The sequence below is a fragment of the Cheilinus undulatus genome, linkage group 2, assembly GCF_018320785.1.
Source record: "Cheilinus undulatus linkage group 2, ASM1832078v1, whole genome shotgun sequence".
Lineage (NCBI taxonomy): Eukaryota > Metazoa > Chordata > Actinopteri > Labriformes > Labridae > Cheilinus > Cheilinus undulatus.
Window position 1 is genome coordinate 10,237,012 of NC_054866.1, and position 256,551 is coordinate 10,493,562.

The 256,551-nt window shown below is 38.7% G+C and overlaps 6 protein-coding genes across 6 annotated transcripts in view; 3 read left to right on the plus strand and 3 right to left on the minus strand.

Annotated features, from left to right (window-relative positions):
- LOC121522691 (tubulin beta-1 chain-like) overlaps nt 1-47 on the plus strand; it is a 3,980-nt gene extending 3,933 nt beyond the window's left edge. The window contains exon 4 of the mRNA XM_041807283.1: nt 1-47. This exon is cut by the window's left edge and continues 1,046 nt beyond it. Within this exon, the coding sequence (XP_041663217.1) occupies nt 1-15 (15 nt within the window). The 3' untranslated portion in view covers nt 16-47.
- A 5,248-nt stretch (nt 48-5,295) lies between these two features.
- LOC121519108 (polynucleotide kinase 3'-phosphatase) lies at nt 5,296-19,354 on the minus strand. Its single transcript, XM_041801903.1, has 17 exons — nt 19,229-19,354; nt 17,532-17,578; nt 16,948-17,226; nt 16,543-16,827; nt 14,630-14,709; nt 14,416-14,473; nt 14,229-14,336; nt 12,010-12,081; nt 11,759-11,807; nt 9,984-10,054; nt 9,702-9,794; nt 9,489-9,585; nt 9,337-9,398; nt 9,100-9,209; nt 7,392-7,479; nt 7,207-7,274; nt 5,296-7,004 (listed from the first exon to the last, which is right to left on the minus strand). The coding sequence occupies exons 1-17, from the start codon at nt 19,347-19,349 to the stop codon at nt 6,884-6,886; spliced, it is 1,809 nt and encodes a 602-aa protein (XP_041657837.1). The 5' UTR covers nt 19,350-19,354; the 3' UTR covers nt 5,296-6,883.
- A 429-nt stretch (nt 19,355-19,783) lies between these two features.
- On the plus strand, nt 19,784-39,260 carry zgc:162193 (TRPM8 channel-associated factor homolog). The gene is made up of 13 exons (XM_041801892.1): nt 19,784-19,877; nt 22,940-23,023; nt 23,300-23,962; nt 26,070-26,286; nt 26,478-26,769; nt 28,968-29,266; nt 29,388-29,562; nt 30,791-30,885; nt 32,024-32,234; nt 33,946-34,182; nt 36,581-36,804; nt 36,895-37,008; nt 37,169-39,260. The coding sequence occupies exons 3-13, from the start codon at nt 23,319-23,321 to the stop codon at nt 37,409-37,411; spliced, it is 2,751 nt and encodes a 916-aa protein (XP_041657826.1). The 5' UTR covers nt 19,784-19,877; nt 22,940-23,023; nt 23,300-23,318; the 3' UTR covers nt 37,412-39,260.
- A 34,296-nt stretch (nt 39,261-73,556) lies between these two features.
- On the minus strand, nt 73,557-78,350 carry si:dkey-243k1.3 (endonuclease domain-containing 1 protein-like). The gene is made up of 6 exons (XM_041812108.1): nt 78,324-78,350; nt 78,058-78,174; nt 77,871-77,971; nt 75,515-75,629; nt 75,191-75,347; nt 73,557-74,180 (listed from the first exon to the last, which is right to left on the minus strand). Exons 2-6 carry the CDS (start codon nt 78,133-78,135, stop codon nt 73,789-73,791), a joined length of 843 nt encoding a protein of 280 aa, XP_041668042.1. The 5' UTR covers nt 78,136-78,174; nt 78,324-78,350; the 3' UTR covers nt 73,557-73,788.
- Nucleotides 78,351-113,607: 35,257 nt separating this feature from the next.
- On the minus strand, nt 113,608-219,980 carry dpf1 (D4, zinc and double PHD fingers family 1). The gene is made up of 12 exons (XM_041810240.1): nt 219,868-219,980; nt 188,194-188,223; nt 180,052-180,212; nt 176,341-176,448; nt 175,454-175,581; nt 168,975-169,064; nt 164,936-165,014; nt 161,517-161,648; nt 121,584-121,703; nt 118,307-118,419; nt 114,678-114,759; nt 113,608-113,678 (listed from the first exon to the last, which is right to left on the minus strand). Exons 1-12 carry the CDS (start codon nt 219,978-219,980, stop codon nt 113,608-113,610), a joined length of 1,227 nt encoding a protein of 408 aa, XP_041666174.1.
- A 1,634-nt stretch (nt 219,981-221,614) lies between these two features.
- Nucleotides 221,615-242,804, plus strand: si:ch211-11n16.2 (zinc finger FYVE domain-containing protein 1). The gene is made up of 12 exons (XM_041808165.1): nt 221,615-221,824; nt 224,663-224,944; nt 228,855-229,077; nt 229,218-229,435; nt 229,558-229,664; nt 231,112-231,220; nt 234,568-234,665; nt 234,746-234,863; nt 237,117-237,287; nt 237,418-237,610; nt 238,444-238,542; nt 240,679-242,804. Exons 1-12 carry the CDS (start codon nt 221,708-221,710, stop codon nt 240,909-240,911), a joined length of 1,968 nt encoding a protein of 655 aa, XP_041664099.1. The 5' UTR covers nt 221,615-221,707; the 3' UTR covers nt 240,912-242,804.
- The last annotated feature ends 13,747 nt before the right edge of the window (nt 242,805-256,551 follow it).

Below are 256,551 nucleotides of genomic sequence, written 5' to 3' on the forward strand. Positions count from 1 at the left end.
GAGGAGCTTGCCTAAACCTTAAAAGCTGTGCTGTTCCATGAAAATGTTACATTCTCAGTCATTTCCATTTCATGTTAATAAAATTTCCTTCTGCATTTTTGAAGTTTGGGTCCCTCTTTTCTAAGACTTAAAGACATGCTAGAAATTAATGAATAAAAAATTAATTGGGTAGATGCTTTACACTGTAGATAAAGTGTAGCGGCTTGACTGATGTTTCCCAGAAAAAAGTAAATAACTGTCCTTCAAACTCTTGTTGAACTGTGAGTGTTTGGGAGGGGTGCAGATGCCTTTATTGTATAAGATATGTTCAGTCTGGGTTGATAAAATTCAACTGAAATTAATGGTTGTTAAGGGCACTGATACTTAGCTTTGTGTGGATGCCAAATTTTAGATCTGATCTTAACAATTGCTGCCTTAAGTGTCTAAAATTTACATGTTAATACCTTGATGTTTAATTACTAGTATGGGAAAATGATGGAAGACGTTAAGAAGTTAAAATGTTGAGGAAAAAGTCAGCTTTAGAAATTACAACATTCTTGACCTTTGGATTTTATTCTCATATTGATTTTTCTTCATGTGAATAATGAAAGAAAAAAAAACATGCTCTTTTTAGAAATGTTTTTTTCTTATGCCTGAGCTTAAAACTCTCATGTTATTTTCTCTTGTGGTATCGGTCTGCAAAGTTGACTTGTGGAGGTAGTTAGTCATGAATTAGGGATTTCTTCACTGAACGTTGATCCTCTTTGTAGGGCACAAGCATCTGGTGTTTATTCAGAATCACAGATAAAGGCAGAAGTTTGTAGTCACAGCCATGTCACAGAGACTGAATTTAAAAAGTTGCTCTACATCTATTCAGCTTGGCACAAGGCTATGACACATGAGCATGTGCTGTATGAACATCTCTGTCAGGATGGATCATGTGTGATTTTAAAGGAGTGACAGAGACACAGGCTTTCAGCATGAAACAATTTGCCACATGCTACAAATTTTGCAAAAAGCATTTTGAATACAAATAAACCTCACTTTTCCACCGTTGTGATGTTATAGTTCTTTCTCAGTTCTGCCACATAATCACCCACACTTTACATTGTTCTCTGGTGCCCTCTATTGGCACTACAATGCAATAACATTCCACAGTCACTTCATAAAACAGGGGAAGGCCCCAAATTATGACATTTTAGGATTTTATTGAAAATCTATACATATTGATGATTTTTTAAAGGTGCCATTCTTGAACCGACACACACAAGAAGTCTTCTGAGAGGTATCAAGGAGAAGTAGAGCGATGGTGTGGTTTGACACAACACAGACAAGCTGCCAATTATAGTAGTAAGATGGGGATCACTGAGTGCAGTGTATTTGTTTCAAGTGATTGTAGTATAAAGAAAACTGTATTGGTTAATCAGTATCCTGGCTAACATTACACCATGAAGACAAAAGAACACTCCAAGCAACTCAGAGAAAAGGTTATTGTGGTATCCCAGCTAAAGAGATTAGTTTAATTAGTAATCCCTCTTAAGTTACTCACTGCTTAGCACATGTTAGATGCTATTACCTTTCAGATCCAGTAGATGGCGAGCTTACACCGTGTCAAGTTGAATGTTTACCCTTTGTGAGGAGAGTCAGAGTAAGCTGCAGTTAGCAAAAGTAGCCAGCCTCAAGAGAGCGGACCCAAAACCTGTCTCCATGAAACTTAAGTAAAAGTTCTAAAACTCATGAGATGTTGTGGACATTGCATCCTTCTGGTGATACAACAGTTATGTAAAAGTCTAAGTCAGGGGATGGATGCAAATAAACAATTCCAAGGCACTGAACACCCCTGAGAGTTAAATCCATCATGAAGAAATGGAAGGAGAATGGCACATGTGTAAGGAGACTAGTGAGACACATAAGTTACAAGCTTTAGCAGCTGAGATGGGAGAGACTCTGCATACAACTGTTGCCCGGGTTCTTCACCAGTCAAAGCTTTATGTGGGAGTGGCGAAGAGAAAGCCACTGGAGAAGAAAACTCAGATAGATCTGGACATGAGTTCACCAAAAGGCAGTTCTTCAGTCTTTTGAGACCACAAACACATCATTCCCACTGTGAAGCCAGTGGTGGCAGCATCATGCTGTGGGGATGCTTCTCAGCAGCTGGCCCTGGAAGGCTTGAGGGTAAAATGAATGCAGCAAAACATAGGAAAATCCTGGACGACAATCTTATTCAGTCTGCAAGAGATCTACAGCTTGGGCGATTTACTTTGCAGCAAGACACTGACCCAAAGCAAATAGTGAAAGTTACACAGAAATGGTTTAAAGACAACAAGGTGAATGATCTGGAGTGGCTGAGTCAAAGCCAACACCTCAGTCCAATAGAGAATTTGTGGCTGGACTTGAAAAGGGCTTTTTTATGTCTGATCCCTAGGCCCTAGTGTCAGAAAGCTGGGTCTGTGTCAGAGGTCATGGGTGTTCCAGCAGGACAATGACCCCAAACATACCTCAAAAAGCACCAAGAAATGGTTGGAGACAAAGCTGGAGAGTTCTGAAGTGGCCAGCAATGAGTCCGGATCTAAATCCCATTGAACACCTATGAAGAGATCTCAAAGTTGCTGTTGCAAGAAGCACCCTTCAAATCTGAGAGACCTGGAGCAGTTTGCAAAAGAAGAGTGGCCCAAAATTCCAGTTGAGAGGTATAAGAAGCTTGTTGATGGTTGTAGGAAGTGATTGGTTTCAGTTATTCAGTTACTGATGAAAACGGTTCGTTGGAAATCTCTCTGAGATTCTCCCAGTGTTCTCCCATAGACTGTAGAAAGAACTGAACAAACCCCGTGTGACGTCAGTCGTCTGCTTACAATAGGCGGTGTAAAACGGTTCTTGAAGCCCATTCGTGGAGGCTTCCATATTGAAATCGCGGTCTCAACCGAACATTGGATCAACCTAACGGCCCGCCCACTAAGGGCAACTTCCTGTCAGCCTGCTAGCTAGCATTCCGGTTGACGGGAACGGAGCCTCTGCCTGCCAAGCTATCTGTCAATCAAATGAGACACACCAATCACCATGAAGTGAAGTTTATCTTAAATATAATCCAAGCGATTGTGGTACAAAAAAATTCACCCCCTGTACAGTGGGAGCACAATAAGACTCTAGCTAATGAGACACGTTTGGTGTTTTGAACCAGGCTGTAAACCAGTTTATTTTGTGTGTCAAAACTGGCCGTTCAACATGTGTGCAGACAGAACTTCCGTTTTTCCTGCAGCCAGCCTCAAGTGGACAGAAGCGGTATAGCAATTTTTTGCACTTTTTGTGTTGTTCAATTTCTGGGAGAAATGGTGTATTTTCTGGAAAAATTCAAGGGGTGCCAAAACTTTCATCCATGAGTGTAAGGCAGATGGACTGGCCAGTTTCTATTACCGTCACCAGTTCATTTTTTTTTTTTTTTTGTGACAATTTGAAATTTCACTATTTTGCATTTTAACATTTTTTTTCACTTTGGATTTTTGTACTTTCTTAAACCAAGTGCAACATCCTGTGTGGATACAGACCTACTTTAAATTTTAAAGAATATAAGTAACTTTGGGTAGATTAAACATTATGACATGAACTACAGCTTTGAAAAATCAACCTGTGATGGAATGAAAAAGAAATAACTGAGCTGTCTGTGAGTTTTGAATATGAAATAAGACAGTGGTGGACTTATTTGTCATCATTGTGGCTGCAGAGACAAACTGAAGAAATGTACCCAAGGTGTGCTGGAAGAGACATTACAGCATTGTGATATAAAAAAAATGCCCTTATTACAGACCTGGATTATTGCATTTAATACAGCCAGCCCTACATATCAATTTATGTTCATTTTAAACGACTTCATGATGCAGCCTCATGACATACACTCAGTGATCACTTTATTAGGTACACCTGCTCATTATTACGGATACCTAATCAGCCAGTTACATGGCAGCAACCAGTGTCTGCAGGCATGTAGACATGGATGAGACAATGTGCTGAAAATCAATCCAAGTATCAAAATGAGGAAGAAATCTGATGGAAGTGGCTTTGGATGTGCCATGGTTGATGGTTCCATACAAACAGGTCTGAATATTTCACAAACTTCTGGAAATCTTCTGGGATTTTCACACATCTATCTCTAGGGTGTACTGAGAATGGTGAGAAAAGGATAAAAATCTAGAGAGCAGCACTTCTCTAATCAAAAATGCTTTGATGATGTCAGAGGTCAGAAGAGAATAACCACACTGATTCGAGCTGATAGAAAGGAAACCGAGCAAGTTATGCTGAAGAGCCTCTCTGAACGCACAACTAGTCAAACCTTGAGCAGATGGACTACAGCAGCAGAAGACCAGACAGGGCTCCACTCCTGTCAGCTAAGAGCTATAATTCTTACAGGCTCACCAAAATTGGACCGTAGATATTGCCTGGTCTTATGAGTCCTGATTTCTGCCGCAACATTCAATTGGTGAATTTGGGAAATAAACAACATGAGAGCCTGCCGGTCCACCAACAACCCTGACACATTCAGTCACTTGAATCACCTTTCTTTCTCATTCTGATGCTCGGTCTGAACTCCAGCATACCATCTTGACCAAGTCTACATGCTTTGATGTATTAGATGCTGCCATGTCAAAATTCTTTGACAGTAACCTCCTTATTGTTCCCACATTATGCTGAAAAATCACCTCTTATTCTTATATTCAGCCCGTTTCAAAATTGTCCCTTGTGTTTTCCAGTATTTAATTTCTTCTCACTTCTGCCAGAATCTGTCCTCTACTTTCTTTATTATTTGGATTTTATATCTTGTGTGGCACTTTGTAATATTGCTTAATATATATATAAAAATATATATATATATATTTGAACTGCTTTTGCCACCAGGTGGGACTAGTGAGTTGGGGCACTGCCGATGTATGCAGTAATACCGATCCAAAGATGAGGGGGTACACTCCTGACAACCCACACCCTGATGCCCAAGACTTTCACATCAACCTCTTTAAGATCGCACCGTGGCTCAAAGAGCATCTTGGGAAGGAGATCCAGTTCCTGCCTGATGTTAAGTGAACATTAAAGTGGGAATCCCATTAGCTTTATTGAAGCTTTATTTTCATATTGAGTTGTGTGATTTGTATAGCTGTGGTGCAGTAATCTCACCTCCAGACATGTTTTTTTCACAAAGTATAAAGGGTATAAAAACCTGCTGGTAAAATAACTGTATTCTTTCTAATCACATCATGTAAAACATGCACAATCAGCTCTTAAATTAATTGAAAAAATGGAATATGACAAATTGTTTGTTACAAACCGCTTTATTGAAAAGATCTGAAGTAGATTTGCAAATGTAGTTAACATCATGATTTCTACTTGGAGTGAGAAGCTGTTAGCTAGACAGTTTAGGCAGCTAAAGCAGGGTACACACTGAAGATAATCTTGACAAATTTCAGGCTAATTTTCCCTTTCCTACCAAATTGAGCAAAAGCATGATAATCTGACGATTAGATGTTCAACATGTTCAGTACAATCAGAAATCCTGTTGTGTGAGGGGAACACCAAGGACAGCTGAGCAGGATTGTTAGGTGAACTTTAAACAATCAGGAAGCAAGCTGACCAAAGGAGGAAGCACAGCAAACAAAGCCTTGGCAACAGCAGTAAATGTGAAGCATAAAGTTAGTTGAATGGTAGAAATGGAGGAACAACTTGTTGATTTGTGGCAACAACATGAGTGTTTATACAACATGTACTGTAAAACATACACAGCAAGAACTAGTGCTGATATCTCAGGGTTTAATTTTTCAGTGTAGTTTTTACTCTCAAAGTGTAATTTTAACTCCATTCAATGTTGAAGTTATTTGACAGTGTTGATCTGTTCAGTGTTAGTCCAACTCTGTAGAGTCAGCTGATCTAAACTCCACCCACTGCCATTTCAAGTCAGTGGGGTGGAGTTTTCCCAGCATGCCCTTGGGCAGAGTGTTTAGATTTTGCCTCTTGTGATCACTGCTGGGATCCCTTTGCTCTTGTTTTTGGTGGATTTTTGTTGTTGATGTTAGAGACTTCTGCACCATTGTTGAATATATCCACTGAGTTAAATTACTTCCTGTCTGTGGCAGGGATGTACTATAATAAAAGATGGTATGCTGAAATCATCACAGGGCATGTCCTAAGTTTGCCAAAGATGTTAAATACGAGGTGACAATCTTCATCAGGCATGTAAACTGCATTGCACTGTACCAGTAATATAAATTGTAAATACTTCAAATTTGTATAAAAAGTGAAAAAGAATGACATAATGTTGAGTTAAAAGTACACTTTGATGCGTAAAAAACAACACTGATAATGGCAGCAAACAGCTGCAGAAAAAAATATTCAAACAAAAGAAGCTGAATTTTTAACCTGAAACGTCTTTCAATAGTGCATTTATTTATAGACATTTTTCCCATGCATTTACAGTGATATATATGGATTTTTCCAAATAACATGTAGGAAAATGGTTAGCAAATATTCATGGGTGGCTGTAAATATATCTGGATGGCTCACCTGAGGATCATCTGTGTGTGGGAAACACTGTAAACATGTTTGATACTTTAAAGTCAGGGTTAAGGAGGCCTTGACTTGATCAGGAGCAGTAAAATGATCGCATTGACATGGCAACTTAATGATTTTTTTGGAAAAATAATAAGTTGCCGCCAACCTCAAATTTGGTCATGCCATCCTGATCTCTGGGAGGAGTAAGTTAGACCTAAAATTGGGCTGAAAATCATTTAGTATGTAGCTTGCCTCAGATACAAAAGCACTGGACAGATTAATGCAATCCTATACCTCTGGCAATCCATCAGCTTGTATAGAAGGAAAAAGGGTTCTGTGTGGCTATCTCAGGTGTTTTGCTTTGACTGCTGGCCAATCAGCCCTCAGAAAACTGCCGGAACAGGGTTTCCGATTCACTGTCTTTAAAGTCTGGGACAAAGTGGATCTGGAGGATCTCTGTAAATCCTTCAGAGAGCGCTGGAGCCACAAAGTGTTTCCTGTCCAGAGGGAGGGAGTCAGATTAGAGAAGTTGGTTTGGACTCAGCCTTGAATTCATACTCACAAGAATGAAACAAAAATTGTGAAATGGTTTAACAAAAGATGATAGAGCACCTTTGTTGCACTGATCAACTGCATATTCACAAGGGTTATGTGTAAGTCCAGGTTTCTGTGAGAACAGGAAGTTAATTTCTGTCTTACCTGTAGCTGTGGAAGACCATGTCATTGACTTTGGCATGTTTGCTGTCTGATGGAGCCATCTCACGGAACTGAAGGCAACAAAGATTAACGGGAAAAAAAACAACAACTCGTGATCATTGGCCATGACAAAAAAAAAAAAAAAAAAACAAGGAATGAAGATTGATGTGTAAAGAGGCTGGTCTTACTCTGTTGTTGTGTTTGGCTTGCTCCAGAGAAGCTGAGAACTGAAAACACCGACAGGGCACTCCTGCAGCTTTGGCCACGTCCAAATACCTAGAAGGCAGATCAGAATTAATCACAAGTCACTAGCAGCATTAGGGCTATTGTCATACAAAGTAGAGCCACAAAAGCATATAATCAACAATCACACAGCCAAACACACACATTAACAGCCTTCCTTTATGGCTGGATTAAACAGTTCTTTGTAGCCTTTTCAATGGCACAATGCCAGACAATGCCACAAAAATCATGTTGGTGGACAGACTGGCAACACTACAAATGTGACCCTGACCAATCATCATATACTATTGCTGTAAGGCAGTGATAATCAACAGGAGGCCTGGGGGCCAATCAGGCCCCCCACAGCTTTCCATCCAGCCCCCCAGAGGATTATTAAATTCAAAAAATTTGAGAGGGCAAAAATATGGCATGTTATGTCGTCTAAAGAAAACCTTCAACCAAGCTTTATCAGACAAGAAGCACACTAGTATTTCAGTAATTTGGCATGGTAAACTCATACTTATTATTATCTTGATGATTAGAGTTGCAGTTTTTGCAATCATTCTCCACATAAATCTCTCTGAATCAATCTCTGCAGATCTGTTTCCTGCACGTTTTTGGCAAATCACAACACAGCATCAAACTCAGTGACAGACATCAAGGGGGCTCCAAAAATATGTAGCTAAAATATCTCAATCGCCCCCTTGTGGCTGACTGCAGCAAAGGTGATAGGGACCGATTTCAGTGTTAAAGGCTTAAAGTTCCATTAATTTTGGAAGGAAATAATATTTTTACAAAAACATTTTAATTAGAAAAAAATACAGATTCTATTTCAGTTTATTTCAATGTCCAGCCCCCACAGCATCAAGAAAAAGCTGGGCCTTGTGAAAATTGAGTTGATGACCCCTGTTGTAACGGATACACGACATTGGATTTTTGCTGATACTCTATATGCCAATATTTACAAAATCATTTTTGCCAATACAAATAATGATACTAAAAACAAGATATATGAAAAAAATATTTTCTATGGACGAATTTAGCCACTACAGCCTTGAATTTCTCATGTGTTAGAAGCTTTTTTCAACTGTTATTTGGCCAAAGCCTGCTGTTGCTAAACGGGGACAATATCAGCTGATACCAATATCAAACCAATGCTTCCATACATCTCTAACCTCCACATTACTCCTCAAAAATCATGGTTTGACATGAATTTTTTGCCACAACTATTCATTTTTTAAGCACAAATCTGCAACCCACTGAAAGGCTCTTCTGCCTACTTTTGGATCTTGACCCACCAGTTGAAACCCATGGGTATAAAACACTACATCGTGCAGCTTAGCAAGTTGCCACTTAAGAAAAAATCAACTGAGCTGAAAGTTTCAGAGATGCTAAATAATTTCAGTCTGGAGTCAAGTCTAAATTTAACTTTGTGTTACAATTCTAGAGTTTTAAAACGCAGATCACAGCACTATGACTTTTCATACCCACTGCAAAACCACTTCAGTGCCTTATTAAAATGATCCTTTTTCATGCCTAGTGATGTTTTTATAAAACTGGTATTCATAAAAATTGGCCCGAGTGGAGTGATTTCTGAGTATGTTCTGTACTGAAAAACACAAAAATACCCATCACATCTTTTCCAAAGGAAGTTCTGATACATTCATGCTTTACCGTTTGCGCGACTCTAGATCTGGATTTGTGTTGTCTACAGCAACACTTCGGCCCTCTTTCAGAGCACGCTCACACGCCGACACACAGTTCTGCCATGAACCAAGAGTGTCCTGACACAAAATAGAACAGAACATGTCAGGAAAAACAAGTCGCTTACAGTGTAACAAACATCAAAGTCAACCAAAAACTCCTATTTCCAACAAGCCTAAAGAACTGTTAATCCGGAAATCCACTCACCCTGTTGACGTACACATAGCCTTTTGGAATGATGTGGGTGTGGAAGAAGGTGGATTTACCGGCTGTGGAGTAACAAAGATGAGTGACAACATCAGGAAGGTTTAAGTTAGGCTAAAACAAAAGTGGTTTATGTGTATATAAGTTCCTCTTACATGCAGGGAAACCCACAGCAACTATGACCTCTGTCTTGCTTGAGGTGAGGGATGCAGATGGTGGGTCATACAGGCTTAAAGAGGAGTCAATCGCCCTCTAAAGTTTGGATAAAGCAGTGCATTAAAAATAAAGACATTCACAAGGTGAACAGTGTTTTCTTTTTGACTGCTGGAAAAAAACAAAATCCCAGACAGGATGTTCCTTTTACTCACAGGGTCAAAACTTGGCAGTTTGTACGGGGCAGCTTTCCAGCCCAGGAAATACTCCTCTGGGGTGAGGAACTGCAGCCCAATGTTCAGAGCAAACTAAAAAAGCAGAGAGGAAGGCAGTAAATGGTACACTGTATTCTTACTTTAACACCTTCTATACTCTTAGTACTATTCATTAATTAAATTTTAGATCAGAGCTATAAAAGCAGACACAAGTCAAGGCAAAGAGGAGAAATATGACACAGAGTGGTTAAAAAAAAAGGAAAGCAGAGTAAAAAAACTCACCAGGCGATCACTGCAGGAGAAGTCCTTCTTCTTCTTCCCAGGAGCCCAGTTCTCTGGTCTACCTGCAGCATCTGTGAACAGTTCAAATCAAAAGTGTGTTTCTGTCATCTTTGTGTCAGTCTGGTGATAAATTCATCTTAAAGCAGTGGTAGTACTAATGGTAGTAGAAGTATTAGCAGAAGTAGTATTAATATTAATTCAAGGATCATTTCTGGGTTTGGGGGTTTAGTTTGTAGCACTGAACGATATGCAAAAACAATCTAAAACATTTTACCCCAATATTGTAATTTAATATTTATTTGTTTTAAGGTTTCTTATCTTGTGCATAATTCAACAAACACAAGGAAAAACATTTAATATTATAACCAGCAAAATACTAGGTAAATTAAACTAGCTTTAATTGGCAGTACTGGTTCTAGGACTTGAAGAACTTTAACCAAGCTCAGTTGATTTTTAAAAATAAACTTTAGCCGTGTTTCCATCAGGGGGTTTGATTCAGTACGGTTTGGTATGGTTTGGTATGCTGAACCCCAAAATAGTTTGCGTTTCCACAGACACCCGTGCTCTCACTTGGTGGGTGGGCTGGAAAGGCATGCATGCAGCACGAGTCAGCTGGTCCAGCCCGGAGTTATAGAAAGGATGAGTGACAGAAATCAGTCGGGAATGAGCAGTAAACAGCTTTATTTCAGCTGAAAGGGATTTAAAAAAACAAACAAACTACATCTTAATTATGTTAACCGCTGTCAGTACAGATCCTCTGCTGATGGAATATGTGTACAGAAACTTTTAGAATCATAACTGTACGTTAGAATGTGAATATATCTAGTCTTTAACAGTTCATACCACAAAATCTGAAGGTTTAGAGCTGTACTGGGAGAATTCGCCACATTAAAAATAAGGTAAAAGTTCAGCTGGTGTTAAAATCAAACTAGATTATGCGAGAAATCCACTGTGCGCTGATCTTGTTTTAAAATAGGCTGTAGCCCGAAGTTTTACAAACATGCTTAACAATGACAGAGGGATGTTTTCACATGTTACCTAAAGTAAGGGGTAGATCAATAACTAGTTACAGTACAGAGAATCAGCTGATCTAAGGCTTCGTATTCACAAAACTTCAGCATTAATTTAGTTTCTCATCCATTGTGGATGGACGGATAGGTAAGATTGGTACTCCTACTGAAGGGGGCAGAAAGGTGGGACGGTACTGGTTGTTTTTTTTTGGGACCCCTTCCAACTTTTGCTCTATGGAAACGCAAAAAAATGCGTGCCGTTCTACATCGAACTGAGCTGGACCGCTTGATGGAAACGACCTATTTGAAACTATGCAACTGTAATGTAATACGTAGTTTTTTTCCCCTTAAATGGGGTTGTACCTATATTACCCACAGTGATGCAAGTCAGCATGGACCCTTAATTGGGGCTGGGATTGAGTCCTAGCACGTGTCAATGAACTTTGCATGGCAGTGCAAAAACAATGGCAGCATAACTGTCATTCACTTTCACCAGCATTGGTTCTAAGGAGCTGAATTACTGTTCAGCTAACTCCATCTGCAGCAGTGTATAGCTGAGCTTCCATGCTTGTATTCCAGTTTCAGCCAGTTTCTTTAAAAAGGCCCCACTAAACTGCAGCTGCTTTGGCTAATACATGTACAGCTGACAAGAACATCATGCAACCCTCCTTGAAAGGGCTGAACTATCTGTTTACACACACAGATAGCTGCCGGCATTGGAAGATAGCTCTGTGGCAACACTGTTTTATATCAAACTATACTCACCTCCCACATAAAAGCTCTCTGCCTTGTCAACAGTGACACCATCATTTGCCTGAAGATGAAAGACACATGCAAAGAAACTCCTAGATAACACTAAAACAGACAGATTATAGTCACACAAAGCCTGGGACGGCAGCAAGCATGCTGATAGAATTAAAGGGTGTAACTATGACTCATCATATTTACTGCAGTTATTCAGTGTAAATAGTCTGAGTGAGGTGTGGTTCTTAAATAATGTGGGTGTGTGCTCTTACCTTCTCACACAGGTGATTCCACATTCCCATCACAGGTTTCCTGTAGATACCAGGACCTGTTGCTACAAACACCTGAGACACAAGAAGAGGAGGATGCCAATATTACCATTTTTTTAAAAGCCAGGTGGCCTAGAACCTGCAGGAGGAAACTTCACTATGTTATAAAAAAGCAGTCTAATTGTACAGAAGCAGATTTAAACTAAGTTTATCACTTTATTTATAATTTAGGGAAACATTCAGGAGTTTAAGTGATGAGTTTATGATCTAAAATGCTTGTTTAAAGTCATATTTGACACAGCTTGAGGTTCATTTTGTGATAATGATAAGATTGCATTCATCAACCTATTATCTTTACTGCTTTTACTCAACTTTCTACACAACTTATCCTACTGAGGTCACAGGGGCCTGGAAATAAAAAAATCTCCCAGATGCAATTTAATCATTTGCTATATGCACATCACAAAAGTTTGAAAATGTTGCAACTACTAAGACAACAATTTCAAATCAAGTCAAGTAATGGTTTATCATTTATTAGGCCTGGGTAATATGTTGTTGCTGAGCTTTCACACCATCTGTATGCAGTCATTCGAAGCCAGAGTTATACTCTCAGAGTAAGTGGTGCCAATCAAGGAGAAAGAAAATCAAAGTAAGACTTGCACATTCTTAAGTGGGTGCTGGATCTAAAAAAATAAAAAAATAATAAAAAAAGAAATAAAAAAAGAAACAATCATAAAAAAGCAAAAAGGTCTGCACATCACAAGCTTGCGTTCAAGTATTTATTTAGCAATAAGTGATGTTTTGGGATACAAAATCTCACTTGTTGCTAAATCAGTACTTGCAGGAGCTTCTGGGTGTGCAGACCTTTTTGCTTCATAAAGTCAGAGGGAAGCCATCGATATACATCAAGCAGCGACTTCTGGCATTGAAAAGTGAAGCCAATACAAAAGTGCAAATACTGCAGCTTATTAAGTGTCTGCCCAAGGCTGGCACCCCAGCCCCAGAACGTATTTTGGTCACAGAGATACACGTTTACAACCTGATACAGAAAACTATTTTGGTCTAAATAGTTCATAACCTGACCCATCAGTCGGGCGATGATTGGTGGTTTGGAAGGGCAGAACCTGTCAAAAAAATCTTGGAAGTTGGCTGGATGACTGTTCTATCAGTCACATTTATTAGGAGCCAACCAGAGAGAAAAAAACATATGATGTGGTTGGCATGTGCCACTTCAGGGAGTAAACTATTTAAACTTAGCTCAACAGGTAGCCAATGTCATTGTTAACTATCAGTGGAGCCAATTAAGGAATCAATCTCTTGCCAAAGCAGGCCAGGAGAAGAGCATCTTTTCAACCAAGAAAATATTTCAGTACAGTTCTTTGCTCTCCTTTTTATTAAAAAATGTCAATTTCTGATAAATTTGCTGCTATAGCTTTATTAGCACTAATCTCTTCACTGCTCACCATTGTACACCGGCTTGCATGCCCATAGCTACAGCGTCAGTCCAGTCATTCACAGAACAGACACAAACATTGCAGACAGACATGGATCCTGGCTAATTCATCAGCTTTGCAAAGTTGAATAGTTAATGCATTTGTCTGCAAACAGTTTGGTGATTTTTTTAAAATAATTTATCTATTCTGATTTTATGAAAGATAAGAATCATTCGTAATTAGGAGCATGACTGATGTGACTACAAGCAATGCAATGTCACCGTTCACCAGACGGCCTAAGGCTCCACTTCTTTGGCTGACTAAAAGTCATGTTGAGACAGTATTTTCAATAGGGCAACTGCCATTGTTGATATTCAAAATCCCCTACAGTAGCCAATGGGGGACACCAGTGAGGCATGCCTATGAATTACAAAATCTATGCTCTACACAGAAATGCATGTGTCAGGTTAGAGATCTTATTCAGGAGGCTTTCTCCTGTGTGGTGGTAGAGCCAATCACGGCACCAACATGTTTAACAATCCAGTTTCAACAAAAATATAAAATAAATTGGGTTAATCGGTACTTGTCAGGGCAAAGATTTTGTGACTGATATTTGCCATCACACTAGCTTGTCAGCAAGAATGGAGACTGAAAAAATATTTATCATGGTTATCAGCACAGACAAAGACGGTTGCAGGCAGAGCTCCAGGCTTACAAACAGTCATAATAAACGCTGCCATCTACTTTGATGCTGTCTGTGTTACAGAGTCAACCTTCAACATGACTGACCTGGACAGGTAACTGCAGCGTGGCGAGGATGTCCTCTACTTTGGACTTGAAGACTTCTGGTCTCAGTTTACCTTTAGCGATCCCCATCTGGTTGGTGAAGAACACCACCTACAAGCACAGAAAGAGCAGATCATGAAATCCAATGGCTTACATCCAGTATTGTTCGGTCCATTTTGCTCCTTCTTACCTTGTATCCTTTCTTAAGCAAGCTGGACAGTTTGGGCTGAATCTCAGGATACAGGATCCTATTAATCGGGCAAATAAAAGCAAAAGAAGTTAACACAAAGAAGGGGAACAAATCTAATCTACATTAGCCATAAAGCTGGATGGAGAGGTTAGAGAAAGAGATCATGTGTCACACTGTTTAGCTGTAGAAGACAGTTTAAATATTGCAGACATGCCTCCAGTCATCTGGTGCAGTAGGAAACACTTTGCCAGACTTGGTGGTGATGATGCAGCCATCGATGTCAAACCCAGCTATCTGGAGAAAAACAAGAGTAGGGCATGCTCAGACATTTCATCAAATGCCTAACAGAAATCATGAAAAATGAAGTTTGTCGGCCCTAATGGAGATCCTTGGTTTCTACATTAAAATAAAACTTTTCATCAGTTGTGAAAATCAGCTGACTCTGTACAGAGAACATTTATTTTGAAGGTGCTCAACTAACTGGGACTGTATTAATCATGTCTAGGTTCTGTTTTGTCCAAATACAGATGACTTCCTGGAATAGTGCAATCTTTTAAACATGGCACGTGAAATAAAATGCTATGAGTCCTTTACCAATCAGAAAAGTTCAGTACTGCGGGCATCCCCCTTTAGTTTGGGCTGTGGGACAACACGAGCCTCCGCCAGGGACTTTCAACGAATTATATCTTTTTCACTCCATAACTAAATTTAGACCCTGGTACCTGTGGTTGTAAAGCTGCTTTTAAAATGCATAAAACTTAATATTATTCCCAGTAAATATATTAAATCTCTGTGCTGTCTCAGGTAGGAGCAACAAATGTAATGTATTCAAATAAAATATTTGAAACTTACTTGCTTTGTAAAAAAAAAAAAAAAAAAAGCATTATCACAGAGCTACTGCAGCAAACCGAATATTTAAACCAATGCGGCACTGGTTAAAAAGAAAATATGTAGACAACATAAATATCAACAAAAAACTCTCTAATAAGCACTAAGTAGATGACTCTGCTAAACGGGGTGTATCTCGGGACTACTGTAGCAGAAAGCAACAGATGGGAAGTTTTCAAGTGAAAAATGTGTAAAAAAAAACAAAACAAAACAAAAAAAAACAAGCTGCTACTGATAGCACTACATTTCCTGACTTAAGGAAAACAACAACTCTGGACTTTTATTGTGAAGGATTTGTCAGAAGTACCACGTTTATCATTGATTTAGCTTAGCTTTAGCAGCAGCCACCATGTTTGCAGTCAGCCTCACTGTCACTCTATTTAGTGGTTTCTCTGACCTTGCTAAATGCTACAGCCCGCTTCTTAGAATCATCATGGACTTAAAACGAGTGAATCATGAGCTAAAACACACATTTAGCTAGATGATTAGACGGTTGTAATACAAGTTGTTGCAGCTCATATTAAAGCCACAGATAGGTCGACAGAGTAGACTCCTTCATGTTGCTGTTAATGTTGACATCAAGTGTCGAGAGTAGAGACTACAACTTTTGCCCTTTGCTTCACATTAATCCCACAGGCACAAACAGTGATGTTTGGGTTGTTATCTGGCTGCTCTTTAGTGTTGGAGTAAATATGATGAGTGGACTCAGACTGGGCTGCTGTCACATGGCTCTCTGAGTTCACAGCCCAGTGGCAGCACTGGAATTTTGATCGGTAACATGGATCAGCGCTGTTAGTCCCTATTCCGATATAAAAATTACTGAAATACTGAACCTGATACAGATATTGGATAGGATCTGGCCCATTTCTATTTTTTCAGATACAATTTTTCGTTTAAAGAAAAAGGGGCAGCTAAAATGGGGTGTTGCTGACCAAGCAGTTAGGTAGTACCACATGTTTGGAGGATATGACCCTCCATGCAGGTGGTCTAGGTTCAAATTCAACCTACGGCTTCTTTCCGGTCTCAGGTCTGTTGTGGCAGAATTTCAAGCAAGCATTGGAACAACTTTTTTTTCATCAAAAGCTTCATGATTCATATAAATACATACTCTTTATTATTAAGCCAAAGTTATGAATATCATTTACAGGAATTTCAACCATGACAGTGCTAATGCTCCTCCCTGAACCTGGACACCAATGAAAATTAAAGATTAAGCTCTACTACTGAAACAGTTCCCACCTTGTCGCTGCCTTTGACACCAGCAGCGGTGTAGAGCAACAGGTTGCTCATCTGCTGCCAGCTGCTCTTTGCACAGCCTTTTATAGGCGATGAAGATGAAGGCTTTGTGCCTTTACTCTCTCCAGTCATAGACTTCTCCGCCAACGCCTGGAGCTCTTTGAGCTTTTCTTCTGCCATTTTCTCCTCCTCATCCTCTTCCTCACTCCTTCTATCTGAGGCCTCACCTCTTTTTTGACGTTTCTTCTCTGGGTGCCCTCTATCTGGGTTTGGTTTTCTCTTAGAGGACTAAACAGAAACAGAAAAATTAGAACATCAGTATCTCTCATGTTTATCTAAATATTGGTACATGAAACAATAAATTAAACATGTATAAACACAAGGACCAAACAGTAGCATATGCTTTACCTTCATGGGAGAAGCGGAAAAGAAATCCTTTATACTGCGCTTAGGAGTTGGGCTGGATTGTGCCTCCTTTTCTCTCTCGGTTTTCCCTCCTTTTGTCTTATCTGTTGCCTTAAGTTGTTTCTGTGTAGCGCTGGAGGCTGCTCCGTTTGAACTCAGAGAAAACTGCAGTTTAAACGGATGATTCTGGTTAACCAGGTAGAGTGTGCCTCCGTGTTTGAGTTTCCCAGACTGGCCACGACTTAGCTGCTCGCTGTCCAGGAAACTTGGATTGGGACCCAGCTGTGTAATGAATAAGGACATGCATGGACATTGGACTGCAGTGTTTGTTATACACTCATTTTACAGGGCTGGAGATAACCAGGGTGTGTCCAGGTGGTGAAGGGAAAGGTCAACTGAGGAGAGAATTTTTTATGACCATTCACATGTTTTTATTGAGCAGCGCCAAATATGAACTCTGTGTGGTGCTTGTTGGGTGTTGTCTGACAGAGATGTCTTTCTAATCTAAGACATTATTTTTATGAGGGAGACAAACTGAATAATTACAAGTGACTTTGCGTGCTTGGCTTCATTACTTGTTTTCATACCTGGGTAATGATCACATCCTGGTCTGCATAGCAAGCCACCACCTTCACTGGGAGAGAAACAAAGTCTGTTAGCATTAGAAATATAACAAAACATATTCATACACATACACACACATACAGCTCCGTAAACACATTAATTTGGATCTAATGGTCAGTTTAATGTTAATCAAAAACTTTACAACCAATTTCATAATGTACTATTATTCCATACTGGGATTCATGTTATTATCAGCATGATATTAGTATTGGCAGCTATTAGCTTAAAAGGTTTCTCATCAAATCAGCAGATGTGAAAATTTCTGCTGATATTTACAACTGGTACTTATACTGTAAATATCAGCTGTAAATCTCAGCCTATATCGGCTGTAAATATCCGCCTGTATCAGTTGAACATAATGGTCTTTATTGGTAGTAAATATCAGTCTATATCAGATGTTAAAAAACTGTCAATTTTTGCATAAATACCAGTCCACATCTGCTGTGAATATATGCCTTATCAGCTGTAAATATTGCTCTATATCAACTGTAAATATTGGTCTTTATCCGCTGTAAAAAACAGCCTATATTAGCTGTTAATATGCACCTATCTTGGCTGTAAATATTGGCCTATGTCTGCAGTAAATACTGGTTTATATCAACAGTAAATAGCCATCCACATCTGCTGTAAAAAAAAACAGCCTATATTGGCTCTTAACATGCACCTATAGTGTGCTTATATTGGCTCTAAATTTTGGCCTATGTCTACTGTAAATACTGATCTATATTGTCAGTAAATAGCTGTCCATATCTGCTGTAAATACTGATCTATGTTGTCAGTAAATAGCTGTCCATATTTGCTGTAAATACTGGTCTATATTGGCAGTAAATAGCTGTCCATATCTGCTGTAAATACTGGTCTATATTGGCAGTAAATAGCTGTCCATATTTGCTGTAAATACTGATCTATGTTGTCAGTAAATAGCTGTCCATATCTGCTGTAAATACTGGTCTATATTGGCAGTAAATAGCTGTCCATATTTGCTGTAAATACTGATCTATGTTGTCAGTAAATAGCTGTCCATATCTGCTGTAAATACTGGTCTATATTGGCAGTAAATAGCTGTCCATATCTGCTGTAAATACTGGTCTGTATTGGCAGTAAATAGCTGTCCATATTTGCTGTAAATACTGATCTATGTTGGCAGTAAATAGCTGTCCATATCTGCTGTAAATACTGGTCTATATTGGCAGTAAATAGCTGTCCATATCTGCTGTAAATACTGGTCTGTATTGGCAGTAAATAGCTGTCCATATTTGCTGTAAATACTGATCTATGTTGGCAGTAAATAGCTGTCCATATCTGCTGTAAATACTGGTCTATATTGGCAGTAAATAGCTGTCCATATCTGCTGTAAATACTGGTCTGTATTGGCAGTAAATAGCTGTCCATATCTGCTGTAAATACTGATCTATATTGGCTGTGAATATCTGTCTCTATCTCGCTCAGGTTTATTTGTCCAAATACATTAGAGACTCAGTTGTATAAAACTGGTCGTAATATTGTGACCATTCAAACAAAAAATATAATTTGTCTAAACAAAGGCGTTTGGATGAAAGGACAGGATAAAACACATTTTTGATGAAGGAGTCTCGACTTGGTCAATGGCTGTACTTTGTGATAAAAACCACTAGTGCTTTGATTTCGGACTCCTCCTCACCCTGGTGCCTGGAGCATTTCTTATCGGTAACCCCGGTGTCCGGACCCCGGCCCAGAATCACAGCTCGTCCGTCCTCCAGGAGGATCCGGGCTCCGGAGGGGCTAACCAGAGAACACGACATCTGAACGGCGGACCGCGGAGAGACTGCTTCACTTTTGGCTGCTGCTGTTTTTAGGGACGATTCTTTTCATTAAACGACGAAACGAGAGGCAGATTTTAAGCTCAATGTCACAACCGTTTCTTGATGTTGTCTAAAACTATCAAAAAACTACTTTAAGGGGAACTTTTTTGTATCTCCGAAGGTATTTCAGTCAAATAGTGGTAAACAAGCCGAGGAGAGCTTTTTTTCGGAGTGTACCCGCGGTCCATCACGAAAACACGCTCGTGCGGAAACCTGACCACTTTGTCGTTCCCGTCAGTTTTCCGGGTTTGTGTACACAAAACAACCCGGCATCATAGCACTTTATTTGTTCACGCATGTCCTTTTATTGAATTTTCCCCTAACTTAAGAGGACTCTAGTTATCACATTCGTATTTTTTTTACATTTTCACAGTGTCTTCTTTAATGTCCCGCTAGTGACGCACCTATGTGCTCCTCCACCCTGTCGCTCACACAAGAGTGAAGAAAGGTAAACATCAAAAATACAAGGTAAGAAACTAGAACATTTTAAACACACTTTACTTACCGAGTTAAGCTGAATGCTTTTCCGTTTTCAACTAAGTTTTATTAAAGAGTTATAGTCGTCGGTTATCTTCCCATGTTATCACCAAACGACATGTTTGATGTCTGACTTATGAATAAAACTGCCTCCTGTAAAACAGGACGGTCAGGTTTTGGTCAGCCACGATGACTAATTTTCAGACACAGCTTCTTTTTTTAAAAATTTAGTATTAAGTTATTTTATTTTGAAAGCACCAAATAACTCCCCAACAGCCACTTTGAACTTAAGATGTGTGTTTTACGTTCATGCAGGTTTCTGGCTGAATATGATACACTTTCAAAAACATAAATGTTTGAATCAATCAATCCGTTTTCATATGGAATCTATAATATAAAACGAAATATTATAGAAAGTTTAAGAAGTTCAAATATTTAGATGTCTAACCAACAACACTTAAACATAGGATGGAGTATAATATTTTATATTTAATATTTTGTTATTTATTATATTTTTTTTTTTCCTGATTCACCATCAAACAAAACATATTTAAGATCGTAAAATTAAAAGAATCAGATGTAATTTTTTTCCCTTTGTAATGAGTTATTTCTCAGCTGTCTGTCAGTAGGAAACACATTTTAAATCCATCATGGAATCAATAAATTTTATACCAATCTGATCCATAAGGAGCCTCAGCTTTGATCATTGGCCTAACCATTAAATAATCAGGCTAATAGATTATCGTATAATAAAGTATTTGCTTGTTAAAAGAGTGTCTGCATGTTTTTTTTAATAAACTGCAGGTTTCTCTTCATTTTCAGGTGTTTGTGATCCCACACTGAGACCAAACACTGTAAACGTGGATATTTTATTACAATATAGTGCAAATGTAGGCAGACACAATCAGCTGTTTATGCCTCCTGGCAGTTGATTGATGATCAGCCCTCACCGACATCATGAACTGACGTTGCTTTATGTGACGCTGCAGGGGGAAGGACGTCTCGTGGGCCGTTAAACGTTGGTCTTTGGTCTTCAGTCCTTCACTTTGATTCCTTTAGACTTTTCATGAGTCTCTGGTGAGAGGGCATTGAGACTCAAGGAAAAGAATCAAGCCACAGATCCAAGCCATAAAATAGAGGAGGTGAGATGCAGCCTTTGATACGTATAGAATGGCCTACTAAGATTCCATGGTCGCCGTGACTCTTCTAAGAGTCAGAGAGAGAGAGAGAAGAGGTGAAATGTCTTTAAGAATTTGGAACCAGTCCAGTTGCCACTTGATCAGGGTTGGATAGATTACCAGTTGTTCATCTTTGAAAAAAGACGTTTTTATATCTGTAATTTCAGATATGTTACAAGGAAAAGATGTTGCTACCTTTGATTCAGCAAAATTGTAAATTTCCACTTTACACACATCTTCCATTAGAGGATAATGGAAATTTATTTCTTTTTTTCTAAGCACAATGTAAAGTTTTTATTATGTTTGACACAGTGAGAACAACAGAAATATAAAAAGAAACAAAAAGTGCATCAAAATGCATCAATAATCGATTAAGACTCAAATTTTAGCCCCATGAATCGTAATCCAATCCTGAGGTGCCTAAAGATTCCCACCTCTACTCCCAGGCCAGATGGGATATATAAATCCTCCAGTGAGTTCTGGGTCTTCCTCAGGATCTCCTCCCAGTTGGATGCGCCCGGAAGACCTTCACAGGTAGGCGCCCAGGAGGCATCCTGATAAGATGCCTGAACCACCTCAGCTGGCTCCTTTGGATGTGCAGCAGTTCTACTTTGAGATCCTTCCAGATATCCGGGCTTGTCACCCTATGTCTAAGGCTGAGCCCAGCCACCCCTCTAAAGGAAACTCATTTCGACTCCTTGTACCCATGCTCTCATTCTTTCGGTCATTACCCAGAGTTCATGACTATGGGTGAGGGTATGGACATAAAATGACCGGTAAGTCTTTGTTTTGCTTTACGGCTCAGCTCCCTTTTCACATTGGTACGGTACTGCGCCTGCAAACTGCTGATTCTGCACCAATCTCCCTGTCAGTCTCACTGCCCATTCTACCCTCATTTGTGAACAAGACCCCGAGATACTTGAACTCCTTCACTTTGGGCAAAGAGTCACTCCCCACCCGGAAGGAGCAGTCCACTGTTTTCCAGCAGAGGACCATGGCCTCAGACTTGGAGGTGCTTATACTTATACCAGCCGCTTCACACTCAGCTGTAAAACGCCCCAGAGCCTGCTGGAGGTCCCCAGCCGAGGAAGCCAACAGAACCACATCATCTGCAAAATGAATTAGTTGACCGACTCGTAAATCCTGTACCGGCTAATTTGATGAACATGTAACTGTTTAATTGTTTAACATTCTCTTGAAGATATGCATCAGATATACAGTCTGAAATTATGTGAAAATATTTCTTGTTTATTTAAAGAATTTGGGATCCCCTGTCAGTGTCTTGTGGCCCCCAAGGGGCCCCACCCCTACGTTGAGAACCAGTGATCTAATGGAAGTCACAGTTATAAATTGGATGGTTTTTTTTTTCATAACCATGTTGTTTGGTTTGTAATTTTAGTTTTAATTAAATATTTTTACAATTCCTTTACCTGCAGGTGCATACAGAAAAAATACATAACACACCACCTGATTTAAACTGTTCTAAAGGAATTCAACCAAAAATATGAGCAAACTTAAAACAAATTTATCATAGGCTTCTTTCAGAGGTCAAAAATAAAACATTTGCTGTTTTAATCCCAGTTAAACTGTGTTCAGTGCTCTCAGCATCCACAAATATTGACACATGCCGACTGAATAAACCGGTTTATTAAACAGTCTCACCCTGGGTGTGTCTGACCTCATGTGTAGGCAGTGGCATATTCACACAGTGAGAATGTTGACAGACCGGAGTTATTTACCCTGGCTAGCTTATGGAGTTTTATGTTGGTCAACATTAAAAGTCTGTCACTGGGTTGTACCTGCTGAACTACCGCCTCCTGTTCTCATTTCTCCTGACATGATATCTCATTTGTTTTCCCTCCTCTGCCCTGTCAGGTTGTGTCGTTAGTGGATTGCCTGTCTGGTATTCAGCTGTGCTGCAGTCATATAATACGAGCTGAGAGACGACTGAACATCCAGGTAAAGACACTTATTCTGTGGTTTTTGGTCATTTTTATTTGTCCAGAGAGCAGTTTTGTCATTTTTTTCTCTCCTTTAGATATTTGGTTATTGGGAGTGTTTTAAAAGCGTGTCAGCTATTAGCTAAATGTTTTGTTTTAGTCTCTGTTCTCGCCTCTCTTCTCCCCACAGGACAATCACCTGACAAAGCTTACATATGTTTAACTTCAGTAACCACAGTGTCTGACATCCACTGTAACACTTTGTTGTTTGGCATCCTCTGCCTTTGCCTTCCAGACTTTCAATCCTTCTCACCATGTCGCAGCCCATCCATAACCACCATGAAGGAGCCTACGTCTCTCTGATGAGAGGCATGAGAGAGCTGGACCTCTGCGGCCCTTGCAACCCCAGTGACCTGGTGCTGATTGGAGACCATGCTTTTCCTTTAGCAATGAATAGCCAAGGCCAGGTCCTCATGGCTGCCTCCCTGTACGGTAAAGGAAGGATAGTAGTCCTGGGTCATGAAGGCTATCTGACCACCTGTCCTGCTCTGGTAGAGAGCTCTTTGGTCTGGCTTAGAGGAGAGGAATCTGAAAACCAATCTGTAGGGGTCCACAAGAATGTCAAGGCGGTCGCTGATAATCTCAGCAAATCCAGCTTCCAAACCAAAGTTGTGGGCGACTTTAATAAAAGTTTGGGGGTCGGCGTGTATGTGACCGATGCCTACAGCGTGGGTAAAGATGTGAAGGAGCTGGTGGCTTTCATGAAAGCTGGGGGAGGAGTGCTGATAGCGGGGCAGGCGTGGGATTGGGCTAAGAAGCACCCGAAGAAGAACACGCTGCTTCTGTTTGAGGGCAACAAGGTGTCTGGTGTGGCAGGGATCTACTTCTCTGAGCATGAAGGTGTGGCAGAGTGCATCCCTGTGCATCCACAGATCCCAGCTTCCTGGATGGCTGTAGTGTGAGTGAATGCTTTAGCTTCCTGAGACATACTAAATATTACTTTAAAAAGAGGCTAATCTTTATCACTGTAGGAATCTACTGCTACTTATGCATGTTACTTCATACAAAGAAGTGTATTGTTGTTCCTAAAATTCAATAAGATATACCTAGCTAGGATACTGTAAGTTAACACATGCAGCATCCCCTACAATACCATGTGATGCACTGTGATACAATCTGAAATGATCTGTCACTATGGTAAGGTTTGATACATCAATACTATTAAAATACAACAGGGTACCTTCACCCAATGTGATATGCAATACAACAAAACAAATATGATGCTACACAATTAAAATACAACAGAATACCATTTGATGCAATGTGATGCAATATATTACAATATAGTGCAATCAAAATCTGATTAAGAAAACGATTTCTAGAATACAACAGGATATAAAATGATATGATACAATATGATATGATGTGATACTACACGATAATACATGATTAAAGTAGGATTATAAAATAGATTTTCATACACTTTTATAAGACATGATACCAATATGATATGATAAAGTACAATACCATATTATATGGAATAATAGGATTAAAAAGAAATAGAAAGTTATGGTAATCATATGATTTAAATCAGTGGTTTTCAAACTTTTGTAGTATCCTGAAAGCCTGTGAGCAATGGAGTGCAATGCAGCTCAACGATGTAAGGTTTCTCCTCAGTCTTCCTATTTTCCTCTCTGTGGCTCACACTGAGATGAACAAGTAACAAGGGAAGAAGTAGCGCAGAGGATGACAAGGCACCAGGAGTGTCCTACCAGAAGACATTCTTAAGTTTCCTCCACTTTTCTCACCTCTGAATCTTGTAAGCTGGTTTTACTAAGTGGAGATTGTGATACTTGGATATTCTCCATATCCATTAATGAAATTTTATTGTCTGATGCTGGAATGCTGCAATCTAATTGGAGCCGAAGCAGCCAATCAGAGTTTAACGACCCCTGAGTTCTCTGATTTGTCAACTTTGTTGCACAATTGTAACGCTGTGCACAACTTAAGCAAGCACACAGTGGAAGTTGAGCATGGACATAATGGGCAGATTTTGAGAGGAGAGAAGGTTTGAGCAAGCGCACTGTGGTCTGCCAGCGAACGGAGGAAGAGTTTATGAGAGAGCATAGAATGAAACTGAGCACAGGATAGATTCTTATTTGCTCAACCTTAAAGTTTTTCTGTGCTCAAGTCTAATTTTTCCTCAAAGTATGATAAGTTTACTTGCACATTATGTTTTTCTGTGCTCAAAGTTTACCATTGCTCATTCAGGGCAGGATAGCCTTGGCCACGCTCCTTCCTTTGCAACATCCTACCAGTGTGAGCTGTTTTTTTCTGCTGCTGCCTCAATCAAGACAAAATACAAATCAAATCTTGATATTGAAAATGAACTGAGAGTGGCAGTCTCACAACGGCACCCAAGACCTGAGAATCTGCTAAAGGGGGACCCAGCAGAAAAAGCTTGGGAACCACTGCTGTGCAATATGATATGCTACAAGTAAAATATGGTAGGATACTGTACAATACTACAGACACAAAACGATATGACAAGACAGGAACCTTGTAATATAACATAAAATGTACAATACGATGCAATATGGTAGATATGAGTTGATATAGGTCAAATTAGATAAGATAGATACTTTATATTATTATCAATATGGAATACAGTTGAATATGACTGAAATATGATTCAAATCCGATTAAGATATGATAGGATACCATAAGATATGATTTTCGATGCATTCCACTGTGCTGCAATGAGATACAATTTTGATTGGATATAACACATTTTATTGTCTCTTTTGTGGCCTGTGCTGCTTACTTTACACAGTAGAATCAATAAATACAAAAAACAACACATGTAAACAAATTAGCATATTGAAAAACCATGAAACTTATAGTCCAACATCCTTAGTAGCACAAAAGTTCAGCTAACGAGCAGAGCAGTAATGATAATCACAACTATTTACATTGAATTTATGCATGCATTTCTAAAATTTGCTGCACATTAGACTATAATTCTGTAATTTAGACTGGAATTTTATCCCCTTCTTCACAAACAGGATTGGAAAGGATTTCCAGGATGATCTGGAGTGCCTACTGGAGGGGGTTAAAGAGTTTGACCTGCAGGGCAATGCCATCAGTTCTGAGATTCTGGTCCACGGCCCGCTGGCCTTTCCCATTGGGTCTACAGCTGATGGACGGGCATTCATAGCAGGGGCTTACTATGGGCAAGGACGCGTCATTGTGCTGACACATGAAGGACATCTGGGGCGAGAGGTAGAGTTTGAAACAACACATAAAATGTGAATAGGCTGCCTGTCATTGTTTTCAGTTTGGCATACAAAAATCTACCCCCATTATCTCTTTTCTGATATTCTGTCCAACAACAGTCAGCAGTCTAAGTTGCAGATGTGGCTATGTTTTGATTAACAAACCACATTTCCTTCAATCTTTCCTTTTATTTGCAGAGCCTGTCTACATTTTTTAGCAATGCCCTCCACTGGTTGGATGAAGGCCGTAACGGTGTTGTTGGTATCGGGCCAAAACATGCACTCAACAATTTTAGTAAATCAGGGTTAAAATGTGAATTATCCAACTTCAAAGACGACCTTAGTGTGTACGTTTGTACGACGTACAGCGATGCTCAAGCAGAGGAAATTCGAAACTTTGTGGCAGAGGGAGGAGGCCTGCTGATGGCTGGACATGCCTGGTACTGGGCGCAGACTCACCGTGGGAAAAACCCCTTAACAGACTACCCAGGTAAGATCATGAACTAAAAGTGTAAAAATAAGGAAATAATAATATAATATATGACAATGCAGAGCATATTTATGAAATTCCAGGGGATTCTGTCTGCATGTTATGACACAATGGATGTCATGTTGGAAGGAAATATGATATTCAGAAAATTACAAAGAAGCTGTTAAAAAGATTGTTGAAAACACATTTAACCCTTGTGCCCTCCTCAAATTTACTACTCCCTTGAGGATACCCTCAAGGCAAAAATGTACACGTACAGAACAATTGCCATTAAATCACCATATAACAATATTTTTTTTCAACTTTTTTTAAATAAATCTCTTTAACAACTTCAGACCTGCTCAAAACTACCAAGAATTTTAACCCTTTAAATGCCAATTTTATCATTTGAAATATTTCATTTTTTACCACAAAAACACAAAAGGTGGATTATTTTCCATAAAATTAATATGGAAAGATGTGGCTTTGGCAGATAAGAGACTTGGATGGGTCAAAAATTAGTGACAAAATTGATTTGATTGCATAAGTATTTTTTATTTAGTGCCAGCTTTAACTTGAGGGCACCCTCTGGACACCTTCGAGGCAAAAATGTACATGTGCAAAAAAAACCTATTAAATCAGCACACACCAATATTTTTTAAAACTTTTTTTTCATAAATCTCTTTAACAACTTCAGACCTGCTCAAAACTACCAAACATTCAATTATTTTCAAGATCTTAACCCTTTCAATACCAGTTTGATTATTTGATTTTTTTTATTTTTTACTGCAAAAAAACACAAAAAGTGAATTCTTTTCCATAAAATTAGAAGTAGAAAGAGGGGGCTTTGGTGCTGATAAGAGTCTTAGATGGGTCAAAGATCAGCAACAAAATTGATTTGATTGCATTTGTATTTTTTATGTAGTGTCAGATATACCCTCTGGACATCTTCAAGGCAAAAATGCCCCCATTGACTTCCATTAAAACCACGTTTTTTAATCTCACTGTCATTGCAGTTCAAAATCATGCATTCCTTAATGTCAGCATTTCAATGTGAAGAATATAGTGAAATTTGACATTTTTACCATATTCCTCCAGATTCAACCATTTACTCATTGTCGGCTCATGCACAAAATTCTTGTATTTTTGGCAGCTATATGATGGAGAGTTTTATGTGTGTGAGTATGGGGGTGTGTGAGAGAGAGAGCGTGTGAGTGATATAAGCATGCACTGATCATTTCAGGGGTGAAAAAGGGGCATCTTATAAAGGTTGTGTTTCATGTGTCTTTGAAGAGGTGAGTTGGAAAAAAAAACATGGCCTCCTGCCTTTGCTGTACTCAAAACAAAAACAGTTGTTGGGGAGTATATGCACCTGGCTGCTTCCCTAATGGTGAGTGGAGATGAGTCCTGGGATGGAGACCAGACTTACTCCTTCTAAGCTGTCCCCTCACTGTAAGAATGAGCAGGATCCTTAGGCCTTGTCCACACAGAGACGAAAACAATTTCAGTTTCATTTTAAAAATGTTTTCTGTAAACACGGGATTGTTTCAGGAGATGTCTGCGAAAACGCTGTGAAAATATATACCAAGCCTGTAAGTGACGTTGTAACATTGCCACGGAAATGCACAAAAAATGAGAGAAGAAGGTTATGAAGCATGCGAATAAAGACTTAGTTGGTGGGGAAAGTTGCGCTTCTCATCAGTGTAGACCATCAGTGGAGTGCCAAGCCCTTTAGGGCTTCCGTAGAAGAGAGAAAACATTGTGAATAAAAGCAATGGCTAAAATTTCATGATTTCTTTTAGACTTAAACTGGAGTGAAATGTTTTTAAGTTTGTTCAACATGAATTGGACTTAAATGTTTAGGGGAACACAACAATGACTAAAACATTCCTTTTGAAAATAATTTTTGTAAAATAAACAGTTTGTGCCACCACCATGAATGCAGAATTAACGGTAGTAGTGACTAGTGGTTGTTGTGGTGAGTAAAACAGATTTCAGGGAATATAAGGCATACAACAACACACAAATATGCAGTGTCCCTCCAAAAGTAGTATTTACTGCATGCTATTTTATTTCTGTATCAGCTCAGCTAAAGATTATATTTGCATTTTTTTTTTGGGGGGGGGGGGGGGGGGGCTCTCAGTTACTGCATAAAGCAGGAGTTAGAGTCATTTATATGGCTTTGGTTTTAATATCAGGTTTACTGTAATGTTTTTCAGGGAACCATATCCTAAACAAAATGGGCTTGAGCATAATGGGCTCAACAATCGGCGGAGGTTTATACAAGGCTCCTGAGCCCTGCAGAGCCAAAGAAATCTACCACTTCCGCCAGCTGCTGCGCCGCTTTGCCGGCCATGTTACCAATGGAGAAAAACTGAGCAAGCAGGAAGAGGGGTGTCTGAAAAAACTGGGCCAAGATTGTGCAGACTTCTTGCACATGAACGCTCATGACTGCTGCTCCTACACACAGGTGGTTTCCACCCTCACAGATCTCATAATGAAGTCAGGCATGCCTCAAGTGAGTAATCACAACAACATGGATCCTATGAAAATCATTCCAGTTTAAGGTTGAAATCGCCTATACTGGTGTGTTAGAGCAGCAACAATAGCACTCTAACAATGTCTGATTTTCTTAAAAGGTGTGTGACACCTGCCCTGTGAAGAATCCTAAAGACCACCTGCTCCTTAATGTGGCGCCAGAGGTGTACAAGGTCTGCCAAAATCCTGATGCCCTTCTGCCCCACCTCATCAAGGAAAATCCCATAATGCCAGTACTCTACGACCATGTCATCAAGATAGATGCTGACACAGCAGGTAAGGATTCACAAATATGTGCAACTTCAATACTGGACACAAACAATACACTATTTGCGCACTAAATCCAACATGTTGGGAGACTTTTTACATTAAACCCAGAGCTCATTACTATGTCTGGTTTATACTTGGAACAAGAAAAAAAAACATTTTGAAAACTTTGAGACCTCAGACATTTAAATGGCGGCATCTGGTGGTCAGCAATGAAACATCTCTGGAAGGAGAGGTAATTGCTAATAGGTGTGATAGGTGTGCCTCCAGCCATTATTCAAGGTCCAAATAAGTCATGTAGTCAGGTCTCTCTGATCTCCATCCACTCCCAGGTCATGTGTCCTTGATCATAAACCATGGCTTTAGATGTAAATAAATCCTCAAACTTTGACAGAGCTTTGACAGCAGGGAGATGCAGCCAACAGGCAGCACCATGCTGAATTGAGCCCCTACCCTCTGACTGGAGATTCAGATTATTAAAAAGATACAAAATTCTTTTATCACTTAACCCACTAAACAACTAAATTTAAAAATGATTAGGTATTAAATGTTTTATTTTACATCTGATATCTTTTAAGAGTGATCAGTTGTCCTAAACATGTTGTTGTATTTATGCATTTCATTGTTCCTTGCATCTGAATTTACATGAATGTGGTTCATGTTTTTACATGGCTGCAAAGCAGATTTCCCTTTGGAGGCAATATAGGTGATAGCTGTGGTAGTGCAAGCCAGAGCAAACATGCATGGCAGCTGCATGCTGCAGACAGCCCCCAAGTCTGAAACATGGGAGAGAAAAGGCCAAATGTGACTTGCAATTTTTGTTCCAACTCGTCTCCTTGTCAGTTCAGATGTGGTAGATTTTATAAGACATGCTTTTTTTTTCACCACAAATCAAAAAGTTGCTCCTCCATTTCTGAATTCCATTAAACTTTATCCTTCATGTTTACTATTGTCGCTGTGACTGTGGACTTCCTCATACTTCCATGTTAAATTTTAATGATTTCAGATCAGAGTGTTTCTGATCATCATCCATGTAGATCAGTGAGGGTAGAATCACTCCTAACACACCTCATGACACAGGAAACTCTGGCAAGATCATCTTGAGTCAGGCCCAAAATCAGTCTGATTATCCTGTAGTGTGTTCCAGGCTTTCACATAAAGAAAACATAAAATATATTAAATTAAATATAACTGCTGGATAATATTTGCTGTTATGTGTTTTTGTTGTGTGTGAAAGGAGGAGAAGAGTGGATCAGCACAGGTCTTTACCTCTCTCCTGGTATGAAGACCTACATGGCCTTGCCACCACAGATTGTCAACAAAGGATGGCAGGTATTGTATACAAAATGTAACAACTGTTGAGGCTATTGTGTTTTTGTCAAGTGGCTTAGAAAGCAGTAAACCTTAAAGTGCAAAAATGCAGTTCCATAATTGACCACTTGAGGCTCAATGGTACGTAACCCTGCCCTATAGACAAAAAATGATTTTGCAATAGCCACAATCATGCCCTTTGTCTTTCCAAAGCTTAGTTTTAATGCTTTCTGCTCTTTGATAATATGGGTCAGCAGTTCATTTAAGACACTCAAATAAGATTACCTGCATTTTGACATTTTTCCTTCATAGTCCATGATCGCACCAGGTGATCCTTGAATATGGAGACTTGTTGGTGTCACAACAGTCATAAAGTATGAGTGCACGACTGAACACAACTGAAACAAAGGCATGAGAAACTTCAGCTTTGATGGAAGACAGTACCCCTCAATGAAATGACACACCTGCAGACGTCTCTCTTTCTACTTCTTTCCTGCTCTCTCAGAACCTGCATGCAAAGTAGTCATCTTGAGGAAAACTAAACCTACTTTTCATCTGTTTTAGTCATCAAAGATCTATCATTGGCTAGTCTTAGTCTAGTCTTTCTCATAGAAAAAAATGCTGTCGTCAAACATTTTTAGTCAAAGTTTTAGTTGAAAACTGAAAACTGTAGGAAACTGATTGATATGACTCTAACGTAATCATCTTTGCTGATGATGCTGCCTTTTTGATTTTATAGATTTTCAGAAGGCTTTTTAGACTTAAAAGAGCCACAGCTTAACATGAAAGAGCCACATGTGGCTCTAGAGCCACAGGTTGAGTACAACTGGTTTAGTTTAATTAATAATTCATTTGTATCAAGGACAATGTACAAAATTACCATCAGACTCAAAAAGAGAAAAGATCCTTTGTTCCAGATCTAGCACACTAGCTGATTTCCATCTGTAGTCCCTGGGCAGGTAAATAACATCAATAAATCCCCATTCATTCCCCATTAGACTGCATACTAAAATACCTGACGCTGCTCGTTTCTCTAATGGCTGAATGTGGCCACAGACGGACATGAGTGCAGTGCCACTTTGTTGATATTGTTAAACAGCATCTCAGGAGGACACATTTTCTAGGTAACATTTTCAGTAACACACTATGCCATCCGCAGGTCCAAATTGGCTGCCAAACAGACCGTCTCAAGTCTGATGTGCTGAAGAGAGCTCCCTGTGTTCATGAGAGATTCCCCGTGAACTCACCAATGATGCTTGTGTGGAACCTGTGGGGGGGACTCATCTACCTGGTCGCCCCACCCAAAACTAAAGCGGAAGGACTCGAAGTCAAAGTGCAGATAGCTGTACCTGCGCCATACTATAAAGCTGGTGAGTCTGGTTGGTGATGTATGTGCTTGCAACTGCATAGGGCAGTTGTTCTTAACCTGGGGTCAGAACCCCCTGGGGATCATTAAGACATAGAGAGGGTGTTACCAGATGCCTTGAAAAAACTAAGAATATTAATTAAATGATTCAAACTGTATATTTTACCAATTTTTATGAAAGTTTGTGCATTAAAAATTAGTTAAATGCAAAATAAAAACATGGTAACTTGGTGAGATTTATGTTGAAACCAAAGTAATGTTTAAAAAATCCGTAAAAATTAAGTCTGCACACAGTTCTGCTCACAGAATTGGCTGGGCCCCTGACAAACCAGATATTGGGCCCTCTCCAGTTGTTTCCCATTTATTGATGATATCAGTACATGTGTGTTTTATCAGTAGCATTGGTGCTAGCGTCCTGGCTAACATTTACCTCATTTTGGAGCTGATTAAGTGTTTGAAACTATTATTGGGTTCTTATGTTGAAAGTATTTATTTTTGCCACTTTTTAACCACTTTCCTGCAACAATTTTGCTGCTATAACTCGCCATTTTTCATCAATTTAGAGCAATTTTTGCCCTATTTTGGCTCTTAATCAATTTTTGCCACTTCATACCAATTTTGCCACATTTTGAGTTTTCATTGCTTCCGCCCTCCATTTTTGCCACTTTTAAGCTGTTTCTGCCACTTTTTAATCCCATTTCACCACCCTCTCTGCCCATTTCTTCTAGTTTAAAGCCTTTTGGTCACTTTTAAACCCTTTCCACCATTTTTCTGCCCATTTTGCCACTTCTAAACCAATTCTTGCTACTTTCTGAGTTTTATTGCATATGTTGACCCATTATTGCAACTATTAACCCCTTTCCACCACCTTTTACATTCATTGTAACCACATTTCACGTCATGCCCATTTTTACCAGTTTAACCAATTTTAGCCAATTTCTGCCCATTTTTCTGCCTCTGTTAAACCAGTTACCAGTTTGAACCAATTTCCTCACTTTTTAATCCCATTTCACCAGCTTTTCCACCCATTCTTGCCACTTTAAACCCATTTCTGCTACTTTTCAATCCTATTTCACCACCTTGTTCAACAATTTCCTCCACTTTAAGCCAATGTTAACACCTTTTACAACTGTCTATGGCTTTTTTCTCCACTGTTACCCATTTTGGCTTCTTTTTGCCTATTTTTTGCCACTTTTAATCGGTTTCTGCTTCTTTCAAAATCCCATTTCAACACCATATCTGCTCATTTTGCCATTTTTAACATATGTTAATTATGTTTTTATGAAAAGGGAATTACATTTTTAAGATGGCTGTATAGTATGGCACAAATGAATACAAATAGATACTTGGTTATCACAGCTTAACTTCACAATGGATCATGACTCCATGGGCCCCCAGTTTGTCTGGGCCCCAGAAGCTTTCTCCTTTATCCCCCCATATGGACGGCCTTATCTACACATGACTATTTTTGAATGTGCATGGCTGTGTTCAACCACCTACAGGTTCAGTGGAGGTCCCTGGTCTCTGCCACCTTTATTTTGGGGAGAACCCCTGGCATAGGGGGTGAGATGTTTTAATCATCCAAGGTAGAACTGATGCATTTGATTGTTTTGGATTTTATCTGTGTGAAAAGATTCTTCAGGCCAAAGTGAACAAAATCGTTAAGTTAATCTCTTCACATTTTTTAACCTATCCTTTCCTTTTTTTCTTTCCAGGCGTGACAACTCCAGATCAGTGGTCACTGCTGCGTACGGCTCCCTCACCTTGGGCAGAGTTGGAGTTTGCCAACATCATCCTGACTGTACCCTCTGATGTTGTCCGGGACCTGGACCGCCCTGATGAGTTAGCAGTGCTCTGGGATGACATCATGAAGGGCATCGCTGACCTGGCTGTCATACCTCATAAATTTAAACGCAAAGAACGCTTTGTGGCAGATGTGCAGATTTCCCACGGTAAGTTTGGATTTTACACTTTTACAGATTTCTAAATTTGATTTGTTTCCCGTTAGTATGATCATCAACATACCACCCACAGCTTCCTGTATTGCCCCATTATTATTAAATTCTGAAAATGTGAGGAGAAAAAAACGTGTTGTCTTTTTTGTACCAAACTATTTTGCAGCTTCTTAGATTGATTTCACTATCAGAGTCTTTAAGTCAGGCATATTTTGGAAGAAAACAGGAATATTTAAACAATACATAAAAAGTCATGTTAATCATGAGTTCTGTAAGCTCTCATGCATGTGGAATCTCCACTGTGAAATCATTACTACAGTTAGCAGGTCTGTGGTCTGGTATCAGGCTTAGAGGCTTATGCCAAAAATCTGTCTGTTGTCTCCCTTTTAAAAATCTGTCAAGTGTGGAAAATGTTCTTATATGTAGCCAGCATAAGAAATCTAAATAAAGTGATTTATACTGAAGCTCAGATATTTTGTACACTGCAATTTTGATCTGAGTCTGATCTGATTTTTGAATCGGGCCATATTTCAGCCTGATCATGTGGTGCTTGTTGACAGGAGGGCATAAATAAGAATCACAGCTCAATCAGCTGCTCTTGACTAGTCAGATTGATATTTTATGAGCTTGATATGTTAATCATATGACTGCAAACACTTGTACAGTGAAAGCAAAGCAACAACTAGATACACACATTTAAGACATATATTCTAGTGTAAACTGTCAGACAGCATCTGAAACACCATGATAATGGCAGAGACGCGCATCTGATGTGCCTTCCCCTTATATGATGAAGATACACTATATGGACAAAAGTATTTGGCCACCTGACCATTGCACCAACAGGAACTATAATGACATTTTCTTCAAATACATGTACGTTAATATGGAGTTGTAGCCACAACTCTACTCTTATCAGAAAGCTATCCAGTTCTGTGGTAATTTGTGGCCATTCAGTCTATGAGCATTTATGAGGTCAGACACTGATGTTGGACCAGAAGGCCTGGTTGGTAATCCCCATTCCAGTTAATCCAAAAGGTGCTGTACAGGCCAGTCAAGTTCTTTCACACTGATTTATCAAATCATGTCTTTGTAGTCCTTGCTTTGTGCACTGAGGCATAGTCATGTTGGAATAGAAAAGAGATTTCCCCAAACTGTTGCCACAAAGTTGAAAGCATAGCATTAATCAAAATGTCTTGGTATGCTGAGACATTAGGTTTGGCTATCACTGGAGATAAGGGGCCTAGCCCAAACCCTGAAAAACAGCCCCATACCATTATCCCTCCTCCACCAAACTTCACAGTTGGCACAATGCAGTCAGACAGGTAACATTCTCCTGGCATAAGCCAGCCTTTCCATCAGACTGACAAAAATTGAGGCATCAGTCCACTGAACATGCTTCCTCTGCTACACAGTCCAGTGTCAGTGTGCTTCACACCTCACACTTGGCATTGGACTTGGTGATGTGAGGCTTGTGTGCAGCTTCTTGACCATGGAAAACCAAATCTAGAAGCTCCCACCGCACAGTTTTTGCGTTTGTGCAAGTCTAGAACTTTTTAGTTGACAACTTTTACACACCATGCACCCTATCAGTTGTTGACCCCGCTTTGTGATTTTACATGGTCTTCCGCTTCATGGCTTAGTTGCTGTTGTTCCTAAACGCTTCCACTATGTAAAAACATCCCCTACTGTTGACTGTGGAATATCCAGTAGGGATAAAATTTCACAAATCGCCTTATTGTACAGGTGGCATCCATCCAGTACCAAGCTTAAAGTCCACGAACTCTTCAGAATGGCCCTTTTTGTATCACAAATATTTGTAGATGGAAACTGCCTGGCTAGATGTTTGATTTTAAACCTTTGGCATCAGGTCTGATTGAAACACCTGAATTCAATAATTAACAGGTGTGGCCAAATACAAGTAGAGGAAATAAATGAGTGGGAAATGTTTCTAGACCCCCAGCTGACAGAAGGTTATTGTGATTAACTAATGCTAACAAAACAAAAAAGACTAAAATGTAAAAGTCATTCTCTAAAATAAAAAACAGAACTAACTAAAACTGTAATGTGAGTTTACAAAACATACAAAGAGAAAATCCTGGTTAATATACCCTCAGTTTTAGTCTTTGACAGGAGCATACACACCCTTCATGTATCAGACATGTTCTCCTTTCTGAGGTTTTGAAACAGAACTAAAAGAAACTTGCTGTCAAAGGAAGGCCTGTTATTTCTTGAGACAAGCAAACAAAAAGTCAAGATTTAAAAAAAAAAGAAACGACAACAACCAAATTTTCTGTTTATGATAGAAAAACAGAGTTAAATAAAATATATGGATGTATGTTTGTTAAGTGTTTAGTGCTTCTGCTGAACCTTGCCAAACTATTTCTCCTTCCAGGTTGGATGCACGCAGGATATCCCGTCATGGTGCACAGGGCCACAGCACGGGACATTGTCAGTGTCAACCATGCTAAAACTAAAGGCTTGTGGGGCCCCATCCATGAACTGGGACACAACCAACAGAGAGGCTGCTGGGAATTCCCACCACACACCACAGAGTGTACATGCAACCTGTGGTCTGTGTATGTGCATGAAAATGTGCTGGGGCTCACCAGGGACAAGGTAGGGTAGCTGAGACGTGTTTTGTCGTACCAAACAAGAGATGATTGGATAAAAGTATATGAAAGTCTTGAAGTTGTGTTTGTCATTTAGGCTCATCCAGGAATGACTCCGGATGGGCGAAACAAACGCGTTGAGGACTATGCCAAGGGGGGCAAGAAACTCAACACCTGGAGTGTGTGGACAGCTTTGGAGACGTACTTGCAGGTTAGCGACAGTTTTGCTCCTCGCTGTAAAGATACTTTCCCTTATTTTAGTCAGCATAAACAAAATATAAAGTCTGTTGAATACAAAGTACTGGATGAAAATTTGTAGAGATACCCCTGCTAATTTTCTCCACATTTCACCTCTGCTCTCTCTCACACAGCTCGAGAAGAAGTTTGGCTGGGATGCCTTCAAGAAGGTGTTTGCAGCCTACCACAAGATGAGCAACTTTCCAAAGGATAACCAGGGGAAGATGAACCTGTACGCTGAGACCTTCTCCCAGACTGTGAACATGAACCTCACTGCATTCTTTAAGTCCTGGGGCTGGCCCATAGTCAAAGAAACAGAGGAGAAACTTGCCAGTCTCCCTCTGTGGAGTGACCATCCCATGGTCAAGTATGACTGAGCTTCAAACTGTTGATGATTGAAGGCGTAAAGAAGTAGATGTTATGACAAAGTAATTCCTGACATTTTTGGGGCTTATTCACAAAGGCAGAGCAAGTTTCCTCAGAACAGTTAAACACAGAGCAGTAAGAATAGCATCAATCCAAATTAAGCAATTAAAACAACTTAATCAGCATGTATATAGGGTTTAAAATGAGCACATTCACTCTTTTCTATGGCACTAGCAACATACTCATTTTTGTCCTCTTAGGCATACAAGTCAAGCTTCCATATTAGTACTTCCATATTAGTACTCACTGTAGCATCCTGCTCTTACAGTGATAAAATTAAGGACTCAAATGCATCTTTGAATGTCTCATTTCATTCCCAGACAGCTCAGTTGACAGTCAAAAGTAATACACAGCATCTGACAGCAAACATTAAACTTTTTTGTTTTTTACAGTTTTTTAGTGATTTAGCAAAGATCAACAAAGTTGATCTATGAGATCAACTTTGATCTCCCCTTTCATCCCCACTGATGAAAGGGAGTGGGTGGAGAGGAACATTAGTATTAAAAGCAGGTCATTCTGAGAAAGGCTGTTAAGAAAGGCCTCCCCTGGTGCTTAAACCATATGTTTTGACAAAGCATGACACAAATGTTTTAACAAGACCACAGGAGACCATATTAAAAGGTGGGGAAACTGTATGATATTTTCCCTGCAAATAAAACAAGGTTATCATCCAAACAGGAAGTTAACTAACCTTAGTGTATGCACAACTTAAAGTAAAGAATAAAAATGACCAAAACTCTCTTGGCTTAATGCAGTGGTAACCTTTTTTTCCATTCAGTGCCCCCTACTTATATCTAAGCAGAGCGTGTGACACTGCTATAGGAAACCTCTTTTTAAGTAAGCTTGTTAATTAGGGGAAAGATGCTGTTTGGCCTCTGATAGTGCAATGAATCACACAACACTTGGAACAATAATCAGTGCAGTTTTTGCGATTTATTGTCAAAAATTGTCTGGTAATAACAAGTGCAAATATGCCAAATGAAAGACGCTACTGACTTATGTGATATTGTGCAACACTGTTATCAACTGGACTTTTATTCTAGTTTCATTTATTTGCATTGGAAAGGCAGACTTTTCTTCAAATAAAGACATACGTATTAGATAACTGAAAATGTAAACTCTAGTGACGGAAAAATATGTGCAATATTTTAGCGAAATGACTACTAAGAATTTAGAGACTTATTGAGTTCACTGACATTTTTCCTTTTTGATTGTACTCATATTTTAAATGTATTTTTTGCAAATTTAAAGAAAGGTGCAAAGGGTTGAAATGGATAGACATGGTTAAACAGATACATTTAGTGTGTAAATGAAGAATCCCACAGAGGAATAAATGCATTTGTAAAATACTTGAAACCAAAGTAAGAAACTGAGAGGTCAAATAAAAAAGTTTCCAACCTTTAATTTTGAAAATAAAAATGCTGTTTGATTTTGGAAAACAGCACAAATACTCATGCCTCAGTGAAAGCCATAGCTTCTTATTTGTCATAAACCTTTTACTTTATTCTTCTCGTCTCTGTCCTCAGCACTTTTCAAGAGATTTGTAGCCTGATTGGTATGAATTTTGGAAATTATTTTAGCTGATAGCAGATCAGTCATTCCTAACAGAAAGGGGTTGTGTTTCAGGTCATTACTCTGAAGCTTTTACAGATTTATTTTGATATATTTCTGATGTTTTGTTGTAATCTGCATTCTTCCTTTCTGCATACTTTCCTCTGGTGTCACATTTGATATACATACATTTCTCAGGCTATAAGAAAAGTCCAGGTTTTTAATTTTACTACACTGATATTTGCCTTAACTGTCAATGGAAAATACTCTAATAAAGATTTTCTTTACTAATTAGCTTCATTGTTTTATTTACCAAATGTTTCTTAAATGAGTGTGATCCATAAAATATGTGTTTATATGCATCAGATTCACATAAACCTAAATATCAGGTTAACACAAAACTAGCTTTTCTTAATACAGAATATTTAAGTGATGATTCACCCAGACATTTACTTTCATGAGCCAAATCACCACAGCAGGAACAACATACATACTTGAACCTTTGGAACAGTTAAAAGGAATGGGGTTTTAAGTAACTACCAATGACATTACAAATATGCTTGATTCTCATTTACATAGGGAATGGTCATTTGCATATTTCTGATCATTTTCAGTCACTTTATCAATAATAGGCAGCCACAAACCATTCCTCTTTGACATATGAAGTTGGTAAGAATGTCGAGGCCTCATTAGTGATAAGAGTGCAGGAATTGCACCAACAAAAAGCTATACATCAGTGATCATCAACTGGCGGTGCGGGAGGCACATCAGGCCCCCCACATCCTCTCATCCGGCCCCCAGAGCATCACCAAATTCAGAACATGTGCAGAGGAGAAGATATTTTGATTTATTTTTTTCAAATAAGTTCCTAACAGCTATTAAAACAGGTCTAAAAACAACTGAGATTGAAACAGTTTCAATTTCAGGAATGACTTTTTTTTTTCCAGAAAACTACTGGTCAGCCGTTACTAGCAATTATGATACATGTTAAACACAAATTTATCAGTCCATTCCTAATAAAGCTGGCATTTTCTGTGTCACTTTTAGCTTGATTATTCAGCTAAAATATCTCAATCGCCCCTTTGTGGCTGGCTGAGATAAATAGGACTGATTTCACTGTTAGAGCCTAACAATTGCAAATATTTGAAAGAAAACTAAAATATTGAAGCAAAAATATGTTAATGAGACCAATCAAGTGGAAGTGAACCCCCAGTTCAGTAACCTTGTGAAGCAGATGAATACACCTGTTTGTGCCTTTATTTATAGAGGAGGACTGGACAGAGTCATAAACAGGGATGAGAGAGTGGGGAAAGACATGGGGGAAAGGGTCACAGGCTGAATTTGAACCCAGGACGCCTGCATACATGGGGCACGCCTTAAACCGCTTGGCCATCTGCACCCTGAAAAAAACACAACTTCAAGCAGAAGTTAAGCAAATCACCTTTTTTCTGGGTTATGGTTCCCCCGGGGGGGGGCTCCCTCACACTTTGAAAACCACTGGTGTAAAATAAGACATTCCCAATCAAAAATGGCACATGTAATAGTTGAAAATATTGTTCCTCAATGTGCAGTTGGACAGAATTTAGAGATTTCACCATCTACAGTTCATAATATTAAAAGACTCAGAGAATCTGGACAAGTCTCTGCATTTTAGGGGCAAGGCTGCCTTGTTCTGTGATTAACAACATAGGCTCAGGAACACATCAACAAACCATTGTCAACACAGTACGCCACCACATTCACAAATGTAAATTAGGACTCTGGTTAGGAGAAAGCAGAGCATCAACTTCTCTGGGCCTATGCACAGTGATTGACTGACTAAAAGTGGAAAGTTGTGCTGTGGTCTAATTGATTAGAAATAATAGCTGCCAAGTCCTCCAGGCTAAAGAAGAAAAGTACCACCAGATAGTTGGCCAAAAGCCAGCATCTGTGACGGTGTGGGGGTATTAGTGCGATGGCATTTGTAACTTGCAAATCTATCAATACTATTACTTGTTATTTTCTAAATCCACAGAATATCGTTGGAAGATGTTGGACAGCGTTCCCTGCACAGTAGAAGGCTGGGTAAAATGTCTGCTCATATAACAAGACTTCCTGCTGACATGTGCTGTTTAGCAGACGACACAATGTTATTCAAGGCCTAAAGGGTGAGGGGGTTTATTTGCACTTGAATAAACATCTGTTTAAACAAAAAACTACAATGAACCCCTGGCAGTTATGGTTCAATAAGATATGCAACTGGTGGTCAGCGATAATACAGTGGTGGGTTATGAAGGTATAGCTCAATAGAAACTATGGTACAATTTTTCAGGACTTAACTTTTGGAAGAATTTTGCAACACACCTGCGCTCAGGTGTCTGGGGTTTTATTGTCAATATTGTAAAAGGTCTGTAACTTTTTTTTATTTTTTATTTTTGTTAAACAATCAGGTCTGCAGTCATCAATTTTGTGGTCAAACTTTGATTGATTATCATGTTTTAATGACATTTTGAATCAGGTCCTTGGTCATCACTTTTTTTGTCAAATTTTACAATAGCCCATCTTTTTTTTTTTGTTGGTGTTAGAGGAAGTTGTATTCAATATTTGTGCATTTCAGTCCTGCTTACAGAGGGGATCAACCTTAGACCACTGGGAAGTACATCAGGCCTACAACTGGCTGGCAGTCTCTCCTGTTTGAGCTGCTCTTAGCCAGATCAAAATATATTTGATCACCCAGAAAAATTCAAATGCACATCAGGACATATTAAGAGAGATTAGAGAGGATGGTTTTGATGACTAACTTTGTTATTCTTTATTAAATTAAATTAATAAAGCACCCGGATCCACAAATATTAACTTATGCTGTCTAGATAAACAGGTGTTTTTTTCAGGTGCATTTAAGGTGTAATGCTGATTCTGCTCACATGGAAGAAGAAGGAGCTTAAATAAACACAGACAGCTGATAGACAGGTGTTGTGACTTCTGTCCTGCCAGGTTTAATCCTCTGTTTAATCTCACTTTAGCTTCAGTTATTGGGCTGCGAAGACTGAGTCTATGTTTGTGTTGTCAAAACCTCCAAAAAGCCGTCCAGTAGTTTATGAACAGCGTTCCTCAGTTGCATTTGAAAGAAAGAGAGAGATTTCTACAGTCCATGATATTATCATAAGATTCAGAGAACCTGGAGAACTCTCTGCATGATAAGGGTAAAGCTGAAAACATGAAGCATTTTGCTTCAGGTGCAAATTCAAAATCTGTATATTATTATCAAAAAACAATGACATTTAGGTTGTTGTATTTGTACAATTTTGTATAAATACAAGGGTAACGTGTTCCACAGTGGTTTTCATTCCTGCATTTGTTGTTTTTTAAACATGCTGCAATCAGATGTGCTCTTGTATTGAATAAAGTTTATAAAAGGCAAAAATATGGCATGGATGTTCGAAATCACGAGTTTAAAGGGTCAAAAAAGAAGATTAAATTTGAAATCATGAGGTTAAAAGGTAAAAGTAAGAGATACAAGTCAAAATTGTGAGTTTCAAATGTCAAAATATGACATAAAATCTAAAAGTCTGAGTAAAAAAGAAAAAAAAATGAGATAAAATTCAAAATCAGGAGTTTGAAAGGTTAAAATAAGACGAGACAATTTCCACAAGCGGAAATCGCAAGAGGGGCTCGGGGGGCGTGCGGGTTTCATCACAAGGTCATTCCTGAAAATAGACCTGACTTGTCATTACAAGGTCATGTCCAGTTCCAGGCTGAAGCAGCATGTAGCTGGACAATGATACGATGAAATGGTTAAAAAACACTGTACATGACAGGAGACTTCACTGATGTGTTTTAGTCACGTGTGGCCTGATTAGCTGATGCTAATCACCTGGCATCTGAGCTTCAGCTGTCTTCTTGATATACCTGGTGGTGTTGGCCCTCCCTATGAAATCAAGTCCTTTAATTGAATTTTATACAGACATGCAGTTCCTGTCAAGGTCTTGATGAGAGAAGGTGCAGAAGAGATGAATTTTATCATTTCCAGCTCCATTTGAACACATTAAAAACTTTTATTGAGAAAGGATTGTGGGTTCTTGTTTTGATTGACGTCACCAAAGTCAAGACAACACACAAACACACACGCATACGCGCTTCGCGGGCTAACACACACACGAATGCACAATCTCTTCCATTCACTTCATATGGGATATATGTGTGGCTGTTTGATATCATTTTTATGTGTGTGGTGTTAGATTTGTGGCCGTAGTCACTAGTTGTTCACAAAATTCTCAGTTGATGTGTCAGCGCTACCAGCCTCTGGGGTGATGACATCACCCACTCTTGCAGGGCGATTTTTAAGAATTTTCAGTCAACGCACAGGAGTTTTGAAGACTCGCCTATTGAAAACTGTAAACCCCATTGTCATAACAAAGACATTCCTGAAGACAGGACAAAAATACCTGTGTTTTAAAGTTTGAATGATCTCTGTAGGTGACAGTTTGGCAAAGCAGTAGGGGTGGTGAAAACCCCTAATTTTGTGGTTTCATTGTCCCTCTCCCCATTCATTTGTAATGGGACTTTTTTCACTGTTTTTTTTTTTTTTTTTTGCAAATAACTTTGTGAAAAATTGGCAAATCTCTTAGAAAAGCCATAGCACACCGATCGGGAACAAATCACACATTTTGATGCATAATTTGCAGGGGTTTTCCTAAAGCCCTAGGAGGAGTAGCGTGTGTCGTTGCCCCCAGCCCCTAATAAAAAGTTTAAAAGGTAAACATATGAATTAAAAAGTCGAAATCACACGTTTAAAAGGCAAAAATAAAAGATACAAGCCAAAATTATATGTTTAAAAGGTCAAAATATGAGATAAAATTCAAAATCATGAGTTTGAATGGTTGAGATATAAGATAAAATGCTATATTTTAAGTTTATACAGTAAACATGAGTTAAAAAGCCGAAATCATGAGTGTAAAAGAAAAAAAATAAGAGATACAAGCCAAAATTATACATTTAAAAGGTCAAATTTATAAGATAAAATTCAAAATCATGAGTTTTATGGTCAAGATAAATTAATGAGCTTTAAATCTGTAGTTGTTAGTTTACATCTGTATTTCATTTAATTTCATTTTATTGAATGAATGAAATGAAATGATATATAAATATTCATTTATATATAATTTATATATATTTAGTTCTATATTTAAGATTTGGGTATTTTCTGTTTATCTCCAGCTTTGTTGCTTGAAAAGAGATGCTTAAAAATATTTTTTTCACTGCTTTGAGCTGAATGTGAAAGGGCCTCACATGTCTTTGCCAGGGGCCTCTGAATGACTAAAACCACAGAGCACAAACCAAATATGAAGTCAAAGGAATTGTCTGTAGACCTCCGATACAGGATTGTGTCGAGGCACAAATCTGGGGAAGGGTACAGAAAAATTTCTGCTGCTTTGAAGGGCCCAATGAGCACAGTGGCCTCCATCATCTCTAAATAGAAGAAGTTCAGAACCACCAGGACTCGTCCTAGAGATGGCCGCCCGTCTAAACTGAGCGATCGAGGGAGAAGGGCCTTATTCAGGGAGGTGACCAAGAACCCAATGGTCACTCTGTCAGAGCTCCAGCAGTCCTCTGTGGAGAAAGGAGAACCTTCCAGAAGGTCAACCATATCTGCAGCAATCCACCAATCAGGCCTGTATGGTAGAGTGACCAGACGGAAGCCACTCCTTAGTAAAGGCACATGGCAGCCCACCTGGAGTTGGCCAAAAGGCACCTGAAGGACCATGAGAAACAAAATTCTCTGGTCTGATGAGACAAAGATTGTCTTTGGTGTGAATGCCAGGCGTCATGTTTGGAGGAAACCAGGCACCGCTCATTACCTGGCCAATACCATCCCTACAGTGAAGCATGGTGGTGGCAGCATCATGCTGTGGGGATGTTTTTAGCAGCAGGAACAGGGAGACTAGTCAGGATTGAGGGAAAGATGAATGCAGCAATGTACAGAGACATCCTGGATGAAAACCTGCTCCAGAGCGCTTTTGACCTCAGACTGGGGCGACGGTTCATCTTTCAGCAGGACAACAACCCCAAGCACACAGCCAAGATATCAAAGGAGTGTCTTCAGGACAACTCTGTGAATGTCCCTGGGTGGCCCAGCCAGAGCCCAGACTGGAATCCGATCCGAACATCTCTGGAGAGATCTGAAAATGGCTGTGCACCGATGCTCCCCATCCAGCCTGATGGAGCGCTGCAAAGAGGAATGGGTGAAACTGCCCAAAGATAGGTGTGCCAAGCTTGTGGCATCATACTCAAAAAGACTTGATGCTGTAATTGCTGCTAAAGGTGCATCAACAAAGCATTGAGCAAAGGCTGTGAATACTTGTGTACATGTGATGTTTTAGTTTTTTATTTTTAATAAATTTGCAAAAAACATTTTTCACATTGTCATTATGGGGTGTTGTGTGTAGCATTTTGAGGAAAAAATGAATTTATTCCATTTTGGAATGAGCCTGTAACATATCAAAATATTGAAAAAGTGAAGCATTGTGAATACAGAAGATGCACTGTAGTTTAGTTTCATGTCCCAAATGCTGTCTAACAGCCCCATATTAATTAGCTAGTCAACAGTATTTGGTGGTTATTAGATGTAGTTAGATAGCCTCACCTGAATTGACAGGGTGTGCCAGCGCGGGAGAGCCGAGACAAGGGTAAGGGGGCTCTACATACTTGCTCATGTAGTTATCCGGATGGTGTACAGATCACACGGGACTTAAGTGACACTGTGTCAGCCTCCCGCAACAAGGGCAAGAAAACTGCCTGGCACACATAGGACAATATTCGATTCACGTGAAAATGATTTCATCACCCTAAAGGGTTAACCTGACACGCCAGATGGGTTTGTTTCACACATCCATCTGGGAAAGCTTCAACAGGAAATGTCTGAGAAAAGGCAGAGGCTTAGATAAACGTTCTGTCTGTCACATCTCTTTGGGCCAATAATAGAAACAAAACACGTGACGTAGCCGCTAGCAAGCTGCGCCTGTGCAGCTACGGAGGAATAACGCGAAACATTTCCTGGATAATTTCATCTTTTAGTATTTTAACTGCCCTCAGGATCATCTACGTACTTCCCATTCCTTTCAACTGTACCATTTTCGTAGACTTTTATGTTTCAGTTCGTTTTGATTTTCTGTTTTACTATCAAGACTTTTCTGTCCGGTTTATTGCTAATTTGTAGTTTGTTTTTTGTGAATCTCTGAGTTCTTGTTGTTGTCATGTCTGTTAATGCACTTTGTAAACATCTGTTTTTAAAGGTGCTATATAAATAAAGTTATTATTATTATTATTATTATTATTTTCTAACCGGCCCCAAACGGTTCAGATGGACGCTTAGCAAGATGGATTCGCCAGTGAGAAACAAGGAAATGGGCGTATCCATCTGCTTTGCAAGGTTACTAAAGGGTTACATTAACCTATAAATTGATGTAATGCAACATTCTTGACTACAAAGGTCATTGCTGGTTCTTACCAAAGCATTCTTGGTTACTTTTGACATACATGACAAGTACGATAAAAAAATAAGAATTATTATGTTATTATTATGTTATTTAATTTTTTTCTTGGGACCTACGCTATTCATAAAGGGTTACATTAACGAATAAATCGATGCCACATTCTTGACTACAAAGATCGTTGCTGGATCTGACTGAGACGTTCTTGATTACTTTGACATCCATTAGAAGTACGATGAAATGAACAGTGTACATTGCTGGACTTTGGCCTTCTTGTGGAACTAACATGGCAGCTGACAAAATCTTAGAATGAATGTAAAACTTTGTCTTTTATAAAGTTTTCCTTTGAATCACCTAACCTTGAAAATATGGGGTTTCAGCCAGGATATGCATAGATTTGTGTATTTTTTCTTGGTTGGATAAGTAACTTTGGAAGGCAGGATCAAACAAAATAGGCAGTATTTTTAAATGAAAATATATGTTTCATGGTAGACATCCTTAATGCCATTTTTATGCAGCAGTTCAGGTAGCCTTTATGGTTATTGGAACAAGTCCATTAGATTCTCTGACCCAAAAAAGGTAGGATTACACACAAAAATCGTTTGTCCATCTCTATTAGTAGCTGAGATATGGTGAAATTTGTCTTTTGCGGCAGCCATCTTGGACACCATCTTGGTTAAAGTCTAATATGCAACTGCCATGGACAAAATTACCTTCACTTGCCATTTTAGTGTCCAAAAACCTAGACTTGGACAATAATTGTGTTTTTTTTTCCTTCAATTTTTAACCCATTACAGTGGGGCTCAGTGTGACGTGTCAGCCATCTTTGAAAATGACCGCCATCTTGGATTTTTTGTGTGGCCAGCGTTATTTTTGAAAAGAGTTGATCTCAAAGAGTACATGTTCCAAATTTCATGCTTGTCTCACCATTTGAACAATTATTGCACTTATCTACTCCACTAATGTGAGAGAATCCTGTAACATCTGCCATTTGTCTTAAGCCTTTGATAGCATCGTGGGTATGTATGGTTTAATTGTTTGTAATCTTTATCCTCAGATGAGTATTTTTAGGAAGAATGTTTTATTTTGTTAAGTTTGATGTCATGTTTGTTTAAGATGCCTTCTGATCATTAGCTTAGCTTCATTAGCTGTAAGGAGTACACAAAAATACATAGAAATAAATACTTTAGTTCTTTATGAGAAAGAAGATAAAAACAGATGTAATTCATATAATTTTGTATATTACGCTGTGCTTGTGTACATGTTAAAGGGAGCCTAAAAATGAGTTGTGCTTTTTGTTTTAGTTTCACAATTTTCAACATCTTCAATAAACCTGTGGACAAGCTGACAAGATCTTCAGAGTCTTGAAGTTAGGAAAGAGTTTAGCTGTCTGTCAAGATAAATACAGCACATGTATTGAGGACAGAATAGCCAGACTAACCGAAGTAAGCCAGGCTTAACCCTTCATCCACTCTGATGGAATACCTCCCAGGATACCAACTACTGACATTATCCCAGCTGCAGATCAGAAGCCTGTACGATGAAGCCGGATTTTCTCTTTTCGAGATAACTTCAGGTTAACCCTGGATTTTCTGTACGACACTGGTTCACTTCTTACCGGGATAAATCACCGCAGTAACTTATGCTGAATGGCTAACCTGCTCTGGAGCAGGTTATGTTCTGGATACGAGATCAGCAAGTATAAAAGCACCGCCTCCTGACCAATCAGTTGTCTGCCCATTCTTAGAAGAGCTTGTAGACATTGGTGCACGGGTTGTGAGAAGAGTGCTTAGGAGAGAAGGAACATTTAGGGATAGATGCAATCCTTTTGATTTACTCGATGACATCCTATACCGAGGGTCAGGAACCCGCGGTTCCAGACACATGCGGCTCTTTTGCCCCTCCCAAGTGGCTTTCAGCAGCTGTGCCAAATTTAAAATAAAGGAAACTTTTCTTTACATTAGATTTATATTTCTTGTAATGCTTGTAAAGATAGTTTTTAGAATTTTATCCAAAAAATGAAGCTCTTTCATTCACTTCTTACTTTATTTTTACGAGCAGGCCTATTTTATCAACTTAAATATGTGTCATGACGTGCCTCCAGGTGATTACTGGCGATTACCTGTCTTGGGAACAAATGACACCTGAAGCAGGACTTTTGCTCATCACGTAAGTTAAGTGTTGAATTTCTGAAATCTTGTTTAGCACAGCAAGAGGGAAGGTCGGTATGTTAAAATGACGATTAACTTTGATAAGTTTCAGACTAAGCCGGCGCGTCTGTCGGACCCTAAGAGGACTAAAGCAGCGGTGAATGTGAATGTTGAGAACATTAACAACAGCATGAAAAACTAAGACAAGTTCATACTTAACAGCATCAGTCAGGTAAAGAAGGTAGACAAAGGGATCAAAAGAGGCTGTTTGAGCAAAATAAACAGGTAAGCCCACATTTTATTCTTATTCTCTCTACTCAGTGAATGCAAGGTTGTGTACAACTGTGCATTTGTGTTGTAAAAGACCAGTTTGTTGATGTTTAAGCTGAAAATGTCACGTGAGTTAATGTGGCGCTGTCTACAGTGCTGACATGTCACAGAGAGGGAGTAAAGTTGTGAACAGCTGATTCTACTCTCTCATGGATATTTGGAGTGATTATTGTGATTGATTCATTTTGTCCTTCTGACAATATTGTTGATGAAGTCTGTGACCCAGTGATCATGGATGCTGTAATATCTTCAGATATTAATAAATAGATGCATGCACGTCATCTCCATTTGAGTTGGCTTAAATGCAGGCAACTGTAAACTAACAATAGGTCTCAGCATGGCAGTTCACCACATCCTTCTTCATGCTTCGATCTGGGTAATCCCTGTATACACGAACCACTGGTGCCCTCTGTTGGTACCAAGCTGTATAGCACCACAGTCACGATATAACATCCCTCCCTTCTTAAATCTGAACTACTCTGTAGTTTCCATTTACATAAGCACAACATAACAACCACCATAACGGTTAAACTTAACATGTATGTAAATTTAAACATGCTTAACAGTCCAGTCTCAAACATAAGGCTACTCAACATAAAAGGTGAGTCAATTAAAACTCACACTGCTGAACTACAAAACAATGTCTCCTCTTTGTGACTTTAGCATATATTTTACTTCACAAAGTCAGTCATGTAGGCAGGTGGTCTCTTGTCCCTTTAAGACTGACGCAACCATGTGGTTGGTGAATTGCGTGCGTTGTTCTCTTTGTCTCGCTGCATTATGGGCACTACCTTATCATCCACTTGTGCGGTACTCTTATCCTGTGTCTCTCTGCCGGTCACTGGTGGTGGTAATACACAGTCCTCCTCATGTCGAGAGAGGGACCGAGAGACTGAAAAGTTGTTAAACTGTTCTAGTCTTAGGCCGGGTGCTCTATTGTGTGCGTTTTCTTCATTGTGTGTGTCCATTGAAATGTAAGTATGTTATCAGATTGTTTAGCATGGTTTGTCACATTTCTGCTGTTCGTAGAGCTAAGTTTGTTCACTTTGATGCCCAAATAACCAATTAAGAGTGTGCGCTGTTAGCTTCAATTTCCTGTGTGATGTGTGTATTAGCTAATTTCTGTCTCTGAAGTGCCTCAGTGTGCCTTTGTGTGTAATATCGCCATGTTAAGTTAGGATATGTAGTCTAATTTGCTGATTTATTAGATTATTATTACCTGCTCCTTTTGAGAGCTTTTCCTGCAATGTAAGGATGAGCATTAGGTCTGACAGTGCCATCTTGTCATAGTTTGGACATAGCAGTTAGTTAGTTAGTCATTTCATGACTACACACACACATATACCTACGTTGTACCATTGTACACCCTGTGAGAGACTTTAATAAATCATCTAACTGGGACACCTGGCTCAATCGTGATTTGACCAGTCACAACAGTGGTGGGAGGTAGTTTCCAGAACCTGAGTTTGAAAGAAGCCATAGTCAGCCTTTCTTTCTTTTAATCGGGATTCCTTCTGCGCCTGCGCACAACAACATTCCTACTGCACACATTTTTCTGTTCATATTTTTATTTTATTTATAAGCACATTTCATCTTATTTTTTAAAATTATTTTATTTATTTGTCTTTATATTTCTACTTTTATTAGCCTTTTCTTTTATGGATTCATTTTTTGATTAATATAGCTTCATATAGCCACATGATTTATTTTTTATTTCATTTATAAGCACATTTCTTCTTTTTTTAAATATATTTTATTTGTCTTTATATTTCTTTATAAAAGGCAAAATATGTCTCCTTTAATATATTTCTGCTCTCCCATTGGGCCAAAGTAGCAGGAGTTTTCAGGAAAAATGTGTTGAGTTGACTTTCAAGACTTGTGGCGGCGTAGGGGTTAGCGCTGTTGCCTCACAGCAAGAAGGTCGCTGGTTTGCTTGCCTGTCAGGGCCCAATTAGAAAGCCTAATTATTTTAGCTTGTCAGGAACAAGCTAAAATAATTTGGTTTGCTAAACCTTTAAACATAGTTTCTATGAACTTAAAAAATTTACATTTTCCTAATTAAAAAAAATTAATTGATTCAATTCAAAATGTTTCGTGTGATTGATTACTTCATTTTTTTCAAGTTCAACCAATGTTTTACTTTATTCAGTGTACGTATTTCCAGCAATGTTTGCATCCTGCTGTGGCTGTTTTTGTGATGACTGACAATGAGTCTTCAAGAATGGAAGAAGCTAACCAGTCCACTAGCTCGGCCTTCAATGGCCAGCCGTTTCCGCCGCCTCCTGAACTCACGTGTAAGGCCTGCGGGGGGCGCCTTTACAGAGGGGCACCCTCTCAGGTGAGTTCAATGACTCTATCTGATGAGACTACTGCACACATTTTTCTGCGGATATTTCTTTTGCTTTAAAGTGACATAACATTATACTGTGTCTTGTAATGTAGCGTTTAATGTGGGCAGTAAAAGCAACAATGAAGTGCATCTTAAAAGCAATGGCAATTTACTGATTACAACATTAAATTGATTTTGCTTTATAAAAGCACATTTCTTATTATTTTTTAAATTATTTTATTTGTCTTTATATTTCTACTTTTTTCAGCCCTTTCTTTTATGGATTCATTTTTTTGATTAAAATAGCTTCATATAGCCACATTATTTATTTTTTATTTCACTTATGAGCACATTTCTTCTTATTTTTAAAAATTATTTTATATTTTTGTCTTTATATTTCTACTTTTATTAGCCTTTTCTTTTATGGATTCATTTTTTGATTAATATTGCTTTAAATAGCAACATTATTATTTTATATATTCATCTTTATATTTCCCCTTTTATTTGCTTATTCTTTTATAGATTTATTTTTGTAATTTGGCACTCTCACTACTCCATAGCAGACACTGTCATCATAAAATGCAGCATGAAATGTAATGCAAATGAGGGGTCAGTCCTAAGTGTGTCTTTGGTTGAACTGTTTGTCCATTGGTTGATTGACATGTGAGCAGAATAAACAACTTTGGGGGACTGTTTTCGTTTGTAAACGGTCAGACAGTGTCCTATATTACCATGACAACGGCTGGACTCACTTTCAGATGCTGGCCGCTATGACAAAGGAATAAATGACAACGGACCTGCAACGAACAGGTAAGGCTGCTTGTGTGTGTGAGACAGAGACAGCGAGAGCGAGAGAAAGCGGGAGAGATAGAGGGGGGAGAGAGAGATTATGACTAGAAACACTTAACCCTTAACCTTGCAAAGCAGATGGATACACCTGTTTCCTTGTTTTCACTGGCGAATCCATCTTGCAAAGCTCCCATCTGAAACATGACAGGACCAATCAGTAATGAGGGGCAGTACTTTCAGGCGCAGCAGTCGTGACGTAAACAAGCAGCAGCAAGAGGCCGGTGATATTATGGAGGAAGAGATTAGCGTGGATGCTGCTAAAGCGCCACTTTTATCAGAACTTGACATTTCTTCGTTAAAAGAAGAACAAAGAACAGTGAGTAGTTTTCTTTTCAAAAACAACAAAAGTCAAGTACTTACATGTCTATAGTTGCCATGTTTCGCATTGTTCCTCAGTTTATGCGCACGCGCAGATAGCGGCTACGTCACTAGTTGTTGCTCTTACTGGCCCGTAGAAATGTGACAGAACGTTCACCCAATCACACTGAGTTTTTTTCAAAGCCTCTGCCTTTTCTCAAACGTTTTCTATTGAAGCTTTCCCAGATGGACGTGTGAAACAAATCCATCTGGCGTGTCAGGTTACTTAACCCTCAGACCCTGAGACTTTTTCATCATAAACGATTCAGTTGCACAGTCTGAGATGACATACTGACAGGGCTGTCGTATGGCCATACTTAATTCAGAGTTTAAAAAAAATCCATGTTTTATATTTGCCTAAAGACCTCATTAAAAAAGTCCTGATAGTTTAAGGACAGCTGTTTCCGTTGGTGGAGGAGAATATTTTGTTCAACAGGTGTTGTTACTTTAGCACATATCGGACGTTTTCAAACGAACACGAAAGCAAGCCCATTTACATTTTATTACACCATTACACCAACATTGAAGTCAGACTAACCCTGCGCCCTGCCAGCGTTACCTAAGTGTTTTATGGCAGTAAAGCAGTTTTATTATCACACCGTGTTTTATGGATTTACCTGATTCTGTTGGGATACATGCCTCTGAATTTAACAATATATTACTTCAAATGCCAGTTATGTTTGTAAATGAACTTTAAAAATATAATATATGGAAACAGTTAAAATGTTTGTTTGACTTTGTCACAGCTTTTTTTTTTTTTTTTTTTTTTTCCAAAATTTGGGAACAAAACAGAAAACTTGTTACAAAGGAAGTCAGAATTCTGACTTTAAGGATATAAACAGAGACATTCTTTTCCTGGCTGATGATTTCTCCAGCCTTGGAAAAAGGAGTTCTCTGACCCTATCATAATAGTAGAATCAGATTAAAATGGTCCAACACTACAGAATGCTGGTTTTTCAATCCATCTCCTCTAAAAACTGCAGTGTTCAGTGCCACTGTGGTATTACGTGCAGGCTCCAAAGTTTTGAAGCTGTCAGAACTAGTATCGCTGCAGGAAGTGTTATCAGTCATGTGACAGCTGTCATTTAGTTTTATTTTTTTATTTGTTATAAGGGAAAGAGCACATTAATGAACATGGACATTTAAAAGTGCCAGATTGTAGCCACAGGCTAATTTCCATCTGTGGTCCCCCACAGGTTAAAGGTTTTACACAGAGAAGTGTACTTTAAATATATACATAATGAAAGTAAAAATCTACATAAAATCAGAAACACCAAGAGTCCAAACAACAAATACAGTAGAATAAAACACAAAGAGCCAGATCTAACAATACAGAAGGAAGCTGCATGACTGACTGACCAGGAATTAAAGCACCATTGTTAAGTGCATAAGGCAGATGCTAAAGTGCTGATGTATTGGGCATGATCATAAGTGTGCTGAAGGAAATTGCACATTTACCCTTGGCCTGTTTTTATCTAAAGTGCAAATATGATGAAACAGAATCTGTGTATACAGATGTGTTTATTTGATACAAGCTCTGACACAAAGTATGGAAACACGGCGGTTCATTAGACTGGCACAAGCTCCAGAGTTTTGGTGTCACTGGCCCACCAATACTGAAAGTTTAGTTAGCTGATACAATAACACTACAGCCCAAGCATTATTACCAATATCTCAATCATGTATTTATATTAGCCAATCAATCAGGGACTCTCTGACAGCAGAATACCGTACTGACAGAGAAATAAAAGAAAAAATAGGAGGGAATATATATATACAGTTGAAACCAGAAGTTTACATACACTATATAAAAAGGCACATGAACTTTTTTTCTCACCGTCTGACATTAAATCAGATCAAACTTTTCCTGTTTTTGGTCAGTTAGGATTACCAAAATTTTTTCTATTTGCTAAATGCCAGAATAATGAGAAAAGGATTTTTTTTTAGACAATTTTTATTACGTTCTTTAAAGTCAGAAGTTTACATACACTAAGATTACTATACCTTTAAACAATTTGGGAAAGCCCAGATGATGATGTCATGTCTTTGGAAGCCTCTGATAGGTTTATTGACAACATTTGAGTTAATTAGAGGCACACCTGTGGATGTATTTTAAGGCACACCTGAAACACACTGCTTCTTTGTGTAACATCATGGGACAATCAAAACATATCAGCCAAGATATCAGGAAGAGAATTGTGGACTTGGACAAGTCTGGTTCATCCTTAGGTGCAATTTCCAGATGCCTGAAGGTGCCACGTTCATCTGTTTAATCAATTATACGCAAGTATATACACCATGGGAATGTCCAGCCATCATACCGCTCAGGAAGGAGACAGGTTCTGTGTCCCAGAGATGAATGTGCTTTGGTCTGAAAGATGCATCTCAACCCAAGAACAAAAGCAAAAGACCTTGTGAAGATGCTGGCTGAAGCTGGTGAGAGTGTGTCATTATCAACAGTCAAACGAGTCCTGTACCGACATGGGCTGAAAGGCCACTCTCCCAGGAAGAAGCCATTACTCCAAAAGAAACATAAAAAGCCAGATTACAGTTTGCAAATGCACACAGGGACAAAGACCTTAGTTTTTGGAGACATGTTCTGTGGTCTGACGAAACTAAAATTGAACTTTTTGGCCATAATGACCATCGTTACATTTGGAGAAAAAAGGGGGGAGCTTGCAAGCCTGAGAACACCATCCCAATTGTGAAACATGGGGGTGGCAGCATCATGTTGTGGGGTTGTTTTGCTGCAGGAGGGACTGGTGCACTTCACAAAATAGATGGCATCATGAGAAAAGAACATTATGTGGAAATACTGAAGCAACATCTCAAGACATCAGCCAGGAAGATAAAGCTTGGGCGCAAATGGGTTTTCCAAATGGACAATGACCCTAAGCATACTGCCAAACTGGTTACAAAGTGGCTTAAGGATAACAAAGTCAATGTTTTGGAGTGGCCATCACAAAGCCCTGATCTCAATCCCATTGAAAATGTATGGGCAGAGCTGAAAAGGCATGTGCGAGCAAGGCGGCCTACAAACTTGGCTCAGTTACACCAGTTCTGCCAGGAGGAATGGGCCAAAATTCCTGCAAACTATTGTGAGAAGCTTGTGGAAGCATATCCAAAACATTTGACCCAAGTCATACAGTTCAAAGGCAATGCTACCAAATACTAATGAAATGTATGTAAACTTCTGACTCTCAAGAAAATAATAAAAAATTGTCTATAAAATGATCTCTCTCATTATTCTGGCATTTAGCAAATAGAAATAATTTTGGTTATCCTAATTGACCAAAAACAGGAAAAGTTTAATCTGATTTAATGTTAGACGGTGAGAAAAAAAAGTTTATGTGCCTTTTTATATAGAGTATGTAAGCTTCTGGTTTCAACTGTATATATATATATACTTTTTTTTTTTACTGTCATTTAAACTTACCAGGATCAGGAAATGCTTTCACTGTGAAGAGCACAGCATCTGTTTACTGTAACGGAGACAAATCAGTGGTTTTCTCTCTGTGTGTAGGTGTGTTTCTCAGTGTGAATTTCTCTCTGTGCATATATGTATTATATTATATATGCATGTATTTCTCAGTATGTTTATGTGTATTTCCAGCAATGTTTGCATCCTGCTATGGCTGTTTTTATGATGACTCAGACGATGAGTCTTCTACAGTGGAAAATCCCAACCAGTCCCCTAGCTCAGCCTTCAACGGCCAGCCATTGCCTCCGCCTCCCCCTCCCGAACTCACATGTAGGGCCTGCGGGAGGGGCTTTGACAGAGGAGCAGCCACTCAGGTGAGTTTAATGCCTCTACCTGATGAGACTGGGTCAGGTTGGAAGTGGGCTCAGGATTTTAAATCTGAGCTGAAAGTGTGACGGCTAACCTCCTCTGTCCTTTAAAGCATTTTTAGATGTTAGTGATGGCATCGGACAGGAAGGAATGTTGTCCTCAATTCTTTGTCTATTAATGATCTGTCCAAGCCTTTAGAGCACAGGTGTCAAACTCAAGGCCCAGAGGCCAAATCCAGCCCCTGGAACAGTTAAATCAGTCCAGCAAGATGATCTCATAGTTTTGCTCTAACTGGCCCATCAGTATGAGGTCTGCAGATTCCCTCAAGTATATCAATGTGAACTTATCCTTGATGATTTAAAATATCCTTATTAAGTTATAAAATCTGAAAAAGTAAGGAGTAAAAATCAATTAATATATTAAAATAATTAATCTGTGTTTTAATTTCACGTTTTCAATTTAGCATCTCACTATTAGGACTCAAATTTAGGATTTCGATTTTTAATTTCAACTCATAATTTTGACTTTGCATTGCATATATTATTTTGAGCTTTAAGATTCATTACTTTAATCTTTAAGTGATATTATTTTGTTATCAAATCCAAACTTTGACTTCATAATCCCATAGTTTGACCTTTTAGACTCACAGTTTAACATTTTGAATCATATTTTGACTTTTAATGTCATAATTACAAATTTTATTTCATATTTTGACCTTTTCAACTCATGATTTTGACTTTCTTTCTAACACATTTGCCATTTAAAAACATTATTTTTTCAATTTCATGTTTTGACCTTTTTGAACTTATAAATTTACTTTTCTCAGATTGTGAGCCTTTAAATCTATCTTTTTAACTTTTTAAATGTCAAAATCGTTTATCATCAGTGTCAAGGTTTTTTCATATTTTATTACTGGTGAAACAAGGTTGACAGTTTCTGGTTTAAAAGGTGACCCTGTTAGGCCCTCAGGTTAGTCCTGAATCCAGAATCTGGTCCCTGTTGTGATTGGGTTTAACACCCTTATTTTAGAGCCTGTAGTACCTTAGATGACAAGAAGACCTGCACCATTGAAAATAGGTAAACTGGTTATTATTTGGTTATTTACAGCTGCAGGGGGAATCTACAACATCAGCATCGTCAGTCTGAATCGGTTATGTTCTGTGTCTGCAGCGATGCAGACCAGGACGCCTCTATAGCCCATTAACATCCACCAAACGTGTGGTAGTCTCTGTGAGATGTCTGGAATCTCGGCAGTGAAGTCATTCACACCGACAGCAGCTGTGCAGTGTTAGTGCTCTGAGGATAATGATGCTAAAACCTGTGGTGTTTATTAATTGATTGAGTTTTGTTTTTGACATTTCTGGTTCTGGTTTTGTGTGCTTAATCATCAGCGCTCTACAAGAAGCCCTCAGAGACTCTCCTCAGCGCCAGAGTTTTGTTTGCTACTCGCCAGTGGTAACCTCCAGCTCACGGCTCTCACTCACCTCATGATTTTGCATATTTCTAGTGTTACTTGTGACAATTTACTAACGTACCTCTTCTTCCCTTCCAGTGCCTCATTCACCGCTCCACCACAGCCCAGCCTCAGCAATCTCTCCCTTAAAAATCTTACTCCCTTGGACCTGTAGATTCCCCCCCTGCACTATTACCTGTGTTCAATAAATCTCTTAAAACTCGTCATCTGCGTCTGCATTCTGGGTTCAACCACACCACCACATCACAAAAACCCGCTGTTACATCCTTGTGTCTGTGACCTCCGTTTGTTTAGAACTTCAAACCGACCTGCTCTGACTCTGTCCTCATCTTTCTCTGTCTGTACATACAGAAATGACAGTGTTCACTGTTAGCAGGCCAATCAGAAGGTACTAATAATAACTTTATTTATAAAGCATTTGTAAAAACAAGGGTTTACAAAGTGCTTTGACATGTGTGGCAGAAAGAACAAAGCAACTAAACCCAAGCAAAAGACAAAGACGACAGAACAACAGAACCCAGAAACATCAGCAGAACCCAACAGTTCAAGATGCTGAACCAAAAAACATGATCAAGATAATAAACCAGAACCTAACAACAATGTAATAATAATAGCCTGATATGTTTATATTACATATTCAAATTAAACATTTACAAAGCTGTTGATTATTATTGTGCATGTGTATGCTGCATTCATGGCTTTCAGAAACTTTCAGGGAAAAAAAAAAACTTACAATGAATTTGATCATTAGAAAATAATGTTACTTATGTTATTATTAATGAAGCAACATCTGCCATGATAAAATCAACAGCTGGGATGTAATCACCAGACATCTGGGTGCCTGGTGCCCTGCTGTCCGCCTGGTCATCACATCAGAAAATTAACATTACTTAATATAATGTCACGTTAATTTCATGCGCATCTTAAACTCAACGTTAGTTTAATAAGCTACGTTAGCATTCATGTTAGCAAACATTACCATCAGACAGTGTATATACACTGCTGCCTCAACGTTTAAAACAAACAAACAAACAGAAAGGCACCAGTCAATCTGTCCACATTGGACAACAAATATGAATCAAATATGAATCAAACTGCTTACGAAAAGCTAATCCACACAAACTTTGTATCACACACACACACACACACACACACACACACACAGAAACAAATCCATATCACACACACATACATTCAAACACATCCTTTCTAGTTAACGTGTGACCCATTTGACATGCCAATAAGTTAGCCAAAGACACTTTTACTGCACATTTTATTGAGAAGACGTATACATTTGGTAGCTTGTTTAAGCCATGTGTCAAGGCTTGACATTAACTTTTTTGCTCACCAGCCACGGTGGCTCGTGGTTCTGCAAACTTACCAGCCACTCAGTATTTCCACTAGCCACAATTTTGGTGTTTGGTAACTCTGAGCTATATGCCAAATTTGGTACAAAGGGTATGATACGACACACGTGCTCTACTTTCCCTCACCAGTATGATCAATATCAGCTCTCCTCTTAATAAAGCACTTCTCCCTGTACATATGAAACAGCACCCTACTGAGATATGGGTCAGACTGTTAGAGACAGTCATCTAAGAGTCAAAACTCTTCAGGCCAGATCTACTAAGATCCCAATTTGTGTGTAGAGATTTGTGTGCACAATCTAGAATTTTGCGTTTGGGGTTGGACCGCGGTTTGCAGGTGATTTACTAAGAGTGAATGCGCAAATGACAAGAGGTGCAAACGTGTTAAAGACACGCCTGTTTAAATGAGGAGTTTCATGGTTTGCAGCATGACCTTACAGAGTTAGAGGAGTTGATGGATGAAGCCAATAAACACTACCAGTAATTAGTGGTCGATTGCATATTTTTAGTTTTTTGGGGTTTTTGCTGCGTGGACCACCTGTTCTTTTCTTTTTTTTTTTTTTTTTTCAGAGGAGACTAGTGGATTATAGACTTTTGCATCACAGACATTTAAAAAAGACTTAAAAGACACTTAAAAGTGCTCAGATAAGGACGAGGTTGCTGTTTTTGTTAGATTTGGACTTTTAGTTTATTATGAAATTATAAAGAATAACATCAAATCTTTAATTTTTCTGTGACCTACTTTTCATTTGAGTTTACACACGTGCGCTTATGTTCTGGGGAGATGTTAATTATAGGTAAGCGCTTTAAACTCATTACGTTCTCTTGAGAGATTTATTGATTATATTTGTTCAGGATTGTTGTTTATTGCATTTTGATATATTCTTTACTTTAAAAGGTTTTCTATTTTCCTTTAAAAGAAAAAACCTTGTGTGAGTTTAACGCTAGCTTGAGAAAAGTGAAGTGTTAGAACTTCACACAGAACATCAGAGAAACGGGATTGGGAGATTCCAGCTGTAATAGCTACCATACACTGGAATGACCCAGATGCAAAAAATGTAAACTTGCAAGGAGTTTTTTCATTGCAGGTATTGTGTGACTCCTTCTCGTGGCTGGCTCCAAATATGCTCTGAGTTCCTCCAACAGCTCCATAATGGCAAGGCTGGATAGACCATATGTTTCAATGACTGTTTCCTCATTCATTCAAAAAAATGTTCACACGAGGGAGAAAAATGTGTTCTCTGTGTCTTCTTTCATCGTTTCTATGTCTCCTTCGTGCCACAACAACCGCAGCCATGCGTGTGCAATTATGCATACAAACTGTTTGCACCTCCCTTCAAGACGTGTTAAATATAGACGCAGTTTCTATGAGCAAAATTGCTTTCAGGTTTGATAAATCGCTTTGCGTGCGCTAAAATAATAAATTTACATTCTCTCTCCCAGTACACGCACAATTGCGTGGAAACGCCCCATATTGCATATTCATTGTGGCAAACGTAATAACTGGATGCAGCTGCGCTATTTTGTACCTTTGAAAGATACAACCCTTAGCGCGCACTGTTAGTAAATCAGTTTGTACATTTTTTTGCATGTGCAGTGAGTTTGCACATGTTTATATACACACTAACCTTAAGTAGATCTGGCCCTTAGATTTTTAGTTTCTTGATGGATATCAAGTTTATGCTAAAATTAAAATACTGTTAACCGGCTGTTTATTAGAAAAAAGCTACAGCAGATTACAAGAACATCTCTAATTTTCACTCTGACAAATCTCCACCAGAGAATATTAAGTGTCCAACTTCTCCTGTCCTCTGCTCTATACTGTATGGAGGAAATGTTTTCATACGTGTGTCTAATACTAATTAAAATATCTCTTCAAATAATAGAAGACTTACATTTGGTAGTGAAGCTCACATTTGGAGAACATTAAACAACGGATGTATAAGAAAAAAAAATCACTGTTTAGTTGAATTCTCTTGGACTCCTAAGTGATCAGTTACAGACTTTTATCCTTCTGCCTCAGTGAACTGTTTTAAGTTTTGGAGTTTCTCTTGTCTTTTATAACCATTAATTATCGATTTATGGCAAAGTCATAATTAACCCTGAATATAGAAATGTTTAAAAGTTTCAATAGCATTTAAAGTATGCACACCTTTGTGGAGGTTTTTATCATTTAGATCGCCTTCAACAAACAAAGAATATAGATGGAGTATTAATTAAACAATATTTAGACACACTGTCCACCCTGGCTCGCACGAGCGACAGAGACACACAGCTGGAGAGCACACACACACACACACACACACACATAAATGCACTGACCCTCCATAGATAGAGAGGCACTTGAAAGCAGAAGGAGAAAGTTCAGGGGCCTCATTTATAAAACATTGCGTAGGATCCATACTAAAAGTGTATGTGCACCCAAAAGCTGAAAATGGCATGCACCAAAAAATAATCTGATTTATAAAACCGTACGTGCACACACTTGCAAGCACTTTTCTTTTTATAAATCACAGTCCACCTGGAAGATTGTCCAGGTGGATTCATCTCACATCCCGCCCTCTACACACCCATATTTTACCATGAATGGTCAATGCAAAGTACCTCATGAATGTTTTTGGCATATAAATAAGCTGATTGATGCCATTTTGCACTCAATCATGGCAGAGAAGACAAGGAAAAGAAATTTCATGGAGACTGAAATAGAGGTGCTTGTGGGTGAGGTGGAGGCCAGATGAATTATTTTGTTTGGTGGTCACAGTAGTGGCCTCACTAATAAAAGAAAAACAAGTGAGTGGCAGCACGTTGTCACCGATGTAAACAGTGAGAGTGCCACAGAGTGATCTGCAGTCTGTTCCCTGCACTGCTGTGCGTCTGGATGAATGAGTCGTGTTGACCCAGGCCGCTGTGCCACTAAATTTCTCAAAACCATGTTTGAGGTACAAAAAATGTGTACATTGATTGTATGCACATTTTTTTTCAGTTCACATAGACAATTCATTTTCACCCGGAGCCCTTATAAGAACTTGAGTGCAGTTAATTGCGCCGATTACATTTGGGAAACCGGACATTGCTGCAAATTGCCTTTTAATGTTGGCCTGTTCACCCACAGTGTAAGGAAACCCGATGTATCGACTGGTCATGTTTATAATGCCACCCAAAACGGCTGGCGTTATTGTGCTGAGGGATGGCTGCGATATCCCAGACCTAAGGACAGAATTTAACTGTATATTTGGTATGATATTTAATCATATCAAAAAAAAAAAAAAAAAAAAGTCCAAAAAATTACCTCCTGAGTCTCTTCCTATTCACTTTTCCTTAACCCCAGTGAAAAACATCACAGGATCAAGGAGGGCTGCAGTAAGATGATAGGAAAGGAGAACATCGGTGATTAGGGAATCCGACTGCACTTTCCCTCAGTGGATGTTACAGACCTGAGTGTGTTAGCTGAGTAAAAACTACAATTTAACGTTGATGAAATACAAAATTCGCACCAATATGTAAACTCATTAAGATTTTTATATCCTGAAAGTCTTTTCAGGATGAGGAAATGTGACTGTGAACATCTAGAACAGCAGAAACTTTTCTCTTAATCTGAACTCTCTGCAAAGTCAGTACAAATATTCAAGTCCTTTAATTTCTCAATATTAAATTGTTTTGTTTTATTCTCTGCCTATCTATTTTCTTTTAATTTTCTCGTCTCCGTTCTATTAGTCTACTCTGGTTCTGTCTTTCTTTCTGCTCGTTATGTGAAAAGCTCTATAAACCACGTCTTACTTGCGTAATTATGATGATAAATATAATAATCAAAATTTAGCAACACGCTGACTTTATCGCTTTAATTGGTTGTGTTTTTCAAACATTTATCTCATTTACTTTTATATTTCAAAATAGAAAAACAAATGAAATGGCCTACTGACCGATGAGTTTACTGTTTTGATAAAAATGGAAATGAGAAGAAATTAAATCGTGATCATAGGGCCCTATGATTTCCATGTTAATGGAATCCCGGAATTGGTCAGTAAAAACAGAATTTACAATTTAACACAGAAGTTGCGGAAGTTGAATGAATTTGACTGAAATGCTGTTTTGTTTTTTAGAAAGAGAAACGTACATGTGAGGAATATGTTCCCGAGTGAATCAGTATGGAGTTTAATAATTGATTAGTTTTCTGATTCACCTTCAAACATCAAACATGTTAAAAATTTGTTTATAAAAACAAATTAAAATCATGAAAAATTGAGATACAAGGTTTTAGCCTGATGTCAGTGTTAAAATTAAAAACTAAAATAAGTGACATATTGTTTCATCTGACTTTATACAGACATTTGTATCCCATTAACCTCATAATTATCCACTAATTCACAGTTTAATATCATTTCAACTACAGATTAAGTGATATATTATCTATCTTACATTCCTGGTTTGTATTGTGGCTCTCGCTAAAGTGTTTTTTCAACAATGTTCCTTTTGGTTGCTTATCAAGCCAACACGTGTCTGGATTAACATAGTGGTCTGATATGAACCAGACGGACAGACAGCGAGGATGAAGGAACATGATGGGAGAACAGTTACAGTCAGGAGCAGAACACAATGCATGATCAAACTGCATGGACTGTTACATATTAAGAGAGTAAAGAAAAGTTTAAGTAACAGGTTTACTTTTAACCATTTAACTTTAATGAGACCTTCTTATGAAGTTACTATCACTCTGTGTTTGAGAGAGTAGAAGGATTTCTTTATTAACATTATAAACATCAGTTAGGATGTGATTATACATGTGAATGTGTCTGGAAAATGTTGGAAATATATGACTCTTACACTGGTTAAAATTGTTTTATATCAGGGTTATCCAAACAACAGCTCCTGGGCGAATTGTGGCCCTTTTTCAAAAAAATTAAGTTTTTTTTCTATTTAATTAGTGAACAATTGATTCATTTAAATATACAAGAAACTCTTTTTATGGTAAAATTAGTGGAAAGGTTAAAAAACAGAATTCCAAAAAATTAAAACGGAATTTGGAAAAAAATAAAACAGATTTCATAGGGCCCTATAAATGTGATCTGGAACAGTGTTGTGGCGATCAAATCACACTAAGAATCCAACTTTCACCAGCAGGGGATTCGCGCGAGGGGGGAGCGGCTCCCAATTTCATTTTTTGGTGCGACACAGAGCAGTGCAACTGCAAACAAGCTCAGCTACAGGCACAAGTATTGCGTGTTGGTAGTAAAAATATTGTAGAGGTAGTAAAAAAGGTTGTAAATCCAACTCTAGGATTCCTGTATCAACCCTGGTTTTGTGCATGTGTCTGTATACTAGTATGTCTGTGAGTGTCGCGTTTATGTGCATCATCAAAGCCCTTGGCGCTGCATAAAAACACATGAATGGATGAAGAGACCAGCCTTTTCAGTTATTTTGGAGGGAAGTTTGAGCTTTTATGTGCCGAACAGCCTCTCTGTAACAAGTCTAGATCATGAGGGCTAACAGACAAGCACTTTCAGAGTAAAGCATAAGTTGACACTGATTAATTCAACCCGCCATCGTGGCTGGTTAGAGCCACATGCCACGGCCGAAATCCACCTGCATTTGGCTAGTTAGCGGGCGTAAATGTCAAGCCCTGGTTAGTGTTGGTGAACGTTAGCTTTCTAACAGCCGTAACAGCTAGCTAAAAGACACATTCACATAGCTCTCTTCTCTTTGTGGGTTTTGTAGTGACGGATGAAGTTGGATGTTGTGGTGGTCGTGTCACTGATTTTTGAGCTGCAGACCTTGCATACCGCTGTTCTCTTCATACCGTCATCGACAACATAATCCTTGAACCCAAATTAAATTATTCTTGGTCTAGCTGCCTCCATGACTGCTGCTTCTGTGTTGACCTCTGTTGGTCCGTGCTGCATGCATTGCACTGTCAAATCACCCGGTCACGTTTCAAAATAAAACATAATTTCTAATGTAATCTAAATTAAAAACAAATGCAAAAAATGCAAATGTTTAAATTTAAAAAGTCAAGTCCTTTCAAGTCATCTGTCTCAAGTCTAAGTCAAGTCTCAAGTCATGAAGACCAAGTCACAAGCAAGTTGAATCTTTTATCAGTGTTTGTCAGGCAAGTCTCAAGTCCTCAAATTTGCGACTCGAGTCAAGTCACGTCTCGCGTCCCCCACCTCTGTTTTTTACACTTGTCAATGTAATATCTAATGATTCATCGTAGGTTTTTTTTTCATGTATACTATCAAATTTCATGATTCACTCTGTATGTCAGGTTGCATTTGTTTGTTTTCTGGTTTAACAGACAAATGAAGAAAAACAGTCGGATGAAGAGAAGGGAGTGGGTCTGCTCACAGTGTGGTATTATTGATCCACCATTTTGTTTATTTCCAGTGCATTCTTTGGAATCATCAGTTCAAAGACACGAATGCCCGTATGACATCACATTCTAGAACCTTCCTGTTCTGATCTTTAAGGTAAGCTTTAAGTTCTGCCCTCAGTTCATTTCAGACCTCACTTCAGTTCAGCAAGTCGTCGTTTCATTTGCACGAACATTTTCAAATCTTCGTCGCAAACTTCTGAAAGATTTTCAACCATGGTTTTCGGTTGGTGGAAGGTTTGTTCCCCTTTCTGTGTTTTAGACATTTTTAAGAAAATTTAAAGCTCTCTGCATTTACATGAGAATTTTTGTCACTTTTTTTTAATATCAGTGACAGAAAATTCTTATTTTAATGTCATTTAATATTTTTGTCATTTTTCTTGCACAGAAAAATCGAATTTCTCCTCAAATCGTTGAGGAAGCTCCGAGCAGAGACTCCAGCTTCAATAATGAGGGGTAAGACAGTCACAAACACACACATCCTGACAGAGCAGTGATCACTGGTCAACTGAAGGAAATCATTGTTTTGACTTAAGTAAAGACTAAAATATACACTTTTAATGACTAACACTGAACTGAAATGTTTTTGAGTTTTCGTCCACTAAAACTAGACTAAAATAAAATTATGAAAATGTGACTAAAACAGAAGAACATTTTAATTTTAAGACTAAATCTGCCAAAATAAACACTGTGACAGTGAAATACACACGTATTAATGATAGTTTACAGACTCATTGTCATTAGGGCCTCTGACTTTAAGGAGCCTCATGAGATAGTCAGTATACAGTAGGTGCGCTTTAAATAGGAAATGTCCGTCTAAAATGACTGTCAGTGATTAAGGCGTGTGATTTCAACATTAAAAAGTGAACAAAAGTGAATAAGATAGCTTTAAAATAGAGTCAGATTATCCAAAAACCTCCCAACACTAAGGTCAAGAATTTATAACATCAGAAACATGATGTGTTTGTCTCACATGTGGTCGTACAGAGTGAACGTACTCTGCATCACATCTAAAGAAGTCCTAAATGTTCTGATTGATTTCTCTGATGTGTTGAATCAGCTCCCACTAAAGGGTTAAACATTGTTAAAAAGCATCTACAACTATTCATGACAAAATTCTGATCTCTTATGTCCAATGTTGGCTTTAATATTATTAATTTGACTTTTAAACTCTTAATTTAGATTTTTTTATCTTATCACTTTGACTTCAGGAGTCATCATATGAATTCATACTAAAGTTTGACTCTCAATATCTTAATTTTGACACCATATCTCATAATTTTTTATGTTTAATCTCATAGATATGACTTTGTATTGAATATTTTAATGCCAGAATAATGATTTTATAATGCCATAATAATATTATTTCATAATTATGACTTTATACCTAATAATTTTGGCTTTTTGTCTCATAATCATGACTTTCAATATCATAAATCTGGTTATGACTTTTAAATCCTGTAATTTTGACTTCTAATGTCATTATTTTAATTTTTCATCTCATAATTATGACTCTTTATGAGTCATAATTATGAGCCATGGGCTTAAATACATGATAGTCTAATGTGAAACTATTATATAGATTTAAAGAGTTTTCTGAAATGATTTGTTGAGTTGATCCGTGTTTCTGTGAATCACCAGAGTCGACGTCTCACCAGCGTCTGACGCCAAGACCCCCGCGAAGACGTCCAAGTGGGTCACTTGGATGCACCGATTGTTTGGTCAATCACAGGTATGTTTAATAAAAAGCATTTCACATCATTTTAGAAGTTTGGATCATTTCTATTTGGACACTAAAGATGCTTTAAACAGCCGATTCTCATCCTTATATCTGTCGTTATTCTACAGAGCAAAGCTAAAACTGCTCCACAGACCAAGGAAGAGAGCAGCCGCCAGCAGCAGAAGTAAGAATATCTCTCCTACATCCAGGAGATTTTAGCATCAAATCAGAACTACAGCAAACTCTGCATACTCTTCAGCACTCCAGACTCAGTGAACGGTAAAATAACCAGCTCTCTCTTTGTTTGTCTACAGACTCTCCTCCTCACACGGCCCAAAGCAGAGGAAGAGATCGTGGCTCTGTGACTGCTGCAGCATTGAAGAGGAGGATGACTGTCCAGAAGACCAGGAGGACTGCAATGAAGTCACTCCAGTGTTTGAGTTCAGGGCTGAGGAAGAAGAGACCTCTCTAGAAGACCAGGAAAAGAAAAAAGAGGCTGTGGTCCCTCAGGAGACCGTCTCTCTCCCCAGCATCCAGGACCACGTAGACGACATCGTGTCCCAGAAAGTGAACAGATTGAACTTCTTCACAGGGTAAGTAAACAGGGTCGGAAAGGAACTAACACCATTTACTAAAATCACTGCAACTGAGTAGAATTCAAAATCAATAACTGAGTAAAAAACTAGAAGTCAAAAGGAGGAGGTTCTGGCTTTCTGACAACAACATGAAACTATCAGCTAGTTTGGCTTTGAATACACCTGAAGGTCAGGAGTGCAAAGAGAGAGAATGACTCCACATCACATCCAAAAACAGCTGTTGGATAAGACTTTGAATTTGATTTGAGTACAATAATAGACCAGTAAAATGACTTCTGCTTCAGTGAATGTTAATCAAAGTAACTTCTACTAGAGTCTAATACCCTTGAACTTCTTCCACCTCTGCGTACCTCAACCAAACAACTCTAATATTCATTTAAGTCATGCTCTCTGTTGTGTGTTTACACACTAATAACTGACCATTTGTTTGTGTTTCTGCAGACCTAAAAGACATCACATAACAAAGTTTATCAATGACTTACAGCACCTCAGGGTGCAGCAGATCTTGCAGCTTGGGTGAGTAAATCAGAGTTTAAATGCAGCTAGTTTACAGATGATTGTGATGAGCTCCAGTTTGGATGTCTCCATTCAGAATCATGATGGTGATGTGTGATCTGACGTGTTGTTTTTGTGTGTCAGGTTTCCGAACCCGGCCCAGATCTGTTATATGAACTCCAGCCTCCAGAGTCTGCTCACACTGGACCAGTTCGTGACAGACTTGGACAACCAGAAGGAGGTGTGGAGTTGGAGCCCTGAGGCTGAGCTGATAAGGTACAGAAACAAAATACATCCCATCAATACATCCAAATACAACACTTTCCCCCTGGAGAGCACTCTTAGTTACTGTTTGAATAACTCAAAATCAAACTGACCGATGTTGCATGAGGATCCTGAGGAGGATTAAAATTGTCAGTGTCTCAGCAAAAATATAGTTTACTCAACAAGGTCTTCTTACAAATGCACTGGCATTTTCCTGGCCTAGAAAATATATAGTTACCTTGTCCCTGCGGCGCTGTTTGCTTCAATAGGTAACAAGAAGGCAGACAAAACCCAGGGCATGGGCCCTCCCCTGTTGGATTTATGGATGATATCAGCTGGATCAGCATCATTGGTGCTAGCATCCTGGCTAACAGTTACTTTATTTTGGAGTGGAAAAACGTGTCAAGCTTTTATTGGGTTCTGATGTTGGAATTATTTATTGATGCTACTTTTTAACCCATTTCACCACTTTTTTTAATCCATTATTGCCACTTTTTTGCAACAATTTCAACCCATTTTTGCCACTGTGTTTTTTAACCAATTTCGCCACATTGAACCAATTCTTTGCATTTTTAACCAACTTTTGCCACTTTTCCCATTTTGTTGCCAATTTCAACCCTTTTTTGCCACTCTTTACCCTAATGTTACCAATTTCAACCCAATCTTGACAGTTTTAACCCATTTCTGCTACCTTTTGACCTATTTCGCCAATTTCAACCTTTTTATTCTTTTTTTTTGCCCCACTTTGCCAATTTTCTGCCTTTTTTAACCAGTTTTTGCCTTTTTCTTGCCGATGTCAACCCATTTTGCCACACTTTACCCTAATGTTGCCACATTAAACCCAATTTTGCCAATTTCAACCCTTTCTTTCATTTTTTTTTTTGCCCCATTTAACCAATTTTGCCACTTATAACCCACCTATTCCCCCTTACGGACGGCCCTGTAATTAGCCATCAGTGTTAATTTCAATATGTTTAAAAAGCAGCTAACAACTCCCCACTGGAGTAAAGTGTAATGACACCTTTTTGATCCTCTCTGCAGTCATTTCATGAACATCGTGAGGCTCCGAGACCTGGAGAACCCCAGCCACAAACTCCAGGCCCTAAACATGTTTAAGAGGGTCCTGTCCATCCAGGCTCCAGAGTTTGTGGACTCTCACCAGAAAGTGAGTATTGTTGTTTTAAGCATGTTTATTATCTTGAGCTTGCTGATTTCATCTCTGCTCATCCAATCAACTTTGTGTTTCTGCACATTCAGGACGCCCACGAGTTCATCACCCAGGTCCTGAACCAGATGAGGAGCCTGGCTGTGCCCCTGCAGAAAGCTGCAGCATTCATTGGGAGTAGCTACAGCTGTCCCGTGGAGAGGAACCTGGTGTTCAAGATGCAGAACACCAGAAAATGCAAGAGGTAATTTCATGTACAGAAACATAAAGCAATTCAGGGATGGACAAACAGTCCCCCAGCTTTCAACAGCTTCACTCTTTGCATATAAAAATAGTCAAGGATGTGGGTGTCTTTGCAGCCTTTCCTCATATGTGTTTCTCTTTAATGCTCAGGTGTGGTTCTGGATCAGTCAGAGAGGAGGAGTTCACCAACCTCTCTCTGGAACTGAATCCTGGAGTTTCAGTACAGCAGATGCTTCAGGATTACCAGAAGGTAAGGAGCTTGTGTTTTCATTTACTAACATCAACGCTGACTGACAAGACGGCGCTCAGATAATCATGTTGAAGGAGATTTTTGTGTTGGTTTATTACACACTATGTAACTGTTGTCACGTTGTCCCTGCAGGAGACGGAGATCGAGTTTAGGTGTGAGTGTGGCTGCAACAAATCCAGCCTTTGCTCCACCTTCCTGACTCTGCCAAGGTGAGCTACATCACATCCATCACAAACTCCACTCTCTCCATTTTTGTTGCAGATCCATGTAATGACTGTTTCCTGTTTATTTATCAGTTTTATTCTTTATTTCTCTGACTCTGTGTTCATTTTCTCTTGCTGTTGTCCTTCCTGCCTCAGATTCCTTGTGCTACACCTGAAGCGCTTCAGGTTCACTCAGTTTTATCAACTGGTGAAGCTCCACCACCCTGTGAACCTCTTCAAGGAGCTGATGGTGGCCTCCAGCCAGGTAAAACACACCTGAGATTAAACAGAGAGTGAACATGTGGACTGTGTACATGTTGTTAGTAGGACCTAAATGGACACTAAGCTGTACTTTATATGCATTGATTTCTGTGACTGGAAAGATTTTTTTGGTATTTTCTGGAGATCTGAACTAATTTGTCTTTTACATCAGAGTTGCTAAAGCTAAACTATAGAACATTTGTGTGTTAAATTTCACCCAAAGCTAATTTTCAGTAACTTTTTTTTGGAAAAAATTACACTGAAAAAGTAAGATCTCCATATAACAACTGAATGCATGTCTGCTGTGGGTTTCTGTAGATTTAAGAGTGTGTGTGTGTTGTGCTAACTCTTGTTTTGTGTGTTTGCTCTCAGGCCGAAGACCGGTACAGCCTCATTAGTGTCATCAGCCATTTAGGCAGTGGAGGAGACAGTGGTAAGACATTATATCATACAAAGAGAATTGCCTAAGGAAGAAATACTTAAAGTCATATTAAAGTCCATGTAGTCATCTTGAGTCTGAACAGTATGAAACAGTAAGAATATAAAGCCGAATATATAAAGAAGTTCATATAATATAAAGAATATATAACAAGTCATTTTCAGTCAAAGCTCAAATGTTTCTGTGAACCTTCCTGGTTTAATCTGAGAGAAGTTCAGTTTAATATTTGATCAATTTTAAACTCCAAATTTAAATGAAGGCAAAAATCACATCCCGTAGAGGATGTTTATCCTCTACAGGATTTCAGTGAAGCATTTGATTAGCAGGTAGAGCAGGCGCCCATGTACAGAGGCTACAGTCCTCCATGACTGATCCCAGGTCTGATCAAAAAAAGCCCCAACAATAATCTAATAATCTGGTTTCTCTCCTGTTAGGACACTACATAAGTGACGGGCTGCTTCCTGGTGAAGACATTGATGCCATGGGTGACAACTGGCTCAATTACAATGACTCTGAGGTCACCATCACTACTGGAGAGAGTGTGTGTAAGCAACGTAAAGAGACCGCTTACATCCTCTTCTTCCAGAGAAGGGTAAGAGGAGAACACTGAGACAGCCTGTTAGAGTCATACACACATTTATGAGCAGTGATGCTGTTTAAATGAGCTTTGTGAGCTAACTGACTTTATGTTTCCTCATTAGCAGTAGTCCAGCTCGGCCACAGGGGTAGGGGCTCGGGGTGGGGTTGGGGGTGCTGTGTGTGGCTGAATTAGAGAAGATGGGAGCAGCAAGTTCTGTAGTCCACCTGAGGGTCTGAAGCGTCACATCATGTGTCAACGGTGCTTTCCTATCTTGGAGACAACGGTCAGGACGCGGTCATGTCAAGAAGCGACATGTAAAGCAGGAGTTAATTTCACATTCACCTGGGAAAGCTCCCATAGAAAGTGTTTTGGAAGGGTAGGACTTTTTCAAAAATTCTCTAAAGATAATTGGGGGAACGTCTGTCTGTCACATTCATGACGGGCCAATCAGAGCAAAATGACAAAATGATGTGTTTATGCGCTACTTTTGAGCTGACAGGCTATTGCTACTTTAGATTGTTAATGGTGAAGCTTATTGGTGAATAAAATTGATGCCAAGGACGGTCGGGGGACAAGCAAAAACATCTGCTCTGCCAAGACAAATTTTCGGCGTGGCTCTATGCTCTTGTTTTGAGAAGAAATCTGTCCAGTTCCGAATAAACTGCTGCTTTCCTACAGCTACATCCGATCTAACAGCCACACCAGGAGCAGCCCTTGGACAAACTCCACCTGTAATGAAGCAAACCCATACCAAAGCAGACCAGGAGCAGAGTGAAAACATCTTTTCTATCAAGACAAGCTTTCGGTGTGGCTCTATGCTCTTGTTTTGAGAAGAAATCTGTCCGGTTCCAATTAAACGGTCGCTTTCCTACAGCTACATCTGAGCTAACAGCCACACCAGGAGCAGCCCTTGGACAAACTCCACCTGTAATGAAGCAAACCCATGCCGAAGCAGACTAGAGGAAGAGCGAAAACATCTTTCTGTCATGAAGAGCTTTCAGTGTTGCTCTCTGGCCTTGATTTAATAAATAAATGCTGTCCATATCTTTCACATCATGAAATGCTTTTAGTGTTGTTTTATTCTTTATTACATATAGAAACGTTGTCCACTTTTAGTAAAAGTGACGCATGCTAAAGAGACATCTTAGGTAATCACAGCAGTGGAGGCAGCAATCAGAAACGGCTTTGAGTTCTACTGAACTTCACACAACTCTGTATGTACGGTTCTGAAAGTATAGTCAGTCAGTCAGTCACATACAGACCCATGTGTAGGGCTGACCCCAGCGGTCAGACAAAAAATCAAGACTATTTCAGGCCTTCAATTTCAACTGTCCAATTCAAGACTTTTTAAGGCTCTGCAGGAACCCCGTAATAGGCTGTGTTACCTTCATTTTGTGTTTTGTGGCTCTTCCTAGATTTTATGGAGGGGTTACGGGCAAAAATGACTCCAAAGGAGCAGTTCCTGACCCCTGGTCTAGAGGCAGACCCAGTCTATTTGAGCGTCTGTGAAGACTTCACAGGTAAGCCTTTCTGTCTCCTCCCTGCCAAGAGAAGTAGTCCTAATAGATGTCAAATACTCCACAATGGTCCAGTCAGACGCTCTCCAAAAAAGGAAATAACTGCATGGTAAAAGCAAATATATGTGCTTTTTTTCTTGTGGTTGATCTTTTTAAAACAGTTTTTGGCCATAATTAAACCTGATTTTGGATTGGGACACGTTTTGCTACCTAAAATTGCTGTCTTACCACAGTAGCTCCTTCAATCATTCCTACCTATTAATATAGGACAACAATTATAGAAACTTAAATTGCTGTAATCTTTTCCTTAGCTATCAAAGAAATGTAAAGACATTAGTGTTTAACCAGTACTGTTTATTTTATATATTTTTTTAATTCATCATAGAACAAAGAAATACACATTTAAGTCTTCAGCCTGTTAAATGGTAAAATGAACCAGATTTTAACAGTGTTGAATTACCTGACTCCAATCTTTAAAAAGGTAGATTACATAGTAATAAAAATCTAATCTGAAATTTTAACCTAATGTCACTGAAATTTCATTTTCATAATCCCTCTGTTCTCTTTATGCTCTGCAGTTGTTGTGAAACAGCTCCCCTACAGGCTGATTGGAGAACTGCTGGAGGAATTCTCCCACTTCATCCAAAGTGAGCGTCTCCACCTGGTTCTCCTCCGTGTTCCTGGCTGCAGCGGCGCCGCTCTCAATGGGCTGGTCGTTGTTGTCCACACAGCAGTAGGCATTCCATATGTAGTCGGGGATGTTGACCCGCTTCACGTTGTTTTTGATGATCCAGTTGTCTGTGGAGGGAACGGCACCAACCAACACGTAGGTCTTGGAGCACTTCTCCTTGAAGAGGTCAGTGAGCTGGGACTCATGGATCCTCCAGGCATTCTGGTTCAGCTTTGGATTTTGAGGAATCACATTGGTCAGCGTGAAAGTGGCGTTACGGCCAGGAACTGAAAGACAAGAGAATTGCAAGAATTAAAGACTCACTTTGTGAGTTTAAATAAAGTTTGAATAAACAGAAAGAAATCAGCTAATGTAGGTAATTCTCTTTGGATTTAAGAACATAATTTGAACATAAATCAATGAATGTGTCAATGAAGACATAATGTCTCATTTTCATGCTTCTCAAAGCATCTAGATGCTTTCTAAAATGCTTGGTAGCTTATTTTACAGAGCCTAGCTGACTTCAAGGCAGCTAAAGACATGGTAGGGACATGTAAGTGTCTCCCAAGCTGCTTAGACTAGCTACCTGCCAGGCAGCCTGTTGGTTGTGGGTACCTGTAAAGCAGTTAGGCATAATTGGCGCATATATATATATATATATATGTGTATATGTGTGTATATATATATATATATATATATATATATATACACACACACACTACATACATACTACATATATATGTATCCTAGTGTTTTTAGTAGGAAAAAAATTTAAGACTGGGTGGATAAATGATTTTTATTAACACTTGCACATAAGTATGACTAAATCAGACACCTAAAAACTTTTGAAATCCACTTTTACAATAACACGATCTCTGTAATTATAATAACTGTGATGTAAAGTACCAAACTACCACAAGCAAGACGAGAGCACTGTCTAAACTGCACAGATGCACTGGTAACCTACCAGTATTAAAACTTTGTCTACATATTTTTATAATTCTACAATATGAAGGGTTTTGCATCCAATCTGATTGATTTACAATTGAATCTTATCAGAGTTTATAAATGCTGGTGTCAAACAACCCTAGAGTGCATACTTTATGTCACACCTGCATAAATCAGCACCCAGCTGGGCCACCCTAGTTTAAAAAAGAACAGCTCCCACCCCTGCCAGCTGGACTTCTTTGCCATGGTAATGGAAGTTTGCATATCACTGAAGTAAGACCTTAGTCTGGCTGCTACTGCCATCTGCTGGCCATACACTGCAAAAACACCAACATTCAGCCCTCACTACCTGCATGGTGTCCATTGGGGTTGAGGTGACCACGATCATAACCAGAGTGAGTGTAATCCTCATTCAGGGCCTGTCTCTCTCCCAGGTAGACTCCAGGGTGGTCTTTCCCCAGCCAGTAGCCATCTTTCATCTCTGCTTGCCATGTCATGTTAACCAGCTATAAGACACATCAAACACTCTGACTAAAGCCCACAAAGGTTTCACTGGCTAAACACAAGCAGCTCTACTGATATGATGTCATGTACAAAAAAGATATCACTGTATATACACATGGCTGATAATTTAAATCATATAATACAGTGGATACAGTAACATATGACCAACCTGCGGCTCTACAAACCACCTTTTCTCTCGTCCTCCTCCATAGCTGGGCTCAAACAGATAGGCGGAGTAGACAGCAATGCGATGATTGGTGTCATACAGCGTGGCAAAGTGGTACCTAGTGGTACAAAGATGCACAACAGTTGTATAGAGTTAAGAGGAAACATTCACTGCTAAGAAGTGCTAAGTGTCAAGCAACGAAGTAACGTTACAGTAAATTTCCTCTACTGTAGTTTGTAAGCAACATATCTGCTCTTTAGTTTAACCTCCTTAGACCCTACATGGAGGAGATAATTGTACAAAGTTAAAGTGACATGCTCGAAATGTTTGGAGAATTTGCTTGAATGTTTTTGGAGAGTTTCACCGGAAGTTTTGGGGGACAAATTGCTTGAAAATATATTTGGCATTTTCCGCAGTAGAATGTTACAAACACATGAAGTGGGAGTGTCCCTCTGTTCAGACCTTCTGGGGCCGGGAATCCAAAGTTTTGTCTGAATTGCTAGGTACCAACATAACACGCAACCCAATCTTATTTCTCCTTAATGATGATTCTCAACTGCATATAAGCGGAAAACAGCGCAAACTGTTGCTAAGCGGCCTTACAGCTGCCAAAAAACTTGTAGTGCAAAGATGGCGACCACCTCATGATCTTAGTATTAGGAAATGGTTGATTTACTTTCACGATATAGTGTTACTTGAGTTGTCTACTGCGCAGATTAATAATGCTAAAGCCTCCACTGTAGAGATGTGGTCAAGTGTGGCTGCGCAGATAAAGGATAAACTTCTTGGGTTATGAACAGAGGAACACCTCTCACTATAATATACTGTTGACACTTGATGATGATGTCCAGTGGAGAACCGGGGGGGGGGGGGGGGTGTAAAAGTTGTATGGATATCACTAGATGTTTTATTTGCAATGATTCAATAAAAAGTTGTCCCCCATTCCTCTCTCAATGACCAGCACCATTTCTGAATGACTGAAGATTCCCAAAAACTGGCCGACACTCAGCCAAAACAGATGCTCTAAAACAGATCCAGTGCTGCAGTTTCTGAAGAAAAGGACTTGGGGAGCTTTGTGGACTCAATTTTTGTAAAAAAAAAAAAAAAAAAAAAAAAAAAAAAAACCATAAAAAAAGTAATTCCTGTTCAAAGACAAGGTTGAGCATTTAAGTATATCAGATTCTACTAATCCCAAATGCATTCTAGAAAATACCTTGTGAAAAAACTCAGGTCTCAGAAAGTTAATGATATTTTTGGTGAAATACTTTGAGTCCAGACAGTCTCCATTTAAATATTTATAAGAATTTAATTGTTCATTTATATAACTGTGTGCTGTTGCTATGAAGAGCCAGGTTTCTCCTTTTAAAGCACCTTATTGAATAAAGTGTGAACAGAATGAATTAAACCTTAGATGCACAGGTGACTGTACCTAGACTTTCGTTATATTCTATTGTACTCAGTATAATATTTTGGTTCATACAAACAAACTTTATGTTTGAATTATTATTTTCACACATCTTAAAAAAGGAAAGTAACTGAAAAAATAGAAACTGCTAACTGAAAAACAAACAAATATAACACATGCAGTTATCTCAGCTACCTTAGCTAGAAATAGAGAATGTTAGAAATCATTGCAGCTTTTGTTTTTTTTTTGTTTCTTCCACAAACACTGGGGCCTTGTGATTACTGTCATAATTTGTAGTAATAAGGTTAAAAAATCTTTCATTTGACCCAAAAAGCTTAAATATCTTCCTAGTACTGGAAAATATTCAATGGAAATAATTACAGCGCATATTTTCTCAAGAAAAAATGAGGTTTATTTTAATGCTTAAAGTAAATTCTTTGTAAAATTAAAAAGGAAAAATAACTAAGGTAGGTTTTAAATGTAAAGTGTTCTTATTGTGAAGTATTATCACTTGATGTTATTCCTACTAGACTGGAATATCTCTGAAAGATCCTGTGAGGAACTTTCAGATTGTGTTAATTTGGACAAAGTCAGTTTTATTTATTTTTAAAACCGGTCAAATCGTACCACTCAAGGCTGGTTTTGCAAAGTGCAATAAGCTAGACACCTTCCCAGCAGCAATTCCGGCATTAGAAATTACAATAGAAATGATTAACCTTGTTAGTTTTATTCTTGTTCTTGTTTGTTTTTTGGCTTATGTTAGGGCTGAAATAGTCAGTTCACTTCAGTGTTTTCATAACCAGCTTTGAACTCTTCAGCGGAGCTTTAAATTAAATTGTAGCAGTAATCAGGGTTTTTTTCACATGCAAATGTAGTTACATTTGTATTAAAAATGTAGTTATATGTCATGTACAATACAAAAAACATCTAACTCCCATTTTCCTCCCTTTTTACCTGTTGACAAAGCGCTGACAGAGACGGGCAGCTCCAGGCGTAGAAGCCCCCAACCCTGGCACCTTCTCTTTATAGAAATACTTCATGCATTCTACTTCATCCTGGAATAAAGCAACCACAAAACCCCTAACTCTCACCCACAAATTTGGTTTAATGTAATGTTTTGAAATAAAATAATAACACAAACCTCAAAATGTTCCACAACGTCTGCATGAGCAGAGAAGAGGAGTGAGAGAAAAGCGCACAAAGTCGCCAAGGTTTGCATCCTGAACAAAACCTCAGATACTGATGACACTTCACCACCCTAGAAAGTGAAATAAAACAGACATAAATCAAATGCACAGTGTTTTAGTACAGTTATGTGTATGTTTGCTGTAACAGCTTGGGCCTGCACATGGTGGAGGATCAGTATGTTTGTACCATCTGTGTTTGAATGTTTGTGTTTCCACTCACCTGCTGGTGCACCTGTTCACTGCCACAGTCCACCCTGAGCACAAACTGGCTCTTATATGTGACTTCTCTTCACCTTTGACCTAGTTCACACTCTCCTTTTTTATCTGGGCTCATGGTAACACGTGATATTAGTGTGGGATGACACACAATCGGATCACCACATAGGCTTTACGTGTGGTTCATCACGAGAAAAATTACACATGATAGAAAACCTTAAAATGAGCTTTTATTAATCACAACATCACGAGTCCTCACTACAAAATCATTTCATTTAAAGCTCCTGTTGGGAGTTTTTAAGTTGGTTATGAGAAACAGATCAAAGATAATATATATTAGGACTCACTTCCCACTAATATAAAAACAAAATAATCATCATTAAATGATAACTGTGCTGCATGCTGTGTTACACCCCATAGGTTTTGTCATGTAGTAAATGTTTCAGTTTCTGTTCTTATATTTTGGCCATAAAATATGTTTTTGTTTCTTCTGAGCATATTTCTCAATATTTCTTACTTTCCACTTTCATTTTTCTTTATTGCTCTTCTTTTAAATGTGTTAAAGTGTCTAGGTTGATAAATGTAATGCAGATGCTGTAAAAATGAATAAGTAATTGTGTTTCATACTCATGATCTCAATTATTATTATGATTACTATTTTTCCAATAATTGAACAGCCCTAGTAACAGTGGTATAAATCACCTGTTTCATCACGATACCATATCAATATTTTGGGCAACAATATGCTATTTTCTGATACCACAAAATCTGCAACAATACTGTCTCAGTACGAGCCGAAATTGGAGCCTTCGATCCATATCAGGTGGTTTTATTCACAAATTTTACACACGTACAGAAAAAAAAGGTGTTAAAGCTTAAACATTGATTTTTGCACCTTTGAAAGTGCAGAACTGAGGCCTTATGGAACCAGGTTTTGATTGCTCTCCCTAAATGTCAGATTATGAAAAAATGAGATAAATACATCTAGCTATTTGCCTAATAATAATTTTGCATGTAGACCATTTGATCTGGTTTCAATTATTCTTCATCCGTGCATAATTACAGTATACACTGATAAAGAAAATGCAAACATGGATAGCAGAAGTAAGAGCTTTGGGAAGCTGCATATTTTAAGTGAAGCTGAAACAAATTTTATGCTCAACAAAAGAAGAGTTAGGAACTTCTTTAATCTTTGGGAACAGATTTGTCCTGCTGGAAATCACTTAGACTTGCTTCCTAATAAGCCAAAAGACTAACTGTGCAGTGAGAGGTAGCACTAGTAATGTCAGCAGCGTAGCAAATGAGCCAGAACTGAAAGACCTACTGCCACATCAACATGCCAAAAACTGGTGAGGCTGCATGGAAGGAGACAGCCAGCATCAGTATTGCCTCCTAACGCCATGTGAAAAGAAATCCAACCATTGACTGAGTCATGTGTATCGCCTTTGATGGGAATAATAGATACACTAAAATCTGTCTAGGTTCAATGAGTAGTTTACCTTCAATTACTACATTGGAGAGTGGGTACTGAGCTGAACAGTAAATAGTTTTATTGCTTCAGAGGAATTTATCACTCAAAAGGCTATAAGGTAACGTAAGAAAGTAAAAACAGAAAGTGTAGCCAGAGACAGCTGTGGTCACAAATAATAGAAGAATCTGACTTGGTGTTTGAATAGAAATATCCTCTCAAAAATTATGTTATTCCGAATGATATTCTGTTTTAACTTCACAGAATTGTGTTTCAAAGACTTCAGTTTCAGTTTGTCTCCAACTTTTTGGGTTGTGCTAAGAAAGTGTTTGTGTTCTTATCTTGTATCCAAAGACATGGGCAAGTCCAAGGTCATCTGCAGCAAATCTGACAGTGTGCCATACCACCTGCTGGACTGTTCACTGTCCCTCTGGGCTAGGCTCTCCATCACGAAGTCTGACTGGCAATAAAACCAACCTACACAAATAAAGATTATAAGTCATTTTGGTTTTCATTCTCTTTCTTTTCATTTCTAAAATAAGTTGAATTAATTTCTTCCCAATGTTCTCAAAGGTATAACCATCAACTGAGTATATTTTTCAAAAAAAATGAAATTAGTCCCCACAAGATGTATTTCAACATCAGTACATCATTAAATAAATATGTTTCTTTTCTTTTAAACTGTTCAATACTTCATTTTTTTTTAAAATAACCATGAACTAACTGAGAGCAGATGGCCCGGTTAATAATTAAGTCGCGCCTCCAGCATGCTGTTGGCTAGGGTTCAAGTCCTGTCTGTGGCTCATTTCCATCATGTCCTTCTCCAACTCTCTTATCCCTGTTTCCAACTCTATCCACTTTTCTCCTCTCTAATTAATAAATAATTAAAACTAATTAAAATTACCTTAACAAACAAAAATATGGACCTACTCACTTACATGAATACAATATGAATTGTTCGTCATGAAATTAACATTTTTATTTTAATGAGCAAAATCCGTCAAATAAAAGTGTTTTTTAAATCTAACTACTTCCTGATCTCAGTTCTGCTTAACAAGAGTAGCTTTAATGCTTATTAATGACGCAAACACAGCTTTTATCTAACCACGCTATGGTTTTAGAAATTAGCTTAGCTGTTAGCCTAGCAGCTGGCATAAACAAATGTAAAAACCGTTAGCAAGCAGTTAGCATTTAGCCGTTAGCATCTTTAGCACTGATCTTTCTAGCATCACAAAACACAAACTTATAGGCTCAAAAGTTCGCGAATTATCTTAAAATACATTCTCAAAGCCATTGTTGGATTTTAGGACCAATATCTGAACGTTACCAGCAAGTTTTATCTCTCTTTCCCTCCTCAAACAGTGGGTGAAACGGAGTAGCATTGTCACAGATGTGTTTCAACTTACCAGGGCTTCACTAGACTCTTCAGAAAACTTCCTTCATGGTTCACAGGGAAGATTTTTACAAAAGAATAGCGTACTGACTTGAAATCTTGAGATATTCACACTTTGGGATTGTTTTGGGGCATTTTATGCTGTGAATTCTAAGTATTTCCAGAGCTGAGGAATGTGTAGGTCAAGAGCTCAAGGTGAAGTGAAAAGTTAAACAGACTGCAGATAGCATCCTCTCTACAGAATATACAGGATAGATAATGTGCCTCCCTGTGAAAGCAAGACAGAACATTTCTTTCTAAATGTCATATATGAGCTATTGATTATATGTGTTAAAGTATAAGTGTTCTAACACATTATTAAAGTGAACGTAATTACACATTTGTACTATTTCCAGATTATATCCAGTTATTTGTGTATGCAAGATCATGCAACTGACTCTGATGTTAGAGGTGATGTGATTTTGTACTCAGAGAGTGCTAAAATTAAAACAAAACAAAAAAAATTATACAAAGCCCCTGACAAGAGCTTTACTTTCATTTTTTTTTAAATTTGCTGTGCAGACTTATCTTGCTAAAGTCAGTGGTATTTTGTTTGAGTGTTGTCTCTTTGTACATCTTTACTGTATGTAAATTTGCCCATCCTTCAGCTGAGAGAGCCATTTTTGTGAACTCAACAGCTCAAGAAATCTTTGGTGGATATTCTGCAAACTTTGCATAAATGTACTCTGACTCAAGTTCAAACATTGGAGGTCAGAAACTATTTTATTTCATTTTCTATTTTATCTTATTTTATTTTATGCCTCCTTATAAGATTTTTATGAATTGGACTATCAAAGTGAAAAAAATGTCTATAAACAAGCTGCAAGTAGCTTTAGCTTTATAAGCTGTGATATTAAAATAATTAGTGTCCTACTGTTTCCAGAAGATCTGGACCTTTCAGGGGTCATGAACCACTCCTCTCAATAAAAACAATAACAAAGGACAACAAGTAGATACACACCTCAGCTCTGCCCACCTCTGCTGTCTACTTCTATTTTTAGGACTCTATTCATCAAAATAACACTTCTTTTAGTGAATTTGCAAAAACAGTAAAGTCCAGTTTGCAGTCCATGTACACGGGCAGCCCAGGTTCAAGTCCAACTGATGGCTCCTTTATATGTCTCTCATCCCATACACTGTCATCATGGCATAAAAGCCCAAACATATAGTCTATCTTAAAAGAAACAGCTACGTCCATTTTTTTCATTGGTGGATTTCACATGAGGGAGAAAAGCTGTTAAAAGTACCCTTCCTGGTTTGAGAATAATGTGTCCCCTTTTCTAAATCCAGCGGTCTGAGACTTGACAACCTGAATCAGAGGTTACTACACCAGACAGCTTGGCTTGAGCTGCCACTGCTCGGTTCAGAGTGCTGCAACATTTGCACTTGATGACTGATTGCAGCCATAGTGCTCATGTGCATTTTCAGAAAGTGGCATTTTCCGTTTACATGGAGACAGGGGTGTTTTAAAAAACGTTGACTCTGGAGCCCGTTTGCAAATTGTTCCATTTTCAGGCACCAAAACGCAATTCTTGTGTTAACGGACAGCTAAAATGCTACAAAAGTTTTTGCGTTTTCGCCTGAAAATGTTGTCATGTAAACAGGGCCTAAAGCTCTGAATACCGTTGGGAATACTTGAGGTAGTGTAAGAATGCAATTTAGAACATAGAAAGAGTCATTTTTATAATTAGTGTTGGCAATTAGTGCAAAAATTCTGCAAACTTTGGCTTTTAAACTCCACCGTTGTCATAAGGTAAGATTTATACTGATATGACAGTAATGCATAAAAATTGTCAAGTGCATTATTAAAATCAGCATGTCCCCCAGAGCCACCATCCATAAATGGAGAATACTTTGCTAGCTTTTCTTACATAAATTAATGGTGATATGATAATATGCAATAAAAATAATATTGTGTTTCTCAGGCTGCTGTGTGCTTTTGTGTTGTTCTTATACCAGAGTTGGCAAAGGTCAGTGAGTGCATGAGGCTGTGCCCAACATTATTTAACCACCTCCAGAGACAGGGGGGAGACTGGGCATGCTTTAGGAGTCCCAGACTAAAATGTTTGGGAACCCCTGCCTCAGTGCACCGTAGTATCTGTAAATATATACCAAGATGGATGTTATTATGAAATTAAAAAAGCCATTCTAGGAAACAGATACCTTAAGTATGGTGTTAAAAGTGTACACAGCTGTTATTAAAGCATGCGGTGGCCTTACACTTCATGAAATTAAAGTGTCTTCTGAAGAATAAATGTATACTCTCAGCAGTGTTAATTTTGTCGACTAAAACTAGGACCAAAATGTTCTTCAACAGCCTTTTTTCATGACAAAAACTAGACTAAGACTAACAAAAATAGATCTGTGATGAATAAAACTGACAGTTTAATTTTTGTCAAGATGACTAAAATTAGACTAAAATGTAATGTAGTTTTCATCTGAAATGTCTCCACTGTGGGTAAATCTGTCGAAAACAGTGCAGGTGTATCTCGTCTGCCTCTCAGCTGTAGAAGCAGGGACCCCAGGTTTGGCAGAGTGCAGAGAACACACTACCATGACTTGATACCAGATTTAGACAAGAAAAATGCTTGGACTAAAAGTGAAGACTAAAATGTGAGGACTTTCTATGGACTAGACTAAAACTAAAAAGGATAGAAAAGACTAAAATGTGACTAAAACTAAAATGCATTTCATTTAAAGACTGAAACTAAGAATAAAATTAAAAATAGTTGCCAAAATTAACACTGATTCTTAGTAAATGTCTTATTCCCTGGAAAATAGATCATATTTCACAGTTACTGTGAGACAGAGAAGGAGTATCAGCTTCCATATGTGATGACTAATGGTCGTTTAAGCTGAATGGGCGTTTCAGTGCATTAAACCAGTCACTGCATTGACTCAAGTTCATCCCTGATTTTAAAAAAGGCTCCTTCATTATTTAAAAGGTGAATTTTGCTGATTCATTCACACTGTCCTGCAGCAGCAGCTTAACGTTAGGTAACACAAAGATATCTGTCCATGTGTCGTGTTTCCCACGAGCAGAACACAGGGTCACATGCGGAGCTCTGCCTATTCTCCATCTTATGTTTACTTACATTTATTGTGACAATTGCTGAAGGAATTTCTATATTTAACCTCTTCACGTGTCCAGTGAGGTCAGGAGGTCATGTGAAGCTACAGAACAGCGTTCTCTTGGCTTGTGAGCACATCTGCAAATCTCCTCAGGGACAAATCAGTAAACTGGAGACTTTGCCGCGTGCAACAAAAATACAGCAAACAATTCTATCGCCAAGTACCTTATACAACCCAACTTCAAAACTACTGAAATATCCCTTTAAGTCGGTCCATGCACACAACATTGGCACCTTAATTGACCACTTTACTTCTCTCTAGTTTTACCCCAAAGCTTTAGAGCTCTTATGTTACACTCACTTGTCATTTGAGCATATAGAAACATATCATAAATATGTATGCTTTAATGTCTGCAGTATGCCAAAAATATCAAGATATTGTAGGTCAAAATGGGGGACAGCGACAGTATCTATTGGGTGTGGTTTAGATGTACTGCAAGCCAGTAAAGAGATAAACATGAATGCAGGCATTATCTGATCATCATAGCCTGCAGTTATCTAACACTCAAGAAGCCATGTATTCAACACGAATAGAGATTTTGAGAGCTGTCCTTATTTTTTAAAGGGTGATCTTTAGAGTGATCATAGATATTTTAAACTGGGGATGTCTTACAGCCCAGACACGGGTATCAGCCCCCCCCTCCCAAGGCGTCTTGGGGTGACAGAATATTTCAGAAAAATAAATACATGAGATTTTCAATACTCAGAAAAATTTAGCAGAATTCAAGGTTAAAGAACATTTGGATTTGGACTTGTTTTTAGTGTAGTGTTCATTAGTTTTAACTAGTTTTACTTTTTTCAGTTATATAGGATTCTTGTTAGGGGTGAGACCCAGAGGGGCCATAAAAAGCACAAAAAAATTGATTTAAAAATCATATTTAAGTAGGCTACTCCTGATTTTTTACTTGTTGATTAAGATTAAATATTTGAATACAAATCAAGGCTCATCCTTTTGTGAAGTCTTGCAGTCAACTCAGACCATTTTGCACTCCCAGACTTGGGTGTCTGGAGAAAGAGCTGGGTGGCCTGTTATATTTACTTTAGAGGTTAAAGGAGATAAGATTGTAGGAGAAATACTGTAGAGCTTGTACTTACGTGCTCTTCACTCATGCGTGCACACAATCTCATGTAAAACTTCATAAGTCAGTGTCTCTGACAGTGACCCCATGTCCTTTTTCCCTCACAAAAACTAAAGAATATTTTTTAAGTACCAGTTTCTTCTTTTCTGCCAACTACAACTCATCCTGATGTAAATCTCAGTGCTTGTCAGTCAGTATGATGACATCAAAGACTAAAACAGTTAAGATTGTGTCTCTAATTTTATTTCATTTAAGTACATCTTGTAAACACAACCCTTTTCTGTTAGTTTTCCTTTTATGAAGCCTCAGTTCTAATTTTGTTCCAGTTAACTAAAATGATAGTTACATTTTAGTTTGACCTGAACTGCAGCAAAATACAAGCACAAATACCGATTATAGGTCAAACCATAGCTAAGTAGTCTAATCTAGTGAAACATATTAGATGTATTAAAATTCATTGGTATTACTGATTGCAAATGACTTTCCTTCATAAAAAAAAATGCACAATTTGCTATGCTCTGTAAGTGCAAACTTAAAACATGCACAGAAATGATCATTAACATGACTCATGTTGGGACATACAGTGCTTAACAAATTTATTAGACCACCTGTCATATTTGTCTCAGAGACCATCCAGCATCATGAAGTGCTTTGATGCGGACTCTTTCATTTTCAGTGATTTCTCCACGTTTTATCATTTTGAACAAGAATGAGGAATTTCAAACTGAATCCACCCAAATTTGAGCCGGCTCACTGGGCTTCTCTGAGAAGTCAGAAATGAATCAAGCACAACATCCAACCACTAAAACTAATTTTTCTGTTCAGGAATGCAAGTAAATAACTTTCATTTGACATAATCAAGAAATAATAATGTGCTTTACTATTTTTTCAGGGTTTTTTTTGTAAATCAGTAAAAATCAGAAAATTCATGGATAACAATAATAATTCTATTTTAGCATTAAAATATCATTTGGGTTAAAGAGCTTCTACATGTTGGTGTATTAACCATTGCAGAAACACCAAAAATGATTTTGGAAATTACCAATGCTGTTAATTAAGGGCAGCTGTGGCATCAACCTTACTTTGGTTAGGGTTAGGGGGGTCTAATACATTTGTTAAGCACTGTATATTGTAGGGGTCAACAGATTTTCGGCCTGGCTGTTTACTGATGCTTATATTTGGCATTTAGCTGATTATTGACTACTGGCACTTTACTTCACAGATAATTGATAAAATTAATCAACGAATGGGCTACACTACAGGAGTTTCGTCCCCTTTGGTCTGATTTTCGCTCTCCAAAGTCTCTCAAAATGTACTGCCTCTAACACAGTCTGATTGGCTAGATGCCACATGAGTAGCAGCCAATCAGTACCTTGGGTGGGTGCCACTGACACAATAGCTATGTTTACATGGATCACTTGTAATCGGAATAAATGCCTGATCTGATAAAAAAGAAGTGCTTCAGATAAAAACTTCATTCAGAATTAATTTGTCCAATCCGGTAAAAGATATTTCATTCCGATCTAAATGCTTGATCTGATTGTCTCTCACTGTATGGGATGGTTTTTGTCTTTCTGCACATGTCTGCCCAACATGACATCATGTCTTTCCACTTTGTTATTTCTAGTTGGTGCAGAAACACGGCGGGAGAAAATCAAACTGATCTTTCGAGACAACTTTTTCACTGTAAACTTTGAAACAGTTTTAGAACAATCCAAATTTTTTTGCTCAGGGAGGAGTTGAGAAAATGAGCAATCTGACAGTGTACATTTATATGCAGGCTAAAGGACTCTCAGAACTCCATTATTGTGCTGCTGACTAATCCAAGTCATAGTGTTGTACGATACCAGTCATCCTTGTGGAGACACTGGTATGGATGTCTTTTATAAACTGGGAGGTATTTTGTTTGTCTGTTGATTGTTTTTCAATATTGTTTTTAATCACGGTTTATTTATTAGTTTTAATGGACTTCTATGTGACGGTGGTTTCTTTACAACAAACGCCTTGAAGAAGAATTTCTTCTCTTATTGCAAATTATCAGTGTATGTGATCAGAGGGACGATACTGCACACGTCAGGGGAGTTTTCTTCAGATCAAACGTATGATGCAGGAGCACACACATCTGAACTGGATCGTATCTTTTAACATCCATGCGAACAGAGAAGTTTAAGCTCTGATCAGAAAAAACTGAATTGGATTGTGAAAAATTTCTCATGTAAAAGCAGCTACTGAGCATACAGCATTATTTCCTGTTTTCATGCTGCTACTGTGCTGCCATGCTCCATTTTTTGTGTTGACAATGGTAGGTGTTTATTTTCCTTCACTATGGTGATCTTGCAATTTTACTTTTTCCACATTAAGTACATTTTTTAATCATAATGAATGGAAGGACTGCAGGGGTCAGCGCTGTTGCCTCACAGCAAGAAGGTTCACTTCCCAATCAGGGCCTTTCTGTGTGGAGTTTGCAGGTTCAGGGTTCTCTCTCTGGGTACTCCGGCTTCCTCCACCTACCAAAGACATGCTCATGAGGTTAGTTGGGGATTCTAAATTGGCTGTAGATGTGATTTTGATGGGTCTGGTTTGTCCCTGTAAGTCAGCCCAGTTGTTAACTGGTGACCTGTCCAGGATGTACTCCGCCTGTCTCACAATGACAGCTTTGATTGGCGCCAGATCGATGTGAATTTTGACAGCTATGTTAATTTATAGTTAGTCTTAGTCTTTTAATTACATGTCTATTTTGGTAATTTCTACCCTTTTATCTTTTAGTCTAGTTTTAGTCCGTAAAAAGTCCAAAACATTTTAGTCTTTACTTTCAGTCCAAGCATTTATTCTCTTGTCTACATCTGGTACCAAGTCATCTCAGTGTGCTCTCTGCACCCTGCCAAACCTGGGGTCCCTGCCTTCTACAGCTAGGAGGCAAAAGAGATACAGATGCATCGTTTTTTGACAGATTTACCCACAGTGGAGAAATATCATGGATTTTTAAAGTCAGACAAAAACTACATTACATTTTGGTCTAGTTTTAGTCACCTTGACAAAACTTACTTATGGTCAGTTTTAGTCTTCAAAGATCCACTTTTTGTTAGTCTTAGTCTAGTTTTTGTCATTGAAAAAAGGCTGACGACAAACATTTTTAGTCATAGTTCAACTTTGAAATTAACACTGGTCCAGGTATGCAAATATCAGTTCCAAATGTTGGTTATCAGACTCGTAAGTTAAGAATAGCGGTATAGACCCCGAAAACCAATATCAGCTGACCCCTGTAGGACAATACCATACTCTCGAAAAATCAATTTTTAGCTTTAATGCTCTTAAAATGTTGAATGATTTCAAACACGGTAAGGCTGGCATTCTTATTTGCCTTTGATAATTGAAGGTGATGATCTTAAAGCATTTCACCACAGTGGGTAATTGTTTTTGAAGAGTATTTTCCCTTCTTGGTTTGTTTTAATTATGCATTTTTGACTATTGACATTGTGTATGTCGAAATATAAAATATATTTACTGCTGTTGTCATATAAACAAATCATCCTGTGTTTAAATCTCTGGTTCTCTCTAGATTTTAACTTCTCCTTGAAAATGAAAAGCCAGTACAAGTTGGAGTCTGAAATATAGTTGCCCCTGCTTTTGACAATGGACCTCTCTGCAGGCGTCATTGAATTACAGCCGCTCATTACATTATTGTCAATCAACATCTTTTAAAAAATAAAAGATCTGCCGACGGGGTAATAATATTTGATTTTAAAAAGCCATTTATGCCGGTAGATTCCAGAGAAAACATGGGGAGCATTAGTGGATAAGATGAAGAGAGTGAGCCTTTATTTAATCAGCCTCATGTTTTCCCATTACTCTGCTCATATTCATTTCTCACATTAACCAATCAGCATAAATCTCACCGTACATGACTAAAAGACTCCTCGCAGGGTTATGACTGTGTTTGCTGAGGGTTATTGCTTTATTAATATAGATAATAAATTAATGGAGAACATAATGAAGCATATCTACTACTTTGCTGTCCATATAAATGTTAAAATAAATGTCAGGAAGATGCCAAAGAAAGGAGTGACTCACATCTAAAATTCGCTGTTCAGTGTTTTCTTGTGTGCACAGAAGATATTTCAAAAATCAGCGACGTGTGGACCCAACATTGCAGATTTTATTTATATCCTGCAATTAAACTGTGCTTTTTTATTCCTTTTATGCTCATTTAGTTGAAATTGGTGCAAATTTATTTTTCGAGTTTATTTTGTGTTTTATTGCAAAACCAGTGCTGCAGAACTAAAATAAGAAATGTCTTAAATTGCATTAGAAGAATCATGTTGTTGCTCGAGTCAGCCTCTAGGTTGCAGTGTTGAATTGTGATGTGAAGTTCACCTCTCAGGACTGTTTCTTCTTTCTGAACGCTATTGCATTGCAGATTATTCTAGTGTTCATCTACCTGAAAAATACTCATCCTGCAAACTGATGATCCAATCATTGATCCACTTTGTTATCAGCACTCAAAACAAGCAAATTACAGTTCGGTCTTGACAGATGACTTCAGAGCTATAAAGCACCTTCAAAGTGAGGCGTGTGGCAGATAATCATTAAACATGACACTCTGAATGACAAGCGGACGTTCTGAACAGACACTGTGATGGATTTTTTTTAAACGTCTTTCATGTTTTTGATTTGGCCCAGAAGTTAATTTGAGTGGACTGCGTCTTTAATTGACTAGAGTAGCGCTTTGTCGCTGAAAAAGATCACAGGGAGTTGGGTTCCCCAGACACAGATTTAGTCTAATCCTTGACTCAAAAGCATCCTCAGTCGCTGTCTGTCAATGAGAGGGAACCCAGAGTGATTCAACAGGAAAGTCTATGTGTGCAAGAATACAAACCCGGAAGCTTCAAATCACTGAGGAAAGGCTGCTAATGAGCTTTTTCTGACCTCTTCTGGAAAAGCTGGTTGTGGGTTGAGGGAACCTCAAGCTTTGATTTACATTGATCAGGTCACTTGATTGATAAGCTGGTTAGGATGTTGATTTACCAGTCTGATTGTTAATTACCTTTGGGCTTTCTGGTCAAATTGATCCACTGTGGGTAATGAAGATTATCGCTGTTGGGTGACTCTGCAAAGTCGTCAGCTTTCTCATCATTAGAAGGACAAAAACAGTTAACATTTGTTCGATTACATGAGGACTGTCAGCATTAATGCATGATTACATAAGGTATATGATGAGTGCTTTAAGGTCAGCTCACCACTGCAGCACCTCCCTGCAGCCACAGTGATGTATATAAGTCCACTTCTGCTCTTTAATGTCCCTTTGAAAGAAAAACCCTCTCAGACAGCTCAGTGGACACAAAAGTCATCATTTGCATTTTTGTTCTTTTCTCTTATTTCCCTTTCAGTCCTAAGAAAGTTCCCTTTTATGTCATTATAGATCTACCTGTTGGTTCTTTTCTTCAGAGTTAGAGCAGCTCTGTATCTAAACAGGAAGTCAGTTAACCTTAGTTCAAGGCAGAAATGAAACAAAAAGCATTTTATAGATATGCACTGATAGTAAAAATCAGGGTCGATGCTGATACCAAAGTTAAAAACAACGATTTTGCCAAAGCTAACAGGTGTTTTTTTTATTCATTCCTTTTTTATGTGAAACTCCTGCAGTTTTCTCTCATGGTTGACAATGAAAACAAACAGAGTCTGTTCAATAAGTCACTTCCCCTGCCCAATAATGAATCTTCACTCTACTCTGGAAATGGCTCTGTTATGACTTACTTAAGTGAGGCAAATGCCAGTGACATGTTACTTAAATGGGGTGCTGAGGAGGGCGTCTGTATCAAGAAGCTCATGTTACACGGCTATACAGTGGGGACAGATGTTACCTAGTTGAAAAGTGATTATTTTAAAATGCAGACCACACATATTTGTGTTTTTATGTTTTAGTTGAAGTGATAATAGCCACAGTATTTTTGGCTTACCTTGCTTTTGTAAAATAACAATAACAACAATGATATTCATCATTAAAGGGGACATATTTTACCCTTTTAAAACAAGCTTATATTGGTCTCAGAGGTCCCCAAAACATGACTGTGAAGTTTGTTGCTGAAAAACCACTCCAGTTTAGGATTTTTGCATGTCTAAAAAGCCCTCTGGTTCAGCCCTGCCCAGAACACGCGGTTTCTGTGTCTTCAAATGTTAATGAGCAGAAGTCTGGCATGTCAGGTTAGCTGTTACTTGCTGACAGGGGTTTATGTTTAAACTTTTAGGGTCCTTCAATTCTCAACCCACAGAAATTAGGGATAGCACAATTATACACCCCAATACTAATCACTGCCAGAACTCAAAATTCAGTCATGCATTTCAACAGGCCCCCCAGATAGTTACAGTCAGCCATATACTAGGTTTTAACCTGGTCTTGCTTTATTTTGGTTGTTTTTGGAAGATGCTATTTCATCTGCTATGGTGTCAAAAAGTGAAGCAATATGCTAAATAGTACTTAACAGAGGCATAGTTTGAGACATTTTGTCTTTTTACATTGCAGTGATTTTTATTTGTCTACATGAGCGTTCAGAGGGTTTCCAGATAACTTTTGGAGCAGAGCAGGGGCGTAGCTAGGGATTTTGGGGCCCAAGAAAGAGTACTACACAGGGTGCCCCTTAACCAGCAAGCCAAGCAACAAATGTTGCACCCTTTTTACAAATATCTATGCATTTAAATGTATTTTGGAACCATAATTTCCCAATGTATGAGCAATATTTTCACTATTGTTTATTCAGTTTACTTGCATTATTTTGCAGTGCCTGACTATATCATTTGGACGTTTTTAAGGGAGAAGCAGAGGCCCCCCAGTATTTTAATTCACTCTATTCAACACAAATTTCATTCTGTTGACCAATTCATTTAGTTGCTTTTGATTCAGCAAAAACACTAATTACTAAGAAAAAATAAATAAAAACACTGTTTTCAGTCAGTGCCCTTTTTTCTTCTGTGCGAGTGTCTGACACCGTCTGATTATTCCACTGCAGCTGGTATTTTGTGTTCTTCTCCATACCTTCCTAAAATTTGACTTGCTTATTTGTAAATGTTTTTTTTTTTTTAATTAATATGCCTGCAAAAGTTGCTAAGAAAATATTGACACTCTTGAATTTAGGAGTGGGCGGGGGCCAGAGTCTGCCTTTCATGGAGATCACCCCCTGAAACAGCAAGTTGAGTGATAAAGACAATTTTAAATGTCTTGTACGGGTTCTTGTATCTGAGCAGCACCAGCCTCATCCTCTGATGAAATAGTACATGAGGAAGCATGAACAGGTATTGTTAGTGTCTTGAAAATAATAAAACATTCATAGATACTTGCAGAATGGACTTCATTGCCTACTTGGGGCATAAATAATTGTCATCACCAATGTTTGCCATGGTTGCCTTTTCCTCTTTCTTCTTCTTGGTGGATTTGCAGACCTTATTACTATCTAGTGTATCTGAATGAATGGATAAATGGGTTTGACCATAAAATAATGGTGTGCTTGGGCATGATATCAAACAATCATGTAAACGAGCCCTTTATCATAGGTGCTCACGTTGTTAAAATACCAAAAAAAAATTGGTGCTCCTGATGGTGCCCAGAGGTGTGTTTTGGTCTTAAAATGAGGTATCTTATCATGAGGATGCAGAAAACTACTGCGCCTTTAACCCCATCAAAAGTCCAGTTTCAAGCTGAACGTCTGGTCAGACCCAATATTTCAAAGACGGGTAAATTCACAATCCACTAAGCTTGTTCCACACACAGGATGAACAATAGCACACCTACTCCTCAGTTTAACATCAGTGCTTTTGCTGATGCATTGAAAACGAGTTTTTAATGGGACAGAGGGCTGTTTAGTGGCGCAATAAAAGGGGAGAGGTGAAATAAGCCGGCCAGAATTCTGCCTGTTTGAGAATAAAGACTAAAGTGAAACAGCTGGTCGGTGCACCTGGCTCTTAAAGGGAATGAGAGCTGACATTCTGATTGGTTTGATTTATGTTACAAACACACCTATGTAAAGTCAAGCAACTTAATCCAAGTTCTTTACGCTCTGTGCCTACAGTTGCACCCAGATTCTGCGCAGTGTGACTAGAAATAAGGGGTCGGATTGGCACTGAACCACTTTCAAAATACAGCTTATTGTGCAGTATCACAGAAGCAAAATACAGTTGAAAAATGAAGCCAGTGCAGAGGTTTAAAAACTGCAGTTCAAAAGTACAGTCCATTTGAGGCTGGCAGCAAAAGACCTGAATTAGTGTTCAGGTTCACATTTTGACAGTAAATAACTGAGTATCTGCTCCCTCTCAAAGCCTCTTGCTTCTGCAGCCCCCCTGCTCATTTCGTGGGAGGAGACACAGCCCAAATTTTTCTGCCAACAACAGAATTCCTTCACCCTGGAGCTAGCCCTCCCAGTGTATGTGTGCTCAGTTTTCCTGGACAGTAAAGATGGTTACCGGCCCAGGCAGGTGAGTCTTTACTTGATGGAAACTGACTGCTGCATAGAGGTGTGTAGCTGTTTCTGGCTTGTTTATAGATTGATCAGTTAATGCAGCCCAGCTCTCTTCCCTGTTAATTTGATTAAGTTATGTGTATAAACACTTTTACTGTTGCCACAAATCAACAAGTTGGCCTTCTCTTTCTCACATCCGTCTACATTTCTATGTTTCATTAACTATCACTGCCACAGCTTTGTTTGTTGTGCTTCGTCCTTCAGTCAGCTTGCTATCTGATTAGCGATTGCTCCATTCCAGGTATTTATCCTGTTCATGCCTGCCTAGCTGTCTTCTGTCTTTCCCCAAAACAACAAGTTTTCAGATTCAAAATATTGAACATGTTTAATATTTATAATCTCAAGTCAGATTGTCATCTGACCTGCCAGAAGAACTGTCTTCTATATCCATCACATAGGATATATTTCACATTTATCTGGGAAACCTCTCATAGAAAGCGTTCGGGAAGGGCAGGACTTTTCCAAAAATTTGCAGAAGCTGATTGGACAAATGTTCTGTCTGTAATATTCACTGCCATTATATATAATCAGTGGAGCTTGTTTGTGGATAAAACTCATGCAGAGGTGTGTCAGGAGAAGTGCAAACACATCTTCCCCATGAAGAGAAGCTCAGTGTGGCTCTTTGCTCTTGTTTTCATAAAAAAAAAATGTGGCCCAGTTCTGATAAAACTGCTACTAGAGCTACAACTACATCCAAGCTAATTGCTACACCAGCAGCAGCCAAACTAAGCAGGTCGAGAGAAGAACAAAAACATCTATTCTGTCATAAACAGCATTCAGTGCTGGTCTTTGTTCCTTCGTAGTAAAGAAATGGGTTCATTTCTTATAAATCTACCATTATACTTTCGCTAAAGCCATGCTGTATGCTACACTGATGGCAGCCATTGCCATCAGCTTCCAGCCACCGCCTTGTTCTCCTCAACTGATACGACTGGTCCAGTCCGTTCTCAGACTGGACCAATCACTTCAGACTGCAGCTTTGTGAGAAAGATCTGCCTGATTACGGACATGGAATCTGGCTAATCCATCAGCTTTGCATGGTTACATCTGAGCAGACTGAAGAGGTAAATATCACACTTAACAGACCTCACACCACAGGAAATTCTGTCAAGATAATCCATCAGATAATCCAACTTTAGCTGATTTTGGTAAGAAGGGGGAATCAGGTCAAAAATGGGCAGTTATCTTGTAGTGTGTGCCAGGCATGAAAACATAGTATCTATCAAATAGACTACGGATCGATCTTTTTACAGGCAAGCTAGAACTAAATGAGTCACTGAAATATGGAGAAATAATTGATTTAAAGCTTCATAATAACTGAAACATTTAGTGTCACATCCATCACTGATGGAATGGGCCTACAGGCTCTGCATCTTGTACTAGAAAGTTCCATATGAATGTCCAGGAACCTTATTTCTAGCAACATCTGAAAGCCCACGGTCAGCTGCATCTTTGGTAAAGTCCAAATAATCCTAATTTATCTGGCCGATTTTGTCTTTTTGTCCAAACCCTGTGGAGCTGACAGCTAAGTGTTTTGCCACTCTGCCTGATAGAGCAGGCATGTCACATAGGAAAAGTAACACCCAGAGCCAGCCAGAGGCATAAGCAACATAAACCGCTGCTTAGGGTCACAACCAGGGGCATTCCAAGAACGTGAATTTTCACAAGCAGTTCAGTGGCAACTATAGTGAGACCAGCCAGGTTGTAAACAAGGGGAACGAGATGCCAGGAGTTAAAGTAAGGAAGAGACAGAGCCTCACCTCAGATTCAATAGATTGAGTTGATCTTTTATAAAAGGGGATTATGAAAATGCTGTTTTAGGTTGTTTAAGTGTGTTCATTGTAATCAATGTAACATAATGTTCCTGAACACACCACACATCTGTCAAACAGCATATCTACACCGTAGCAGTGTTAAAGGTATGCTAATCACTAACTAGAGTCCCGTTAAACTCGTGGTTTACTTACATTTCTTTTACCAAATTTACATCCACAGTTTTGTCACCTCTTAGCAGGAAGCTGAGCTGTGTGGGGACCATAGACTGTTAAAAGAATTGGACAAAGCCTGTGTGACGTCAGCTGTCTGCCTACAACAGGCAGACTCAAACAGCTTTTGAAGCCAATCTACGGTGGCTTTCATGTTGACATCGCTGTCTCCACCAAGGTTATAATAGTTTGGGATTTTTCATTATTTCTTATTTTTATTTCTTTTTCACTTTCTGTGTTCAATTTCAGAGTAGTTTAATTAATTTTTACTGCTGGTTTGTTAGTTTAGTTTAGTTTTTATTTTGCAAAATGCTTTGTTTTCATCTAGTTTTTGTTAGGTTTTTGTGTTAGTTTGTTGGGTTACATGTCAGAGCTGAGTGAACACCTTACATTCTTAAAAATACATTCAAACAGACTACCCTTCACTTATGTTTAATTTATCTAAAGATTATGTTTAAATACAACTCCAGATATTAAGCTACCACTGTGTGAACTCTTATCCAATTGATTCATGCAGTTTTACAGTCTCCAGGCTTGGGTGTGGGTACCAGTCAGTATGGTTGTGTCAAAGACTAAAACTACAGATATTTTGTCTTTAGTTTTATTTTGTTTTAGTTAGTTTTGTTAGCACTCTATACAGTTTTAGTTAGTTTTCATTTTGTTTTGGTAAAGCTTAGTTTTTATTTAGTTTCAGCTGACTAAAATTATTTTTGAATCTTACTTTTAGTTATTTACTTAGTTGTAGTTAACTATAATAACCTTGATCTCAACCTAAACTTTGGATCAACCTAACAGCCCGCCTATGAACTCGACTTCCTGTCAGCTAGCTAGCTAGCATTCTGCTTGACAGAAAGTTAGCTTCTGCCTGTCGAGCCATCTGTCAATCAAATGAGACGCGCCAATCAGTGCGCACATGAGATTTTTCCTAAATGTAATCTAAACCATTGTAGTACAAAAATTCACCACTGTACAGTGAGAGCACATGAAGATATTAGCTAATGAGACACGTTTGGTTTTTTAACGGGGCTGTAAATCAGTTTATGTGACTTCCAGTGTTTCTGCAGCCAGCCTCAAATGGACACTTGCAGTACTGCAATTTGTTGCACTTCAGCATTGACTTCATTTTTGAGAACTGTAGGTTTTCTGTTAATGTACGGACCGGGAGAAAGGTCACAAAGAGGATTAAAGTTAGTAGACTGTCATCCTCTGCACACAGACGGCATCTGCATACTGCAGGGATAGATAAATACCATCACAGGTCAGACATGTTTTTTTAATGACATTATCCAGATTGAGATTAACATAATTACAGATTAGTGATATTACTTTGTTCAACTGTAGCCCATTATTTTTTAGTTTTATGAAGACAATGAAACTTATCTCACTCTATGACGGGTTTACATGTTAAAACAGATCATTAAAGAGTTGTAAAGTAAATGCATCATATATAAAATGAACTGTTATGGTACTAGGGTTTATGGTTGAAGTAGAAAGCATGTTAAATAAATGAGCTACTAGACTTCTGTTTAGAGTTTTATAGACCTAAATCCTTCTAGAAGTGTGATGTTGTTTCAGAAAGGAGGAGAGATGTTTTTAAAGGGGAGGGGGTTGGACATCAGAGGGTTATTTCTGTGTATTTTGTACAAAATGTTAAATTATTACCATTCACAAATAAAAAAAAGTAATTTGGGTTTTATCTTCTAGCTTGGAGGCATGTGGAGAGGCAGTGCATCGAGTATAGGTCCTGTCTGTGTGGCAACTCTGAGAAAGCCGAAGAATCTTATATTATACTTAGCTTTTGACACACCTGTGCACACACACCAGATGGCCAAGTGGTTTAAGGCACACCCCATGTATGTGGCAGCCTCAGTTTGAATCCAGCCTGTGGCCCTTTCCCGCATGTCGCTCCTCAACTTTCTCATCCCTGTTACCAATTCTATCCATTGACCTCCTATATCATTAAAGGCATTAAGAGTCCACAGAAAAAAAAACATATATACAGTGCTTAACAAATTTATAAGACCACCACCCAAAGTGAAGTTTATGCAACAGCTGCCCTAAATTAACAGCATTGATAATTACCAAAATAATTTTTTATGTTTCTGCAATGGTAAGCACTGTATATTTCAATAGAACCACTGAAAAGTCAATGTTTTTGTTTCTGAATACCACATTTCTATGGAAGTCCATGAACAGGATGTCAGGGTGCGTGGAACTGTGACTGGCTCATAGTGTCAGAGGGCGGGGCATAGAGATGATTGTGACTCATTTGATTGCAGGTGAATTCACTGGAGCTGTGACCTTGGAGCTCCTTCTAGTTAAATTATTACATCACAAATTAAACCAACAACAAACAAGTTAGCTAGTAGAAAACAGTTTCCCTTCTACTTTTATTTCCAATTTTTGTTTTGCACAAAAAAAAAAAAAGATATTTTTTATCCAGCAGTGTGTGCTAACTGCATGCGACATGAGCAAAAGTCAGGAACAAAACCAAACTGATTCCAGCTGCAGTGTTATGAAGGCCTGCAAGTGATGCAGTGCAAACCAAGGTGATGCAGTGGTGCCAATGGTAATGCCATTTTTGATCCATTGTGCCGTTCTTATTTTCTTATTTTTACTTGTTTTGAGATGAATGAGAAAGAGGGAAAGTACCACACTTCCCTTTCTTCACCCTCAAAATAAATGCAATACAGTCCATACTTTTAACAAGGGGAAAATTTGAAATTTACAGAGAATTAAAAATTAACAGATGTGCCGTGGATAGCGAGGGGGAGATGCAACGCAATGCAACGTGATGCAACACGCTATCTTTCCAGAAAATTTCATACAGTCTAACCCTGAAATCATCTGGAGTTGCTTTATCACTTATTTATACCTTCACAGTGGGAGGTTTTGAAGAGGGATCTGGAGGATTAGTTTTATTTTGGGGGAGCTAAGGGGAAAACGATGATGTACAAAGGGCCACACATCCACCCAGGACTAAGATACTATGGGTGCATCTCAAGTTTCTTATATGATCTTAAACAGATCTTAAAACAGACATTAAACAAACAAAATGAAAATTAATGGATTATAAACATCACCAGTTTGTAGAGATCTGGTATGTAATGAGGTGTATGTAAAGGAATTATACATAAGGGTTTTCTTTCATTGTCAGTTGTGTTCTGTGTTCATTAAAAATAAAAGAAAGGTTTTTTTTTACAATTGTATACATACTGAGACAAAACACTGTCGCAGTGTGTTTTTATTGGAATAAATACAATACATATTTACACAGAAACAATCAGCTGTTAAATCAGCTGACACTGCAGAGAAAAAGACATCCATGTCTCTTAAAACATAATTCCTTGGACCGCTCTTCTCCAATTTGTTTCCTTGAGTCTCTTCATGCATCTCTGGTGGGACGGACTGAGTTGCAAGGAACTCATGGACACTTGTCATTTAGAGACACCTAGTGGTGTAAAACTGTACTGCACTTACGCTCTTTTTGCAGTTCAGTCAAGTTTCATGCAGCTTCCCTTCCACTTTTTCATCCTTTTCTTATGTGAAGATCAACTCTGTAAGTACTTTTGTGTATATTAAGTAACTTCACACTGCTTTGTAGGTTTTGCAACGGTTAATCTCCGTTTTGTGTTCTTTATGCAAAATTGTTAAAGATGATAACTGTGATTAGCATTTGTCATTTAAAAGCAATGCAAAAATTAGCTTAGATGCTAACTAGGCATAACCTTGCAAAGCAGACGGATACCCCTGTTTCCGTGTTTCTCACCGGCAAATCCATCTTGCAAAGATCCTGTCTAAACTGTTTGGGCCCGGTTAGAAAGTGACAGGACCAATCAGCAAAGAGGAGCAGTGGTTTCGCCTGGCAGAGTCTAGACATATGCAAGTAGCAAGCAGCAACAAGCAGCAACAAGAGGCCCGTGCAGATATGGCAGAAGACATTAGCATGGATGCTGCTAAAGCGTCGAATTATCAGAACTGGACGATATTTCTTTGTTAAAGGGAGAACAAATAAAAAATGACAGAAGTTGTGTACTGACATGACTACAGTTGCCATGGTTCGCGTTATGCAGTTCTATATGGATTTACTCCTCTGTACCAGCTATGTCACATGTTTTGTTGCTCTGATTGGCCTGTGAAGACGTGACAAACAGAACGTTCATCGAATCACCCTACGAGTTTTTTTTTTCAAAGCCTCTGCCCTTTACCAAACCCTGTGTATGAGAGGTTTTCCAGATGGATGAGTGAAACAAATCCATCTGGCGTGTCAGGTTAGGCCTTCATGCCTCTTATTTGAGGTTGTTTCCTTTTCTGGGTAACAGCTACATGCTATATTGATTTATTTGACCATATATATGCGCTTGAAAAAATTTGGACTAAAATGGTTTAGAGAGGGACAACACTTTCTTTTTAGAGCTATGGACCATGTCCAGATTGACATCTCCATATTACATCCAATTTTTGCTGATGCACTGCTTTTAATGTAATAAAGATGCTAATTGAATTAACAGCCTGGATTGAGCATCATGCCCTCTTCTCCTTTTGTACCACACCGAAAAAAGCACTCAAAGTGCTTTGAGTGAATTTTAAATGAAGTACTTTTTACCTTTGTGGGAGTAGTAAATTCAAGGAGGTTTCATTTTACTTGTACTTGAGTAAAATCATTTAACTAACTTAACTTTTACTTTCCACCCCTGTAACCGCCATTATACCACCATGTGATCATATAAGTCATGTTACATTAGTTCAGTCAAGACTAAATACCAGTTCAACAATTATTTATTTACAAATTTCGATGAACGAAATGTACAGTGTCTTTGGTTATTAGACTCCATCATGATGACTTCATGTACTTGAAGGGGTAGTGGGGCCCCGCAGGAATAGGATACCCCCTATGGAGTCTACACAGGGGTGGTGATGATTAGGGAGGAGGAGGAGACTGAGAGGTGAAGGATGAGGTGAGCAGAAGGCCTGTTAAGGATCTGCTATGGGTTGCACCAGCTGTGCATGTTCAAACGCTGCCTAGTTTGAACTTAAGTTCTTACTTATCACAGAGTTTACACTCTCCTAACATCTAAGGTGTTGTACCAGCTGTAAGTTATAACTTAAATCTTACTCCAACCCCCTTTTAGGTGTAAAGTCCTCCGCAGAATATGTCTGTTATAGTGATAGCTCCAAAAGATGTGATAACCTGGAGGATGACAAGGAGTTGAGGATTTTACCGGAAATTTGGAGTTAGCACTGCGTTCTCCATGATCGATAACTGTTGTTTTCCATGAGCGGAGATCATTTCTGCAGTCCACTCTTATATTATCTCGTGTTATTAGCGTTTTCACCACTTGGTATCAGTGCTGTTATTTATATTGGCTCTAGGTTTAGGCTGTAGGCTTCACAATACTCACATAGGCAAAAATGCCTTGTCATATTTTCCCACCACACTGGATGCTGTTTGATGATTAACAGCAGTTAGCAAACGTTATTTTTAACCTAACCAAATTTTTAGGTGAAAGTAAGAGAATACGTCATATCTGCGACAATATTTTGGTTAGTTTGGACGTAAATCTCTACTAGTTAAGATCAACCTTACGTCTCTGTGGTGCAACCGAACAATGACACAACTTAAGTTAGAACTTAACTAGTTTCTACATAGGGTTTAGTGTGGACTTGACACCATAACTTAAGGCAGAACTTACACATAGCTGGTACAACGGGCTGTAGGACTACATGCTGATGAACTGGAATAGAGGTGGCTGGGGTGGAGGAGGGTTGCAGGATTGCACTGAAACAACAGGCTGATGGCAAAAGACAGAATGACACACTGGTGGCAAACAAGATTGCACAGAATCTGATTAGTTTAGTACTTAAAGAGAGTGAACACCCATAATCAGCTGATCACCAGAGGAAGAGAGAGAATGGAAGAAGGGAGAGAGGTGAATTAGTGGTGACTAATGAATGAGTATCAGTCTTTCTGCTTGAATCTCAAAGCAAACAGTGTCAAGAAGGAGTTCAAAAACACATTCTGTTTTTTTGTATTCATTTCATGATTCACAAGAAACTGTTTATACCCATCAGGCCCGCCCACAAATTTAGCTGGGCCCCTGAAAAACCGGCCGAATGGCTCAATCATTTTTGGGTTCTGATGATCTAACTATTTATTTGTTTCACTTTTTAGCCCCTTTTCATCACTGTTTCCACCCATTTTTTTTTACATTTGACCCATTTTCTGCCACTTTAATGTACTTTCTAACATCTTTCCACTACTTTAGCCACCTATGTCACACCTTTTTGCACATTTTTTGCACATTTAACCGCTTTTCACCATATTTCCGTCCATGTTTGGCCTTTTTTTCCTTTCTTAACACATTTCTGCAACTTTTTTTTCCCATTTTTGCCTCTGTATAGCCACTTTATCTGCCAGTTTTTGCCATTTTTAACCAATTCTTACCCATTTTTATCATTTTTTCCTTAAAGTTATCAGAGTTCCTTCTAGTTCATTCTTTGGCATCCTCACATTTATGCTCATAATGTCCTAACTTTGAAGTTGGAAATTAGTTTTCAAGTGGTTAATTCAATATGCCTCTATAAATTGTGAACATAACTACAAAAACGGTTATTCTGTTTCAAGAAAAAAGGTTTACTTTTTGGAATAAGGCAATATTTTACTACAGCATAAATTAATAAAATTCCTTATAGCTTCTTTTATAAGAGTGGTTGGAAAGCTCTTCCTTTAACCCCCTCATGGGCTGCCTTGATTTTTATATAGAGGTAGAACATTTACACCCTCTAGCCTTTTATAACTTAAATATCAGTATGAAATTTGTTGTGCATCATCAAATTTGTACATCTAGAATGTTTTTGTACTTCTTCCTGACGATGTTTGCTGTTGTGATTCTTGTTAAAAAATGTCACATACCCCATCATTTGTCTTTAAACACCTGTTTTTTGTTTGTCTGTTATATGTCTTGATGGAGACTCATTAGAGTTAAAACACATAGCTATCCCTGTGAAATAACAGATTCATATATCACATCACAGTGCCTCAGATTTTCTGTTCCGACTCATTTTTAACATGGACTTTCAGATATCCTGGCCAGTCATTCTTTCATTTTTTGATGTTTTTCAGAGATGATGGAGTTCTTAGTTCTTTAGCTTCCCTTCTTCTTCATCTTTACATTACAGTTCCAGCTGCAACCGGATCTGATCTAGATCTGCAGACCTGCTTGAACCTCGTAGCAGCTCCTGTACAGTCGGACTGCAGTGCTGCTGAGGAGGCAAAAAGGTGAGACTGCATCTTTCCACACACTTACCTCTCGCTCTGCTCCAAGGACAGATGGCCAGACACACATCTCAGCCCAGACAGAAGAGGGAGAGAGTGGAATTCAATCACACAGCTCAGAGCCCCCCCCACCCCCACCCCAAAACCCCATTTCCCAATATCTTCTCCCCCTCCAATCCTCCCCCACTCTCCCTTTATCATTTTCTCTCACTTTTTTCATCTTTTTAAGTCGCTTCATTTCAAATGCATTCATACATTTCCAATATCTTTATGTATGAGTCTGCCTCCCTCCTTGCCTCCTCCTTCCTCTCTCCTTGTCTCCTCTTTCTCTCCCCTTCCATCCTTCTCTTCCTCCCGTCTTTACCTCCTCCCTTATTTCTTTCTTCCCTATCTCCTTCCCACCTTCCCTCCCTCCATCCCATTACTGTAATCCATCACTCTTCCATCAGCCACCATGCAAACAGGCCTCCTGGTTCCCATAGCAACCACCTCCGGCCCGGCAGTGCGCAGCCCCTCTCTGATTGGCTGGCAGGGCCCAGGCAGTCTCAGTCTGTCTGGTAGATGTGGTAATTGGCTGGGAAGTCATACACGCACATGAACAAAACACACATGCACACCACACTCACATCATACAGCATCCCCACACTGGTATTCAGTCTACACACACCTCTGTATCTGCACATAGACACTTACACAAGCACACTTCTGCTTACTTTGGGCCTAAATACATATACATACACATATTCTTTAGGGGATTGAGTGCAGCACAGACACATACACACGCACAGAAACTGCACAACCATCCTCAGAGATATGAAAGGGAGACTGGGGTCAGAGTAATGAAGCTCATAAGAAGAAAGCGGCTCCAGGCTGTGTGTGCATGTGCATACTGTACAGTGCGTGCATGTTTGTCTGTGGCACTTTGTGTGTGGGTTTCTGTATGCACATGATGGCGGGAGGTTGGGGGGTGCTGTGCAGGATTTTGGATAAGCTTGGAGCTCTGCCAAAGGATGGATGGAGGAGTTTTTTTGGAGCATATTGTTAAAAATACCTATATTCCCCGAAGGAACAGAGTATGCACTGGTTTTCTGACTCCTGGAAGGAAGCAGGTAGATGTAACGGGTAAAAAATGGAATTGTTGATCAGCTTGACTTCACCCTGCTGCTGTTGCTCAGCCAGGTCTGGCCAACGCGGCAGCTATGATGAATGTCTCATCTCCAGGAATACATCACAAATAGCAAAACTGTACCTGCCCTGAATAGCAAACTATATTTTCTTCTATGCTGTTGTTCCAAAACAATTGCACAGGAAGCGGCTCTTTTGTCCCCTACTTGCAGATTTGCAGGCCAGCAACAGCAAAACAATGCCGTCTCGTAAGCTTTTGTCAATTTATACAGTAGTGTTCCTTTTTTAAGCACGAAGGGGTCAGAGTATTTTTGGAGAGCTTTGCAGAAAGAAGAAAAAAAGAGTGCAAGTGTTTTAGCCGCAAAGTGTATTTAAATTGGAAATGATAATTAGTTATTCAGGGTTTGAAGGCTGACTTTGAACACGCCGCTTTGATAGATTTTTATCTGCCCAGTGAAAAGAGGAAAAGATTGTTAGTGTTGGCTTCAGCTATCAACCCTGAGAGTGAAGGAAGAAACGTGTGGGCTACAAAGTCCTCCCCAGAAAAAAATTGTCAAACTGACTAGTGAGCTGTCCTAGTTGGCAACAATACATACAACCAGACGAGCAGACAGACCGACTGACTAGTGTCCAAAAATCACACACATTCATTGAATAATACTCAAAGAGCTGGAGCAAATCAATGCACCCACACAATGCCACCACAAAGGTCCGGGTCATTTTTCAATCTCATGTTTTAATGGAAAAAAATGAGTCGAGGAAGGAGAGAAAAAACTGGGTTAATAAAGAAAGTGGTATGAATTCACAGAGAATGACTGACAGCAGTTGTGACAGCACTGCAGTCACAGTCCACATTTCAAAGCATTCCCAGGTACCAGACAGAGAAAAGAAGAGAGAAAGGGAGGGAAACTGGGAGAGGCAAGGGTTAAAAAAATGTCCAAGAAGATTTCATCTTCCTCTCAAGGTAAAAAATACAAATTAAAAACTCATCTTTATCCAGTGTTTACATCAGACAATCACGTTGTAAAAGAACAAAAGATTCAAAATAAAAACCCGCACTCTCACACATACATACTTACAATTACTTTCTTATTTTTGGGAAATGAACAAAGAAAAGTGCAAGCAAGATCACAGAACGACAATTTACAAGAGAGAGGCCAAGAGCGGCCCAAAGTCTCAACCCTCTGACCGAGCCAACCCCACAGCTTTACAAAGGGGGGGTGGGTGGGGGTGAGATGGGGGGTGAGGGTGTCAGCCTGAGGCTGCCTTTAAGGTTCCTTTGTTTGACCCACACCCCCACCCGTCACCACCACCATCTTGGTTTGTCCATTTGTACAAAGGGAAGGCTCAAGTCTCATTAAATAAACACACCGACTCCCCTCCAACATGGCTTCCCCAAATAGTACAATCAAAATGAATCTGACTCCACCATGCTTCTCTTATTTAGTGCCAGGAAACTCCCATATAAAGCCTTTTCAGTCAGCATAGACATCATCCAACCTGCACACATACATGTTCATTTTTTTCAATCCAACATCATGTCCACTTTATCAAACTATTTCCACTTTAATCGCTTCAGATCTAGGTGTTAGCACTGATCATTTAATAGAAATAAACACTTTCGATTGGAACATTTTGGTCTTGCTGGTAAAAATAATAGATGTAACACAATGTGGTATGAAACAGCATCCTGCTTAATCCCAGTGCTGTTTGTACAAAGTTGCACGCTCATGTTGTCTCTTTATTTGTCAATCTTTACTCGATGTTACTTCTTCAACCAGTGCACCATGCAGATTTAACTCCGGAAAACAATGTAACACTTGACTGTTTGGTTCAGGTTGCTTTTCTCTGCCCTTCCTGTGAGCATTAACGGTTGTACACCAGTGTTGGCGGTTACAATTTACCAAGTAATACGTTTGAGTACTCAGATTACTTTTTTGTTAGTTTTGCAGATCAAGTAGTCTATTATATAGTTACTTTTACATTACAAAAAAATCCCCAAGCAGCTGCATTGTTTCCGTTTCTCTCCCATTTCCAGGGATAAGCTAATTCACTTAGCAGGATGACGTGCAAATTAGGGATGAACAATATAATCAGCATGATATTTCTTTTGGCAGATAATAGCTTCAAAAGTTTTCTATCAGTATCAGGGGGTATGAAAATCAATGCCGATATTTTTTGCTAATAACAGCTACATTTGTCAGTACAACTTAATTAGTGGAGCTTTTGCAGAACCTATAGGCCTTCTCAGGTGAGAACTTTAATGTTTGTTTAAGGTGTTCTTTAAAGAAAAAAGCAAACTTCATTGTATACTAAGATATCAATATCAGTCAACTGAGTTTGGCAGAATTGACCTATAGGATATCTGCATTATTCCAGTACTGTACACCCCTCGGGAAAATATCCCCGTTATGTTAATTGTTTGTATTTCTCTGCTTTATTGTCTGATTGTGAACCTATTAAAGAGCAGCATAGGTTAGTTTCATCTGTAATTAGGCTGCAGAGCAGTGTTATTTTGGTAATTATTTTTAATTAATTAATATTAATTTTAGTCTTAGTTTTAATCTTTAAATGAAATGCATTTTAGTTTTAGTCACATTTTAATATCTTTTATTCTTTTAGTTTTAGTTGTTTTTAATTGAAGAAAACTCAAAACATTTTAGTCTATTTTTAGTCCATTAAACGTCCTCACATTTTAGTCTTTACTTTTAGTCCAAGCATTTATTTTCTTGCCTAAATCTGGTACCAAATCATGGTAGTGTGTTCTCTGCACTCTGTCAAACCTGGGGTCCCTGCTTTCTACAGCTGAAAGACAGAATAGCTGCAGCTGCATTGTTTTTTGACAGATTTACCCGCAGTGGAGAAATATCATGGATTTTGAATGCCAGACGAAAACTATTTTACATTTTAATCTAGTTTTAGTCATCTTGACAAAAACTAAACTTGGTTTTTGCCAGTTTTAGTCATCACAGATCTATTTTTGTTAGTCTTAGTCTAGTTTTTGTCATAAAAAAAGGCTGTCAACGAACATTTTTAGTCCTAGTTTTAGTCGACGAAATTAACTCTGCTGCAGAGTCTCAGATCATGGGTTTTTAACCTGGAGAGGAAACACTTCAAGGCAGATGAACAGTCTGTATAGCATGTGTGATGAGTTGGAAATGAGTTTTCCTTTTTGGTGATGTATAAGTAATCTAATGTGTTACTTTTCTTTGTAATGCAGTAATGTAGTAAGTAACTATTTAATGGTGGTAATCTGGCATGATCACTTTTAAACGCAGCATTACCCAACACTGCTGCACAAACGCACACGGACATGAACAAACCTGGGGAGCAAATGCAGCCACGCTGTGCAAAATGTGACATATTACGAAAGCAAACAATAAAAGTTAAAGGTTCTTTCTCATCCTTATTAAAAAAGAATTGCTGAAATCAGAAAGATTTCAGGTGCCATTCCTCTATCAGTGGAGTTACACTGAACCGAAGGTTAACAGAAACCTGATGCCTTTCTGCATGAGATGGTAAACACTGTTAAATTTTTAGGTACATTCTCACAAGCCATCTGACCCTGCGAGTTTCACTTAATCTGGGTGCATTTGTACAGTTTCAAACCGTGTGTAGAAAAGAAGTCATGGGATGTCAGCTCACACTGTGCAAATGTGAGATCAGCCGGTAGCAGCTGATCAGTCCATGATCAGCCATTTTTCCCACTGTAAAACAAATGATGCACAATCAAGCTGGACTTTAACTTAAAAACCAGTTGTGAAACTTTAAATCCGGGTCAGAATCAGCTTGAAATTGTACAATGTATACCCAGCCTAAGAGACATGTTGCAGCATTTAAATGGGATAGTCTGTAAAAAATCAGAAAAACAAACAAAGTCTTCAAATAAATACATAATTTCAAACTGTTTCAAACATCGACCTGTACACATGAGAATGAGACTGTATGCCATGGCCCCTAATTTAATCCTCTATTTACAGCTATTGTCTCTAAGCTTAAAGCTCACAGATCAACAAATGGATGTCTTTTTGCCCCAAAACATTTCTGAGTTTTCAAAACAGCCTCCTCAGTCATCATGTGCACTTCAGCTGTCTCTTAAATGTGCCCATCCCAGCTGCAGGAGGATGACATACTGGGCCTTTGGGTTTAATAAAAAAGGGACATTTTATCAGTGCAAGCTCCAGAAGAACCATGCTGTCTGTTCTGATTTATCTAATCATAGTGAACTGAACACTATCATGTCGGCTACATCCTGAATGGTTATTTATTCTCCTGGCTCTCTTTACATACAATAGACTGCTTATTAAAAAGGATGGAGAAACAGCCGACTGTGAGTGAAACCAAATGATTTAAGAGCGCTCCCTGCTGACTGGCTGTAGTGTAGGGCTGGTTATATCTAAAGTATTTTTTTTTATCAGACAATTAAAGAGTAACTAAACCAGTTCAAATTTCAAATCTGGATATTTGAGTGTAAAGTATTTAAACTCTACATTTGGTGTAATATATTGAATTTTGCTAATTGCTGACCTAGAAACAAGTGACACATGTGGTGCAAGCTTTGTGACCGAACAGTTACAGGCCGTAAACTTCAGTATCAGCTAATAGCTGAAACAGAGCTCAACATTGCCTATCCCTTTTTTCAGCTGCTCTTGTTCTGGAAGTAAAGTACCCCATCCAGATCCTCCACTAATAATTCTCTACATGACTTTACTCTAAGTTCTCATATCAACTGGATGATTGTTCATTCAAGAACAAAACCAATCAGCTTCCTTGGGATGGTAAAACATTGTTTGAGGTGTAAATCGTATTAAAAACAGGCAAAGGTACACAAGGTACATGTTTTTGTGAGGATGAAGGAACTATAAATCCCACAATCCACTGTGCTTCATTTTTATTCATTGATAGTCATACATGTACATTATTTCTTCATTTATTGTAGTGTTAACATTTTTAATGATAATTTTGTTATATAACAGTATTTCAGTGTACTGTAATTAGGGATAGGTAAAACGGTTAAATTCGTTTATCAAATTAGCCGGCGTGGGATTTGCTAGTTGGTTAAAATAATCATCAATAATTTTTTATGAACACAGGCTTGTAATCCCAGTCTATAATGCTCTTTTAAACTGTAGTGAACAGTCAGAAAGGGATACTTCAACATTTTGGCAAATTTGCCCATTGCCATAATTCCTATAGTCTTAGTAATAGGTTTGTTTCCTTTAGTTGTTGGTGCAAGATGTTTCTAGATCTGGGGGGACCGTTAAACCAGCTGCACCGTGAATGCTATGTTAGCAGACGGAATTTTTGCTTTCCCTCATCAAACTCATCAAATACACAATCCAACAACTCCAAAACGCTCTCGTGGACAAGTTGTGACCTGCATATTCACCACGCTATGAAATAATAACAGATAATTATGTAACATTACAACAACATGAAGCAAATACTTGGAACTATTTCTTGAGTAAACCACTGGGCGGAGTGACACAGTGCAGCAGCCATGTCTGGAGTGTAGTTCTGACTTTGCATTTAACTTTAAAACATCTCCATCTTGTAATGTTCCATGATTATTTCATAGCGTGGTGAATGTGCAGGTCACAACTTGTCGTCCAGAGTTTTTTGGAGTTGTTGGATTGAGTATTTTATGAGTTTGATGAAGGAAAGCAAAAAGTACCGTCTGCTTCCATAGCGTTTGAAGTGCAGCTGGTTTAACGGTCCCTCCAGATCTAGAAACAGCTTGCACCAACAACTAAAGGAAACAAACCTATTACTAAGACTATAGGAATTATGGCATTGGGCGAATTTGCCAAAATGTTGAAGTATCCCTTTTAGAATTACTTCTAGAGCCATTCTGTTGAGCTCTATTTATGGGCTACAATAGGCTCCACCAATCAGAGAAACAAGGTTGTGTGTTCTACAGCCATTATTTCACACTCATGTAGCTTGAAGTAAGTCTAGCTTGGATGGTTATAAAACTGTGGAAAATAATCAAATCAGCAATAGCATCTTAGGCTGAACGATGCTGGAGCTGATGGGGACAGTAGGAAGAAGTGAGTGGGTGTATGTGTCATATCTCTCTCTCTGTTCTAAAGGCCTTTTTAAAATTCCAGGGTAGATGCATCTCAGCTGAAACTCTTGGGTTTAGTTACTCTTGAATTGTTTAATATTTGTTTGAACAGTGTAAGTAACCATAGGTGCTGCTTCTCCATGTTCCTGTTGTTTTTCTGGCACCACTATGCACCTTCAACTGCTGTGGCGTAGTCTGATGAATACTTCAAACTGGTCTACATTTATAATGACCAAGTATGAACCAAAAGTCAGTATGCTTGGCATCAAAACTATATGCAGTGGAAAGTAAGTCAAATGACGATGAAAGTTTTTAAAAATACGGTAACATTTTATTTTAGTGGGATAGTGGGATGATGAATGTAATTATCTAAGACTAAGGTTTAATAACCTCGTAATAAGATGGCATTTAATGAGTAATAACTCAGAAATCGAGTAATATTAATGAAGCATTTACTGAGAAATAATGTATTAATCATTAAGGAATTTCTTGTAATATTGTGGCAATTCTCTGGTAATTCAGTGTTATTTTACTCTAACCCTAATGCTTACTCTTGCCCCAATCCTCTCATCTTGACCCTAACCCAAAAAAATTACTTGAAGATGATTCAGAAAATAATTACTTTAATTGAGAGGGCCAAAATAAAGGAATTACTTGGGAATTATCAAGCAACTTATATAGAACATTATTATCTTATTTCAAGGAAATTACTAGGTAAATGCCACCTAATTACCAAAGAATTGCTGCAGCATAACTAGGTGTAGGGTTAGGGTAAAATACCACCTAATTGCCAGAGGACTGCTATAGTATTATGAGAAATTACTTGTGATAAATACATTTTAACTAGGTAAATATTTCCTCAATATCACAGGGTTATGCTGCATTTCATTTACCTCAGAAGTCAGAACTATGACGAAGTTGAATGCTTTCCAATTTTGTAAGTTGGGGTAATGAAGTTGCTCTGACTTTGCAAGTCTGAATACCAAGTTCAGGGCCCTTTCTTTTGATGAAGTACACTTGGAATTTACAAGTTCTGAGGTTGAATGGAAAACACAATTTTAACCTGGTATAATGCTACTTTACTATTAGGTATTTACTACTTTAGTCTTGAGATATTACAGATGATTACACATTTGTATAAAAAAATACAGTGTAGTCAAGGCCCACTAAATTAAAATGCTACCAAAAAATCCATATAACAGCAACTCTTTAGCCCAACTTTTAAAACTGTTAAACATCTTAGCTTTTTAGCCTATTTCTCAAAATGTCAACGTTTGACTTCTTTATTTAGGACTGATTAACCTCACAAAGCTGATGGATTTGCCAGATTTTCGTGCCAGTCGTCAGGCAGATCCACGTTGCAAAGCTCCAATCTGAAACCTTTGTCTCTAGTCTGAGAACTGATGGACCAATCAGCATTTGAAGAGAACAAGGCAGCAGCTAAAGGTGGGGTTTAGTTGTACTGGAAGCCGGTAAACAATGGCAAACAGTAAAGCGGTTAACTGGGGTGTAGCTTTAGCTGCAGTTTTATCAGAAATGGACATTTCTTCAGTAAAAGAAGGGAAAAGAACCACACTGAAAGCTTTGTTCTTATATCGACTTGCTTTGGTAAGAGCTTGTTTCACCACTGGCTCCACTGATAGTTAGCAAGGATACTACTATTACAAGTTCACTCTGGAGCTGTGCATGACCTCTTCATTCATTTTGTTCGATTGGCCCGTGAAGAATGCGACAGAACTTTTGTCCAATCACCATCTGAGATTATTTGAAAGGTTCTGTCCTCCAAACACAGGCTACTGGCGGTTCCCTAGATGGATGTAAAACACATCCCATGCAGTGGACATGTTCAGCAGTCTATATGGCATGCCAGGTTACTCACTCACGACTTCTTAACTGCGATCATATGAAAAGTAAAAGTTCTGACTTTTGTACATTCACATTACCTGCTGCTTGACCATCTCACCACTGAGCATGGAGCTGGCTACAGTAACTGTAGAGCTCAGATAAACTCACACAGACAGACTCACAGGCACACAGAGTTTAAAACACACCCAGTTTGGCCGAAATAGTTCATATCACAAACACATTATTGCGAATTAAGTGTGCTTTCTTTTCAATTTCAACCAAAAGTTCTTTAAAAATAATTCAGATAACAACATGCAAATGAGAAATAAATAAAAAAGGAATCATAAAAAAGAATTTTTTAGGCCGGACAAAGATCTGCACTGTTCACACGTCCATCCTACATTCTTAACACACAGATAATAACACACCAAGCACCGGGAGCGTTTCAGTCTCGCATTGGCTTCACAGTCATTGTTTCCTAGAAGAAGAGGGCAGATTAAGGGTCAGGTACAGGATTAAGGAGAGAAGCTAAGCCTAAAATGTTTTTAAATACACTGTTTGATCAGAGATAGCTGATTAGAGAAAAAAATTCCTCTCTCGCTCATCGCATCTGGACAGTAAAACCTTTAGTGTCAATCCCAGAATGCATCATTCAATTGTGGAAACCACATGCAAGGAGAGAGGACTCAGTGGGGTCAGAGAAAGTTCCTGACCACACGCTGCAGTTTGACAGTGAAGAGAGTGTGGAGAAAGAATCAGTCAGAATTCTGTACAATTCATCCCCCTTTAAAACTGCACAGGACGGCGAGCCCTGCAGAGTTCAATGTCTCATCTCTGCTGTGTGCAGTAAAGGAGGGAGGGATGAAATCAAATTTTGGTTAGGTGTATATTTCACAGTTGGCTAACACTGAAACATCCTGCTCCATGGTTATCCAGAGACGTCCATGCCCTGTCCTCGGCCTAACACCTATCCATCCTATTAATTCTCACTCACTACTTGACTGAGTTGCAGCTGAAGATCATTAGGGCTCTTCTGAGGGCCCTTAAGAGGGTTCCTGTGGAGTCGTAAGCCTCTGAAGTGCCCTTGGTAGACTGGAGAGAGAGTCTCACTAGCAAACTTATTGCCAGCTGATGAATTCCTCTGTTGAGATGGGGCAAGAAAGATAGGAGGGGAAGGGTTCGGGTCAAGCACATCGGGAGGGTCAGTGACAAAAATACAGAGGTTGGATGGACCTTTAAGAGTGGGTGCGGCGCTGCGGGTGCTGTGTGCTCAGTCTGGTCAAAGGTCACTGGGGCAGGCTGTAAAGGGGAAGAAGAGGAGGAGGTTTGGGAGAGGATGGAGGGCCAAGAGGATGAGGCGCAGCTCCAGCAGATTAAGTGAGGGTGATGTAGGCTGAGGCCTTTTCCTTCAGATGTCTCAGACACAGATGACAGCTCCAGCTCCCTGTGCAACACACAAACACGCACATACAGATCAGAAGTTCAATCACCGCTATTGTAAAGCCTTGTGGATTACTGCCTCGTTTTAGACAGAGCATTAAGTAATACTGTAAATTAAAGCTCCATGTTAAAACACCACAAGCTGTGCCTGTGGTGTGCGGATGCGAGGGATTTGACAACTAGTTTGGTTTGGATTTGAGCAGGGGATTTGTGTGACATTAATTAAACATCAACTCCAGATGAGTGTTTAAATGTGAATCTCAACCTTTTACACTTCAAAGTCTGTGTAGACTCTGCTGTTTCCTGCCTCAAGGTGTTATGTGGGCATCAAGGAGAGCACGTATATGTATGAAAATATAAGTTATGAAATGTGAGGTCTTCTGAAGAGCCAATCTGAATTCTGTAGCTGAATTGCCAAAGTGTTCCTTGCTAATCAGAAGCATTGCATGTGTGGGCAGAGCATGACACTGTTAGTGAGTGTTGAGCACAAGTGGCACAGCTACCGTGTGATCAGACAAGTGACATTTTTGCCATGGAAACAGATTATCTTTTCTACTACTCATTTCCATGACAACATCATCAAACATCCTGAGGCAGCCATCTTATGTGTGGTAGGCGAATGACAGCTTGATTTGAATGGATGTACCTGCTCCATTTCTGCAGTGCAGTTTCAGCCCCAAAGTGGTGCCGATTTCTGACTGTCGTATCTCACACTGACAGTTTCTTTTCTTATCATTCTACCCTTCCTTAAAGTCAACTAGGAGACTGTCTATCTGTCTGTGTTGACCGCAGGTTTACTCTCTCCTCTGTGATCGTCTCTCCACCTACAGTACAGACAGTTACATAATTCTGTGCCAACAACACAACTGTTCTTGGCTGCAAACTCTCTACCTAGGATGTGCAGTCAGACCAAACACAAGCTGGTGAGTTCTCAAACTCTCCTGAGTTAACAGGAAGTTTAAAGAATAGAAAGATAGTCTTCTTAAAGTTATTCTGTACGTACCCTCAGGTGGTTCAGACATAGGAGGGCTCAGGCAGTACATGTGGTAGCCTCTGTCGCAATCATCACAGAACAACAGCTGATCCTGGAACGGAGGAGAATAATCATGTAAACGCTTGTTTCAGAGCAGGGACATGTTTGAAAATAAAAGCCATATATTTGCACAAGGAAGTATATTATGCATGCAAAGCAGTTAAAGATGTGGATTCTCATTTTTTTTTTAAATCAAGAGGTGGATGTGTGGTTGTGTATACATATGTATGTACATAAATCTGTTTTTTTAAACCAAGGATTATGTTATGACTGAGCAATCATGACCAGTTCTCAGTCACATTTTTTATGAATAAAATGAGAGCATATTTAGACAACATGCCATGACTAATGCTTTCTGTCCTGGCTGATGGATAGCCCTACAGCACCACTTGTTTACTGCACCATTACTTACAAAATGTTGTAGTGAAGACTTCAGCAGGAAATTGAGATAATTTATTTGCGAGCAATAAAGGAGTTGGAATTGCAGAGGACCTCGTGGTACAACACAATATGACAAAGTACGGTAAGTACGATACACTATGATATGATATATGATACGATACGAATCAGAATGAAACCATACGATATATTCATACGGTATTATAAGATACGATATGATTTTATATGCTACTATATGGTATAGTATGATACGGTACAATACGATAAGAAACTAAATGATACAATACAATATAGTACACATCGATATGATTAGATAATATAAAAACAAATAAAAAAATATGATAAGATAGAATATAATCTATATGATACAACACGTCAAGAATCTAACCAAAAGGTTACAAAAAAATTACAAAACAATATGATGCACTAAAATGATAGGACACAATACAATATGAAACAAAACACAAAACTGATAAGATCAGAAACTGTATGATAGGGTAGGATACAAAACAAAATGATAGAAGATAGAATATGATTGATAATACCAATATGATATGATACAATATATTGAGGCTCTAAATGATAGCATAAGAAAGTGTAAAAAACAATATCATTCAATAATAATTGATAAGGTATGGTACAATACTACTGGATATTGAACATTGTGACATGAAACTATAAATTTCAAAATGACATGATATGATATATAAGGTAAAAAAACGATACAAAACAACATAATAAGACGCGAAACTATTCAGCATAATATGATATGAAACAATACAAAACTGCATACGGTAAAATAGCAGACAGTACGATACGAATCAGTTCAACATAATAAGACAGGAAACTTTAAGATATGATGCAAAACAAAATGATACAACAAGATAGAACATAACCAAAACGATCAGATAGGATGCGATACAATATGTTGAGATTAAACTATAGGCTAAGGAAGGACACAAAACGAAATGATACAACTTGATTCAATAAAAAAAAGAATAGTAGGATATGATTGGATAGAATAGGCCGGGATACAATACAGAGTGAAATGATACAATATGATATGATAAAAAATATTAAGATACGAAACAATATGAAAGATAAAATAAGAAAAATGATACGATCCAATACGAAACAATGCAATACAGTACAATATGATAACATACGTAATGATAAGATGCGATACAAAAACAAATGATAAGAAAGAAAATGATCAATACGATCAGATACAATAACATGCTATACAATAGTTCTACAAATGATACAATAAAAATTATATGACATGATACTTTAAGATACAATATAATACAATAAAAATGACAACATATATAAGATGACACAATATGACACTATGAAAGGAAATGACACTTTACAATATAATACTATGAAAATAATACAATCTTATATAGGACACAAAATGATACTTCAAGATATGACTAAATATATTAGAAAATAAAATAAAACAATAAGATGATGCAATGTGATATGTTGTGACACTACATAATGCTATAAGATATAACAGTAAGATATAAAATGACATCACTACCCAGAATGCTTTGCACACAAATGGCAGCCTGTATGCAAATGTAATTTTTCTCCAGAATGTGGAAACATAATGTGCTTCTTCATACTTGTGTCTTTATAAAAGACACAAATTTTATTACAATAAAGTCAGCATGTCTGGATATCAGTAGTTGGTAGTAAACTGCTATCAATGGCATCATCGGTGCAACTCCTACCAGTGGAGGAATTTTATTGCAACACCGGCTTAAATGAATGCATTATGCTGTGATGCACACACAACTAATGCCATAGTTAGAGAAACAGAGTGATATGTGACAGACCACAGCTCACTCTGAGTCCAGTCATCAGCATGTTTCACTCTGACACCAAAGAACAGTCAGGTAACAAGTCAAATGTCACATGTTTGTGTGAGTGTGATTACTGCGAAGCGCAGCAATAAGGTAAAAAGTGTGCTCTCTCCTCTTCAAGATTGATGGCTACATCAACAGCAACATGTAGTGAGTGTGGTCGCTTTGCAGGGGATTTTTGTCGGCCGGTCTGAGGCTTTAGTACAAGCTGTGAGCTGCAATGGAACAACTCGGTTGGTTGGTTGAACTGATGACTAGCTTGTTTTCAGTCCATGATGATCAAAAGAGGCAGGCTGTGGTGTTAAAGTCGGAGAAGCAGCTGTAAACACTGTGGCTCCATACACTCACTGGGACCTCAGCCAAAGCATGTTAAATCAGTGATAAATATGCTACATCCAAAATTTTCTTCACAATAAAAGTCTTCAGTTGCTTGACAGATTTTACACTCACATCAGAAAACGTGGCGTTTTCAGTAGCAGTATGACACTTCAGAAGGAGAGAAATGCATTTCACAAAGAAGTGAACATGGACGAACCTATACAAGCATTTTCTGCTATGATACATTCAGACACGATTGCAGTATGCCGTCATAGAGAAGGGGAGGTTGTAACACCTGAATAATGCTTTCACATTTAATCTAGTAATACTACCATATAGTGCAGTTACTGACAAGGGCAAAAAAAAAAACAAAAAAAAAAACATATCAGCTTACCTGAAATTAACAACATTTTACCACTAAATTTGCAGCAGTTACTCTTAGGGCACTAAAGGGTTTCATTTAATGACAAAAAGGTTTGAGAGTGTGTAAAATGAGCGTGAAATGCAGAGTGAGGATGCATGGCTGGTTTCAGTTTTTAAAAAGTTGCAATAAATACTGCAAATTTATTGTGAAATTTCATACAGTGATAAGGATTGAATTGCAATAGTTTTGAGCAGTCGTATTTGAAATATTTCACCCTAATATTTTACTTTGGGTTGAATAATGTCTATTTGCCTCAGTAAGACTAATTTGACAGAGTAGCACAGATAAAAGAAATCATCCTTCAGTCAGAGGATCAAAGCTTTTAAAGCTTTTTAAAGCCAATTAATTTGTATGGATCAGTTATTAAATAACAGATTCCGTCAACATCACTTTCCTTTAAACTCACTATATGTTCACAGGACTGTACAAACTATGAACTTTAGCGCTGAGCTTTACAGTATTGACATATCATGCACTACAGTGTTTAGCATTAAAGCATTTATGATGTGTGTCTGCACGTGTTTGTGTTAGTGTGTGTGCAGCCACATGTATCTACAGCTAACATGTAGTATAAAGTGAGATCGTACGTCGTTCTCAGAGGTGCCACACAGACTGCAGGACTTGCACTCGATGCACTGCCAGCGATAAGTCCTCACCGCAGCCGTCATGTTCACTGTGAACTGCAGACAGGATGGGTGGCCTGGGTGCACACACACAAACACAAACACACAAAACAGGCACACATCCACACAACATTTTTTTTACCATTGTGTTCTGTATTTGAAGGACAGTCATCCAGGACCTACTATTCATCAGTTTGTTTACATCATTATGGTGGTTATTTTGTATTCAACAGTGATGTCGTGCACATGTAAATGTTGCTGAAACTCTTTCATAATGCTGTTTTGTGTGTGCTGTATGTATCTTTCTATGATAGGAAACAGAAGTGTTCACAAAAATGACTCTTCATATCTTATTTTACTCTTTCCTGGTACTCGCTGTTACATGATCAGGACAATAGAAACATTGTTATCCATCTTCATTTCCTGACCTTAACTCATCTTCTCTGTGGGTGTTTAAAGCTGAGGACCATACCAGTGTTTCACATGCTGCAGCCCATACACTACAGTTCACATTCATCTTTTTAGTTTAGCCTTTTATTTTTCAAATGAAAGAAAATGTATACAGTACATGCAATCAAGAAGTAAATACACACATTCTGCACCACGTATATTTCAGTCTTTGCAAATGACCAGAATGTACAAACACAGCTCATTCCAAAACAAAGGGTATTACAAAGAAGAGGAGAACATAGCCACATTCATGAATCAAACTTCAGCTACACTCCAGTGAAAGTTAAAGACCATACTCTCAAAATTATGATGTCCTGGATAAATAGTAGTTTAAATGCAGAGATACAAAATGTGTTATAGCATCACGGCTGTAAAGAAAGACGCACATCAAACCAGGATTGAAAGGCCTTCAGGATTAAATTTAGTTTCTCTCGGGGAAGACAAAATTTTCACAAGCTTTGACTTCATTGAGATTCATATAAATAACAGTAAAATGTTCTTTGACCATATTGTGGCCAATTACCTTGAGTGGAATCAGTTGAAATAGATACCAAATTGAGCACAGATATTCATTTTTTCCCCAGAAAGAATAGTTTCACAAGACATGTCAAGAGTTTTTTTTGCACTTTTTACTGCAGAGCATCATCACTGTGGTGGGATATTATTCAAAGTCATTTATCTTACCTATTCGGGCCTCATTCACCAATATATTCTAGATTTTTTAACTGTTTTTTTTTCCAAAAGTTTTTTTTCTTTAAATAAAAACCCAAATCAGATTCATGTGTTCTTAAACTGAATTACTGATGGCAGCCATGTTCTTGTAGGCTGGAAGCTCATTCACATTTTTATCCTAATTAACATAAAGCTGACCCTTCTATGCCCATATAAGGCCATGTAACTGCAGGTGAATGTGCAAACACAGAAGGCACACAGGAGTGAGAAGTGATGTGATCTGCTCAAAAACAACCTGGATCTGAAACAAAGTAAAAAACAGTTGGCCTAGAAGGTTCTGAAGTGAAACTAAAAAAAGACATTTAACTACATTATCTTAGCACAGAGAGTAAAGACATTTTGATTTCTTTGTTGTAACCATAGATCTTATACCATCGGAAAGTCTGTTTATTTTCTTTTTAAATAGTGCCACATCTTTAAGGAAGCTGCATTTGTGGGATGAGCAGCAGAGCTAAGTATGTGGGTTGTGCGCATGAAAAATTTGCCAAATCTTCCCTGGCAATGCCAAACAATGGCAGAAGAAGCTCTTTGGCACTGGCAGAGAAGATTTTGAATATTTCTCTGCTGCTCATCCCATAAATGTGTGTTCCTTATAAATGTGGCACCATTTAAAAGAGGAATAAACATGCTCTCTAACAGTAAATATTAATTAGCTAGATGCATTGTAACAAGAAAAAAAATCAACCAAACATAAAAGTCCTTACTTTCTAGAAGCAGACATTGAATATGGTATATTCAGTGTCTACTACTAGTGCTAGCCCTAACCCTACAACAACATCAATCATATGATGTCAAAAAAATCTTTCTAACCTTCGGAGCCATCCGCTGTTTAGATAAGACACTGCATGGCTAAATTTATAGCTGGCCTGTTTTAACTCGTGTGTTAGACTTTAGTTAATAAAATAAAAGTGCTAAATAGATTTTAAAAAGCAGTAACATGACCAGAGTTCTCTGGAGTGTTCCTAGATTTTAATTTTAGCTGAGAAAAAACTTTTCTGAATGTCAGAATCTCCCCAAAAAAACAAAGAAAGTGGGGTTTAAGAACAAATTTCTTGTTAAGAACAGTTGGTGAAAGAGGCCCGTCAATTTTTATTGTTAGGAAAACGTTTGGAGAAGCCCCATACATGTCCCAACCATTTTCCACAGTTAAACACACTTTCATTCATGAAAAATAAAAATACTGTAAAAAGGTGTTTTTTCTACATGATGCTTTTTTTGTTTCTTCCATTTTTAAAACTTTTATACAGAAAAATGTATTTAATTAAGAATATTTGTTTTTTTTAAATTCAATATCACCTGTTTTTCAAAGCTCATAATTTTTCAACTATTTATAAAGTAATATTTCAATTAGGACGCAGCTAAGCATATCTATTCCTACTATACAGAAGTGAAATTAGCATGTAAAAATAACTGAAGAAAATCCAGAGTTAACATTAGTTAGGGATTTTATGTGGCTATTTAATAGTAATAAAAACAGAGTTTTCATAGTAAGCTACAGTTACACTTACTCCAAAAACATGACAGAATTAAAAGCAGAAAACAATTACAATTTTCTGTATGGTGGCCTTTAAGGACAATTAATCTCAAGAGGAAAGTCCTATAATATCAATACAAATTCAGCAGGAACCTGAGCTAATTTTAAGTACATTTAAAATGTATTAGTAAATATTACAAATGTTGCTAAAATATACTTCCATGAGTGTTTAATGGTTGGTTTTGAAACATGCATGATTGCATTTGATTTATTTTGTCCTTCAGGGCCACCACAGTTTAAATAAAACATTTTTGTAGTCTTTTTAGTCTCTGCAAATCTACTTCTGAGTTAAAAGTGGAAAAAAAAACAACAACATGGAGCTTTCAATGATAAAAGGTATTTACATGATTTGTAGTTTATGGGCAACAGGAAAAAAACATTGGTATGGTCCATTTATTTCAATATGACAGGAATAATAACATATTCATTTATAGTTAATAAGAAACTCGACAATTGAATCACAGCATAAAAACCGTCAAAGGACCGCCTTCCTCCTGCCAATCATCCCCTCCAGCGGTGCCCTACCTGAGCGTCCACAGTCCGCACAGGAGATTAGATCTTCAGGACAGCCCGTCTTCTTTGAGCCCCCGAGGCAGAAGTCACAATAGCCGTTGGCGATCACTGAGCCGTCTGCTGCTTTCTTGGCTGTTGGAAGAACAGAAAGAGAAGAAGGTGAGAGAAAGTAAAGCTTAAGTTTGCTTTTTCCATGGATGAGAAGAGCTTTGTGCACAGACAAATCTCAATGGGGGCTCGGAACCAAGTGTGCTAAAGTAATTTAACTCAGAGTGTCCTTAACACATTGCAAATGTACTAGGGCTGGGCAATTAATCGCAAATTAGATTAAAACGCAATATGGCCTGCTGCAATTTTCAAATCGCAGAAGGTGCAACATTTCTTTAACCTGAAATTTGCATCTAAATACCAGTTTAAAACTTTTTTGCAGCAGAGATGTTATGTATTACATATCTGCAACTATTCTAGTGCCATATTTTTAGAATAGTGTACAAAAAATTTATCTTTTCCTTATTTTTGTATTTTTTTCTTATTAAATATGAGAATTATATAAAATTCATCATTCCCTTTCATACAACTGTTTATATCAAATTTGCAAAATGAGTAAAAGATCATCATATTTCGAAATTTTCTAAAAATTGTTCTGCCCAGTTTAATTGAATATTGTGTTGTTATATAGTAAAGAATGAATTATTTATTGTTTTTGTTTAAAAATGCATGACAGGAGGAACTTCAGAATTGATTGCATATTAAATCACAATCGCAATATTGTGTTAAAAAAAAAAATCACAATTAGGATTACCGTAAATCCTCAAATAAAGACCAGGGCCTTTATTTACAAAATTGATGAGGGCACCAGGCCTTTATAAGAAGGAGGCTCTTTATTTAGAGCCAGGCCTTTATTTTTAAAACTCTCTGTCTGAGCCATGTTAACAGCTCATATTTTCATCTAAAGCAAATAACATAACACTGATAATGAAACTTCAGCAACAAACTTCATGGGCATGATTTTGGGACCTCTGAGATCAATATAAACTTGTTTCAAAGGGGTAAAATATGTGACCTTTAAGTGTGTTTGGAACAACTTTTGGTATGCTATGTTAACTTTCATATAATAATGTAATGGTCCCAGTGTATCAGTTTAAGAAGTGATCAGGCTAATAGGTGACGGTCGGTTAAATTTCATACAAAGATGTAATCATTACAGCAACTTATGAAAATAGAAGACATCTACTCATTTGTCTCTTTAGTTTTCATGATTAGGTCAAAATAACCCCATTAGACATGAAATTAAGGAAAACTGCACTAATGCAAACAGCCATGAACTCGCTCAGCTGGATGTCACCAGTTTACATGTTCACTGGTTGAACTGAGACAGCCATCATATGTATTTAACCTGATTATACATCACCAGCTGGTTTTAATGGGCATATTGGTCTCTGTGCAGGGACAGGGAGCTCACGTTGCACTGCATCTCACGTCCATGTCGAGTTAATTTTTAAGGATGTGCACAGAAGATGCATCAAATCAATACAGGGGGACGCATGGCAACCATAGTGTGTGTAGTTAACAACAGATATACTATATGGACAAAAGTATTTGTCTGCCCGACCATTACACCAACAGGAGCTGTAATGGCATTGCTTTAAAATACATGTACTTTAATTTGGAGTCTGCCCCCGTTTTGCAGCTCCACTCTTCTAGGAAGGCTTTCCATTAGATTTTGGAGTGTTTTGTGGGAACTTGTGCCCATTCATTCTGGAGAGCATTTAAGAGGTCAGGCACTGATGTTGGACCAGAAAGCCTGGCTCGCAATTTCTGTTCCAGTTCATCCCAAAGGTGCTCGATGGGGTTGAGGTCAGGACTCTGTGTCAAGTCCTTCTACACCAAACCCATCAAACCATGTCTCTATAGTCCTGGCTTTGTGTACGGGGCACAGTCATGTTGGAATAGAAAAGAGCCTTCCCCAAACTGTTGCCACAAAGTTTGAAGCATAGCATTGTCCAAAATGTCTTGGTATGCTATGGAATCAGCAGAGCGTTGGCGACTTTTATGCACCATGCACCTCAGCAGTCTTTGACCCTGCTCTGTGATTTCACTAGGGGTGTATAGATCCATTGATGTATATGCATTTATTAATTGGATGATTAAACATCCACCAGAACAACAGAAAGTCAAAACATCAATATACACCATCCCTATTAAGCTACGCTTTAATTTTGAAATTCCTCCTGTACGCCTGTTGACAGTTTCCGCCCAGCTGCATTCCTCAACAAGCTAGAGGTAACAGCAGTTGCTAACAGCAGCCTAGAAAAACAGGATATCCAATCCTCTCTCGGCTTCAGTCAGAGAGTACCAGGGCGGGCCTCCTGCCTTATTTTGCCAATTATGTCTGCATTTTTTATCCATATACAACCATCTTGTGAAAATTATTACCGACATACTGTATACCACTGTCTGATACAGGCTTTAGAGATAAACAGAAAAAGAAAAGTCAGCTGTTTTATGCTATTTTTGATACTGATTGAAGTCAGACTTCTCATGTAGGACTAGGCGATTATGGCAAAAATTAAAATCGCGATTAATTGAACTTTTCGTCTCAATTAAAGAACGACCACCCCCCAACCTCTGACTCTCTTTGTTCTGTAAATATTTGTATAATTTTAAAACAAAACAAAACAACTGAAAGGAACATGCAGCCAGATGTGACCGTCTAGTAGGCTTGGTTGATCTGGCACCGTGTAGTTCCTAGAGCAGTTTCAACAGCTGCTGTACAAAAAGTAGAAAACAAACCTGTAGCTCACGTTGCACAGTTGGTAGAGTTTAAGCGGACTGGATGGGATAATGCCACTTGACTAGTACTTCTATTGGGTTTCCATCAGGCTACATGATGCAACATCTGGCTGCCTTCACATGACTGCACAGCCACTGATTTGTCTTTAAGGGGGTGGTGCATTCGTAGAGAGAGAATTACAAGGGAAAAACATTGAAATAATTCACTCTGCAGGTTTTAGTTGGTTAGAGGCTTTAAATGTTGGTTTGATTATTTTTCGATTAATTGCACAGCTCTATTCTCATGTTAAATCATAATGAACACAGAAGCTGTTGTAATGTGACATGGATCAAGCAGCACAGCTGCTCTCTTCATATCTTACCTCTTTATTTTTATGAGGCTACAAGAGAAATATAATTTTGCTCTATTAACTCCATTGATCAAAATCAAGATTGCAGAAAATCAAAAATGATGTAAATTCATCACTCTAACATCATATGCCACAGATTTAATCTCATTAAAGTCTCCAAAAGTCGTACAAAACACCACATGAACCACATGTCGCATTAATAGGCCCCTATGTTAAGGGCTGAAATAGAGCAGAAATAATTATTCAAGTCCACACGTGTGTGTGTAAAGAAGTTCAAGAAAAAAATAAAATAGAGAAAAAACAACCAAAAGACTTGACCATGTTTATAAGAGGTTGCAGAAAAGGTACATTTTGGTGCTTTAGAGTGATCAGAGTACATGAGGAAATAAAAATGTTCGGTACTTCATTTTTTTTCTGTTTTTAAATCAACATGTTTTAATAAAAAAGCCCACATTATGTTCCTAATCAGGGTCCCTCAATTTTAAAGAATTAAAAACATGATCATGATGACATTGTTTTTCTTTTAACCCAGAAACCAAACAGCCAAAACTACTTTTTTAATGTAACTGTGTGAAATTTGAAATTAAAATTGTCTGATATCAACCATAGGCTCTTATTTCAAATCAAATCAAAATTGTTTTGTGGAAGATTTTGTGATGTCAGAAAATATACTGTTGTCCACATAATTGGTATTGTATCATATCATGATGAAACAGGTGATTTACACCCTTAGATATTAGGTGGTCTTCCACATTATGGCTATGTTGCTGTTATTCCTAAATGCTTCCACTTTCTAATAATATCGCTTACATTTGACAGTGAAACATCCAGCAGGGATGAAATTTCACAAACCGTCTCTTTTCAAACGGGGCATCCATCACTGAGCTCTTCAGGACGACCCACTTTAAATCACAAATGCTGGTAAATTATGACTGCATGGTGTGATTTTATACACCTGTGGAAACAGGTCTGATTGAAATTTCTGAATCCAATAATTAACAGGTGCAGCCAAATACTTTTTTCCTTACAGAGTAAACCCCCAGCCTAAGATGAAATAGAAACATGGTGAAAGTAGGATCAAGTGTGGCCTTTTCCAAAGAGTTCTGGGCTGTCAGACAATGATTAGAGGTTAAACATTATGTTGTAAAACAACACAGAACGATTAAGTCCCTGTTGCCAAACTTCACATCATCCCATCTGGCCTCAACGCTCGGTGTATCTCTCACTTCTTTTCCATCTGTTTGCTTTCTTAAAAACAAGCACCAACGCAGGCTCACGTTGGAGCCAAACCCTGGCTGGCCAAGGTGGAGGGAGACGGGGGCACTGAGAGGGAAACCTCTGGGAGCACTGGTAAATATTGTCAGGAGTGAAGAGGGTGGGAGAAGAGGAGGAATTGAAGAAGGAGCGGAGAGTTATAAGTAGGTGTGTGTACGCAGGGAGGTTGCTGGGACAGACCTGCCATCACGCTGAGCGCGGAGAGGCAAGTGCTCCACGTGAAGCCGTTTCATAATGATTATTAACAAGAGAGAAATTCCCCCTGCCTGCCTGAGTGCTGTGTGTATACGTGTGTTTTTCACATCAACCCCCCCTTCCTCCTCCCCGTCTTTCTGTCTGCCTGCATGACTTACTGCTGTTGATTGCATAATCACTTTAATGGAAGCAATCACATAACCACTGCAGACTATTTTGTATGTGCGCTTACTTCTTCAAGATGCATAGCACTGGACGGGTCTTGTGCTATGACTCACCATGCAGGACGACGCATCAGCAAACACAACAGAGCAGATTGCACAGGTGCACACTCATACACACAAGCAGACGCGCACAGAATGCCAATCGTCCTGCAGAAAGACAAAAGATAATGACACTCACTGGCATGCAGACAGACAGCGCTGCAGGTGATACTGTGTGCAGGAGACAGAGAGAGGTCATTAATCCATCCATTTCAGGGTGGAGTCTGGTTTAGTTGGAGGGGGTGAGGAGGGGAATTTGATGGGGGGAAAAAAAAGGTGAGAAGGAAAGGAAGAGTGAGAGAGATTGGGTTTCTACTCTACGGGGTTTGGCTTTAATCCGCCGAGAAATAAAATAATAAAAAAACTCTCTGATCAGGAGGAGAGACAGACAGACAGACAGACAAAGAGAGAACAGGAGAGGGGAGGGAAATGATAAGCTGTACCTGCTCCTGCAGAATTCAACAGGAGCGTGCTGAGCAACATCCACGAAAAAAGAAAAAAGACTGTCATACAGTGTGAGGATGTGACTGCACAGGAAAGTAACAAGCAAAAGATAACTGTATCAGCCATGGAAATAATCAAATATACTAAAAGTACAGCTCAGAGGATTTTAATGCTGCAGATTTAAATAAGATCAGATGCACACACGGAGCTGAAGGGGTTAAATTTGGTCTGAAATTCACATTTTAGTATTTTAACACAGATGGCTCCAATCTAACAGTTCTCAATAATCTCTCATACCAGAGATATTCATAAAGGATCTCGCTGATGTCAGCTCTTTGCACTGATGAGAGTTTCATTATTAAAAAAAGGATCTCTACATCATCAGGCCGACATGCTGATGAAGGTTATGTAGAAATGTCCTGGCCTAGTTTTACCCCTTTATTAAAAATCACCTGAGCAGAGGGTCTTATTGCTGAATTATCTCATGATATTAAATCCATACAAACATGTCAGAGGAAGAAATATCATAATTATAGGGGCTGGCTGTTCCACTCCTGTGTTTAACTCATGATCAATACATCTAGCAGTGATCCCTCTTAGACAGGATGGAAGCTTACAGTCTTGTGAAATGGCTATCCTTTAATATGTTATCAACCACATATGGGTAGGTTAAGACTCTTTTTACTGTAATTGAGTAACTTTTTCTGTACTTGCACTTTTTAAAATCAGCATCTTAACTAACAAGTAAAAATTAGGGGGTTATAGCTTTCTGTCAACAATATGAAACTAACTCATGACTCATTTCATGAGTTTGAAGCTTAATTTTGCAAACTTTATATCATTTTACAGGACCTTTTAGCTAGGTTTATGAGTGTTGATGATGGTGCAGAGGCTCAAGATTTAGTCCATTTAGTTGAGCTGATGTAAACTATTACCTACAGCACTGGTTCCCAATCTGTGGTCTGGGCACCCCTAGAGGGCAGCCAAAGATCTCAGGGAGGGCGTGGGACCCTGTCTGCACTGAGGTTGTCAAAACTAGATGTACATACGTATTTATTTTAACCATGATTGGAAATATAACATAAAAGGGCCAACCTAAAAGATGAACAAATGAAGAGAATCTAGTAAATTTTGTGCAAAAGCATCAACATTTTTTGGAAAAAAAAACAAACAAACAAATTTTATAGATTAGAAAGTGGTATATTTACAAGAATCACTATAAATTTCAGGGTTTAAAAAGTTGTAAATTTACAAGAAAAAAAATAGAAATTGCCAAGTTTAAAAAGCATTAAATTTTGACACTAGAAACTAGGCCTGGGCGATATGGCCTAAAAATCGTATTATGGTATATTTCTTGCCTTTAACAATATTATATGGAGGTATTGCAAAATTAAAAAGAGATAATGCTTTCAATCCTAATCCAAGTGTTATAAAGCCCCTTTCTCCTCTTAAAACAAGCTGTTGATTGCATAGGTTTACTTCCGACTGCGCTCCATGTTTTACACTTCATCTTTCCCACTGAGGTGTGTTAAGCTGCTGACATGAGCACGTTTCCTGGTGAAGACTTTCACAATAAAAGCATTTCAGAAAAATAACAGCCGCAGACTTTTATTGTGAAGATCTTGATGAAAGTATTTAGTTTAGTATAGTGTTAGCTTAACTTTGGCTGGCATAGCAGAGAGTTTATGCAGCTAGTTTACAGCAGCGTCTCTGGCATAATTTAACGTCACAGCCTGGATATTTGACTCATATCCAGGCTTCTTTTTAGAAAAGAAAGTCATGAGTTAAAACACACCTTTAAACAGTTCTAAGATAAAGAGCTGCAGTGCTGGGCTAGAGATAAACCGAGACCAGCCAAAGTAGCACTTAGCTTGTGTTGAAGCCCCAGGCAGGCTGACAGAGACGGCACACTGACTTTGTAGTACAGCAATCAAACATTAAGAGGAAAGAACGCGTGTTTTGCCTGCTAACTGTGCTTAGTTACAGCAGCAAGAGTGGGTGACGTTTGGTTATCTACCTGGCTACACATAATACTAGAGCTAAACATGCTAATAACGACTGGACTCAGCCTGAGCTGTCCGTCACAAATCACTCGCTCTGCCAGCTGTGGGAGTGGGTATGCCTCATGCATGCATCACAGCCAAGCGGCAACCTCCGGTCCTAAAAAATGAAGCCAATGCAGAAGTGCAAAACATTGCAGTACTGCGAGTGTCCACTTGAGGCTGGCTGCAGGAACACCGGAAGTCCCGTCTGGACACATGTTAAACACTAGAAATAAACTGGTTTACAGCTTGGTTCAAAACACCAAATGTGTCTCATTAGCTAGTGTCTTATTGTGCTCTCACTGTACGGGGGTGAATTGTTTTGTACCATGATCGTTTGGATTATATTTAGGATAAACCTCACTTCATGGTGATTGGCCTGTCTCATTTGATTGACAGATAGCTTGTCAGGCAGAGCCTCTGTTTCTGTCAACCAGAATGCTAGCTAGCTGGCAGACAGGAAGTTGCGCTTAGTGGGCCGGCCGTTACTTGATCCAAAGTTTGGTTGAGACTGTGATTTTAATATGGAAGCATCAACAGATTGGCTTCAAGAGCTGTTTGAGTCCGTCTATTGTAAGCAAACGGCTGATGTCACTCAGGGTTTGTCCAATTCTTTCTACAGTCTATGATCACAGCACAACATAGGCATTTAAACCGGTGACGATGGTGTTGCAGAAATCCACTCCGTGGCAGATATTTTACCGGTGACTGTGTTCTACCAGTTTACCACCCATCTCTACTAGAAACTAAAAAATGTCAAGTTTAAAACCTTAAATTGACAAAACTGGAAACAGTGGTTGGATTTTTGACTTCATCATCTCAAAAATTCTAAAAAAGATGTTAATTCTTCAAATTAACATCTTTTTAGACCTAAGATTTTTGAGTTCTTCCTAAAAATTAACAAATCATCTTTTTATACATCGTCAGAATAATGGATTTGTACATAGGTATTTTGTCAAGAACAAATGTATATAGGCCTATTGGCCTTCTTTGCACCATCTGCTTGAAACTCATTACAGAGCACCTTTAAAATCAAAGAACTTATTTCTTTGGGTTAATTCAGATCATTAATTTGGAATTTCTTGTCCTCTGATTGAACCTGTTTCAATTGACTTTGGTGTTCCATTTCTGATTGATTTTGGGTCTTTTTTTAACTTGTTACTGTACTTTATATCTTTAGAATATGTTTGACATATTTGTTATAGTTGTTATTGTTATCATGCATTTTTCCTTTATCTGATCGACATCATTGTAAATGAGGGCTCGTCCTCAATGATTTTTGAGTCTAAATAAAGACTATATCACTATTGGGATTTTTTTTCAATTACAACAACATTAATGTTTAATTTTTTTATGTAGGTACTGGGGGGCTAAGCTTTTCTTAGATTTAATGGTGGTGGTGGGGGGGTTTGGAACCACCGTCCTATAGTATATGAAATATCAGACAACTAATTATAACTACTACAACTAATTATAATAATAACAATATTGGTTTGAAAGTCTATATTTAAAATAAGTAAAAGGAATCACAATGGACTGTGGGATACATAGTCCTTTCAAACATGCACCTTTTTCCTTTTTCTGTGCTTTGATTGCTGTTTTTAGACTAAATTAAATGTTTTCAAGTTTTCTTTTCCTGGATTGAAAGTGTTGGCATACTGATTTTGCAAAATATTAATGAAGCATTTGAATTACTTCAGAAACCAGAGTAACCAAAACAGTAGGCAAGCACTTTTGAGCAGTATTAGGGAACTATTTTGTCGACTAAAACCACTTTTGACCACTTTTTTTCCCCATGAGAAGACAAAGACTAGCTAAAAGTAGATCTTTGGTGACAAAAACTGATGAAAAACAAGTTAAGTTTTTGTCAAAGGCACTGAAATGAGAGGAAAATGTTAGTGCTGGGCTGTTGAACATCCTAATGTTACTCCATTTTTAATATAAGATGTCAATATTTTAATGGTTTTTCAGTCAAAGTATTGATTGAATTTAAAATGCCAAAATTAACACTGGAGTAGGCACTGCACTTCCTGTAAACTCTGAGAAAGTCCTGCTCCATATGAACTGAGGACAGTACAGTAAAAAAAGAGCAGCTACAGGATGAGCATACAATATGTAGGCTAAGTGTATTTACTTTTTTAAGAACAACACAGCCAGATGTTTGCCAAGTCTAGCATAAATCTGTAGAGACACATGTGGCTTGCAGGCCTGGAGCCAATGCAAACACTTTTTTGTCTTCTTCTTCTGGTCAAATAAATTGCTTTTATCTTCACTGCTTTTATTTGAGCTTGGCTGCTGCTGATTGGGCCTCACAGTCCCTGGTGGGATCAACAGACAGACACACATGTGGATAGGAACGCACACGCTCAGTCTACACTTTATCTGTGAGCTATACTGCTCTGTGTGTGCGTTTACATCCCTGTTCGCTTCTCCGCCTGCCTGCCTGCATGAATGTGCGTGATTGGAGGCCCCAGAGAGTGAATCAGCAGGTCCTGATGCATGTGAGCGAGTTGGGGCTGCCCGCTGGCCTGCCTGCATGGAGCGGCTCCATCAATGATTAAACGCCTGCGGCCATGTTTCAGAAGCCGCCTGCAACCAAAGACACGCCATCGCCGGCAAAGGGAGGGAGGGACGGATAAGGACGGGAATGGAGAGAGAAAAAAGGGAGCCTAAAGAGGAGTGAGCTAATGAGCAAAAATAAAAGAGCCTGAGTGAAAAATAAATTCTGAGATTGAAGAAAGAGAGATGGCACAAGTCAGGTGGTTCTTTCGCCTCCTTCTAAGCTCCTCGTTAGTTTAACCTCTCCTCCAATTTTTTTACCTGCTTCTTTTCCTCTTCTCTCCTCTCTGATTTTTCTCTTACCTCCATATCTCCCTCCCCTACCTGACCCTCCTCTCCTCCCCCTCTCTCTCCCCCTTCCAATTACCAGGAGGAGTACGAGCAGAACCGCACACTTCACAGCTTTCAAGTGTTGGAGAGAGATCCTCCTGGGAATTATCCAGCAAGAGATGAATCCTCAAATGCTCCTCACTCCCCCCTCTCCCAGCACCTACCCTTCCCCATCCTCTCCTGTCTACCTCCCTGCTTATAATTTCTCTCTCCCTATACCTCATTTTGTCTCCTCTCCTCCTCCATACTGCTCCTGCTTTACCAAACAGTCGGCTAAAATCCTGCTTCTTACATTTTTGGCAGAATAATTGTATATTTTTACATTTTTACTTGATTTTATCTATTTTATGCATTATTCATGAATTCTGGGATTTCAGTGAGCAACTGTTTGAAAAAACTTAAGTAAAATGTCCTATCTAGGGATGAGGACTCCTTAATGATCCAGGTTCTTAATGATACCATTATCAATACTTCTCAGTAATAGAAAAGTTGCTTAATTATCTATGGATATACTGGTTCTGTTTTAAACTGGCCTATGGATTTTATATTACACAGAAAACAAATTTCACCACTAAACAACTGTATTTACTCAAGTTTCTTGCCCATCTTGTTTCTTGACATGGCATTTAAAACTCATGATGATTCATTGACCTTCCCTGACTTGTCATTTTACCAACTTGATCTGAAAAGCATCATAATGACAACTTGTAATGCCTTGTTAAATTAGCAATCTAGCTTTTTATCCTTCCGTTTTTCAGACAGATTTCAATACTAGATAATTATTTTTACTGACAAGCAGGGCCTATGAAAGGGGTAAGAAGGAGGAAGCTTTCTTGGGCTCAGCTTGTTAAAAAAAATCAATTAAAAAAATATACAGTAATATGCTGAGTTTTTAGGCATGTAGGGCACAAAGGGGCCCTACATTCATCCTTGTTTATATAGATTTAAACAATGAACTTCCAAATCTGATGTTAATTTTTGACATCCATGTATCCCTTTTTGTTTGTGTGGGTCCTGGGGGTCCTCAGCTCCTCCATGATACAAGAGGGGCTGATAGGAAGAAAGGTTGGGAACCACTGTCCTAGACCATACTTACTAACCACATAAACCTTCACTCTGCCCTCTAAAGGTGTGTACTTTTTTTCAGCAGATTATTTTCCATGCCCCTGGTTATATGCAAAGACATCCAGAGGATAACTGGGGTTGTGCAAATCCTCCTTCCCGTCTGACAATGCCCTCAGGCCTTACTGGACACATCTATGCCTTACATCCAACTAAATTTTTGGCCCAAACATGCCCACAGTTCTGTACAGTATGTATTGTCAAAATGTAAAATAACTATTGTGGGCTTTCTGAATTGTTTTAATGAAGGAGAGAGATGACAAAGCAGTTTTTTTTGAAACCATCGAAGTTGCTGCATTTGAGCTCAAATTGATTCACAACCGATGAACTTGACTGTCCATTCAGTAATATTTAAAAACTTTTTTCTTTTACAATGGTGTGTGCAGCATTGATTTAACTTACATGACTGTGACTTAACACATATACATCACAGGACAATAGCATGCAGTAGCTGCAATGATGAGCTCAAATGCTGTTGATTTTGGGGTTTGAATCATGCCGAACCAAATCCTTGCAGTCAAAAAATTAATTAGGCTGATGTTAGTTTTACATATTTCAATTACATGAAGAGTTGTCCATCCAACTGAGTATTTCTAAACAAAGCAAATATAACCCCTTATAATGAAAAAGAGGTGATCTTTAGGGTATTTCAGCTGAAAAAGTCTATATCAGCTGTTAATTTTGGCTGTACGAACAAATAAGATAGTGGAGTTTTAGGCTTTCTTTGATCCTCATCCCACTTTAGAATTTGCTTACATTGTGTAGGTTCAAAGGATAGTTACATTTTTGAGGGAGGTGCACAATGGCTACATGCTTTGTGAAGGATTCAGGTTTATGGTTAATGCTACCATGTAAATCTGACAAAGAAGCATAAATCAGGCTTTACAGTGCAAAGGTAAACTATACGGAGAAGAAGCTGTGACCCCATGTCTGTCTTCATCCTTGCACTGCCTCCCATTTGTCCCAACTTTCTCCCCCTTTGTCTTCTTCCCTACCTCACCATCGCCTCCTTCTCTTCCCTCCCTCCCCATTAAGACTCAAGGCCTGGAATCAATACAACAACCCCGACTCTGGCTGGTCGATAATCCCATCCTGTGGCCTGTCGCAGTGGAGGCCTCGTCAACTTTAGTGTGTCTATCTGGGGGGAATAAGCTCTGCCTCTACACTCACAAACAAAAAGGGTCTACCTGTTGATTTTCCTCACTTTCTCTGTGGCTTTGACACTTCTTGAATATTTCCCTCCTTTCTTAACTGTGTCTCTGTTTTTTTAGGTTTGCTTAGACTGATAGCTGAGGTCGTTTCTTCTTTTATTCTTTTATAAAGGAGCTCGTAAACTCAGCATTTAAACGAGCTGAAGTTGCTATGGTTGCCATTGCAACAGAAGTTGATGAATCAAGGCTAAATGTTTCAATGGAAACTCAACAACAACATTTGAGAACAGTGACAAGTACGTATGTACACAATGACTGAAGAACAGACTCTCCAGAACTGCAGGTGGTGGCAGCAGGAGGTGGAAGGTGGGAAAGTAAGAGAATAAAAAGGAAGGGTGCTGAAAAAAAATGATTCACACCAGAATTGCATTATGAATTTCTTTTATCCTGGATTGATTTAAATACTACACAAATCTATATTTTTTAAACACTATTTACATCATTCCAAGTCAATTTTTAACAGCAGACAGTTCAAGCACAGTAAACCTACTGCTGGTGTTTTCTGTACACTGACTTCCCCCGTGCACAAATCCTGCAGGAGTGTGGCTCGTTAGCTGCACTATTGGCATTAGCAGTGCAAAGCCGTAGCATCTGTACATTTTTACATGGCTGTGTCTGACATACTCATGTACTGCCCACAGTCTTTGAGATACTAAACATGTCCTATTTTCCCTAAAAATATATATATAATAATAACACTCACTGTGGATGTGACAGCCCCCCAGGTGAGAGGAAGTCTGACCCAACATGTATGCTAAGTGCGCTAAATCAGGTTAGCCTTTTTCAGGAACGACTCAAAAGCCTAAATTCACAACATAATCAGTCACCAAGAGTTAAAATAAGCAACATATCAGACAGCAGCAGCTGACTGACACAGGCAACAAAGGTAACAGGATCTATCCCCTGTTACACGTCAAAGACTGGTGTTACAGTTTAACGAGCAGCCATGTTAAATGGTGGCTTTATGTGTCTGTGGTTGTTAATGCAAATATCAAAAACTTAAAACACTCTTTTAGTTTTTTTCATTGAATTTACATCTGCTAAGTATGTTTTAGACATATCGAGAAATGTTTAGTTTTCACACATGAAACTGCGACAACCACAGACATTTTTGCTGAAAGTCACCAGTTGACAATGTCCCTAGTTAAACTGGGACACCTGCTCACCTTAAGCACTGTAAACAGAAAAGGCTTTAGATATATGATTATGTTTTCCCTGACTAGTTTTTGACATTTTTTTGCTTAAGCTCACAAGTGTATTAATATATGCTGTAAAAAGATAATAATTGTTAATCCAGATTAATTGTATGATTTATGTAGTTAATCCAGATTAATCACACTCTATTCATCCCATTTGATAGTTCCACTATTTTGCAGGAAAAATTGTGTCATTTGGATTTTTTTGCAGTCTTAAACTAAGGTTAACTGACTTCCTGGTTCCAGATACAGACCTGCATAAACTTAACCTTAACTTTGGAAGAAAGAACTTGTCATGGATTGAAAACGAAATAAGTCGACAGTGACAGTTAAAATTTGCGATCATACGATGCATTTGACTTTTGACTTGTCCACTTACCTGTCTGTGTGGTTTTTAAAAGTGAAATGGGACATAAAGGAGCAGTGGTGGGCTTATTTTAAAACACTGTGGTCATAGGGAGATGCTTTAGTGTGCTGAAATGGACGACAAAGATATAATATGTAGAATTTCTTCACTGAGATATCCACATTAATTTAAAACTGACCATTCCAATATTGCAGACACAATTTTTTTTGAGGTCTTACAGCATCACAAATATTTACTTCTGCTTTTCAAAGACAGAGGAATCTTTATTTTTCATTACTGTAATTGGGCGTGTCTTTCAGTGGAGGTTGCCCTAGGTTCAATTGCCCAAACTCACTTCAGTAACATGGAAACCCCCCCACACACCGCCCACCCCAGTATTTCCTAACAGAACATCAGTATTTTGTTTTCATTTATAAATTTCTCTAAGTTGCAAAGCAGATGGATTCGCCCATTTCCGTGTTTCTCACTAGCCTGGTTAGAAAGTGACAGGACCAATCAGGAGTAAGAGGCTGTACTTCCAGGCACGGCGGAGTTGTGACGTAAGCAAGCAGTGACAAGAGGCCGGTGCAATTATGGCAGAGACATTAGAGTGGATGCTGCTAAAGTGCCAGTTTTATCAGAACTTGACAACATTTCTTCAGTAAAAGAACAAAGAACAGCAGTGAGTTGTTTTCTTTTCAAAAAACGACAAAAGTCGTGTTTGCAGTTCTCTGTGGAGTTTACTGCTCAGTAGCAGCGCACCACAGTAGCGGCTACGTCATGTGTTTTGTTGCTCTGATTGGCCCGTAAAAATTTGACAGATCACTCTCTGAGAGCTTTTTCAAAGCCTCTGCCCTTTCCCAAACACAATCTGTGGAAGGTTTTCCAGATGGATGCATGAAACAAATCCATCTGGCATGTCAGGTTAAAATTTCTCGTAATGATGTAGAAATGAAGCCTTGTATTAGTTTATGTAGGACACAGAAGTCATACGCCTAGCTGTGATCAGCTGATGTCCATCTGATCCTAGTTATCACTTCCCAGTTCCCACAGCAAATCACAGCTCTTTGTCTCAACGCAGGGGTCCTCCACCCCAGCCTCCTCCTTTATAGCATAAAGCTTGTCGCACCCTCATAATCAGATTCATGCTACTATGGATTAACTACTTTCAAACTACCTTTATTGTACTTAACAGAGATTGTCATAATTTTATTAAGCCTTAGGGTTGTTTTTTTAGCCGTGCATTCCTGGAAAGTCAAAGCATGCTGCATGACCACCCCAGGGAGCATCTTTTAAACAGAGCCTTCTCTGCCAAGTAAAACTGGCAATCTGTATGATGAAAGTGTTACTGGCTGAAGTGCACTGCAAGGTGTACCTCTTTGTTCGAAGCATATGAATGAAAACAAAACATTGGTTTTAATTAGTACATATGCGTAAGGAGGTGCATTCTTATTGAACAGAGTGTTCAATTAAAACAAGACGTTGTATCGAGGAGGAGGCCATGGAGGTGGGCGGAGCTGAGAAGCCTCAACTTATGCGCCCTGGTGGTAGAATTTTGTGTATTATGTATTGAAATTGTTAAAGGAGAAATAACAGTCCGACAAAGCAAAGGAAACAAAATGTTATAACAATCATGGGGATTCTTACATAAACTTTTCAATAGGTAGATGTTACGGTGAAACGTAAATGCAAACATGTTATATGGGTCTGAAAAAGTTTGGAAACCCTCGGTGTAGGGAATGCATTGTCAGTCAGGAATTAGTTTGGATCTAAAATGTATTCAAAATCCAATCATGACCCAGAGAACCTGAAGTGAATACAACTGTGAGATAATGAAAGATTTACAACTCTATAAGCAAAGCAAAAGGAAGGCTGAAAGAGGCAAAAGAAGAGAGAGAAGATGATGAAGAGGAGAAGGAAGAAGAAGCACAAAGGAGAAAGAAGGAAGGTGGCTGCAAAAAATAGTATAGCTCCCGTTGTATGGGAGCAGCCGTGTGTGAAAACACACACTCTGCACTCCTGTCGCCTGGCTGCTTAATGAGGAGAGCCTCTCAGGAGGAGCGAACGCACACACAAACACAAAGAGAGCTTGCACATACACACAGGGATGAAAACACAACCGCACACATACAGTAGAGTGCACGCACATACACAAAGATTTACAGCCAAGCCTTTGCATAATAACTTTTGCTGTCCAGTTTCAGTCCCATCCCCCACTCGCTCTCTTTAATTTGATGAATGAGAGTCCCTGTAGCCCCCGTATACATGCATCCACATAATTAAAGTCACATATTTTAACAAGAAACAATAGGATGATCAAATGGACCTATTAAAAACACATATATATGCATCCAAAGCCCAAATGCTCAAGGAGACATCCTCAGGTTTTCTTATGCAGACAAGGAGGCAGAGATGCAGTCAGATGGAAAGCGACAGTCACAGATGAAAAGTCACTGGCGTCCCCCACCCCCCAACACAACTCCCCATCTTCCTCTGCTCACTCTCTTTCTCCCATCCTCTTCCTCCCTCTCTCTTCTTTGCACTTTCATGCTTTCTCATTATTGCCACTGCTCTCTCTGCCTATGATTCGATCTCTCCTCTGTGCTTCATTGTGCTTCATTTTTTTGCTTCCCTCTTCCTTATTTGGTCTTGCTATCTTTTTTCCTCCCCCCCTTCGTGCTTTACTCTCAAAGAGGAAATTGGAACTCCTTTCCTGCAATCCATCTGTTGTCACACTGATGCCTGCACCAGCGCCATGCTCTGCTCTACCTCTGTTTTCCCCCCATTTCTGCTCCTTTTCTGCCTCCAAACCTACCCCACCCCTCATCCTCACGCACAAACATGCACAAGTAATACTTTCACTCATGTCCAGTCAGCAGGTTGCGTAACTCCCAGTGCATTGTGGGTCTGGATGCATGTATTTGTGTGTGCCTGAGTGTGTGCAATGTGAGCTTGTGGTGCAGAGATGACATTGCAAAGTACAGAGGACAGAGGCAGTTTTGGTGCATAATAAAACTTGATCTATGGATGCTTTGTAATCACTCTGACCTGCAGAAACTCACACATTTATGCGCACAGCAACACACCTACACAGTTTGTGAGGCTCTGCAGTCTGCAGATGTGCACATTTTTTGCTAATAGACACCCACACCCCAACACACTGTAACTGCCCCATTAATCATGCATGAAAAGAAATCAGACATAGACACAAACACGTACTTCCACACTGTACTTACACCTTCTGCACATCAACTTATATTTGCACATGCTCAAAAAGAGCTACTTTACTAGCAGGGCTTGCATCCCTGTCAATGAAGAGTTAAAATGCAAATTATTAATCCAATTTTGTTCCAGGGAGAGTGCCAGCTGGGAATGTGACTGTGAAATCCTGTTTGAATTGTGCCCAACCTCGCATGGTCCACTCTGGTGCGTATCAGACATGTGGAAAAGTCAAAAATGACCAGTAGGGATTTGAATAAAAAACTTCATGATGAAAGGAAGAATTTAATGTAAAGACTGTAAAGGCCTTGGTACACTGAGTCTGTTTTTTCATCCGAAACTTTGCACGCTAAAAAAAAAGAAATATGAACACATGTTGAGTTAATCATGTTTGCACAAGGACAGCACAGAACAGGTTTGATTCTTTGAATTTTTCACATCCATTCAAGTCTTTTAAATGAGTTAGCTCAACAGTGTGGTTCAAGAAGAAAAATTCCCTTTCATATCCTCCATCACAGATTTAACTTTAAGTCATAGTGCCAGAAATATTCAAGTCAGACTTAAGCAAAAGCTACCTTAGCATGAATCAATGGTACAGGCTCCTATGGAAATCAAAATTTCATCAGACATCAACCTTTTTTGAGGGGAAAAAAAGGTATTTCATTTGCGATCCAAGCCAAAAAATACTACGATACCCACAATCCTAGAGTGTCACATCAATGTCTCTGATTGGTGGGGTCTCTAGTAACCATGGAAGCTTCAACTTCACCAGTGAATGAAGACTATTGCCTGCTGAAGACAACACATCCTGCTGAGTATGAAGTAAAATATCTGCAAAATATGATGAATCAAGACATTATCATTTAAAATGAAAACAGTGCAATAAGGATATGTGTAGATAAAAGGTACATGTATGTTTTGAAGTCTAGAAAAACTATTTTTAACAACAAATACAATTTATCACAATGGGTTGTGGGATATGTAGTTCCTTCATCTACATAAAGAAATACGTACACAGTCTTTGGCCTTTTTCTCCATTTTCAGATGCCATTTTTGTGCCGAATCAAATGCTTCATTGTCAAAAGTATTCAGGTGGTTAGTTCACTTGGTGCATGCATTAAAGTGGTGTAATTAAAACTTTTGCTAAACGTCCGTGGAGTATTTGAATGTAGAATATTTACTTCCAGAACCAGAGCCACCGGAAAGTGGGTGGGCAGTGTTGAGCTCTACATCACAGAGGCTGAAACTTCTCTTTTAACTCCATGATTTGCCTCATTATTCTGTGGTTACTGACTGTAGAACATACTTAACAAAAGCCAATATTTGTACCAACAGTCATATGACAAAGGGACTGAATAGAAAAGTTGCGCTCCAAGTCTCTGAACTGCCACAGGGCCATAACACACATGCCCATTGAAATAACCTGATTATATGAAGAACTCTTCAACGATGGATGGACCAAGTGTTTTTTTCTTTTCTGAGGAGTGAAAGAGCCATAAACTCCTCTTTGCTGCTTTTTTTGCAGTACAAGATCGTGTTGCCTTGAACAGCAAATTTTCACAATGAATAGAAAAATAAACTCAGTGGACTTGGTATCCAAAGTTTAAGTTTGTGACATTTTTTATTGGATCCAAAAAACGTCAAAAGTCATTTCTGCATAGAGAAGTGCTATCAAAATCCCAAAGCTTTGCGCTGCTTTGGCTGTCAACCTTTCAATTTGCAAAAAGAAAAATAAATCTTGAGCTACTTTAAGTAACAAAAGTAGTGGCCCATTCAGGTTGGAGAAACTGCAGCAGATATGGATAAAAACCTCTGTCCAAAGTCTGGATATGCAGTATCAGAGAACAACTTTGAATGGCCTGTTTCCACCAAGCATATCGCTTTGGTTTAGTACAGTTTTGAGGTTTCCACTGATAAACGATTATTTGTATTTCCATTATCAAAAATTGGAAAGTGTTCCAAATAACCGACCTGCACCATGTTACTTTTTGGCACTGTTCCATAGGGGTGGAAGGGCTACGCGCACAATAGACACACTGCAGTTCACTGATTGGTCAAAAGAATCATTGCTTCCCATGCGACAGCGGCAATAAAGCAAACACAAAACTTTCCTGTAAGTTGCCAGCAGACCTGCACGCAATATTGGCTGGGCCCCTGAAAACCCCAGTGGGCCCTCCCTAACTGTGATTTATTGATGTATTAATGTTTGTATATATTTGACCAACAACATTGGTACTAGTGTGCTGGATAACAGTAACTTCACTTTAGAGCTGAAAAGAGTGTCAAGCTATTATTGGGTTCTGATGTTCAACCTATTTATTAGTGCCACTTTTTAACCCCCTTTTGTGACTGTTTCTGCTTATTGGCACATTTCTTTCCACATTAAACCCATATTAGCCACTTTTAGCTCATTTAAACCATTTTTTGACACTTTTTGACCACAGTTCAAACCAATTTTTGCAAATTATTAATCACTTGTCACCATTTCTAGGGCCCATTTTTACCACCTTTTTCCTTTCTTAACCCATATTTACTGCTTTATTCCTTTTTGGCCTCTTTTAGCCTAATTTGGCCACTTTAAACAAGCAATAAATCATTCTATATTATAACCAACACAATATCAGATAAAACTAAGGCTGAACAATTTCGAAGAAATATCTAACTGTGATGATTTTGAGTGGAACTGCATTGGATACAAATTATTGTTTTGAAGGGAATGATGATATTTATGTCATCCTCATATTTAATCAGAAAAATGTACAAAAATGAAGAAAGTAGGATATTTTGAAGACTATTCTAAAAATGAGTCTTGAATGATTGCATGATATGTGATGCATGACATCTCTGCTGCAAAAACAAAGTTTTGAACTGGTATTTTGACTCAAATTTCAGGTTAAAGAAATATTGCAACCTCTGCGATTTAAAAATTACAGCAGGCCATATTGGGATTTAATTGCTTGCCTATGTCTGTCTAGCATCATTTGGTGCAATGGGAAATCTGTCTCTTTTTAGAGATCTGGATCATTTGGGTCAGCTCAGTAACAGGAGAAGGTCTTTTAGCCCCTGAAGTTCTTCTTTTTGTACCAATTTGGCTTTTTAAATGTACATTAAATAAAAAACAGAGAAAGGAAACTCATTCTCAAATGGGAGCCAGCTCCTGGAGTTCACATAGAGCAGGCTTGTGTAGGAACAACACATCTTAACTCCATCACTCTGTGAGATGGTTTGACTCAGCACCAGGTAAATCAGGTACATCAGTGGGACAAATCACTTTTTTAAGTTTAAGGATCATTCAGGATGTATTTAAAAATGTTCTAAAGATAAATGCAGCGTGCATGTCCACATAGGGCTTCCTAACATACAGCCACCAGGTGTTCACTTCCTTTTCTCCCTGTCTGCATCGGCGTATTCTCATAATCAAATTTCATGCAACCTTTAGCAGCAAATGTTAATCTTCAGGTTTTTAAGTTTGCAGATTTGTAAACAGAGTAGGGGAACAAGCTGCATGTGGGGGTGATAATAGATTGATGTGACTTAATCGTTTCTATTAATCATGCCTCCCTTCTGAAGTATCTTTTAAATTCTTTTACGTGTAGGACAAAAGAGCTGCATGAGGCTGGAGAGCTGTGGGTTTAGTATCGCAGCGTTAGCAGATAGCAGTCTTCCTTGTGTGTTCATCAACACTTTTTCTACCAATCAGCATTAAAGTCAAAACAAATGAAAAACTGTTGCATTTAGTTTTTTTTCCAGCTTTAATTCAGTCAGCGATACATCCAGATACAGACAGGAAGAGTGACAGAAAGCACACAGATCGAGCTGGGTAGTGGGTGAGGGTGGATTTGAGATGGGGTGGAGGGGGGTTGTGGGTGGTTGTGCTGATGGGGAGGGTTGTGGTGGTGTGGACGGCTTATCCAAACATAGCCAAGACAACTGAGGAACCACAAAACAGGCAGGCGGCGAGCCACAGAACAGCATGTTGAGACAGAATACCAAATGAAGCAGACTCCAATATTACCCAGTCTGCACCACTCCAACTGTCTTGGGGAATCTATATGATGAATCATGAAGAGAGAGGGTTTTTTTCTCGCTCTGTTTCTGTCTTTGTCTGTTTTTTTCCCTCTCTACTCCCATTCTTTATGTTGTTCTTAATGAACTCCTCTGTGCCTCATCTTCTCCGCTACTCTCCTTAACTCCAACTTCCTCCTTCTTCTTCTTCTCTGTCTCTACTCTTTCATCCCTCCTCTCTCTATCTCCACATACTTCTCCTCCCATCCTTCCTTACTCTCTCTCTCTCTCTCTCTCTCTTTTCAATGTACATAACAGTGTACTCTTTAGGAGGGAGCCCTGGCGGTATCTATGGCAACCGGATTGCTAGGCAACAGCCGATTCTCCCTTCCTTTCCTGGGCTGTGCATGCAGCAGCAGCAACAATCGACCAATTGAAAACTGAGGAGGAATGCCATCGTACGTGAAAAGTTCACAAGATGTCCAAAAATCACTGCAGGCTCTCTCTGTTGACATGTGAAGTCTCAACAAGGGGAAAAAAGACAAAATAAGTGTAAAATCTGTTATTGAAATTTCCCAGAGCAATAGGAGATGTGGAAAACCCTCAGCAGTTCAACCTAGTGTCCTGTTTGATATTCTAAGAATATCATGAATAACTCTTAAACCTTTCATAAACATAATCATGTTTATTTTTGCAGCTTTTCCAACTTTTGTATTCATAAAGATGACTCTAAGGTCAAAACACACTAACTCGAGAGTGCCTGTATTGTTCTGTACCTGTGGAAATGGAAACTAGAAGTCTTTTCTTTTATGTGCTTTTAGTAAAAGCTCTGAAATTAGAGAATGATATATTTAAAAAGTACGGTATGTATAAATTAATTAAAGAATGACTACTCCAATCACTGGTGGACCCAGAGAGGGCCTACCTACTAGACTAATGTTTGAAAAAAATGCCCTCTTAGATTCCCCAATGGAAGATAAACATGAACCAGTGCCCTCTAGGGCAGTGGTTTCCAAAAGTGGAGGTCAGAACCCAAGGGGGTTGTCCGAGTGGCCGAATTACAGAGAGAAATTTAAATGATTTAAAGTGGTGTGTTTATCAGTTATTATAAAGATATCATTAAAATGAGTTCAGTTTAAAATAACATCATAGTTATGAAGTGAGATCAGTGTTTATATGTAAGTAATGTGTACAAAAACACCCACATGGTGCCTTGTGCATCATTATAAGTTGAACAAATTTCACAAGGTGCCCTCTAAAGTGCCCTCTTTAGTGCCTTGTAATCGGACAAGTGATTTTTGGTGTCTTCTTAGTGGACCAAATTTGACCAAGTGATTTATGGTCCCTGCTAAGAGGTCCAAATTTGACAAATTGCCCGCTTTGGTGCCCAATAAGTAGGCCAATTTTGACAGTGCCCTATTTGGTGCCATCTAATTGGTCCAGATTTGACAAAGTCCCCTCTTTGGTCCCTTTGAACTGAACCAAATTGACAAAGAACATATTTTTGGTGCTCATAAGTGAACCAAATCTGAAAAGGTGCCCTCTTTGGTCCCCTTAAAGTGAACCAAATCTGACAAGGTGCCCTCTTTGGTGTCTGCTAAGTGGACTAATTTTGACATAGTGCCCTCTTTGGTCTCCTTTAAGGTGACCAAGTTTGACAAAGGTCCCTTTTTTGGTGCCAAGTGAACCAAATTTGACAAGGTGCCCTCTTTGATCCCCTTTAAGTGGATCAAATTTGATAAAGTTCCCTATTTGGTGACATCTGTGTGGACCAAATTCGACAAGGTGCCCTCTATGGTGTCTGCTTAGTGGACCAAATTAGACATATGTACTTCTCTCTTTTGTGGCTGCTAAGTGGACCAAATTTGACAAGTTGCTCTCTTTGGTGCCATCAAAGTGTACTGATTTTGATAAAGTGCCCTCTTTGGTCCCCTTTAATGGACCAGATTTAACAAGGTGCCCTCTTTGGTGCCATCTAAGTGAACCAAATTTGTCAAGGTGCTCTATTTGGTGTCAATAAGTGTACCAGATTTGACAAAGTGCCCTCTTTGGTGTCTGTTAAGTCTACCAATTTTGACATAGTCCCCTCTTTGGTCCCCTCAAAGTGAATCAAATTTGACAAGGTGCCCCAAGGTTCCCTCTTTGGTCCCCTTTAAGTGGACCAATTTTGAAGAGAACAGAAATCTCCAGCAACACTTGTAGTTGAAAGAACAACTTTATTAGACCAACGTGACCCTGATGAAGGCCACATGCCGAAATGCATCGGTCTAAGAAAGTTGTTCTTTTAACTACAAGTGTTGCTGGAGATTTCTGTTATCTTCAAGACCCTCCTCATCCTTCATGCACCTTGGGAGTTGGTGAAGTTGGGCCAGATTTACCCAATTCAGTGGACCAATTTTGACAAGGTGCCTTCTTTGGTGTCCATAAGTAGACAAATTTTAACAAAGTACCCTCTTTGTTTCCCTCCAAGTCAACAAAACATGATAAAACACTCTTAATGGACAAAACCTACAAAGTGCTCTTTAGAGCGGTATAGTCAATAGTGAAAATATCCAAATAATTGTGATTGATTTCCTTTTCACTAGGTTCTCTGTGTGAGATAAATGCTCAATTATTAGTCATTCCTTACCTATTTTGTTACATAGGTGTAGTAGGTATACTTACAGTATTTTGTTTAATCTCAACCTGGATGTCTGACTATTTCTACATGTTTAGCAACTTTTTGTGCTGTTTTTTACAACATACAGCAGGTTCCCTTTATATTATTTTCACTACTACCCCTCCAACATCCTGAGTCCACTAATAACTCTTACCTTGAAAAAATATTTTAGTTGTTTATCTACATTTGACAGTTTTAAAAACCAGAGAGAAATTCTTAACTTTGAACAGGAGTCATCTTTTACAGTGGCTGTTGTCACAGAGCCACAGCAGCAGAAACATTTTGTTTATCATCGCCATGATAATGTTGGATGACACATGAAAGACTTCTACATAATGCAGTGTGAACGGCTGCTGGACGCGGCCCTTCTGTCGCTGCATCTCATTCATGTTTTGTTCTTACTGTGATGGACTGTGATTATTCTCTGCCATAAGTAGCGAGATGTATCACCTGAGCTCACCCCGTATCGCTGAGTTCCCACCTCTGTGGCCTAATTATTGTTTTGAAATCAGGACTCTGTGCATTAATAAAGACACCACATATTGTGTATCACTTATTAAGAATCAATGCAATGTAAAATGTAATACAAGAAAAGCCTTCTGACATTATTGTAAGATGAGATTTATTTAGTGACGTTTTAAATTGTAGATCTGGTTTTTAGATTTATTTTACAAGGGTTGATAGTTTATATGATTTGATATAACTTTTGTACTTAATAAAACTCTGAAAGATTACTGACTGACTATGAGAAAAACCTCAAATTGTCCCTATGCACTTAATTAAACATGAACACAAATGTAGATTTTATTAAGCCTTCAAGCTTTAAAATTAACACCATTGCACTATTAACAACTTCATCTGACTTCTACGCCTCGGCTGCTTTTGAAGGTCATAAAGAGTCATCAATATAAATCTAAGAATAACGTTTGACATTTCTGTGCAAACATCAAGATTAATGAGGCCTCTGCACACCTGACAACAAAAAAACGTGCAATTACTTCCATCCCCTTACAGGAAAAATGTTTCCAATTGAAAGTATTATTACATGTGCATCCACTAATGTCGTTTATATGTTGGATTGCCATTATACTGGTTAAACTACAAGAAAACCTAATTAGAGAATAAGTGAACATAAGAGTGCAATCTGCAGACAGGACAGGGAACCCCTGTAGCCACCCAGTATAATGATGCAAGACATATTGTGTCCTCCTTCCACTTCTTTAGCACGTTTCTCTGCCACATAGAGGTGGAGATCACGATCAGTTGTTGAAAAGAAGGGAGGTTTATTGGATATTCACCTTGCAGGCTCATGAGGGATTGTATTATGAATTTTGTTATTTTTGGATTTTAAATCTGTAGTTAAAGGCAGAAGTTCTCAATTTTTGGGGGCTTACAGAGCAGAACCCTCATAACACTCACACTAATCAAACATATGTCAACTGCCATTTGTACTCTTAAATACCGTATTTTAAACTCTTAAAACCTAAATACAAGCTCTTGTCCACCTGAGTGTGGCTTCTTACTTTTTGCGATCCTTTGAGCAGCCAAATAAGAAGCCCTCTGTGCTTTTTCTGAGGTTGTAGTCAAGTTCACCATTCGTGTTTTCTGGTGGATGTATTCCTCACCCTTTCATCAGAAAATCTCTGTTGTTTTGTCCTTAAACTCTGCATGCTTTGTTGTCAGATGACGCTTTAGCTCAGCGGGCTTCATGGCTTCACATGAAGACACACAACACATTTTGGTCTTCTGTTGTTGTTCTCAATAAAACCAAAGTGGAGATAGCTGTCATCATATTTTCTCAGTTTAGCTGGTTTGGGCCTAGCATCACGTGAGGTAGTGGACACGCTTAAATTTGTATCCATTGTTGCTAGCTGGACCTGCACACTAAATGCATCCTAAGAAAAGTGACTGATGTGTGACAAGTGACAGATTTACGTGATATCTCATAATTGTATCCGAGTTTTTATTGGCTCAAAGCTGACTTATGTGGGAGTCGTTGGTTTAGTATGGTTGTTTTATGGAAATGTGGTACCTTTATGTATTTACTTGCTTTTTAATGGCTTGGCATTACGTTAATAATTAATTTAGATTCTTCGCGGACCCCCAAGCTCTAGCTTGCGGACCCCAGTTTTAGAACTACTGGTTTAAGGCCATGCAATTCTCAAAAAGGTCAATACCAACATCAAAACAAGCTGTTTGGCATTGGCAGAGAAGATTTGGCACATTTTTCATGGGCACAACCCACATACTCAGCTCTGCTGCTCATCCCACAAATGCATGATCCTTACAAATGTGGCATCATTTAAAAGGGTAATAAACAGACTTTCCAACGGTATAAGATTTATTACCAAGAAGCATTGTTACAACAAAGAAATAATGTACCAAACACAAATTGCCTTACTTTTTGTTTTAAGTTTATAAACTTAGCACAAAAAGAAGGGATATTTATGTCTGGTAGATTACTTTTTTCTTCTAATTATGCATCTTGGCAATAAATCTTATACTGTTAGGAAGCCTGTTGATTTCCCTTTTAAATGGTGCCACATTTGTGAGGAACATGCATTTTTGGGATGAGCAGCAGAGCTGAGTATGTGGGTTGTACCTGTGGAAACTTTTCCAGATCTTCTCTGCCAATGCCAAACAGCTTTTTCCTGACATCCACTCTTGTTTGGTGGTTTAGATGACTGAAGTCTGAAGAAACAAGCCACTAACAAGTTAACGATTATTCATTTAGTAAACAGGAGCCTAAGTAGAACCACACACAGCCCTCCTACCTCCCATAATTACTGGTGGTATTGCATCTGAGTGAACAACAACTTTCTCAAAAAAAAAAATTAGAAATAAAACACTGAAGATGGCAAACCAGACCATCAACTTCTCTGGCAAGATGGGCTTCAATGAATGTATGGCATCACACAAAAGCTATAAATACGTGGCCCAAACCAATCCTCTAATACAAAGCATTTCTTTGTTTTCTCCTGATTTTGCAGCCTTGGAAAGTTTTGGTGGCAAACAGCTTCAGATGTAGAGACTTAACAGCTTACAAGACCCAGTGAACTGACAAAGACTAATCCAAGCAGAGAAGCACATCTGTATGTGTCCGACTTTAAATGGAAATTTAATGGGCAAAGTAATAAACACAAGAATGGAACCACACAGAATGATGCAGAGAGAGAGAAAACAGCAGAAGTGGTGCTCACACATGGAGCGACAACAGACATGGGGTAGGGAGTGGCCATTTTAGGTGCCATGCAAGTGTTTTATATTGATGTTGGTTGATCAAAATTTGTCCTTCACTTCTCTGTCTGCAGACACCAGGAGGAGGAGGAGGACAGGAGGCCATTTTGAGACACAAGGCACAAAAAAAGAGGGGGTGGGGGGGGGGTCTATAAAAACCAACAATGGTGAGCAGGAACAGAGGGATGCTGACCTTCAAAGGGCTCAATTACATGTGCCACACTCACACTCATAGTTAGGCATGATTGCCCCGTACAGGAGTACAAACCCTCTCACACTAAAGCAAATGTGTTCATTCGTGTGTGTGTGAGTGAGTGAATATTTTAACCACACAAATGCAGGCGCACACTTGGAGCGTCCCTGCTGCTCCACACCGTAGGACCGTCTGTCTGGCCAGATAAAGTGGCCTCTGAATCTCAGCTCTGATTTGAGAGGGGGGATTTAATGACAACTATCCTCCCCCTCCTCTCTCTCTCTCTCTCTCTCTCTCTATTTTCCTCTATGTCTGTCGTTCTCCTGTTTCTCTCATTCACAGTTGTCGGTCCTCTCTGTTTGGGTCCTTTTCTAATCTATTTAACATTAAAAAAGGCAAAATTTCCAAACCTAGAAAGCGAGGTCATTTTGACTGCCAGATTACGAACTCTGCTGTCTCTGATGAGAAATGCCCAAAACAAACAAAAAATGGTTATCTTTAGAAAATATCATGAAATAACAAAATTGTACATTTAAACAACTGCATATAGACATTTTTCATCATCAATTGTGGTTAAATATAAAAAGTAAAAGTAATTTAATAGAAAACTCATGTGTTTGCAATAGATAGTTCATCTTATATAATAACTGGTTGTGTTTGATTTTATGAAGAAACGTTCAGTTTTAACCCCTTCTATAGTGAAGATAATTATGTCTAAAGTCTTGTGAATAGGACGCACATGTTTGCCATGCTACGCCATGATTTTAATTCTAGTTTGCATGTTTGTCATTGGATTTTTGTAACCCTGATGAAAGCTAAAAGCTGAAATACATCAGTCTAATAAAATTGTTCTTTTAACTTCTAATGTTAAGCATTTTGCACACCGGTAGACTATATCACAGGCAAATAAATGCATTACAAGTATGCCGACTGGTACTTTTCAAAGTAAAAGCCTAATTTTGCATTTCCTGAGAGGGGTTTTCCTTCAGACCTTAGATCACAGACGGCCTTTCTCACAGACCATTAATGTGTCAGAATGGACAGACAAACTTTGGAAATAAAATTGGATTAAGCTTTTGACTGGGTGTCAGCTCCAATTTCCACATACATCGACGGTGCTGCGATCCACCAGCGAATCGTACTGCAGAGCACATTGCTCCTTCTCTAGTCTATCAGAGCATTTCCGCGGCCAGCATTTCAGTCTGGCAGTGGCTCATGCCTGGAGCGCCACTCTGCTACGCTGCAGGTCTATTTTCAGCGCTGGCTGCAGCCAAACCACGTCAATACCCATGGATTAGAAAGCTCCAAAAAGGAAGTCACAAGCGTAGAATATCCGGTTCTTTCAAAATACAACACAATGCAAAGACTCTCGATCGTAAATCATCACTATATCAACATTATGTCTCATCCTGCAGCAAGAGCAAAGGGTCACCAAGAGGTCAGTGGGTCACAGAGCTACAACGGCACCACTGACGAGGAAAAGTTCACTTTTGGGGATATTTAGCCAGAGAACTTTACATAAAACCACAGATCCTTTAAGCAGACATTAACCTTTTAACTTCCTGATGTACTCACCCAATGGCAGAAGCAATTATATCATGGACTTAAACTGGAATGGATGATAAATTAACCCAAAAGGTAAAATAGTCTGCTGTTGGCACACTATTCCTGTGTGAACTTGCAGTTCTGTCGTGACTTCTGCCCGCTGATCAGGGCTGGGCGCTGCAGCACAATGCTCTAGACACGCTTCCAGTGGGCGAGGTTGCTCGCCTTCGCTCAGAGCAAACCTGTGGTGCTTCAGTGAGCGGTGCCTCTTCCTGTGTGGTAATTGCAGGTCAGGGTTAGGATATGTTAAAAATGTTAAATGTTAATGTTAAAAATCTGACCTGCAAAACCTGATTACAAAATGTTTATTAAGGTTGAGTAAACAGTCTGCTTAGGGGAAAAAAGCTTGTCCTTCATGAAAGCATTCTAACATAGCAAACGTAGCCTGTGTAGCTCTGTTACGTGTGTAAGCAATGTAGACTGAGCTACATAGCTAAAGTCAAAGCTCAGAAAGCTCATGGATATCTAAGCTAATGTTCACTACATAAGCTATGTAGCTGTGTTGTGCACATTACTTACATAGCTAAGTTAGCTAGTTACATATAGATTGAGCTACATTTGCCAAAGCTCACATTGCTAGAGCCACGAAAGTCAATTTTATCAAACTGGTGTGCTGTGTCTCTCCATAACAGCTAGAGAGAAGTGAGGTTTTAGTCTGATCCCCCTGAAACTGTTGATGAAACCGACCCTTGATCAGCACCACAGAGCAGCATGTTCATCCTGACTAACAGCAGCCTAAAACCCCTTCAGTCTGGTTTATTGAACTACTTCAATCTTAATTGGTCCAATGAGGAGATTACTCTGTGAGAAACAATGCATGTTGCTAAGCAACCAAGATGCAGCTGCTGCTGCAGAAAAATGAATCAATTTAAGAGCAGCAAAATCTGTGCAGTCAAAAAAATGCCAGTGGTCTTTCTGGACAAATATGATCATATATTCTTTACCTTTGGTGCAGATTTTTAAAATAACATTTTAGTTTAAAACAGTTTTAGGAAAAGTCAGGGACCAGCATCACTGTAACTTTCAAAATAGCAACGTTACATGTAAAATCAATGTGAAAGCAGTCACAATAACCGCATATTTCACTATTTTGCCCTCTTTCCCTCCCCTTTTCTCATTTACCTTTTCTCCCTCCCCTGCTTTCTCTCCACACCAGCAAAACCAATTTTCAGGTGGACGCTGCAGGGTCGACCTCTAAAGTAAACATTCCCCTTATTCATCCACTTCTCCTCAGCCCCCTCCCCCTCCTCCTTCTCTCCGTCTTCTTGCCACCATCACATCAATGCCAAAACACACCCTTCACCACCTCACATCCTACTCTCCCTTTTCAGCCTCCCTCCTTCCCTCTGCAACCTTCTGTTAGGAGGAGAAGAAGAAGAAGTAGAGTAAAAGAAAAACACATAGTATGTGGCGCAGTCATGAATTTTAATGACGCTGCTCATTTTGAGTAAATAGTGCATCAGCTGGGATCCAGATATATGGGGAGGTTTAGCAGCGGTTGATTCTAGTGGTGATGTTTGGGGAAAAGGGGGGGGTGGGGGGTGGACACAAAACAGAGAAATAAATTGAAAGGAAACCTGAAGCTGGATGATGGATGAAGCGCAAATAAGAAGAAGAGGAAAAAAGAGGGAGAGAGGAGGGAGGTGAGGGTTAAGTGAGGATGCAGAGCGAGCATGCAGAGGCAGAGGAAAGAGGTGAGAGATGGACGGAGAGATGGAAAGGGAAGGAGAATCTCATCTCCTGGTGGAATAATCGCTCATTTATCTTGCTGATGGGAAAACAGGGATGGGAGAGCAGAGCTAGATGAGGTTAAAAAAAAGGCAAGTTTTTGTGATAAGTTTAGGTTGTGAACGTTTGTGGGTGCCGCTCGCAGCAGCGTTAATATCATCAAATAAAGCTATGACGAAAAAGGATTGTCACCAAAATCTTTTTAATTAGGAGCTCTTACAAAAAGTTATGTTTTTATCACAGTGGCTAAAAGTGAACTAAAATGTTGGTGCTGGACTTTTGAACTACAAAAATCTATGATATTTTTCAAAATTGCATATAAGGCATGCAAGTATTTTAAATCCATTTAAGCAAATATAATCAAATTAGTTCCAAGTAGTCTGAATTAACCCACTGAGTGTTTATATTCCATGAGGTACAGACAGTTAAAAACCAGCGTTTGCAGAAGCAGATTTGCTGTCTGCACCAGGCACAGAGCAGTCAGAATATATTTCAAAGTAAAAGCATGATAAGTTCTTGCCATGTTAAAATGACCCACATTTTCAACAATGCTCTTATTCTGAAATCAGTTCTGACGCAGTTATTTCATTATGGAAGTCACTTTACAAACCTTTCTTCTGGTCCCTGTCGAAATTTCCTTAGTCACAAAGATAGTTTTAACATGCTGTTTTAATTCTTTACATCATCAGGTTTTGAGTGATGTTATTCATTTAAGATCTTATTCTTTACCTCCCTCCCTTGCTCCTCAAGTGCATACAGTGTTAATTTGCACCTGCATGTTTGTTAAGTTTATTTTTTCGAATGTAAAAAGATCATTTTCCTGAGATCCATTTTAGCTTAAACAACCCCTGTACAGTTTAAAAAAATAGAAAGTTAAATAAGTGATTGCTATTTTTTGTTGATGTGTAATTTTAAATCAGTTGAGCACACATTTCCTTGACTTTTCCTGTATGGAATCAGTCCTGAAGAAATATAGAGGCACCTGCCCACATACATCGTACATCTGTAAATGTATGGTTAGTTTACATATCTGTAAGCGCATGCACAGTTGATTTGCATTGGCACATGCACCAACAAAATCTTCATTTACCACCATCCATTAATTTCAGTAATAGTTTTTGGAAGCAAAAATGATGTAAATGGAGAGCCAGGAGGAGGCCTTGGTATCCATAATAATGAGATTTATTCAGAAATGATAGTTATTTGTTTAATAACCCAAACAAAGCTTGGGAAAATATAAGCACTTAATTATTTTACATTCTTAAAAAATAACTTGAAATGAGAAAAATCTGTTATAACCACTATTTTTCCAATTTAAAGCAAGGTTTCAGTCAAACCAACCTTCACCAGGTATGAGGATGATGGTCAGTCAGACCAAAACCTTGTTATTTCTAAATATCAGCAAAAGTGAGATGGTGTGCTGGACTATTTCTGAAAGCCTTTTCCTTCTCCAGCACGCCTGTCACATATTCAGGTGTGCCTTTAGATGTACAGCATATACATTTTAAATATCCAGATTAACCAAAATGTTGCAGTTGATAATCTTAAACTCTAAAAATCCATTAAATCTTAAAACTTGTGAAAATGGGGCTCTCAGATAGCCCAGTGGTTAGGTTGTGGCCCAAGTACTTGGAACGCCCGGGTTCAAGCCTGGCCGGTTTCTCCTTTCCTGCATGTCTCTCCCCCACTCTGTCATCCCTGTTTCTAATTCCATTCACTTTTCATCCTCCATCAAAAAAGCCTTGTAAAAAAAAAGGCCAAAAACATATCTTTAAAAAACTTTACGCTCACACCCACAATCTTTGCACTCCCCTATGCGCTACGTTCTGAGTTCGCAGCGCTTTGCTCCACCTGATGGCGAGTGACCTCACTCACTGGCGTTTCTGGAGCACTGCACAACACCCTGCAGCCCAGAGCATCTTGAGACTTAGATCACAAGTTCACAGGAGAACAGGAACAGCATTCGGATATTGGATTATCTTGCCCTCCTGGAGTTGATTTACCATTCATTTTGGCATGATTCCATGATTTGATTGATTCTGCAATGGGTGAGTTAGGACTTTAAAAGGTCCTTGTTTACAACAAAGGCTGTGCTGTTTCATGTCAATTTCTGCACTTTTACACCTCTGAGGTTAAATGTTCTCCGTCATTGGCACTGTATTAGCTCTCTGACCCACTGACCAACCAATGACATGCAGCTTTTGTCAAAGGATGAGACGTTATGTTGATGCTCTGCATGTTTCTTGGCTGTTTGATTCCATCTGCTCTACATGGATTGAAACTGCGAAGATGGACTGCATTACAGTGCAGGCAGAATATGTGGAAAGTGGAGGTGAGGAAAGGAGCTGTTCCCAGTGAGGGCTCTTGATTTAACAATCAAAAGCCGACACCTTAAACGCACATGTGCTTGCAGAAGGCCAAGTGGGCATGCATATACAAAGTCTGTTCTTTGTTGTTTTGAGGCAACAGAATGATAAACTTCAGCTAAATTATTTGAAATTTACACACATATCGCTGCCATCTGGCCAAAACCTCCTATCTCCAAAACCACAATCTTTCAGGGAATGAAAAAACGCTGTATTTCTAAATTAATTTTACTAGTGAATGGGGATAGCTAGGATCTTTTGATACTTTTTATTCCTACAGTTTATTAAAACCCACTGATGGATGTAAAGGGTAACCAATGGCACCGATTTATGAAAAAAAAAAAAAATTATGAGGAATGGAGGTACAAGGTTTTGGCCTCATGCCAGCAGTGTGTAAATGTAAAATCAATTAGTAATCATGTTTAATAATTGTGGTCTCAATATCATTCAAAAATAATCATGATTGTGATTTTCGCCATACTGGAGCAGCTCTAGCCATGAATGTGCTGTTGGTGCTGCTTGCATGCTGTAGTGTCTAGACAGGTTTTGTAGAGCCAGAATATAGCATTAATTATGCATGCAGGGCTGCTCTCATTCAGGAGAGCAGTATTAATATTATTACATATGTGGCAATATAGCAAAGGGTGGAGGGTGGTGGAGGCTCCTCCATGACACTCAGCAAATTGGGCAAAGCTATAATGGAGCACACACCAACACTCACACATGAACCCAAAAGGCTAAGCTTCCTTTTTCATTTCAGCAGAGAAGATTGCATTTTCTGAGGCTGTGTGCATGTGTGTGTGTGTGGGTGCATGTGTGTGTGATTACTGACTGTTTGGGAGGGAGTGATGGGGGATATTAAACCATTCAAATGCTGTCTCTCTTGCTCTCCTCGACTGGAGGGACCTAAGACTGCAGCATGGCCGGCCACACTCACATATACCCACAGTCTGCTCTGTCAGACAGGCCAATTTAAAAACACACAGTGCCAATTAAGTGAGAGGCAGCATAGTTTCACTGTGCACATTGTTGCAGTACAGCAAAGCTTCGATATGTGTTTTTTTCTGTTCATCTGTGCTCTATTCTGAGCAAATTGCTTGTTTTAAGACCGTGAAGAACAAAGACATGGGATGAATCGTCTATGTTCTCTTTTCAAATATCCACAGCTATTTTTTTTCCTGTTTTTATTTTCTGAGAGTACGAACAACTGCAGCCGTTTAACTGCTGATTAGTGACCAAAACACAACCCCCTGTGGGATAAATGCGTATTATTGTCCTTCAAGGAGTGTTCAGAAACAAATAAAACCTGCAGACAAAAACGGCAAACAGAAAGCACAAAATGATAGAAAGCTGGCCTTGGGGGAGAAAGAGAAACAGCCACAAAGAAAGAAAAAAGGATAGAAAGGACATCATTTTGAAGGAGATATGTGGTGCAATTCGTAACCTCTTCAAAAATAACCCTGATTTGCTTTATTTATATCTTTTCATGTCTTATTTTTCTATTTTGGCACTCATATCTTTCTACCTCTACCAACCTTTGTGCCACCATACTAAAAAAATACCTTACCCCTGTAGGAGAGCTATTGTCTGAAACTGGCAGAACTCTGAGAACTCTCTCTCCTTGGGAATTAGAAACCTCCAACTTTTTTCGCCCATATTATTCTGAGCAACCTCAGTGAGTCTCTAAGCACGTCACTTTAGAGAGTAACTGAACCTCAGAGTTTCAGCTGAGCTGCATCTATCCTGGAATGTTATTAGAACACCATGGACAGGGCGGGGAGGGCGGTAGGATAACACATGTCTACCCCCTGCTACTGCTGTCCCTTATCAGCCACAACATCATTCAGTCTATACTGCTTTCAGATTTGATTATTAGCCAAAATGCCATAATCATTCAAGGTTGACATACCCCAAGCTATCTGAGTAGGAAACAGTGATATGTGGTAATGTAGAAGACGTAATGTCAAAATTTATTAACCTTGTTTTAGGACATCTCTGATTGGCTGATTGCACCTTTACACTGAAAACTGCCATGTACTCAGCTTCTGCTGCTCCCACTGAATCAGGGTCATTTCTTAATCAGACAGTTTATATTAAGAAATAAGGAAACCAAAGATGGTTAACACAGTCTGGTTGCAGACCGAGCATCTCTACATCTCTGCATTATCTGAGACACCATCTATTTGAGAAGTTCCGTAATTTGCCGGTACAATGTTTAAATTATTATTTTCTAATTTGACTTCACTTATAAAACAATGTCAGGCACTGACATTCAGAAAATAACCACATTACAAACATTGCAGACTAAGCAACATTTCATAAATAGAATAGAGAAAATGTCAGGAGTCTTATCCGGGATTAAAGACCCGGAAAATGAATTTGTATTTAGGTCTGTTGTATGGCACGTCACTGTGTTATAAACCTCTCATTCCAATTTCAGTCAAATAAAACATTTAAAAGTTTCTGAAATTCAAAATCATAAAAAAAAAATTACAATCTGAATGTTGTCCTTATGATCAGAGTGCAGCTGCCTAGCTCTGTGCCAGAGAAGAGACAAAGTTTGTTTTCTGGCTCAGATTTCTGTTATGATACTTTAATGATCCATAGACCACTGTGGCTGACAGATTTGGCAAAATTTACCTCACAATGAATAAAAAAACAGCATTTAACTGACTGATAACCTTCAATAAAGGCAGTGACATCAGCTTACAACAGACTGTACTGAGCTGAATTGCTCTGTGATCTTATACATTATATTGCCAAAAGTATTCTCTCACCCATCCAAGTAATTGAAATCAGGTGTCCCAATCACTTCCATGGCCACAGGTGTGTAAAATCAAGCACCTAGGCATGCAGACTGTTTCTACAAACATTTGTGAAAGAATGGGCCACTCTCAGGAGCTCAGTGAATTCCAGCGTGGTACTGTGATAGGATGCCACCTGTGCAACAAGTCCAGTTGTGAAATTTCCTTTCTCCTAAATATTCCAGAGTCAACTGTCAGTGGTATTATAACAAAGTGGAAGTGATTGGGAACGACAGCAACTCAGCCACAAAGTGGTAGGCCACATAAAATGATGGAGCAGGGTCAGCAGATGATGAGGCGCATAGTGCGCAGAGGGGTGGGGTCATCCCCCACTATACCGGCCCCACCCACATGAAACCAAGCCAGGAAAGAGGTGAAAAACTTTCTAACAGTCTAAATCCAAAATTCAGTCACATGTAGATCTCAGTGTTTTCACGTTTACAGCAACCATATTCTAACATATCTAGTGTGTTAAGACAAAAACTTTGTTTTTCACTCTACAGGGTCTTTAAATTAAACATAAACCTGTATTAGAAGAAGCTACATGAGCAGCGGCTAGTTTTAGCTTCGTTAGATCTGTAATTAAGGATAGTACACAAGCCATTGTAGCTAAGTTAGCTTTAGCAACATAAGCTTTAGCAGACAAAGCTAAAAGTAACTTAGCTACATATAGAACATACCTACATAGCTTACATAGCTGCTTTGTGTGTGCACAAAGCTACATAGCTTTTGTATCTGCATAGCTGACGCAGCCAACAGAGCTACGTGAGCTTAGCTTGCTGCATTAGATTGTGGTTTTATAGACATGTTGTAATCAAATTTTTTGCAGGCAAGGTTTTTAAATTCTAACTTTTGGTATCCTGACCCTAACTCTAAGTAAAAGTCTAAGCAGATTTTATTTTGAAATTTTTAGTGTGTATTTCTGTTCTGAAATAGACGGCGGCTCTAATGAGCAGTGTGAGAGTGAGCGTCAGAGATATACCGTCTGCAGCTAGATCCCTGAGATCCCAGAGATCATGAGCTCTGGTGATTTGAGGAATACCAGATATTTTTCCTGTCTCTCTTTAGTAGGGTTAGGGTTAGGGTTCATGAGACTGATACTTGATATTTGGAGCCGATGTACATTTATTGTGAAGTAAAAGATGTACCTAATGTAGAAAAAGTAAAATTGCATGATCAAAAAATAAAGGCAAATCAATTATTTTGGTCCTCGATCTATCAGAATGAGAAACGGCACAGAGCTACACAGTAGAAGCAGGAAAACAGGAATTGTTGCCATATGCTTACTGTGTCAGGGAAACCCAGGATTAAATGTTGATTGGCTGGTAGTCATGTGATATCAATCAATCAGACTGTGTTGAATAAAGGACATATGGTGAGACTGTGGGGACTGAAAATTAAGCCAGAGGGGAAGATACACTTTGCAGTGCAACCAAAATAGTTCACTTTTGATTAATTAACTTTATTGATTATTAGTAAAATAAAATGCAATACAATAATTGGCCAAACACCGGCGTCAAAAATTGGTTATGCTGCTGTGTACACATGTTAAACGTATGTTTAAGTTGCCTCCCCACTCCCAACTCTATCTGGTGAATTTCTTTAAATGTTCCTCCACCTCTTGCCCCGATGCTCTAAGCTGCCCTCCCTTTTCCTGGCTGAAAACTCCTTTAACAATCTTAAATGGATCCATATAAAATGCTCTCCTGACTCTCTCCCTCTCCTGTCTCCTCCTCCTAAGATGCTCAGCCCTCCTTAACGATTTCTTAGCTCTTCCTACAAAACGCCAATTCCCTCTCTCTCATCTACGATAGCCAGTCTGTCTGGCAGAAACTCCCCTACACATGTGATTTTTAGACATTTATTCTCCACCTTTAAACACTTGTAAAATCCTGAATATCTCTAGGTGTCACACCAGGCCCCTTTACAGCTTTAGGAGGTCTGCCAAAACTCAATAACACTCATACTTTCTTTCTGCAGTTATTCTTATTAAATATAAGCTAAAAGTCCCACAGGGAATAATATAGTTTGAGGTGATGGCCACATTAATATTCAGCTAGAGTGCACTAAATGTCCCTGAGACAGATGTACTTGAGTTATCATTCCTGATTATAACTTTTATAACACGGGAGTAAGATTGAACATTTTTGCCAAAAGTGACCTGATGTGCCAGGATATAGTTGGAATATGTTGTATTTTTTGGAGTACCCTTATGGAGAGGAGCCATCAGAAATACAGGACAGAGAACTTTGAAATGGCACTGAATTTTATGATTGCTATGCAGATTGTACTTGTCTTTTGTTGGGATGTAGCACTTTCCATCCACTTGGAAACACAGAGCCCTAATGTACACCCACATAAAGCATTTTGGTGTGCAGTGTTTTTTTAATTTTCCACTTCATGTACCTATGTTCTACCTATGTACTCAGCTTGTTTAAATAAATGAAGCTGTGCCTCTAAATGTGTGGATAGTGTTATTTTCTTAAAAGGAACTCTGCATGATCAGACAAGTTCATCTTGTTGGATAAATATTTGTATCTCTAGTATGTATATTGAACTAAAAAGCTCACTAGATATTTGCATTTTGAGTAATTTGAGTTTATAAACTCACCAGGAGGCCGCCATGTTTTGGTCCGCGCTGGCGCTGTGACGTCACAGTCCAGCATCGCTCCTCACTGTTCCTATGTAGTAATCGCTGTGTCAGACTAGCAGCCAGTGTTAGGGCTGCATCTCAGAAACGCAGCATGTCTGTTTTTTTTTTTTTTTTCTATAAAAATCCTAATTTTCTTATTCATGTTTATGTTTTTCTTATTCAAAACAAGAATATCAAAGAAATGTTCATCCCCCTTTAATCTAACATTTGATATCTGGCTTAAATCGTATGAGCCAAACTTGCATTTAGATTGTTTTGTTGAAATTGTTTGTCCTTAGTGTAATTTATCTAATACTGTGCTGGTTATAATAAAGAATGATTCGTTGCTTGTGTTTGTTCAACAACACATTAGATTGGGAACCTAAATGAATCGCATATTAGATCGCAATGTTGGTGAAAAAATGGCAATTAGATTATTTTTGCAAATCGTTCATTCTAAGACAAGTAAATGTTTCTCCTTGAAGCTTTACAAGATGGATCTGCCTCATGACAGACATGTAATCTGGCAAATCCATTGACTTTGCAAGGTTACCATTGCACAATATCCCATGCACTAATGGTGAGACCTTGAGTCAGACTGGCGCTGCAGCCGTGAGCGACTGCTGCTCATGAGTTGCAAAGAGAAACCCACACATTTACACCAAATTTCAGCAATGTTTAAAAAATTCAACTGATAATATTCAAGACATGTATTGATGTTTAGTCCTATTACTTTATGGTTAATAGTATGTATATTTTTCTGATTAAAAAAGTCATAGAAAGTTTTGTGGATTTGGGCTCCCAGAAGCTTTAGCACATCACTGAAATACCATGGCATTACACCGGATTGCATTGGACCGTAATTAAAAGAGTTTAAAGTTCGTATCACTTCTTGTGGCTCTTTTCTGACTTCAAGCATTTCCACCAAAGTCAATGTCCGACCCTTGTTTAACCCTGATTGGGAGTTGGGAAACAGAGAGAAGTTGGATGATTCATGGTGACCCAATCACTGTTTTAACTTGCGTCACTGGTTCAGTCTGAAAAGAGAATCAGTGGGAGCTAGAGAATCTGCAAAACCCAGAACTCCACAGGGGGAAATCTTATCCTTCATCCACATAAGAGCACACTTTGGATTTGGCCAAGTCAGCGCTGTTACTATCTTTAAAACTGCACGGAGAAATCAGTCAATACTTCTTCTGATTTTTAAGGACTGACAGAATGACCCTGAAATTATAAAGTCTAAAGTTAAGGTTAGCTATGTACCTGTGGACCCAAAATCTACCTGCCCAGCCTCTTCATAGAGTAAATAATGCATGATGATGGACGGCTGAACTGCTTTAAGTAGGTTTAATATTCAGACTGCAGACTCACGCTTGTGGTTATTCTTGCGCTGGAAGGGTAGTGTGTGTCGCTCAGCGTCTTCTTCCCCCTCTTCATCTGCCAGGTGTGTGTGAGTGTAATGGTAACTCAGCCCTGGGCGGTTCTTATAGCGCTTCCCACAGACTGTAACGAGAAAGAAGACATAGATACACAGTGAAGAAGGTGTTTTATGCATGTGTAAAGCCTGGCACATATTACACCATAATCAAGATGATGTCAGTCAGCAAAACCCCTGATTACTGGATGGTTCTTAAAGTCATATTAACAGATTTTCCTGTGGTTTGAGGTGCGATAACAGTTAAACTTTTTCTCTCCACTCTGATTGAAAGGCATTTGAAGCCTCTCTGTCTTGAGATTGAAAGTTTTAAACATGTTCAATATTTACAATCCTACAACTGAGGACAGTTGAGCAGGCATGAGCAGGATTGTTACATGGAATGGAGCAATAGCCAATCAGGGAGCAAGATGACCAAAGGAGGAAGCACAGACACAGCAAGGATAGTAAATGAGAAACATAAAGTTAGATGGACGTCAGAAATGCAGGAACAACTTGATGATCTGCAACAACCTGCTTGTTTACACAGCAGTCCAGCAGGGGAGGAGCTGGACTGAATTTACCACAGCAATATTTGTAGCAGGTCACTAACACACAGCCACATCAGCTTGTTTACTCTAAGCAACACGTAGATTTTGATCTACTGGTAGATCTGTGAGATATTACATTGAGATCTTCAACAGCAGTATCAAGTCATTTCATTTACCTCTTTAGTTTTCAGTATTAGCAGATAATCATACTGTTAAACATGTTTGGTTTAAGCCTTATATTGGTGTTTTCTTTTAAAAAGTTAACAGGACCTTTGTTTTGTAGGCTACCAGACCAGAGGTTCCCCAAATTTGCGATGGACAGTATGTAATATTCTGCCACCAGAGGGCTCGCAATGAAAACAATAACACAATGTAACGAGTAAAGACCAGCGCTGCCCATCTCCCCTGTTTACTTCCTGTTTTGAATTAAGCAGTCCCAGAATGCTCTGGGATCCAAGGATGCACATGCACTATGGCGTCCAGCATGAATACAGAAATGCACTTTTGAGTACATAATGAGAGAGAAATGCACTTTTTAGAGCTTTTCTCTCTCATTATGGGAGATCTATGAATGAAAACAAAACACTGGCCTTCAGTTTATTGAATAAACTTTGTACTGTGCCATTTTTATTGAAAAGAGTAATCAATATCAAACAAGAAGTAGTCGTGAGAAGGAGGCCACGGCGGCACTGAGCCATATAAATGATGGCAGGGATATGTAAGATTCACACAGAAAGTCTTAGAGTTTTAGTAGAAGTTTGTTTTTTCTTTTTATTCTTTTACAAACCCCTCTGGTATACCCTGGTAACATCCAAGGGGGTTGAGACTCGCTTTGAAAATCACAACAGTATTTGACTAAACAAAACAATAGTTGATAAAGTGCCATTTTTGAAATGACACATCAATTCCAAAGTAGCGGAGAGGAGGAGGCCAGGGCAGCACTGAGCAGTGCTGGTCTTACCTCGCTAGAAATGCAGAGCATGGTTGGCTCCATGTTACAGAGCTGAGTTTGGGCAGTTGACCTACGGCACCTCCTTAACAAGACACGCTCCGTTACAATTATAAAAACTAAAAATTTCTCTTGTTTCGTAAACTATTGGAAACATCTAAGATTTTATAAGACCTTAAATTTAAAAATATAAAGCATTTGAATGGACACGTTTTAAATTAATAGATATTTAACTGAACAAATTGGACATATTTGTATCTTTAAGAGTTTTTTTGTAAAGTTTCATTAAGTCTCACAATTTCATCTTAACAGTACACATATTTTTTAAAGAATTTTTATATGTACATACAGTGCTTAACAAATTTATTAGACCACCTGTCATATTTGTCTCAGAGACCATCCAGCATCAAGAAGTGCTTTAATGCGGACTCTTTCATTTTCAGTCAGCTCTCCATGTTTCACCATTTTGAACAGAAATGAGGAATTTCAAACTGAATTCACCTTTTATACCCAAATTTGAGCTGGCTCACTGGGCTTCTCTGAGAAGTCAGAAATGAATCAAGCATAACATTCAACCACTAAAACTCATTTTTCTGTTCAGGAATGCAAGTAAATAACTATGATCTGACATATTAATCAAGAAATATTAATGTGCTTTACTATTTTTTTTTTTCATTTTTTTGGTAAATCAGTAAATTTAAAAATTCATGGATAACAATAATAATTATATTTTAGCATTAAAAATGTCATTTGGGTTAAAGAGCTTCTACATATTGGTGTATTAACCATTGCAGAAACATAAAAAATGATTTTGGTAATTACCAATGCTGTTAATTTAGGGCAGCTGCAGCATAAACCTTACTTTGGGTGGTGGTCTAATAAATTTGTTAAGCACTGTATATATATATAGCCCATCCCAGCTGTCTTTGGGCGAGAGGCGGGGTACACCCTGGACTGGTCGCCAGTCAATCACAGGGCTGACATGTAGAGACAAAGATCCAGGCACGCTCACACTCACACCTACAGACAATTTAGAGTCACCAAATAACCTAATAAGCATGTTTTTTGGTGGTGGGGGGAAGCCAGCGTACCTGGTGGGAACCCACGCATGCATGGGAAGAACATGCAAACTCTGCAGAGAAAGGCCCTGACCGGGAAGTGAACCAGGGACCTTGCTGTGAGGCAACAGCGCTAACCCCTGGTTTGTATCTGGTTTTGGTTTTGGCCCAAAACATTGTATCTCCATTTTCATGGTTTTATTATTTCTATTTTTTCATAAATCAGTGCTAGGCCACCCTTTACATCTGCCATCTTTTGACAAATTTTTAAGCAACAAAAATTGTCAAAAAGACCACGCAGCATTACACTACAGCATTTTTAATTCTATGAAAACTGGTGATTAATGTCAAATGTTAGTTAACTGAATATTTGTTGGAGCTTCACTGGATCAAAATATTTGACTTTACATCCCCTTTCCACATCATTACATGTAATTTTTTCCCATTTCTCCAGAGATCTTGAGAAATCTCGTCACCTTTATAAGAAAAGCAGCTTTAGTGCTTCATAGACTTTTCAGTGGATTCATGCAGGTAGATCTTGCTTTCTCTGTTAACCTTGTAGTGGATCTCCAGTAAGAGAAGGTTTGATGAGCACAGCTCTAAATGTTTGGAGTTTTCAGAGCGTTTACTCTTGTTGGCTATATCGTTGTAAACCACATACGTCAAAAACAAAACGGTGAAATGTGTCGTTACATGTCCCCATCTTTGGGATCCTTCACATTAAAAAAATCTGGTATCATTTTATAAATATTTCAGTGTGTTTGGGCTTGATGTAAATAAGTAGAATAGGAACAGAGGTACGAAGTTGCTGCACTCACTGTCACAGACGTAAGGCTTGTCTCTGTCTTCTATGGCAGGTGGTTCTTGTCTCTTCCTCATGCCTCCGACCCCATAGGCCTGCAGAAACATACAGACACTTGTGAGAACAGACAGCTATGTACAAACTCACACATTTGCATAAGAAACCCACAAAAAGTTTGAACTTGTTAAAAAGTCTCGTAGGCTCACACAAACACATTAATAAGCTTCAGTTGTGTGTTGGAGCATTTACACACCAACACATGCACACACGTTTGCATTCTAATCATCTGCTCTCAGTGTAAAGCTCCACTTGCAGCAGGAGGGGGCTGATGACACCTAGCAGGGGAGCAACAGCTCCAATTAGCAACCCTGGTGTCTGCATTTGAGCGCGTGTGTATGCGTGAACGTTTTTGTGTGTCTGATTTTCAGAATACATCGTTAACACGTGATTATCTTCCCATAGGATGCACCAAAAGAGACGGGGGTGAATAAAAACCTGTCGGATCTAATCAAAGATGTTAGAAGAAAAGAAGGTTCAGACCAGCATGATTTCAATCTCTGTATCTGTTTGCATGTAATAACAGTTGGTCTGTCAGATAACATTGTACCACAGACTAAATGATACTGACTAAACACAAAGGGATTCATGATGCACTTTGACTGTATGAAACAAAACTCATATTTAAAATCATATCAGGACAAATGTTAGAAAAGACAACGTGTTTAACTTTAATTTGAATAATCCCCATGTCTATGTAACCTTGCAGAGCAGATGGATATGCCTGTTTTCATGTTCTCACTGGCGAATCCATCTTGAAAAGCTCCCGTCTGAACCATCTGGGCCTGGTTAGAAAGTGACAGGACCAATCAGCGCCGAGGGGCAGTACTTTCAGGCTCAGTGGAGTCGTGACATAAGCAAGCAGCAACAAGAGGCTGGTGCAGATATGGTGGAAGACATTAGCGTGGATGCTGCTAAAGCGCCAGTTTTATCAGAACTTGACAACATGTCTTCATTAAAAGAAGAACAAAGAACAGCAGTGAGTTGTTTTCTTTTCAAAAACGACAAAAGTAACGTACTGACATGTCTACAGTCGCTATGGTTCGCATTATGCAGTTCTCTATGGAGTTTACTCCTCAGTAGCAGCACACCTCAGTTTAGGGCTACGACATCACGTGTTTTGTTGCTCTGATTGGCCCGTAAAGATGTGACAGACAGAACATTCATCCAATCACATTTTCCAGGTTTTCCAGATGGATGTGTGAAACAAATACAGGTGTTGGCCTTTATCTATTATGTTTCATAGTTGAAGCCCTCATAATATATGAGCAAAGCATGGTGTCTAAAGGAATGGTTCTCAACTGGTGGGTCAGGACCCAAAAGTGGGTCATGGAGCTGTTTTAGTGGGTCGCGAGTTTGTCTAAGAGTCTTCTAAGTCCATTTGTTCCATTGTTTAAGTTTCTGACAGGAAAGGATATAATCAGATTTGTATATTCTTATCCTGGTTTAGTAAATAATTTTCATTGTGAATTTACCCAAACTCATTTTATTTTATTCTCCTTGATTTTAAAGGAAACTTAAGGTGATTTCCCTCTAATTTAAAATAGAGTTGAATTTTAAAACTCAAACTTTTTAGGATTTGAGTTGTGGTAAATTAAAAAAATGTAATTTGTGTGCAAGGGTTGTGAATGCCAGTGTGTGTGTTTTCGTACATTTACCTGTTTTACATGCTGATATGTATGTTGAGGGGTGGGGGCCCAAAAATATTTTTATCAGACAAAGGGCAGCCCAAAATATAAAGTTTCGGAACCACTGGGTTAACCTGCAGGAAAAATATTTTTTAAGTGTGGGGATCATATCTAATTTATGTATTTCTTTTCTGCTTTATTGATGGAACCTTGAGCACTTTGATGTTTTACCTTTGTTTCTGGCATGTTGTGTCACTTTTCAGGGGGGTGGGGTTGTCATGTCTTAGGAGGTTTTAAATAACTTTTTTTTTTCCTGTTTGTTTCTTGTTGCTTCTGTGACCTGCGTTTCAGAATGGATGTTGTAATCTCACTGACTGGCAAAGCTACCTATGGGTACAAAGAAAGTAACCTGAACCTGAACCTGTAATTTTCTAATAAATGCAAGCCAAACTTTCCTCTATTCCCATCGATTCCGAACCAGTGTTCTTTACTTCCTGCCCTCCATGTGACATTCATGCATCATTGGGATCACATGACTGCAAACAACCTACACAGTAGATGAGTAAATCATTGTTGCAATGAGGAGAAAACCATCTAAATCAACGCTCCCTCTGCTCTTTGTCTAACAGGCTCCACACTGAGCTGTCCTCACATACTATTTGCACTGATGGAAATTTTAGAAAATTTCAGGACATGGTGAATTTTTCATGAGCTGCTTGTTCACATGAGTCCCTGGAGTTTCAGTCAGATGGATGGGGGGAGGCAAGACATGATGTAAAAAGATGCTGGGGGAATCCAAAACAGCAGACAAAGCAAAAGAGTCGGACACAATGTTTGACAGTTTTTGCCTTATAAGTGCTAAGTGTGACTGGACGAACTCACTGTGACAAATGAGTAGAAAAGAGTGTGACTCAGCCTCATTAAGAGTGTGAACAAATGACTGACACATTATAACCTTGCCTGCTTGCTTGTGGTGAACTTTCATGATTACTTCTTGCTGCATTCATTCTAGGGCAATTAGGGCAATGGGATATTAATCGCACATTAGATTAAATCGCAATATGGCTTGCTGCAATTTACAAATCACAAAAGTTGCAGTATTTCTTTAATATTTTTTTGCAGCAGAGATTTTATGTCCATAATGCAAACATTCACATTTTTTTATTAAAAATTCCTGCTTTACTAAATGTTTATGTTTTGCCTGTTTAAAATGTGATTGACATAAAAATGATTATTCCCTTCAATATAGAAATTGATATCAAATTTGCAATATGAGCCAAAATAATCGCAATTAGATATTTGTTTTAAATATATTTTTCCTAGTAAATTATATGTAATATTGTCTACAGTATAATCATGATTTCTTGCTTGTATTTATTGAAAAATATATAAGATGAGGTACCTTAATCACATATTAAATTTATCAGGGAAAAAAGTGCAATTAGATTATTTTCTCAAATCATTCAGCCCTAATTGATTCATCCACTCAACCCATGCCAAAATTTGACCCTGGCTGACAGGGAAAAGGCCAGTTTGAAATTTTTGTCCAATTGTGTTTATAGACGCACATAACCCTTAAAATTTCCTGTACATTTTAGGGAGTTTTGTTCATGTGTAAAAACAGACATTCAGTTCCCGGGATTCCCTGTAGTCTTCACCAGCAGCCAAAACTATCTATTTATTGGCTTGCTTAGGCCAGCCACACACTACAGGATTTTAAGCCTTATTTGAAGCAAGATTTTTCTCCCCCGACAATCCTGGGGCGTATCCCGATTGGAGCCTCATCGCAAACGATAAATTGTCTGAATAACCCTCAAGTGTGTAGTGTCAATTTGATAGTTTTACTGCTCCAAATCACATGGTAGCCTCCAAAATCCCGAATCATTAATATCAAACATGTTTAATATTTATGATTCTAGGTCGTAGTGCCTCTGACCCACAATAACACATGAGACTAGCAGACAAGATAGTGTTGGATCATACATAGTTTCACCACTCACAACCATAAACACAACTGTAGCTTCATTCCAGCCGAGATTTCATCCTGAGTCTCTCTCTTGTTTAATGATTTTTGCTGCACCTGTAATGCATGCCAGGACAACCTGTTGTGGAGGGACAGCAAGAGTCTATTGACATACTGTACATCCGTGTTTTTTTTTTTTCTGTTGTCATGTGATCACCTGAGATCGCTGGCAGGTCAGCAGGTGTGTGGTCTCCAGTGATCTGACAGTCTGGCTGAGTCATTTAGTGTGTGCATTCAGAGGTTTAAAGATGAACATTCATCTGAAATTGTCCTGAAGTCTGTGGTCTCCCACAGTTTAAAATCATTTAAGATTTTAAATTCGTCGAAAGTCTGTAAAAGAGTCTTACCCGTGCTTTGGTACGGTTTTTGCGCTTTGGGATGTCTTCCTCCATCTCGTCCATCTCCAGCTCATGAGGGAAATCTCCAACCAGCAGTTTCTATGGACGAAAAACACAGAGAAAGAGACATCCATTATCAGACAGGTGATTCAGTTTCCTGTTTTCCTTCTTTTACTTCTTCTATTTCAATTAACATCCCTTTTCTTTCTGTTTCCCCTAATTACCTCAACTTGTTTGCCAGGAGTTCCTAAAACTGCACATCCTCTTGCTGAAGTGTTTTCTTCATCTTGGTGCAGAAAACACCTTAAGAGCAGAGCTATTAGCACTAAAGATAGCCTAATGACTCACCATGACTCGACAAGAAATATCTTAATAAAGAACTTTTTTTGAAACACTATTCAATGTCTGTTATCTCTAAAGTATGAATTATGGAGCTCACAAGAGGTTTATTTATAGAAGGATTCAGGGAAACATGGGTGAAGATCCTCTGCTTCTTAAAATGAGGGAAACAAACAGTAGCAGCTACATTTCCAAGAATGAATTTTATTGACAAGCTTCTTTCAGAATTCACATAGCTAAAATGAATTTTATGTGGAAATATCTGGGCTTAATTTACTTCTGCAGAAAAAAATAATTTTGCTTTTATAATAACTATAAATGTCATTATTTATTACTGCCTGTGCTTCTTTCAGCCATGATCAAAAACACAGCCTGCTGTTCGTGGTTGAGGCTCTGCTAATAGAAAGAGTCCTTGGGATAAATACGAATTGCTACAAAATAACCCATCAGAATATGAAATGTAGTGATTGAAACATCCTTTGAGCCAGCTAAAAGGCCTCTGGGGATGTGGTCATTATCAACCAATAAAGGTACGTGTTTTGCTCTGCTGTTGGGCAGTGAAGCTGGACTGTGAGTTTTTAAAACCGATGAGAATGGTGGCTAAAGTTAATTCAGATAATGTGGTAGTTTTTCCTCAGAAATCTCATTCCAGATGAAGTTTTTTCAGGATGCAAATGAGTGAAAAGTTGGATGGGTTCACTCATGCACTATGACTGCTGCAGCTAACTACGGCATAGGTTATATATATTAAAAAAAGCTGACCATTCTTGTTGGATAAATGGATTTCATCTTCCAATGAGTGTTGGGTCTTGTTCCTTTTTCATACTTACTAAGTTAAGTAATCACATTAAATTATCATTACAGAAAATAATGGCTTGGACATAGCTTGGACTTCGCTTTCTTCACTATCTTATTTGCTTTTGTTTTCCATTGTTTGTTTTAATATTGACCCTTATCACTACTGGTTAGTAATGATGATCACTTAAAATGGTGAGGTTTAATCATAAGCCCTTCTCGGGTTTCCTTACCTCACCTGCAAAAATTCACATATGTACTTTCCTTCTGAAAGCTGTACACATAGATCGTAATTCTGTTTTTTGTGCAAACATAAATAAATAAAATTGAGTGGCTGTGAATATATTTCATTTATATTCATTTCTGGCAGTGACATCATTAATGAGCCAATCAGAACAACAAGACAAAATTGGGTAGTAGGCATGTGAAGCTGACCTCAACAATGCTGCCATTGTTTATGAACAGTGGAGTTTGCCATGGCTAGAAGGTAGAAGTGCATAAACATCTTATTATAAATGGATAAAAGGACATTAAATATCAGATTAACTGGTGAGGATTTAACCTTTAAAGACCCCAGAAAGTAAACCAAGCTCCAGGCTCGCAAGAAAATGTTCTGTAAGGGCTATGAAAGTGTGGATAGTATCATTAGAACAGCACAACAGAGGGCATTTAGGGAAAAACAGGTAAATGGTTAATAAAGAAATGTGGCCCAGTTCTGATAAAACCATGGCTGTACTATAGACACATCCAAGCTAATGGCTACACTGGCAGCAGCCACTACTATTGGTTTTTAGAACAAATGAACCCCACTTGTAGAAAACACCTAATTCTCATCAAATGAAGCTGATTTATCAGGTCTGTTCAGACCGGACACAGCCATTCCAGATGTGGATTTGCCTGATGACAGACAGGGAATCTCGCCAGGTTAGAAGACAGTTGCTGTGTGAAAAGTGCTTCTTAATTTCAATCTTTCAGAAATGCTTTCCTCTCTTTTGGAGTCATGTTTCCAATGATATAATTTCATCATAATAATTTCTGTCTGAGAGCAGATGTTCTTACTGGAACCAAAAGTTAAAGGTACAGCGTGTAAAAATTAGAAATTTAGCAGCATCTAAAGCCCAGTCTGGACCTAAGATTTGCGACAAAGCCGGTTCAAACTCACAATTGCTTGTGACAGACACGGTGCAACATTTTAAAAGCTGACTAGCTCACACCACTGCGACTAGAGGAGACAATTTATTATTTCCATTGCAAAGATTCTCTCATTTATCTTCTTGTAATGTTCTAAAATCCAGCGCTCTGCAACATGATGAGCTGAGTTACAGGAAACAGCATCAGACAGCTTGGTTTGGCTAAGTTCTGACAGCTGTGAACACTGGCAGCTGAACCAGTGACCTGACACATCAGATGGATTTGTTTCACACATCCATCTGGTAAACCTTCCATAGACAGTGTTTGGGAAAGGGCTGAGCCTTTGAAATAAAACACTTGCAGGGTGATTGGACAAACATTCTGTCTTTTACATCTTTACGGGCCAATCAGAGCAACAAAACACGTGATGTCGTAGCCCTAAACTGAGGTGTGCTGCTACTGAGGAGTAAACTCCATAGAGAACTGCATAACGAGAACCATGGAGACTGTAGACATGTCAGTACACGACTTTTCTTGTTTTTGAAAAGAAAACAACTCACTGCAGTTCTTTGTTCTTTTAATGAAGACATGTCATCAAGTTCTGATGAAACTGGCGCTTTAGCAGCATCCACACTAATCTCTTTGCCATCATTGCACCGGCCTCTTGTTGCTGCTTGCTTACATCACGACTCTGCCGTGCCCAAAAGTACTGCCCCTCAACACTGATTGGTCCTGTCACTTTCTAACTGGGCTCAAACGGTTTAGACAGGAGCTTTGCAAGATGGATTTGCTAGTAAGAAATTCAGAAACGGACGAATCCATCTCCTTTGCAAGGTTATGAAACCAGTGGAATCTAAAAAAAATAGTGTCTGTTGTTTGGTCCCTTCTGTGGAAAATGAGAGCTAAAAAATCTGAGATGATGGAGTGCATGACGGGGACTCTTACCATGCAGGAATAAAAGGCATATTCTAAGTTCATCAGAGTAGAATTAACTAATATATCCAGATGATTAAACACCTTATTTTGATGGGCATACTTCAAAATATTTTTTCAGTTTTACCAAGTTTTTCCCATTAAATGCTGCAAGGCTAAAATATCACACACTGCACCTTTAAACAGTGTCTAAAGCGCTTCAACTTCTGGACCTGGTTAAACTGATGCATTTTGCCTTTAATTTTGATTCTAGAGGGTACAGAGGAAATTACTGGAAATGGGTGTGCTGTGCAAACACCTGTGCACGAACATGCATGCGCATGTAACATCTGATCCTTAAAGGCCCAGGGTGAGACTCCATGGTCAGGAACAATATAAAACTGAGTGCTGAAGTCGTGTCTGGCAAGGTTGAGTTGGGGGAAATTTTGGATTAAAAGCCCTTAAACACTGTTACTCTCAAAGGACCAATGAGAGGGCTACTCACTCAACCCCTGATTGATTAGCTGTCCTTACAAACTTCAGAGTAACTTTCTCTAGCTTAAAACACTCCAACTGGGTGGTTTGAAGTTTGTGCCCAGAATTTACAGCATTTATACTTGCAAAGATTTATTTTCAATCTTTTGCAACATGTTATCGGATGTGTTCACAGCATGCACAAATGAATGGCAAATAAAAACTGCTGGTAAGGAAAATAATGTGGAGCAGGTTGTTTCCTTTCACCTCCTAAAGAGGAGCTTATGTGTGCAATTTTTGACACATTTAAATGGAAATACACTTTTTATTTTTTCCATTTTGTCCATATCAAAATTTAAGGTATCAGCTTTTCTGCTATATGCCTGCATGTGCTCTCTATGTCTGATGAAGATAAATTTCAGTATCTGTTTATACACACAGTGTTTCAGCTCGCTCAGTTTGTGTTAAATGCCTTCCAACATTGCATGAGGACAATTTATGTTTGATAATGAAAACTAGAGCAGCTGCTTCATAAGCTATAACATTTTTATCTCCAAGGAACAACACTCTTAACATTTGATTTACTGATATTTGACATGTACTGTGTTGTACACTATATGGACAAAAGTATTTGGCCACACCTGTCAAGACTCATTGCCACAGGTGAATAAAACCAAGCACCTAGCCATGCAGTCTCCATTTGCAAACACTGGGATTCAAAAAGGGTCATTCTGAAGAGCTCAGAGTCTTCAAGCGTGGTACTGTGATGGAGGACACCTTTGCAACAAGACAATTTGTAAAATTTCATCCCTGTTGGATATTCCACAGTCAACTGTAAGTGATATTATTATAAAGTGGAAGCACTAAGGAGCAACAGCAACTCAGCCACAAAGTGGAAGAGTGGGGTCAATGACTGCTAAGGTGCATGGTGTGTAAAAGTCACCAACGCTCTTCTGATTCCAAAGCTGAAGAGTTCTGAAATTCCACTGGCATTAATGTAAGCACAAAAACTGTGCTGAGCTTCATGGAGTGGGTTTCCAGGGCTGAGCAGCTGCATGCAAGCCTCACACTTCAAGTCGGATACAAAGCATCAGATGGAGTGGCGGAAAACACACCAACACTGGACTGTGCAGCAGTGGAAACATGTTCTGCAGAGTGACAAATAACGCTTCTCTGTTTGGCAGGCAGATGGGTAAGTCTGGTTGTGGTGGATGCCAGGAGAACATTGCCTGCCTGACTGCACTGTGCCAACTGTGAAGTTTAGTGGAGCAGGGATAATGGTATGGGGCTTGTTTTCAGGGTTTGGGCTAGGCCTCTTATCTTCAGTGAAGGCCAGTCTTGATGCCTGAGCAAACCCAGACATTTTGGACAGTGCTATGCTTCCAACTTTGTGGCAACAGTCCAGGGAAGATCCTTTACTATTCCAACAAGACTGTTCCCCTGTACACAAATCAAGGACATGGTTTAATGCGTTTTCTAAAATCTTGTGGAAAACCTTGCAAGAAGAGTGGCTGCTGCAAAAAGGGAGGCCACCTCCACTATTGTCCATATAGTGCATTAGTACCCCACACCAAAGATCTTAGGGGGGCGTGAGGCTTTGTCTGCTCATAGGCTGCTGAAATTAGATTTGCAAATATTGACTGAAACCATGAAAAAGCAGTTATTAAGTAGTTTACACAAATTTGTTTTGAGAAGAAAAACATGTATAGACCTTTTTAGGGTTTTATTAGTGAAACAATTAAAAATCTATGTTGTTCAGTGTGTCACTTTCTCTTCTCTATTGGGTCCTTGGAGGGGCTCTGCTTTTCTTAGGTACATGTATGGGGGGTTCCAAGGAAAAATGGTTAGGATAAAATGATATATTGTATCTCATCATTTTCGCTCCTTATTTTATTACTGCTGTTATTTGTTTTGTTTTTAAGGGTCTTGTAAGTTCATGAGGGCTAGGCGTCTCCTAACCTGCTACACACTGATTTACTTAACTTCACATGGGAATTACAGCTGAGTAAAGTCAGGGTGAAAACGGCAGCTATTTGCATTCACATATGTAGCTCACCATGGAAAGTCTGGAAAGTTTTTAGGAGTTTTGTGCATAAACTTTTGATACCCATGGTTCAATAATCATGTGTTGTTTAAGATGCATCAGTGCTGGACTTATTTCCATTTTCATGTCCATATAAACGGCTGTAATTCATTCAAGAAAGTGATTCAGGAGCCTAACTCAACAAATGCAGAACAATGCATAGTGAGCTCTGTAATAAAACTCTTACTGAGAAAGCTGAAATAATATCAAACTTTATAAAATGTTTAAAGGAATTTCAGTCCAAACCTTGACTGACTGTGCCCTTGCTTTGGATTAGTTCTGATTTTGCTCAAGCCCCTTTACTCTATCATAGTCTTAATACTCTGTCCTCACTGGTCTGGGTTAAGGTGGTCTTGACTGCAGCACTGCTGCCTACTATCAAGGTTGACAAGTGGAGGATAAACTTTCTTTAAATGTCCTTCAAATGGCTTTTCATAAGGTCGGTCTGTAAAACACATGAGTAAAATCCCTATAAAACATCAAATCTGACTTTAGTGCAATCGCACACAATCATGAGCATCCACACGCTCGCTGCCAGGAGGGAGATGTCAGCGCTGCAGAAGTCTGTGTCACCGCCAAAACACACACACACTGAGAGAGACAAAGGCGGAGACAGACAAAGACACACAAACTCTGAGGGTAAGACTGACAGATTAAAAGAGAGAAACAACCTGACATGGGAAGAAAACAACAAGAGCAAGAAAAATATCTGTAAAGGGAGCGAGAAAATGGAGGAGGAAAGAAACAGTCTCACCTGACACTCGCTCATTGGCTCCTCCTCCTTGGTTTCTACCTTCTTGTCCAGGGTTTCCCCGGCAAGCAGCGACTCTAGCACGGGACCGTCTGGGATGCCCCCTTCTTTCTTTAGAGAAGCCTCGTAGTCTGGCGAGCAAGACAATTACGATCAGAAACCAGCAGAGATCTCACATTCATGCTGACATGCTCAGCTGAGCTGACAGCGCCCCGAGGAAACTAAACTTGGCTCATTCATGGCAGCGCACAATGACTTCAGCTTCTACAGAGCTGAGGGGATCATTGACAATTTATCCAATATATTACATGTATATTGCTTTTGGAGAGTGTGAAGATTTTCTTTTCCATTTTGTTGTAACCTGCAAGATGCACAAAAATAACAAGAAAATACTGCTGCAGATTTGACTTTAAAGTATCATTTCACTGAAAAAAATCTAATTCAGAATAAATCATCTTAATAAAAGAAATCTGCAAATTTCCCATAAAAATAATTGTATGCTTTGCCTGATCTTTAATCCCTTAAATGGCAAGGTCTCTTTAATTTCATAAATTCACTGCCTTTAACTCATAAGATTATGACTCAAAGCCTTAGATTTTCTTCTTAAACATAGCTTTAAATTGAAGATATCAACATAGATTCCTTTCAAAGGCCCTTTTTAATCACACAAGGCTGAGAATGGTAGGTCTACTGTACCTAATATTCATTTATATTTAGGTGGCTTCCAGTAGAAAAAAGACAGACTCAACGTTGGCACAAAGCCTGCTTTCTGAAGTGGGTCTTTTCTGTCTGAAACAGGCCTCCACTTCAGGCAATATACAGCATTGAGCCCTCTGATACAGCTTTTTTTTTATTCAGTCAAAGGTTATTTCAAAATGCTCTTTAATTACCAATCTTGAACTCGATCGGTACAAGCCGTGGGTCCTCCAGGATGTTTAGTCGTCTCTTCTTGCGCCAGCAGCGAGCGGGGTACGTGTAGAGCTGACCTGGAGCGTGACCTGAAACTCAGATGAAGGAATAGTGAATAAACATCGAGCATAAACAGTTATATATGAATGAAAGTCAGAGCTTAAAGTCTTTTGGGATCACTCCTTTATCTCTGACAGACATGAATATAGATACAAGGCATCCATATACAGTATATGCATCTGGCTTGGTAATGCAGACCGGAAACACCCACAGAAATGTCCAGGCCTGTGAATGCTGAAAGTATCTAAACAAGTTTGTTTAAGACTCAAAGTTCCTCTTGAACTATTGCTGTTTTTTACCCTTCGGGTTAGGTAATGGCTTTGAAGTTATGAATGGAGACCATTAATTTTTCTTGATAACAATACCTGTATGGACAGTCCTTATCGATCCAAGTCCTTATTGACACTAGCAATTGTTTTCCATCACTTACTGGGAGGTCAAAATGACAATCCATTTCAAACAGAAGTGGTAAAAGGTGAGTAGAGCTGAACCCTTGTAGCCCTGAGCTATTTTGTAACCATTTCGTCGCACCTGGACTTATTGTCTTAAAAAGCTTGTACAACATCAAACCTGTGGTGCAAAGTCAAGTTTTAAACATCCTTTTTAAGGAAAACCTGGGCTATGAGAATGTGTGTGCTGCAGTAATGTCACTTGACCTTTTCAAAAGTTATTGGACTATAAAGACAAAAAAAAACTAGACAGAAATTAAAACTCAAAGTTTTTTTAAACACAGCAAGCAAATAAAAACAACTAGGAATTTTGTGTGCAAAAACTTGTACTCCCATCTCTTTGGGACAAAAAAGTGAAAACAATTCATTCTGTGACAAATAGCCTCCAAAACATTCACATATTTACAAAAAAGTCCTTGTCTGTTTTTATGTTAGCTGTATTTGTCTCATTAGTAAAAGCAGTTCCTGTCTGCAGTGACACAGAGGGCTACATCACAGGCTCTCTGTTTATCATTCTCTCCATTATGCATTTGATGCGACAACAGAAACGCCTGCCATTGGTTGCCACAGCCCAGTGACAAAGCGGGATACAAAACAGCTTATATGTCCAACAACGTTAGCTGCTAGTGGCAGAAACAATCAAAAAATGGATTAAAAAATGGATAAAAAGACGATCAATATTGGAGTAACTGGTGTTGACGTAGTCTTTAAATGCCCTGGAGAGTCACCCAAGATCAAGGCTTGGTAGTAAAGCTTCTATTAGGGCTATGAGGGCATAACTTCCTCACAACTTATTTAAAGGTCAAACATTATGCAAAAATCCTTTTTCAGGCTTTTCTAACAAAAACATGTACCCCTGGCCTGTCCACAATCCCCTCAAGTACCAGAAAAATCCATTCCCTCCCTCCCTGTCTTTCTCCATCTTTCAGAAAATGTGTGCTAAAACAAGCTGTTCTCGAGGTTTCCCATCATGATGTCATGTGGGGAGTTAGCTCCACCCCTGAGTTCGGTAGGCCTGCCACGCTTGGATAAAAGTTCAACCCACCTCTCCAGATTGGAGGATCAGGAGAGCTACATGCACTAAGCCACATCCATTTCCTGATAGGGGTGGAGTCAGACAGCTCAGTAACATTTAAAGCCACAGAAACAGCTCATTCTGAGCAGGGCTGAAACTGAGGGGGTTTTAGACATACAAAAATAAAACACTGGAGTGCTTTTTCAGCAACAAACTTCACAATCATGTTTTTGGGGCCTCTTAGACCAATATAAACTTGTCTTAAAGGGGTAAAATATGTGACTTTAAGTTTCTCATCAAAAAAAGAACTTGCGTATTCTTAATTTGAACACATCAGGACATGATTTACTTTCACCTTATCATTTTTTATCATTTGTTAATTTACTTTTATTTTGCCAATTGCTACAAGGATTTCAACACTGGATTAATATCTTTAACTAACAGAACCTGCTATTAAGTTTGGGAAACCTTCAGCTCTGATCACTGAGCAGATGAGGGAAAAATTGTAATGTAGAAGCTGAAGCCAGAGTTAAGACTGCATGATAATCCCGGCACAGCGGGAGTCTTTTTCTTCAGGCCGGTAGTTGAAGATATTGCATTTTGGTTTAATTTGATACACAATGCTGATGTACTTTGAGCTTATGCAAGAACTGATATCCGCCTATGTTTTTACACCAGGGATAAGATAGAATAATGTTACAGAACCAGTGAAACTCAATAACAGTATTGATACGCTAAATATTATTTATTCCATGGTTTTGAAAAATATAAAACCAAGATTTTACATACCCAGTTTCAATCTCCATGCCTATCTATTTCTATAATTAGTTTAATTTACATATCTAACATGCCTCCAAATAAAGGGTCATACCATTTTAGAAAAAGGTGGTTTGAATTTTGAAACAGGATACCTTTTACATCATCAACAATGAATAGAATATAATTTTGCAGTAATAAGAACTGGGGGTATTCCAGTTAAAATAAAATATGGATACTGCAGTTTAACACTGGACCACATTATCACTGACCTCCATGCAATGTCACAGTAGTTTGGGATTTTTCATTATTTTCTATTTTTATTCAGTTTTTACCTGTTTTTCCTGTTGGTTTCTTAGTTTAGCTTAGTTTTAATATTGAGAAACACTTTGTTTTAGTTTAGTTTTTACTAGTTTTAGTGTTACTTTAAGTTTTTTAGCAAAAATGAGACACATGACAAGGGCAGGACTCAAAAGGGCTCTTTACTTTTCATTTTATTTTTTCAATTTTTATGTCTGTATACAACTCAAGACCTAAAATCTACCATTGTGTGAAGTCTTTCTGGGTGTTCTTGTCAGACAGTCTGCTGCTAAAACTAAGGAGATTTTGTCTCCAATTTTATTTCATTTTAGTTAGTTTTGTCAGCCAAGAATTTCATTTTAGTCAGTTTTTGTTTTTCTCATAAAGCTGTTTTTTTTGTTTCAGTTAGCTAAAATTTTAACCTTCAGTTTTAGTTATTTAGTCAGTTTTAGTCAACTATAATAATGTTTTTCTTATGTGCTGCAAGCTATTTTTGATGGTTTTCAAACATTTACCTCAGAATAATTGTAAGAAATACCTTGATATATGCCAAATACATAAAAAAATAAAAAATAAAAATACATTTACCACCTAAATCTTATATAAAATGACAACATGTCAATCAAGATGTAACTTCAATCCAGGAAAAACCAAACAAAGGCATTGTTCTGGCAGATAACAGGCAAAGTCCACAAACTCTAGTTGTTATCATGCTCACTCACACAGACACTCTCACACTCTCCCTGGAATAGTTGGTGCCAGCGGCGTATCGTTGCCTACAGGGGTGTCTGATTCACTGCCAAAATACACTGATGTTACAGAGACAGAGAAAGTGATGAGGAAACACCCTTTGGGAAAGTAGAAAAAACGGAGGTGTGAAAGGTGGAAGGCCTGGAAGAGAGGAGGCGGAAATGAAGAGAGAAGAAGGAAATAGAGACAGAAACGAGCAGAGCAGCAGGAGAGAGGAAGCCGCAGGACAAATGACTGGAGAGGATATTATGTGTAGCACAACAGTTGGCAAACAACACACACCAACAAAGAAGAATACTCTGGAGTGCTTCTATAGCATCAACCAGCCTTATTCTGCCCAGGTATCGCACACAAACACACACCTGGTCCACGGTGGTTCTTCTCCATCCAGATGTAACAGTTGCTCTGGGCAACGCCAGTCTGGGAGTCCAGGAAGGGGAGACGCATGGAGCGCTCAGCACACAGACGGGCATTGTAGCTGCGACAGTGTTCGATGGCCTCCTTATAGAACTCCTCACCAAGACTGAAAAGAGGAGGAGGAGGTGAGAATAAAGGGTTAGGAGCAGGTATGAACATGTCAAAGGTGAATGTAAGAAGAGACAGTAAACATTAAAGGGAACAAAATGCCATAATCATTTTTGATTCAGTTATATATACTTGACTCATCCTAAAGGGACTGGAGTCTAGAATTAAGCAGCATCGTACACACAGGTTCAACAAACAGGATGCACTATAAAGGAGATGAGTGTGAGGGTCGTGCATATGTGGCATCCTGGGGGGATTCAGCACTTTGCACAACTTGCAGCTCTCCACAAGGGTTGTAAATCAATAGTTTGATGATGCAATATAAGCCCTTTTTTACACAACGGTACTTTACAATATTAAATGATACCTGATATCTGATATGATGAGATGTGATATGAAATGGTACAAAGTGATAGTATAAAATATAAAACAATATGAAACGAATTTATACAACACAACAGCCACCAGAAGATGCAGAATCTGAAGTATGATTCAATATGTTATGATAAAATATCCTTATAGCAGTATGGTACAGAACGATACGATAAGATACTATACAAAACTTTTCATTATGGTGCAATAATATATGGGACGATATGATACAGTACCATACAATACAGTACAGTACGACAAAATACAGAATGGTACAGGACGATCGGGACCATACAATGAGGTATGGTGGATAATACAGTGAGGTACGATATGCTAAGAAACAAAACGATAAAGTACAGTGTGGTCTGCTCCAATATGACACAATACGCTACAGTTCAATACTACAGTATAGGAAAGTATAGGATAGGGTATGGTATGGAACAATGCAGAACAATATGGTTTTGTACAATATGATCCAGTATGGATTCTTTGGACTGTACAGTATTTTCTGATGTCACAAAACTTACCATGAAATTATTGTGATTATTTTTGACTTCATTCAGGAGCATGCAACATTTGTGTCAAAGCATGCTGAGCTTAAAAAAATCACACATTTTTGTAACAAACATAAATTTCACTTTCTTTTCCTGTATTCTGATCTGTTTTGAAGCACCAACATGTACCTTTTCTACACCCTTTCATTAGCATGATTCTCTTCAATACCTTTACACACATGTTGACTTGAATAGTTATTTCTGCACTATTTCAACCCTGTATTCTCTCCATAAAAACATGGTATATAACAGTGATAATTTCATCGACTAGAACTATGACTAAAACTTTTTGTTGACAGCCTTTTTTTCCATGACAAAGACTAGACTAAAAGTAACAAAAATAGATCGGTGATGAATAAAACTGACAAAAACTAGTTTAGTTTTGTCAGAATGACTTAAACTAGATAAAAATGTAATGTAGTTTTTGGTGGAAATTAAAAAATCTGTGATATTTCTCCACTGTGGTTAATTCTCTCAAAATGAAATGTATCTGTATCTATTCTGCCTCTCAGCTGTAGAAAGCAGGGACCCCAGGTTTGGCAAGGTGCAGAGAACACACTACCATGATTTAGTACCAGATTTAGGCAAGAAAATAAATGCTTGGACTAAAATAAAGACTAAAATGTGAGGACTTTTTATGGACCATAACTAGACTCAAACTACAAAGGGTAGAAATGACTGGAATGATTTCTTTAAAAGACTAAAAGTAAAACTAAGTTTAAAAATTGCTGCCAAAATTAACACTGGTAGTTTCAGTGTGGCACTATGAGATTTTATACGATTGAATCTTAGTCCCATGCTGTTGTGAAGAATTTAGTTACATTATTTTTGCTTCACCGTAGGACAATCTTGATTTTCATAAACATTGTGTCCTCATAACGAGAGAAAGAAGGCTGAAAGAGAGCTGCTGTCCTGCTTTGATCACTTTAAGATCCAGTAGCTTGTGTTTTTTTTTTGACAAATTTAATGTGAAACATCGGACTACAACCAATGCTTACAAGGAAGTATGAAGCAGCAGACTCCTTCCTCTCTGTTTAGCAGCAGAGCCTGTATCAGACACCATTCTCATTACTTCAGCCATGGGTAGACAGCAAGGAAATATCTTTATTTCACATCTTTTTTTAACCATTTAATGATTTTATATAGCTATACCATGGTGAAAAACACACAACTGTAGTCAGCAAATAAAGTGGAAAGTCTGTCCTGGTGTAGTTACAGAGAAATGGATATCTTCCTCATCCTCCTAATCAAGCTTCCGGTTTACTGCTAGCTTGTTCCACAGTTAAGGACTAGAAACTGTCAAACAGAGGTGCAGAATAAACTTCAAAATAAAATCATATCTTGAAAGATGATGATGTAGATTGATGTTTTGACACTGTATGAAGCTAACTGGATATTTGATCAACCAATCAATGTATCAATCCACTTTGATGGATCATTACACCCTTACTCTCCAGTGATCAGACTTATCCTGACTTTGATCTACACCAGCTCACGGCCCTGCAGACTACCATACAGTCTCTGTTTTTTTTTTCTTTAACTTTCACACTCAGACCATCTCCCACTGCACCTTTATGTGAGTATATGCAGAGGCGGTAAGTCTCCTTTAAGTAGTAGTGGACATACTTATGTGAGAAAAACTTTGAAGAAGTTGAAAATGTATAAGTAAAAAGGTGAAGAACAAACATGCTCACAGTATGAAAGTTTAAGGACATTTGACAGGCTGCAGGGTCGTTGCTGCAGACAACCCTGCTGCTGTAGACCTGCCTGACTCCATCAGCTCCATCTGTCAACATCAGCCTTATGTCTGTTATCATTTTTATAATTGTCAACATGAATCTTAAAGCTGCTTGACTTCAGTTGCTATAGTAAAGATTATGAGACCTCCACATTCATTATAGTCCTTTATGTTTGGATGAAGAGTTGATTATCATACTTTGTTGTTTCTGCTTATACTATACTGTATATATAGCCCTACATTTTTGTAGATCCATTGCTGTTGTTCTTTTTGTTTTTTTCTTTGTTTTATTACCCATGCCGATGAAATCGGCAGGGGTTTATGTAAAGGGTTCCGTATCTTTGTTTGTTTGTTTGTATGTGTACAAGATAACTCGGAACGGAAAGTCGTATCTTCACCAAACTTTCAGGGAATATTGGGATAGTGACAGGGAAGAATTGATTAGATTTTGGTGATGATCCACGCACCCGTTCATTTTTTCTCGGACTTCAACATTTTGAACACCATAGTAATCAATGGGAGCGTGAGTTCCTCGGTGGCGCTGCTTAGGCATGGGTCTGCCGCCTCAGACAGCCATTCTAGTTGTTTCTGTTTTCCAGTCTATTTTGATCTCTATTTTTGAAGACATGGCAGAGAGCTGTTCACCATGAGTCTGGTCCCACTCAAGGTTTCAGCCTGTTTGGAGGAAGTTTTATCCTTTCCACTGTTACTCCCTAAACATTGCATAGTGGGGTTGTCACTCTGCCAAAACTCAAAACTCTGATTGGATTTTAGTAAAATTTGGACAACATGTTGTTTTCAGATAAGATCACATCACAGTGAGGAAGTTCAGATGGGCGTTTTGCACTGTTTATAGTTAAATCATTCAAAATGTGAAAAAAATTAAAATCTGAGCCACCCATGAGTCACTCAAGTATTGACACATTCAAGTGAAAAATGTAAACAGCTCACCAAGTAACGGCTGCAGACATGGTTTAAAAATCTCCATGTGTTAATGGTCTGGTTTGCTTCAGTTTAGTCTGGCACGGTAAACCTGATCTTGCTTGTTTTTCCACCTTAGATTTCCACCCAGCCCTGCTTGTTGCTTGTTTGAACCATAGCTTCTATGGTTCATGTGAAAGAGTTCGCTCCTTTGTGAACAACACATCATTATTCGGTCACTTATCCAAAATGGTTTACTTAAAAGAACAACACTGTTTCCATTAAAAGGATTTATGAAATTTATGCAACTATGAAAAAAACATGGGAGAAAAGCTGTTAAAGAGTTGCCACTAGCCTCTTTGTATATACTCCTTTAGTTTTGTCTCCCGTCATCTGGATAGATACGTCGTAGGAGGTGTGCAAGGCTAACTATTTAGGATATCAACCATCTCCATGCTGGGTAAATAGGTTAGATTTTTTTTTTTTTTTTTATGTAAGGATCATACCAAGGGGCAACCTCCAGTCCTGAAAGATGAAGTCAATGCGGAAGTGTCCACTTGAGGCTGGCTGCAGAAACACCTTAAGTCCCGCAGCAAATGTTAAAAAGACGTTTTTACACAAGAAATGAACTGGTTTACAGCCTGGTTTAACGTGTTTCATCAGGTAATGTCTTCATGTCCTCTCACTGTATGGGGGGTGAATTTTTATGCACTACAATCATTTCGATAATATTTAGGAAAAACCTCACTGTGCAATGATTGGCAGATAGCTTGATAGGCAGACGCTACCTCCAAAAGGCCAGCTTTAGTGCTAGTTTAGCTGACAGGAAGTTGAGTTCAGTCTGCTGTTAGGTTGATCCAAAGTTCGGTTGAGACAGCGATTTCAATATGGAGGCCACCACGGATTGGCTTCAAAAGCATTTTAAGTCAGCCTATTGTAATCAAACAGCTGACATCACACAAGCTTTGTCCAGTTATTTTCTACAGGCTATGGATCATACTCATGTATGTGGACAATTTGTGATAAGCAGCATACAAGTTTATCTAGAGCTTTAATGTTCTGATTCTCCTTCATTTTCATTTTCGCCTAACCCTTGTTCTTTAATTATTGCCCCCACATCTGACATTTGTGTGTCATTGGATCATGTGACTGCAGACAACCTATTCTCAGACCTGCTTCACCACCATGCTAACAATAATGGCAGTCCTACTAACCCAATACTGGGAGATTTCTGATTTTTAAATTTCAAAAATATTGCAGCTAAACTCGTCCCAGTCTACATTCCACATGAATTAGCAATGCTCCTATAACAAAGAGATTCCAGGATATATATTCAGTTTTGACAGAGTGCAGACATGTTCCATCTAAGAGAGCTAAATGGAATAAGTTTCAGTACTTCATGAGACTGTAGGTCATAAAATTTTGATGTATTTAATGTTCACAATGCAAGTTTTCATTCTTTGCCGTTGATATTGTTACCTCTGCCAAGAAGGTTATGTGATTGGCAGGGTTTGTTAGTTAGTTTGTTAGCAATATAACTTAAAAAGTTATGGATGGATTTTGATGAAATTTTCAGGAAATGTCAGAAATGGCATAAGGAAGAACTGATAAGATTTTGGGAGTGATCCAGATCACTGTCTGGATCCAGGAAGTTTTTAAATGATTCTTTGCTATTGGGAGATAGGGGTAATGGTGGAGGTCAGCGCTCTCTGAGTGCTTTTCTAGTTATTTATTGATCAGCTCCTATACAGCATTAAGCTCTCTACCTTACCTATACCTCTCTACCTATGGGGGGCTTTTGATACTGCCCAGGACACTCATAACAAAACTTCATCATGTTTACAGCCAAGGTTATGATAGTTAACTAAAACTAACTAAATAACTAAAATATTCAAAAATCATTTTAGTTAACTGAAACTAAATAAAAACTAAGCTTTACCCAAAAAAAAACAAAACAAAACAAAAACCTAACTAAAACTGTATGGTGCGCTACAAAGCAAATTAAAATAAAAAAAGGAGACAAAATATCCTTAGTTTTAGTCTCTGACACAACCATACTGACTGGCATCTTCACCCAAATCTGGGGAGTATAAAATTGCCTGATCTGATTGGTTAAGACTTCACATTGTGGTAGTTTTATGTCTGAGTTGTTTTCAAACATCATCATTAAATAAATACATTATAAGTGAAGAGTAGCCTGTTTGAATATGTTTTTAAAAATGTATGACGCTCACTCAGCCCTGACATCTATCCATAAAAAACTAAAACTAACACACTAACTCATAGAAACTAAACTAAAACGAATCATTTTTGGACAAAAAAAAAAAAACTAAACTAAACTAACAAACCAGCAGTCAACACTAATAAAAACAAAACTGAAATCAAACACAGAACATGAAAACAAAATAGAAATAAAAACTAATGAAAAATCCCAAACTATTATAACCTGTTCACAAGCTTTAAAAAACATCTGAATTGTTCTTCTTTTAATACTCAAGGCTGAAGGTGATGTGACGGCGTCTGTGTCTTATTAAAACCTTGGATTCTTCAGAGATAAAACAATGTTGTCATTTAAGCTTCATTCTGAACACAAATAGAGAACTTGAGTTTTTTTTCAGAAATAAGTCTTATTTTTCTACTGCTGCCTAAAAAACCAGCCACTTTTATGCTTCTGATCTTTTACAGTTATGTTCATATGCATATATTCATCTTCTGAAAGTCTTAAATCTTTGTACACTTAGAGGTTCATTGCTAATCTCAAGGTCTTTACTCATCATTGAACTTTATTGACACTGGCTGAATTGCCTTCATTGACTACTCTTCGACTAAATCATTCCATATTCTTATTTTTACAGCAAAACTTAACCTGCTTCCCTCCCACTGCTGTGATTTAATTCATGTTAAAAGTGCTGAAAGCTAGTTTTTACTCTGTGACCCAGTCACAGGACTAACTTTTGCTATCCGTCTCTAAGGTGCCTCTCGATAGAGTAAAAGGGGTTTCAGGTACGCTGCACCTGCGGCTTGCATCTGCTGCAGGAGGATTTGTGTCTGGGGGAGCTGGTCTCTTTAAATCTTTTCAAAAGTAGATTAAAGCATTGGAGAGGAAGATGCATCGGGCTGTAGATGCTTTAACTAATGATGTTCTGCTCTGTGACCCAGGATTTACTTGAGTAATGTTTTTAATTGTGTTTTTATGTTTGCTAGAGTGCTGCTGTCTGTATTGGCCAGGATGTTCTTTTAAATTAGATTCTTAATCTCAGCCAGGCATTCCTAAATAAATTTTAGCTTGAAAATACAATATTATGGTAACAGTATTGCAAGAAAGCATATCAGAAAAGCAGAAGCTTACCAGACTCTTAGGACATTGTTTTAAGCAGTGACGATTTTGGCTTACATTTTTGATTTAGTATTTGTCTTCAGCTTGGGGTTAAAGTGACAGGGAATAGAGACAACCAACAGCAAACAAGTAAGTCCTAACTGCAATTTTTTTTTAACTAATGAAATTTTAATGGTGAAGAATTTTAAGAAATTTTGGCCACCATTTCTAATTTTGAAGCATTGTGTGTCCCGAGGACTTGACAGTTGAGAACTACTGCTCTAATGCACGATCCGTTTGACAGGTTTTTATCCATTTTGCTGCAATTTTTCCAGTTTGGTCATGGATGTCACATTTTCTCGATGTCTTTCCTCCACGGTTGAGTTTCCCTTTCTTGTCTATTTTGTCTTTAACATTGTTTTCATTACATTGCATCTGTCATGCGTAAAATTCACTGCTGATAAAGCCAAGAAATCATCTTTAATACATGTTAATGTCCTGTTCTTTTCAGTGAAAATCAGTCTTGACAGAAAGAGGACAAGTAAAGATGCAAAATAAAAAAGAAACGTCCTCATAAATACGTAGATATACAAAATATTAGAGTAAAGTTTTGGAGGTTAAATAGAAAAGTTTTGAGGTAAAAAACTAAAGTACTCTTGTCTCTATCATTGAGTATTTGTCCTTCATTACTTCACATGGCTCTGTGTTTTGATTTGAGTAAAAAGAAAGCTTCAAGTGGGTTTTTATGGGCAGGTTTTAGTGTATTGTTGTTGAAACCGCACATTTCTGCAGGTTTGTGTGTAAGTCAAAGGGAGCGCTGAGTGGAAAGTCAAGGGCAGATATACGTGTGTACGTGAAGGCCGCAGCGATGCACAGTCCTATTAACCTGGGTCACAGCAGATGAGCTGGCTGTTCAAACTACACACAGTTACCCACATGCAGAAGAGTCACGCATTTTTCACTGTGAGGACAGATCATGCACTGTATCTTTACACCTGTGCAAGTGTGAGTTTGACTACAATTCAGTGTAATATTCCTCCCTTTGTTCCTCCCTCCCATCTCTCATTCTCCTTCTTACCTGTTCTTGATGACTGCACCTCCAGATTGCCTGCAGGGAGAAGAAAAAACAAAAGATGTGTGGTGAGTCACTCTTCTTCTCCACCCTTTACTTCCTCTCCCCATCTCCACATCTTATTTTTTTAACATCATTCCTTCATTGTCCCCCCTCTCTCTCGCTCTCTCTCTCTGTGTTGTTGCATATTTAACTTTCACACTCAGACCATCTCCCACAACACTTTTTTTCTCATCTCGCTTCACACTTCCCTCTCTCTCCTCCTTGTCTCTCTCCTGTTAATCACTCCTCTCTTGTGTCTTCCTGCTGAGTGCAGACATCAAGGTCACTCTGCTATACAGACGGTAGATACAGGACACACAAAACTACGGCGGCGCACGCACACACACATACTCAGAGCTGGGCCGATAACCACCACACAAAAACAGAGCAATGTGGCCCCTGTTAGTGATTAGTCAGGTCATTCCTGTGCAGCAGTTTACAGCCATGGCTGGTTAATTGATTCCTTTTGCAGGATCGCTCAGAGAAAGGCTTTTCAGAAATATTTAGTTGTAAAGTACAGTGTGTTTATGGATTATCAGGCCTCTCTCTTTCACAAATTCTAAATGCAGTCCCTTAGCATCTTATCCCCCTTTGGTAGGCTTGTAATGAGAGTAGATCTTTAAAATGTAGGTACAAATCCAGTAAAAATCAAACAATATTAATACCTGCTCTAATATGAGAATCCAATACTTGGTATTTTTCTTTCGTCTCTCTCTACTGTCAAAGCTAGGGCTAGCAGCATCATATTTAAGGTTGTACGTCTGTACATATGTCCGATAGATTATAGTGTACTACTTTGGCTGTGCTTTTAGGTTTTTCTTCCCCACTGACTCTGTTTTCACTCCCCACAGTCTCACCTAATTTCCCACCCAAACTCTATCTGATTATCTAGACATTGAATGTGCAAAAACCAATCAACACTGAAGCCTAGAACCACTGACATGTATCAGTACTGAATATTAGTTATCAGTCTTGAACTACTTATAACTGGTGTCCATGTTAGGGATGGGATTTGACTGTAAATATGTTACTGGAGTATCTGCATGGCCTAACGCTGCACATGGACCTGCTGGTGGCCCACTATGTTTCCTGTGGTGTCCTGCCAATAAGTGCTTCCAATCCAAGAATAAAATGAAAAAAGATGATAGGTGACAGTACACCTTTGGCTGTAATCCCAGCACTGAGTCTGTGTGGATAATTCTTAATCAGGCTTCCACATCTGGACTCTGCAATTTTACTCCATTCTTCTTTGTAAAACTACTCGAGCTCTGTCAGGTTGCAGAGATTAAATTCTCTACTGGATTGAGGTCTGATGTTTGACTTGGCCACTCCAGAACATTCACCTTGTTGTCTTTCAACCATTTCTGTGTAGCTTTCGTTGTACTCTTCGGGTCATTGTCTTTCTGGAAAATAAACCTTCTCACAAGCCGTAGCTCTCTTGCAGACTGAATAAGATTGTCCTCCAGGATTTTCCTATATTTTGCCGCATTCACCTTCTACCTTTCAGGGCCAGCAGCAGAGAAGCATCCCCACGGCATGATGCTGCCACCTTCCTGCTTCACAGTGGGGATGGTGTGTTTGTGTTGATTTGCATTGTTTGGTGTCTGCCAAACAAAGCGCCTTGTCTAATGGCCAAAAAGCATCATTTTGGAACTTTCTTCCACTTGACCATGGAGTCTCCTACATGCCTTTTGGTGAACTCTAGTGGAGATTCAGTGAGTTTTCTTCTACAGTGGTTTTCTCTTTGTCACTGTCCCTTAAAGCTTGGACTGGAGAAGAACCTAGGCGACAGTTGTTATATGCAGAGTCTCTCCAATCTCAGCTGCTGAAGCTTGAAGTCACATTCACTGTACTCAGATGATCCCACTGTCCAACACTAGATGACTACTGGCACCAGCTGGCTGGTGAATATTTATGCAGTCACTTAACTTACATTATATATTTATGTTTAATCGACATTACTGTGTAGGAATCTGATTTCACTTGGACATTAAAGAGTTCTTTTGTATGTTTTTTTTTTTTTTAGTGAAAAAGGCCAAATTTTATATATATAGACCATGATTGATTTATAAACTCAATAAAAGGGTAAAACATTCAAGGGGGTGAATACTTTTGATAGGCACTGTATATTCTTTGTCTAAATCATTTGAATATAAATTAAAAAAAATAAACAATGAAAGGTTGTTGAAAGACAGGCACATCAAACACTTGAGTACTCTAATATTCATACCCATCCCTAACCAGAACTGAAAAGTCTTAGTCAGTCCACCCCTACCTTATGTCTCTCTGTGCAGACCATTGACATTAATGCTGTATCTAAAGAACACTCTGAGTAACTTTCATTAAGCTTTGCACAAATGTCCACTCGGACTCAAGGATGGACTGATTAGATTCTGGAGGTCAAAGGTCAGGCTTGTGACTACAATATCTCAGGAATGGGGTTGAATGATTTGCAAAAACAATCTAACTGCAACCTTTTCCCCCAGTGTTGCAATTTTGATTTAATATGCGATTATTATTAGGTTCCTCATCATATACAGTGCTTAACAAATTTATTAGACCACCTGTCATATTTGTCTCAGAGACCATCCAGCATCATGAAGTGCTTTAATGTGGACTCTTTCATTTTCAGTGAGCTCTCCATGTTTTACCATTTGAACAGGAATAAGGAATTTCAAACTGAATTCACCTTTTTATACCCAAACCTGAGCCGGCTCACTGGGCTTCTCTGAGAAGTCAGGAATAAATCAAGCATAACATTCAACCACTAAAACTCATTTTTCTGTTCAGGAATGCAGGTAAATAACTATAATTTGACATATTAATCAAGAAATATTAATGTGCTTTACTATTTTTTCAGTTTTTTTGTAAATCAGTAAATTTGAAAATTTATGGACAACAATAATAACTATATATATATTTTTTCAAGATTTATTTATTTATTTTTTTTTTGATAGGACAGTGGATAGAGTCGGAAACAGGGAAGAGAGCGGGGAGAGACATGCAGGAAATAGTGCCACGGGCTGGATTCGAACCAGGGTCGTCTGTGTACATGGCGCGCACCTTAACCACTCGACTACCGGCGCACCATAATAATTATATTTTAGCATTAAAAATATCATTTGGGTTAAAAAGCTTCTACATATTGGTGTATTAACCATTGCAGAAACATAAAGAAATGGTTTTGGTAATTACCAATGCTGTTAATTTAGGGCAGCTGTGGCATAAACCTTACTTTGGGTGGTGGTCTAATAAACTTGTTAAGCACTGTATATCTTTCAAAATGTTCAAGCAATATATCATTCTATATTATAACCTACATTCAGTCAGTTCAGAAGCAACTAATCCATAGTAGCATCAATCCGGATACTAGGGTGCAATAAGCTTTAAGCTATAAAGGAGGAGGCTGGGGTGGGAGAGGTGAAGCCAGGAGCAGCATGGTGTGGCAGCATTAACGCAAGTAGGGATGAGTAAGAAGTAGGTCATATTTAAATGGGCCACTGTGTTGAGAGACAGAGCTGTGATTGGCTGTGGGAGCTGGGAGGCGATAATTGGTTTCAGCTGGCAAAACTTATCATGGCTTGGGGTATGGCAACTGTGAACTAATGCTAAGCTTAATCAATATTAGATAAAATGAACTAAGGAAGGATGATTATAAAAATATCTAATCGCAGTCATTTTGCTCATGTTGCAAATTTATCAGTTGCTTTATTAAAGGGGATTATCATTTTTGTGTCACTTGTTTTTATAAAGAACACATACATGAAACACTAATAGGAGGACTATTGTAAACCAATCTTAAAAGAAAGTGGTGCATAAAATCTCTACTGTTGCAAAAAATGAAAGTATTAAACTGATATGTTGACACATTTCAAGTTGAAGAAATATTGCAACTTATGTGATTTGTAAACAGCAGCAAGCCATATCAAGTTTTGATCTAATTTGCGATTAGTTACTTAGCCCTACTCAGGAACAATATGAGGGGTTTTCTTCAAACTATGTACTAATGTCCTCTTTCCTTCAAGGACAAACAACACATAATGGAGGTACAAGATCAAAGTCATTGTGACTTCAAATCTTGAGTGCTTAATATTTCAAGGACACAATTGGGGAAATTCATTAGATCTGGAACAAGCCTACACTTGGATTAGATGGTGAACTGATTAGATTTCAGAGGCCAAAAGCCACTGTAACATTACATATTGTGAGGTTGCAATGGCCTTATTGAAACACCTGAGAAGCTTCACCGTCTTGGCCCAGCACTATAATGCCACTGTCTGATAACTCTATACCTCACAAAAGTATATGTTCTAGTCTTTTAATTACCAAATAATGTAGGCAGTCCTGCTCACTGGCTAATACAAGGGCAATATTCTCCCTTCTTTCCCCTGGTGCTTTTTTAAACTAATGATCGACAAAGTAACAGACTGCATATATCAGCGATATATAAAAGCATACATATCAACAGAAAGTACAAATAATGAACATGCAGTTCAAGCAAAATACCATTCAACCAAGACCTCAATCCAAGAGAGATTTTCTGACTGGACTTGAAAAGGGGCTGCTCACGCCCAATCCTGTGTTTGGCAAAGAAGAATGGATTAAAAATTGCAGTGTCCGATTGTGCAAGCCTGACTGAGACCTATCTACACAGACTCAATGCAGCCAAAGCTGCATCTACAAAATACTCACCTTAAGGGAGTGAATATTTATCTGATTTATTTCACTCACATTACTTTGTAGAAATCTGCAGCACTTTATGGTAGAGCAAAACATAGTTCTCTTGTTATTTCAAGATCATCCTAATTGTCAAACTGATTTAACATGACAGACATCTACTTGGTTGGAGATGTATTTGAGTTGAGCTAGCAGTAGCACTGTAGCCTCCAGGTGTGCTCCAGAGGTCTGATAAGCTCACTTCTTTCTAACTCTACACTCTCAGGTTATTATTTTCATATTTTTTGCCTCTAGTCACAACCAACACTGACACGAGTGACAACATTTGGCTCACATTTTCAGATGTCAGAATGTTCTCTGTGGAGCTTTACACTCAGTTTAATGTAGCAGAAATACCCCAAACCCTGTAAACAGACTTTTATGTGTGAAAGCAGTGAAGTTCCTGTTTAATTAAACAGGAACGGGGAATCTCCTGATGGAGGCCACAGGCCAAAAACTGCAATCCCATTAGTCTTAAAGAATCTGAAATCAGAGACGGAAAAAATGCTGTCAAAGACAAACTTAAGTTTCATAATGACGGAGTTAAGTTAATGAGGAAGGAGAAAAATGTTATATAAAGATATTTTGAGGAAGCACTATTGTATCACTTTAACATCTTTACTGACAGACATCAGCACAAAACTTGTTAAAGATGTGAATCTTCAGGTACCTCACGATTCCATTCATTTGTGTAATTAAACTGATCCCCAGTTAACAACACATCCTCTATTTCTTATACAGAGGTGATCATTTCAGCTCCAGTCTGCTGTCCATTAAGGAACTGTGAATTATCATTTTAAATTAAAAAATGTATTAAAAATAAATAAATAGGTAATAAAATTTGCTCAAAAAATGACAAAAGTAACAAAGGAAACAGTGATTTCTGCTTAAATTGGAAAATATTTTAGTATGAGTAAAATGTATAGGCTAAATCTGTTTTTTTTTTATATAAGAAACTCCTCAGCATAAAAAAAGCATTCAGAAATCTGAAGCCTACTCTGTAAACGATGCTGTGGGAGAGCTGGTGTTATGTTTAACAAGTGACTGTTTTAACTGGGGACTTTTTGGCTGAAAGTGTCAGCGGTTCAACACTTTTAAAAACACTGAATATTTCTGTTATGTCTAAGATATGATTAGAAGATATGAATTTAATGAAAAACTACACAAATTGGCTCTTCAAGTTTTCTATATCTGTTATTAACCCATATGCATTTGACATGTAGTCACCAGCTAACATGGTCACTTATTAAACCATAACGCTGGTCTTTGACGTGAACAGACGATAAGTCCTGTTGTAACTATTGTCTGTGATGGTCAGCAGTTGTTGGCTGATATTTACCCTGGATTAATGTGTTTGTATGATGTCAGTTTGGGCATCTGGACCATTCCTAAAGTAGGCTGCATAACTTTAGTTTAGCAAAGTGAGCAGACACGGCAGGTCAGGCTTCCTGGGATTATAGAATCCACGGTGGGTCTTTTAACTTTTCTGCTGGGAAAAAGGACAGGCTGAGAAACTCAAGGCTCCATAAACAGTGCAGAAAGTACGTAAGTATGTCAGATACAGCACTGTAAACTTACCAAAAATAAGAGCTAGCGCTGCTAATGCTAACAGCGCCGCTAACAAGCAGTATACTTCTAGCATCTTTGTCTGAGACAGCACATGGAGAAAAATACCTGCAGCAGGTCTGTTGTTGAAAACACACTCAGAATGTAATAAAGTGCCTTAAAAAGTATTGATTTTTTTGGTCATTTAGAATCAATACAGACATGTAGGAATTAATATATGTGACTCTAGCAATCAGTTTTTTTTCTGGCACCTCTAAAATACCTGCATCCAACACACCTAACTGCTGACTCAAAACACAGCTTTTTTTTCTTTATAAGGCAGAAGTGACTGGTTGGAAAAACTCTGATCTGTTTTCATGGTCAAACATGCAAAAAATGTTGGCACTGTGGGAGTGTTACGCCATAAGAAGTGACGAAATAAACATCCTAAACATTATCATTGATATTGATGGTCAGCTAAATGGTAAAAGGTTTTGAGCTTAAATATTGATTTTCTAGTCAGCTGACAACTTAGAGCAAGTCACAGCTACCCACACACTGATGGCAAAGATAGAGATTGGCCACTGGTATTAGTTTATCCCATTCATACAATCATACCCAATTAAACACTAAGAAACATCTGGAGCAAATTGGGGTTGAGTGTCTTGTCCAAGGACATGTCATTATGTGACTGAAGGAGCTGGGGTTCAAACCCACAACCTTCCTATTGCAACAAGACTGACTCTACGTACTGACCCACAGTCGCCCGACTGTTATATTTGGTATCAGCCCTGATTAACACAATTGATGCATCTCAAACATATTTTTACAAATGGTATTATCAGCAAAAAAAATGTTTGCACCAAAATTATTCAGGGGCTCATTTAGTCAACACAAAGCTCCTCATGAATGAAAATTCATAAAAATTGAGCCAGTGAGACAAAAGTTTCCAGCAGTGAATCACGCTAAATGAAGGAAGTCTAAGACGATAAACTTTCTGACACTGAAATTAAGGTGCTTGTCAGTGAAAGTGTGGTAGACGACCTATAATTTGTTTGCTATGGCAGGAAGGGTCCTAAACAAGAGAGAAAACAATGACACCACATAGCTGCTGCATTTAAACTCTCCTCCCTTTATGCCAGAATACCCATCCTTCATTATTACACACGAGTTTCACTGCAGTTTGAGTCTGTCTATGGGACTCACATCGATTTCTTCACATCATGTCAGAGCACCCATGTAAATCAGTGTTTATTTTCCCACTACAGGATTTTATGAAAGCTGAGTTTGATCAGTGAACGCTTTATTGATTTATTTTCTTATGGCTTTATTCTAGTGAGCTCAGCTTGACTGATAATGAGAAAATGTTACAAGTCTGTTATGGCTGTCCAGTTTTCATTTACACACTTTGCTCAATTATATCATAAATCCTCACACTTGATGAAGACGTGCTGGGTGGCGAGAAGTGAACGAGCATTTGAAGCAGACACCGCTGTGCCTCATTTACTCTGTCCGTCTTACAGCACAGTAGTCTAAAAGTCACACTGTGTGAAAACAAGGAAAATGTATTTTAAATACTCGGGCTGTGGTCTGCCGTTGAATTTCTACATCAGTAGATTCAAAAATGGTTTGGTCACCTGCACTCAGGATGAATAAAGGTGAGACTTTGCTAATGAAATGTATTGCAGGGTTTTTTTTAGTGACATCTATACAAAACCTGGCTACAATTCACCAACTTACCTTTTGTGCCTCTAAAATCTCTGTACACATGGGTCAGAGTTTTCTTACTGGTGGCAGGTCTGTTTGTAGATCACAAATAGCATACAAAGTGGCGTAAGCTAGTTTCAGACCCCAATTTGTTGATGCACAACATTATTTAATGAGACCACAGTTATGTTTTGGCCCTTTTAGTCAAATTTTGTTTACAATTACTATCAGAGTTGACATCGTGTCATAGTTGGGGACAGGAGAATTGATTGATAAAGGTTGCTACAGTAATAAACAACAGAACATGTATGGATTGTTGTTCTTATGTTATAAAAGACAGCATGTTGCTTGGTTGAATCGCCCGGTGATGGAAGATAAAATCACATTCTCTTATAATTTGATCAACTAAACTCAACATCATTTTAATTAACCCTGCATTAATGGCACATTTAATGCAATCAAACATTGTGTGAGTATGGGGAACATAGTGTTAAAGCTGCATAATGAAGTGCTGACTACAGATGCTTTTAGGTTATAGCTCTTCAGTCAGCCATCCCGCTGGATGGCATGTACCCACAAGTGTTCAGCCCTGCTCTTGGCTTTGGCAGGTTGAATCTAAAATTAAGATATATAAAGGATTTGATAACAATAGGCGGACTCTGACAGCTTTTGAAGACAATCTGTGGCGGCTTTCATATAGAAATCACTGTCTCAACTGAACTTTGGATCAACATAACTGCAGACAAGAGCCCACCCACTGAGTTCTACTTACTGTCAGCTAAGCTATCACTGGGGCTAGCCTTCTGGTTGACAGATAGGTAGCGTATGCCTGTAAAGCTATCAGTCAATCAAATTAGACGCGCCAATCAGTGCACAGTGAGGTTTATCCTAAATAAAATCCCCCCCAACACCCATATCGGTTACATTTCATCAAAAATATAGGTATCATATTTAGATTTTTAAAAACTGGTATTGCCCATCCCTACTGAGGAGCAAAGTGGTCAAATGTGAGCAAATGTGTATTTCTACCAATTTTCTACTGTCAGTGACCGTGCATGCCCATTAACAGATACTTAACTATCAGAAATGTAGCTACTAACAATGTTTTAAAACTTCAGATCCGTTCATTTAACATGGTTGAAGTGAAGAGTTAAGATAGAGCCATTTGTGCAGTTTAATGGAGAAATTCTCATTCAACTATAATTATATTTTACAATGTTACGATGACAATCCCTCTTCAGAAGAAGGTTCATTTGTATGTAAATAGTATTTTAACATTTAAAAAGCCATCAACCTCATCTTTTTTTGTTGTCATTCATTTTGATGGAGCATTGTCATCCAAAAAGAAGCACGTGGTTGGATTGCTCTCATCAATAGGATGATGTTTTTTAGCACACACAGCCAACAACAAGGAAACTTTGTGCCATGTGAAGCGTGGTATAGAGCAGCCTGCGACCTAACCTTCTAATCCATCTTGTTAAGCTCCCATCTGAACCGTTTGGCCCGGTTAGAAAGTGACAGGACTAATCAGCGATGAGGGGCAGTACTTTCAGGCACAGCAGAGTCGTGATGAAGACAAGCAGCAGCAAGAGGGGGTACAATTATGGCGGAAGAGCTAAGCGTGGATGCTGCTAAAGCGCCAGTTTTATCAGAACTTAACAAAAAGTCTTCGTTAAGAAGAAGAAAGAACAGCAGTGAGTTGTTTTCTTTTCAAAAAGGACAAAAGTCGAGTACTTACATGTCTATAGTCGCCATGTTCCGCGTTATTCCCTGTAGCTGCACATGTGCAGCTCAATAGCAGCTACGTCACGTGTTTTGTTCTGATTGGCCCATAGAGATGTGACAGACAGAACGTTCATCCAATCACACTCTGAGTTTTTTCAAATCCTCTGCCTTTTCTCAAACATTTCCTATTGAAGCTTTCCCAGATGGATGTGTGAAACACATCCATCTGGTGTGTCAGGTTACTCGGGACCCTCAAGATCAAGGTTCCAGAGACCGGGGACCCCCACTGTGCACAATCAAGAATAGTCATGTGCAGAAAAGGCCGTTCATAAGGGGGGATAAATAGGAGAGCTTTCTGGGGCCCAGACAAACTGGGGGATCATGAAGGTCAGCAGGATCATGATACATTGTAAAGTTAAGCTGTGATAGCCATATTTTGTATTTGACCTGAATAATAACCACTCTTATTAAAATAAACATTTTTATTATTTTGTGCCGTAGTAAATAACCTTCTTAAAAATTGAAATCCCTCTGCTTAAAAACAAATTTAAAATGGGTAAAAAATGGCAAAATTGGTGGAAAAGGCAGTGAAATGGGATTTTGAAAGTAGCAGAAATGGATTAGAAGAGGCAAAAAAATAGATAAAAGTGGCAAAAAAGAAGCCAAAAATGGGTTAAAATGGCAAAAACAGGCATAAAAAGTGGCAAAAAACAGCGAGTGTTCACTTTCTGTCGACCAGAATGCTAGCTAGCTGACAGGACCTCGAGCTTTGTGGGTGGGTTGTTAGGTACATCCAAAGTTTGGTTGAGACAGCGATTTCAATATGGAAGCTGCCGTGGATTGGCTTCAAGACCTGTTTGTGTTTGCCTATTGTAAGCAGACGGCTGACGTCACACGGGCTTTGTCCAATTCTTTCCACAGTCTATGGTTTTAAAGTGGCACGAATGGGTGGAAACTTGATGACATAGGATGAAAGATTGGTTTAAACTGGTAAAAACGTGTTAACTGAATTTGCTGCCTCAGTAAGGCAGAAATGAGTGGAAATTGGTCAAAATGGGCAAAAATTGGCTTAAAAACTACAAAGAAGTGCTTAAAAGTGGCAATAATGGGTCAAAGGAGGCAAAAATGCACAGAAAGTGGTGAGAAATGCTTTTAAGGTGGCAAAAACAGGCAGGAAAAAGTAGCAGAAAGGGTTTAAAATTGACAAAAATGGGTTTTTAGTGGGCAAAAATGTGTTGGAATTGGCAAAATTGGTGAGAAAAAGTGAAGGAAACAGGTTAAAATTTGGCAAAATTGGTGTAAAATGGCAAATGTGTAATTTGAAATATTCTTAGTTTTTTTAGGGTACTTGTAGACCCCCTCTCAGTGTCTCACAAACCCCAAGGGGGTCTTGAGAACCACTGATGTAAAACACACGGTACTCACTAAGCAGATACTTTGCAAAATGAAATAATAACTACGCTTGAAAAAGACATGGCTCTTTGACAAATTATTCAAACAAACAGAAAGACTGTTTATGCCTTAAATTGGACTAAATGAAGTTTGTCAAGTACAATCAAGTGGAAAAAACAGTTGACGCTACCATCAGACCCAGCAGCTGCTTCTGTGTTCTCACAGCTTGTGCACAGTATCTTCAAAACCTCCTAATCCAGATCTGCAACCTCATGGGCCAGGCGCTGGACGTGTGACATTTAAAAGATGTGATCGGGGCGTAAATATGTGGGCCATGCTGTGCTCATGTCTGTTCATGTGTCGTTGGGAATGAGCCGCTTGCCTTCTGCTGAAGAGAATATGTTTCTGTACAGCTCAGCGTCTGCTATCAGCTGTGTGTACGATGATTAAAGCATTTTATAGCTGGAGATACGCCACCAGAACTTTTCCTCTTCTTGTTCCTCTTTTTTTTATTGCCGAGCCAGTTATCCTCCTTGATGTTAGGATAAACTGAAATTAATGCATCTCTATGGAGGCCAAAAAACTGCAGATAATACATCCAGATAGACAGGCAGATACTGGCTGCAGAAAAAAAAATGACTACAGGTATTTAGAATCAGAGATTGTACCGGCAGAAAGCTGGACAAACTAGAGAGGAAACAATTCCCTCACTTACAAATATGTATCGCATATAAATAGTCACAAAGCAGGAGAATAAACACTGAAAAAGGTGCTCAAACACTCACATGCTTCAAATAAACACGTCTTTAACATGCTCCTCATTAAAATATTAAGAGGAACAAGGCGAATAAATAACGTGGACTTCAAGGCTACACGAATGACCAGACTGACAAACCAGAACAGAGACACGAGGCTGGTAAAAAAAAAAAGCAGAAAACATTCAAAATGTAAAACAGCTCACCCCTCCACCTCCTCTCACTTCAAACCCACTCCCTTCCCACCCTCCATCACCTCCATCCCTCCCTCTCCTCCGCTGCCTTCAGTGGCACTGGAACAAGTCGGTCCCCACTTCGATAATAAGTTGACAGCTGTAGAAAATGGCTTCTTTCAATTTGGTTGCTCCCAATCTCATTATATTGTGATAGGAGAGCTGCATGACTGTTTGCCTGTTTGGAGGCTCGTACTGGAGAGGAGCTGAGGCACTCCAGAAAGAGGCTGAGGGGGTGATAGGCAAAGAAAAAGTTGGGAGAGGATACTTGAGAGGGGGGAGTAAGATGAACAGAGGGGAGAAAATTGATTTTAAAAATGTGCCACACAGAGAGGAGAGAGCTCAGAGGAAGACAAAAAAGTGAAAAAGTTTGTTAAAGCAGAGCAGGACGGCCTGTGATAGGACATAACTCCCTCATGTCCACATTTACTGTTTCAAAAACGGCTGTAGACACACTTAACAGGCCCAGAATAACTAATTTAAATGGCCACCAGAGAAAAACAAACAGATCAGTCCATAAAATGATTTTTAGCTCTTTTCGAAAATCCAGCTAATAATACGGCAGAACTGCCTGCATCTTCACAAGTGTGACTGTGAAAAGAAAGCATGCTGCATGAAGAAACTTTATTGTAGGTGATTTATATCCCTCAGAATAGTAAGTACCATAGTTGTAAGTACAAATCAGCATGCTTTTGAGTCAGATAGACGTCAGTAGATTGCTTAGATTCAGTCAGTTCTATTAAATTCTGAGAGCTCTACAAGTGGACTGCAGTGCTTATTTCACAAATGTCCTCCAACTTTACAAATGCAGTACATTGGTATTGAAATCATGCAGTTTTTATATCACACTGTGTTCTACTCTCTTATGTTTATCTGGTTGCTTTCAATAAACATTATAATTTGCATTTGTTGCACTTCTCCTGTCAATCTTTGTTTGATTTGTTTAATTGTTCATTTTGGAGGTTTGAATTTGTGGTTTTGTCTAAGTGTACCAGGTTTTAGAGGTGTGTGTACATGCATTTGTGCACATTGGTGTCTAATTATTTTCTGTTTTGGAAAAGACAAGAAGCCATTAGCTCAACATCTCCACAGAGTCGCAAATAAGTCTTTCACTCTTGCCTCCCCTATCGAGCTACTAAACTGTATGGCTCCAGAAGTAAAAGTCCCATTCATTTTCTCTGGAGCTGATTTGATTATTAGCCATAATCAGGCATGCACAATATTGGATTTTTGCTAATATCCCATGTATTTCCAAACTCATTTCAGCTGATATTCACTCACCAGCCACTTTATTAGGTACCCCTTGCGAGAACCAGGTTCGATCCCCACTTGTCTTTAGCGCTGCCTGAATTCTTCATGGTTTCAACAAGGTATTGGAAAAATTCCTCAGAAATTTTGGTCCATATTGCAGCACGCAGTTGCTGCAGATTTGTCAGCAGCACATCCATGATGTGAAACTTTTGTTCCTTCACATCCCAATGGTGCTTTATTGGATTAAGATCTGGTGACTGTGGAGGTCACTGGAGTACAGGGAACTCACTGTCATGTTCAAGAAACCAGTTTGAGATGATTTGAGCTTGTGCCATGGTGCATTATCCTGCTGGAAGTAGCCATCAGAAGATGGGTCATAAAGGGATGGACATGGTCAGCAACAATACCTAGGTAGGCTCTGGCATTTAATCAATGTCCAGTTGGTATTAAGGGGCCCAAAGTGGGCCAAGAACATATCCCCCACATCATTACACCAACACCAACCTGAACCGTTGATATAAGGTAGGATGGAGCAGTGCTGTTGTGTTGTTTATGCCAAATTCTAACCCTACCATCTGAACGTTGCAGCTGAAATCAACACTCTTCAGACCAGGCAATGTTTTTTCAATCTTCTATCTTCTCAATTTTGTTGAGCTCATGCAAATTGTAGCCTCAGTTTCCTGTTTTTAGGTGACAGGAGTGGCACCAGGTGTGGTCTTCTCCTGCTGTATGCCATCTGTTTCAAGGTTCGATGTGTTGCTTGTTCAGAGATGCTATTCTGCATACCTTGGTCGTTATTTGAGTCACTGTTGCCTTCCTATCATCTCAAACCAGTCTGCCAATTCTCCTCTGACATCAATAAGACATTTTCATCCACACAATTGCTGCTCACTGGATATTTTCCCTTTTTTAACCTTTCTCTGTAAACCCTTGAGATGGTTGTATGTGAAAAATCCCAGTAGTGCTGCCATATTCAAAGTCACGTAAATCCTCTTTCTTCCCATTCTGATGCTTGATTTTAACTACAGCAGCTCATCATGACCACATTTACATGACTAAATGCATTGTGTTGCTGCCATGTGATTGGCTCCTTAGCTTCTTGAGTTAACAAGCAATTGAACAGGTGTACCTAATAAACTGGCCAGTGAGTGTACATACATCCTTTTCATTGTAAAGAACACCAAGTGTCTCCTAAGCAATAAGAGGCTGAGAGAGGAGCGAGGAGGCAGACAGTCTGGTAGTTGTTTCAAATTTGGAGCTTCATTCAAAATGTTCAGGGTTCATGATAAGACCCTTTAAACGTGTAGCACCATAAGCAACAACCTGTACCTGATAGTACGCTTTTATATTTTACTGGTATTTAAAGCTGATATATGATACACACCGCTGATTTGTACCTCCAATATATCAGCTATAAATATTGGCAAAAATGTTCATATCGGTTGATGCAGTTGTTTCAATTTTTGAGCTAGTCAGTAAAATCATGAAACCTTGCAATAATGGCATAAATGTCCAAGTTTGACAAGCGTCCTGAGAGTGAAACGATGGTGTATGCTCCCGAAGAAGACAAAAGTTGTGAGATATCCAGCTCTTTTTAAGAAAAACAAAGTTAATCATGATCTCAGCCTAAAATACCACCCACAATCCTGCAGTGTCAGCCATGTGCCTAATTGGTTGGGCCTGTTGTAACCATGGAAACATCTACTGTGCCCATTAATGACAACTGTCAGCTGTTGATGATGGATTGCATGCTGCTGTAGTAGTATGTACAACAATATAAAACATTATAATTTAAAATGTAAACACTACAATAAATGTAGAAAAAGTACATGATGATATGAAAGTTTTACACTAGAATGAATCAAAGTGGATTGTGGGATATGTAGTTCCTTCCTTCTCATAAAATAAATATATACAAACATGTACCTTTGCCTCTTTCTTGTTAATTTTTAATGCCGTTTTGGGCAGAATCAAATATTTTATGGTTATGAGTATTCAGGTTGCTTGGTTTATTCATTGAAAGTGTTGATATGAGCATTGTGTGAAATATCAAGAGAGCATCTGAATGGGAAATTAACTTTTGGAACCAGAGCTGCTAAAAAAGTGGGCAGGTAACGTTAAGGTCCATTTCTTTTTAGGAATTTTAGCAGAAAAAACAATTAGAGGCACATATGAAAACTTAGAGACTACAATAATTCTGAAATAAGAATCTGTTTTGCCTCTTTAGCTGAAAAGGAGCATACTTTGTGCTGTAAATTTTTGGGAATTATAATGCTGAAAAATTAATCGAAAATTAGATTAAATCACATATGGCCTGGTGCAATTTTCAAATTGCAGATGATGAAATATTTCTTTAACCTGAAACTTGTGTCAAAATGCCAATTTTAAAACTTTTTTTTGCTGCAGAGATGTTATAAATTACTTAGCATGCAATCATCCAAGTGGCAGTTTTTTTAATAATAGTCCTACTTTTTTGTACATTTTTCTTACTAAATATGAGAATGACATAAAAATTATGTCTCCCTTCAGTGCATCAATTCCTGTCCAATTTGCAATATGAGTCAAAATCATCACAATTAGATATTTTTCTAAATTGTACAGCCCTAGTTTTATCTAATATTGAGTTTGTTGTAACATAGAATGATTTATTGCTGTGTTTGTTGCAAAAAAACACAAGATCAGGAACTTCAGAAAAAATCGCATATCATATCGCAATTGTAATATTGAGGGGGAAAAACTGCAATTACATTATTTTCCCAAATCGTTCAGCCCTACTAGGAATGTAGACTTCAGCAAATAGACGTCAAATTGGTTAAGAGTTTCAAGTGCTTTGGAATAACTATGGATTCACATCCTAAATTTGATTTAGGATTTGGAAGACATTTAGGAAAAAAGTGCACTTGCAAACCTAAATTGTCTTACATCAATTAGATAGGCCTACTGTGCATTTCAGGCAGGCCAGGTATTCATGCATTTGGTCTAATTCCTCACACTGTAGGGTGGTGCTGCACCATTTGGTAATAATGTGCAATTGCAATTAGGATGAAACGTAAATGGTTTCATGAGACTTCTTGCTTGCTTGTCAAGAAAAATGCAGAGAATGATGATGGTTTTGAAGTGTGTATATACATATCATTAAGTAGCATTAGAAAACACAAAAGTGGAAGTTTTTCAAGTTTGCCACCAAAATGACAATATAACAATATAATCTTTTTCAAGCTCTTGTAAACTTACAGGCCTTTCTGCAGACATTTTTGCAAACCTTTCAAACACTAACATAACAATGATTGCATTCTTATATGCAGATATGTAAAAGTGCAGCTTTACATCATGATTACTGTTAGATTAGTTGTGCAGCACTATTGTATGATAGTGTGGGCCCAGGCCTCACTCTCTCTACAACAGGAAACATTTAATCACTTTACAACCAGGACCTGAAAAAGTCAACATAAATGCACATCCAGTTGTGTTATTGACATATACACAAAAGATACACACTAAGTCTAGATTCCTTTCTTTATTCATGTTTCTTCAAGTTATTTATTTTAATAAATCCCTTTACAGATATGTAGAAAAGAGAAACAATGAACAGCAGTAATGGCATAATTCATTGTAGATCTGAATTCAGGCAGTTCTCTTTCTCCACGGAGGGCTGTGAAACCTTGAACACAATACAAACTGAATTATAATTAATTATATTTAGATGTAAAATATTCTAGCCATGGTATGAAAGTTAACCTGAGCTGTACTCATTTTAGGCTGTCATATAGATATTACTGTATATTGATATATTATGGTATATTCTTATATTGTATTTTATTGTTTGTTAAAACCTGTAGTTTTATGTGGTTCTGTCTATCTAAATAGTGTGAAATGTATCACACCATTTTGGCCAAAATATATAAAAGTGTTGAGAATTAGTAAACGCTTTAAACCTTCTGTACTGGAATATTTTAAATTGTAGTACCTTTATTAGATAAATTAAATTGAATTAAGTTAGATTAAATTAAAATTGGTTATCTAAATTGAATTAAATAAAATCAAAGTCATGCCCTAATTTGCTACCTCCCATTAAGCTGTTAGCTAAATAGAACTAACCTGATTAGCAAAAATGCTAATCTGTTCTTTCTTAGGACTTCTTCACAGGCAGCCTGTATAAACATGTATTGGCTAACTCTTTATTGTGTTTTAGCAGCTAAGCAGATACTTGAAAGAAGACTGTGAAGAAGAATGACATACTTAGATATTTGTTTACTCTAGATGAGGAAAATGTCTGTACATCCAGAAAATTTAAAATACAAATAGCTCCTAACTCCTACCACATCTAGTTTCTATACAAAAACAATTAAACTGTATTAATAGCAGCAGCTTTTTCATCTTGGTTTTGTGCTTAGCTACAGTAACATGTAATTGTACCTAAAAATGCAGCTAGAAAGCAAATAATAAAAAAGTTTAAACTCCCTCTTTAAAGGTACAATAAGTCTAATGTTCTCTTTTATTACTGTGGTTGGCACTGAAAATACAGTTGCCCGACTCTGTTGGACCAATCATCGTTGTTTGAGGAGAACGAGGCAGTAGCTAAGGGGGGGTTTTGTAATGGCAGCAGTTTGATCAGAGCCACATTTCTTTTTTAAAACAAGAGTGAAGAGCCACACTGAAAGCTTGTCTTGGCAGAGAAGATATTTTTGCACGTCTCCTGATCAGCCTTGGCATCAATTTTATTTGTCATCGAGCTCCACCATTCAAAAACTACGGCAGCAGTAGCCTGTTAGCTCAGGCATGCATACGCATGCCTACAATCTCGTTTTGTCTTGTTGTCATGAATGTGACAGAACGTTTGTCAAATCATCTTCCTAGATGTTTTTGTCAATTTTTGAGCAACAGTTGTACACAGACTCTTAGCTGCTGAAGCTTGTAACTGCATCAGAGTCATAGGTGTCTTGGTGGCCTCTCTCACTAGTCTCCTTCTTGCATGATGACTCAGAATGTGAGGACGGTCTGATCTGGGCAGATTTACATGTGCCATATTCCTTTTATTTCTTGATGATGGATTTAACCAAACTCTGGGGATGTTCAGTGCCTTGGAATGTTTTTTGTATCCATCCCCTGACTTATACCTCTCAATAACCTTTTCTCTGAGTTGCTTGGAGTGTTCTTTTGTCTTCACTGTGTAATGGTACCAAGGAACACTGGACCTTCCAGACGCAGGTGTCTTCATATACTACAATCAATTAAGACAAATTCACAGCACTCAGGTGATCCCCATTTCACTAACTGTGAGACTACTAGAACAAATTTGCTGGACCTCTGTTGAATTAGGTCAGTCAGTTTAAATGTTGGTTGAATATTCATGCAGTCACTTATTTTACTTAACATATTTTCATGTGATTGACATTAATTTGTAGAAATCTGAATTGACTTTGGCATTAAATAGGTTTTCATAGGTTGCCAAAAAAGCCAAATTATATTGACAATGATTGATTTATAAAATTAATAAATGGGTAATTAGGGATGAATACTTTTTGAAGGCACTGTCCATGTCCATCAATGTGTACTGTTCCCTACAGTAAATACAGAAATAAATGGAGAAATCAGTCCATAAATAAAATTGATTACCCACCCCTACATAAAGAGTATACCCACTTCTGCATGGTCCCCTACAGCACCTTACCTTTAAGGCCACTCTCGGCCTACTTCCTTCATATATTCTGACCTGCATCAATCAAAAGAGCAAGGAGCTCATAATTGTTGGTCTCAGGATCTTTTTTGCTGTTTGTTCCAAAGGTGAAACTGAATTTGGAAAAAGTTATTTCAGTTTTTTTCCTCCTATATGCCTGGAACAAATTATAGGACACTTTAAAGAGGCTTGGCAGCAGTCATATCTAGATGCAGTTGCTTTGTCTTATCAATTTATACATGTGGTCAATTTTGGGAATATTTGCCGTTTAAATCTGTTAAGATGAGGTTCTCTTTAACACAGGGTTTTACTTTATGTGGAGGGGGAACTCTCACAGCTGCACCACTCTGCCTGTGGCCGCTGTGGTTCCACCAAGCAGGCAGTTTCTGAAAACACAAACCACAGGGAGAAGCACAGCGAAACCGAACTGCCCATCATCGGACCACACAGTCGATGAAGTGAAGCTCAAACAGAAACACTTCCTCATTCAGAATTAAAACTAAATCTGCAATTTCAGTCCTTTTCATTGTGTGGTGTTTTCAATTTGTTTCTTTCTCAGGTTCATTCCAGATGTATTTTTTCCATTAATCGATGCACACAGACTCACTGGTGCAGAGAGATATACTAGCAGCTTTAGGAATTACCTGGCATGGTGCCAACTCTCAGACAAACCAGCGCTGACTACCAAAAACATCCAGGCAGACATGATGGAAATGACAATCAGGCCGGCACTCTGCAAGGGCACAAAATACAGAAAGGACACCTGTACACGTGCATGCACGCAACCTAATGCATGCTCATGAATATGAAATGTTAAAGCCGAGGAAAGAAGGATGCATGCTAATATGAAAACTGAAATTAAACAAGGGAGTAACTTTTTGCATTTTTATCCCAGACATTATGATGAACCTCTAAGCACACAGACTAAAGCAAACTAGATGAAGAAAAGGAATGAGCCTGCCAAGAGCATGAAGTGCATGTGTGTATTTGTGAATCCTAAGCCCACATTGAGCTGTCTGCTTCAGTCTGTGCTAAGCAAACAGCAGGGAGGGAGCGGGCTCCATGAAAACACTGAGGAAAAAAAATGGTATCACTGGGAACACACAAACACACAAACACTTGCTCTCCTGACAGGCAGCAGACATACAGCACTGCTAAACAGCACGGCCACCCCACCAAGCCCACCCAGGGTAAGCTATTGTCTGAGTTTCTGGGTGATCCCTCAAGTCCCATCCAGCAGAATAAGTCCACTTCAGCCCACACTGAGCCTCTGTCCGGCGCTGCATCCACACACTGCTGAAACACACACTGCCGCCAGCCTTTTCTGGTTACACTGCAATTAACTACACCAATTAGCTGCTCCCCAAACCAAAATAGAAACATAGGGCTCCCCCTAGAGGTGAAATTACATCATTGGAAAATCTGCTAAGAAATATTGAGAATTATAAAAATGAGTCCATAATTAGAAAAAAATGCCAACAAAGGACTTCATTTCAGCGGTGATTTCCAGCTGGGTGGAAGAAGGTAATTAAACTGGAAGGAAATGAAGTAGTTCACATGTAAATGGCTTCATGAAGGCTGAGGGCAGGTTGTATGGGTATGATTCACACTTGAGATTTGTTAGCAAATTCTGCAGAGACCATCGCTGTTAGCTCTGTGTGTATAGTTTAGATTAAAGCCTGTTAAAACACTTGTGCCTACATACTGCAGTCTGTACACCTGGTCCACACACCTGTCTCATCCACCATTGTCCATCTGTGCTGTTACTGCCCAGACTCACACACACACACACACACACACACAGTCACACATACACACACATTGGTCGAGTCTGGCCCATGAGCTTTGTGTGCACAGTGGAGAACTAATATCAGGCGGCCTACCACTGTACTGTTTCTCCCCTCCCCCCCAAACCAAGCCCTTCACTGGCTGAACTCAACAGATTAAACTATGCAATATCACCCTTACCAATTCACCCTCCTCCTCCTCCCCCCTATTCACCTCCCCCCATCCTCACCACCCACAATTCAATTTCTTCTCCCTCTTTCTTTCTTTCTCTCTCACTCCACTGCAAATGAAATGATTTGTCCCAATCTCTGTTTGTGTGTTTGTGTGTGTGTACCTATGTGCTTCTACAGATTACTTTTTTTATCACTATATATATGTTTATCCTTTATGACAAAATTAACTCTGGTCTTTATCCTTATGTATATATACATAAGAATAAAGACCAGTGTTAATTTTGTCATCAACTATGACTAAAAATGTTTGTGAACCACCTTTTTTTCTATTAGAAAGATGAGAGAAAGACTAGCTAAAAATAGGCCTCTGTGATAAAAACTCTGACAAAAAGTAAGCTTAGTTGCCAGTGGTATAGTCCAGGGTGTATGCTGGTATATGGAGTCTACTCAGTTATTTTTTTTTGTCACCATAGAGCAGGGGTTTTCAATCTCTCTTTGCCCAAAGCACACCTAAGATCAAGCCAAAATTTCAAGGCACACCAAAACTTCATCTTTACAAAACAGCCTCTTACATGATATAGTAAGCATATAGAGTCAAGCCCTGCATATGATTGAGATTAGCTGATACAACAGAAGTTCTCATCAGCTGATGCACTCTTGGCATGCTGTTGGCAAATCATACTCATGCTGCCAAATCTAAAGCTTGTCTACGCTTTGCTGCTCCCTCTGCAAGCTGCTTTTTACAACACTCCTCCACCCCAGCTCCTCTTTTATTCTACCTCAGACTTCACCATTCTGTCTGTGACATTCATGACAGGCCAATCAGAGTCATGACAAAATGAGGTAGTAGACATGTACAGCTCCAGTGCTAACCTGAGCTACGCTGGTGCGAATGTAGCATATGAAAAGCAGAGCTTGTTGGTGGCTAAAATTCAAGCTGAAACCTATCAGGAGATGTGAAACAACATCTTTCAATGCGGCTCTTTCCTCTTTTTATGATGAAGAAATGTGGTTGAGGTCAACTGCCAGCAGAAGAGCAAAAACACCTTTTCGATGATGACGAAGCTTTAAGTGCCTTTCTTTGGTATTTATTTAATAAAGAAATGTGGTACAGTTCTGATATAACTGCAATACTATAACTACATACAAGCTAAATGCAACACTGGCGGCAGCCATTGCTAGTATAACTAAACCCTACCCGTAGCTACTGCCTAGTTCTTCTCAAATGGCGCTGGTTGCTCCCAACCATTTTCGGGTGAGGCAAAAACATTGCAGATTGGAGCTTTGCAAGATAAATTTGCTTGAAAACAGAGATGGAGCCTGGCAAATCCATCTGCCCCTGCACAGTTACAGAGCAACAGCAATGCAGAGGAGAATAAAAAGCCTTGTTGTTTTTGGTTTATATAAAAAATAGTACACCAAACATAAATAATAACTGCAGAGAGGAAAAACAGTTTCTTGAGTTTTACCATTGAGTTAAATCACACATGGCTTGTCTCTTGTGTGGCAAAGAGATTGATCGAAGGTGCATGAGTTATTTTCAGAAATGCACTGATAAGTATTCATATGTGGATATACTTTATATACCAAGATGAGCTATGATTCATAATCTATTTTTCTACTATATTTTTATACCATGTATTTATATTTGTAAGACCTTGTACAGTTTCTTCCTCTCCTTTTGACATGACAGTGAATGTTTGTGCGGTGTAAAGTGCACTACTAAGGCAAACTGACCCTCAGGGACAACAAAATATGACTTATTTTGTCTTTAAATCAGGAAGATCTATGTAAAATTAGACATTGGGCACCCCTTTATCTCTGTGATAGAGTTTAAGCAGTCAAATGAGACACTTTTTGAGATAATAAACTACTATGTATACATGTTTAGCAGCACATATGGTTGTAAAAATTGCATAAACAAAGGAGAAACCTAAGATGCACACGGTAAGGTATGCACCCTTCTAAGCTTCAATATGAATGAAAGAGCATGGCTATAGACAAACTACGACTCTGTAGTTACTGAGTGCAGTCAGTCACAGAGACAAAGAGGCCACACACTCGCTGTGACAGTGACAGACAGACAGATGGACAGACAGGAGCGTGTTTCTATGTGGCAGAGTGAGTGCAGAAGTGGACGTCTGCCACACTACCAGCTGGAAAACGTCAGTTTTCCTTGAATTGCTGTCACAGCAATGCATCTGGGCATGTGTGTGTATGTGTGTGTAGCTGAAACTGACTGCATGCATATTTGAACATGAGGAGAGATCTGACAGACAGACAGGCAGCGTGAGGAAGGTAGACAGATGAAAAGCCGGGCTACAAATCATGTCGTTTCTGTCAGAACTTCATGTAACCTGCTACGTGTGATTGTAATGAAGAGTTACATCCTATTTTCTGAGAGTGTCTTTCTCATCGTCCACTGGGTGTGGTTGTAGTGAAGTCACTATAAAATGAATCACAGGCCTCTCTGTGCAGTGTGCATGTTACCTGTTTGTGTGCTTCATTCTGCACATGCATGCACAGTCAGAATTAGCTTCTACCTATTTATGCATGCATATTTGTCCGTGCATGCCTTCCTGTTCCATGTGAGTGTGGGTGTATGTATATTTGGTAGCTATAGCTGCAGTGGGTATTGAGGGCAGTACATCAGGGTAAGGCAATCTGCCTCCGAACAGCTCCTTCAGGTGAGATTTATCACCACTGCACTTGGCCTCTTATTATGGCGATGGATTCTCTACCACTGAATCTGGATGTGCACGTGTGAGTGCATGTGTGTATGCGAGTGTGTGCATGTTTTTTTAGTCCCCCTCCATCCACCCACCCAGTCTGCATCCTTATTAAAGTGCTGCAGAAAGAAGCAGCCATTGGTTTGTGTTGACTGCACCCTTGACAACTCCAAGATAGGGATCCACTGGACACGCAAAGACACCAGGAATAATATAAATGACTAAAGGGAAGAAATGATGCACCCTCCCCCACTACACATTCTGCATTCGGACTACAAGTTGCGACAGAATGAAACTACAAATTTCAAATTTCCTGGCTTGAAGTCACGCAAGGTCCCAAAGCAGTGGAGCTGACTGACAGTCAGTAAGGTAGCACTGGAGAAATAGGTCATAGAGCTAAAAATACTTATCTATGCCTCTCTCTTTCTCTCACTCGCTCTCTCCATCCTATCTTCTTAAAAAAAAGAAGAAAATAAAACACATAGAAAGTCTAAATAAGGGGATGATGAAAGGAATAACTCAAAAAAAGAAATAGCCTTAAAAACATCAGACCCCAGGCTCGCTCCTATAAGGAGGAACTGAGAGCAAGAATGAAGGAGTGCGACTGCAAGCGTGTTTCCCACTCTGGGTGTTTATGCATCTCCATCCACACACGGGTGATACAAATGAGCAAGTGAGGGAATGAAAGGGAGTGACTGAAAGTGAAAGATCTAGAAACGGATGCTCGGGCTGTGGTTTTCAACCATCATGTGGGGTTGTTTGCACACACAGCCGGTTATTGCATGGAACTCATTTAGCTGGGCTCAGTCAGGCAGGGCAGGAATAATATTATATAGGCCCTGCCACAATAGCACCGCACACTATTATCTACATCTCCCCCCTTTACTAACGCGAGGAAGTAATAACGCTGAGATATGCACCACATCAAGTGTGATGAATCTGAACACCTATGCCTTAGAATTGGAGCTGTAGAGCCAAAATCCTGCTAATAATTTGCTTTTTTTCCTAGAAATATTCAAATTTTCAAGGATTTAATCATCTCATTTCTTATCGGGATCATAAAAGTTTCATGCAACCACTTCAAGGTAGGAGTTTTATGCCTCTGATTTCACAAAGGGGAGAAAATATCTAATTCTGAGTAAATATTGGACTATAAACACTTTATTTGCAGTAGATAGTCCAAATATACAGCAAATCCCTCCAAGGGGACTCACAGAAATAAGCTTTCTCTTAAATTTTAAAGGGATGTGGGAATATGCAAAGGGAATTCCTTCACTTCTTCCTCCTGAACACTTCGATGGTGGCATTCCTTGGTTCATGATGTACAGAACCATGAGGGTGGGGGGTGGGGGTAGTGTGAGGTGAGGGTAAGCGACTTGGAGGGCTCAGATGGTTTGAGGCCTGCAAAAGAAGGAAAATGGAAAACAGAGAGGGAGAGAGAGCAGGCGAGACAGAGAGGAAATGGCTGAACAAAAGGAAGATGATGAAAAGAGAGTGATGGATGGAGAAATTGATGAAGAAGGAGGGATAGAGGGAGGGAAAGTAGAGGATGGAGGAAGCAGGGGTGATAGCAGGACAGAGAGGGAAAAGAAGAGGAAGAGAGAGGGGGGGGGACAGTGAAGCAGTGGAGAAGAAGAGAAAGAGAGATTAAACAGGTCTCTAATCCAGCAGAGAGATAGGACGAGTGAGGGCTGGTAGGGAAATGTCCAGTAGATTGGAGCTAGCTGCTTTCCTCTGCTGATTTGCCTTTGCACACGGATGAACCCTCCCATGTACTACACATACAGGACACTTATCTACCAGCTATTGAACACTGCAAGCCCCACTTTTACTGGACTGGCTGGTGTGCAACAACTTCATCTGCTTTAATATCATTTATTTCTATACTTAGGCCAAAGTTTAGAGGCAAAACAGGCTCTGTTTTCATCACACAGCAAGCTGCCTTATCCAACACCAAACCAAATCTCAACACAAATTTGGCATGTTTAATTCTAAGCCTGCAATAGCAAGTCTGTTTGCAGAAATGCAAACTGGCAAGTCTTCTTGGAGGCCCATGCAGTGTGGTAAGTGAAATGTACTGCTGTGCAATTATTGAGTTTGAATTTCAGTTAAGATTTTGCCTTCCCACATTCATGAAAACAAGGTAATTGAGATTATACCAATGCAGTCCTGCATGTCATGTTGCACCCATTTTTTTCAATGGGTTTCGTCTACAGATGCACCAACTGTAAAAATCAGGGCCTATGCCAATACTGGTGTTTGAGATAGCAATAACAATGCTTTTTCATTTTCTTTAAATAAAGCTCAGTGTTAAATCATGCAGGACACGGTAGTCATACGCCCAGCCATGATCAGCTGACCCCTTTTATCGCCTCTCAGCTCCCACAGCCAATCACAGCTCTTTCTTGCAACAAAGCAAAATGTTTAAAAATGACATACTTCTCACTGCTAGCAGTAATGCTGATGCACCATGCTGCTGGTGGCAAAACTTAACTTCCTCCACCCCAGCCGCCTCCTTTATAGCATAAAGCCTGTTGCCCCCTAATATTCAGATTCATGGTACTGTGTATTAATTATATCTATCAATGAGGGGGTTTCTCGCCATGCACTCCCCGGAAGGTTAAAGCATGCAGCTTGACTAACCCAGGGAGCATCTTTTGAGCAGAGCTAGGTATAAAACTGTGAATCCATTTAGCAATAAAATGGTAAAATGCATGATAAGAGTGTTTCTGTACAACTCCCACTATGCCAACATTTTCTCTCATGTTTAAGCACAAAGCTGTTTGAAGTTTGTCTAATTGGTTACATCTACTACCCCGGTGATGAATCTCTTCTCTGAGCCTGCCCTTAGCTGTGCTAAATGAAAGCAAAAAATTAACACAACACAGCAGATCAACAACCCACCCACCGATATCGGCTGATACAGATACGATGCATGTGAGCATCCTTACTTTTGTCATTTGTGGTAAAAAAAAATTGGACCTTTCCTTTCTTTACCACATCCCTGCAGGACTGAATCTTTGTTCTTTGCCTCTTTTCTCCTTCTACTTTAAGCTCTTAAAATCAATGTAGACCCACCAGTGAAAAATTTGGCTCTGTTCGTTAGTTTCTGCCCTTAAGCCTCTTTTAAACCACTTTCAACTTTTTTTCAGTCGTACTCTCTTCTGCCTGTCACATGATGTATTGTGCTTTTTTATTCTGCAGGTTTTTTCTACAGATGCTCCAACTGTAAAAATCAGAGCCTGTGTCATTACTGCTGTTTGAAATAGTAATTTAGCAAGGTGTTTTTTTCATGAGTTCTTTTGTTGAAGAATTCCCACTATGCCAACAATTTCTCACATTTTTTAAGCTTCATTTTTTTTTTTTTTTTACATTTTATACCTTTACTTATTGTGGAGGACAATGGATAGAGATGGAAACAGGGATGGAAGAGCATGGAAATATGGGAACAGGGAAGAGACATGCATGAAAGTAGCCAGTCTGCACTCTGTCCACCATACCATCTATGCCTGAATTTCTCTCATTTGCGACCACAAAAACAGACTGGTGTCTGTCCAACAAGCTACATCTTCTGCCCATTAATGAATCTCTTCTCTGAATCAACAGTCAGGCGTGCTAAATGCCAGCTTTAAATTAAAACAACACAACAGATCTGATTCTCACATTGGTTCATGCTAGAGTTAATTTCATCGACTAAAAGCATATATAAAATGATTGTTCCACTACCTTTTTCCATGAGGAAGACTTGACCAATACTGGCTTAAAACAGATCTTTGGAAGGGTTGGGTATCGTTTAGGTTTTTACTGATACCGGTGCTAAATTAATACTTTTAACAGTGTTGGAGACAAACGGTCCTGAATCAGTACTTTTAAGAGAAAAGTGTTTTGAATGTCAGAGAAAAAAAGATGTAAATGATTCAGAGAAATATCTTTTAAAGATGTCCGTGGAACATGAGATAACAAAAGTTCCTCATGTAAGAGGCTCAAGCAAAATTAAAGACAATAAATCACACAGAGTTCACACCGTATTTCTTTTGGAGCGGCTGAATGAAGCATCAAAATCTGTGTTGTAATTTGGTTTGGTTGGTATTGATGTGTTGGTACATTTCATTTGTCACTCCTAATCTTAAGTGATGAAAACTCATTTTGATTTTTCATCACGGAGACTAAAATCAGACTTCAAAATCCCTGATATTTCTCCACTGTGCAATCAAGATATATCAGTATTTTCATTAGTGCATTTTAAATCATTTAAATGATGACAGTGCATTAATGTGAGAGTCTTACATTTATATTAATTTAACAGTATGGCTGATAAAATGAGTTTAGAAAATAAATACCTTGACCAAAATTAAAGGCTGAACTGTAAGGACTTTTGATTGACTTAAACTGGACTAAAATGCTTGTAAGTTTTCATCAATTAAAACTAGACTAAAACTATAAAGTTTAACCCATTTATGCCCTGAATTTTCCCAATATTTTCATGCACAAAAATGATGTTAACCTGATCCCATATGAACATGTTCTGCAGGTATTTTCTCCATTTTGTGCTCTCGTGTCTTAAATCCTTGTTTGAACGAGTGGCAACTATTGCTGCCAGTGGACACAGAGCTTGTCTCTACAACTGTGATGGTAAAATGTACAAAAATAACATGGAATTAAATTCTTATAATTTCAAATGAGCTTCCTTCATTGAGACTTTTTCATCACAACAAATGTAACAAAAAAGTATTTTTTTCACCACATAGGTGGCCTGTAGCCTATTATTTGTAGTTGTGAATTTTTTTTAAAAAGCAAACAAATTTTAAGAAAACTTTTTTTAAATCCCTTTTAAAAGGCTTAAAATATGTTTAAAAAATGTATATGGAGTTAAAGTGTTAAAACATTTCTAAAAATAATGTTACCTTAATTAATTTGAAATATTTGTATAATTTAGTGTGTTAAATCTGGCATTTTTGGTCTCAGGCAACAGGATCTGGCTGCAGACCTCTATGGTGGGTCGTTTTGGGCTCTTCTGTGACAGACCTCAACAATGGGGCGAACTCAACAATGGGGCAGGAAGTGATGTAAAATACCCAGCCGGAACCGGGATGATGTACTGAATAACGTTTATCTTCTGCAGGCTGTCAGAGGTTACAGTAAGTGATTGTTTTTCACAACAGAAGAATATAATAAATAAAAATAAAAAATTTACAGAGGGGGATACATTTTATTTTAGCACACCACAAACGCAGAGGGTTAGGGTTAGGCACCTGAGCTCTAAAGGTTAGGGTTGGGGGAAGGGGGACAAAATTAACAATAACACACCAAAAACGAAGGAAAACCCAACCATGGATAGTACGTCACTTTCCGCCCAGCAGTCAAGGTTGCGCTTTTGTCACAGTTGACAAGAGATGCTTCTCAAAGTATCTGCCAGGATACACCTGAGCAAAGAGTTCTAGGATACTATGCTACTATGCTATACCCAGCACAGTATCCTGTAGTCATACTGTATACTTACATGGGTGGATTACTAACTAAACTACTAACAACTAAAATGCAACTAAAACTAGAGGACTGAATTGAAAATAGCTGCTAAATTTAACACTGGCACATGCCCACATTATATGCCAGTGTCTGTTAATAGGACCAATACTGGCTGACACCTATGCTGAGCTAAACGTATGTGCATTTTGTCATTTGTAATAAATGAAGAGCACCCTTCTCTGCCTCTCCAACCAAAACAGCTCTCGCTTCAATTCAGATGAGAAGTGGGGGGAGAGCCAGCGCATACTCCAGTTAGTTTGAATACAAGAGAGCAAAAGACGACAGAAAGGCAGCCACTGGTTACCAAAAAAGGTAAAAAACAAAACAAAAAAAAAAAAAACATATGGGACCACTCTAGTCAAACCTGGAAAAATGCAAAACAGCTTGCAGAGTTTGATGCATGGTTGTCGATGCCACTGGGCAATACTACATACAAGTATGAATCATTTAAAATCCTGAAAGTGATACATGCAATACTGAATATCATAGCCATGTTCAAGCACTACTGATTACTACAGAAATGATGTTGAATTCATGATTGCATTTCTATACTTGGTGAGAAGTCAAAAGCTGCGTTGATTGCTGGCCTTGTGTAATAAATACGTTCAGCTGTATTATCACACTTAGACTCAGATGTCTGAATAAAACAGGCATCCCTGCAGGACTGAATCTTTGTTCTTTGCCTCTTTTCTCCTTCTACTTTAAGCTCTTAAAATCAATGTAGGACCACCAGTGAAAAATTTGGCTCTGTTCATTAGTTTCTGCCCTTGAGCCTCTTTTAAAACCACTTTCAACTTCGTTCCCCCAATCATATTCTCTTCCTGATGGCAAAGAAATCCTAACCTGGCTGCACACTGCCCTGGTACCCCCATCTATATGTATTCCATGCAAATCAGTCAATTTAATCCCCTTGACATGGTGTCAGTGAAGGCCTCTGGGAGCAATCTGGACACACTTTGGCTCTGCTCGGATGCCCATGGAGGAGAGGAGAAGAAGGAGGAGGAAGATGAGGATAGAAGAGGAGAGGTGAGACAGCTCTGGGCTCAGAGGTCCCACATTACAGCCTCAGTTCAATCCACCTGTCCATTTCCTGTCCCAGCATCACACCAGCTTAGTCAAACATAGTGAAATATTAAATATAGCATCTCTTCATCGTTGCTTCACTATTATTGAGGTGTGTGATTCAGTTTGAGTAGAATACATCTGGCCGGATCACTAAAATAGCATCACACTCAATCAGGGCAGCGCACAGTTTCCCAATCAGCACCATCCCTGTTTCCTCTCTCCTGTGAAGTGCTCTTCAAAGCAAGCACGTACAGGCCAGTCGTTCATGAAATTGCACGAAAATGTCGCCTGTGTCTGCATCTCAGAGAGGCTGACAGACAGAGAGACAGAAGCATCCCTGCTCAGGTGAAACCTGTGCAGCATCCCTCCTACCTTTGCACACACAGGTCTCTGACTTTTCTTTGTTTCAAACTGTCTAAGCTGCCTCTTTAGAGGGCTCAGACTCTCCTCGGTTGTATGTTTATATTGGAGCTATTGTGAAAGGTTTTTTTTGTCCACGGTTAGATGTGTGTAAGTACCCGCTGACAGACGCACATCAGCCACCTTTTTGGCCGGGAGCCCAGGCGGGCAGCAGGCGTCTGCATTCCGCTGAAAGCAGTCTCAGAAAAACAAAAAAAGAGACCAAAAAATCCTGCACAAAGGACATCATCAGAAGAGAAACTTAACAGGAAATGCTCCTTTCTGAGGATGCATGTTGAAAGGATAATGGGTGAATGCACTTTAGTTTAAAACGCCAGTTTAGATTGAATGCAGGCTTTAATACTAGCGCCGAAAATGAAAGCAAGTCTCGGAGTTGAGCTGCGTATTTACCTCAGCATATATATTTTTGTGAGGTCCGGCAGTAAAGGTAACGCTGCAGCCTTAAACCGGAGTACCGAGCCTCCTCCTGCCTACCTGTTTACCCCCATGCTATCCAAAAATGTGCACACAGGTACTGTAAAGCCATCTGAGCTCCCAGCCTCCCGGTCAGCCTGCCTCTCCAGCCCAGCTTTGACCGTGATCTTGGCTGGCTACACTGGCAAGGGACATACCGGGTCACCCAAATCTACCTCCAGCATTCCTCCATATCCCCGCTCACACGCTGCTCTTGGCTCAGGGAAATAATTATATGAATTGCATCGGAGCGCGCAATAATCCCCGCGTGCCAAAAACCAGAAAGCCCCCAATAGCTTAAAATACAACTTTTCTTCAGGGCTGATTCGCATCCGCTGACATTATCGCTGCTTTATGCATTGCATGTATAGATGTGTCTGTAGACATGCTGAGAAATATCAGGGTATTCAAGGGTCTCTAACTGCACTGACAGCATGCACAAAAACAGAAAGAGCAAACGCACAGGGAATGTGCTGTACTTACGATTTGAGGGGGTTCTGTACCGCTGTGGCCATTTTGATATAGTATGATAGAATGCAACACTGCAGAGCCCGGTATTGTACATGTAATGTAGCAGCTATTTCAATTTCATTCATTCTCTGGGGCTGCGGCTGGAGCGAGCAGCCAATAGGAGGCGGGAGCGCTCTGTGACAGCTTTGGGGAAGTGTAGTTTTTTACGCATGTCAACATGACACATGCCGAGGCGGAGCGCACTACAAATACCAGCGGGGATGGCGGTGAAAGTGGACCACAGTCCCGCCTCGAACTTGTAAGGGCAAAGCCTCACTAGCCAGTTCCGAATTTATTTCTATATATGTATTTTTTTTTTGAAAACGACTGTTGTTAAAGGACGGTTTTTGCAGAGCTGCTTGTTGTCAAAGGATGCCTGTTTATTCCACGTGACGCTGCCTTATCTGGATGATGATGATAGTAGTGATGATAGACTTGAATCTATTGCCAAAATTTGCAGGGACCAACTGACACCTTTAAAAGCTGATGATCAATATTTTAAAAATAATCTTGCCTTGTCAATTAAATATGAATTGTGTCCCTTTAAGTGGGATCAGCAAGTGGACGAGTGTAGATTTATTACAATATAAGCCAGTTATATGGAGCAACAAGATGGACAAAAAAGTCTCCCCCCAAAATGAGCATGTAATGATACAAAAAGTATTTTTAGTTTGAGAAGAGTTAACTATTAATCACAAGACATCACCCCTCCATAATAAGTTTATACTATCTATTTTAGTTCAAATTAACACAGGTTGTGCCTTCATAACCTTACATTAGTGGTGGCATGCTGATAGACCCATGCTTAATCTTATATTATCTATGCTATAGCCCTGCACTGAGCAGCTTTAATTATTCATTAATCAGGGGCGATGGGTTGGGAGTAGGCCTATAATTGATTCTTTCAGACATTTGTCTCTCATGGTTGAGCTCGGAAAAAAGACTGGGACCCTCTCCAATCTCCTTATTCCCTCCATCTTTATTCCTTACATCCTCAAGTCCTTCCCAACTGCTTTGTTTTGTTGCTTTATCTTGTATGAGATTGTGTTAGACAAAGGCTGATTTCCACCATAACTGTCCCCAACATGAAGGTATTCCTGGATACTTTGTGGAAGGAAGCAAGGAAGTAGGGAAGAAGGGAAGGAAGGATAAATAGAGCTCAGCAAGGACTGTAAGAGCAGCAATACTGGAATTTCTTTCTCTTTGTCATGTTAGCAGCAGTGGCGCCGCTCTGAAGCCATTCAGTGACATGTGATATTTATAGATCTGTGCTAACAAATATTTAATGAACATTAGCAAGCAGCTCTAACATGGCAGCACTGCCATGTTAGAGCTCCACCAGCTAAAAGGAAACTTTGATTCTGTACATATTGCTGTGATTATGCACAACTTACTGTTGAATAAAAAATGCACATTTTCAGTCTTGGAACTAATGTATAATGCATGATATCAGAATGCAATCATTCTCATTATAAATTTAATAAATGCAGGAAAGACATACCTAATTGTTGTCAAAAAGGCATCATCATATCTTATTTTATAGTTTATTATCTTCTGGTTTTGATAAGGTTGCTCAATAGCAGCTTGTGTTGTATTCTACATTTTGACCACACGGTGGTGCTAAAGTTCCAGGCAACTCCTTGACCAAATATATACAATACGTCTTTACGTCATTTAATACGTGCTGCTCGGCTCCTCCTACGGCGCTAGCAGTCCACGCGCTGTTGTTGTCACTGGCTGTCAATCAGCAGTCATGTTGAACTTTCGTTTTCGCCCTCACAAACATGATAAAATGCCAATTAAATGACCAAACATGTCGGAAATAATGTTGAAATCAGGTGAGAGTATATCGAAGAGTCCTATGGAGGCGGAGGAGCGTTCAGGCGGAGTCCGGAGCTTCCTGCTCGTGGATGAACAAGAAAACCTGCAGGTAAAGTTAGCTAACGTTAACTGAGCTAACCTAGCGGCTGCTAACATGTAGCTGCTAGGCTAGGAGAAGTACAAAAACACACTTCTGTGAAAGGCTAGGAAGCAGCTAATGTTACTGATGCTAATAGTCGTTACGTGAGCATTATTAGCTGACAAAACCCCGTGTTATTGTCAGATTACATCGTACAAAGTGAGTTTGTGAGAGATTTATTCCGTCACTTCCTGCTAAGATGTGATATTTCAACTGTTAGATCTAAAACATTTGCTGCCCGGGATTATTACGTTAATGTTAATGTTAGAGTTATGTCTATCTAACAGAATCTCACATTAAAGATCATAAGAGAGCAACAAACTGGTTTCTCACAGGGAAAGTCCCTGATGAGTCATCCAGCACAGCTGACCCACAGGGAGTCAACCTTTACTGTGTTGTTGAACAGAACAAAGTGTGGGTGATTGTGGTTGTTTTGCACTCATTCAAATAGTGATCGATGTATCTACAGTAAATTTTATTCCTGTGATTTTTCCTCTGAGATACTGGCTCGGAAGCCCATTTTGTATTCATTTAATTATTTTTTCTTTTCTTTTTTTTGTATAGGCTGAATTTACATTGTCTCAGAGATGGTACAGCACTGATGACCCACTTCTTTCTTATTTCTAAGTGTTAAGACTCTTTCTAGGGTCAGTCTCTTAATTTGACTCATTGATGCCTGGTATATAATTTACTTTTACTTTATTGCAGACCCATATGGCTGAATCAGCAAACAAACATAAAAAACTCAAAAATAATACAAAGTTTAATAATTTTCAGCAATTAAAACACAAAGACACATTTGTACCATTGTTTTCAGTAACAAGATGAAGGCTTTCTGTCACTGATAGCGGAATGGAAATTATGATTTTATTTTCTGAATCAGCTAATCAATACAATTTGCACGTTTAAGTTCTCAGCATGTTGTGAAATGTGGAGACGTTGGTAACAAATGGGACTAGCACTTGTACATATTGGTGATTTAAAAGAACTTCTAAATGCATCATTCAATGCAGCCTGTAGGTTTTTTTTTACATTATTGCTTTACTGATGTGGTATCTTTTTTTGCAGACATCAGGTATGCCAGTATTTACAAATTGATTTTAGCCCACATGGATATCAATACAAACATTCAAATTCAGTTCACACTTAAAACTTCAGTCCATAAACACACTTTAAAGTGTAAGGAATGATGATGAATAAAGGTAAATGCCATCAGCTGACGTAGGTCCATTGATCCAGCCTTAAACCCCAATAACATTCATTCATACAGCCAATGTTTACAGCTGATACAGGCAGATTTTTATAGCTAAAATATCAGTTGTCATTGTAGGGAGAGATTTTATATCAGCTTATACCAATAATCTAACCTTGCAAAAAAGATGGATACGCCCGTTTCAGTGTGAAGCAAATTCATCTGGCATGTCAGGTTATCAATAATTTACTTTCTAAACCAATATCTTCTGATATTGATATCATGCCAATAATATGTGCCTCCCTACTTAACTATAGTTGCACCACAAGGGAGCAGTATAAAGTAGAATACAGTAAGCGCTAAAAAGCTCTGTTTTAACATTGTCCACGCATGCACATTAGCTTGTGCATTCAATTTTTATGATGCTGAACATCAGGCAGTCATTCCTGTTCTCTCCATACATTACTTACTGTGCAGAAGTTTGGGGAAACACATAAAACAATCACAAATCACTTTTTTTTTGGGGGGGGGGCTTAAAAAGCAGGTGATCATGTTCATGAATAAAGGTGATTATTGAGAACCAATAAACAAATTATTTATAAATATACAGGCTTTTAAATTTTGTGAACTTGTAGATTTGACTGATGTACAAAGCATACAAAAGATGTTACCAGACTGTAGCCAAAGGTTGTCCCAGATCAGAGAATGTCAGTATGAGGGGGAGCTGAATGCTCACAAAAAAGAGCAGAGCTAATGTTAAACCAAGATGTGTTTTAGAGCTTGTCTGTGGAATGGATTAGAAACAGAAATGAAGGAATGTCAAGCACACAGTAGGTTTTAAAAAATATGTAATCAAAAGATTATTGTTAAGTATAGAGCTGTAGTATGATTACATAATGTGGCTGAGACTTTTGATAGACAAAGGGTGTTTAAATGAGGCTGATATATTTAGTTATGTTTATTTAATTGTTTTATATGACTCTAAAGGGAGCTAAATAAAATTAATTTGAAAAGGGTAGGTGAAATAAGCAAAAGCTTCAGCCTACACCTTTTTGGTCCTCTTCTGTTGTTTATTTATGTTGATCATTTTGTGTTAATGTGGAAATAGCATTAAGTAAATGTTTGTTTGTTTATTTGTTTTCAGTTGAACAGTGTAAATGAGTTTGCATGTTTAAAGTGACCAAAATATAATCCAAACTAATAATATGCACAAGATATTTGACTTTTTCCACCACTAAAGGCCTGATTTGAGATAAAGAAAGACAAACACTGCTGCTTTAGATCATCCTTGGCTTATGACACTCTTTTTACTGTCAGATTCAATGTCATACTGCTGGCCATAACTGTATTCTTAGAAAATGCCTGTAAGCCAGCACTGTAAGGAGACAGAGGGATCATGTCATCAGAATACATCAGATGATTAACAAGTCTATCACCCAATATACATTCAGTTTTACAAGCTTTTAGCTGTTCAGAAATCATTCATAAACATTAAACGAGGCAGGTGACAAAATACCACCTTGTTGGACCCCTTTTAGTCACAGAGATGGTTATATGTTGTTGGTTTATATTTTTGTGTTTCTGTTATAGTCAGCTCAAAAAATGTCTTCCTCCAGGTGCGCGATGAGTTTGAGTTTGTGGAGAAACTTGGCTGTGGAGACGTTGCAGGAGTCAAGGTCCTCTCCATCTTCGGCAACACGGGTGATGGCAAGTCCCACACTCTCAACAACATCCTGTTTAACGGTGAGGGGGTGTTCTACACCTCCAAGTCACCCAGCTCCTGTACGGTGGGAGTATGGGCTGCCTATGACGCTACGCTCAGTCTGGTCGCACTGGATACTGAAGGGCTGTTGGGAGCTGCGGCTAATCAGAACCAGAGAATGAGGCTGCTGCTCAAGGTAAGTGATAGTGTGTCACTTTTGTGGCCTGTTGCATCTGCCAAGTTCTGTCTTAAGTTTGGGTGCAAAGTCCCCTTGTAACCCTCTGTTGAAACTCATTAGTTTGTGACTGAAGTTGAGTCATTGTTTGGTTGCACTTTAGGGACATAAAGTTCATCTTAAATAGTAGAGTAACGTTCAAACTAATCCCAGTATTGTTCCAGAAGTTATGTTAACTTTATGTGACCAGTCTGTATCAGTCATTCTGTAAATATAGCATTAGGTACGTTGTTGCCTCCCTTGCTGATTGTCTCTGAACAGATTACCAGCTGAAAATATCTTCTGTTAACCAACATTAATCCGCAGTTAGAAAATAAGATATAGGTAAAATTTAATAATAAGTGTTATAGTTAGGTGATGATCAAATTGTTTACCCCTAATCTAGAGCTGGTTAAAAACAACAGTGAAATAAGAGGTGAAATTCTCTATCAAAAACACTAGTTATTTTAACAGTGCTCTACTTTTGGACAGATTGAATAATCCCTGGAAAATGAGAGCATAAAAAACACAGGATCCCTCAGTGTTAACCTGTCTTTCAAAATGATACACCATAATTTTGTTTTATAAAAGACTTCATACCAACTAGGAGATGGGTGTAAGATTAAATTGAAAGATACACATGTGTCAATACTGTTTTAGCTGGTACAACACCTTTAATTTAAACAGTATTGAAATTTTATTTACAGCATAGCAGCTGTGGCCCAATGCTGATAGCTGGATGTGTTGCAAAAAATATCTTAATTTCAGTTATGTGATTGTTGTAAGAACTGGTGTGCAGATAGATATTGACCATTGGAAGCTTTCAGTCGATTTGATTTAACTTGATTTGATCTTTTTTCCTTATCTCAGACATAACCAAAAAGAAAAGAAAAGTTTATAAATTCCTCAAGAAGCGCAAAAGACTCTTCATAATTAAGAAAACATACATGATGGTCATAAAGGGGCAGGATGACCAAGAAAACTTAACTGGTCCTGCCCTTTCCTTACAATATCCAGTCACTTTATAAAAGTTAAAGTCTGTTTCAGCAGATTGATGTGTCAGCGTATACATCTGTATGAAAAATAACAAAAAATAGTCCCCATATGTTGCTAGATGTACTACTCCAAAGCAGAAATATGTAAATTGGTCTTAATTATTCCAGCCCTTTAATACTTGTATGTTATTTGTGACAGGTTTTGGATTTAATCATACATTTTTATCCCTGTCATTTTATCACAGAAAAATAACAGACAGTGATGATATCTACAGACAGTGCTGCAAGATTCATGCACAGATGCGCAAATATACTTGCTTGTAGGTTTAGTTTGTGTTAAGATACCAGCATAATAAAAAGCATTATGTAAACTTCTGTATACTGCACATTAAAGAGGGGTTCTCAAATTTTTCAGCCTGCGGCCCACAAAGTAAAGATGCCAGAGACGAGGGACCTCCAGGTTGAAGCATAGTTGAAAAAAGTCATGCACATTCAAGAATAGTCATGTGCAGACTTTCATTTAAAGGATTTTCTAAACATTACTTTGATTAGAGTGTAAATCTCACCAGATGACCATGTTAATATTTTACATTTACCTAATTTTATGCATACATTTTTATAGAAGTAGGTGAAATATACCATTTGAAATCATTTGGAAATACTCTTTATTTTTTTGAAGGCATCTGGTAACCCCCTTCCCATGTTTCGCAACCCCCAGATTCAGAGCTTGATTTCTTATAGTCCTCTAGTGAACAGTGGCTTCAGGCAGCCTGAGATGATGATGAATTATACAAATAAGATATATGGTGTTGCAGGAGTTGTGTTAACCCTTACATGCATAGGTGGGGTCAAAAATGACCCCAGCTGTTGTTTTTTGCAATATCTTTGTAATTTAAATTTTTTTTATCATTTAATCTTCCATGTATTCCTCAAATAGGTTGTCTTTGACATGAGGCCATTTGGATTTGTATCTAATTGTTATATTTTTTAAGCAATTGCATTCTTTGTGTCAGTACCACACTTTTCCATACATGGGGTCAAAAATGACCCCAAGCATTTTCTATGGAATTTCAAAGGTTAACCCTAGTAACCTTTGATTTTTATCAACTGTGACTGTCAGGTATACATTTACTGTCAATCCACACATCTAATTCCATAAAACCATGATTTTCAAAGGTAAAAAAATAAAATTTAAAATCAAGGTTTATAGTGGTCAAAATGTTAAATTAAATTTGAAATCATGAGTTTAAAAATGTAAGATAAAATTTTAAATCATGAGTCTAATGGGTAAAATATAGGATTAAAAGTGAAAGTAAGGTTTTAAAGGTCAACATATGACTTAATATTTAAAATTGAGACTCTATAAGCTCAAAATATGACATAAAAACTTAAAATTATGAGTTAAAAAAGTCCAAATTTGAGATAAAATTCAAAATCATGAATTGAAAAGGTCAAAATATGACTTAATATTTAAAGTTGTGAAATTTAAAGGTCAATAGAAATTTAAAAGAAATTTTAAGGTCCTCAGGGCCACAATTCTCGTGGTTTGTTTAATACACCGGTTGTGAAATTTAAAGGTCAATAAACATTATACATATTACTATAACATTGTACAATAACATCACTATATTGAATTTACCTTCGGGGATAAATAAAGTTCTTGTATTGTATTGTATTGTATTGTATAACTGTAACTGCCCTTGAATTTTACAGCTCTGTTCTAGTGTCAGCCTCGAGTTAATGACATTTATGGACCTTGTTCTGATCAGTGAAAAAGATTTAGTTAACAATAACATGCATCATTTGTGGTTAAACAGTTTGAAATACCTCTTAACATCTCATCATTTCCTGTAGTTTATGAAAATGATTGAATAATGTAGTATTAAAATCAAATCTTTGTAAAAGGCAGACTTACTTTTATTACTAGTCATTCTCGTGTTGGGATCATTTTTGGATGTTTACCTTTTTTTTACCTTTCTCAAAGCTGTTTTGTGATAAAATGTTGATAAAAGTGATAATTGAACATGTCAAACATGAAATAATTCTTTTGTTGACCTAAATGTATAATAAAAATAATCATCTTTAACCAAAATGAAAGAAATTTCTGAATTTTACAGCATAAAACGTTCATTCATTCTAATTGGGGTTATTTTTGACCCCACTCATGAAAGAGTGTAGGTATTGGTAGGTCATGCATCTAAGGGTTAAGAAATCTTATATATAAATTTATCTGATACATGTCACTGTTATCAAGACATTGATATAGATTCTGGTTTTAAGTCTGAACTAGATTTTGTAGTTTTTCATACATCAAATTTGTATTGTAAAAATTACTTTTATTATGCCTTTATAAAAACTTGTAGCCTATGTATTGTGGTGTCCTTTTTTTGCTTTGTTATTGTTGGCGTTTTTTAAATTTTTTTATCTGGGCCTAAAAATCTGTAATAAATCCCCAAAAACTGAGCTACACATGCTTTTAAAGACACACTTTCCAGATTGTTTTTTAGCTATTTATTCACCTCAAGAATACAGTTTGCAGGATTCCTCATACATACATAAAAACTCTCTGAGAGAAGTAATTCTTAAGGAAGTGCTGTAAATAGTGTACATAGAAAACGTCTCACTTCCTGCTTTTAAAGCTTTTTCTGAAAGATTTTACAGCTTTTGAAAAAGGAAACATTTAAACAGCATGTCAATAACTCTTAGAGTACAAGGTGCGTTCAAGATGTGCTTTGATTCATGTAAAACTGTCTGAATGTAGAGTTCTCATGATAAAGCTGTCGATACCACATTAATGTCATTGCAGTGTTAATTGTTTCCCTATCATTACATCTACACAAAAGCTCAGTTGCTTCCTTTGACTAAACTCTGAACATGTCCATCCCTGTCTTTTCCAGGTGTTGGCGGTGTCAGATGTAGTTGTCTATCGCACACGGGCAGAACGCCTCCACAATGACATGTTCCTGTTCCTGAGCAGTGCGTCAGGAGCCTACCTGAAGCACTTCACCCCTGAGCTCAGGGCTCTCTCCAGCCGCTGTGGACTGGATGTACCGCTGTCTTCTCTTGGGCCAGCAGTTATCATCTTTCAGGAGACAACACACACCCAGTTACTCGGTCATGGTAGGGGAGAAAGTGTTCTTACTGGCATGCATTTAGTGTAAATAAACAATATGAACACTCAGGTGTTTTTTTTTTATCAAGGTGCATTTGGATTCATCAGCTGTCCGACTAAAATTGTTTTGGTTATCTTTCCTCTGTAGACTCAAAGGGGCCTGGCCATGCCGACACGCTGCTCCAGAAGCGTTTTCATGACCTGGGCTTGGGGACAGAGGCATTCAGTTCTGTACAGTATGTGGGCACGCAGACAATTACACCTCCCACTGATTACAGCAGGCTGCTGGAGGCCGTAAGGCAGCAAGTAAAGAACACTCACACCCGCTCCCCAAGGCAGCCTGGGATAGTGTTTCACGCTTTGGAAGTAAGTGTTGAACCAATACCATCTCTGATAGACACTAAAGAAAGCTTTGTTTGAACCTACTCATCAGTCTGATCTCATATTTTCCTTGATCCCATCATCTCTCTTTTATGTTTTTTGCTTAGGCCCTAAGTGATCGTTTCTGTGGGGAACTGTCAGACGACAAGATGACCCTGTATTCTTTCTTCCCAGATGAGTACTTCACCTGCTCTGCTGTCTGCCTCAGCTGCAAGTAAGTCCATACAGACATTTCTGAATAGGTACTCAATCTTTTTTTTCTCCAGTGTTCCCTCCTGTAGTATTCAATTTGGTCCGAAATTCAAGGCAAAATCTATAAGTTAATTACTGAGACGTCTGTTCAATGTGAAATCTGCCTCTATGCGTCAAACCTCTGCATCAGCAGGTTCAGGGATCTGCACAAGAAAACCTTTCCTTTAGCAAATTTCACATATAGTTCACAAAATTAAATGGTATAATCTCATAACCAATGCTATTTGTATTAAGCCTTATTTGACAAGAAAGCCTCTTAAAATAATGTCCTCTTTCTTTTGAATCTTTAATTTCTTAAACTTTATCTGTATGTTACATTTTGATGGACTGCAGCAAAGCCAGGGACTTGGCCTTTAAAGGCAAAAGTCTCACAAACTTAGTGTATGATGTAGCATCATTGTTGTTCCAGTTTTCCACCAGCCCCTCTTTTCTAAAACAGATGGACACCATCTCTTGTCAGCTTTCTGAGCTCCAAACTCCAAAAACAATTGGTGCATTTCCACTCTGTGGTACCAGCTTAACTTGTCTCAACCCAACTCGTTTTTTAGGGCTGACTCCCTTCATTCAAGTGGTCAGATAGTTCATATGCTCTCATCCAACCAAGATTCTCGTTCGTCGGTTGCTCGCGCATGCAGGAGGCACACAAAGTGATGCAAAAACATATCATGTTCTGGGTGTTTCACAGCGGTTACGCTGTAAATAACTTGAGAAACAACATATCTTAAACTCAACATAAAGACGTAGAATGTTTGTATTGAAGTAGCACGGCTGAGTGTCTCTAAACTATCCTCCATCAGAGCCCCAATTCTCATGGTTTGTTTAATACACCGGTCAGTTAATACAAAGTATTGTCTATTTATCATCAGATTAAATTGTTCACGGGCTGTGTCGATGGTCGAGTGTTTTAAGGCGCACCCCATGTACGCCAAAAAGCCCCAGACCAAGAACCAGGTACATTATTATCTCTCTGTTTTCTGTGGTTGTTGGGTTAAAAGTCATGACAGTTGCAGACTGCTGCTCCATGCTGATTCCACCTACATCGAAGAGGTCGGTAAATGTTTATACTGTTATTGAAATGTCAGTGCTTGGTACCAAAACATGGTGGAGTCAAGCTGCTACCTCTTAGGGAAATGCACCATAAGCTGATAGGCATGACTTTGGAAGCAATCAGTTAATCTCTTACTTGCGCTCACCATGTATTAATATTATAAGGAGACTTCTACTGAGGTGAGCGTAGCAAGGCTAAGTGTCTTTAAAAGCTCTTATTACCTGATGGAATTGTCAAAAAAGAAAGATTCTGTCCCTAATCCATACACTGTAGACATGGTTCAGACTTTAGGAAACCTAACCACTTGTCTCAGACAGTCTGTTATATTGGTTTGAAAGTTTGGTCGTCTGTTTGCCTCCAGCATTCGCTGTAAAAATGGAATGAACCATCTGAGAGACAGAGTCCCCCACATGGCAGATGGACTCTGCCAGTATGCTCACCAGTACAACAACAAAGTCCTGATCTGTAAGGTAAGACTCTTCACATCAGCTGTTTCTACTTGTACAGGTAAACTGTCCTGGGACTTTGCTAAAGCACCAGCTACTAGTCACTGTATTGCAGCTGGCTGTTTTTCCTTTGTTGACTTGTAAAAAGGGAATTTGACCACACAAACATGTGACTGAGTTTGCATGTACATTCAGAGGCATAGCCTGAACTGAATATTTTATAGCCATGAGAAAGATGTCCATCTGCTTCTCTCTACCCCACCTTTCATGCAAGTGTGGGTATGCAGGAGCACTCAGTGGAGAGGAGACTTTAGTGGTCAAGATAGATAGATAGATAGATAGATTGATAGATGGATAGATCAATAGATAGATAAAGATAGATTAATGGATCAATCAGTTGATCGATAGATACTTTATTTATCCTGAAGGAAATTCAAGTTTCAGCTGTTCCATTATACACGTAACAAGGACAGTAAAAAAACAATAAGATCTTAAACCAGAGAAAACAGCTCTGTGGTTCAGTTGTGCAGAAAGTAGGCAGAAAAGTATAAAAGAAAAAGATATATGCATATGTACAAGGACAGTGTGTAACCTTTTTGGGCCAATAAAATAAAAATAGCTAACAAACAAGCTAACAGCTAACAATAGCTAGAAAAGTACAAACACTGTACATCTTACTGAACAGATATGGTCATTGTCATAACCATTTTATGGGCTACCTTTGAAATACTGGTAAACATGTTGACAGCAAAGTAACACCTTAATTTTGTGAGTGTTCCTCAGCAAAATGTAAAAGCTCTGACATACAGCAAGACACATCTCAGGGCCCATTACTGACTAAATGTCTATTGATAATTAAAGATTTAAGACAAGGAAGCTAAACCTGTGTCTGAGGCTGAAAGAGAATAAGGCACAAATATTTTGCAGTCAAATTATTCAAGGTCATTTACGCTGTCTTGTTATTATTACAGTGTATCAACTTAATAAAGTACCATGGTCATTAAAGAAATGTAAGGGTTTTTTTTTGCAACATTATTGTAAAACCCGTCTCATAAGAATTTGTAATTGTATATTTTATGTTTGGCTGTAAGGCAAGGTTTATGAAACTTTAAAAGTCTTTAATTGTTTAAAGAAATAAACAGAAATCTCCCATGAAATTTTTCTTCAACATTAAAGCTCTTAGTTTTAAAATAACTTTGTGAAAAATAGATCATATCTTAAACTTTGAGCTTTATGGATAAGGAAGATGATTTTTTTAAATTATGATTTAATTACTTTGTTTACCTTTTACATAATTGAATTCCCACCACAATCTTTTGTACCTTGCTTTGTTAAATGGACCATGCAATTTCTGTAACCTCTGGGATACCTACAGCTGCAGATAAACAATATGGAAAAAAATCATACCAAGACTTTGTTATGGCTAAATCATGATCTTGGTTTTATCACAGTTATCATTCATTTTGTTTTCGTAGGGAAATGCACCATAGGATGATAGGCATAACCAGGACTGGATGTAACTAATAATTACATTTACTCAAGTTACTGTAATTGAGTAGCTTTTTGTGTACTTTTACTTTTTTGAGTAGTTTTTAAAATCACTACTTTTACTGAATGTTTTTGGGGTAGTATCGTACTTGATTACATTTCAAAAAGCTTGAAGTACTGAGTACAAAATAAACACTAAAAGCCAAAATGAGGCAGACTAAGCTTTCTGCCAACAGCACAAGAATGGCTGCAAGTTTGACTTCCACTACACATGACAGTCAATTTCAAAAAGCGAGAGATGATCCCACATTTCATCCTGTTGTCTCTCACTTTAGCTCAAGTCATGCCTTATGATCAGCAAACTTGTTGGAGACCTGTATTTTCTTAATATTGCATGTAAAAAAAAGATCATGTGGCTACTTAGTACTCAATACTCTTGAGTAATTTTTATGACTTACTTTTTGCTTTGAGTTGAGTAGATCTGTAAAGCAGTACTTTTACTTCTACTTAAGTACATGTTGACAAAAGTAACTTTACTTTTACTTGAGTCTAATAGTCAGGTATAGAGGTGGGAAACTTTAGGCACCTCACGATTCAATTCAATTACGATTCATAGGGCAACGATTATTGATGCATTTTGATGCACTTGTTTTTTAAACATTTCTGTTGTTCTCACTGTGTCACACATAATAAAAACATTACATTTGTGTTAAGAAAAAAGATACATTGAATTTCCACTATCCCCTAATAGATGTGTGTAAACTGGAAAGGTATAATTGCACAGAACCACAGGTCGCAGAATCCTTTCCTTGTAACATGTCTGAAATTACAAACATAAAAATTTCCTTTTTTTAGACTTATTTGTAAGTTACTGACCAGAACAACCAAACTTGTTTCCACTGACAAAGCCTGCAGATGTGCAAATCCTGAATTTACAAGTCAAGTCTATCTAATTTTTATACTTTGTCTTCAGCAACAACCTGTTGGTCAGTGCATTAAATGATTCAATGTTAGCATTTCATAGCTGGCATCATCAGGTAAGAGGAGTGTGGAGCTCTTCTGCCAAAATACTATTAATAATAGTAATATTATTAATGTCCTTGTAGGTATTTTTGAATCTATTTTAGTGTGATGAATAGTGGCATTAAAATTAGCCAGAAATCAACAAGTTGAGGATTTTTTCTAGAGCATGGTTAATCAGGTAATATGACCAGTACAGTCTAGACTTGCTGTTGGCAGAGTGTCCTCAGCTTGTCATGAATTGGTGTTATCAAATAAAGATTTTCTGATTAATTGAAGGTGAACATCAAAGGTACATTTTGTCACTTGTTTTGTAAAGTAAGCCTCTTCTGAAGCAGTTGATCTTGAATTTTATTTTTTTATTTTTTATTTTATTGGTTTATTTGGCAGGCACAGATGCAGTAAACAGAGAACTGAACAACAGTTTTCCATGTACTACATCACAGCATTTGTAGCTAATGCTAATTTCCAATGCCTGTCCCTGAGAGAGAATCATATAAAACATACAGAAAGCACAAGTACATACATCATTCTATGCGCTACATTCAGTGTAGTCCATATATTCAAGACTTGCATGTGTACAATATATATCTTGTGTAAAGATCTATATTCACAGATGTACAAGCTTACATTTGAAAATGATGAAGAAAAAATCAAGTAGCTAAAATGGTGCACAATGGTAACTCAACAACAAAAGAAATCAACAAAAAGATATTAAAGTGACTGAAACGCCTTTTTTGTGGGTCAACTGTCTGCAGCAACTGGACTGACTCACAGAGTGAGTTAAAGAAAGAGACAGAGAGACAGGATGGATAAAGACAAACAAACAGACCATACCTGTGCTCTTTATTTAATGTCTACAGAGGTGCTATGAAGGGGGCAGAGAGGTGATTGTTGTGCCCAAGACTTCAGCTTCCTCCGACAACCCCTGGTTTGGATTGGCCAAGTACGCCTGGTCAGGGTAGGTTGACACAAACACAGATCCATCCTTTCACTCCCTTTTTTCTGTCTTCTCATGTTGTCTTTCTATCTCTCTTTCAGCTATGTGTTGGAGTGTGCTAGCTGTGGTGTAATCTACCGCAGCAGACAGTACTGGATGGGAAACCAGGACCCTGAGAGCAGCGTGGTCCGATCTGAGGTCAAGCATGTCTGGGAGGGGGTGAGTGTTCCATCATTGTACTCTTTTAGTCCTTTGAAAAAATAGAGAAATGACATTAACACTCGGACATCTAATTGATGAGTTGTTTATTAGCCTTGTTAACCAGATGATTTAATGCTGTTTCCAAGCACCATAATGGAGTTGGGTTTTTTTTAAGAGTTCTTCCATTCCTGTTTCAGTTGTAGGTCTTTGTAGTTGCATCACAGTGTGTATGCAAACGTTTTGAGTCTTAATAGTGACATAGTATCATCCCCTTATTCTTCACACCTATATCACATGTGCACCTTTTGTGTAAGAACCAAACAGCTTCAGCTCAAGTTAACAGTAACCTGATAATGAAAACTAAGTGGGGCATGTATGTAAGCTTCTGCTTTACTGTATGCCTAAATTTAAAAGGCTGCCACAGCCTTAATTCTCAGAAGCACAGCTGGTATTCAAGCAAGTTTGACATGAGATTTGCACCAATTTTGTTTGCACCTTTCAAGGCTGGCAGCCACATGTCAACTGTTCTTAAATGGCCATCTGATTGTTGTTTTTCAAATATGTTTATATGAATATTGATAAACATCTGCTACTGACATTGGTTTGTGACAGTGTTCATTTTATAGAATACATCTATGATTTCTTTTTGTTTTTTGTCAATTACCTTTTGTCCATGAGGAATATTAGACTCGGGGCCAATCCAATTTCTTCCCCTAAGCTCTTATCTTAGCTGTTCCCCTTGGTTTTGCGTATTCATGTCAGGTGAAAGGGTATCCCAACTTTCTTTTGAATTATCAGCTAGGGATAAGGGCCAAGGGATACATAGCCCTTGAAAATTTGTCAGATCATACTCAAAACCAAGGGGTATGATAAATTTTTTACCATGCACTGCAGTCACTTCTGAAATGGTGCAATGGACTTTGAAGGATGTGCATAAATATATGTATTTTTGGCATTTATAATTGAATACAGTATGACAGTTGTGTTTTTTTCATATATTCAATCTTTGTGCATGGTTTTGCATTTGCAAATCATCCTCACAGTTAATGATGGTAATGATGTTGGAAACCTTGCACACAGATTTGCAGAGAACTTTTATAAAATAAAATATAGCTACATAAGACACTACATTAGAATACCTTTAGATGAAAAAAAATGAGACTAATAATTAGACTTCATGTGCAAAGCCAGGCTCAGGTTAAAGTTATAGCTATTGGTTTAGCATTTGAATGTTTTTAGGGGGATTACACTCATAAAACTATTTTGCTTTTTGTTAAAATAGTTTTGAGATTGGTTCTTTGTGGTTGTGTTGCAGATAGTAATAGAGGTTACTCGTAATTCCTCTGGAAGTAAAAACAACCACTTGATAACTTTTCCACAGTCCTACTCTTTTATGTTCTCTCTCTCTTGAGCCAAAAGAATTCACAATGTCAGAGTTGCTGTTGTCGCACACCACACAATCTTTGTATGCCACATTTCCTGGCTCATCTCTTCTGCTTCATTCATCCTGCCAGTGAGTGTCAGTCACTGTCAAGTTGTAGCCAGTTACTTGTGGGAACATGTTTGATAGCTCGAGATTTGTCTGATTTTCCCCTGTATCTAAGGCTTTAACTGGTTGGTCCCACATTGCATGCTGATTGAGCACATGGCTGATGTAAATTAAAAGCATGTCTGCTAAATTCATCACCTTTCAAGCATTCTTTGTGGTGAGTTAATTGGGCAAAAAAAATGTCATTAAATTTTGAACGAGCCACAGTCCTTTGACAATCCAGGCAAACTTCTTATTCAAAGACATTTCAAGCAATAACTGACTTTTCTTTTAATAGGTAACAATCGCTGCCAATGCAGCAAGCTAATGTTATCTAAGAGATCTTTATCTGAAGAATTCTGACCGTAATTTTTATTATGAGAAATATGGCAACTATTTTTCACTAAATGGAAGCAATCAAACTCTTATTTCTCTGATCTAGAGGTGAATGTGGCTTTTATAAAATGAAATGAGATATAATTTCAATTTTGATAAATGCAACAAGTAAAACATCCATATCATCCAGTGTGGTTAACAGTAAGCTAAAATACAGATTCCTTTTGAGTTTTTCCCAACTTCATTGACACCATACAGATTCAATTACTGAATTTCAGCCAATGTTGTTTAAAAACTAGTCTGTCAGTGTGTCTATATTAGAAGAATTAAATTTGTTGACTATAAAACCAGTTCACCTTACTCAGATTCTCTGTTTTTTTACTTTTTCTCCTGCTTTTTCCCCTCAGTCGGACACCTTTTTGACCACCCATCAGAATGCTGCCCAGAGAGTCCTGGATGGGATGAACTACGTGATCCAGTCGGTGTCTGAGTACAGCACAGGTCCCACCAAAGCTGTCACTGCCTGGCTCACTGACCAGGTGGCGCCACCGTACTGGAGACCCAACACAGAGATTGCTGTGAGTTAAACGACCAAAGAAAAAAAACACCAAAAATTAGAACATTTTACAGCAAAAATACACAGAAGAAATCTTCCCTTCATGATTTCGCCTGGTCTGACCCAAGTCCTTCCCTCCTCCCTCCTCTCAGGCCTGCCATGGCTGTCAGAAAATGTTTGAGGAGGCAGAGAGGAAACACCACTGTCGATCATGTGGTGAGGGTTTCTGCCATCCGTGCTCCAGCCACAGGATGCCCGTACCAGAACGAGGGTGGGGTAGTGGACCTGTTAGGGTTTGTAAGGCCTGCTACAGACAGGGAGGACCAGCTGACACCAACAGCCAGGGTAAGAAACTGGTAAAGTATAGGCCTTACAGATCACAACAGAGAACATAATAGGGTATCTGTCTTAAAAAGGCAGAATGAGTTATGGCCAGCAAATAAGTCAGGGTTTAAGAAATATTTACCTATTTTTAAGTAAGACAGTATTGCTCATGCTAATATGGTTTATGTGGAAACTGGGGGGGGGTGTACCTGACAATATGCCTGTTTTGGCCTACATGGGAGATTGCTGCATGATAGCTGCAGTCATACAAACCAGGTGAGTTTTTCGACAGAAACACCACATCAGGGTTTTTAATTAGAAGCAACAAGAAGTGTAACCATACTTAGTTTATCTTTAAGGTATTTTACTGATGTGGACTTGAATATCTGCCAAAACAAGATAAATATGGCTCCCTTGAGGCATATCTGCCCCAGAGGCATGCACAATGACAGTAGGAGAAGGCTTGACTTGTCAACATGAGCATAAAAATGAAAATCAAGCCATGACGAAGCAGCTGCCATGCACCCAGCCAGAAACAGCTGTTGTGCACAATAAAAATGATTGTTCACAATAAGAAACACTAACTATGAATTTATATATTTGATTGATTCGGTGTATTGAAGAATCTTTGTGAAATAAATTTGTAAAAATATCACAGCAACAAAAACATAGAAATTATAGACACGCTGTGGTGGGTAATTTTTTTTAATATTGACAACAATTGCAGGCTAACTCAAAGAAAATAAGAGGTCAAAGATACTGACGTCTTTTGTTTTAAAATTGACTTGTCTTCCATGGTGCTTTTGTGTTCAGTTTCTTTTTGTCTCATCATTTACCCATGTCTTACTGTTTAGTGTGTAAGGTGGAGCCTCGAGGTCTGATAGCCCGCAGGGTGACTGAGGTGGCCCAGTACACAGTGGACATGGTCAGCACAGCCGTGGACTACCCACTCTGTGAGTGAAGCGACATCTTATCACTACACTTCATGAAAGTCCAAAGTGGCTTGTCCCCAGGTTGAAAGGTTTTTGATGGAGCGATTGGTTGATTCATCTATTGATCTCTAAACATAGAACAGAATTCTAGGTTTTCAGTTTCATAATGTGAAAACATGATTTGACCTGCTGTGTCATCAACTACAGCTGAACTTGTCCATGAAAAATAAACTAAAAAAATTTTTAAGTGTGTTTTTAGGACTTAAGTTTAAGGACTACAACTTTAATTTATCTGTATCTAGTGTTACGGGCTAAATCTAGCCAGAAGCCAAAGCCCTAACATCCAGTGTGTTAAAGAAAAGGGATGGAAAGAAAACAGGACTGGTTTTCAGTGTTGGAAATTCAGGCTGGGTGAGCTCCATGGTCGTCCGGGCCTCCGGCCTAGTTCACTCTTGAAGTGTTGCATTATCAGGAAGCCCAAGATTCAGTTCAGTTTTAGTTTGGTTGAGATATAACTCAAAAACAATCCCTAGGTTCATTCAGGTCCGTGGGATTTGGTTTGCTATAGGGTCCGAGTTGGGGTCTTCTAATTCTCTCAGTGGCAGCGTTCCCCACTACCTGAGCCTTGTGACGTCATTTAAAGGTGACACAGTTGCTGCTTCGCGTGGACTGCTGTCATGGTGCATTCAAGACTGTCTGACATTCCCACATAGCTTCACTCAATGTTAATTTCCCACATGAAAACCAGTCCCAAAAAATGTACAAAGAAAAAGAAAGGAAAAGAGGAGGAACTTTTTCTAATATGCTTATCATTCCTAACACAAGCTAAAATGATTTTTTTTAATACTGGCACATTGTGCACCTTCAAAAATCCAACATTATTTATCCCCACACTGATGTATTAGTTCTCCTGCAAGAAAACTTCAAAATCAATAAGTATCAGCTGGTCCAGGACCTTTAAATTCATCAGAGGTATTTCATGGCTGTTTGGAAAATGACCCATTAATGAAGCTGTCAGTGAAGTTGATATTTTTTTTAGTGTAGCAGATCCTTGGGCCTACAGGTGGTTATTTCAGTGGGTCCCCTTCAGTGTTAATTTCATAAAAAAAAAAAAAAAACTAGGACAGGAAATTTTCATTAACAACCTTTTTTCAACAAGGAAGATGGGACAAGTACGGGCTGAAAATAGATTACTGATGATAAAACGTAAAAGTAAATTACTTTTGTTACATAGACGAGACTAAAATGTACATGCCAGACTGATGGAAATCCAGATTGTGTGATATTTCTCCTCTGTGAGTCTAACCTGCTGTCTGTCATATCAACCAGAAGAGAGAGAGAGCAGGAGGATGCCTGGATGTATGAAACAGCGTGACAGGGAGAGGAACAGATAGGTTGATTAAACCCTTTGGTCTTCTCTGTATTCTAGTGGCATTCTTTACAAGAAATTCAACTAAAATGCAGTCAGCCTACCTTTGAATCATTGAAAAACTCCATCAGCTGTTTAGTAGCATAGACACCAAATATTAGCTTCTGTTGCTGCTGCGCAGTAATCCTCCTCATTCATGTGCTGAGTAGTAGTGATAAAAAAAACTCCAAAACCTTGTTCTAGGTCGCGCTAGTTAAAAATATTAATCCAAAGTTGAAATCCATGTCAAAATTGGCGAGGCAAATGCAAATTAGCAAGCCACAGGAGGCAACATACACTGCATTATGATGTGTTTAAAGATGGTTAGACTTCTGACAATTCAAGGAGAATAAAGTTAAAATCTTATTATGATGTTTTCAAAGTCACACAGAGAAAACTGAGTTTTAGTTTTTGGTGAGAAATCTGAATAAATGTGGTCCTTTAAAGGAGAAAGTGATATTGAATAGATACAAAGCATGAGTTCAGTTAAAAACATATTGTCTCATTTTTCCACCCTTCTTATTAATAGGGCAGTGTTGCAGGCCTCATATCAGAATTTGCTTAGGGCTTTACTTTGGCTAGGGGCAGCCCTGTTTTAAACACTGTTCCCAAAAATCAAGATTGGGTAATAATAAACCCCCACCTCTTTACCTCTCTCTCCCCTTCCCTCAGTCACTGTTTGTGATAGTAGTGACTTTTTACTCTGTTTCCATTCATCTGTGATCATCAACTGTTTCTTCCCTCTGCAGGTTTTGTGAAAGATGTGGCAAGGCCCGACTACTGGGTACCAGACCAGGACATCACACAGTGCCACCAGTGCTCTAAAACCTTCACTGCAGCCATGTCCAAACACCACTGCAGGGCCTGTGGACAGGGGGTGTGTGGCCCCTGCTCCACGCATATCAGACCTGTCCCCTCCCGAGGCTGGGACCACCCTGTGAGAGTGTGTGATGGCTGCCATGCCCGCACGGACAATCTGTGAGAAGTTCTCCCTGATTTAAACAAGAAAAAAACTCTCCAAGTGCACTCAGTCTTCCTCAGATAATTGAGAAAAACACTGTGAATCCTGGCCATACTGAGACAGTGGAACAAAGAGGATTAATTATTCAGATCTGAACTGCAGAGCTGGATCCACTGTGAGGTTTTGAAGGTTTTGAAGATTAAGATGGTCACCACCTGCTGCTTTATCAGTGCAGTCCCTGTCATCTGCCTTCTTTGACTAACAACAGGAAAGCTGGAGGTTTGATTTCAGCTGACATGAAGACATTTTTTAAACATTATAAAAGTGCAGACATAGGACTCCTCTCAACTCTTGTCATAACAGCTTTTAATCTGAAGTGCACCCAAGTGAAGTCTTCCTTTCGCTGCCCTGCATTACGCTGCCATTTCTCAGTTTGAACAGTTTGTCACTACAAAATAAGAGGCTAATAAGTACACAGATGCACAGTGAAAAGCAGGAGATTATAACATTTAGAGGACTTTTAAATCGCTTTAATCTTAATCATTAAATCCTTCACCATTAATAAGTGACGTCTGATTCCTGCTTGTCTTTGCTGTGACTCAGCTGTTGCGTGTGCTGCGGATGTATGGAGCAAGCCTTTCAGATCATAAATAACTTACAGGTACAACAATAAAAGGATAAAAGGGCAGTGTAGTGGGTGTAAGCCCAAAAATACTAAACACCCTACACTGTACTGTGTCAGAACAGCCCTCAGAAAAACAGATAATGTTTGAGGTTTCTTTGTTCTTGTCAGTCTCCTCCTCTGGGATGTAAAAAATTATTGACAGATGGGAGAACATAAATCAGTTCAGACAGAAATTTACTTTAGCCTGTGCCTGTATTACTCTTGGCAGAAAGATGAACAAACACAAGCTTCAGTGTGCCTTTATGAAATCTTGACTCCTATTATTGTAGCTGCTACGATTCGCTTTTGGGGATTCCTCCATCTGTACTAGGAGAAAGACAATTATTTGTGCCTAATTACAGAGCAGGGTATCTTACAGCCTCTAAAATAGCTTCAACAGTTTTATTTACAATGTGGAGAAATGGATAGTGTAAGAAATTGTGTAGCACAACAGAATATAGACATTCCAGTGTATGAACATACAGTACGCGTGTAATAAAGTAGAAACACCTGCTGCCGTTATAACAGAAAGTGGGTTATTTCTTAAGCTAATGCTTCAGACGTCTTCATACATATGAAAATGCACCTGCACTAGACTCGACTTTAAAGATGTTTCAGTATTTAAAAGATGCTGAAATCGACCCCCCAGTAAAGTGCACGGTATATCAATGAAAACAGACTTTATGCAAAGCAAACTGGATGCATTTATGCTGTTTTTCTGCTGTCTAGGAATAATCAATTTTATCTTAGTGATGTTTTTTCATTAAAATCTAGCAAATGACAATCTGTTTTTGTTTCTTGCATAAATCAGGCTAAATCCACCTACTTAGGATCACAAGTGCTTCATTTGCAGAAGAAAGCATTGAATGTTAAAGTAAAAGTGAACAGATGGAAACAGAGAGAAATCAGCCAAAATAAATGTGATGATAGAAATCATATCCTGACAGTTCTCAGATTGTGAGGCTGTAATCAGCTGATACTGATCCATGCATCTTAAGTAATCTTATTTAAATTCTTTCATTGTGGAGACTTGTACTTCCCTGAGATTTTTATGATGAGACTTCCCTGACAGCAAATGTTGAATGGGTATGTTTGGATCGAAGTAGCAGTCAGTGTGCTTATCTTTTATTTGTCCTAATCAATAGTACATGTCTTGCTTCATCTAAACTGTTGGATGTCAGAGTAAAAGAGATAAATCTGTTCAGAATTTGGCATTAATGTTTTGTAATAAATTGTTGTGTTTCACACTGCTCCAACTTTTAACTATAAAAGCTTTTATTACCATCAGTGTCCCATTCTTATGAGTTCTGGCTGTACATGGGGACGATGTTATGTGCAAAAGTATCACACTTTTATGCAAGAGATTTATAATGAATATGTTAATAGCAGCTTTCTTTTGTGTTTTCAATAGCTGGGAATAATCTGTTAATTTTGTTAAGAATTAGAAATTTACAGAAGACTTACCACTGTTAAAATTTGAGTTTCTGTATACACAGATATCTTAAAACAGCACATCAAACCTACTTCTAATTTCTTCAAACTTTAAAAGATTTTGCCCTTTTTTCTGCATTATTATTTTAGACATATCTTTTTTTTCAACATGTCTTAGATTCAGAACAAGAAATCTCTTTATCTTTGAACATATTAAAACAAATTTTGTCTGTATCGTTTTTGAACACATCTGTCTTTTCTCTTGCATATTGATCTCAAGCAGAAGAGACTTCAGACGGGTTAAAAAAATCCTTTATTTTACAAAATATGAATGTGGAAAGTGTCTGTCAGTTATACTCAGTTGTGATGACTGTATGATCTTGAAGGGAAAATGAGGCAGGTAGCAGGAATAGGATACCCCCCTATGGAGTCTAAACACTGGTGGTGGTGTAGATGAGGGATGCAGGAACAGACTCCTGAAAAGCTGGGCCGGGAAACCAATTAGGTGGCTAGGAGGAGGAGACCGAGCAAGATGAGATGAGCAGAAGACCTGTAAGGACCTGGACTTGATGCTGATGATGGAGGTGGCTGGGGTGGAGGAGGGTTGCAGCATCTGCACTGAAACAACAAACTGACTGTGAAAGAGAGGATGGCATATCAAAATATGACTGGTGCATGATGATTGGACAAACCAGGTGGTAGAATCTGATTAACTCAGCACTTAAGAGAGTGAATGCTCATAATCAGTTGATCACCAGAGCAGGAAGAAGGGAGAGATGTGAACAAATGGTGACAAATAGAGAAGGAAACCGTCTACCTGCTTAAACCTCAGCTGAGCTCTATTTGAGGTCTTAAAAAAAGCAAAAACTATTGTAATTCTGAAGATAAGAGATAAGTCAAGATCTCAGGAAAATATCCAGAAATTCTTTGTTACAGGAGATCAGAGTATACAAAATGTATGCCTCTTCCCAGAGAAATCACTTTTGTTTTCATTTTGTCTTCATGTTACCCATCATACTGAGTTCACTTGGTAAATCTTCAGGTGTCTAAGATTTCTCTTTAGTCCTTCTATGTTTCAGTATATTCCTCCTGTGAGGAATATATCACAACACAGCGAGCCTGCGCTGTGATGCAGTGGCTTAAACTGCATGTTTACCTTGTTGTTTGTTCTTTGTATTTACCTCGCTGCAATCATTTGTCTCCCACAACCTTCAGCTCAAGGTTGTCTGATAGTTGTGGTCACACTCATCCAGTGCTCCTGTGTATCCCCTACATACTATATCTGGGAAACTGGGAGCTTATTTTCTCCTCTAACCAAATGTGCCGGCTGTTACAAAGTGTAAATGTGGAGGTAAGAGCCGAAGAGAGCCAGGGTGTTTATGTGCTTGTAGACTGTTATTGTATACTGAAAGATAATTCATGCAAAGTGGGGAAGTAACTTTTAGATGAAGGAAAAATAGGTAGAATATTAAAGTAGATAAGCCTAAAATGATGCATTTTTAGCTTCATTTACTGCATGTTTGCTTTAAAAGCACCATTATTTTATCTCTTCCTAACACTGCAGACAAGAACAAATTCTCAGCAGCAGAGCAATCCCCCTTTAAACTCACTCTGCTGCTGTAAAATGGATTAAGTTTCAGGCTTCAAACTGAAATGGAGTGGAGAGAGTGTTCTGATGTTAGTGTCAATAGGGAGAAGTTTGTCCCTCTTATGCTGAGGATAAATGACATTGCCGAATGTGTCTACCCTGCCACTTCTCTGTGTGATAAAAATATCCATTTCAAAGCTCCACTTTAAACAAGACACAGATTCACTGAAGACCAGCAGCCAGGTTCTTCATTTTTTTTCTACATTCAGACCCTGCACAAACCTCTGAGTCTGACTATGTCTACTACAACAGGTGAATAGTGGCTCATTATGCACTTAATACAAGCAAAAAACAATGAGTAGTGCTTTTGTCAAGATAATGCCATTCATGCTCCTAACAACAGTTTAAATTTCGAGTAAATACTGTGTTTTAATGTGTTTTTCCAGTCTCTCTAGATCTCTGTCTTCAGGTATATACCTCTCTCTGCCTCTCTGATCACTTGATTATCTTTAAGTCTTAAATATTTAACCAATCAACAGCCAATCAATCTGCTATTTTCAAATCACAAATCTGTTCTCTTCGCTGCTGCAAAGAGATTTCAGTGAGCATCAATCTAACCCTCCTCCACCTCAGTTCACTCCATTTCTTCTCCTCAATGAGGCCTTCAGAGATCTACCCATCACATTCAGCATCCTTCCTTACCTCCACTACCTCTTGACTTCACCCATGTGTATCCTGTTCTGTTACAAGGTCCAGTGGGTGCCACCCATAAAAACATACTCATAAGACCATAAAGAACATAAACATAAGCACTCTGTGTTGCCACATTACAAATAAAACACATGTGTTTTATTTGTAATTCCTTAAGGCCTTCAAGAACCAATGGCCAGAGGCATTATGTATTCAAAACTCTGTCACACAGTATAAATGTATAAATACTGTGGCAATTCTTGTAAATTGCATGCTGAAAAAGAGGGAGACCTACTTTTGTAAATGTTGCCAACATTTTAAAGCAATTTAGGCAAATCCCCTTGCACTGGTTGCTGGTGTAGCAAAGTTAGTAGAGCAGACCGATTCTCATACACAGTGGCGAAAGTCTTCAACCCACTGTGGGATTCCTCGATGCTGTTTGGTCCGTGTCCTCCTCCACTCTGTCTCCCCATAATTCCTCTCTCTCTTCAGCTGTCCTATCAAAATAAAGGCCCCAAAAAGAATCTTACATGCAAATTCCCACCACTGTACGAAATGTTGCCAGAAATTTTGTGCAATTCAGATAAACCTCTTGCTCCTCTTCAGTTCCATCAGCTTTTTCAGATGTTGCCAACACATGGCTGCAATTCTGAGCAACCTCATGTTCCATGCTAGTACCACCCACATGTTCAAATGCTGCCCACTTGTTAAAGCAATATAGATAATCCCCTCACTCCTCACCAGTATCATCTGCTTTTCCCAACATTTCTAACCCATTAACGCAGTTCAGACGAAACCTCAGTCTGCATCAGTTCCACCCACTTTTCCAAATATTGTCTACCAGTTACAGCAAAGTTAAAGCAATTTAGACGTACCTTTTACTCCTCAGAGAGTGCTGTGAAGTTTGGTGGCTCCATCTCTGATTTCTTCCCACCTTATTCTGGGGTGAGGCAGGAGTACGTCTCAACCCCTACGCTCTTCAGTACCTGTATGGACTAGATAATAGGGCGGGTAACAGGGGCAGCGAACAGTGAGTGTCATCTGGTGATATCCTGATCTGGACTTTGCTGAAGATGCTGTTATCCTTGCAGAGGTTGTAGATGTCCTTGTGGGGGCTCCTTGCTGAGTAAGGAGGCCGAAGTGTTGGGAATGCAAGTCTCCTGGGCCAAAACAAAGATCCAGACATTTGGGGTTGACTTGGATGCTTCCGTTGAATCTGTGTGAACGATGAGAGCATTGAATTGGAGAGCAGTTCACCTTGCTTGGAAGCAAAATCCATGCATCCTTCCACTGACTGTGAGGCTGAGACCAGCCAAAGACTTGGACTCATGCTTGGGGTGATGGGTGTACTGAGCAAGAGAGTGTGGCGTTCCCAGTATCTGAGAATGTGGACTTAAGTCCGAGTTTTTCAGCCCTTGATCCTCTTACGATACTCTTGAGAGGCCTGGATGTTGACTGATAATCAGAGGTTGGACTCTTTTGTGACGACTTCTCTTAGGCCCATCTTTTTGATCATGACAATACTGTGTGTCTTATTCTAAACTAAAGTGTTCAAGAGACCTGGGATGGGAAGGTCAGCTACCTGATACAGGAATGACAGCTGCACTTTTATGGGCATCTGGGATGCTTACCCGGGCCTGATCTAGCACAATGCATACTGGGTGCCCATGACCTGAAGGGCTGGTCCAGATCACATGTGTCAAGGACCCATACCTGACCTGACTTCTCACTCCTTGCCAGTATGATCCCCTTCTCCAAGCAATGCCTACCTTTAAAAGTAACTTTCACAAAATGCTTGCTCCTCTCCAGTTCCACCCACATATCCAAATGTTGCTAACGCATGAGGACACCTTTGGCAAAACCCTTGCTTCTCGCCAGCTCCACTTGCCTTTCTAAATGTTGCCAATCTGATGAGGCAATTTGGGTAAACCCTCACTTATCTCCGGTTCACCCACTTTTCCAAATGTTTGCAACATACACTTACCGGCCACATTATTATGCACACCTTGCTAGTACCAGGCTGGACCTCCCTTTGCCTTCAAAACTACCTTAATTCTTCGTGGAATAGTTTCAAAAAGGTGTGAAACATTCCTCAGAGATTTTGGTCCATATTGACATGACAGCATCACACAGTCGCTGCAGATTTGTCGGCTGCACATCCATGATACAAATCTTTCCTTCTTCACATCCCAAAGGTGCTCTACTGGAGATCTGGTAACTGTGGAGGCCATTGGAGTACAGTGAACTCATTGTCACGTTCAAGAAACCAGTTTGAGATGATTTGAGCTTTGTGACACAGAGCATTATCCTCCTTGAAGAAGCCATCATAAGATGGGTACACTGTGGTCATGGCATGGATATGGTCAGCAGCAATACTCAGGTAGGCTGTGGTGTTTAAACAATGCTCAACTGGTACTAAGGGACCCAATGTGTGCCAAAAAATATCCCCCACACCATTACATCACCAGGATCCACGCTTTCCACACCAAATTCTGACCCTACCATCCGAATGCCATAGACTCATCAAATCAGGCAACATTTTCCATTGCCTAATTTTGGTGAGCCTGTGTGAATTGTAGCCTTAGTTTCCAGTTTTTGTTAGTACTGGTGTAGTATTTTGCTGCTGTAGCCCATCAGCTTCAAGGTTCAATGTGCTGTGCTTTCAGAGATGATATTCTGCATACCTTGGGTGTAATAAGTGGTTATTTGAGTATCATCTCAAACCAGTCTGCTCATTCTCCTCTGACCTCTGACCTCTGACATCAACAATGTATTTTCGTCCACACATCTGCATCTCGCTGGATATTTTCCTTTTTTACGGCCATTCTCTGTAAACCCTAGAGATGGTTGTGCACAGAAATCCCAGTAGATCAGTAGTTTCTGAAATACTCAGAACAGTTCGTCCACCATGCCCCATTCAAGGTCACTTAAACCCCTTTCTTCATCTTGACTGTTTACATGCCTAAATGCATTGACTTGCTGCCATGTGATTGGCTAATTAGCTAGCTATTAACAAGTATTTGAACAGTTCCTAATAAAGTGGCAGGAGAGTGTATATTTGCAATTTAGACAAAATCTTTGCCAGTTCCACTTTCCAACTGTTACCATACTATTTTTGCAATTTAGACAAAACATCTCACTCTTTGCAAGTTTCAGCCACTTTTATTAAATGTTGCCAACACATTTGTGCAATTTGTATTCAGGACTGAAGATCATTGAGTCTCTGTGCTTTTGATACAATAAGTCAAATGAAGAGCATTTTAACATTTTGAAATGCATGATATTTAAGAGTATTTAACATTTTGACAACCTCGTTGTACAAAAATGTTAATTTTTCCATACAGTTTACAGCAGTGGTTCTCAACTGGTCTAGCCTCAGGACCCACTAATATCTTGGATGACAAATTGTGACCCAAATTTCCAGAAATTATCAATAATGCACATTTAGTGAATAAAAATGTTGCAACTTAAGATCTTCAATGGCACAGAAAACAAGAGACAGCAAAAAAAAAATTATGTGTTTTTCACACCCCCTTTTCCCATGATAACATGTACGTTTTAGCCAATTTTACAGAGATCTTGAGAAATTATTTCATGGATGTCGCAAAATTCAGATTCAGATTCAGAAAACTTTATTGTCTGTCGTTTGACAGAAAATTGTCTTAGGCATGACTCAACATATAGTCCAACATAAATCCAAAAACACATGAAATATACAACACTACATTCCTAAAAACAGTTTAAAAAGTGGCATATGCAACTAAGTTAGAATATAAAGATACACAGATAAACTTAAATCGCTTAGTGCAAATATGTCAGGGTAATATTAATTGTTTGTTTGTTGTTAGGTCTTTTGTTGCAAGAAAAGGAGATAAATCCATTATCACAATAAAACAGAGTTAAATTAAAGGTATGGTTGGATGTCCGTCATAGACTTTTGCCACTATTTTTTACAGACGCTCATTTGCGGCTCACTGAAAACTGCTTGGCAACCCACCAGTTGAGAGCCACTGGTTTACTGTATGTAGGAGTTTTTCTGCATCTCTTTTTTCTTCTATTTTTGTTGTTGTGCTATCAAACATGGTAGGGTATGTTTTGTTTTGTTTTGTTTTGTTTTGTTTTGTTTTGTTTTGTTTTGTTTGTTTGTTTATTTTTGTAGTCTTATCAAAGTTTATAAGTGTAGTTTTGGGAAAAACATCTGTCTCTAGTATCTAGATAAACATCATAAATCACAATCTAGCTAAAAAACAAACAAAAAAAAACAAACAAAAAAAAAAACAAGATTTTTGGTCCACATCATCCAAGATTTGGTAATATCCTGTAAGTCACCTGAAAGAGAAGGGCCTTCTACTGGCCTCAGATTTACTAAAACCACCCCAACATGCATTTAATACCAAATTACTGATATAAATTTAAAATAACTGCTCTGGAAGGACCTTTAAGTGTGTAAATATGGCTTTGTGTTGTGTCTGATTTGAAAGATTGGTATGAATGATGCTGCATGTACCTGGAACTATTAGTGTTTAGCCCTGACAATAACAATCCCTAACACACAAATCCCTGTGGATGTATTGTGTTTAGAGAGCAGCACTGAGTTGCTGTGTTTCTGACAACAGCGTCCTTCTGTGTTCTTCAGTGTTCATCACGCGATATTAACCCTTGAGTCAATCTAAAGCAGTCTGTAAAGGTTAGTGGAACAACTGTAAGCCCAGAGACATTTTCAAATGACATTGACTCAAGCAAATCCAAAGGGAGACATAGCTGTAGGAGCATGAAATAGGTTGTTGGGTCAGTTTTGTAATGCCCTATGTCGACACAAGAGGGTGCTATATGAAAAGAAATACAATAGCTGCACCACATTAAATAATGCATGAGACCACCCACTGTTAAGTGTCCTGGGTGAGTCCCAGCAGGGGTATTCTACTATAAAGCTGTCCTATTTGGAAGTCAGAAATTAGCATCTCTGCTACTAAGTTATTCATGTTTAAAGAGGCTCAAACTGCTCCTCATAACCAGAGTGTTCAGACATGGTGCAGAGGAATGAAAATGAGCGGTTGTAATCCACAGTGGATCAGCATATGAGTCACATGTAATGCCAGCCGAGGTGACTAAGTCTGTATATGATGCATGCATGTATTTATTGGTAGTGATTATGTCATAGTGCATCAGCTCCATCTCATAATCAGGGGACCTTAAGTGTGATTACATAAGAATAAAAAGTCGCATTAATACGGAGTAACAAAGCCTTTGAGATGTAATTAGAAAAACATAAATATTACGGGGTTTTCTCAGTTTGTTGACAATCTGTCATCTATGCGATACCAAACCGTGGCTGAGTAAGTGATTAAGCTGGTGACTAAGCACTCCACTGACTTCATTTTCATGACTGTTCATCTCCTGTAGGCTTGTTAGGTAAAACAAAGCAGCCTCTTCTGTTTCTGTGGCATCTTAAATAAATAAAGCATCAACGCTTGGATGATTTGAACAAAGCAAACAATGGGTGAGTGAGCACAGGCTGGCTCTGGTCCTCTTTGGCACCCAGCACTAATGAATGACAGCTGCTGGCAGGGGGTTGGTATGAGCTGACACTGTGTGAGTGTGTTAGTGTGTGTGGACTGCAGTTTGAGGCGTGCCTTTGTTCTTTTAGACCCTGCAACACCAAACATTGACAAAATTACTTAAATCTTGACCCAAGCGCCTCATCTGAGGCTGAGATCTTACATCCAGAGCCAAAAACTGCAATTCCCTGTGTAAACACTTAATGCTGCTTTTAAAACTGAGTTAATTTCTATTAAAATTCATATTAAATGCCTGGATTAACAGTAAATTTATTCACTGAGGTGTAACAGTTCACAGAGGTCAGCATTTGGTTCACCTTGGTCTGAAGGTCACAGTTTGGCTCAGTCCCGGATCCATACTTCTAGCTTTCTTTTGTGCATGATTTTGAACTGGCAGTAGTCACAGTTAGATTTTTTTAAGTCTAATGTTTAAAATAACCTGTGATAATTGGTACAGTCTGTAGTAAACTGAACATTAAACAAGTGCAAGAAAAAAATGATGCAAAACAAAAAAGAAAGAGAAATGAATAACATTGCAATGCATCTTTTTTTGTATTATTTTCTAAATTGTGCTGTCAGGTAGTAGTTAAATATCCACTGATGGAGGGGTTATCTGTCCTAAATCACAGATCATGTGAGCCACCACTGACTGGGGCTACTGTGACAAAGACTTAGCACTTTTGATACACAGTTAAAGCTCAATGCCTCTACTACATTTACATCTCAAAAAATTATAATATTAAAAAAAAATCTTTTTTCCTTTTGTTTAATAGAAAAAGTGAAACAAATATAAATATATTGTAGATTTATCTCATCCAAAGTAAAATGTTTGAAGGCTTTTTGTTTTAATGTTTATGATTACGGCTTACAGCTCGCGAAAACCTAAAATCCACTTTCTCAAAATATTTAAATATGCCAAAACATCAATCCAAAAATAGGATTTATGATAGAAAAATGTAAACCTCCTTTTTCAAATTGTGTTAATTTGTCCACTCAGCGCTTGGTCTGGCTCCTTTTGCATGAATTCCTGCATCTAGAGTGTATGAAGTGGCATGGAGTTAATCAGTCCGTGGCACTGCTGGGGTGTTATGAAGCTCAGGTTGCTCTGATAGCAGCCTTCAGCTCGTCTGTATTGTTGAGTCTGGTGTCTCTCATCTTCCTTTTGACATTTCCCCAGAGATTCTCTATGGGTCAGGCCAGTTGGCTGGCCAATCAAACACAGGACAGAAAACCAGCTTCCGGTAATTCTGGCTTCACTGCGGGCAGGTGCCAAGTCCTGCTGGAGGAGAAAATCAGTATCTCTATAAAGCTTCTCAGCAGATGGAAGCATAAAGTGCTCTGAAATGTCCTGGTAGATGGCTGACAGCATTGACTCTGGACTCAAAGCACAGTGGACCAATATCCACTGGTGACATGGCACCCCAAACCATCACTGGCTGTGGAAACTGAAAACACTGGACTTCAAGCACTGACAGATTTTAGGCCTCCATGATCTTCCTCTAGACTCTGGAGCCTTGATTTCCAAATGAAATGCAAAATTTACCTCCATCTGAAAACAGGACTTTGGACTTTTAGCAATGGTCCAGTTCTTTTTCTCCTAAACTCAGGTGTGACGCTGATAACGTCTGTGGTTCAGGATTGGCTTGCCACTAAGACTTGTAGTCCATATCCTGGACCCGTCTGTGTGGTGCCTCTTGATCCACTGACTCCAGCCTCAGTCCACTCCCTGTAAAGCTCCCCTAAGTTCTTGAGTCTGCTTCATTTGATGATCCTCTGAAGGCTGAGCTCATCCCTGTTGATTGTGCACATTTTATTACCTTGCTATTCTCTTCCACTCAACTTTGCATGAATATGCTTTGATACAGCCTCTGAGAACAGCCAGTCCTTTCAGCAGGGACCTTCTGTGGCTTACCCTCCTTGTGGAGGGTGTCAATGATAGTCTTCTGGACAATAGTCAAGTCAGCAGTCTTCCACAGGATTGTGGTTGCTAAATCAGAGTGAGAGAACAAAAGCTCAGGATGCCTTTGCAAATTGGACTTTCCCACAATATTCTAATATTGTGAGATAGTAGATTTTTGACTTTGTGAGCCATAATCATCAAGGTTAAAACCAAAAATACCTTGAAATATTTCACCTTTCACGAGATGAATATAACAGTATATGAAAGTTTTGTTCTTGAATTAAATCCCAGAAAAAATGACCTTTTTCATGATATTCTAATGTTTTTGAGATTTTCAATATCCGCATGTAGCCTTTAGATTGTATGAGCTTTAAAGTTTTTACAGAATTACTAACATGCTGCAAAGCACTTCTTATACTTAACTGAGTTTACCGTTCTGTTGTGAACAGTGGGGGCAACGATGAAGTAGAGAGACAAACTTAGAATCAGAAAATGCTTAAAAAAAAATGTGAACCTCTGTAACTTAGGTTTATCTGTTTTAATGGGCAGGAACTCACTAACTCAGTAGATAACTTCACTCACAATGCAGTAGAATGTAGCATAGAAAAACAACAATCAACCAGAAATATGAGTAAAGGAAACTAATAAGGGTTCACTGTACAACAGACAACATCCAAACACACCTAAAACAGACAAACACTCCAGCAGATTCCCCCAGGACACTGGTTATGTAGTGAAATCAACACGGTAGAGTTAACTGGAGATTTGACATTTAACTCCCCAGATTAACGTTAACTTTTTGAGAATAATTTCTACTGGTGTTGCATTAGACTTCACTAGAGTTAAAACGACTATATTCCAGCTGCCAACTCAAACACTAAAAAATGTAACACTTTTGATTTTGCAGGGGAGAAGACTCCACCAGGTCCCGTAGCTCCCCATGCTAGTTTAAACTGGAGGTAACGTTTCTTCTTTGTGTGTTTTGTTGCAACCGGTGCTCTTCGTATTCTTTGTTTTTTACGAGCAGTTAGCAATCAGTTATGAGTTGTGCCATCACCTGGATTAGGGTGTGGATGCCATGTTTTCATAATTTTTCTTCATTCAGACTCCTTGGTTAAGACGTATTTGTCATTCAACTGAAACATGATGTCTAAGCTGTGACCATTCAGGATAAAAACATAGCATTACACATGGCTTAACTGCACACTAGTGTCATTTCACAGCATCACATGCTCGCTGTCAATACTGTATCCCTTGAATATTTAATTCTCTGCTCTGTAAATTTGACTTTTCACCTTGTAAAATATAACATCTGGCCATTTTATTCAGAATAATGACAAGAAAATTGTGGTTCTTTCTAATGAAAACCTTCTACAGCTTTGAGCTGAATACTTTCTTTCACCACCACACTCCTGATACCTTGTCATCCCCCTCTCTCCTTGTTCCACATCCATCTTAATGTCAGCAGTAGAGAGGAATATATAAAACATGGTGGGAAGGGAAAAATGTGCCTATCACACTGCTTTTTACTGCATTGTTTGCATGCTGTCAGGATACTACAATAAGAATCATGTGAACAAGCTGATTTTGTCGCTAATGCTCACTCCTGTCACCTGCTGTTAGAACATGGTGCAAGCCACTTGCCACCATATTAATGCCCAAAGGACAAGTGTGAAAAAGAGAAATGTCCTCGAAGACATACCAGTGACAAGCTGAGTTGACAGGACGCTGTCTGTGTGCAGATGGTAAAACCAAATGTGCACATGCGAGCATCTTTTCTGTCACAGTTGAGATTTCCATAAACCCTGAAGACCAATGTCATTGTTCTTTGATGTCTGCCTTCTACACAAAAACACACTGCTTCAAGCCTTATGGAAGCATGTCATGGCCGGTTAGCTCTGTACACAATCATTCAAATAGATCACTGCTTTGCCTCTTCAAGCATCATCCCTAATGTATCCATTACTGCCCCTGACATGCTGTTGGGATCATCTGGGTACTAAATAATAGGCGAGCTGTGGCACCAATCAATAGCAAACACATGCAATTAATCAACCTAATTACTTACTTCTATGGCGTCAAGACCAGCAAGGTCACATTGCCAACACTGAATCCCAAACTCCACACTCATGGACTCTTGAACTTGGAGGTGCATTCCCATTAACTGTGTTTGGATGCTGATGTGGGCCTCTCAACGGCAAATTAGGCACTTTCTGAGTCTGCAATTTTGTAGACTTTCCTGTGGGCTTACCCAGAGTTCATTGCAAACTTCTTTGCCTGAAGTATGTCATCGACCATCTCCCCAGTAAATGTAAACAAACTTAGGCTGTATTAAATTAAGTCTGGCATAAAATTAGCAAAGCAAGCAGGGATGTGTTCAAGAAAGAGTGGCCTACTTTTGTGGTTATTTACACCATGTTTGAAGAGATGTTTTTGTTTTTCAGTCAAAGATTCACTAAGAATTAATATTAATGTTTGTTTTTTTGTTTGTTCTTTTGTACTTTTAATAGTGTTCTAAGTCTGGGCTGGATTACTGTATGGGCATTATGGGCACATATGGGCCAAGGAGCCCACACACACACTTGGGTCCAGAAAGAAGTTGAGAGAAAAAAAATTTTCTCCTCGTCCACAGCGCTGACCAAAGTGAACTATAGGATAGCACCATAAGCTGATAGGCATAACTTTGGCAATCTGATAATCTCTTACTCGCCATGAATGATTATCATAAGGAGACTTCTACTGAGGTGAGCGTTTCAAGGCTGGCTGTCCTCAAAGGCTTTTATGACCTGGTGGAATTGTTAAAGAAAGAAAGATTCCTGTGGGGATTTGAAAAATTAATTCATCTTATTTTAAAGGACTAGTTTCCGTTTTTGTGCTGCTGTCTCCAACTTTGTTTTCTCTGAGGCACTGAGATGATTGATCACAACTGCTGCGGATCTCTAATCAGCGCACTACTTCACTGCTGCTGCCTCTCGTCTCAGTGCCTGTGTATTGTTTGCCACACAGCGGTACAAGGCTACCTGACTGTGAGTGACACTCGCTAAAGATCATTGGTTTATCTCCAGTGCTTTCTTGTGAACTATTGTGACTTACCTTTGTCTCCTTTTTCTTCCAGTGCCTCCCTCCACTTCTCACACCAGCCCTGAAACCCAGCAGCAGCATGCTCACTCTCAATCCCCCTGTGAAAAGACTCTCTCATAGACTCCTGGATCAGCAGCACTCTCACTCTCCCCCTGTGGGAAAAGATCCGCACTCACCTGGACTGGATCTGTTAAACCTTTTTCATCTGGTCTGCATTTTGGGTCCACCACGCCACCATCCATAACAATTCCAGCCCTAATTAATCAACTGTAGACATGGATACTGTATATATAATATGTTTTTACAACATTCATGTCTCTGATAAAAAATAACCAATGTGATTGATGTATGATTGATTTCTGGATTACTTTCTGTCTTGCTTCATTTTATGTAAATTGGCCTTTTGTGACTCTGACAACCTTTTTAAAAACAGAACAAGTTTTTATAAAGAACATCCATGTTGTTATTATCTTGATAAGTCTGTATCTTTAATTTGGGCTCATTGTTGAGGTGGACAAAGATTATGTGTGATTCACATTTTTTGCAGTATCTGTACTTTCTTCATTTTATTGGCCATGTAATGCTCGAGTTTTCTAAAGGGAGCTGCCAGAGACATTAAAAATGGTAATCACCTTACAAAACTTAGAAATGTAAACATTTGTGCTCAAATGAAAGTATCAAAAAATAATCAAAATTTAAGTTTGCACATGTCAGCAATAATGTAGGTCCTGTTAAATTGTACATGAGCT

Bases quoted from the DNA above. Each gene is read 5' to 3' on its own strand.
- si:ch211-11n16.2 (XM_041808165.1), top strand. From the start codon at position 221,708: ATGTCGGAAATAATGTTGAAATCAGGTGAGAGTATATCGAAGAGTCCT. The intron at 229,078-229,217 runs GTAGGGGAGAAA...TTTCCTCTGTAG, and splicing joins CACCCAGTTACTCGGTCATG to ACTCAAAGGGGCCTGGCCAT. The intron at 237,611-238,443 runs GTAAGAAACTGG...CTTACTGTTTAG, and splicing joins AGCTGACACCAACAGCCAGG to TGTGTAAGGTGGAGCCTCGA.
- LOC121519108 (XM_041801903.1), bottom strand. From the start codon at position 19,349: ATGTCGTGTTCTCTGGTTAGCCCCTCCGGAGCCCGGATCCTCCTGGAG. The intron at 14,337-14,415 runs GTAAGAAGGAGC...CTGTGCTTGTAG, and splicing joins TGCTTAAGAAAGGATACAAG to GTGGTGTTCTTCACCAACCA. The intron at 9,210-9,336 runs GTGAGTGGATTT...ATTTTGTGTCAG, and splicing joins GCTATGTGTACGTCAACAGG to GACACTCTTGGTTCATGGCA.
- dpf1 (XM_041810240.1), bottom strand. From the start codon at position 219,980: ATGAATGAAATTGAAATAGCTGCTACATTACATGTACAATACCGGGCT. The intron at 188,224-219,867 runs GTAAGTACAGCA...TTCTCCCTGCAG, and splicing joins GTACAGAACCCCCTCAAATC to GCAATCTGGAGGTGCAGTCA. The intron at 169,065-175,453 runs GTGAGACTGTTT...TTTCGTCCATAG, and splicing joins AGCCAATGAGCGAGTGTCAG to AAACTGCTGGTTGGAGATTT.
- zgc:162193 (XM_041801892.1), top strand. From the start codon at position 23,319: ATGTCGCAGCCCATCCATAACCACCATGAAGGAGCCTACGTCTCTCTG. The intron at 30,886-32,023 runs GTATTGTATACA...TGCCATCCGCAG, and splicing joins TTGTCAACAAAGGATGGCAG to GTCCAAATTGGCTGCCAAAC. The intron at 34,183-36,580 runs GTAAGTTTGGAT...TTCTCCTTCCAG, and splicing joins AGATGTGCAGATTTCCCACG to GTTGGATGCACGCAGGATAT.
- si:dkey-243k1.3 (XM_041812108.1), bottom strand. From the start codon at position 78,135: ATGCAAACCTTGGCGACTTTGTGCGCTTTTCTCTCACTCCTCTTCTCT. The intron at 77,972-78,057 runs GTTTGTGTTATT...GCTTTATTCCAG, and splicing joins ACGTTGTGGAACATTTTGAG to GATGAAGTAGAATGCATGAA. The intron at 75,348-75,514 runs GTTGGTCATATG...TGTGTCTTATAG, and splicing joins GGTGGTTTGTAGAGCCGCAG to CTGGTTAACATGACATGGCA.